We start from the raw sequence: 273,144 nt of genomic DNA on the forward strand, positions 1-273,144 counted from the left end.
CTAATGACTAGGAGGGAGGGAAATAGGGAGAAGCTGGTAAGAGTACATATTTTCACTTATAAATAAGGTCTGAGGATCTAAGGTATAAAATGATCATAGTTGATAATACTGTGGATTTAATTCAAATTTGCTGAGAGTAGAACTTGTGATTTCACTAAAAAAGGAAATGTTAAGTGACTTGATCCTTTCACAATGCAAATGTGAATCATGTTGAATCATCACATCATGTTGAATCATCACATCAATAAAGCTAAAAAAAGGATAGAATCACATGGAGCCAAAGTGTCTCCCTACACTTAACTTTCTATTTGTAAGAATAAAAATATACAACTTTACCATGGAATGATTTGACCCTTATCATCTAATTAAGTGCTCAAACTTGGCATTGCCAATAGTAAAACAATTTGATTTTATGTGTCACCTGAAAGAGGAGAGTGAAAAAGTTGGCTTAAAACTCAACATTTGGAAAACTAAGATCATGGCATCTGGTACCATCACTTCATGGGAAATAGATGGGGAAACAGTGGAAACAGTGTCAGACTTTATTTTTTTGGGCTCCAAAATCACTGCAGATGGTGATTGCAGCCATGAAATTAAAAGACGCTTACTCCTTGGAAGAAAAGTTATGACCAACCTAGATAGTATATTCAAAAGCAGAGACATTACGCGGCCAACAAAGGTCCATCTAGTCAAGGTTATGGTTTTTCCAGTGGTCATGTATGGATGCTAGAGTTGGACTGTGAAGAAAGCTGAGCCCCGAAGAATTGATGCTTTTGAACTGCGGTGTTGGAGAAGACTCTTGAGAGTCCCTTGGACGGCAAGGAGATCCAACCAGTCCATTCTGAAGGAGATCAACCCTGGGATTTCTTTGGAAGGACTGATGCTAAAGCTGAAACTCAGTACTTTGGCCACCTCATGAGAAGAGTTGACTCATTGGAAAAGACCCTGATGCTGGGAGGGATTGGGGGCAGGAGAAGGGGACAGCAGAGGAGGAGATGGCTGGATGGCATCACCGACTCGATGGACATGAGTTTGGGTGAACTCCGGGAGTTGGTGATGGACAGGGAGGCCTGGCGTGCTGCAATTCATGGGGTTGCAAAGAGTCAGACACGAATGAGTGACTGAACTGAAAGGAATTGATGTAATATAATATGAAGTAAGCAGCATTCCCTATAAAGCATTCTTACTGTACTTGTTTAACTTGAAGCTAGTTATTCTTTTAAACCAAACTTCCAGTTTGTAGAAAAACAGGAGATAAAAGAAGCAAGATAATTGACACCCAGATGGAAGCAATCAGTCAGGCAAATTCAGATTGTAGAAGTTTTACAAGACAACTGGCCCAGTTTCTTCAAAATTCAATGTTATTAAAAAGAAAGAAAGGTATTGGAACCGTCCTCAATTAAGAAAGACTGAAAAGATATACAACCAATATGATTGATAGATTTCAATTGGGTTTTTACTCATTGAAAAGAAGCTAACTGTATTTTTTTGTGAACAATTGGCAAATATTTAAGCATGGAGTAGCTTTATGTTACATTAGGGTTACATCAAGCTTTATTTTACATTATGTTAATTTTATCCTGGGCATTAATAGTATTAAAGTTATGAAGGAAAATTTCTTTATTTTTAAGAGATATAAAGGATGTCAGTTTTTTAAAGTGTCATGATCTCTGCATCTCCCTCTGAAAGGACAAAAAATTTCACCGTTGTTCCATCTAGATTTTTGATACATGAAATGTGTTTTATAATTCTTTCAATTTCCTCTGTATATTCAAAATTTTTATAACATAAAATTTAGTGGAGAGAAATATTATACCAAACAGTTTATTGTCTAGAAAATTGTCCTAATGAATTAGTGTTGAATAGTGACAAAAATTTCATCAAACTGTTCTTGATGAAATAATGTAAGTGTATAAAAATTATAAATCTAGATAAAGAAGCTTTGTATTCTCAAAGAAAAAATTATCCTCAATAGAATTCTTTTGGCAGATTGATTATAAAATTTATGAAGAACAGTAAAAGGCAAAGAATAGTTAATTTGTTTTAAGAAGGAGGGAAAATTCTTGTGTTTCTAAATATAAAGATTTGCAAGCTATTTTTAAGTTAAGAAGATAAGGTACAGTTTTTTTAAGGAAGTTCCATACTGTTTTCCATAGTAGCTGCTCCAATTTATATTCCCACCAACAGTGTAGGAGGGTTCCTTTTTCTCCACACCCTCTTCAGCATTTATTATTTGTAGACTTTTTGATGATGGCCCTTCTGACCAGGATGAGGTAGTTTTAATTTGCATCTCTCTGATAATTAATGACATTTAGTACCTTTTCATGTGCCTGTTGGCCATTTGTATGTCCTCTTTGGAGAAATGTCTATTTAGATCTCCTGCCCACTTTTTGACTGGGCTGTATTTTGGTAGTGAGTTGTATGAGCTGTTTATATCTTTTTAAAATTAAACCCTTGTCAGTCTCATCTTTGCAAATATTTTGTCCCATCCTGTAGGTTGTCTTTTCATTTTGCTTATGGTTTCCTTTGTTGTGCAAAAGCTTTTAAGTTTAATTAGGCCCCATTTGTTTATTTTCACTTTTGTTTCCTTGGCCTTAGGAGACAGGTTCAAAAAAATAAGGCTGCAATAGATGTCAAAAGTTTTCTGCTGTTTTCCTCTAGGAGTTTTATAGTATCTGGTCTTACATTTAGCTTCCCTGGTGGCTCAAATTAAATGGTAAAGAATCTGCCTGTAATGCAGGGGACCCAGGTTCAATCCTTGGTTTGGGAAGATCCCCTGGAAAACGGAATGACAACCCATTCCAATATTCTTGCCTGGAGATTTCTACGGACACAGGAGCCTGGCGAGCTACAGTCCATGGGGTCACAAAGAATCAGACATGACAGTAACTAACACTTTCACTTTTTCTACATTTAGGGCTTTAACCCATTTTGAGTTTATTTTTTGTGTATGGTGTTGAGCTTCCTTTGTGGCTCATCTGGTAAAGAACCTGCCTGCAATGTGGGAAACCTGGGTTTGATCTCTGGGTTGGGAAGATCCCGTGGAGAAGGGAAAAGCTACCCACTCTAGTATTCTGGCTTGGAGAATTCCATGAACTATGCAGTCCATGGGGTTGCAAAGAGTCAGACATGACTGAGCGACTTTCACTTCACTTCACTTCATTTCTGCATATGGTATTAGAGAATGTTCTAATTTCATTCTTTTACATGTGGCTGTCCAGTTTTTCTAGCATCACTCATTGAAGAGACTGTCTTTTCTCCGTTATGTATTCTTGCCTCCTTTGTCATAGAGTAATTGGCCACAGTGTATGGGTGTATTTCTGGGCTTTCTGTCCTGTTCCACTGATCCTGCCTGGCTACCCTGTCCACAGGGTTTCTCCAGGCAAGAATACTGGAGTGGGTGGCCATTTCCTTCTAGGGGATCTTCCTGACTCAGGGATCGAACCCATGTCTCTTATGTCTCCTGCATTGGTAGGTGGGTTCTTTACCACTGGTGCAACCTGGGAAGCCCACATGAAGGCACAGTGGAACATGCTGAGTAATAACCCACTATACATATGTATGTACATATAGTGTAATATTACTCAGCCATGTAATTTATTCAAATTCACCAATGACTGAGTAATCAAGCCAAGGTCTGAATCCAGGTTTATCCAACTCTAAAGCCATCTCTTTGTGTTAGAACAAAATGAATGTCCTTAGAGAATTTTAAGAGGAAAAAAAGCTTTGGGACGTAAAAATGGATATCAGAGGAGAGTTTCAGGCTATGGAAAACAGAGAGTGGAAGTTTAGGTTTGTAGATAAAAAAGTAGGGGATGAGAATTATATTTATTTAATGGAGAGGAGAGGAAGAATAGAGCTTTCCTATTTTAAAGGAATATGACTATTTCTTCAACTATTCTTGTGCCAATATGTAATTGTTTAGATTATTTTATTAGTAAAGGCTTTGATGAACTCAAGTTAAGTAGGTCACTTAGGAACTATTGATTTTTTTAACCTCTGTTTCTATAAAGTAAAAATACTACTCAATTAGAGATAGAATGGTGTTGAAATTGACTATTTAGAAAAAGAAACAAATCAGATTCTCACCTTACATCCTATATAGCAAAAACAAAAGACAGATACATTGAAAAGTTATTAAAAAAAAAAAAAAAGAAACCAAGAGGAAACAAAACTTGGAAGAAAATAGGAGATATCTAGGAATGGAAAAAGGCTTTTAAAGCAGGAAGGCAATGAAATTTCCCTGCTAGCTGGGTTCAGGAATGCTCAGGCATTGCACGAACTTTAGTGATTCTAAGTTAGTGATGATGGAGGTATTTAGGAGATGGTGGGATAGTTAATGTTCAAAATGTTAAATTCCCTGTAAAATCTCCTAAGAACATATCCCCACCCCTACTTCTTTATACCCAGCAAAGATCAGTGCCAGACCTTTTATTCTGCCAAGATTTATTCCCAATTTAAATCTTGGAAACTGCACACAGGCATAATTATTTTGGTCAATCAGAAGAGAGCTTATTGTGTTTCAAAACAAGTCATGCAAGGAAAGATTTAAGGAATTTCATTTTAGCCTGAAGATGTGAAATTTAAACTTGCACTAAAGGACGCTTAGAGGAAATGTTTAGAGAAAGTCATGGTATTGGCTAGACTCTTTCTGAGTGACTTAGTCTGATGTCAGGTATGTGGTAAGAGTTAGTAAGAATCTTACATTTGGCACAACCTAGGTTCTCACACTCTCAGATAACAAGCTGGTTGTACTAGAATTTTATTTTCCTTGGTTGTTTAGATTGCATTCCACTGTTGACTTGGTAGCTATTATTCAACTTACACTTTTTAAATGTACATATGTCTGTTGGTAAGCAAAGAATACCACAGAGAATATTTTTTCTTGGCTTTTAAGTCTTTGGTCAGAATATTCAGAACTAGATGAATTCCAAGAGAAACAAAGATCTAAGCTATTGCTTATAGTTGCTGCTATAGAATGCATATCCTTGTGTGTCATTTCTGACTGTAATTTTTAAATTAGTGTCTATACAGTGTCAAATAATGTGAGAGTTTCTGCCAAGCAAAGCAAAACTAAGGGATAATGTAACAATGGGGAGTGTTGCCGATCAATGTAATGAGCTCTGAGCAAAAAGGGATATATTTTAAGTGGGAAAAGTTACATAAATATTCTCTGGGTAGAATCCAGAGAATATTGGTGTACTGATAAACTGTCAAGCGTCTGTCCCCAGTCAGTGTGATTTAGTCTTGCAGACAATTAACACAGCCTGATGTTGATGAAAGAACTAAACAAAGTACATTAATTGTATTACTCGGGGAAGACTGTTAGGAATATTTCAAAGCTACAGATGCAAATGGATGTAAGCTCACTGAATAAATGAACAAAGCAGAATTGGAAAAGTATTAAATGAGCATATCGGGAAAAGTTTATTCTTCTAGGCATTACAGAATGGCAGGTTTCTCTTTATCCCACTAACCAGCCAGAAGTTGGAATTATAGGAACCATACAAAGATTACATTAGACAGACAATTAAGTCAATGTATGATATAGCAATAAGGGCATTGCTGGGTTTTAGGAAATAAATAAGGACTTTCCAAAAAAGCACTGCATCTGAAAGGTTTAAACACTGGGACCCTCACTGCAACAGAGATGCTGGTGACTGATGGAGACTGTACAGAAAAACACTAACCATGCGAAGGACTGGGAGTAAGGAAATAATGGGAAATAACGAGAAAAGAACTGGGAGTAAGGAAATAATGAGAGATTTGACTCTGCCTGGTTAAACCATGATTCAGGCGGGATGTGGGTAATGATGCACAAATGTTTTAAAGTTCCCAGTGACCATGAAGGGGAAAGATTTAGTGCTTGTAGAGCAATAAATTCAAGCTAATTATTAGGATAAACTTTCTGACAGTGTTATTTGTTTTATTTGGGAGATAAAGTGTTCCTAGAGTGAGGAAATGGGGAAGGTTAAGACAAATACCAATAGAGTGAAACACATTTTATAATAGGATAGCAGTGTAATGTCTAACACATGATCTAATGGCAGGCATATGACTATGGAGCCCAGACTTACTGTTGGGCAGATAGTCACTTGAACTCCTGGGCATTATTGTGTTTAGGAGGAAGTAAGGTGACTACATAACTTTCTCTCTGATTGAGGTCACATCTGTAAAGAGAAAGAAATCGGTTCTTCTCTGCTTCATCATGGGAAGGTCCCCAAGGGAGGCATAAGCTAGGACTGAATGTGGGTGAATATAGAAGGGATCCATAAGATAAGAATAGTATTTTTTGGAGCCTAAGGCTTTTGGTTTCTTGTGCTTTGCGGTGACATTTTGCTGGCCACCTCCATTTGGCCCCCGGATCTCTAAATTTCATGGGAATATTCAACCTCTTGTTAGTACCTTATTTTTAAACAATGCTCATCAAGTGGCACTCCTAAGCAAGCAGTGGACAGGTTTATGAACATTTCTTGGATTTATTCGTCCCTAGTGGTAGTTATAAACTCAAGCCACAAGTTCAAACCCAGGTCTTTAGAGTCACTCAGATTTTGCATTCACTGTTAAATTTGTAGCATCTTTGACTTTTTCTTGCTTCCTTGTGTGTAAGAATCTTAGGTTGCCAGTATTGCTTGGTTTAGCATGATATTTTTCTTACATTCTCTTGGGTTCTTCTTTAGAGGGACAAACCTTTCATTCTTTTTCTGTATTGCTCAGGTGGAACTACTCAGAATCCCCATAACAATCTCATGTTTTTCCTCACAAGATTCCCTTTACCCAGCCATGCAAATGTGGTTAAAAATAGCCTCAGTTCAACAATACCCAGAGCGAGAACTATCCATACAAAGAGTGGCAAGAGCTTTGAGGAGGTAAGAAAATTGGGGAAGTAGGGAAATAGGAGATATGCAGTCTTCTTGTACTATGATATGGACAAAGAGATATACTAGTAATATAAAGACATGTAAACAAGTTTTAAATAGATTGTGTCCATTTAAAGCAACAAATGTTTCTTGTTTGCTAATATGTGCAAGGATCTGGGAAAGAAAATCCATAGTATGTAAAGATGAGTGAAATTAGACATTAAAGAATTAACTGTCTCTTGGAAGGGGATTGGACACATGACATATTTGATATAAATCGGGGAATGATGTGATTCTATTGCCTCTTAGATAAGGGAGGGGCAAGTCAACAAACAACAGGTTACATTTTCATGATCAGCTTGGTACCCCTGGCTTACACAGTTGCAGCCTTCACCTACCAGAGAAATGAAACTGTAGCTTTATGGGAAAAATAGCATTCTTTATTGAATGGTTTAAAACTATCCTTAAGATCTCACTTTTTCCTCTTGCCCCTTTATACTTAATCGTCCTTCTGATTTTATTGTCATATTTATTACAATGACTTATAAGTAACCATTTCCATTTTATTCTCAGCTTTTAAAAAATTTATATTGGAGTATTGTTGATTAACACTGATTAACATTGTTGGTTAACAATGTTGTGTTAGTTTCAGGTGTAGAGCACAGCGATATGTGTTATCTATTCTTTTTCCAATTTTTTTTCCCATTTAGGTTATGACAGAGCATTAAGCAGAGTTCCCTCTGCTATATAGTAGTTCCTTGTTGGTTAACTATTTTAAATATAGCAGAGAGTACATGTCAATCTCAACTCTCAATGTATCCCTCCCCACTTCCTTCCCTGCTTGGTAATCATAAGTTCATTCTCTAAGTCTGTGAGTCTGTTTCAGTTTTGTAAATAAGTTCATCGACACCATTTTTTTTTTAAGATTCTTCGTATAAGTGATATCATATATTTGTCTTTCTCTATCTGACTTATTTCACTTAGTATGATAATCTCCAGGTCCATCCATCCTGCTGCAAATGGCATTGTTTCATTTTTTCTATTCCATTGTATATATACACTATGTCTTCTTTATCCATTCATCTCTCAATTGGACATTTAGGTTGCTTCCATATTTTGGCCATTGTAAACAGCACTGCAGTGAATATTGGGATTCATGTATTCTTTTGAACCTTTTTTTTTTTTTTTTCTGGTCATGTTTATATGCCCAAGAGTGAGATTGATTGCTTGGTCACATGATAGCTCTGGACTTTCCAGGTGGCACTAATGGTAAAGAATCTGCCTACCAGTGCAGGAGACTTAAGAGATGTGGATTCGATCCCTGGGTTGGGAAGATCCCCTGGAGGAAGACATGGCAATCCACTCCGGGTATTCTTGACTGGAGATACCAATGGACAGAGGGGCCTGGTGGGCTACAGTCTGGAGGGCCACAAAGAGTCGGACATGACTGAAGAGACTTAGCATGCGTGCATCAGTTCAGTTCAGTTGCTCATTCGTGTTCAGCTCTTTGCGACCCCATGGACTGCAGCACACCAGGCTTCCCTGCATCACCCATTCCCGGAGCTTGCTCAAATTCATGTCCATTTAGTTGGTGATGCCATCCAACCATCTCATCTTCTGAATGCATAGTAGCTGTATTTTTAGTTTCTTAAGGATCCTTCATACTATTCTCCATAGTGGTTGCACTAATTTACATTTCTACCATCAGTGTAGAATTACATTTCTACCATCAGTGTTACCTTTTCTCTACACCCTTTCCATCATTTACTGTTTATAAGCATTTTGATTACGGCCACTCTGACCAGTGTGAGGTGATACCTCATTGTAGTTTTGATTTGCATTTCTCCATTTTATTCTTAGGTTTTATTAGTTTCAGTCTCTCCAGGCTCCTGGGAATATATATTTCATCACCAGTTCTGTCTTAATGTGTTCCAAACAGGATTTACCTTCTTCTATGACGATACTCACTCTTCCAACTTTCATTAGCCCTCACAGAATCTTTCAAGTGTCTGTCACCCCGCCTCCACACCCATTCATTATCTTTGATTCTTTCTCCCATTCATGTATCTGGATACCAGTACATGTTAATTAGTCATTTATCCAACAAATTGTATCCTTGTCCAAGTTACCATCAAATGTCCCTTTGACTATTACAATTACCTTCTCTTTTCCCCATCTATAATTCATTCTCCATACATTGGCCAAAGCAGTTTTTAAGATATTAATAAAGGGAATTGCCCAATGCCTTATCACACTTATAATAATTTACTTCAACTCAAACTCGCAAGGGCCTAGATGATATAAATCCTGATCCATTTCCAACTCCATTTTATATTACTCCTTGCTTCTGACATTAAATCCACACTGTCTTTCTTTCTCAGAGAAGGCAATGGCACTCCACTCCAGTACTCTTGCCTGAAAAATCCCATGGACAGAGGAGCCTGGTAGGCTGCAGTCCATGGGGTCGCTAAGAGTCGGACATGACTGAACGACCTCACTTTCACTTTTTACTGTCATTCATTGGAGAAGGAAATGGCAACCCACTCCAGTGTTCTTGCCTGGAGAATCCCAGGGACAGGGGAGCCTGGTGGGCTGCCGTCTATGGGGTGGCACAGAGTCGGACACGACTGAAGCTACTTAGCAGTAGCAGCAGCAGTCTTTCTTTCTATTCCATCACCATACCAAACTCATTCCCTAATAGGGGTTTTGCATTAGCTGTTCCTTCTGCCTGTTGGGCTTGTCCAGATCTTTACTTGGCTGGCTGGCTTTTCTGTCATTCAAGTCTCAGCTAAAATATCATGTCACTCGCTTGGGGAAGGCACCCTGATCATCCTCCTCTCCTCAGTTTTTCTTTGTAACAGGACCCTTCATAGCTTTCATTACTATCTGGTATATTCTTTATACATATAAGCTCCATGAAAGTTTGAGACTAATTTCTCATTTTCAGCCCTATATTCTTAGAGTCTTCTAAAGTATCTGGAAGAAACAGCTATACAGAGACATTCACAGAACTTTGCACTGGGGGTAAAGAAATGAATATGTTAAAATGCTATTGTGGGAAAAGTGAAGGTGAAAGTGTTAGTCGCTTGGTCGTGTCCAACTCTTTGTGACCCCATGGACTGTAGCCCATCAGGCTCCTCTGTCTGTGGAATTCTCTAGGCAGGCGTACTGGAGTGGGTAGCCATTCCTTTCTCCAGGGGATCTTCCCATCCCAGGGATCAAAGCCAGGTCATCATTGTAATATCTGTTATCCATTTGACATTGTTGCCCGATCCATAAGTGATACAACTAATTGTTCTCTCTTAGACTTCTATGATCCAGCAGACTATCCCTTTGAATTTACACCTTCTCCTTTTGGAAACATAACACTGTGAGTGTGTTTTGTTATACTTGGCCAGGGAATTGTTCTGTCTCTTCAAGTTAGCTTTGTGGAGATCAGATGCCATCATTCTGTGCTACTTTGATGTACCACCTTCAGTGCTTAATTATGAAACTGTATTTCTTATTATTGCTTTATGCTTCAGTTCTGTCTTAACTAGAGAGTTAATGCTCTGTGCTTTATCTAAATTCATGTTATTGTTCAATCTGTGCCTGCATGCTAAGTCACTTCAGTCAAGTCTGACTCTTTATGACCTTATGGACTGTAGCCTGCCAGACTCCTCTGTCCATGGGATTCTCAAGGCAAGAATACTGCAGTGGGTGCCATGATCTTCCCAACCCAAGGATCAAATCCACCACCTTACATTTCCTGCACTGGCAGGTGGATTTTTTTACCCACTATTGCCACCTGGGAAGCCCATCCTTCAATACAAGCGCACCTAATAAATTCTTTTCAGATTGATTTTTCAACATTATTCTCATAATGATGACAGTCTCTAAATATGACATTTGGAAACATTTTCTTCCTTGTCTGTTGTTTTTGTTACAAAACATAGAAAAGAAAATGTACCTTGGGGAAAACCTTCACTTACAGCATTCACCAAAAGAGAGTAAGCAACTGATAGAAGGGACAAGGCTGATAGTTTTATTTTACTTCCCAGCAACAGAGTGAGATGCTAATAATGAAGTTTTTAAAACAATACCTTGAAATGAAAATGCAGTTCCAATGAACTTTTGCTTTATCTATTTCTTTAGAGTAAAGATGGCTGAAATTTAATCCTCTACCATTTTCAATACACTGAGTAGCATAAATCCTAACCAGGTTTTAATTCGTTTCTTTGAGGAAACTCTTTTCTTTATGTCTCATTTCCTGAATCCTACTCTGCAGTCCAGTTTGCTGCTATCCTGAGTGCTGTTTTCAAAGCTGATCTCATTGCAAATGGAGACTGCTTGAATCGTGGAAACTTATTACCCATGATAATTTGCTACTCATTAAAAAAAAAGATATATTGAATACACTTTATCTAACATGCTCATCTACTTAATATTTTATATAATATATTCAAAATATGATAATAGTTAACTAATTAATCAATAACAATCCTCATTTATTGAGGAAGTGCTACATTCTAGGGACAGGATTAAAAACTTTACCTGCTGACTTTTTACCTAGTCTTAATTCTGTGAGATAAGTCATACTATTTTGTATAGAGAAAGAAATGCATCTATTGTAAGTAAGTGAATAAAGTAGAACTCAGGTAGGGTTCTTTGTGGCTACAATGTCTCTGGCCTTAATTTATTTGCTATGTAAAATTTCACTGACACTGTGGTCAATTTGATTTGTATTCAAAGCCTGCTCTGCCTTTACTAATTATCAGCATGCAAGGGGAGTGTGAATGATTGATGGAGTACACTGACATTGGTGAACAGTTTGGCAGCTGATCACTGGGGATGATTGCTAAGACTCTTTTAGATAGAGTAATAGTATTTGGAGTCACAAGACTTGCATTTAAATTCTAAATCTAAGAATCCCTTGGATAAGTTACTTAATGAGCTTGAGCCTTAAACTTCTTGTCAGTAGAGTTAATAGTATTAATATTTTCCCCCAGAGATGCTTCAGATATTATGTTACATGAAATTATATTGAGGATGGGAAAATCTAAGCTTGAGTTTAAGTAGAAGTTCACAATGATTGTCAAACTGATGAAAGGATTTACCTTCCAGAAACCCATTCTCATGGATACTTAGGAGTTTTCTGGCATAACTGGGGAAATGGTGGGATAACCTCAACGTAGATTCTTTTGCAGGGTAATGAGGAACCTTCAGGAAGAAAATTCATCCTCAAGGAAAAAGGATCTAATACCCAGTCTCCTACATAGCAGGCAGATTCTTTACCGTCTGAGCCACCAGGGAAGCCTGCAATATATTTAATCAAATAATAAAAACTTTACTATTGTAAGGGCTTCCCAGGTGGCGCTAGTTGGTAAAGAACCTGCCCGCCAATGCTCCACATAAGAGACGTGGAATCTGTCTGCAGTGCAGGAGACCCAGGCTCGGTCCCTGGGTCGGGAAGATCCCTTGGAGGAGGGCATGGCAAGCCATCTAGTCTTCTTGCCTCGAGAATCCAATGGACAGAGGAGTCTGGCGGGATACAGTCCACAGGGTCACAAAGACTCAGACACGACTGAAGCGACTTAGCACACATACATAATTACTGTAAAGAAGGAAGAATTCTAATTAGAGCTTGGTGTCCATCAGTAAAAATTATCTCCCAACCTGGTCACCACTGAACTTCAGACCAAAAGCTAAGTAGAGCACAAAAATGGAAAGAACTGTTTACTAAATTCCTTATAGAATTTTGTAGCACAAGAAAAATTTGCCTTGGGATTTGTCTGACAGAGGGAAATACAGGAAAATTCTCCCTTTGCCACAGACATTTCAGAAGTTTAGAAACTTGGAGCTTTTAAAAAATTGTGTCAAAAACACAGGAAGCACTGGTGGCACCAGAAGAAAAGACAATTTACATATCACCTTGATTGATCTGAGGGATGCCAGATTGCGGGTGAAAGTATTTCTGGGTGGATCTGTGACACTGTTTCCAGAAGAGATTAGCATTTGAATCAGTGAACACAGTGTCCCACCCCAATATAGGTGGGCATCATCCAATCTTTTGAGGACTCAAATAAAACAAACAATTGCAGGAAGGGTGAATTTGCTCTCTTTCTGCTTGAGCTGAGCGATCCATCTTCGCCTGCCCAGACATTGGCACTCCTGCTTCTTGAGCTTTCAGACTCAAGTGCAATGGCAATTCAATGGAACACAGAACATTTTTTCCAATGAGTGGTACAATTGAACACCATATGCAAAAAGTAATAAACTTCAACCACATACTCAAATTGGTTCATAGATCTAAATGTAAAAGGTAAAGCTTTAAAACTTTCAAAAGAAAATGTAGAAAAAAATCTTCAGGACCTGGGATTAGGCAAAGAATTCTTAGATATTACACCAAATGATGATCCATTTGTAAAATGACAAATGGACTTCATCAAAATTTAAAACATTTGCACTGGAAAAGAATGTTAAGAGAATGAAAAGACAAACTAAAGTCTGGAAGAAAATATTTGCAAATCATGTATTAGACAAAGTACTTGTAACCAGAATATAAAAGTCTCAAAACTCAACAGTCAAAACACAAACTACCCGGTTTTGAAATGGCAAATGATTTGAACAGATACTTCATTGAGGGGACATATGGATATCAAATAAACACATGAAAAAAAGATTCACATCTTTAGCCATTGGGTTAATGCAAATTAAAACTATGATGAGATAACACTAGACAGCTGGCAAAGACACAGAATAACTGAAACTCTCATTCATTGCTGTTGATGATGTAAAATGGTACAGTCACTGTGGAAAACAGTTTAGCAGTTGTCATTAAAGCTAAAAATACACTTAACATATGACCCAAGAATTCTATTCCTAGGTATTAACTTTAGTGAAATGAAAACATATATTCACACAAAAACCTGAGATGAATGTTTATAGCAGCTCTATTCATAATTGCTCCAAACTAGAAATAGTCCAACTGTCCTTTAACAACTGAATGGATAAACAAACTGAGGTTCATCCCCACAATGGCATACTACTCAGCAATGAAAATGAGTGAACTATTAATAAATTATTTGGGTAAGTCTCAATGATATTATGCTGACTGAAAGAAGCCAGTCTCAACATTTTATATACTATATGATTCTATGAATATGATATTCTCAAAAAGAGAAACTTATAGTGTCAGTGGATGCCAGGGGTTAGGAATGGGGGGTGGGAATAGCTACAGAGGGGCATCATTAGGAATTATTTAGGATGAGGAAACAGCTGTGTGTCCTGACTGTGGCAGTGGTTACATGAATCTCTACATGTGTTAAAGTTCATAGACCTGTACACAAAAAATTAATTTTGGTGGTGGTGGCTTAGTTGCTAAGTCACTCAGTCATGTCTGACTCTTGCAGACCCATGGGCTGTAGCCCACCAGGCTCCTCTGTCCATGGGATTTCCTAGGCAGGATTACTGGAGTGGGTTGCCATTTCCTTCTCCAGAGGATCTTCTCCACCCAGGGACTGAACACACATCTCCTGCACTGCAGGCAGATTCTTCATCAACTGAGCCACCAGGGAAGCCCCCAAATTAATTTTACTGTATATTAATAATAAAAATATCATGAAGGGCAGCACTCTCCCAGGCTGTCTGCATCACCAAATGCTGTCCTGTTCTTGCACTCTATTGCCACATTACCATCTTTTCCAAAAGTGATTCAAACCTACTTCTTTTACCTACTCCATAATATTCAGCACATTATCCTCTGTCTCACTGAAACTGCTCCCTAAAGGCACTCACAATCCCTATTCTTCTGCCCATGAGGACTTCCTTAATAATTCTGCTCACTCTGCCCTTGACTCCTATAACTCTTTCTGTATCCTTCTTCTTGGCACATGTTCTAACACTTAGATTATTCAAAAATGTTTTAGGTACATATATTGATCTGTCATATCCAAAAATCTTTTTCTTCAAAGAGCATGCAGATAGAGGACAAAGCCCAGACTTGCTGGAGCCACAGTAATCAGAACATTATGTCGAAAAAAGAGCCAATATTATTTCTATGAGTGTGAGACGTTGGGAAAGATAGCTTAGGACAAAATACCTAACTCTGATTGTCTACCAAATTATTAATTACAAAATTTCATTGAAGAATATACATACACATAACCACATATGTACATGTGCACACACACATAACTCTACTACGCATACTTAGTTATCACTGGCCATTCAAAATGACTGGTTATGGTTACAGTGAGGTGGGGTGGTAGTTTTTTATTTTTATTTTTTAGATTAAACACTTGTAAAATTTCATTTTCATATCTCTTTTATACAATGCCTAGCATGTTTGCTTTGGCCTCTCTTCTAATTTAATTGTTTGGATCATTTATATTTTTGCAATCAAGAGAAGGAAGGGTCCAGAATATTTTGACATTGGTGAAGCTGCAAAATATTTTTACTCCAAACATCCTATCTTCAGCCAGACTAGTCGTGTGTGGTTTTCTCTGCTGGAAATGTTCATTCCACGTTCATTCAATACACACTGATTGACAGCTTACCACGTGCCAGGCACAATGTTAGCTGTTGTGAGTAAAATGATGAATAAAACAGAAATAGCACCTGCGTTCATGGGGTCTACAGTCTAGTGACCACAGACAGACAAATGAGCCAGTATTTGCAGGGCCAGTGTGTTAAGGGCATGCAAGTTATGGATGCACATAGAAGAGGTGCCTGACCCAGTCACTGGAAGTCAGAGATGGTTTCCTGGAGGGAATGATGCTTGGCTGAGTTTTCAGAATAAAAAACACTTTTAGAGGCCAAGAATGTTGGGGAGGGATTGACAGAAGAAAAACATGTGACAACATTAGGTCCAAGAGTCCTAGGATTTGATACCATCTTAATCTGACCTATCAGAAACTTGGTGTCATTCTCCTGCAAAGTCCTCCCTTGCTTCTCTGAAACACAGTCTCTTCTGTCCTGTGAACTCAGCAGAATATTTTGCCTGAATATATCTTTTGGCATGTCTGTACTGCCTGAAAGCAGAATATCTTTTCTAATGGGTGAGCCAGTTAGGATCACAGGCTCTTGGGTAAGAGTCCCCAGGTTTGCTCTGGATTTGAATTTCAACTGTGTAATATTTTACTATGTATTATCCTCTCTAGAGGCTTCAGTTTCATCATCTGTAAAATGTGAGTAACAATACCTACTGTGCAGGGCTATTATTACAAAGGTTAAGTGAGGTTACAAATGCAACAGCTCATTTCCTAAACAGTGCACGTGCTATTGTTAAGCATCCAAAATAAATGTTACCTATTATTAATATGTGTGCATGCCATAGTTTCCCAGCTAAATTGTAAGTTCCTGGAAGGCAAAACCAAGTTTTAATCAAAAAAGGCTAAGAGTATTCCACACAAAATTGTATTGAATTCCTTCAATAATTCCCTGAGTTTTATATTATTTTTCTGTTGTTTCAGATGTGAAGGCTGAGGCTCAGAGATGTTAACTTAAGGTTGCCACTGAGTAAATGGGAGAATTAATCCCACGTCCCTCTCACTGTAAAGACCCTGCCATTTCCATGACATAATGAAATAAGAGAAGCAAAATGTGTCACTCTGCGGTTTGGGGTTACAAACAACAGAAATGGAGATTGACTTATTTAAGCTGAAAGGAAATGATTGGAAGGTTACCTGGTAGCTCTCAGATTAATGGGATGGCTGGAGGGCAAGGTCTGAGAAGGGAAGCTGAGTATCTAGAAACACAGTCTGGTGAGTGTGCTTCCACAGTCCCCAGTCTGAGACACCAAAGCAGAATCGAAACTTACCCTGCTTTTTCCTGACAATTCTGTAGAATTGCTCACTGGCTCAGTCATGTCCAACTCTTTGTGACCCCATGGACTATAGCCCGCCAGGCTCCTCTGTCCTTGAAATTTTCCAGGCAAAAATACCGGAGCGGGTTGCATTTCCTTCTCGAGTGGATCTTCCCTGACCAGGGATCGAACTCACATCTCCTGCATTGGCAGGTGGATTCTTTACCACTGAGCCACCTGGGAAGCTGTAGTTTTACCCAAAGCAATAAATATGCTTTAAATCTAGGAAATAGTGAGACTGCTTTATCTGTTCTGCTGGCTGTGCCTGGATTCCAAGCCAGTTTGCCAGCCTAAGAGGAAGGAAAGATTTGGGTTTTAAGTGTTGGGTGAATCTCTGTAGATTTGTGGGAACTGAGATGATACAGAATAAGCACAGAGAGGAGAAAGGGACTGGGATTCTAGCTGCTATGAAAGACTCAAGGAAAAGTTCAAGTATAAGGCAAATGAGAAAGAAAAGGAAATATGAACACAGAGATTAAGTCTAGGAAAAGATCCCAAGAGGAATAAGAAAACAAGACTAGTTTTATATAATGTTTGTGAATAAGAAAAAAAAAAAAACCAGAGAATCAATATCTAATAGTATGGGACATCCTGATTTAGAGATCAAAATAGAAACAATCAGGTTAATTATAGGAAGAGTTTAGAGAGGACCAAAGAAAAAGACTTTGGGGTACTGTGTCAGAAAGAGTTATTAAAAGGAAACGAAGAGTTCCAGTTTCCTTCCCACTCCCCCACAAAACTGAAAGGTTGTTTGGGCCTCACATTTTCCAGTAAGACCATGGATTCCTAACTGAGTCACATGAGCACTAAATCCTTTCATATTTCCTTTGATGTGTGAGTGTGTGAGGTGGGGTGTCCAACCTCTCTCTGGGCCCTTAGCTTCAAGGACAGAAACACAGAGAATGGAGAGGGAAGAAAATAACCATCTAGTTTCTCAAAGTATAAAAATTTAATAGTAGAGGTGAGTGTTGAGTCTTTTTGTGTGTTTTTCATGAAAATGCACGTTATTTTAAATATAACAGCAAGGACAGAGAGTTGGACCATAAAGAAGGCCGAACGCCAAAGAATTGATGCTTTAGAATTGTGGTACTGGAGAAAACTCTCCCTTGGACTGTAAGGAGATCAAACCAGTCAATCCTAAGGGAAATCAACTCTGAATATTCACTGGAATAACTAATGGTGAAGCTGAAGCTCCAAGACTGGCAACCTGACACAAACAGCAGACTCATTGGAAAAGACCCTGATACTGGGAAAGACTCAGACAAGGAGAATGGCAACATCAGAGGATGAGATGGTGGGATAGCATCACCAACTCAATGGACATGAGTTTGAGCAAACTTTGGGAGATAGTGAAGGACAGGGAAGCCTGGCGTGCTGCAGTCCATGGGGTCACAAAGAGTCAGACACAACTGAGTGACAGAACAACAACATGTCAATCCTAGATCAGTGCTGTTTTTATCGAGATCTTCCACTGTAAGCTATGCCTGCATCAATATATTTTATTATTAGGACTTTTCTCCATGTGAACGGGGGGAATTGTTAGAATCACTTTTTCATTTCCTGAGGACTTCACATCAAGCATTATTCTAGATGTCTTCATTAAATCCTTATGTCAGTCTATGGGGTGACTGTCTCCATTATGCAGAAGAGGACACTGAAGCTTGTGGGTTTAGATAATGTGCATAAGTTCACACATAAAGAAATCTGGGACTCTAACTTGTGTCTCGGAACACTTTGGCAGTTTAGCTGACTTCTGCTATAGATAAAAGAATACCAGTCCTTTAAATCTTAAGGCATAAGTTGTTCAGCAAAGATGTGGAGGCAGGCCGTTCAGCAATGCAGTGATGTCATCAAGGACTGGGTTTATATCTCTCTACTTGGCTATATGTGTTGGTGCTATCTCATGTCCAAGAGCATGAACAATATGTTGCAGTTTTAGGCGTCCCATGGAGGCATGACCATGTCTGTTTGAAAAGAGGAAAAAAAATCTCTTTTTTATTAGTGCGGAAATCCACCCCTCGCCAGTGTCTCATGTAAGTTTCTCCACATATACGGTTGACTAGTATTAAGTCACATGCCTATGCCTAAATCCAGTTGCCTTCCATGATCAGGGAATTACTATGATTGGCTTTGATCAATGATGATTCACTGGCTGAGATGGTTATGGGGTCAGCTTCCCTTGAACGAGAAGGGCGTTCATAGGGAAAAGTGTGGTGGTGATGGCAGCTGGGAAGGCAAGTGAATTTCTCTGCCACAGATATCACAAAATTCTTGTTCTAGGAACTAACTTAGTTCTAATACAAGTGATGAAAATGAAGGAGAGAAGAGGAAGGAGAAGCAAAGTGGCGAAGGGGGAAGGGAAAGGAGGTAACACTTGTTATTTCGTTGCTAGGTTGTATCCAACTTTTTGCAACCCCATGGACAAACCCACAGGACTATAGCTCACCAGGCGGTGGCTCTGTCCATGGGATTTCAGAGGCAAGAATATTGGAGTGGGTCGACATTTCCTCCTCCAGGGGATCTTCCCAACCCAGGGATCTAACTCAAGTCTCTTGTGTATCCTGCCATTGGCAGGCAGATTCTTTACTACTGAGTCAGCTGGGAAGCCTGAGGTAACACTTACAGATCATTTATTGTGTAAATTATTTAAGTCCTTTTCACACGCTTCACCGTATGCTCTTTCTATGGTACTTTTATTGAACCCATTTTCAAAAAGCTGTATAGAGACTTTCAAACCACATGTCCCCACAATGGAGAAATGATCATTTTAATCCAAACTGATTGATTAGAAAGTACATGTTCTATTGCTGTTAGGGAAGATTGATTAGAAGTTATCCACTATTGATTCAAGTATAAAGGAGACTTATATCAAAGAAAAACTGCCATCTTTTTCTGGAAAACTAGTCTAATACCTCTTGGCAACTTCACCTCTCCCTACACACCCAATCAAGCTAAGTCACTAATTCACTACTTATATGCATGCACTGTGCACTAGTCTATGTTGTATTTCTTGGTATTGGATAATTGAGGAAGAGGAGACTTTTCTGACCCTCTGCTAGATCCTTATTTCCATATATCAGAAGCTATGACAACCATAGACAGTACTGGTAGGGAACCAAGGGAAAAACACACACACACACAAGCAGGAATGGTACAAGGAACTCCAAGAGAGGCTTCTAATATTTCATTGTTATTGAAAATTACACTTCATAAAAAGTCTTGTTCATTTAAAGTTTGAAGAGTGACAGAAAAATGGCTTTCAGACTTAGGTCTGCTAAATGTAGGATAAATCAAAAAAGATGGAACAAGGAGAAACTTCAAGAAAAACAAAACAGAAAGTCAGTATGCAGTATAAATAACACTTCATTAGTGCTGTAGTGCCTTACCAAACAGCCTAGAAAATTCCACTGTGTAATCATAGTATACAGTGTAGGAGAGAATAATTTACTATCATTTGGGGTCTGTAATCCCTACCATGGAAAGGGGAATGTTCACATATAACTCTCTAATGATAGTGGACTTGCAGGCATAAATCCCTAAATGATGAGATGTGAATATATTTTAGAAATTCAAGTTTCTGTTGGGTTAGAAAAAGTTAGGCCCTCTGGTTTGATTGGCTTTCAATCTATTGCTTCTCTGGTGAGAACTGCAGTCTTGGGAGTGAGCTACATCCATTCTGTATCTTAAGAGGGGCCACCCTCCAGGGTAGGGATAGTGGTTTCGTCTCTTTCTCATCAGGCACACATCAACACTATAAACACACAAGTTTTAGTTAGCCGTAGTCAATGCCAAAGCCATGGCAGCTTGCCACACCATCCAAAAACACTCTCAGCAATAAACCAAGTGTTTTCTGTCAGGAAAGCTTTTTCTGTGCTAAGTTTTAGATGTTCTGCTTAGAGTGGGTCCAGAGAAAAAAATGAAGAACAGGGAAAATTAATAATAATTAATTAATAATTTCACTCTTCACCCTTCAAACTCCCCTTTCCTCTCTTAGCAAAGGTTCTTATCTCAATACTGCTTAATTCTCAAACTCTCTTTTATGAAATCATCTCTAAAGCAAAGATCTAAAACTTATTAACATGGGAAGGTAAATGAAAGACAGGAGTTTAAGTGTTACTTCTCTCAAAGGCATTTTTTAAAATTTCAAATCTCAATCTAATCCTTAAGCTAAGCAAGATTTAGAAAGTTTTCCAAAGGAATGTTCACCAGACAAAGATGACTAGGTATTGTCCAAGAAGTAGAGAGTTCCTGGAGGCTGGATTAGACCATATGATGTCTGTTGGCAGTGCTTATTTGTGGGGAGGGATCATTAGGGTTTAACCAGAGAACCATATAATTACAGTAGATCCTTGAGTAACACAGGGGCTAGCGGCAGCGGCCCCTCTGTAGTTGAAAATCCATGACCTTACAACCGGCCTTCCATATCTACGGTTCCACATCCCCAGATTCAACACACAGTGGATCTTGTAGTACTGTAGTACATATTTATTGAAAATAAATCCACATATAAGTGGACCTGAGTAGTTCAAACCCATGTTGCTGAAGGATCTCTCATATAATCAAGCAGGAGAAAGATGTCTAAAGGAGAGACAAATGTGAAAAATCAGATTCAGATACCAGGCAGAAGGGGTAGAGGCTGGGGAGGGACAAGACTAGTGTTCCAGCATCAGTGATTCAGGGGGAGGCTGTGAATGACACAGAGAATGCCAGAAACCCCCTGTGAAATGACACAGGCTACACGAGATGGGCTGGGTTAAATCAGAGCTTCTTTATCTGGTGGGACGGGCGGCAGAGAAGAGTGAACAGTGGTCCACAGACAGCCTTCAGGAGGTCTGAAAACACCTTAAACTCTTACTTATTAATGTTGTGCACAAAGACTTGAAGTTTTAAGTTCTCAGAGCAGTTCCACCCTCAAGTGTCTAAGTACAGCCTGTCAGTGAAAGCGGTCTTGGTGGGCCCCTGCAATCCGCTGCAGTGGTAGTGGTCTATTGTCAGGCATGTGTTCAGCCTGGTTCCCACCTTCTAATCCCAGCTTCTTTCAGCACCTGTAGCAGAACTGATAGTCCATGTTTATTTCCTCCTTCCTTCTGGTACCGTGAAAGGGGGGAAATGTTTACTTGACTAGTACTGCTTTGCAGCAGCATCTCTCTCTCTCTCTCCCCAAGAAAATGAAGCGGCGTGTCCTCCCACTGCTCCACCCTGGAAATGCAGCTTGTCCCCCCTGCCCCGTCACTGCTCTGCTGGCAGACCAGCGAGTTAGCTACAGGCTCTTGTCTTTCCGATTTCTCAGGTGTGAGCCAGATGTCACTCTATGTGCAGAATACCAGACAACACTGAAACACATATCGAGCTCTCCGAAACACCCCTTTCCCTAGAACTACAGCTGGAGGCAAGGTGAGGATAGAACCCTCAGTACACTAATAGCACTTTCAAAAATCTTTTTTGATTTCACTCCTTAATTTTTAAAATCAAAACTCCTTTTTGATTTCCTTTGGCACTTTAATTTCAAATATTTTATGCTATCATGTGGGTGCCAGGTGAAGGTATTGAAGCCTGTAAGGAGGTACTTCTTGCACACCTTCCTTGGATAATCTTCCAGTGGGGTATGGAAAGAGTTGGAATCTTTCCTTGGAGCTGTGTGTAAAACTAAGACTGAAATTGTTTCATTCTGACCACCTGTGACTTGTGGGTATGTTAAGAGGTGGCATGGGTTCCATGACTAGAAGCAGTATCCACTGGAGACAAGATCCAGCCTCTCAAAGCACAAAGTGCTCTGAAGAAATCAGTCCTGGAAGAACCATGGCTTCCTCTGGCAAAAATGGGCAAACATTTGGTTTACACCTGAAGAGGAGGCTTGCCTGGTCTGCATTTTACTATTTCATGAGGGGTAAACATGTTCTTTCAGGGCACATGCTTCTTCCTTTACTGGATGTTTGGAGTCACATATCCCTGTTGATGGGGTGCACACGGTGGGATGGAGACGCTGAAGATCCAGAAGAGAAGAGAGGAAGAGGGGTTTCCAGGCAGATCCTTTAGGGAAACTTTTACATTTGCAAACAGCAGCAACAATAATGATGAAATATCATGCAAGGGCTGACTTGGATTTCTGTTCTAAAACAGAGTATTTGCCATCCAGAGGGTTTTTAGTATTCCGGTCTGTAGCAGGAGTGGCTTGCGGCCAGTCTCAACATTGCTAGAGAAGCCCGGAGGGTTTTCTTAAAAATCCCAAATTGTTTGTGTTCTTTTCAAAACAGAATCAAATACAGAGATATCTCACTTATCCAGCCCTACGGGGAACAGACCATTCCACAGAAATGCATTTTTCAGCTTGTGCCATGATTTAATAAAGTTTGCAAAACTGTTTTTGGTTGGCTTTTTTTTTTTTTTTTTTGGTTCACCCTATTTTATTCCAATCTTTACAACAACCCATAGAACAGGATATGAGAGGCTTTCTTATCCCACTTGTAACCTGACTTGCCACCATGACACCGGTAGAATAACTCATGTTTGCCTTCGATGGCTCTGGGTCTTCTGATCCCACGGGTAGCTCAGAAGTCTTTCCAATATATCATATATAGGACACTTTGGGAAAATTCTATTTTTATTCACTACTAGTGAAGAGAAGTTGTTGTTGTTGTTCAGTTGCTCAATCGTATTCAACTCTTTGCAACCCCATGGACGGCAGCACACCAGGCTTCCCTGTCCTTCACTATCTCCCAGAGCTTGCTCAAACTCATGTGCATTGATTTGGTGATGCCATCCAACCATCTCTTCCTCTCTTCCCCCCTTCTCCTGGTCTCAATCTTTCCCAGCATCAGGGTCTTTTCCAATGAGTCGGCTCTTTGCATCAGGTGGCCAAAGTATTGGAGCTTCAGCTTCAGCATCAGTCCTTCCAATGAATATTCAGGACTGATTTTCTTTAGGACTGACTGTTTTGATCTCCTTGATATCCAAGGGATTCTCAAGAGTCTTCTCCAGCACCACAGTTTGAAAGCATCAATTCTTCAGTGCTCAGCCTTCTTTATGGTTCAACTCACATCAGTACATGACTACTGGAAAATCCATAGCTTTCACTACATGAACCTTTGTTGTCAAAGTGATGTCTCTGCTTTTTAGTGAAGAGAAGAGTTTAATTAAGTGTTTTAATTAAGTGTTTGCAGTCAACTTTTAAAGTGCCAAGTTCTGTTAGGTATTGTTGAGTTATTTAGATTTAATCAATAATAGAGAGATGCTGGACTTAGAAAAGTCTTGGATTTCCAGCTGGTGCTAGTGGTAAAGAACCTGGCTCCCAATGCAGGAGATGTAACAGATGAGGGTTTGATCCCTGGGTCAGGAAGATACCCTGGAGGAGAGCAGGGCAACCCACTTTAGTGTTCTGGCCTGGAGAATCCCAGGGACAGTGGAGCCTGGCAGGCTATAGTCTGTAGGGTCTATAGAGTCGGACACCACCACACCAGCTTAGCACAGGATGCAATCAGTGGGGCAGCTGGAATGCTATGGCTGTGGCAGAGCCTGGCAGGCAGGTCACTACTAAGAGGACAAGCTAGGAAGGAAAAACAAAATTGAGAGTTGGAAGGGCAGATCATGAACCTGAGACAGGAATGGAGTCTTTAGTAAAACAGAGACAAAGCTGGGCAAGAAACAGCCAGGTCATGTGAATAGGCACCTGCTGCTCACTAGTTAGCAGTTCCTTCATATGTGGATCACCTTGACTGGCCCACTCTTCAAGCACCCAACCCCAGAGCCTCTGGGGTTTTAAGAGGATTCTAATGGAAAGAGACATGTGGTTCCTGATCTCAAACTTTTTACCGTCTAAGTTGACCCCAAAGTTTCTTATTTCCTATGGCTATATCATCAAGTTCCATTAGCTTTTGAAAAACTAAAATTATCTTACTGGAATTTTTTTGGAGGTTCCTACTCTGTTAAGCATTTTCAGTACACTCATTTGGAAATATGTAAATCCTACTCTATCAAACATTTAAAGTTGAATCGTGGGTTGTTCATTGCCCTTTTGAGAGTTGAAGGGTAGAGACATTTGCTGAAAGGAGAAAAGGCAGTACTATATCAGACTTCAAAAGCAGCCTATTCCAGGGAATCCCCTCATGGTCCAGTGGGTAGGACTCTGCCTCCACTGCAGGGGCCCAGGCCCAACCTTTTTTTGGGGAAGTAGGATCCCTGGTTGAGGAACTAAGATCCCACAAACCACACAGCATGGCCAAAAAAAAAAAAAAGCAGCATATTCCTGAGATAAATGTCTAACCAGAAGGATATATAGGCACATCCTTTGAACACCAAAGAAAGTCTCCTTTCTTCATACTTAGTAGATTACTTCCACATAAAGAAATCTGTGTCTGCCATCTCCTGAGATTCTTCCCTGCTTTTGCTTCTCCCCTCTTCCCTGGTGGCTCAGACAGTAAAGAATCTGCCTCCAATGCAGGAGGTTTGATCCTCCAATACCTGGGTTTGATCCCTGGGTTGGGAAGATCCCCTGGAGAAGAAAATGGCAATCCACTGCAGTATTCTCATCTGGAGAATTCCATGGACAGAGGAGCCTGGTGGGCTACGGTCCATAGGGTCACAAAGAGCCGGACACGACTGAGCGACTAACACTGCCTCCTCCCATGGGAAGGCTACATCCTTGAGCTCCCTTAACTCAGTCACCTCTAGCATTGACTGAAAGAGTTCCTGCATTTGTTCAGAACTCCCAGCTCCTTCCAACAGTGAGTTCACACTGATAATGGAGCTGGGGGAATGTGAGGTCCTTGTTTTTGAGCCAGAGTCAGTATTAGCATGTTAAACACACCATCCCAGAAAACTACCAGCTGTCCCAGTTCACCCTGAGCTTCTGTTCTGGGCCTTCTGCTAAGGAACTAGCTTTCCAGGTCCTTTCTTCAATTCCTGCCTTTTCCTTCCCCAGACAAAGGAGTTCCTCTTCTGCAGCCAGGCCGGGGGCTAGTACCTGGTTACCCAATTACCAAGCCCTTGATAACCGTCTGCAAGCTGGTTTATATTATAGGAAACCAATTCTGAATATTCATTGGAAGGACTGATGTTGAAGCTGAAGCTCCAATACCTTGGCTACCTGATGAGAAGAGCTGACTCACTAGAAAAGACCCTGATGCTAGAAAAGATTGAGGGCAAGAGGAGAAGGGGTGACAGAGGATGAGATGGTTGGATGGCATCATTGACTGAATGGACATGAGTCTGAACAAACTCCAGGAGATGGCTAAGGACAGGGAAGCCTGGCATGCTACATTCCATGGGGTCGCAAAGAGTCAGACATGTCTGAACAACTGAACAACAGCAACAAATAGGATGTGAGTGTCACCTGTTGCCAGGATCCCCAGATGTTGGGTCCTACAGGGTGCCGTAATGTCATCCTTAGTGCCAGACACATACCTGAAACTTCACTGAAGACCAAAACATTTGTTATCTCCCCTATTTCAGTCAAGATGAAGCACTCCTTTTAGTCCCTAACAGTAACAGACCATCATCTGTCTGCTGCCAGCACTGGGCCCCTCTCCTTATAGCTCCTGTCTTACTTGGTTACTTACAAATCCTAATGGAAAATAGTCGCTATGGGGTATTAAAAATATCTTCCTAAAAAGTACAAAGACTTTCAGTAAGACATTAGTGTTACTTTAGTGTTAACTGAATATCAGATTATTTTTCAGAGGAAAATTACAGGCAGCATTGAAGTATAGTAAGAAACCTGGATTTAGGTTTGCATTGGGAGATGGAAGGATATCTGAGAAGACTATAAATACAAGTATAGAAGATTAGCTTTTCACAGTTTTGCCAACACTGGCATGAGGGAGTTAAATTTCTGCCTATTAAATGTTTTAAACCATAAAAATATTTTCCTTGTCAGTTAACCTAGTTCTGAAAATTCTAAGGGGAGACTTTCTAATAAGCACAATTAATCATTCAGATTCAGCCATTCTGAAACACTTAAATTATTATCTGAAATAATGGGAAAGTCAAATGATACCTTTTATGTAAGTTCTCTGATATATATTTCTATACTCAAAATTGTGGGCTTTCCCGGTAGCTCAGCTGGTAAAGAAACTGCCTGCCAGTTCAGGAGACACAACAGACACAGGTTCAGTCCCCGGGTCAAGAAGATCTCCTGGAGAAGGAAACGGCAACCCACTACAGTATTCTTGCCTGGAGAATTCTATGGACAGAGGAGCCTGGCTGGCTACAGTCCATGGGATCACGAAGAGTTGGGCACAACTGAACGCCCACGCACAGATCAAAATTGTCAAGTATAGAGGAGAGATAATTTCATGAAGCTTTGCATCTTGAGAACTCTGGAACTGAATAAAATAAGTTCTGTGTTGGAAAATGAGGGCTGTTTGTTTCTGGGATCTATCTATACTTTGTATTATACTTTTCTCTTCTCTTTCTTATATCCACTTCTGAGCTGATTGCTCATTTTGAAATGCCTCTTAGAGCTCCTAGTTCTATGATTGAAACTTGGTAGGTGCTGAATAATGTTTGTTAAAATGGATTGAAATCAACATAACAACATATGGGCCCATTTTACCTATATTTCTAGGGCAAGATTAACTTTGTTTTTTCTGTTGTGCGATGAAAGCAAGTTGGCAGAGAGCTAGCAACCTTTCATTCCCTGGAATCATTTTTATTATTTATTTACTATTTGTAGTACAAACATGATTCCAGGAACTTAAGCAACTAAAATGTAGTTTTCTACTTAAATTCAATCCCTCTGTTTAGAAACCTTCTATCTATCAGGGAGAGTTTGGCAAAATTCAGAAACTAGTAAGAAAAAAAAAATGACAGCAACTATTCTTGGGATAGAAGAGAAAAGAGAGGAGAAATATTTATTGAATCCCTTCATACTTAACAGACCCATAACTGTTTCCAGAACCAGTTCAAACTAATTCTGTGTCTTGCACGATTTTATTTTGGGTTTAACAAACTTAAGGACCACGGAAGGGAGAACCGGTTGGCAAAACATTTCAGACTATTCTTTTCTCTCCTCTCTTTCTCTTAAATGGTTTGGGCCTTGGCAAAACCAAAAAGTGCTTTTTTCCTAATGCTTTTTAATTTCTTGTGTGTTTAATTTTTAACTAAATGTGCATTTCAAAGGAAATGTAACCCAGCTGTTTCTTATTCTTTTGCACTCAACAAAATGGTACTTTGTAAAAGCCATTCGATGTCCAAGAAGCCTTGAGCCCCTTTTTTTAAAAAAAGTACAGCTTTCTTTTCTTTGAACCAAGAATGCAAGCTTCGCCAAGAGAAGAGCTGGAACCAAGAAAGACTGGGATTTGATTTAATTTAAACTCAGAATTTATAAGTGAGAGAACGATTGCAGCCTTGGCAGGATGTACGTATTTCCAGGTAACTGAAATTTAACTCTTTTATTTATGAGCCCTGACCATATCCAATAGTGGCACTTCTATATTCCCTTCCCTGAGGATTTCCCAGAAGGGAAAATAGTGTCTATGTGTCTGTGGGTGCTGTGGGCAGAGAGGCGTGGGAAGCAGGATGTAACTGGAAGGACAGAAATCTTACATCTAAAGTTACACTAGAAAAAAGAGTAGAATGAACCCTGATTATTTGGGACTTTGGTGTTCAAGAAAATAATCATACTCATTAGAGTAACGATGCAATTTACCTTTAAAGTGTTTACATGTAGCTTACTAAATGAATATAACTCTCAATAAAAATGCAAAGAGATATGCTTAACTTACTTATGAGAAAGGAAATTTCCAAATTTTGGAAAGACTTATTTTTAATACATACATTTGTATTTTGATTACAAACTTTCATGTACTTACTAAAGTAGACTGCTGAAGTTCCTCCACTTGGAAACATTTTGTTGTTCTAATTAGAAGTTATTGAGTAATTGGAAGCAAAAAGAAAATAAGTATCTCTAAAGACATTTTATAATTCTAACTTTCACTCACAGAGAACAAATTTTCCTCATTTTCCTATTGCTCTGAAATTAAATTTTATTTAAAGAGAGATGTATAAAATATTGTTACAGATTTTGCTTTGACAAAAAGTTGTTTACATGGTAAGCCTGAATTTGGTAAGAATTCTATTGATGCTGCAGCAAATTTTGCCAACACACAAAATTTCCTACTGGCATAATATAGGGTCACTAAAAAACATACCACTTTCTAAGACTACTTTGCATCTCTTGTCTCAAATATTCTTTTCGTATTGCCTGATAATGCTTTATGCTTGTTTCTTACTTGTAAAACTTTTACTCTAAGTGAGGTTCGGCACACATGTACCGAGAGGGCAAAGAGGTACCAGGGGCTCTAACTCATTAGACTTCTGTGGGAAGTAGGAAAAGGTTCCTGTTCAGGGGTGATGTAGCTGCCAGGCATGGTTTCCCAAGTTGACAGTGCCTATGTGCCAACAGAAAGGAGCTCTTTCCTTTCCGTGACTATAGCCCTCAGCTGGGAGAAGGCAGCCCAGGCTGGATTTCAGGCTCTGTTTAGCCCACTGCTGAACTAGCACAACTGCTCAGACCTGAGAACTGCATTCACTGTCTGGGGAGATAAAAAGAATTTGGAGAAAAACTCATGTTTCATGAAGAAGTTTAAGACCTTTACTTGTGGGCTTTAAGATTTAAACCCCCAATTCAATCTCCCCTTGCAAAAACTTCAGGAAAGTCTCTATTGTTCAATAATACTATTGGTGCCGGGGATTCTTTTCCTCTGGAGAATATTAATTAGTATAGAAATTTGCATCCAAATGAATTTGAAGTTTCAATGAGGACAAGAGGCATCTGAATCAGAAAGTTAACTAAGTCATTTCCCTGACTTGGAGTAAACCACTGTCTAATGGTGGGAGATGGACAACCTAAAGAAGTAATTTGTATCAACCTGGTAATATTCATATACTCCATATGCAGAGGGTATTCTCAGATAGCAGAAGCCAGGTCTAAGCTCTGTCCTGGACAACCCCTAGCAATGTTTGAGGTACATGGTGAATAACTATCTATAGAACTGAATGAAAGAAATACTGCAACTCTAGGTCTATGTGCCAATTCATGTCCCTCACCTTCAAAAATTTCACTTGAAGTGAATGAATTATTGTTGTATTTACTTTCCCTCAGATCCAAAGGAAATGAAATATTTTGGGGGAAAAAAAGTGATTGGGCAACTTTGAGGCATTTTTGAGAACCATGTGTGTTTTCACTTCTTCTTTCCTTACTGCTTAGGAAATAAATACCTGAATGAAATTTAAATTTGATAATGTGTGAAGATTTTTCTTCAATCAGAAATAGAAAGTACTATGAAAGCTTTGCATTATGAAAAATTTGGGCTACTTTGGGCACTTATTTCATAGTAATGAGTGTATGACAGAAAGAAAAGGATAAAAAAGAGCTATGACAACATGGACTTATCACCCTTCCAGCCCGGTGCACAAGCTCCCAGAACAGCTTAGAGACAAATGCAGTGAACGATGAAATCTGTTAGTAAAGGCACTAGGGCTGGTGGGGCCAAATGAGGATGGAGCAAGTTGGTGATGACTGGCTTGAGCAAGAAACAGAGGATCTGGAAAATTTAGAACCCTCAGGCTACCTGGCTACTTGATATTGTGGAAAAGATGGAAAGGCTAAAAAAGGCCTGCATCCAAAAATTCTTTCCAAAATGTTATCATTATCATTATAGTGCCCATAAGTCTTTAAGACTTTCCTTTCTCCTTGGGGTTTTGAAATCCCAGTACTCTTGGTTTTCGTAACCTTTCAGCCATTATGAGTTGACAACCAAGTGTTGCTTTTTACCTGTGACAACTCAAAAAGGCCAGTCTGTGTGGGGGGCTGGAGAAAGGAGGCTAAAAGGCAAAGTGTGAGAAAACCAGAGGAAATCTATGCCTGCTTCACAGATTTGTGCAAGAATAGCCTTAATTCTGCAAAACTGACACCATCTTCATGATCACACTTACATAATCAATATTTAAACTCATCTAACTTTTTTCCTCCTTGCTTGGAAAGAAGGAAGAAAATGAACATATACTATGTATCTATCAAATACTAGGTGTTTTAATAAATAATCTCTTGTGTATTTCTCATAACAGCCATGTGGCCCTATCATTTCCATAGGTAGCAAAGAAAGGCTGAAAGTTAAACCAAGACTTCAAACTATAAGTCCAATTGTCTTTTTGCTCTTTCAAGATGCCTCAAGGCTAAGCACTAAGCTTGTTCACCTCAGCTTCTACTTTTTTTCCCATTTTGATTTTTCTGCTCCTGGAATTTTGTATATCCTTAGAGTGTAAGTTTCTTAGAACAGTTCCTTGAGTTAGGTATTATTGCCCCAATTTTTAAAAAGTCTATCCATCTAAAAAAAACTTTTTATTTTGTATTGCGGTAGAGTCAATTAACACCATCGTGATAGATTCAGGTAAACAGCAAAGGAATTCAGTCATGCATATACATGTATCCATTCTCCCCCAAACTCCCCTCCCATCCAGGCTGCCATACAATATTGAGCAGAGTTCCATGTGGTAGGTCCTTGTTGGTTGTCCATTTTGAATATAGCAGTGTGTACCCGTCCATCCCAAACTCCTTAACTATCCCTTCCCCCCATCCTTCCCCTCCACTGCAACCACAAGTTCATTGTCTAAGTCTGCCATTCTCTTTCTGTTTTGTAAGTAAGTTCATTTGTTTCATTTCTTTTTAGATTCTACATATAAGGGATGCCATACCATGTTTCTCCTTCTCTGACTTACCTCACTCAGTATGACTGTCTATAGGTCCATCCATCTTACTCCATTATTTCATTATTTTTAATGTATTGCCCCAATTTTTAAGTAAGGCAACTGAGGCACAAAGATTAAAGCCCAAGGTTGCAGAACTATATAGCAGTGCTGGCAGGATGCAGTTTCATGCATGCTTACTGCAAAGCCCATGCTCTGAACCACTGGGGACTCCTCTGCCTCACTGTCCCTAGGGAACTACCACCCAGTGTAGACTGTGACTTCCCTGGCATCCTGGAGGCCCGCTAGCTGATTTGCTGTGGGTGTCAGCACAGACTTGAGAAGAGTATCTATTGACCTTCACACTGAGGCTTTCTGCACCTCGATGCACACAGCATGCCCACTTCAAGTCCCTTCAGCAAGGTCAAACCAGTGATGGGAATGCTGAAGACTCTCGTCTGGCGTGGAGTTCCAATGACTGCTTTCACCCTTTCTTGTCCAAGACTGATCAGAATTTTAATAGGAACCAGAGTGATAGGAAACATTTTGTAGACAAAAAGGAACGAGTTCAGACTTCTCATTTTATTCTAATGAAATAAACCTATCAAGGAAAAATTTCAGGGAGTGAACATTACTGTCTCCTCTCCACCCTCCATGGAAAGCAATCCAGCAGTAGAATACAGGGTATCTCTTATAACTCTGCCCCTCACTGCGGTGTAAATCATTCTCCAACTGCAGATCAGGCATAAATTGTTCCGAAACCACGGTGCTCACTAAATGTTATTGCGTTATTAAGACATAAATCCTATGTCAGTTCGATGAAATGTCTGAGACCATCGAGTTAAACAAGTCAAGGCAGCTACTTAATGATTTCCAAACATTCTATTATTAAAGTCCAGACAAGAAGTTTCAGAGGAAAGCCATGTTCACATGGACTCTACCCAGCCATTTATCACATTTGTTCAGCGACCAATAGCCATAATGACTCCCCCAGCTCTGAACTCCAGTCTCAGGAAAAGGGCCTAGAATGGGTGATCTATGTCACCAAGGAGAAGAAGCCCAGAAACTGGGGAGCCTTCTTTGACCTTTCCAACCTTTAGCACATGAATTACATGCCTACATAAATCATGGGCTTGCTGCCACTCTCAGATGTCTCTCTTTTTAAAATCTGTATCTAGGGCAGCTTCTAGAAGGTAGAGAATGAAAAGGACTCATTTTGCCAAAGAGGTGTGATCCCAGTGAGCTGATTATAGCCCCAATTTATGTAAATACAAAATAATGACTTATATTTGGATAGCTCTTCAGAGTTTTATCTGTATCTTCCCTTCTCATTACTTTACAGGAAAATTGGAATGATCAAATAGAACCTTCCTGACACCTAACCTCCACTTTCAACTAATCTGCATTTCCTTTTCCATCCCTGAGGTCAGGATGGGAAAACTGTTTTTCCATCTACCCAAGATGCACCACTCCACAAATCAAGGAATCGCATCACTTTCCCCATTCTCTTTCCTGAGATACTCTATGAAAAAGTTTCTCCCCTGGCTACTTGCAGCCTCTTTTTTTTTTTTTTTTTAACTGGCCCCTTCCTATTAGCATTTAAATAAGCTCAAGTCCTCCACATATTTGACTAAACAATCATACTTTTGTCAAACTCCACCCTCTGTCTGCTGCCTTATCTATGTCCTTCTTTCACTGCTAAACTTTTTGAAAGAGTCTCTCTCACTCACTGTTTTCTATACTTCACTTCTCATTCAATCCTGAATGAGAGGACTTTCAAATCATTCAATCTGACTGCTGCCCCTAAAAACTCCTCTGGAATTAATCTTGCCAAAGTCACTGTGTAGATTAGCAGTCTCTGGCTGCAAGCAACAGAAAATCCAATGCAGACTGAATTAAATTGCAAGGGAGTTTGAGACTCATGTAATAGGGAAACCAGGAGTAGAACAATGGTCAGTGGGTCCAGGTCTGCACTTCCACGAGTCAGCTGGGTGCAAAATGGCTGCAGTAGATCTGGGTTTCACATCGTGTCGCACAATGATATTCAGAAGAGGAAAAGTCATCTCTGCTAGTGGTTCTCCTTTGGGAGTATAGAACCATTTCCTAGAAACTCCAGGGAAACTTTTTTTCAAGTTACTCCTTAATGTGAACTGTACGTGTTATGCTCACTCCTAAAATAAGGCTTAAGGCCAAGGGAATGCTATGTGATTGCCATACTTATAAGAGTTGAAATTCTACTTAAATCAGTGGTTCTCAGCAATTATTTTGTCCCCAGATGGACCAGTGGCAATATCTGGAGTCAGTTTTGATTGTTATGACTGTGACTGTGGTACTGATGGCATTCGGTGGGTAGAAGTCAGAGATGCTGTTAAACATCTCATGGTACATAGGACAGCCCGAACAACAAAGGATGATCTGGCCCAAATGTCAGTAGTATCATTACCCTTCTTTATCATCCCCACATATCATCAGTCACAGAAATACAAATATCTATAGCTCTGTAGTTTGTCCATCTCTCTGCTTGCTCAGGGCCACTTTCCTCATTCAGGTCACTACACTTTCCATGTTTTGACTAGTCCTTATATTGTTTTACTAGCATCATTTTTCCAACTGGGATGTCAAATTTTGCTGCCATCCAATCCACTTAAAGCTGTGCAGCCTGTATCAGTTAAGGTTTGGCCACATATGAAAGGGAAAGTCTACTACAGGGCAACTTTGTTTTGTTTTGTTTAATGGACACAGTGAGCAGTTGGGCCATTTCTGTCTCTACATGCCATCATTAGCATTTTATCCCAGAACATGCTATAGTTTTCTGAGGTCCACAAGGAGTGGCAAAATGCTGAGGATGGCAAAAGGGAAAAATGGAACAAATACTTTTGATTCTCGATGACATCCCTGAGTGCTAAATGAGTCAACTCCAGAACGATCCTACTTCAGGACTTATTATGTACGAAACTTAGCATTACTTAGTACTTGAGCCACTTAAAATTTCATTTTCTTCTTGCAACCAAAAGCTTTCTAAATGGAACCCCAACCCTAAAATGCATTGTTTTGTGGTTGCTATTGTCGTTGTGTGCTCAGCTATGTCTGACCCTTTGTGACCCCACAGACTGTAGTCCACTAGGCTCCTCTGTCCATGGAATTTTCCAGGCAAGAATACTGGAGTGGGTTGCCATTTCCTTCTCCAGGGGATCTGCCCGACTCAGGGATAGAACCCGTACCTCCTGCATTGGCAGGTGATTTCTTTACCCCTGCACCACCTGGGGGAACTCATTAAGATGAATTGTACTGACTCATCTGTAATGACAATAACATTGCTAGATGGTTCTTAAGTCTCGGTTTAAAAACAATAATGATGCTCTCACATTAAGTGCTGAATACATATTATTGCTGTAGGAATATGTCAGATCATCCCTAAATTGTACGCAGTTTCTAAACCCAGTTCTGGAAAACTTGTGCCAGGCTGCTGTAACAGTGAGTATGACCTTACAGGATACTTCATCCTGAGATTCTAGTTTTCTGTTCTCCAGTCTTTCATACAAATAACATTTTCCCATATATGCCTTGGTTTAAAAGTGTTTAAAAACTTGGAGGATAAGTCTCTGGGTCACTATCTTTCTAAAAAGCATACATTGCTTCAAAATAAAAACCTGCTGTGAAAATGGTCCATTTTCCACACTCCATTTCCCATCAAAATTCTAATTCATGTTTTTAGCTTCCTTCACATCTTGCTCTGGAGAATAAGAAACACACCGCGTTTGAAAATAACATTGGCTTGTGCAAGAGAAATTCATCATTCATGTTTTCAGGTGTTTTCAGGTTTTTAGGTAAATCCTAAATCATATATTTAAAATATGCCCTCTCCTCTTGGGAAGTATGCATAGCTTGACATGGGAACCTGAAATAGCCTGAAGGTTGTACTTGGCTAAGAAATGATTTGTACACTTTCTTGTTGTTGTTCATCTCTTATTACAGTAGAAAGAAATTATCTGAGTAGATGAGATTATTTTAGATCTGGGTTCTAAATATATCCTGGATATCATGCAGTCTAACATCATTTTACATGAACCTGAGTCCTAATAGCAGTCAATGCAGGAAGCCCTGAGAATGAAATCTTTATAGTTTCTGGGGTCACACTGCAGTTATGGCGGGGAGGAGGAGAAGAAGAGAGACAGTCAATGAGTTGGACTATCTAAATCAGTACAAACAGGAGCTACAATGGTAGTTATAGGGCAACAGTATGAGAAAGAGGAAGACAGATGGAGGCAGTGCTTTCTGTAGAGTTTAAGAAGATGAGGGTTCCAGGCACAGAAGTGTGTGCTTAGGTTCAAATCCAAGCTTCTCCATTTGGTAACTGTATTAGTGTCCACATAAGTTCAGATATAAATCTAGGCTTCTGTAACAAAAGAATAGTATAATAAGAGTTCTAAAAAAAATCACTTGAAAAAATAAATAAGAGCCAACTTGAAGGAACTTCCAAAGACCAAACTGGGAGAATCTGAACAGAAAGGAGAGAAGGACAAAGGGAGGAAGGGAGAGAAAAACAGGAAGAAAGAGGGGAAAAGGAGAAAAATCAGGCAAGGAAGAAGAAAGGAAGGAAAGCAGGAAAAAAGATAGCTACAGAAACTCACCACAGTAACAGTTGTTGCAGGCAAGAATCATAATGGATATTAAAATCAGTAAACAAAAGTATCACCCCACTCCAGTACTCTTGCCTGGAAAATCCCATGGATGGAGAGCCTGGTGGGCTGCAGTCCATGGGGTCGCTAAGAGTTGGACATGACTGAGCGACTTCACTTTCACTTTTCACTTTCATGCATTGGAGAAGGAAATGGCAACCCACTCCAGTGTTCTTGCCTGGAGAATCCCAGGGACGGGGGAGCCTGGCGGGCTGCCGTCTATGGGGTCGCACAGAGTCGGACACGACTGAAGCGACTTAGCAGCAGCAGCAGCAGCAGCAAACAAAAGTATTATGAGACACAGATTTGCAGTTTCTCAAAGTATCTTTCCAGAAGATATCTATTAATTTCAGGGATGAAAAACTTGTATACAACTTTGGAAGTCACCACCTTAACCATGGCATCAAGGTAGCATCAACAGTGATGAGACAGATTAATAAAAGGTGTCTTCTGATAGGATGCACTGAGAAGGGAGAAAAATCCTTTATGTGGTATCCTTGCCAAAAATGAATATACTGAATTATAGGAAAGATTCTGATAAATAAAATTGAGGAACTCATTGAAAGCTTCAAGGTCATAAAATACAGAGAAAGATGGAGGAAGAGTCTTAGGTTGAATAAGTCTGAGGAGACATGACAGCTAAACGGATCCTGGAGGATTCAAACAGAGGACATTGGTAGGACCACTAATAACATTTGAATGAGGTATGTATGTAGATGAGTTAATAGTATTGTATAAGGGTTTTCTGTGTATGTCAGGAGTTGATAATTATACTACAACTACATTAGATGTAATAGATGGTAAAATATATGGTAAAGGGTAGACCTTTAAAAATTATAAATCATTATACTGTACACCCATAATTTTATAAGTTAAGAAAATTGGAGATGTCAAGGGAACACTTCATGCAAGGATGGGGCCAATAAAGGACAGAAACAGTAAGGACCTAACAGAAACAGAAGAGAATAAGAAGAGATGGCTACAATATACAGAAGAACTACACAAGAAAAGTCTTGATGGCCTGGATAACCATGATAGTATGGTCACTAACCTATAGCCTAATATCCTAGAGTGTGAAGTCAAGTCGGCCTTAGGAAGCATCACTATGAACAAAGCTAGAGGAGGTGACAGAATTCCAGCTAAGCTATTTCAAATCCTAAAGGATGATGCTGTGAAAGTGCACTCAATATGTCAACATGCTTGGAAAACTCAGCAGTGGTTATAGGACTAGAAAAGGTCAGTTTTCATTCCAATCTCAAAAAAGGGCAATGCTAAAGAATGTTTAAAATACCATACAATTGTGCTCATTTCACATGCTAGTGAGGTTATGCTCAAAATTTTTCAAGCTAGGCTTCCCTGATAGTTCAGTTGGTAAAGGACCTGCCTACAATGCAGGAGACTGTGGTTCAATTCCTGGGTCAGGAAAATCTGCTGGAGAAGGGATAGGCTACTCCAGTATTCTCGGGCTTCCCTGGTGGCTCAGCTGGTAAAGAATCTGCCTGCAATGTGGGAGACCTGGGTTCAATCCCTGGGTTGGGAAGATCCCCTGGAGAAGGGAAAGGCTATCTACTCCAATATCCTGGCCTGGAGAATTCCATGGACTATATAGTCCATGGAATCAAAGAGTCAGACGCAACTGAGCAACTTTTGCTTTCAGCAGTACATGAACCAAGAACTTCCAGATATACAAATTGGGTTTAGAAAAGGCAGAGGAACCAGAGACCAAATTGCTAACATTTGTTGGATCATAGAGAAAGCAAGAGAATTCCAGGAAAACATCTACTTCAGGTTCATCTACAGTCAAAGCCTTTGACTGTGTGGATCACAACAAACCAGAAAATTCTTAAAGAGATGGGAATATCAGACCACCTCCTGAGAAAATGTATGCAGGCCAAGAAGTAACAGTTAGAATTAGGCATGGAACAACTGACTGGTTCAAAATTAGGAAAGGAATATGACGAGGCTTATATTGTCCCCCTGCATATTTAAATTCTATGCAGAGTGCATCATGCAAAATGCTGGGCTGGATGAATCACAAGCTGGAATCAAGATTTCTGGGGGAAATATTAGCAACCCCAGATATGCAGATGATACCACCCTAACGGCAGAAAGTGAATAGGAATTAAAGAGTCTCTTGATGAGTGTAAAAGAGGAGAATGAAAAAGTTGGACTGAAACTCAATATTCAGAAAACTAAGATCATGACATCCGATTCATCACTTCATGGTAAACAGAAGGGGGGAAATTGAAAACAATAACAGATTTTATATTCTTGGGATCCAAAAACACTGTGGATGGTGACTGCAGCTATGAAATTAAAAGATACTTGCTCCTTGGAAGAAAAGCTATGACCAACCTAGACAGTATATTAAAACACAGAGACATCACTTTGCAAACAAAGGTCCATCTAGTCAAAGCTATGGTTTTTCTGGTATTTATGTATGGATGTGACAGTTGGACCATAAAGAACACTGAGTGCCAAAGAGTTGATGCTTTTGAACTGTGGTGTTTGAGAAGACTCTTGAGAGTCTCTTCGACACCAAGGAGATCAAACCAGTCAATCCTACAGGAAATTAGTCCTGACTATTCATTGGAATAGTCTTCCAGAAAGAATGAAGGGATGGAGCCAAAGCAAAAACAATATCCAGCTGTGGATGTGACTGGAGATAGAAGCAGGATCCGAGGCTGTAAAGAGCAATATTGCATAGGAACCTGGAATGTTAGGTCCATGAATCAAGGCAAATTGGAAGTGGTCAAACAAGAGATGGCAAGGGTGAACATCAACATTCTAGGAATCAGCGAACTAAAATGGACTGGAATGGGTGAATTTAACTCATGACCATTATACCTACTACTGTGGGCAGGAATCCCTCAGAAGAAATGGAGTAGCCATCATGGTCAACAAAAGAGTCTGAAATGCAGTACTTGGATGCAATCTCAAAAACGACAGAATGATCTCTGTTCGTCTCCAAGGCAAACCATTCAATATCACAGTTATCCAAGTCTATGCCCCAACCAGTAACGCTGAAGAAACTGAAGTTGAATGGTTTTATGAAGACCTACAAGACCTTGTAGAAGTAACACCCAAAAAAGATGTCCTTTTCATTATAGGGGACTGGAAAGCAAAAGTAGGAAGTCAAGAAACACCTGGAGTAACAGGCAAATTTGGCCTTGGAATGCAGAATGAAGCAGGGCAAAGACTAATAGAGTTTTGCCAAGAAAATGCATTGGTCATAGCAAACACCCTCTTCCAACAACACAAGAGAAGACTCTACACATGGACATCACCAGATGGCCAACACCGAAATCAGATTGATTATATTCTTTGCAGCCAAAGATGGAGAAGCTCTATACAGTCAACAAAAACAAGACCAGGAGCTGACTGTGGCTCAGATCATGAACTCCTTCTTGCCAAATTCAGACTCAAATTGAAGAAAGTAGGGAAAACCGCTAGACCATTCAAGTATGACCTAAATCAAATCCCTTATGATTATACAGTGGAAGTGAGAAATAGATTTAAGGGCCTAGATCTGATAGATAGGGTGCCTGATGAACTATGGAATAAGGTTCGTGACATTGTACAGGAGACAGGGATCAAGACCATTCCCATGGAAAAGAAATGCAAAAAAGCAAAATGGCTGTCTGGGGAGGCCTTACACATAGCTGTGAAAAGAAGAGAGGCGAAAAGCAAAGGAAAAAAGGAAAGATATAAGCATCTGAATGCAGAATTCCGAAGAATAGCAAGAAGAGATAAGAAAGCCTTCTTCAGCAATTAATGCAAAGAAATAGAGGAAAACAACAGAATGGGAAAGACTGGAGATCTCTTCAAGAAAATTAGAGATACCAAGGGAACATTTCATGCAAAGATGGGCTCGATAAAGGACAGAAATGGTCTGGACCTAACAGAAGCAGAAGATATTAAGAAGAGGTGGCAAGAATACACAGAAGAACTGTACAAAAAAGATCTTCACAACCCAGATAATCATGATGATGTGATCACTAATCTAGAGCCAGACATCTTGGAATGTGAAGTCAAGTGGGCCTTAGAAACCATTGCTACAAAAAATGCTAGTGGAGGTGATGGAATTCCAGTTGAGCTGTTTCAAATCCTGAAAGATGATGCTGTGAACGTGCTGCACTCAATATGCCAGCAAATTTGGAAAACTCAGCAGTGGCCACAGGACTGGAAAAAGTCAGTTTTCATTCCAATCCCAAAGAAAGGCAATGCAAAAGAATGCTCAAACTACTGCACAATTTCACTCATCTCACACGCTAGCAAAGTAATGCTCTAAATTCCAAGCCAGGCTTCAGCAATACATGAACCGTGAACTCCCTGATGTTCAAGCTGGTTTTAGAAAAGGCAGAGGAACCAGAGATCAAATTGCCAACATCTGCTGGATCATCAAAAAAGCAAGAGAGTTCCAGAAAAACATCTACTTCTGCTTTGTTGACTATGCCAAAGCCTTTGACTGTGTGGATCACAATAAACTGTGGAAAATCCTGAAAGAGATGGGAATACCAGACCACCTGAACTGCCTCTTGAGAAATCTGTATGCAGGTCAGGAGGCAACAGTTAGAACTGGACATGGAACAACAGACTGGTTCCAAATAGGAAAAGAAGTACATCAAGGCTGTATATTGTCACCCTGCTTATTTAACTTCTGTGCAGAGTACATCATGAGAAATGCTGGATTGGAAGAAACACAAGCTGGAATCAAGATTGCTGGGAGAAATATCAATAACCTCGGATATGCAGATGACACCACCCTTATGGCAGAAAGTGAAGAGGAACTAAAAAGCCTCTTGATGAAAGTGAAAGAGGAGAGTGAAAAAGTTGGCTTAAAAGTCAACATTCAGAAAAAGAAGATCATGGCATCTGGTCCCATCACTTCATGGGAAATAGACGGGGAAACAGTGGAAACAGTGGCAGACTTTATTTTTTGGGGCTCCAAAATCACTGCAGATGGTGACTGCAGCCATGAAATTAAAAGACGCTTACTCCTTGGAAGGAAAGTCATGATCAACCTAGATAGTATATTCAAAAGCAGAGACAGTACTTTGCCTACTAAGGTCCATCTAGTCAAGGCTATGGTTTTTCCTGTGGTCATGTATGGATGTGAGAGTTGGACTGTGAAGAAGGCTGAGCGCCGAAGAATTGATGCTTTTGAACTGTGGTGTTGGATTAGACTCTTGAGAGTCCCTTGGACTGCAAGGAGATCCAACCAGTCCATTCTGAAGGTGATCAGCCCTGGGATTTCTTTGGAAGGAATGATGCTAAAGCTGAAGCTCCAGTACTTTGGCCACCTCATGCGAAGAGTTGACTCATTGGAAAAGACTCTGATGCTGGGAGGGATTGGGGGCAGGAGGAGAAGGGGACGACCGAGGATGAGATGGCTAGAGGGCATCACGGACTCAGTGGACATGAGTCTGAGTGAACTCTGGGAGTTGGTGATGGACAGGGAGGCCTGGCGTGCTGCGATTCATGGGGTCGCAAAGAGTCGGACACGACTGAGCGACTGAACTGAACTGATTTTTTGGAAGGACTGATGCTGAAGCTGAAGGTCTAATACTTTGGCCACTTGATGTGAAGGACTGACTCACTGGAAAAAACCCTGATGCTGGGAATGATTGAAGGCAGGAGGAGAAGGGGTTGACAGAGGATGAGATGGTTGGATGACATTACTGACTTGATGGACATGAGTTTGAATAAGCCCTAGGAGCTGGTGATGGACAGGGAAGCCTGATGTGCTGCAGGCCTTGGTGTTGCAGTGTCAGATACAACTGAGTGACTGAACTGACTGACACTTCAATTAAAAAAAGCATAGTGTTGGGCAAATTGAAGGAATTTAATGAATATTTGTTCGATAGATTTTACTAGGCTAGTAACACTGGACTAGGAATTGCCAAGAAATATGGAGCTCCTTCAGAAAACTGACCAGAGTCCCTCTTTTGGGAAGGCATTGGGACTTCTGGGTAGAAAACAGTGGGAATTATTACAGATAGATGCCATTATTAAAAGTTTGATCCTACAAGAGCAGCCATCTTGAGCCTGTTGACAGCAGAGCCAGAGCTGCCCTGATGGAAGGTTTTGTTGGCAGAAATTGCCTTAATAAAGGCAAGAAACTTTTGTTTAAAAAAAAAGACCAAAGCACTTCGTACTATTTGGCAAATTTTTAATGATTCTAAAATTATTTTAAAATTAAAAAATAATACTAATTAACAAGAAACATAAATAAACCAAGCAGGACTCTCAGATACAGAGAAATGGGCAATGAGAGCCCAGTTTCAGATGTTAAAAAAAAACAACTGGAATCCCACCAATTGTCTAAACTTCAAACAATACTTCACTAATCAGCTCTGCATCTAAATGAAGGAATAGAAACTTTTAGCAAGTTACCCTAAAATGGAATCCCTTTTTCTACAGCTTCTTTTTCTTTATGTAATTTTATGTGCTTCAGATCTCAGTCATTTATTTTTGGAATGTGCAATCTTGGCCTATAATTCTTGGATAGTTAGCATTCTTTCCATTCCCTGTCCTTATTGACTGCCATTTGAGTTCCTTGCCTTGTTATTTGATGCCTACAATTAGAGCTTCATTCCTTTGACTTACGGCAAATTATTCTTGTTAACAAAAGAAGAACATCTTCCTTGAAAAGGAATTTTTGAGTAATAATAATCATCCTTTTTTTACAGAGGGTGATAGAAATAGCACAAGGATATTGTGTCTCTGAAGTGGAAGATGAGGCAATAAAGAGGAGGAGAAACAAGAATTCAGGACTAGGAGACAAGATAATGGAGCAGAAGGACTTGCGCTCATCTGTTCTCAGGAAAACACTAAAATCCCAACTAATGGCTGAATAATCATCAACAAAAAATATTGGAAACTACCAAAAAGGATAGATATTCTACATTAAAAGAAAATGAAGAAGCCATGAGACAGTAGGAGGGGCACATTTGTGATACAATCAACCCCATACATACCAGATGGGCAACCCCCAACTGGAAAACAATTATGTTACAGAGGTTTCTCATAGGAATGAGAGTTCTGAGCCCCATATCAGGATTCCCAGTCTAAGTGTCTGGCGTCAGGAGAAGGAGCTCCCAGAGCATTTGGTTTTGAAGGCCAGTGGGGCTTGATTGCAGGAACTCCATCAGACTCGGGGGAAACAGAAATGTCACTCTTAGAGGGCACACACAAGGTCTCATGTGCACTAGGACCCAGGGAAAAAGAAGTGACTTTGTAACAGCCTGAGCCAGGTTTATCTATGGTCTTGAAGGATCTCCTGGGAGAGTGGGGGCATCTGTGGCTTACTATGGGGACAAGCACACTGGTAGTAGAAGTACCAGAGAGTATTCATTAATGTAAGTTCTCCTGGAGGCTGCCATTTTGATACCAAGACCTGGCCCCACCCAACAGCCTATAGGCTCCAGTGCTAGAACACCTCAGCCTAACAACCAACAAGGCAGGCACATAGCTCCACCTATCGGGAGACAGGTTGCCTAAAGTCTTCCTGAGCCCACAGCTGCCTCTAAACATACCCTGTGACATACCCCTGAACACAAGGGGGGAAGACCCAGCTCACCTACAAGTACACAGGTACTAGGTTTTCCCACCAGGAATCCTGCAACAAGTCTCTTAGACCAGCCTCATCCACCAAGGGGCAGACACCAGAAGCAAGAGAAGCTACAACCCTGTAGCCTATGGAATGAAGACAGAAAACACATAAAGGTAAGCAAAACAAGCTAGCAGAGGAATATGTTTCAGACAAAGGAAAGGGTAAAATCCCAGAAGAACAATTAAGTGAAATGTAGACAGGCAAGCTACTCAAAAGCAAAATTCAGAGTAATGACAGAAATATGATTCAAGATCTTAGAGAAAAATGGAAGCCCAGAGAAGATACAAGAAAGATATGAAAATATTCTTAGAATTCTTCTTCTAAGATACAAAGAACAAATAGAGTTGAACAATAAACAACCAAAATGGAAAATACACTAGAAGGAATAAGTAGCAGAATAACTGAGGCAGAAGAATGGATATGTGAGCTGGAAGACAGGGTGGTTGAAATAACAGCAGTGGAATAGAATAAAGAAAAAAGAATGAAATGAAATGAGGACAGTCTCAGAGACTTCTGGGAAAACATTAAATGAACAAATGTTTGCATTTTATGGATCTTAGAAGGACAAGAGAGAGAAAAAGGACCCAAGAAAATATTTGAAGAGATAATAGCTGAAAACTTCCCTAACATCGGAAAGGAAATGGTTATCTAAACCTAGGATGTGCAGAAAGTTCCATACAGGATAAACCCAAGGAAGATCAAAATACATACTAACCAAATGACAAAAATTAAAGACAAAGAGAAAATATTAAAAGCAACAAGAGAGAAGAAACAACATACAAAATAGTCCCCATAAGATTATCAGCTGATTTTTCAGCAGTAGTTCTGCAGGCCAGAGGGAATGGCATAATATATTTCAAGTGATGAAAGGGAAAAACCTATAACCAAGAATACTCTACCCAGTAAGGCTCTTATTCAGATTTGATTGACAAGAAAAAGCTAACAGAATTTAGCACCACCAAACCAACTTTTCAACAAATGCTAAAGGAAACTCTCTAAGTGGAAAAGAAAAGGGCACAACTGGAAACAAGAAAATGATGAATGGGAATGCTCACCAGTAAAAGTAAACATAGAGTAAATCCACACACAAATATGACATCAAACCCAGCAATCATGAAAGTACATGCAGGATATTACAAATGCATTTGAAATTAAGAGACCAGTAGCTTAAAGAAATCTTGTATACATATAGACTGCTACATCAAAATCCCATGGTAACCACAAGCCAAAAATCTACAGTAGATATACACACAAAAAAGAAAAAGGAATCCAAAATCACATTAAAGATACTAATCAAATCACAAGAGAAAAGAACAGAAGAGGAGGGAAAGAATAAAGTCTTACAGAAAAAATCCAAAACAATTAACAAAACGGCAATGAGAACACACATGTCAGTAATTACTTTAAGTGTAAATAGATTAAATGCTCCAACCAAAGACACAGACCAGCTGAATGGATACAAAAGTAAGATCCATATATATGGTGTCTAAAGGAGACCCACTCAGATCTTGGGACACATACAGATGTAAGTGGCAGAATGAAAAAGGTATTTTATGCAAATGGAAGTTGAAAGAAAGCTGGAATAGCAATACATACATTAAACAAAATAGATATAAAAATAAATATTGTTACAAGAGACAAAGAGGAACATTACATAATGACCAAAGGAGCAACCTAAGAAAAAAATATAACAGTTGTAAATAGACATGCACCCAACATAGGAGCACTTGAATATGTAAGGCAAATATTATTAGACACAAAAAGAGAAAGTACTAATAACACAATAATAGTGGGGCACTTTAAATTTCACTTATATTGATGGAGAGACCATCCAGACAGAAAATCAACATGGAAACACAGGCCTTAACTGAAACGTTAGATTGTGCGTGTGTGCCAAATCGCTTTAGTCTTGTCTGACCCTTTGTGACCCTATGGACTGTAGCCCACCAGGCTCCCCTGTTCATAGGATTCTCCAGGCAAGAATACTGGAGTGAGTTGCCTTGCCCTCCTCCAAGGGATCTTCCTGACCCAGGTATCAAACTCACATCCTTTATGTCTCCTGCATTGGCAGGTGGGTTCTTTACCACTAGTGTCATCTGGGAAGCCCTGAAGCATTAGATCAGATGGACTTAACTGATATTTATAGAGCACTCCATCTGAAAACAACAGAATACACATTCTTCTCAAGTGACACGGAACATTCTCTAGGATAGATAGCATACTGGGCCCCAAAATGAGCCTCAATAAGTTGAAGAAAATTGAAGTAAAAAAAAAAAATTGAAGTCATTATCAAGCATCTTTTCTGACACTATTAGATTAGAAATCAGCTACAAGAAAAAACTGTACAAAACACAAACATGTGGAGGATGAACAATATGCTATTAAACAACCAATGGATCACTGAAGAAATCAGAGAAAATAAAAAAATACCTAGAGAAAAATGAAAATGAAAACATGGTGATCCAAAACCAATGGGACACAGAAGAATGAATTCTAAGAGATAAATTTATAGCAATACAATATTACCTAAGGAAACAAGAAAATTCTTAAAGAAACATTACACCTAAAGCAACTAGAGAAAAAATAAACAAAACCTGAAGTTAGTAGAAGGAGAGAAATCATGAAGAGCAGAAATATATGAAATAGAGAGAAAGAACAGAAAAGATCAATGAACCTAAAAGTTGGTTTTTGAAAAGATAAACAAAATTGAAAAACCTTTAGCCAGACTCATCAAGAAAAAAGGGAGAGGCTCAAACCAATAAAATAAGAACTGAAAAAGAAGTTACAACTGATATCACAAAAATACAAAGGATAATAAGAGACTACTACCAGCAACTATACACCAATAAAATGGACAATCTAGAAGAAATGGATGAATTCTTAGAAAGATGCAATCTCCTAAGAGTAAACTAGGAAGAAATAGAAAATATGAAGAGACCAATCACAAGTACTGAAATTGAAACTGTGATTTAAAAATTCCCAACAAACAAAAGTTCAGGACCAGGTGGCTTCACAGGGGATTTCTATCAAGCATTTAGAGAAGAATTAACACCTGTTCTTCTTCTTCTTCTTTTTTTTTAAACACCTGTTCTTCTGAAACTATTTCAAAAATTTGCAGAGGAAGGAATACTCCCAAATTCATTCAACGAGGCCACAATGACCCTGATACCAAAACCAGACAAAGATATCACAGAAAAGAGAATAACAAGCCAACATCACTGACGAAGATAGATGCAAAATCCTCAACAAAATATTAGCAAACTGAATCCAACAATATGTTAAAAGGATCACACACCATGATCAGGTGGAATTTATCCCAGGGATGCAAAGATTTTTCAGTATCTGCATATCAATCAGTGTGATACAGCACATTAATAAATGGAAGAATAAAAACCATATGATTATCTCAGTAGATGCAGAAAAAGCTTTCAACAAAATTCTATACTCATTTACAATTAAAAAAAAAATCTTCAGAAAGTGCTCATAGAGGGAAGCTACCTCAACATAGTAAAAGGCCATATATGACAGACCCACAGCTAACATACGCAATGGTGAAAAGCTGAAAGAATTTCCTCTGAGATCAGGAACAAGGATGTCCACTTGGGCCATTTTTATTCAATATAATTTTGGAAGTCCTAGCCATGACAATCAGAAAAGAAAAAGAAATAAAGGAGATTTAAATTGAAAAAAAAAAAGAAGAAGCAAACTGTCACTGTAGAAGACATGATATTATGCATAGAAAATTATAAAGATGCTACTTGTTGTTGCTTAGTCAGTAAGTAGTACCTGACTCTTACAACCCCATGGACTGTAGCCCTCCAGGCTCCTCTGTCCACGGGATTTCTACTAGAGTTCATCAATGGATTCAGAAAAGTTGTAGGATATAATATTAATACATAGAAATCTGTTGTATTTCTAAACAATAACAATGAAAGATCAGAAAGGGAAATTATGAAAACAATCCCATTTGATCATTGCATTAAAAAGAATAAAATACCTGGGAATAAACCTACCTAAGAAGGCAGAAGACCTGTATTACAAAAACTATAAAATACAGATGAAATAAACTGAAGACACAAACAGATGAAAAGATATACCATGTTCTAGAACTGGAAGGATCACTATTATTAAAATAACTATACTACCCAAGGCAATGTTCAGATTCAATGCAATCCCTATCAAATTAACAATGGCATTTTTCACAGAACTAGAACAATTTCTTTTTAATTCGTACGGAAACTCAAAAGACCCTGAATAGCCAAAACAATCTTGAGAAAGAAAAATGGAAGTGGAGGAATCAGGTTTCTTGACTTCAGACTGTACTATAAAGCTATTGTAATCAAAAAGGTAACGTGGCACAAAGGCAGACATAAAAATCAACAAAACAGGATAGAAAGCCCAGAAATAAACCCACAACCTATGGTCAATTAATCTATGACAAACAAGGCGAGAATATACAATGGAGAAAAGATACTCTCCGTAATAAGTGGTTCTGGGGAAACTGGACAGCCACATGTAAAAGAATGAAATTAGAACATTCTATATACCATTTACAAAAATAAACTCAGAATGGATTAAAGACCTAAATGTAAGACCAGATACTATAAAACTCCTAGAGGAAAACATGGGCAGAAAACTCTTTGACCTATCACAGCAATATCTTTTTGTATCCATTTCCTAGAGGAATAAAAATAAAACATAAATAAATGGGACCTAATTAAACTTAAAAGCTTTTGCACAGCAAAGCAAACCATAAACAGAATTAAGAACAACCTAGAATACAGGAGAAACTATTTTCAAATAATGCAACAAACAACGGGTTAATCTCCAAAGTATGCAAACTGCTCATACATCTCAATATTAAAAAACAAACAACCCAATCAAAAAAATGGACAGAAGATCTAAATAGACATTTTTCCATGGAAAACATACAGATGGCCAATAGGCACATGAAAAGAGGCTCAAAGTCACTAATTATTACAGAAATGCAAATCAAAACTACAATGACTAGCACCTCATACCAGTCAGAATGGCCATCATCAAAATGTCTACAAAAAGTCAATACTGAAAGGGTGTGGAGAAAAAAGAACCCTCCTACACTGTTTGTGGGAATGTATTAATAAATTTGTACAGTCACTATGGAGAACAGGATGGAGGTCCTTAAAAACTAAAAATAGAGCTACCATATGATCCAGCAAGGGACTCTTGAAGAGTCCCTTGGACTGCAGGGATATCAAATGAGTCAATCCTAAAGGAAATCAGTCCTGAATATTCACTGGAAGGACTGATGCTGAAGCTGAAGATCCAACACTTTGGTCAACTGATGTGAAGGGTCACTCACTGGAAAATATCCTGATGCTGGAAAAGACTGAAGGTAAGAGGAGATGGAGATGACAGAGGACAAAATGGTTGGATGGCGTCACTGACTTGATGGACATGAGTTTGAGCAAACTTAGGGAGACAGTGAAGGACAGGGAAGCCTGGCATGCTGCAGTCCATGGGGTCACAAAGAGTCAGATACAACTGAGCGACTGAACAACAAATGATCCAGCAATCTCACTCCCAGTCATATATCCAGAGAAAGCCATAATTTGAAAAGATACATGCACCCCAATGTTCATTGTAGTGCTATTTACAATAGCCAAGACATGGAAGTAACCTAAATGCCCATTGACAGATGAATGGATAAACAAAATGTACATATGTACAGTGGAATATTATTCATAAAGAAGAGTGAAATGATGCCATTTGCAGCAACACAGTCAATTATCATACTTACATATGCACAATGGAGTATTCAGTTCAGTTCAGTCACTCAGTTGTGTCCGATTCTTTGCAACCCCATGAATCGCAGCACGCCAGGCCGCCCTGTCCATCACCAACTCCCGGAGTTCACTCAGACTCACGTCCATCGAGTCAGGGATGCCATCCAGCCACCTCATCCTCGGTCGTCCCCTTCTCCTCCTGCCCCCAATCCCTCCCAGCATCAGAGTCTTTTCCAATGAGTCAACTCTTCGCATGAGGTGGCCAAAGTACTGGAGTTTCAGCTTTAGCATCATTCCTTCCAAAGAAATCCCAGGGCTGATCTCCTTCAGAATGGACTGGTTGGATCTCCTTGCAGTCCAAGGGACCCTCAAGAGTCTTCTCCAACACCACAGTTCAAAAGCATCAATTCTTCAGCGCTCAGCCTTCTTCACAGTCCAACTCTCACATTCATACATGACCACAGGAAAAACCATAGCCTTGACTAGACAGACCTTAGTAGGCAAAGTAATGTCTCTGCTTTTGAATATACTATCTAGGATGGTCATAACTTTTCTTCCAAGGAGTGTCTTTTAATTTCATGGCTGCAGTCACCATCTGCAGTGATTTTGGAGCCCCCCAAAAATAAAAGTCTGACACTGTTTCTACTGTTTCCCCATCTATTTCCCATGAAGTGATGGGACCAGATGCCCTCCCAGCAATCTTGATTCCAGCTTGTCTTTCTTCCAGTCCAGCGTTTCTCATGATGTACTCTGCATATAAGTTAAATAAGCAGGGTGACAATATACAGCCTTGACGTAATCCTTTTCCTATTTGGAACCAGTCTGTTGTTCCATGTCCAGTTCTAACTGTTGCTTCCTGACCTGCATACAGATTTCTCAAGAGGCAGGTCAGGTGGTCTGGTATTCCCATCTCTCAGAATTTTCCACAGTTTATTGTGATCCACACAGTCAAAGGCTTTGGCATAGTCAATAAAGCAGAAGTAGATGTTTTTCTGGAACTCTCTTGCTTTTTCCATGATCCAGAGGATGTTGGCAATTTGGTCTCTGGTTCCTCTGCCTTTTTTAAAACCAGCTTGAACATCAGGAAGTTCACAGTTCATGTACTGCTGAAGCCTTGGCTTGGAGAATTTTGAGCATTACTTTACTAGCATGTGAGATGAGTGCAATTGTGTGGTAGTTTGAGCATTCTTTGCATTGCCTTTCTTTGGAATTGGAATGAAAACTGACCTTTTACAGTCCTGTGGCCACTGCTGAGTTTTCCAAACTTGCTGGCATATTGAGTGCAGCACTTTGACAGCATCATCTTTCAGGATTTGAAAGGGTGATAGCTCAACTGGAATTCCATCACCTCCACTAGCTTTGTTCATAGTGATGCTTTCCAAGGCCCACTTGACTTCACATTCCAGGATGTCTGGCTCTAGATGAGTGATCACACCATCGTGATTATCTGGATTGTGACGATCTTTTTTGTTCTTCTGTGTATTCTTGCCACCTCTTCTTAATATCTTCTGCTTCTGTTAGGTCCAGACCACTCAGCCATTAAAAAGAATACATTTGAATCAGTTCTAATGAGGTAGATGAAACTGGAGATGATTATACAGAGTGAAGTAAGCCAGAAAGAAAAACACCGATACAGTATACTATATACGTGTATATGTGTGTGTGTGTGTGTGTGTGTGTGTGTATGTGTGTGTATATACACTATATATGGAATTTAGAAAGATGGTAATGATGACCCTGTATGCGAGACAGCAAAAGAGACACAGATGTATAGAACAGTCTTTTGGATTCTGTGGGAGAGGGAGAGGGTGGGATGATTTGGGAGAATGGCATTGAAACATGTATAATATCATATAAGGAACGAATCACCAGTCTAGGTTCGATGCAGGATACAGGATGCTTGGGGCTGGTGCACTGGGATGATCCAGAGGGATGGTATGGGGAGGGAGGTGGGAGGGGGGTTCAGGATTGGGAACATGTGTACACCCATGGCGGATTAATGTTGATGTATGGCAAAACCAATACAATATTTTAAAGTAAAAAAATAAAGTAAAATAAAATCTGAAAAAAAAATACATTGTGAATAACTCTAATCTTGTAAAAAATTCATGCATTAATTCTACTATGGAATTTATGAATTCTGCAAAAATAAAATAAGACTTTTCAAAAAAATAAATCAAAGACAAATATCATATGATATTATTTACATGTGGAATCTTAAATTATACAAATGAACTTACTTACAAAACAAAACAGACTCATAGACTTAGAAAACAAACGGTTACCAAAGAGAAAAAAATGGGAAGGAAGGATTAATTAGGAGGTTTGGATTAGCATATTAATACATATTCTCTCTCTCTTTAGTCACGTCTGACTCTTGAGACCCCATGGATTCTTACAGCTCTTCTGTCTGTAGGATTTTCCAGGCAAGAATACTGGAGTGGGTTGCCGTTTCCTTCTCCAGGGGATCTTCCCGACCCAGGGATTGAACCCAGGTCTCCTGCCCTGCAGGCAGATTCTTTTCCAACTGAACTAAGAGGGAAGCTCAATATATACACTACTATATATAAAATAGCTAGTCAACAAGTACCTACTGTATAGCACAGAAAACTCTACTGAATACTCTGTAATAACCTATGTGGAAAAATATTCTGAAAAAAATATATACACATATATGTATAACTGAGGGATTCCCAGGTGCTTCTAATCTGCTTGCCAATGCAGGAGACACAGTAGACAGGGGTTCAATCCCTGCACTGGGGAGATCCCCTGGAGAAGTAAATGGCAACCCACCCCAGTAATCTTCCCTGGTAAACCTACAGACAGAGGAACCTGGCAATCTACAGTTTGAGGGGTTACAATGAGGTGGACACAACTGATTGAGCACACACATGTATAACTGAATCACTTCACTGTATACATGAAACTAACATAACATTGTTAATCAACTACACTCCAATATAAAATAAAAAGGTTTTAAAACTGCACCTAAAAAGAAGAATTCAAGACCCTTTGGGGAGAATATTTTCTTTTAAATAGTGGTTCTCAAACTGAATCCCAACAGAGTATTGGGTAGAAATGTTCAGCTCCTATAATAATGGCTCTGTTCTCACAGGTCACTGAAAAAAAAAATACGTGAATAGAATGTCGTCCTTTTTAATTTGCCTGAAGTTTTTGCTCTCTTGGAAAAACAGAAAATACATGTAAATAACCAAAGGTGCTTAGCATAATACCTTGTTTTTCTGTGGATAGTGTGTTGTGGCTATGACTTCACATTACTTACATATAACAGAGACATGTCTTCTGATAGCAAAAATGTTCATATATGTTTGATGAAATGAGATAGATCCTTTGCATGGAGTATCATGGTTTCTAGGTATTTCCCTGAACAACTTGAGGATCACTGTGCTATCTAAGAATCTAACAGATGGTAGGCTGTGAGTTTGCATCACACCCACCACTTGCACAATCAAAGAGGTGTTGCTAAGGCCTCAACGAGAGACAGCTCTGTGCCTCGATATGCTAATATGGGCTTGATCCCAGGATTTTTCCATTAGCAGTAAATTTGCTTCTCCTAATAGCCTGAAACTGTTCCAAAGCTTCACATGAACACTATCATTCACCATCCTGCTTGCTGCTGCTGCTAAGTCGCTTCAGTCGTGTCCGACTCTGTGCAACCCCATAGACGGCAGCCCACTAGGCTCCCCTATCCCTGGGATTTTCCAGGCAAGAACACTGGAGTGAGTTGCCATTTCCTTCTCCAATGCATGAAAGTGAAAAGTGAAAGTGAAGCAGCTCAGTTGTGTCCAACTCTAAGTGACCCCATGGACTGTAGCCTACCAGGCTCCTCCCATGGGATTTTCCAGGCAAGAGTACTGGAGTGGGTTGTCACTGCCTTCTCCAACCATCCTGCTTAATGATTGTCTAATATAAAGACTGGGCTTCCCTGGTGGCTTAGTGGTAAAGAATCTGCCTGCCAATGCAGGAAACGTGGGTTCAGTCCTTGGGTCGGGAAGATCTCCTAGAGAAGGAAATGGCAACCCACTCCAGTGTTCTTGCCCGGGAAATTCCACAGACAGAGGAGGCTGGCAGATTAAAGTCCATGGTGTCCCCAAGAATCAGTTACAACTTCGCAACTAAATAACAATGTGAAAACCAGCCTTTGCCTTTCACCAGTTTTACCACTTCTTGTTTCATTTGGAAAATTATTTCTGACAATGTCTATATGTTTGAATTTATTACTATGAGCTGAATATTTACTAAAGGCCTCTTTTTTTGTTGCTTTTGCTAAATAAGAGATATTACTTTGTATATACATTCTGAATAACTGCAGCTGATATAAAAACATGAAATTTTCAAAAATGAAAATTGAAAAAATGAGCTTGACACACTTTTGCTATGCTATTTAAGTTTCAGGTTAGACATTGAAAAAAAAAATCTAGCTTTGAGACATTCACATAAAATAAGCACAGAAAGACTTGGGCTCCATAGACTAAGGGCTGGAAGGTAAGCAGGCTGATGAGTCTGAGCATCAGGGGAACACATTCCCACTTTGGTCTTGATGAATCCCCTGGACCCTAGAAAAAAGCTCATGGTCCATACAACCTGAGTTATATACATATATGTATATATATACACACACACACACACATACATATATATATAGTCTCAGTGGATACATTCATAGTCATCACTTTAATTCTACCAATAAAATTTTCTTTTTTGATATATCATGTATCTGTCTATCCCACTATCCTCTGAATTAAAAAATCAACACATGTAAACCCATGGCTGATTCATGTCAATGTATGGCAAAAACCACTACAATACTGTAAAGTAATTAGCCTCCAATTAAAATAAATAAATTTTTAAAACTCAGTATGTGGAAATTTTACATTTTTTTACAATATTGAGTCCTACCATTCAGGAATGGAGGAAATACCTTGAAACACCAATAGATTTTTTTTTCTTCCTGTATAATAGGATTCTACAAGTTTATAAATCCTATCATGGATAATCAAAATATTTTCTTAAATGTATTTATGGAAGTAGAGAGCTTCTTTGGTGGCTCAGTGGTAAAGAATCCACCTGCAAGGCAAGAGACATGGGTTCAATCTCTGAGTCAGGGAGATCCTCTGGAGAAGGAAATGGCAACCCAACTTCAATATTCTTGCCTGGGAGATCCCATGGACAGAGGAGCCTGGAAGTCCAAGGTATCTCAAATAATCAAACACAACTTATCAACTAAACAACAAAAATAGCAACAACAGCAATGGAACCAGAATTGAATTTATCCAGAAACAGATCAAGTAACTATCTCTGTGTTCTAATATTAGGAAATGAAGATACCTTCTGCATTCAGTTCTGTTCAGTTCAGTCGCTCAGTCATGTCTGACTCTTTGTGACCCCATGAATTGCAGTACACCAGGCCTCCCTGTCCATCACCAACTCCTGGAGTTCACTCAAACTCATGTCCATCGAGTGGGTGATGCCATCCAGCCATCTCATCCTCGGTCATCCCCTTCTCCTCCTGCCCCCAATCCCTCCCAGCATCAGAGTCTTTTCCAATGAGTCAACTCTTTGCATGAGGTGGCCAAAGTACTGGAGTTTCAGCTTTAGCATCAGTCCTTCCAATGAACACCCAAGACTGATCTCCTTTAGAACGGACTGGTTGGATCTCCTTGCAGTCCAAGGGACTCTCAAGAGTCTTCTCCAACACCACAGTTCAAAAGTATCAGTTCTTCAGTGCTCAGCTTTCTTCACAGTCCAACTCTCACATCTATACATGACCATTGGAAAAACCATAGCCTTGACTAGATGGACCTTTGTTGGCAAAGTAATGTCACTGCTTTTGAATATGCTATCTAGGTTGGTCATAACTTTCCTTCCAAGGAGTAAGCGTCTTTTAATTTCATGGCTGCAATCACCATCTACAGTGATTTTGTGGCCCCAAAAAATCAAGTCTGACACTGTTTCCACTGTCTCCCCATCTATCTACCATGAAGTGATGGGACCAGATACCTTCTCTAATCTTCCCTGTTTCCTCAGAGTTAAACTAATAGGTAGTCATATTTTTGAGATAATGCATTAATTGTAGAGTTTAATGGAGGACTACTTCTAGGAGAAAAAAAAAAGAAACACACATCAAGCCATTCTTGCTATCTATGTTATTTCCAAGTTCAAATGAGCAGCTACTAAGCAGGAGGGGTCAAGGGACTGGGTCGTGCAAGCTTTACATTGGGATTATTCAGAAAAGAAAGTTTAGCCTAGCACTGGTGAGTCGGAGTGGGGCCCTGGGCAATAGGGTTAAACCTGACGTTTGAGGGTAGGAAACAAGGCATGGAAGTTCACGCAGGTGCTGCAGACACTGTAGTGAGGAGGCATCCCATTTCCCGGAAGGACCATCTGCAAGGTTGCAAACATGACAGAGTGTGGATCGTCAAATAAAACTATCACTTCTTTGGTAAGTATTAAAAAGTCTGGGCTACCTCCAAATGCTAAAGTATGATTTGTGTTAGATATTGGGGGGTGCCTAGAGGTTGCAATCCATTTGGCTGAGCATTTCCTGGTCTGGATGTTATGTCATTTTGATTTTCTGTTGAAGGGCTGTGGGGACTTGGAAAGGGCATCCTTAGGGGGTTCAGAGGGACTTTCTGCCAATCTAATCAACACAAGCCCTGGCTTAGTTAGCTTGTTTTCAAAATTGTAGGCACTGTTGTTCCAAAATTAATATTTTTGAATATTCAACACATCCCTGGGGGAGAGCAAAGGGCCTCCCCACCTTTATTTCCTCTGCAAAACAAGTCAAGATGAAGTCTTTGCTGACAAAACTCTTGGCTTCCTCTTGTTCAGCTGTACTTCATCCCCACAGACTTCCCTCTTGGAAATCCCAAAATAGTCACGGAGTCTGGTCTCCAAGGCTTGAGTTGACCTGGCCTGTCTGGCTGCCTTCCAAAAAAGATTTTTATGAAAAATATTATCTTGTTTTTTTTCTCATCAGAGACTTAAAAAAATTATAACCCATGCAACAATGTGTCCTTCCCCTCTTTATCATTCTTTCACAGTTCTAAAGTCTCTTTACCCCATCAGGGATACATGCCTCCTTCTCCAGGCTTAATAGTTTCTGGAGAAACTTGTGGAGTAGAGAAGTGTGGGGCCTTGATCATAAAAGTGTGCAGATATTTGCAGCAATGATAAGAAGATATTGAAACCCTGAAAAAGAACTGTCCTTCTACCCAAAAATCAATTCCCACTTTGCCTCAGTGGGAATTTGGTTATACTTTTTGGTTGTTGTTAATCACTAAGTCGTGTCTGACTCTTTGTGACCCCAGGGACTGTAGCCCACTGAGTTTCTCTGTCCATGGAATTTCCCAGGCAAGAACACTGGAGTGGGTTTCCTTTTCTTTCTCCAGGGGATCTTTTTGACTCAGGGATCAAACCTGTGTCTCCTGCATTGCAGGCAGATTATCTTACCACTGAGCCACCAGGGAAACTCACACTTTACATGTATACCAAAAATAAATAAATAAATAAATAAATTGCTGTTGACAAAGTCTGGGATATAGTCAGGAGTCCTATGACCTGTACCTTAATCATTCTGTCAAATGAGACTTCATCCCCATATATCCTATCACAATACTGTTGTCATGTTAACTAAAATAAGGGCTTGGTACCTCCCAGTGTCATTTTCTGATATGTTAGCTGCATCCCCTGTTAGGCTGTGAGCTCCTTGAGAGGCAGATCTGGGCCTCACTCACCTCTGCATTCCCAGTCCTTTTCACGATGCTTAAGATGTAGAAAGTGTTCAACAAATGTTAGATTAGATCTACAGTCCAAAGACCAAAGACATGACTCTCCTTCATGGCTTACTAGCTAAGTGTTATACAGAGAGTTTGTTAGCCTGTCTGAACCTCTTTTTCAAGAGAAAAAAAATGGAAATGATATTACTAAATCCATGCATGAGCTGTAAGAGGCTTAAAAGAAATATGCCTCTTATTTCTATGTGGAAATAATATAATAGTAAAGAGCAGTGCAAATGTTGATTGTCATCAGGTAGAGCCAGACCCAGGGCAAGGGGGCTAATTGTTTTCCTTTCCTCCTTCTTGACTATTACCCCTGGAAGCTTAGGGCTCAAGAAAAACAGGGTGTTTTAGTACTACCGGTATGAGTTTAGGCATGTCACTTTTTTAAGCCTCTTCCTCCTTCTTAGTGAATTGAGGAGATTATATTAGAGAGCCTTGGCCTAACACACTGACTTGAGGTAGTGTTACAAAAGATAATGGTCTGGAGTCAGGATGGGGAAATGATGGAAACTGTGATATTTTATTTTCTTGTGCTCCACTGCAGTTGATGACTGCAGCCATGAAATTAAAAGATGCTTGCTCTTTGAGAAAACAGATATGACCAACCTAAACAGCATATTAAAAATCAGAGACATTATTTTACCGACAAAGGTCTGTCTAGTCAAAGCTATGGTTTTTTCAGTAGTCATGTATGGATGTGAGAGTTGGACCATAAAGAAGGCTGAGAGCTGAAGAATTGATGCTTTTGAACTATAGTGTTGGAGAAGACTCTTGAGAGTCCCTGGACTGCAAGGAAATCAAACCAGTCAATCCTAAAGGAAATCAGTCCTGAATATTCATTGGAAGGACTGACGCTGAAACTGAAGCTCCAATACTTTGGCCACCTGATGCAAAGAACTGACTCATTGGAAAAGACCATGATGTTGAGAAAGATTGAAGGCAGGAGGAGAAGGGGATGACAGAGGTTGACATGGTTGGATGTCATCACTGACTCATGGACATGAGTTGAGCAAGCTCCGGGAGTTGATGATGGACAGGGAAGCCTGGCATGCTGCAGTCCATGGGGTTGCAAGGAGTTGGACATGACTGAGCGACTGAACTGAACTGATACATGAGTTCAAAGCTCTGTTCTGCCACTGAATTGTCTCGGTAAACTTGTCAAGTTACTTATATTTTTAAACTGCAGTTTCTTCAGCTATAAAATAGAAATAAAATTAATGTCAACTTCATGGGATAGCTGTGATGACTGCATGAAATGATGGAAAAAATGCCAAGCACATAGTGAGCATGTAGTAGGTAAGAGAGTTTCCTATTTCCCTCTCTTCCTTCAATATTAAGAGGCTGAAATCCTCCCAGATATGAGTTTTCTGGGCAGAGTGCTCTAATGTCAAACACACTGGACAACAGAAAAGTGAAGCTGAGTCCCACCCATCATACAAGAATGACTCATAGGCTAGCTCAGGTTTCCAGATGTGTATCCTTACTGTTCTGTGGCCCTTATCTATATTTTACCTGGTGCCAACATCACCATTTTCACTGTTTTCCTTTGGAGCAAATCCCAATGACTGGAATTATTAATGACTCTGCCAATTTGACATGCTTTAGTGGTAGACCATGTTAGATTTGTAGAGTCCATCCTATTGATGGTCCATCCTCTCTTGCATGGACCACTTTCCTTGCAACTGCATTCCCATCCTGAGCCTTGTCAGACCTTCTCAAAGCAGTGGCCAGGGTACATCAGCAGGTGGACAGGGAGCAGCACTGGAAAATTCTCTTCTGGGTTTGTTTTCTGCAGATGAGTCCTGGAGCTGCCATGGATGCCAGGCCTACCCTCTCTGCTGCCTAAAAATCTTTGGTTCATTAACTTGTAGTTACCTATTTTCGTGGCTCAACTGCAGCTAAAGGCAGAAATTGCCCAAATTGGCTGACTTAGTTTGCTTCTAGGCAATTGACTCATGAGCCAATTACTTAAACTGTACTACCTTTTCACTTACATTCTGACATCTCATACTTTTTAAACCTAAATTAATTCCTTATGTAAAGGACTATTGGGAATTTTATTTAAATGGTTTCTGGAATGTAAATTTATGAAAAAAAATCACACAGAAGAAGTGAAATTCTGATTATGATTTTTGTGTTAGTCCAGGGAGGGCTGCATATGTCAGTGAATAAAAGTAATAAGGAACAGCAACAATAACCATAACTACTAGTCATTGAGTGCATGTTTTGTATACCACATGGTTGAAATAAAGCCATATTAAACTGATTGCCAGGCAAAGTACCCAAAAGCTTTTCCTATGTGCTCTATCAATAGTTTGAAGATGGATTTCAAAAAGGTCTGATACTTGTACTCTTAGGCTAGCCTAGATCAGTCAACAGGAATAGGAACATTAGGAACATATGGCAACAAGACAATTAAATCTAAGTATTAAGAAGCCTGGTTGTGTCCCACTCTTTGCAACCCCATGGACTATATAGTCCATGGAATTCTACAGGCTAGAGTACTGGAGTGGGTAGCCTTTCCCTTCTCGAAGGGATCTTCAAAACCCAGGGATCGAATCCAGGTCTCCCACATTGCTGGCAGATTCTTTACCAGCTGAACCACAAGTGAAGCCCATGAATACTGGAATGGGTAGCTTTTCCCTTCTCCAGTGGATCTTCCTGACCCAGAAATCAAACTGAGGTCTCCTGCACTGCAGGTGGATTCTTTACCAACTGAGCTATCAGGGAAGCCTGACTTTCACATTAAGAGGCCCGGGCTTCCCAGGTGGCTCAGCGGTAAAGAATCCTCCTGCCAATGCAGGAGATGTAGGAGATGCAGGTTTGAGCCCTGGGTTGGGAAGATCACCTAGAGTAGGAAATGGCAACCCACTTCAGTATTCTTGTCTAGAAAATTCTACACATAGAGGAGGCTGGTGGGCTATAGTCCATGGGGTCACAAAGAGTTGAACACAACTGGGCATGCACACATTAAGCAGCCCAATGACAATTTTGGGGGTTAATGAAAGTTTTAATAAAGTTTTGATTTTTAGCACAAATGATGACCTTTTATATCCATTCCAGCTAATCATTCCATACTCCAGAATGCTTCATTATCAACAACTGCAATCCTCTTTAATTTCAACCTCAACCATTCCATGCTTTAACTGAAATTCCCACTCTTTCCCTTTAGTACCCAAGGAAACTATCCTTCAGTGTCATTGCCCTGAAGCTTATTGATCCTATGAAATTTTCACTATTCTCATTTCTCTCTACCTTCCTTGTGTAGCTTAAATTCCATGATCTATCACTATGATGAGTCCTTTTTCACACAGGCTCAGATGCCTTACTGCCCTCTTACTTCATCATACTTGCTTGGCAAACCAGTCTTGGTTCTGTCTAACCCTCTGGTTCCCTCTTCACCAGCACCTATGCAGCTAAGTGTGGCTGGAAAAAGATACAAGCCACACTGACTTTCCTTCCTTAAAGTCATTGCCACCAGGTCAAGTAGGCCCTTAATGCTTCCCAACAACCATATTTTATTTCCCTTTTTCATTCCCCCTTCTGGTCTCCCAAAGAGTGGTCTTAACACTCTCCTTTCTCCTTGCACCATTCCATTAAAATTGCTTCATCAAAGTCTGAAACAACCATAGGATGCTATCTCAAGGTCAAAGATTATATCTCAACTCAACCCTATTTGATTTAGCAAAAAATATTTGACATAAGTTCTAAAACGGGCTTTTAGAATAGCTTTGACCCTTATAGTTATTCCTTCTCAGTTTCTTCTGCTGTTTCTTCATCTAAATATTGGAGTGTCCTAGTCTTCAGTTGTTGGCTAAAGTCATTCCTTAAGTGATCTAATTATTTCTAAAGGCTTCAAATGCCATTTATATAATGATAACACCCAAATTATTACCCCCTAACTTTCATCTCTGGTGCATATTATCATCACATCTTATGTGGATGACTTCAATAACCTTATAACCTTTCTCCTGCTTCTGCCCTTGTGACACCTTAGGCTATAATTACCATGGTAGCCAGACTGATCCTATTAAAATATAAGCCAGATGATGTCACTTCTCTGTTTAAAACCTTCCAATGCTTTTCCATACCATTCAAAGTAAGATCCAAAGTCCTCATCATGGCCTATATGTCCAGTCTTCCTGCCTACCCCGTACTTCATCCAGTACTCACATTAAATCTCTGATACTATCTAATGCTTTTCTCAGGCAGAGATTTAGTTTTGTTTTGTTTTGTTATTTGCTATATTTCCAGTGTTTTGCATACAGAAAATCATTAGTCAATAGTCGTTGAATATATTAATCAGTGGGCCAGTGCTCAATCCCAGTGGGCTAGGTAAACTTAAGGTTTAAGGCTCTTGGAGAAACAGTGATGAATGAAAGGATAGGTAGTGAGTTTTCTCCCTCTTCTCACCTTCATCCTCCCTCTTACTTTCAAACACACAGCTAACCAAGCCTGAGATTTCTATAAAACCTTCTTTCAAGTTCTCTTTCCATTTATTCTGGCTAAGTCTCACTGATGTGCTACTGTGAGTCTGCCTGTTGTGTGGCTGCTGTTGTGACAAAAGATGCCATTACAATGATTCTTTATTATCCTGATATAGATCCAAGGCTTATATAACTCATACTTGGACTCCTGGTAAGAAATGGAAAGGAATATGTAGGGACCCAATCACGTTGTCCCTCTGACAAAGAAGCTCACCTATGAAACAGCTACCTTGGAAATCGCTCCAATAGCTTTAAATTGAGTTTGCCAAAGATACTTGCACCACAAGAAATCTACATTTATTGCCACCAAGTAGCGACATATGCTTGGTTGCTCAGTCTTGTCTGACTCTCTGTGACCCCATGGACTGTAGCCTGCCAGGCTCCTCTGTCCATGGGGATTCTCCAACCAAGAATACTAGAGTGGGTTGCCCTCCTCCAGGGGATTGTCCCAACCCAGGGATCGAAGCCAAGTCTCCCTCGTTGCAGGCAGATTCTTTACCATCTGAGCCACCAGGGAAGCCCAAGAATACTGGAGTGGGTAGCCTAGCCCTTCTCCAGGGGATCAACTTGACCCAGTAATCAAACCTGCGTCTCTTGAATTCCAGGCAGATTCTTTACCAGCTGAGCTAAGTTGTATAATTTATCTAATATGCTTTCTTCTAACACAACTTGTTATATGAAAACTCTATTTTCTCCTAAGTTTATCTTCCTCCCTTTTGAAAATCAAACTTACTTCCATTCCTGATCACATGATAGGCTGGATCCCAGTTTGGAGGACAGGAGAGCTGCTAACCCTTTGAATTGTTGGTAGTAATGTTTGTGTATTCTTGTGCACACGTGGAGGATCTACTTCAGCTCTTCTGCCTGTCTCTTTGAACCTTCTTGTCTGACCATGTGCAGAAAGGCAGATGAAAAGATGACATTCTAGCCTATATTTTTTTTCATGCCTTTACCTTGATTGTAAATTATGGATAAGTGAAGTTTTATTCATAAACCAAGATTTGAAGGCATCAGGATTGGCAAGTAATTTGGAGGAACAACAGTCTGTTATCCCCATGTTGTCCTTGGCTTGCTCTGCTTCAAATCTACTACTAGGCTTTTTTTTTTTCCCCATCTCCTTTTACTTGCTAATTACTTATAAACTTACTTAATTTTAATACTCCTAGGATTTTTTCCTGCTCCACATCCTGCCTTCGGTCTTAGCTGTCTATTGGATGGTGATATCATGATAAAATGATAATAATATTAGCTAATGTCTATTTAGCACTGACTTTATGGCATATGCTGTGCTTGGCACTGTACTTAATCATCACAAAAACCTATAAAGTGGGCATTACTATTATGCCTATTTTATCTAAGTGATATAGAGCTTTTGCAAAATCAGACAATGTGTCCAAGTTCAGGCAGCTAGTAAGTAAGTAGGTCATCAACACAGTGACCTAACCTGTCACCATTAAGCCTATTTCCCTGTCCCTTTCTCTGCTGGATAACCACAAATAAAGGAGGAGAGATGGGTGCCAGGACAGGAATAGTGGAGCTGGGAAAACAGGCTTGTTTTCAATGGCTAGGAAGTCATGGGATAGATTTTTCAATTCCTTATACAATAACTGAAATGAAAAATATACTAGAAAGAATCAATAGTTGATTAGATGATACAGAGAAATGGTTTAGCAAGCTAATAGACACACTAGTGAAAAATCGCCTAGGCTGAACAGAAAATAGATAAAAGAATAAAAAGAATTGAGGACAGTTTAAGAGATCTCTGAGCCAACATCATGTAAACTAACATTCACATTATAGGGGTCCCAGAAGGAGAGAGATGGGAGCAGGGGACATATTTGAAGACATAATAGTTGAAAACTTCCCTACCCTGTGGAAGAAAACAGACATCCAGGAACAGGAAGTACAGAGTCTCAAACAAGACAAATCCAAAGAGGAACACACCAAGACACATTGTAATTAAGATAGCAAAATTTAAAGATGAACAGAGAATGTTAAAAACAGCTAGAGAAGAGCAGCAATTTACATTCAAGGAAACACCCATGAGACTACTAGATGACCTTTCAGCAGAAACTTCTCAGAAGGGAGTGATATGATATATTTAAAATGAAGAAAGAATATTATACCTGACAAGGCTTTCATTCAGATTTGATGGGGAGAGCAAATGTTTTACAGACAAGCAAAAGCCAAGAGGTCAGAATCACCAAACCAGCTTTATAAGAAATGGTAAATAGATTTCTGTAAAAGGTAAAGAAGAGGAGCATCTAGAAATATTAAAAAAAATGAAAGGAAAAAAATCTTATCAATAAAGGAATGTAGTAAATCTTCTACAGGAAGAGTAGTAAATCAACCATGTATAAAGCTAGTAGAAAAGTTAAAAAAAAAAGTAGTAAAGTCATCTATATCCACAATAATTCATCAAGAAATACATACAACAAAAAGATGTGATATATGATGTTAAAAACATTAAATGTGGTGGGGGGGAGTAAAGAATGCAGGATTGTGAAAATGCATGCAATCTTAAAAGATCATCAACTTTACTGTGCAAATATATATATATACTATATATGCACACACATATATACATACCAATCACAACATTATGAAACTAGAAATCAACTTGTAAGAAATGAATTGTTAGTCTAGGTTCGATACAGGATATAGGATACTTGGGGTTGGTGCACTGGGATGACCCAGAGAGATGATATGGGGAGGGAGGTGGGAGGGGGGTTCAGGGTTGGGAACTCATGTACGCTTGTGGTGGATTCATGTCAATGTATGGCAAAACCAATACAGTATTGTAAAGTAAAAAAAAAAAAAAAAAACTTCAAAAATATAAACATGTGAAAGCTAAACAATATGCTACTAAGCAATCATGTCAGTAAAATCAAAGAGGAAACTTTAAAATACTTGGAGACAAATAAAAGTTAAGAAACAACAACTGAAAACCTATGAAATGCATCAAAAGCAGTTCTAAGAGGAAAGTTTACAGAGAAACACGTCTACCTCAGAAAACAAAAATGCTCAAGCAACTCAAGATTACACCTGAAGAAAGACGAAACAAAATCCAAATTTAGTAGAAGGAAAGAAATCATAAATATCACAGCAGAAATAAATGACATACAGATGATAAAAATGATTTTTAAAAAGATCAATGAAACCAAGAGTTGGTTCTTGGAAGAGAGAAACAAAATTGACAAGCCTTTAATCAGCCTCAACAAGAAAAATGAGAGAGGATCCAAACACATAAAATCAAAAATTGAAAGAGAAAGTCACAATTAATACCACAGAAATACAAAAGATCATAAGTTGTTTAGTACAAACAACTATATGCCACTAAAAGGGACAAACTAGAAGTAATGGGAAAAATTCCTAGAAATGTAAACGCTCCCAAAACTGAACCAAGAAGAAATAGAAAATTATAAATAGACTAATTATCAGCAATAAATTTGAGTCTGTAATTTTAAAAATTTCCAACAAACTAAAGCTCAGAACCAGATGGCTTCACAGGTGAATTCTACCAAACATTTAGAGAAGAGTTGACATTCATTTTTCTCAAACTATACCAAATTATGGCAGAGGAAGAAATACTTCCAAACTTATTCTATGAGAAAAGCATCACTTTGATACCAAAACCAAAGACACCTCAAAAAAGGAAAATGATAACATAGCCAATGATAATGATAGCCAATAACACTGATGAACATAAATGCAAAAATCCTCAACAAAATATTAACAAACTAAATTCAACAATACATAAAAAGACAGTAAACCATGATCAAGAGTATCCCAGGGATACAATGATGGTTCAATATTTGCAAAACAATGCAGCTCACCACATTAACAAATTAAAGAGAAAAAATCATATAATCATCTCAAAAGATGCAGAAAATTTTCAAAAAAGTGGATATAGAGAAAGCATATCTCAATCTAATAAAGGCCATATATGACAACCACTAACATCATTATCAACAGTAAAAAGCTAGAACCATTTCCTCTAAGATAAGGAAAAAAAACAGATGCCCATTCTCATCACTTTTATTCAGTGATAATATTGAAAGTCTTAGCCACAGCAATCAGAAAGAAAAAAGAAAAAAGAAATCCAAATTGGAAAGGAAGATATAAAACTGCCTTTATTTGTAGATGACATAATATTCTACATAGAAAATCTTAATGATGCCACTCAAAAAACTATTAAATAATAAATGAATTCAGTAAATTTTCAAGATACAAAATTGATATACAAAGAAATATATTGTACTTATATACACTAAAAACAAGCTTCCAGAAAGAGAAATTATGAAAACAATTGTATTATTGCATCTGAAATAATGAAATACCTAGGAACAAATCTAATCAACACAAAAGACCCTAAATACCCAAAGTAATTTTAAGAAAGAAGAGCAGAGCTGGAGGTATTACATTCCCTGACTTCATACTATACTACAAAGCTACATTAATCAAAATAGTATGGTTCTGACAAAAAAACAGACAGAGATCAATGGCACCAGAGAACTCAGAACAAATCTATGCACTCATGACAATCTAAGACAAAAGAGGCAAGAATATACAATGGAGAAAAGATAGTTTCTTTGATAAATGGTGCTGGGAAAACTGGACACCAACTTATGAAAGAATCAAATTAAAACATTTTCTCAAAGCATATACAAAAATAAACTAAAAAGTAAATCCTAAAGGTAAGACTGGAAACTATAAAACTCCTAGAAGTAAACATAGGCAGAACACTCTGACACAAACCACAGCATAGTTTTTTTGGGATCTGTCACCTAAGGTAAAGGAAACAAAAGCGAAAAATAAACAGAGACCTAATTAAATGCAAAAGCTTTTTCCCAACAAAGGAAACCATTGACAAAATGAAAAGACAACCTATTAAATGAAAGAAGATATTTGCAAATGTTATGACTGATAAAGAGTTAATATCCAAAATATATAAACAGAGAAAACAGCTTAATAGCAAGAAAACAACAACCTGATTAGAAAATGAGCAGAAGACCTGAATAGATATTTTTCTGAGGAAGACATACATGTGGTCAACAAGCACATGAAAATATGCTCAACATCACCAATCATCAGGGAAATGTAACCCAAATCCATTATGAGATATCACCTCGCACCTCTCTGATGGCTATTATCAATAAGACAACAAATAACAAGTGTGGGAAGGGATGTGGAGAAAGAATTTCCAGACTCTGTTGGTGAGAATGTAACTTGGTACAGCTACTATAGAATATAGTATAGAGATTCATCAAAAAATTAAAAATAGAGCTACCATATGATGCAACAGTTTTACCCCTGGGTAAAAATAAAAAATACTAATTAGAAAAATATATATGCACCCCTATATTTCTTGCAGTATTATTTACAAATGCCAAGATCTGGAAGCAAGATAAGTGTCCATCAGCAAATGAATGGGGAAGAAGTGGTGTATACAAACACCACAGCATATTGTACTCATGCTCACTGACTCAGTCGTGTCCAGCGCTTTGCGACCCCATGGACTGCAGCCTGCCAGGCTCCTCTGTCCATGAGATTTCCCAGGCAAGAACACTGAAGTGGGTTGCCTTTTCTTACTCCAGGGAATGGCATATTACTCAGTCATAAAAATGAATGATATCTATCATTTGTAACTGCATAGATGGACCTAGGGCATATTATGTGAAATGAAATGTCAGACAGAGAATGACAAATACTGTATGATTTTACTTGTATGCAGAATCCAAAAAGTAAAACAATTGAATGAACATAGTAAAACAGACACAGACTCCTAAATACACAGAACAAACAGGTGGTTGCCAGAGGAATGGGGTTGGGGATGAGAGAAATAAGTGAGGGAGATTAAGAAGTACTAACTCCTAGTTGTAAAATAAATGAGTCACATATATGAAATGTACAGTGTAGAAAAAAGTCAATAATTACATAATATCATTACATGGTGGCATATCACTAGAATAATAATGATGATCATTTTGAAATGTGTAGAAATATTGAATCACTATGTTGTGAGCAGGAACTAACATCGTGTGATAAGTCAATTATACTTAAAACTACATTTTAAAAAAACTCATAGGAAAAGAGATTTGTGGTTACCAGGGGCAGGGGTTGAGGGGAGAAGGAATTGGATGAAGGCAGTCAAAACATAAAACTTCTAGTTACAAGATAAGTAAGTACTAAGGGTATAATATACAATATGATAAATATAATTAACACTGCTTCATGGATGAGAGTAAGCGCAGGCGGCTGCGAGCCAGCTCAGTAAGCGCGGCCGAGAGGAGCTACCCCACATCCGAGGTCAGGGGCAGCGGCCTAGAGTGCCAGGCTGCGACGGCGCAGGAACGGCCGAGAGGAGCTACCCTGCGTCTGCGGTCAGGGGCAGCGGCCAAGAGGAGCTACCCTGCATCTGCGGTAAGGGGCAGCGGCCAAGAGGAGACACCCCGCGTCCGAGGTCAGGGCGGCGGCCAAGAGGAGCTACCCCGCGTCCGAGGTCAGAGGCCGCCTAGAGGAGCTACCCTGCGTCCGAGGTCAGGGGCAGCGGCCAAGAGGAGACACCCGGCATCCGAGGTCAGTGGCGGCCGGGAGGAGACACCCCGTGTCCGAGGTCAGGGCGGCAGCCAGGAGGAGCTACCCTGCTTCCGAGGCCAGTGGCGGCTGGGAGGAGCTACCTGAGGAGTGGAGGCTGCACAGGCACAGGAGGGCCTAGAGGAGCTATCCCACATTGAAGGTCAGGAACCGTGGCGGTAAGGAGACACCCCTCGTCCAAGGTAAGGAACAGCGGCTGTGCTTTGCTGGAGCAGCTGTGAAGAGATACCCCACACCAAGGTAAGAGACGGGCAGGTCATGGTGGAGAGGCCTGACAGACTGTGGTCCACTGGAGAAGGGAATGGCAAGCCACTTCAGTACTCTTGCCTTGAGAACCCCATGAACAGTAGGAAAAGGCAAAATAATAGGATACCAAAAGAGGAACTCCCCAGGTCATTAGGTGCTCAATATGCTACTGGAGATCAGTGGAGAAATAACTCCAGAAAGAATGAAGGGATGGAGCCAAAGAAAAAACAATACCCAGTTGTGGATGTGACTGGTGATAGAAGCAAGATCGGATGCTGTAAAGAGCAATATTGCATAGGAACCTGGAATGTCAGGTCCATGAATCAAGGCAAATTGGAAGTGGTCAAACAAAAGATGGCAAGGGTGAACGTAGACATTCTAGGAGTCAGCGAACTAAAATGGACTGGAATGGGTGAATTTAACTCAGATGACCATTACATCGACTACTGCGGGCAGGAATTCCTCAGAAGAAATGGAGTAGCCATCATGGTCAACAAAAGAGTCCGAAATGCAGTACTTGGATGCAATCTCAAAAATGACAGAATGATCTCTGTCTCCAAAGCAAACCATTCAATATCACAGTAATCCAAGTCTATGCCCCAACCAGTAATGCTGAAGAAACTGAAGTTGAATGGTTTTATGAAGACCTACAAGATCTTTTAAAACTAACACCCAAAAAAGATCTCCTTTTCATTATAGGGGACAGGAATGCAAAAGTAGGAAGTCAAGAAACACCTGGAGTAACAGGCAAATTTGGCCTTGGAATGGGGAATGAAGCAGGGCCAAAGCTAATAGAGTTTTGCCAAGAAAATGCACTGGTCATAGCAAACACCCTTTTCCAACAACACAAGAGAAGACTCTACACATGGACATCACCAGATGGTCAACACCGAAATCAGATTGATTATATTCTTTGCAGCCAAAGATGGAGAAGCTCTATTCAGTCAACAAAAACAAGACCAGGAGCTGACTGTGGCTCAGATCATGAACTCCTTATTACCAAATTCAGACTCAAATTGAAGAAAGTAGGGAAAACCGCTAGACCATTCAAGTATGACCTAAATCAAATCCCTTATGATTATACAGTGGAAGTGAGAAATAAATTTAAGGGTCTAGATCTGCTAGATACAGTGCCTGATGAACTATGGAATGAGGTTCGTGATATTGTACAGGAGACAGGGATCAAGATCATCCCCATAGAAAAGAAATGCAAAAAAGCAAAATGGCTGTCTGGGGAGGCCTTACAAATAGCTGTGAAAAGAAGAGAGGCGAAAAGCAAAGGGAAAAGGAAAGATATAAGCATCTGAATGCAGAGTTCCAAAGAATAGCAAGAAGAGATAAGAAAGCCTTCTTCAGCGATCAATGCAAAGAAATAGAGGAAAACAACAGAATGGGAAAGACTGGAGATCTCTTCAAGAAAATTAGAGATACCAAGGGAACATTTCATGCAAAGATGGGCTCGATAAAGGAGAGAAATGGTCTGGACCTAACAGAAGCAGAAGATATTAAGAAGAGGTGGCAAGAGTACACAGAAGAACTGTACAAAAAAGATCTTCTCAACCCAGATAATCATGATGATGTGATCACTAATCTAGAGCCAGACATCTTGGAATGTGAAGTCAAGTGGGTCTTAGAAAGCATTGCTACGAACAAAGCTAGTGGAGGTGATGGAATTCCAGTTGAGCTATTTCAAATCCTGAAAGATGATGCTGTGAAAGTGCTGCACTCAATATGCCAGCAAGTTTGGAAAACTCAGCAGGCCACAGGACTGGAAAAGGTCAGTTTTCATTCCAGTTACAAAGATAGGCAATGCCAAAGAATGTTCAAACTACCGCACAATTGCACTCATCTCACATGCTAGTAAAGTAATGCTCAAAATTCTCCAAGCCAGGATTCAGCAATATGTGAACCGTGAACTCCCTGATGTTCAAGCTGGTTTTAGAAAAGGCAGAGGAACCAGAGATTAAATTGCCAACATCTTCTGGATCATGGAAAAAGCAAGAGAGTTCCAGAAAAACATCTATTTCTGCTTTATTGACTATGCCAAAGCCTTTGACTGTGTGGATCACAATAAACTGTGGAAAATTCTGAGAGAGATGGGTATACCAGACCACCTAACCTGCCTCTTGAGAAATCTGTATGCAGGTCAGGAAGCAACAGTTAGAACTGGACATGGAACAACAGACTGGTTCCAAATAGGAAAGTACATCAAGGCTGTATATTGTCACCCTGCTTATTTAACTTCTGTGCAGAGTACATCATGAGAAATGCTGGACTGGAAGAAACACAAGCTGGAATCAAGATTGCCGGGAGGAATATCAATAACCTCAGATATGCAGATGACACCACCCTTATGGCAGAAAGTGAAGAGGAACTAAAAAGCCTCTTGATGAAAGTGAAAGAGGAGAGTGAAAAAGTTGGCTTAAATCTCAACATTCAGAAAACGAAGGTCATGGCATCCGGTCCTATCACTTCATGGGAAATAGATGGGGAAACAGTGGAAACAGTGGCAGACTTTATTTTTTTGGGCTCTAAAATCACTGCAGATGGTGACTGCAGCCATGAAATTAAAAGACGCTTACTCTTTGGAAGAAAAGTTATGACCAACCTAGATAGTATATTCAAAAGCAGAGACATTACTTTGCCTACTAAGGTCCATCTAGTCAAGACTATGGTTTTTCCTATGGTCATGTATGGATGTGAGAGTTGGACTGTGAAGAAGGCTGAGTGCCGAAGAATTGATGCTTTTGAACTGTGGTGTTGGAGAAAACTCTTGAGGGTCCCTTGGACTGCAAGGATATCCAACCAGTCCATTCTGAAGGAGATCAACCCTGGGATTTCTTTGGAAGAAATGATGGTGAAGCTGAAGCTCCAGTACTTTGGCCACCTCATGCAAAGAGTTGTCTCATTGGAAAAGACTCTGATGCTGGGAGGGATTGGGGGCAGGAGGAGAAGGGGACGACCGAGGATGAGGTGGCTGGATGGCATCATGGACTCGATGGACATGAGTCTGAGTGAACTCCGGGAGATGGTGATGGACAGGGAGGCCTGGCGTGCTGTGATTCATGGGGTCGCAACGAGTCAGACACGACTGAGCGACTGAATTGAACTCATGGATGAAGGTTATTAAGAAATCCTAAGAATTCTTATCATAAGGAAAATTTTTTCTATTTCTTAAATTGTTTATTTATATGAGATCATAGATGTTCACTGAACTTTCCGTGATAATAATTTCATGATATATGTAAGTTATGATATATTGAGTTTAAGGTGCACAGGATAACAATTTGACTTACATACATTATGAAATTCTTATCACAGGAAGTTCAGTGCTGTATGCCATTATATTTCAATAAAATTGGAAGAAAAACTGATTAGGATCATAATTTCAAGCTCTGTTATGGCCGACTCCACACAGACCTTTGTGGTTCAGATCATGAGGAGGTATCACGTACACTTGCTCAAGGAAGGCACTGGGTGTTGCAAAAACACGACACCTGTCCCACTGGGCACTCTCAACAGATGGACTAGCTGCCAGATCAATGGATTGTGTGGCTCAAATCTCTTTGGAGAAGCAAATTCTTCCATTAAGACCAAGCAGGAAGAGCTCTTACAGAATTTTCAGCTTCTAGAAAAGGTACAACCTATATCCAAATAGAAAAATTAAGGAAATAAACTAAAATGTACCTGAAACTGGATTCTTTTAATGAACACTAGGCAAAACAATGTAAATTGAATGCAAAATTTCTTTGCAAGAATAAAATATTAAATCACTTTCGCAGAAGGATAAGTAACTTGTAGAAAATTCATCCATTATAAGTGGACAGTTCAATAAGCTTTGACAAATATCTACAGTCAAGTAATCAGAACATAATCAAGATACGCAAGAGTTACATCAGCTCCCAAATCCACTTGAGACACGTTATAGTATGGGTTATCTTCAATGGAATCATATTCCAGATTCTATTGAAGAAAAAGGCACAGAGTTGCTGATGGATTGGGTGTAAACCATGTAGGGGATGAATCAAGGGTGCCTCCAAGCTTTGGAGCCAAGAAACTAGATGCAGAGAAAGGTCACTTTTTGTTGGAGATATTGGGAGGAAGGATGGTTTTGTGGGTTAAATCAATAGTTTAGTTTTGACCATTAAGGAAGAACTGATTTATGCAAGACAAAATCTAATAAGTAGGTAAGCATTTGGTAGACTGGTCACAATGGAAAAAAAAAAAAAGATTCTGTTGAAATAACCATGGGGTACAGTTTCATGTCTATTAAGACACCAGTCATGGAAAGAGATGATGCTGTTCAGTATAGGTTGTGTTGGGAGAACTTGCACATGCACCAACTTCAGGTGGCAATGCAGATAATAATTGTCATTTGAACAAAAGTGATCCAGAGATATGAAACATCTGTGCCTCTTTAACACTCTCATCCCAGTTCTGAAACTTGACTCATAAGGAATTATATTTTACCATTAAACAAAATAGTTAAAAAAGATAGGAAAATATTATATTTGCACCAAATACTGTAACTTTTTAATAGTAATAAAATATAGTTATGACTTAAATGTCTAGGAAAGAACAGTGTATAAGTAAGGTACACTTAAGTAGAATGCAATAAAAGTAGCTACCATCTACTAATTGTTTACTAGGTGCTTGCCACAGTTCAAAGGATTAACTTACATTACTGATTTTATCTTTGTAACAGCCTTATGACATAGATTCTATATTATCCCCATTTCATTATGTTATGCTTTAAGTAATTTCTATTACAGGCCAATAAGTTACAAAGATGACTTTATCACTTTTTAGCCACCTTTTTTTTTTTTATTACACCAAAGCCAAGTGCTTAATCATAACTAAAATCATTCAATGCTAGGCAAATTTTGAGGGTGAATATAGTGGGTAAGGGAGTATAAGTATAGAAAGGAATAGTGTTACGTTAAAAGGAAAATAAAATACAAAAAAATGTTTCTAAATATAGAAAATATAGTATTAAGTATAATATTAAGGAAGAACTGATTTATGCAAGACAAAATCTAATAAGTAGGTAAGCATTTGGTAGACTGGTCACAGTGGAAAATGAAATACAAAAGGAAAGGAAAATAAAATACAAAAAAATGTTTCTATGCTACAGGTATAACTATGTGAAACATATGAGGAATAACTAGAAGAAAATACAAAAATAAGTTTTCATGTGAAACCACTGAAGTTTACTACTGGTTTTTCCAGATCAATTTCCTTTGAGAGGTAAAAGCAAAACCTAGGTCGAATAAGGTTGAGGAGGGATTCAAATTAAAAAGGGAAGGTAGTAGCATTGGAACATATACATTATCATATGTAAAATAGATAGCCTGTGGGAATTTGTATGACACAGGGAACCCAAAGTCAGTGCTTTGTGACACCTAGAGAGGTGGGATGGGGAGGCAGTTTCCAGAAGGAGGGGACATATTTATACCTGTGGCTGTTTCATGTTGGTGTATGGCAGAAACCATCACAATATTGTAATTGTCCTCTAATTAAAAATACAAAATTAAAAAACAGAGAGGGGAAGAAAATGAAAACCACTAGGTTAGACTGATCATTCAGAGGTTGGTGGTGTATGGAAGAAAACTGCCTGTGCTCCTATATGAAAAGAATTAGGATTTGGGAACTTGAAACAAGCCAAGAGGAAGAAATCAGAGAAGAAGAAGGAAGGAAAGATATAGAAAGGAAATGAGAGGAAGGGGAAGAGGAAAAGAATGGGAAGGGAGGCAGAATGTTGAACAGCTAAAGAATTAGGAATATAGTGCCTTGTACATAACATGTACTCAAACCTGTGTGTTAAATTAAGAGTTAAAGCTATCAATTGAAAAGTTAGGTTACCAGGCTTGCTTATTCTCTCCAGGAACTCAATTTTCTGTGTTATATTTGTTTTGTTTGCTTCTGTTTGTAAAATAGCTTTATTTTTCTGAATATACATATATATAAACACACACATATACATAAATATACTAATGTTTATTCTGAAATAAATAATTACAAAGAAAATAATCTGTGGTGGTGGTTTGGTCGCTACGTTGTGTCTGACACTTGCGACCCCATGGACTGTAGCCCACCAGGCTCCTCTGTCCATGAGATTCTCCAGGCAAGAATATTGAAGTGGGTTGCCATTTCCTTCTCCAGGAAATAATCTGTAATTCCATCTAATTCTATGGTTAGTACTTTAGTATGTAACCTGCTTGTTTTTTTCTATTCATATCTGCACACATATACAAATTCATATGTCTTTCTACAAAGGTTATCAACATTTGTAACCTCTTTTTTTGTCACTCTAAAGCATGCCATGAACATTCTCCATGTTAATAAATCTCTTCCTCTTTGTTTAATAGTATTATATTGTATGCATGATATAACATTTAATCAACCCTCTATTGATAGATGCTGGGCTATTTTAAATTTTTAGTTACTGTAAACATTGTGTTGAATATTCTTGTACATATGTCCCCATGCAAATGTCCATTTGTTTCTTAAGATAAACTCTGAGGTAGAATTGCAAGGTCAAAGAGTTTGCCTTTGGGTAAAGTTTCTTTTAACACAAAGTACACAAGTGACTTTCAGGAAGTTTGTGAATAATATTTCCTTCCAACCAACATGGGATTTCCTGATGGCTCACCACGGTAAAGGATCTGCCTGGCTTCAATCCCTGGATAGGGAAGATCCCCTGAAGAAGGGAATGGCTAGCCACTCCAGTATCCTTGCCTGGAGAATTCCATGGACAGAGGAGTCTGGGAGGCTACAGTCCATGGGGTCACAAAGAGTCAGACATGACTGAGTGACTAACATTTTCTTTCTTTCCAACCAGCCGGTGTAAGAATGCCTATATCCCTGACAACTTGCCACTTAGGACATAAACTTTCTAACTTTTTAGAAGGACATTGCTAAAATGCAAACTTAAAACTTCTTTCTCATTACATATTTCCTCATGAATACACAACTTGTCATGGGAAGTATATGGAAACTCTTTTGGAGGATATTTCTAGTGGTAGGAAATAAAACTCGATTTGGTCTTAGGGTTCTTCCAGAGAACAGAGAAAGCTGAAAGGACATGTTTTATGTGTTTTATATCCTGTTAGCTTGTTCTCTCTAATTGGAAAATAGAATAATTAAACTTACAAGATGATTAATAAACATGCAAAAATAAATCTTAAGCAACCTAAGAAGCCACGAAATTTCCCCCACGTGAGTCTAAAATTATATGCAAGTTTTCTCTCCTTCATTTTTTTAAGAATAAGTATAAAAGCATTGTCTCTCAACCCTTTGAAAATGAGCCTGGGAATCACACACAAAAAAACATTTCATTCTTTGAACTCTGATTTGAGGTTTGGACAAATACTTAGGTATTAATTTAATTTAATTTAATTTCAGACAAATGAACTACAGAATTCTGGTGATTCATTATAGGTCTAGTTTGAAATAGGGGATATCAGAATAGTCCTCCCAGTATTTTAGTAAAACTTTTAAATGTACATTTGTAACACTTTGGTACTTACCTTTAAAAATAAAATATTTTCAGCCTCCATGTTAAGTGGCCACATGCCTAATTAGGAATCCTGAAATTCAGCTGTATTGAGGTAAAAAGTGTCCATGGCAAATATTAACCAGTATATTAGATTAACCAGAATTTCTCATTACTCAACCTTGAGAAAAACTCTTACAAGTTTCAGAAAACAAGCTTTGAAAACTGTACACTTTAAAATGGGGGAGTTAATAGACATGTGAATTATATTCCAAGAAGCTGCTATTTTATTTTAATTTTTTAATTTTTTTTTGGTCATGCTGCACATGTGGGATTTTAATTCTCTAACAAGGGATTAAACAGTGGGGACCTGCAATAGAAGCAGGGTCTTAACCACTGGACTGCCAGGGAAATTCCAAAATAAAAGAAAAAAATGATTTGATAAATTTCTAAATAAGATCTTTATCTTTACAGGTTCTTTGCTAACCTACACCATGATTAAAAATCAAACCAAACTTATCTTCCAAATTCCATGTCCAAATTTATCTCCCTTATTTTATTTTTGTTGTTTCCCCTCAATCCCCACTCCTCATTTCTTTCTTTTTTTAATTGAAGGAAAGGTTATAGATTGTTGGAGTTTATGGGGTTCTGTTTGTTTCTTGGAAGATGGAAAAAGCTTAGCATATGTATATATGTAACTTCCCTATTTCAAAGGTTTTGTGGTGTATTAGTGAATCAAAATGGATGAAATTTTAGTAATTCTAATCAATCATTTGGCCATTATTTCCACTGCTGAAAGTAGATTTTCTTAATCTGAAGAGGATGCAATGAAGATTACAAATATATATTTTTAATTTTTACTAGAAGCTAGATGAAAAGGAACTGTTATGGGAAAAAATGCACACTCTCATGATGCTTAGTAAATTACTTGCATTCTGGAACCCAGTTATATTTGAAGTTAAATTAATAAATCCATGTTTGTACAAATCTCTGTGCTTAGTTTTCAAGGAATAGAGAGGTAAGCGCATTTATAATTTGTTAAGAAAGGCTACTACACTCTTATAGGAAATAAAAGTAACATAAAGATAATGGTTAATACTTAGTTGAAATTGTTAGCATGGAAATTAGCTAACATAATACATATAAAGGCATTAACACTTATTTGACAAACGATAAGTACTTAGTATAAGCTGCTCCTATGAATGGAGTCACACTACCTGCCATGACCCGACTACTTAAGTTCCCCAGGTCTCAGTTTCCTCTCTAATAAAATGAGGATAGTAATAGTACCTACTCCAAAAGGTTGCTATGAGGATCAAATAAATGCTTAGAACAGAGTCTGGCACACAGCAATTCCTACCAAATGTTAGTTTTTATTTTTGACTATTAGTATCCAACATAAGAGCATCTTGCCTGATTTATTACTAACTGAATTTATATACATTTTATCTTACTAGATTGCAAGAATATTGGACACTGAAGATAGGGTCTCATTTTTTGTAGCCCTGTCCTCTTCTAGCTTTGTATCAGTTCAGTTCAGTTCAGTTCAGTCACTCAGTCGTGTCTGACTCTTTGCAACCCCATGAATCGCAGCATGCCAGGCCTCCCTGTCCGTCACCAACTCCCGGAGTTCACTCAGACTCATGTCCATCAAGTCAGTGATGCCATCAGCCATCTCATCCTCTGTCGTCCCCTTCTCCTCCTGCCCCCAATCCCTCCCAGCATCAGAGTCTTTTCCAATGAGTCAACTCTTTTCATGAGGTGGCCAAAGTACTGGAGTTTCAGCTTCACCATCATTCCCTTCAAAGAAATCCCAGCGTCGATCTCCTTCAGAATGGACTGGTTGGATCTCCTTGCAGTCCAAGGGACCCTCAAGAGTTTTCTCCAACACCACAGTTCAAAAGCATCAATTCTTCGGCACTCAGCGTTCTTCACAGTCCAACTCTCACATCCATACATGACCACTGGAAAAACCATAGCCTTGACTAGACGGACCTTACTAGGCAAAGTAATGTCTCTGCTTTTGCATATGCTATCTAGGTTGGTCATAACTTTTCTTCCAAAGAGTAAGCGTCTTTTAATTTCATGGCTGCAGTCACCATCTACAGTGATTTTGGAGCCCCAAAAAATAAAGTCTGACACTGTTTCCACTCTTTCCCCATCTATTTCCCATGAAGTGATGAGACTGGATGCCATGATCTTCATTTTCTGAATGTTGAGCTTTGTATAATAAGCACAAAAATCAAAGTGTATAAATGCCACTGTTTCAATACATAAGTGATTTAGTGAATTAATGTGTAAATTCAAGTGATAAAAGTCATGGTTAAATTGGCACTAACAGAAATGAAAACAAAGAATTCCCTCTGAGTTCATCCAGAGAAATCAAAGAGGGAAAGTTGGATTTTTTTTTTTTATCATTTACTGCTGCTGCTGCTAAGTTGCTTCAGTTATGTCCAACTCTGTGCCACCCCATAGACGGCAGCCCACCAGGCTCCCCCATCCCTGGGATTCTCCTGGCAAGAACACTGGAGTGGGTTGCCATTTCCTTCTCCAATGCATGAAAGTGAAAAGTGAAAGGGAAGTCGCTCAGTCGTGTCCAACTCCCAGCGACCCCATGGACTACAGCCTACCAGGTTCCTCCATCCATGGAATTTGCCAGGCAAGAGTACTGGAGTGGGTTGCCATTGCCTTCTCCACTATGAACCATAGGTGTGATTTATACTAATACTTTCTATTTACCCAGAGTATTGCCCTCAGAAATATAACCAATTTATTCATGTTGATGTATGGCAAAACCAATACAATATTGTAAAGTAATTAGCCTCCAATTAAAATAAATAAGTTTATATTAAAAATAAATAAATAAAACAGCCACAAAAAAACTGATGATGGTGGTTGCTTAGCTACTGTGCTGGTTCTAAAAGCCACTTGTATTTATTTTATTGAAGAGTAGAGTTGATTTACAATGTTGTGCCAATTTCTGCTGTATAGAAGAATAACTCAGTTATACACATAGAGACATTCTTGTTTCATATTGTTTTCCGTGATGGCTTATCACAGAATATGAAATATACTTTCCTGTGCTATGAAAAGCCATTTATAAACCAACAATGCCACCTGTTGGATGGAAGAAGCAAGCCTGGCACAATTTTTTGTTGTTCAACAACAAGTGTTTACTTATGCCACCTCTTGGCAGTGTACACTGTTGGGCTACGTGTAGTATGAGAAAGAAAAATAAAAAACAATCCCAACTTTCAAGAAGCCTCCAGTTTAGTAAAGCAAATGAAAGGTTGTTTCCACTTGCAGCTAATGGATGGGTTTCTATTTTAAAACCTGATCTTTTCCCCCACCAAGCTCTCCCAAGGATTCCTCTCTGTCTTGGCATTTGTTCTACTGCTCATTCAGGCCTTGTGTGTTAAATACCTAGTGTGTTACATGGGGACTGCTGAAAGAAAAATAGCAATCTCTAATATCTGTCACTTAACCAAGAAGAGACATTACTTTTAATAAATCAGATGATTAAAAAGTGAAAAAGAGGGCTCCATCTGTGGGGGTTCAGTAACTTCACATTTTCCTGTCCTTGTCACTACATAGTCATAATCTCTGAAATGTCAAGAAAGAAAAACCACAGTTTGAATATGCTGATAGTGAGATGGCATGTGGATCTTATTCCCTAACCTGGAAACTCAAAATAATTTCTTTGTTTGGGACAGTATTAGAACGTTTTCAGAGTTGGAAACCTATCACTATTGCACAAGATGGCACCTTGTCACTCACTAATGCATTAATCTAACAATGAATCACTCGATGCTATTGCTTTTCCATGGGATCTTTTTGGATCCATTTCCTAGCTGTAAAGACTAACCTACTGGGGTAAAGGAAAAGATAGGTGTGCACTCAGACCAGCGTATGCCACTTGTGCCTTGGTACAAAAATAACTCCAATATAAGGCAATGTGTAGTGTCACATGAGTGGCATAAGGGATTTGAGAATTTTTAGGTCATGAATAGCCCGTTAAAATAAGCAAGGAAGACCTATGCAAATTGGAACAGTGAAAGCAAAGAAATCCTGAGATCCAATCAGAAAAAGTGAGCCAGACAGTGGGAGTCATTAGGACTTTCAGTTTTTTCCCCCATTTCACATTCTTACAGGAACATGGCACAGTTGCATTTCCCTTCCTTGTTGAAGTTAGGCATGGCCATGTACTTAGACCAGTGAAGTGTGAGGGAAAACAGCATGTGCTTTTCCTGGGCAGAATTTTTTAAAAATCAGTATGGTATTTTTCAAGAATCCTTTCCTACCTTGGCAATTATAGATCTAAATATTGAAGCTTCTTTCAGTCTGGTCTCTGAATAACCGAGATTATCTACCTGCCTGCTAATTCACATTGGACATATTTTTTCATGATGTCAAATCATCAAGATTTTGAGGTTTCTTTATCACTGCAGCATACCCTAGTCCTTCTAGACTAATATATAGGGTTCCTATGGAATATATATAATAATTAGCTAATAAAAGTAAAAAACAAAATAAAAGTTTTAAAGAGCCTAAAATTAGAAAGCATTAGTTTGGGAAGAACTAAAGGAGAGAATTCATGTAGAGAGAATATAGGCTTCCCAGGTGGCTCAGTGGTAAAGAATCCACCTGGCAAGGCAGGGGGCATGGGTTCAATCCCTGGGTGGGGAAAATCCCCTAGAGGAGGAAACGGCAACCTACTCCAGTGTTCTTGTCTGGGAAACCCATGGACAGAGGAGCCTGGTGGCTACAGTCCATAGGGTCACAAAGAGTCAGATACAACTGAGAGATTGAGCATGCATGCAAGCAGAGAGAAGACAGATAGATAAACAGGCAGATAGATAGATAGACCTACCTACCTACACAACCTTTATATGTATATATCTATACACATCTCCATAGAGATTTATAGATACAGATAGAGAATATAAAGATATATATTGCTTTAGATATATATTTCCAAATCTTAGCCTTCCTTCCACTGAGTACCATATTGTTTTCCTATTTCTCTCATCATTAAAATAGCAGCAACAACAACAAAAACACCACCATCATAGAGGGTACTTTTCAGGTATCTCTCATTTTGGTTATAAAATACTGTTTTTCATTTATACAGTAGCAGAGTAATTTTATGAAAACATGAGTTAACTATGTCACTCCTCTGCACAATGCCCTCTCATACTCACCATGCACTTGGAGAAAAGTCAGTCCTTGCTGGAGCTTGTGAGATCCTGCCCTGGTCCTCAACTACTTGTGATTTCCTTTTCCTCCTTCTCCTTACCTCTGTGCATAGCTGTTCCACAACACCATCAAGCACACTCTTGTCAAGGGCATCTGTAGTTACTATTCCCGGTACCAAAAGTGTTCTTCCCTCAAACAACTCCATGGCATATTCCCTGCCTTTCCTTCTAGTCTCTGCTCAGGGAGATCCTCTCTGACCACTTTTCACATTTGGGTGACTACCTACCAGACTTATCCGGCTTTATATTTTTCTATAGTATTTAACTAGATGGCACTTTGATGGCAAAGGTCCATCTAGTCAAGGCTGTGGGTTTTCTGATAGTCGTGTATGGATGTGAGAGTTAGATTGTAAAGACAGCTGAGCACCAAAGAACTGATGCTTTTGAGCTATAGTGTTGGAGAAGACTCTTGAGAGTCCATTGGACTGCAAGGAGGTCCAACCAGTTCATCCTAAAGGAAATCATTCCTGAATATCCTTTGGAAGGACTGATGTTGAAACAGAAACTCCAATACTTTGGCCACCTGATGTGAAGAACTGACTCATTTGAAAAGACCCTGATGCTGGGAAAGATAGAAGGCAGGAGGAGAAGGGGATGACAGAGGATGAGATGGTTGGATGGCATCACCAACTCAAAAGACAAGAGTTTGAGTAAACTCCGGGAATTGATGATGGACAGGAAGGCCTGACATGCTGCAGTCCCCAGGGTCGCAAAGAGTCAGACACAACTGAGTGACTGAATTGAACTGAACTGATAGTATTTATGCTGGGAGGAATTGGGGGCAGGAGGAGAAGGGGACGACAGAGGATGAGATGGCTGGATGGCATCACTGACTCGATGGACGTGAGTCTGAGTGAACTCCGGGAGTTGGTGATGGACAGGGAGGCCTGGCGTGCTGCGATTCATGGGGTCGCAAAGAGTCAGACACGACTGAGTGACTGAACTGAACTGAACTGAACTGATAGCATTTAGGATCATATGATATACTACGTATGTGCTATGCCTTTGTTAATAATCTGGTTCTCTTAATAGAATGTAAGTTCCATGAAGGTTGCTCTTGTGTTTGTTTTGTTCTCTGTGAAATTCCACCACCCATAATAGTACTTGGCATCAGCAGTTGTTCAGTAATAGTTTCTCAGTGCTGAACGTCTCTGCTCTTCAGCATGACTTCTACGTTCCCTCTGAGTCCTTGAATTTGCCATTGAACATCCAGTAAGGTATACAGGGTCAGGCTCAAGGCCACAACATGATAGCACAAGAAGGGAAGGTGAGAGAGCTTATTGCTGAGGTTCCCAAATGAGTCCAAGGCAAATGTGTACTTGCCCATGGAGGAAAGAAACAAACAAGAGCAAATGTTGAGAGTTTTTTACACAAAACTAATTTTTTAAAATGTGAGATTGTGTCCTTGCATTTTTGGTGCTAGTGTGTCATTTCATTTGTAAAACGATAATGGAGTTTGATGACAGTTTTTGGTTTTGCAGTTTATTTGTTTGCTTTTCTTTGTCCTTATTTGACAAGGTTAAAAAGTTGTGTCCTCAATAATTGTCAATTGTGAAATATTCTAAAATTAGTTATTTTGTAAGATAGGAAACTGAAGCCAAGAGGGAAACTAAAGAGCCATAAGTCCTACAGATTCACAGATCTGGCTTTTCACAGAACTAAACCTAAACCTCAGGCTTCCTCACTTCCAGCCAGTTCTGCTTTCGCTACACAAAAACTCCTTCCTCTGAGAAGCTGTTGAGAAAATCCCCTCCCTGACTTAGAGTCTTCTTTATCCCATGATATTTGCTGTTTTGATTATTAAGCACTATGGGGCTTTAGTAGAAAATCAAGGCTTCTCTTTCTTATATCGCTTTTCTTATTCCTCTCTAGGAAAAATAAAAGTTAGGATCAAGATTGAATACTTTTATTTCTTGCCATGCCCCCAAGAACGAGGACTATTGCAATAAGTTAAAGTGATAGTCACCCTGCTTATTTAACTTATATGCAGAGGACATCATGAGAAATGCTGGACTGGAAGAAACACAAGCTGGAATCAAGACTGCCGGGAGAAATATCAATAACCTCAGATATGCAGATGACACCACCCTTATGGCAGAAAGTGAAGAGGAACTAAAAAGCCTCTTGATGAAAGTGAAAGAAGAAAGTGAAAAAGTTGGCTTAAAGCTCAGCATTCAGAAAACAAAGATCATGGGATCCAGTCCCATCACTTCATGGGAAATAGATGGGGAAATAGTGGAAACAGTGTCAGACTTTATCTTTTTGGGCTCCAAAATCACTGCAGATGGTGATTGCAGCCATGAAATTAAAAGACACTTACTCCTTGGAAGAAAAGTTATGACCAACCTAGATAGCATATTCAAAAGCAGAGACATTACTTTGCCAACAAAGGTCCATCTAGTCAGGGCTATGGTTTTTCCAGTGGTCATGTATGGATGTGAGAGTTGGACTGTGAAGAAGGCTGAGCACTCAAGAATTGATGCTTTTGAACTGTGGTGTTGGAGAAGACTCTTGAGAGTCCCTTGGACTGCAAGGAGATCCAACCAGTCCATTCTGAAGGAGATCAACCCTGGGATTTCTTTGGAAGGAATGATGCTTAAGCTGAAACTCCAGTACTTTGGCCACCTCATGCAAAGAGTTGACTCATTGGAAAAGACTTTGATGCTGGGAGGGATTGGGGGCAGGAGGAGAAGGGGGCGACAGAGGATGAGATGGCTGGATGGCATCACTGACTCGATGGATGTGAGTCTGAGTGAACTCCAGGAGTTGGTGATGGACAGGGAGGCCTGGCGTGCTGCGATTCATGGGGTCGCAAAGAGTCAGACACGACTGAGGGACTGAACTGAACTAAACTTAAAGTGATAGAACAGGTACTTTTCATGGTAATCATGCATTGGAGAAGGAAATGGCAACCCACTCCAGTGTTCTTGCCTGGAGTATATCAGGGATGGGGGAGCCTGGTGGGCTGCCGTCTATGGGGTTGCACAGAGTCAAACATGACTGAAGTGATTTAGTAGCAGCAGCAGCAGCATTTAGGAAGTAGAGATTCTATTTTCTCCTTCTAGAAATTTTACTAACTTACCTGAATATTTTTTGTTGCTTAAAATAATAATATATAAGGACAGAGAATAAAAGTCCCAACAGTCTTCCTTTTCCAGAGACAAATGCAGCTAATAATTGGTCATATATCCTTCCAGATGCTTCTCTGGTGACTCAGGTGTTAGAGTTGGCCTGAAATGCAGGAGACCCAGGTTCAATCCCTGAATCAGGAAGACCCCCTGGAGAAGGAAATGGCAACCCATTCCAGTATTCTTGCCGGGAAAATCCCATGGACAGAGGAACCTGGTGGGGTAAAGTCCATGGGGTCACAAAGAGTCAGACAGGACTGAGCAACTAACAACCAAAAACCTTCCAGATCTTATATAGATAAGTAGTGTTCTAGGAACGGCAAGTGAAAACCCTGTGAATCTGTGAAAGAAAAGAATATATATAGAAAAATAATGAGAGAACATCCACCACTGTACTGATGGTGGTTATACGTGACTGGTAGGATTAAGAGTGATACATAACTTTTATACCAGTAAAGATGGTGTTGAAAAGATGACTTCAACAAACAGTAAGCTAAGGTTACATGGAAAATTTAAAGGAATCAAAGGGTTTAAGGAACTCAGTTCTAATAGGGTGCAGAGAGTAACAGTGTTGAAGTGAACCAAGAGGTTAGGACAGGTTTGAAGGGTGAGTGGGAGGGTAGACGGTAGTACATTTCTAGATGTCATATTGTGCAGTCACCACCCTTTACTGTCTTGGATGTTGTCCTGTGCATTTCTCAAGTACTGTGTGTGTATGCGTGTGTGCACATGTGTGTGTTGCAAATATTTCATTCTAAATTCTAAACTTTATTGTATGCCAGAACCTTGTCTCCATTGCATTTATTATTCCCCTAACCAGAGGGCTTGCACAGTACTCAGCACAAGATAAACAATGAATGTCTGCTATACTGAGTTCTGCTCTTGTTTATTCTCTTTCTTAAAGATTGTTTGAGCTAAAGATTACTCCAGCTGTTAGTAAATTCCTCCCCCACTTCTGGCACTGTATTGGCTCATGAGCTTCCTTCAGTTATCTTTCTTAATTTTTTGGCATCTGACTCATACGCAGGCAGAGAATGCCGAGTCCATAGCAGATGATTATCAGCAAGAACTGGTCACCAGTGCTGGCATGGAGGATAGAATGTGATCCCTTTGTAGAGACCATGGCCCTGGAAAGAGGGTTTGAATTTTCGTGAGTCAAACAGTTGACTCTAGCACCTTCCCAACACCCAGAATGTGCTGATTTCTACGTGGGAGCCGTCTGGGCCACCATCATGGAGTGAACACTGGGGTCATCACTGGTAACCTCAGAAAATCATCACATTCCAGGATCCAAAGGGACATTAAAGATATCTTAATTCAACATCAACCTTCTTTATAGTCAAGTTACTGATGACTGTTAGTAATTTATGTAACATATTTATTGTAAGGAAATTTTCTTTTAACACATATGAAAATTTGAGATCTCACTTCCTGAAACTTCTACCCATTGCTTTGCCCATTAACTGTTATTTGAAAATTGAACTCTTTATTATATGTCAGGTTCTATGCTACGTCTTAAGGCTAGAAATACGGATAAGGCCTAGCTCCAGCTTTCAACAGTATCATGGTTGGGTTGGAAGGTAGTTATATAATTAATATAGGGCTTCCCTGGTGGCTCAATGGTAAAGAATCTACCTGCTAAAGCAAGAGACATGGGTTCTATCCCTGGGTCACACAGATCCCCTGGAGAAGGAAATAGCAACCCACTCTAGTATCCTTGCCTGGGAAATCCCATGAACAGAGGAGCCTGATGGGCTATAGTCCGTAGAGTTGCAAAAGAGTCAGACACAAGTTAGCAACTAAACAACAAAATAATTAATATATTGTGTATATGTGAAATAATACCTATTTTGTATAAAAGCAGAGTAGAAAAGTACCGAACTCAATGTGAGTTGGCAGGGTAATAAAAAGGACGATTTCTGGAATATGTGACATGTCATTTCCCATTCTAGTTTGTCAACCATGCAGCTATTTAATCAGCTCCTAATCAGCTCAGCTACATTAGTCAGACCAAAGATTTATATATTTTCAGTAAATATAATAATGTTTGCTGAGGACATGATAACTGAACTCCTTTCCTTTTTTCCTCACTCCACTCCTACTCCTTTGTAGAAGAAACAGTGTTTGAAGAAATGACCTTAACTCTAGTCATAATACAGGCTTCTCTGATGGCTCAGCCCGTAAAGAATCTGCCTGCAATGCAGGAGGCATGGGTTCAATCACTGGGTTGGGAAGATCCCCTGGAGGAGGGCATGGCAACCTACTCCAGTATTCTTGCCTGGAGAATCCCATCGGCAGACTATAGTCCAAAGGGTCACAAAGAATCGGACACAGGTAAACAACTATGCATACGTGTTAGACATAATGTCATATCCCTTGTTATGATTCTTAACCTAAGAATGCTTTCAGTGCATAGCATTTCATTGACAACAATTACTACTTAAGAAGTGGGGAAATTGCAAAGGAAAAAAATTAAGCTCAAAGCTCAGGAGTGGCATGCTCTCTTCATTTCCTCTTTTCAGAAATGATTAAGGAAACGTGTAGCCTATTTTCTACTACTGAACAACTTACATCCATAATAAAGCTGATGATGTTATCAAAATGGAGAGACAGAAAGAATCTGAATCCTTGATCATGTTGTTGAACTACTGGGTCAACCTATTCTGACAGGCTCTTTCAAGGATGTAAACCAATAAGTGTGCTTACTTTTGAAGCCAGTTTGATTTGGGCTTTATCTTACTTTCATGTAAAAACATCTTAAGTTTTTAACTGCCTAAAGACTTATTAAAATGAAAAGGTATGCTGTTAATTTTTTTTTCTCCAACAACCAGTCTAATAATTTTATGAAGGGAAAGAAAGTTTCTTTGGTATTCCCACTTCAGTGGATCAGTGTTGGTTCCTATTGTCTGAAGGCACATTTTCCTAAAGAAATGTTCTTGATTCACTTAGGGTATGGTTACAGTTGGAAGCAATTCAGCCCTACAAGTATTGATTACATTCTACTCTTTGCCCTGTATTATGCTAGGCACCAAGGTATATGCAAAGCAGTTCTGAATAAGATATGACTTCTTTCTTTTTAGGAGCCTAAAAATCTTTTGGAAATCAAATGCAATATAAGGAGCTTGAGCTTTGGTGTCATATATTCAATTTCAAATCTTGTACTGCCTATTATATGTCTGGCATTATACATATGCTGTCTCATTTAATCTTCACATCAACCATTAAGGTCATTATTTATGAACAAGTAAATTAAGTTCAAAGAGGTAACTAACCTTCCCAAAATGACTTGTCAGACATGATGACGCTGGGAAATGAATACAGGACTGAGTCTAAAACCAGAGGTATAACCAGTGTTTAGGTGGAATCTCAATGTGCTGTTAATAGGCAAGCACCCTAGACAGCCAATTTATGTCTTCTGTAACTCTTCCACCTTAGAGATATGCTTGGAAGTCAGAAGTGGTGCTGTTGGTCTTTTAAGAGGAAAAAAACCAAAATGAAACACTAGAACCAGGCAAAAGCTCCATCTGATGGCAATTAGTGCAAAAGGCAAGAACACCGAATAAACTGTTTCGGTTATTCATCCATTCAATGAAGATTTATTTTACCTAATATATGACAGGTGTTGTACTAAACACAATGAAGAATACAAAGTTTCATGAAGTCCAGTTTCTGCTCTGAAAGAGCTATGGCCTTTTAAGTAACAATAGCTGCCCTGTATCATATGTCAATTAACTGCTAGACATTCTTTATAAATCCTCTGTAATCTTTAAATGGCATTGCAAGTATTTTTGTTCCCATCCTATGGATGGGGAATCTGAGGCTTGGAAAGACTAGACCCAAGTCACACAAGCAAAGTCAAGATTTGAAAGGAAGTCTGACCTCAAAGCTTATGTTCTCAGCCACACCAATCTGAAATCTAAACTTGATTGAGAGAAGTAGCATCCAATAGGTTTCCTTCCTGTATTTTCCTCTCCTACTACCCAGTCTCATTCCCCTTGGCACTGAGTGCCTACCAAAATGCTAATTTCACTTAGGCACTCAGTGAATTCATATCATGTGTTTTCAGCTCTGTAATAGAACTCTATCATTTTTTCTGTGATGCTTGTCAAGTAATTGATCTTGAGAAATATGAGGACTGAGCATTATATTTCAAGTTCTGTAGGCCATAATAGGCACTCTTGCCTATAATGTAGAACTGATTGTATTATTTAGATTCAACAAATATGTTTTAAACACTTACTGTATATGCTAGCACTCCCACATATGCTATTTCATGGCTTCCATTTTGCAAATAAATTTGAAACTATAAAGAAACTGCTGAAAGTCACTCAAATTGCCAATCTAGGTCCATGACTCAAATTCCAGTTCTCTCTGGCCAGCATAGTTTTATGCATATATCCAAGCTTTCAATGTATTTTCAAGGATATGTCTAAGTCAAGTATATTTTCTGCTGCACTGGATGTAGATGTTGTTGGGGATTATATGGAGAGAACTAATTTTATTTAAAGCATTTACTCTACTTCTTCCTTTCATTCCACTTTCATGATTGCTTTTGGAATATTTTTTGTCTATGCAACCTCTGCTTTTTCCTTGGTGTCTCATAATTACTGGTCCTGGCTCCAGGCTCTCTCCCATAACTATTCCCAAAGGCCACCCCTCATCATGCTACAGTCTGTCTATCAGTTAAGTTTTCATGAGAAACGTCTCTTTTGTGGCATTTACCAAAGGAAAAAGTCTCCCAAGATTCTCTAAATAGCACAGAGTAATGCTTTTCTCATAGTCTTTTAAAAAGGTTTTTTCTTTTTTTTTTTTTTAAAGTTGTATGACTTGTCTCATCAGTGGGACCTAGATAGCTAGGCACACAAAAACTAACTGAGCAAACTTTGTACAAACCTGTAGTGTGACTAAGACAATGACTTACCTTCCTTTGCCCCAGATGATCTCTTGGAAATTCTTCATTATTTTTAGAAAGAAGAAAATATCAAAATAACATGTGAGATTTATTTATTTATTTTTCTTTTTTTTTTAATGAGTTCCCAATCCTGAACCTCCCTCCCACCTCCCTCCCCATATCATCTCTCTAAAAATCAATGTTGATGATAAAACTCAACAGAAACAAGGAGCTCATTTGGGTAAGGCCACAATAGTTCTACGTCTGTTGCCTTATGAAGTTCTTGGCAAAAAATTAGATTTTTCTACACTTCTTTCATAAACTCATCCTGCTTGAAGGTTTCAGTGTGGTGGCCCTTGAATTGAATTGGAAGAGAGAATTTAAGCAGGAAAAAAGTAGGAGTCATCCACTGCTATAGTCAGAAACTGTCAAAAGTTTGGGGAATTTTATGAAGAGAAAGTTAGGGCAAAGTAAGGATAAGACTACTCTCTACTTGTGGAAGAGACAAGTGGAAGAACATCCTATTCTTTTGAGAGAATATCCAAAATCACGCTTTCAATTAATAGCTCTCAGCAAAGTAGTGAAGCTATATGTAGCAGAAATAATAGCCTCCCATCCCACCCCAAACTGAGTGAACTCACTCTGAATTGTGAAGAGTAGAATTCTGGTCAAGCAAGCAAGACATGAACTTCATCTAATCAAGGAAGGCTTCCAATCACTGGGCAGACCAGCCATTGCCTGATACCTGCCTCTCTGTAGAATTATGAAGAAACAGGGAAAGATGGTCAGAAAAGGAAGCCTGTCTTCAGATCTACTCTAGACACTACCTTTTTTTTTTTTTTTTTTTGCAATGTAGTAAGTAGCTTTTGTACAATATTTCTAAATATGAAATGACCCCAAGATTCTAATGACTTAAAGGAACTATCTTTTTTCTACCCCCATGGGTCTGTGGGTTGGCTGAGCTGGGACTGAGGCTGTGCTCAGCTGGATAGATCTGCTTCTTTCTGGAGCTCTGTGGGCAAGCTGGGGTGGCTCTGCTCCATGCATCCTCATTATCCTGGAGTAGAGAGCTAGCCAGGCCATGCCCCTCTCATAGAGGGAGCAGAAATAAGAGGAAGCATGTGAGACCCCTGAAGACCTAGGTGTGGAACTAGCCCCTATAACTCTTACCCACATAGTCAAAGCAAGTCATGTGGCCAAGCCCAGAGTATAAGCAGCAGGGAAATACACTCCACCCACAATTAGGCTGTGGCAAGTGTATTTTATAGACGCTGGGAAAATTGACAGATTGGGGTTGTTTAGCTTACAAACCTGAATCATCCCCAACCTGAAAAAAAAAAAAAGCTGTTTTACATGAAGATTTTGAAGTTTCTTTATTAAAATTACTTTTCTTCCTTCACTTTTTACATCATTATTCAAGGTTCTAAAGCCTATCCCTCTCTCCTTTAGCCAGACTCCAGAATTCTCTCTTCTCTTCATTTCCTGTCTCAAATTGGAAACTTTCTCCCTTCACTGTTTATCAAAGTGTGATCACTTTCTGTGCTATATTTTCTTCACAATTCTTTGGGAACCAACTATATAGTGTTTTATTGAACAAATAGTATTAAAATTTGTTGTATTGCCTAGGTTTACTACCTATGAATAACAAAGGACATAGGATGCATGCATGTGTGTGCACATACACAGAAGTACAGACAGTGTCCAAAATGAGGGAAGGTTAATTATGGGTGGGGTTAATCTGAATGACTTCATGGAGAATTTGAATACTGAGTATATACTTGAAGGAAATTACCAAGCTTCTTAAGAGCTTAATTACTCAAAAAGAATTTTAATACTCCAAAAATCCAATTGCAACATTCTACTCATTACCCTTGTGATGAGGAAATAGATGTGTGGACTGATTAGTATCTTACTCTTGTCCTGCACTTATTATTCACCACAAGCCTTTGTCCAGCCATCTCAAGAACACAGACCACTGGTGTAAAGGCAAGTGAATGACCATAGGATCACTCAACCTAACACATTATCACAACTAGACAGAGCTTAGAGCCCATACAGCTTTGGTGAGGAAGGGTCAGTAGTATGCCTCATGCGGGTTCTCTGTCTCTTCTAGTGTATGCACGTATGTGTACATATAGTCAAAGGTAAATTTATAGTGTCTTGATGATCAATTAACACCTATTGGTGATCAGTAAGTTGTACCCTATCTGCCCGGTTGCTGAGCTCATGATTAAGGGATACTAGTACATCCAATAGTACATATATTTGAGTCATTAAGGTCATGTATTGTACAGTTGCTCTGCTTTCCTGTTTCTAAATCCAGGTTTAAGGCAACAGGGTATAAACCTCTTTTTGGGTAAAGTACTGCTATCCAGTGTTTCTATACCACCCTGACTACCCTTCATCATAGCATTTTCCCTTCTGTATTGCAATTGTTCCCTTGTCTTTCTACCCACCATTTGATCATAAGCTCTAGGAGGGCAAATAAGCAGTTGTCTTTGTTCGTTGCTTTATCTCCTGGTGCAGTACCTGTTGTATGTTAGATGCTCAATAAATAAGAAAGTATTTATTGAGAAAATAAACATCATTTCAGAGTGTTAAAAGAGGACAAGTGAAACACTTTGTAACTTTCCAATGTTACATAATTTCTTATAGTTATTATTATCTCCACTAAAACTAAAATTACCTAGATCACGAATGTACCAGTCCAGGCAATCTGATGAGTTTGTGTATTATCTAATTTGAGGGTTTTACTCGTAGATCTCAGCATGAATGTGTACAGTGTATACTTAACAATGCGGGGTATAAGGCATGTAAACATGCTTCACATTGAGGGAAGACCTGTACCCACTGCCTGCACACACACAGACAACTGCATTAGTGACAGACAACCTTGGAGTTAACATTGAGATGGCTTCACTGTGAAAGCTCCTCAATGTTGTAATTTAGAACTGAGATTCAAGAGCAAAATAAAATACAAGTCTTACCAGAGTGGGGAAAAAACAGTTTTTCTCTGCTTTAAAAAAATGGGAAGTTTCTTTTTTTCTTTTTTCCCCAGAACGATAGGACCATAATGATTCAATTTCTTCTGCACCAATCAGCATCAGCCATGAGATCCAGACCTGGCACATGGAAATTTCAGCCTTAAGTCAAATATTATTTCAAAGTTAATGACAAAATCTATTTTTGCAGTGGTCTTGTTTAAAATATCTCCCCTTAATACTCTTGAAATGCTGTAATTGAAAGCAGTTATTTGAGATGCCAGTGCATACTTCTTTAATTATGTCCTGTACCATCTGTTTCCAATGAAAGGGCAGTATCTGTTTGCAGTTACCAATCTTATGAAAAACAGGCTTGTCCCAAAATAGATTGGAACTAAAACCAGAAAGCATTTCTTTCAGAGGCATCCTTTCAAGCCAATTAACTTTAATCATTATAGAAATGTTTATTTCCCATCTTAGTCTCTCTTCACATGTAAATTCCTTCAGGGGAAAAGATCTCTTTTTGTGACTGTTTGAATAGTTCCAATTTGGATTAATCAGAACCTGCTGGCGTGTTTATGTTCCAATTGTGAATGCTGGCAGATTTCTTGATGAAGGAGGCACACAGTCCCCAAGGAGGGCAGATCTAGAAAAGCAACAGATACATACCTACCAGTCAGAGAAAGTTCCCTAACCTCCAGGGTTCCATACTTGCCTCCATGTTGCCTTCTAGAGAGGTGACCAATGAAGTGATTTTGTGGGTAGAAGACCAGGTCTTCTAAGTTGCATCAGTATAAAGCCCATCTCTCCAAAGGAGCTAGATATTCTCTTAGACCACACACTCACATGTGATTCTCATAAAAGCTCTCAGAAAGCTTGGTGACTTTGCAAACTGTGGCAGTGGCTTATAAGTGGCACCACACTATCTGGGGAAGAGTTATTTTATTTATTTTTTTAATATATTTTATTTTATTTTTTTATTTTAATTTTTACTTTATTTTACTTTACAATACTGTATTGGTTTTGCCATACATTGACATGAATCCACCACGGGTATACATGCGTTCCCAACAATTGCTTCTATTTCTTTAGGGAAATTCTCAAACCATAGGTTAAAAAAATGGTTCATGGCACATTTTTGGATGTTATTATTAAGTAGCTTCATTTGTTCATAAGGTAGATTTCTCAAGGGCAAAATCTTTGGCTGATTTATACACTGATATATCCCAAATACCTAGAACAGCACCTGAGACAAATAGACCCTCAGTGAATATTTGTTAAGTTTATTCTCATGTCTAGACCAGAACAACACATTAATATAAGACATGTAAAGTCTCTGCTCTAATGATGTTTTAGAGATGGAAACAAAATTGTCAAAGGACAAGACGTATTTGCCCATGAGCAGCTTAAAGATAGAACAACAAGATCATCTCTGTCTGGAAGCTATCTCTGCTCTCCTTGGGGACTGTTACCTCCTTCATCAAGAAATCTGTATCTAGAAGATAGAATAAGATCACCTCTGTGCCTACAAAGTGTCTGGGTCAGAGTTGGTGTTTATTAAATATTTGGTTAATTTAGCTCAGCAAGTAAATGTGTTTTGGCCAACATCTAAGAAAGCTACCATTTACTAAATTTTTACTAAGTTCTACTTACTGTGATGAATGGTTTATACACATGAATGCCTACGATCCTCAAAACAAACAAACATCCAGTGAAATAGACATAAACTATTTCCAATGTTTCAATGTAGAGCTGAAGCTTTTGTAAGGACAATAACTTTCTGAGGTTGATCAGTTAGTAAATGCCAATCCGAGATTAAGAATTTGGGTCTGTCTTAGTTAAGAGTTGATATTCACATGCACCCCCTATTTTCTCACATGTAAAAGTCAAAGTGTCCAGGAAGGCCTGCTTCTAACACACCAAAGCTCAGGGATTTCATGGTCATGTATTTAAAAATCTAAAACTACATTATCATCATCTTGGAAACAATTTCCATTTCCACTTCTCCCTTGAAGCTTCTGGAGTTGTACATTAACTGGGCCTTCTAATAACAATGATATCCTTCAACTTTGGCTTCCTGAGCAACTGTAGCCTTTAGATCTTATGGGCTCCATCCAAGAAGCAGATATTCTCCTTGTTTTCCAAGCAACATGAGGGTAAGTAATATATTTTTTCCTCTTTGGAGTTGAAATGTTATCCTGTCAGGTTGGAGGAACTTGACAGGCTTGAATTAAAGAAAACCCATCCATCTATCCCACACTCTCTTCCTCTGATGATTTAAATGAAAGTGTAACAAAATCCCTTAAACCTTCATAATTTAATTTCATCCCCAACTTTCCAGAAAGCCATCAAAACCTTCCTGTAGGAATGCCAAGTGAGAGGCAGTAGAGGATGATGCAACAATGGGAAATGTGGAGGGAAGTGAGGGAAAGTTGGAAACAAGAACAGAAGGACCCTGATTATGCAGTGGCTGAGCATCTTCACACACTCACACTAATGAGTGGCTCCTGAAATTATGTGGTCAAGAAGAAAGCTGGCCTCCATGTTCTTGAGCCTGGCACTCAGGCCTATGACTCATATGCTGGGTCTGGAGTAGACTAACAAGTTATGAACAAACCACTAGCACTAATTTTACTTTAGAGAGACTATGATCTATTTGTCAACTGTTCATTTATCACTAAATATTATCAATCATCACTTCTCAGTCTTCATGCACAGTGTACTAAATGTTACTCTAGGAGCAAGTGAGATGTATATTTATTCAGAGAATGTCCCATTTAATTTCATTAAGCACACACATATATAAATATGGGATGAAGATAAGAGCTCCCTCTTTCAAAGAAAATAAGAATGTCAGAATACAGGTCTTTTCCATCCTTTGTTAGGCTTATTTTCTAATAAAAGAAACTGAAGATTACACAAACAGATGGAAAGATTTACTGTGTTCTTAGACTGGAAGAATTAATACTGTTAAAATGACTATAGTACCCAAGGTAATCTACAGATGCAATTCAATCTCTACCAAATTACCAATGGCACTTTTTTTTATGGAACTAGAGCAAAAAACTTTTAAATTTGTATGAAAACACAAAAAATCCTGAGTAGTCTAAGCAGTCTTGAGAAAGAAAAATGGAGCTGGAGGAATCAGGCATCCTGACTTCAGACTACAGTAAAAAGCTACAGTAATCAAAACACTATAGTACTAGCACAAAAACAGAAATGTAGATCAATGGAATAGGATAGAAAGCCCAGAAATAAACCCATGCACTTACAGATTAAATCTACGATAAAGAGGGAAAGAATATACAAAGAAGAAAAGACAGTCTCTTCAGTAAGTGTTTCTGGGAAACTGGACAGCTACATGTAAAAGAATGAAGTTAGAATATTCTCTAACACCATACACAAATGTCAACTCAAAATGGATTAAAGACCTAAATGTAAGATCAGATACTGTAAAACTCCTAGAGGAAAACATAGGCACAGGCATTTTGAGATAAATTGCTGCAATATCTTTTTGGATCCCTCTCCTTGAGTAATGGAAATTTAAAAAAAAATTAGCAAATGGGACCTAATTAAACGTAAAGCTTCTGCACAGCATAGGAAATCATAAACAAAATAAAGGATAACCCACAGAATGGGAGAAAATATTTGCAGATCATGTAACCTACTGGGCTTAACTTCCAAAATGTATAAGCAGTTCATACAACTCAATATCAAACAACTCAATCAAAAATGGTCAGAAGACCTAAATAGAAAAACAGTTATCATATGATAGAGTTATCAGAAATCCCACTCTTGGCATGTATCTGGAGAAAGCATTCATTTAAAAAGATAGATGTAACCCAGTGTTCATTGTCACACTATTTACAATAGCCAAGACATGAAAGAAACCTAATGTCCGTCAACAGATGAAAGGATAAAGACAATGTGGTACATATATAATGGAGTATCACTCAGTCATAAAAAGAATGAAATAAAGCCATTTACAGCAACATGGATGAATATAGAGATGATCATATTAAGCACAGTAAGCTAGACAAAGACAAATATCATATGGTATCACTTATAGTGGAATATGAAAAAAAAAAGATATAAACAAACTTATTTACAAAACAGAATGAGACCCACAGACATAGAAAACAAACTTATAGTTACCAAGGGGAAGGTGGGAGGCGGGATAAATTAGGAGGATGGGATCAACAAATACACACTGCTATGTATAAAATAGGTAACCAAAAAGGACCTACTTAGTAGAACAAGAAACTATAAACAATATTTTGTAATAGCATATAAGGGAAAAGAATCTAAAAAAATATATATACATATAAATTGTATCACTGTGCTATATACCTGAAACTAATATGACATTGTAATCAATATACTTCAATTAAAAAAAAATTAAAAAATCAGGATAGGGTAAAAGTCAGTGTGTTAAAATGAAAAACACTAATAATAACAACAAAAAATTAATATCTTTATTTAGCTTCTATTTTGTTTCAGGCACAATGCTAAAAGCTTCATAATAACCTTATGAAAGTGAAAGTCACTCAGTTGTGTCCAGCTCTTTGTGACCCCATGGACTGTGTAGTCCTGGATTCTCCAGGCCAGAATACTGGGGTGGGTAACCTTTCCTTTCTGCAGGAGATCTTCCCAACCCAGGGATCAAACCCAGGCCTCCCATATTGCAGGTGCATTCTTTACCAGCTGAGCCACAAGGGAAGCCCAAGAATACTGGAGTGGGTAGCCTATGCCTTCTCCAGCAGATCTTCCCCACCCAGGAATTGAACCAGGGTCTTCTGCATTGGAGGCAAATTCTTTACCAACTGAGATATCAAGGAATAAGAACCCTTTTGAGACATGTATTCTTATCCCTATTTTACAGATGAGAAATTGAGACTCAAAGAGGTTAACGTTAGGTTCCAGAGCTAGTAACTGACAGAAGCAGAATTCAAACCAGCTCTTACATCACTAACAAACCTTCTATATATCTTGGATAAAGTCATTTCACTTTCTGGTCTTTAGCTGTACCATTATTCTATCAAATTAAGATGAATTTCATGCTGTTAAGGATTTCAGTGGGAAGTTTTGGTATCCAAATCTTACCCGACTCCTCTCTCAGGGTTCTGTGCTGGAGATATCTCAGCAAAGCTAAAGAGCAAAACAGGAAATAATGTACCAGCATTTCAGGTGTAGGGCTCTTTGGCTATGTCATTCTAGAGAATCCTGGTCTTTGAGGCTGTACTGAGCCTTCCTTTCCTTACTCCCATCTAACATGACTGGATCTGGATAGCATATTCCGAATTTACATAAATAATTAACTTCTGGATAATACCAATCAGCTTGTCTCAGCCATCCAAGCGCAAGGAACCTATGCGCTCAGTTGCTGAGTCATGCCCGACTCTCTGCAGTCCCATGGACTGACTGTAGCCTGCCAGGATCCTCTATCCATGGATTTTCCCAGAGAAAAATACTGGAGTGGGTAGCCATTCCCTTTTCCAGATCTTCCTGACCCAGGGACTGAACCCAAGTCTCCTTCATTGAGGGCAGATTCTTTTACCACTGAGCCACCTGGAAAGCCCAGCTGTCAGTCAAACTGAGACAGGTAGTGAAGCTGAGGATTATATGTGAAGAAATGACAATGAGATTAAGAGCAGAATTTTAATCAGAACAATAGCTATCAGAAGACAGTGGCATAATATATTTAAAGTGCTAAAGGAAACTCAGTAACCTAGAATTTTTCACTCAGCTTAACTAACATTTAAAAGAAAGGGGTGGGAAAACAGTTTATCATGCATAGTCTCTCACTGAAAAAAATTATCAAAGAATGTGCTTCATGACATTGTCACTTTTGTTAACCATGAAGCAATATATAGCAGTGGTAAAGAACTTGCTTGCAATGCAGGAGATGCCAGAGACACAGGTTTGATCCCTGGGTTGGCAAGATTCCCCTGGAGGAGGAAGGCAACCCACTCCAGTATTCTTGCCTGGAGAATCCCATGGGCAGATGAGCTCGGCTAACCACAGTCCGTAGGGTCACAAAGAGTCAGAGACGACTGAGCATGCACACGGTATAAAGCATTATACCAGGGTACGATAGAAAGGAGAAACAGGGGTACAGGTTTTCCCTCTCATATCACCTAAAAATAAGACAAAAAATATTTTAATAGGCCAAAACTATATATCATACATAGGTTGTATGTATGAGTATTTACTGAAGATAAATTGTTACATAATTAGTATAGTTTATATGTAGTCCTACTGGTGAAGAGGATAGAGTTTAAATGTTTTCATGTCCATCTCAAGGCCTGAGTACTTGAAAACAACTTAAAGTATTGTGTTACCTGGATTTTACAGTTGTATATATGTGTCCATGTATAAAATTATCTGTTTCTAAAGGGAAATTATATGATCCAATATAATTTATTTTAATCTGGTTCAATCAGTTTATACCAATTGCTTCCAGGTCGGATCAGCACAGTTAAAAACTGAGTACAACTGCTTGGTCTAATTTTGGCCTACTTTTATATTAGTATGAGAATACATTACTCTCCAAATAGTTCAAAGAAATAAAGAAGGCAGACAGGCTCTATATGGCTGGTAAAAATATGGCATGAAGGGCAGATAATGGATTTGAACTAGAGTTTGCTGTATTTTTATGCTTTGAGTGACAGCATAAGTGTCTTCCTGTTGTTTTTGGCAAGGCAGAAACTCAAATTTTGCCTTTGGTGCTCTTTTTGCTATTTTATTTTTTTAACTGTGGTAATGCTGTATTTCCCAAAACTGAGAAAAAACATTAAGTCATCTTCTCGATTGCTCTGGCCAAGGATTATTTCCTATGAGGCATTTCAACATCTATGAACAAATTAACCTTAAATCTTGGTTATGTTAGTATTACTCTCTTTGGGACATGTATCCCAGATCAAGTGATTCTTATTAGATATATATTAGATATTTATTCCTTATTCCGGTTTCCAAATTTTCTCCTAATATTTGTCTAAACTACATCTGTCTATATTATGCAGTAATCCTAACAGAGGGTTATGACTTTCATATTAAGAAAGGCATTTAAGTTAATGTACTGAGCTATATATTCAGTAATCAGTTAATGTACCCACTACTCACTTAATGTACTGAGAGTAAGAATAGATACGTATAAGAGAGTGGGATGCTACGGAATTTCAGTGATGACCTCCTAATCCCCAAAAGTGACCTCTGTTTAAGGTAAGCATTACATGTTACTTTGAAAGGAAAATAAAGCATCAAAAGATAGCTTGGTGGATAACTAAACTGGGACAGTTCCAACTCTTTCTTATAGTTGAGAGAGCAGATCACCAACTAATTAGGCTGAATCTTTATCATTCTATACAGTCTTTCTATAAGTTCTTTCTGTTCTTTATGACAAACTGTGAACATTTTCCACCCCTGTATGAACTCAGATGGTTTTTTTAGCTCACAGCTTTTTGAAAGTTGCTCTTCCCCCAGTAGCTGCACTTTGCCCAGCATTGTAGAATCTTACCATAACCATGCACAGCTTATGATCTGGCTAACTAAAATTCCAATTAAGATTTCTGGAGATGACAAAGAAAGATACCCATTTTGACACTTACATTTAACTTTATAATGGAGATCCCAGCCAATTAAAGAAGGCAAGAAAATAAATAAAAGATATGTATGTTGGAAAGAAAGCTATAAAACAGTCTTTATTCACGGGTAAAATAATCATGTACATAGAAAAATCCAAAGAACTCCTTGAACAATGTATTATAACTAATATGTAAATTCAGCAAGGTCACAGAACATAAGGCCAATATATACAGCTTTAAGTCGGGATACTAACAACAAATTAGTAAGTGAAGAATTGACGCCCACATGAAGAATTGATGACTTCTTACTGTGGTGCTGGAGAAGATTCTTGAGAGTCCCTTGGACAGCAAGGAGATCAAACCAGTCAATCCTAAAAGAAATTAATCCTGAATATTCATTGGCAGGACTGATGCTAAAACTGCAATATTTTGGCCACCTGATGTGAAGAAGTGACTCATTGGAAAAGACCCTGATGCAGGGAAAGATTGAAGGCAGGAGGATAAAGGGGCAACAGAGGATGAGATGATTGGATGGCATCATCAACTCAATGGACATGAATTTGAGCAAGCTCCGGGAGATGGTGAAGGACAGGGAAGCCAGGTGTGCTGCAGTCCATGGGGTCGCAAAGAGTCAGACACAACTGAATGGCTGAACAACAGCTAATAACAAAGTGTGGAAAATAAAATTAAGAAAACAATAACATTTACAATAGCTTTGAAGACTATAATATGCTTCAAGTCAAATATGGTGATATATACGCAAGACTTATGCATACAAAACTACCAAACACTGCTGAAATTAAAAAGCTAAATAAATGGAAAGATGTGCTATGCTTGGAAAGTGAAAAACTCAGTGCTATGTTATCAATCCAGAAATAAATCCATACTTTTAGAGTCACCTGATTTTTTAACTAAGAAAACAAAGCAATTCAATGGGAGGAAGAAAGTCTGTTAAACAAATGGTGCTGGCTACCTATGCAAAAATAAGTGATGCTCACTCAATCTGCACCTCACGTAATACACAAATGACTATTTTGAAATGGACCATAAAACTAAGCATAAAAATCAACTATACATAGTTTCAAAAGGAAAACACCTTCATGATGTTGGTGTAGATAATAATTTTCTAGCTGTAATCTAGCAAACACTAACCATAAAACAAAAAATGTCAAATCAAATCAATTTTATAAAACCTAAAATACTGGAAGATTCTGCTAAGATAATCTAAAGACAAGCAATGGACTGGAAGAAAGTACTATATATATCAGGCTTCCCAGGTGGAGCTAGTGATAAAGAAACTGCCTGCCAATGTAGGAAACAAAAGAGATGTGGGTTTGATCCCAGGGTCAGCAAGATCCCCTGGAGGAGGGCATGGCAACCCACTCCAGTATTCTTGCCTGGAGAATCCCATGGACAGAGGAGCTTAGCAGGCTATAGTACACAAGGTTGTAGACAGCTGGACATAACCGAAGCAACTGAGTACCCACACACCCACCATATATATCAAACTTTAAAAAATGAACAAAAGACTTGAATAAGCATTTTGCAAGGACAATATGCAAATGGTCAATTTGTATATGAAGAAGTACAGAGTACTCTACACCATTAGTTATCAGGGAAAAGCAAACTGAAAACTCAATTAAATACCAATTGACACTCACTAGAATGGTTAACATTTAAAGACTGATAACACCAATTGTAGATGAGCACATGAAATAATTAATCTTTTATATACTACTGGTGGAAATATTATCATAAAACTCTTTAGAAATATTCTGGTAGTCTTTCACAAAGTTAAACACATACCTATTTATGATCCAACTATGCCATTTTAGCTACTTATCCAATATAAATGAAAGGATATATTTTAAAAAGTGGATACTCCAAGCAACTTTAATTATGATAATTGAAAAGCTGAAAATAACTCAAATATACATTAAAAGGTAAGTGAAGAAACTGGTATATCCACATGATAGAATACTATTGCAATAGGTCTGGACCTCAAAAAAATTATGCTGAGTTAAAGAAGCCAGACACAAAAGAGTATACTTTGATTTCCTTTATTGAACTGTAAACTCCCTGATGTTCAAGCTAGTTTTAGAAAAGGCAGAGGAACCAGAGATCAAATTGCCAACATCCGCTGGATCATGGAAAAAGCAAAAGAGTTCCAGAAAAACATCTATTTCTGCTTTATTGACTGTGCCAAAGCCTTTGACTCTGTGGATCACAATAAACTGTGGAAAATCCTGAAAGAGATGGGAATACCAGAACATCTGACCTGCCTCTTGAGAAATCTGTATACAGGTCAGAAAGCAACAGTTAGAACTGGACATGGAACAACAGACTGGTTCCAAATAGGAAAATGAGTATGTCAAGGCTGTATATTGTCACCCTGCTTATTTAACATATATGCAGAATACATCATGAGAAGTGCTGGACTGGAAGAAACACAAGCTAGAATCAAGATTGCCAGGAGAAATATCAATAACCTCAGATATGCAGATGACACCACCTTTATGGCAGAAAGTGAAGAGGAGCTAAAAAGCCTCTTGATGAAAGTGAAAGAGGAGAGCAACAAAGTTGGCTTAAAGCTCAACATTCAGAAAATGAAGATCATGGAATCTGGTCCCATCACTTCATGGGAAATAGATGGAGAAACAGTGGAAACAGTGGCAGACTTTATTTTTTGGGGCTCCAAAATCACTGCAGATGGTGATTGCAGCCATGAAATTAAAAGACGCTTACTCCTTGGAAGAAAAGTCATGACCAACCTAGATAGTATATTCAAAAGCAGAGACATTACTTTGCCTACTAAGGTCCATCTGGTCAAGGCTATGGTTTTTCCAGTGGTCATATATGGATGTGAGAGTTGGACTGTGAAGAAGGCTGAGCGCCGAAGAATTGATGCTTTTGAACTGTGGTGTTGGATTAGACTCTTGAGAGTCCCTTGGACTGCAAGGAGATCCAACCAATCCATTCTGAAGGAGATCAACCCTGGGATTTCTTTGGAAGGAATGATGCTAAAGCTGAAACTCCAGTACTTTGGCCACTTCATGAGAAGAGTTGACTCATTGGAAAAGAGTGATGCTGGGCGGGATTGGGGGCAGGAGGAGAAAGGGACGACCGAGGATGAGATGGCTGGATGGCATCACGGACTCGATGGACATGGGTTTGAGTGGACTCCAGGAGCTGGTGATGGACAGGAAGGCCTGGCGTGCTGCGATTCATGGGGTCACAAAGAGTTGGACATGACTGAGTGACTAAACTGAACTGAACTGAATAGTGTTTGATTTTCATTCAACTGTTCCATAATAGTGAAAACAAATCTTTGGTTCCCAGGGGTGGTGCAGTGGGTGGTTACCAGGTTTTGACTGTGAAGGGGCAAAGAAAGGTATCTCTAGTATGATTAAAATGTTCTGTATCTTGGAAAGAATAAGTGTAACATGGGTGTAACACCCATGGGTGTTGCATGGGTGTGGGCAAAATCATCAGTCCTTAAATCTATTTCATTGATATAAATTATACTTGAAGAAAAAAATTTAATGAAATATTCATACTATAATTTTGCTCTTTGCTCTCATGTCTCCATAAATGCCTACCCCTAATTTTTACTCCTGATGAGTACTTGAATATAAAATTAAATTTTATTTACTTACAAAATTTGTGTCTCAGTTTATTTAACCACAAGTATGTATTTAGTAGGAGAAGGCGATGGCAACCCACTCCAGTACTCTTGCCTGGAAAATCCCATGGATAGAGGAGCCTGGTGGGCTGCAGTCCATGGCGTCGCAAAGAATCAGATATGACTGAGCGACTTCGCTTTCACTTTTCGCTTTCATGCAGTGGAGAAGGCAATGGCAACCTACTCCAGTGTTCTTGCCTTGAGAATCCCAGGGACAGGGGAGCCTGGTGGGCTGCTGTCTATGGGGTCGCACAGAGTCGGATACGACTGGAGCTGCTTAGCAGCAGCAGCAGCAGCAGCAACAGCAGCAGCAGCAGCAGCAGCATGCATTTAGTACCCATGCTATGCATTGTTATGTGTCCTGGAAATACAGTGATAAGGTTTTTCCCAGGAATCAGCCTAAAGTCTTCAAAGAAGGCAGTCTGACAGGGGCTGAAAACTAGGGGCAGAGGAAAGAGATGTATATGGCCAGCCAGAGGAAACACAGACTACATGAAGGGGAACTCTTGATAATAAAAATTGAAGTTTTGATGATTAAATGAAATTAGATGAAAAAATTACTGAAATAAGTTTTGTGAATAAAAATCACATTGGAGAATAATTAGAAAAATCACAGGACCTGCTCTTTTCATCAAAGAGGTGCAAACAAAGAGAGAGGACGAGCAAACCCCCAAAAGACAACTTTACCTAGTAGTATGGGTAACTGTTGTTAATTTTGGTGTTAGCATTGCTGGTGGTAGTTGACTTCTTTACTTATTTTGCACTTTATCAAGATCTACTCTTTCAACCTACATTATTTGTATTCATTTCTCATAGTGGCATTGTCGAATAGAACTTTCTGTAATGATGGAAATTTTCTAGAGCTGAGCTGTCCAATTTGGTAGCCCCTAGCCACATTTGGCTTAGTACCTGAAATGTGGCCAGAATGACTAGAAAACTGGACTTTAAATTTGATTTCATTTTATCAGTTAATATTTAAATAGCCACCTGTAGCTAGAGGCTACTATATTAGACAAGTTATTCTTGAAGTTACACACGTATTGATTGATGTAACTACAATACCAAACTAAAGCCATTGAGGTTCTCTGTAAAATATTACCTTGGCTCTAGAAGGTGAATCTGTACACTCTTTTTCCCATGAAAATATATTTGGCTTTATTGGATAGTATACCTTTTTAACATCTGTATCTCAGACTCTGTAGGGAAGCTCATAATTTTTCTTTCATCATTTTTCATAAGGCCATGGGATCTCATTGCTGCGGAGTCAAACACTTATAATACTCATGGTTCCTTCAGTAATTTTTATTTGTGCCTAAAGTACTGGAAGAGGGCTTCCCTAGTAGCTCAGTGGTGAAGAATCTGCCTGCCAATGCCGGAGGTGCAGGTTCAGTCCCTGGATCAGGAAGATTCCCTGGAGAAGGAAATGGTAGCCCACTCTAGTATTCTTGCCTGGAAAATCCCATGAATAGAGGACCCTGGTGGGCTATAGTCCATGGGGGTACAGAGAGTTGGAAATAACTTAGTGACTAAACAATACCAACAACAAAAGCACTGGAAAGGCTACTGGTGATTATAATTGTGTGGTTCCTACCTTGCATGGAATTTACTTCCTGCTTCAGGGGTCTTCTACTCTGTGAGCCTCAAGGGAAACCAGGTTAAGTAGTTCTACTCTAGACGTCAAGGAGAAACTTACATTCTTCTATTCCTTCCGTCCTCTCCATTTCCTTCACTTAGCATCCTTATCCTTAAGCTAGTCTTCATGGATTTTATTTTTCATCACAGTGGTACCATCTAAAGCAACATTTCCACAGGCTTTTTATTGAACATTCAGTTCACATGGTCATAAACTTTATGTCAACTTAAAATCCAGTTATCAGAATTTTAAATAAAATTCCTAGTATTAAATAATCCATTACTATGAACATATTATTTCAGTGACATTATTTACAAATTGTGCCAGCCCATGTGTTTACCTCTGGAGGCAGCTTGACTCAGAGTTCTGATTCCCTTTTAAATGGAGTTAAACGTAGAGATTAAAAGCAAGGGTTCCCTGGGTTAGCATGAGTGGTTTCAATAGCATGAATGGTTTCAAAACCTGCTTCTGCCTCTTGCTAACTGTGTGACCTTGAGTAAATTAGTCAGAAATGTGCTTCAGTTTTTCATCTATAAAATATAGAATCAATTTTATAATATTATTATGAGGATTAAGTGAGATAATGCACAAAAGATTCCAAGAATAGTGTGGGGCCCATAGGACACACTCCATCAGCATGAAGTATCACTTCATCACATATCGATTCCTCTTTGTTTCAGTTCAATACAGTCGCTCAGTCGTGTCCGACTCTTTGTGACCACATGAATCGCAGCACACCAGGCCTCCCTGTCCATCACCAACTCCCAGAGTTCACTCAGACTCATGTCCATCGAGTCTGTGATGCCATCCAGCCATCTCATCCTCGGTCGTCCCTTTCTCCTCCTGCCCCCAATCCCGCCCAGCATCAGAGTCTTTTCCAATGAGTCAACTCTTATCATGAGGTGGCCAGAGTACTGCAGTTTCAGCTTTAGCATCATTCCTTCCAAAGAAATCCCAGGGCTGATCTCCTTCAGAATGGATTGGTTGGATCTCCTTGCAGTCCAAGGGACTCTCAAGAGTCTAATCCAACACCACAGTTCAAAAGCATCAATTCTTCGGCGCTCAGCCTTCTTCACAGTCCAACTCTCACATCCATATATGACCACTGGAAAAACCATAGCCTTGACTAGACAGACCTTAGTAGGCAAAGTAATGTCTCTGCTTTTGAATATACTATCTAGGTTGGTCATAACTTTTCTTCCAATGAGTAAGCGTCTTTTAATTTCATGGCTGCAATCACCATCTGCAGTGATTTTGGAGCCCCAAAAAATAAAGTCTGACACTGTTTCCACTGTTTCTCCATCTATTTCCCATGAAGTGATGGGACCAGATTCCATGATCTTCGTTTTCTGAATGTTGAGCTTTAAGCCAACTTTTTCACTCTCCACTTTCACTTTATTCAAGAGCCTTTTTAGTTCCTCTTCACTTTCTGCCATAAGGGTGGTGTCATCTGCATATCTGAGGTTATTGATATTTCTCCCAGCAATCTTGCTTCTAGCTTGTGTTTCTTCCAGTCCAGCATTTCTCATGATGTATTCTGCATAGAAGTTAAATAAGCAGGGTCACAATATGCAGCCTTGACGTACTCTTTTTCCTATTTGGAACCAGTCTGTTGTTCCATGTCCAGTTCTAGCTGTTGCTTTCTGACCTGTATACAGATTTCTCAAGAGGCAGGTCAGATGTTCTGGTATTCCCATCTCTTTCAGGATTTTCCACAGTTTATTGTGATCCACACAGTCAAAGGCTTTGGCACAGTCAATAAAGCAGAAATAGATGTTTTTCTGGAACTCTCTTGCTTTTTCCATGATCCAGCAGATGTTGGCAATTTGATCTCTGGTTCCTCTGCCTTTTCTAAAACCAGCTTGAACATCTGGAAGTTCACAGTTCATGTACTGCTGAAGCCTGGCTTGGAGAATTTGGAGCGTTACTTTACTAGCATGTGAGATGAGTGCAATTGTGCGGTAGTTTGAGCATTCTTTGGCATTGCCTTTCTTTGGGATTGGAATGAAAACTGACCTTTTCCAGTCCTGTGGCCACTACTGAGTTTTCCAAGTTTGCTGGCATATTGAGTGCAGCACTTTCACAGCATCATCTTTCAGGATTTGAAATAGCTCAACTGGAATTCTATCACCTCCACTAGCTTGCTTTGTAGCAATGCTTTCTAAGGCCCACTTGACTTCACATTCCAGGATGTCTGGCTCTAGATTAGTGATCACATCATGATGATTATCTGGGTCATGAAGATCTTTTTTGTACAGTTCTTCTGTATATTCTTGCCATCTTCTTAATATCTTCTGCTTCTGTTAGGTCCATACCATTTCTGTCCTTTATCGAGCCCATCTTTGCATGAAATATTCCCTTGGTGTCTCTAATTTTCTTGAAGAGATCTCTAGTCTTTCCCATTCTGTTGTTTTCCTCTATTTCTTTGCATTGATCCCTGAAGAAGGCTTTCTTATCTCTTCTTGCTATTCTTTGGAACTCTGCATTCAGATGCTTGTATCTTTCCTCTTCTCCTTTGCTTTTCCCCTCTCTTCTTTTCACAGTTATTTGTAAGGCCTCCCCAGACAGCCATTTTGCTTTTTTGCATTTCTTTTCTATGGGGATGGTCTTGATTCCTGTCTCCTGTACAATATCACGAACTTCATTCCATAGTTCATCAGGCACCCTATCTATCAGATCTAGGCCCTTGAATCTATTTTTCACTTCCACTGTGTAATCATAAGGGATTTGATTTAGGTCATACCTGAATGGTCTAGCGGTTTTCCCTACTTTCTTCAATTTAAGTCTGAATTTGGCAATAAGGAGTTCATGATCTGAGCCACAGTCAGCTCCTGGTCTTGTTTTTGTCGACTGTATAGAGCTTCTCCATCTTTGGCTGCAAAGAATATAATCAATCTGATTTCAGTGTTGGCCATCTGGTGATGTCCACGTGTAGAGTCTTCTTTTGCGTTGTTGGAAGAGGGTGTTTGCTATGACCAGTGCATTTTCTTGGCAAAACTTTATTAGTCTTTGCCCTGCTTCATTCTGCATTCCTCCTTGCTTAGTCCACTAATTTTTTTTTAAAAAAATCACCTCACAATTACAGATTGTTAAGATTAGAAACATTTGTTGATTTTGTCAGATTGCTCTGGATATTCATATTTGATTGGACCCAGAAACACTAAGAACATTTTTCAAAGAAAACATCAGTACTGTGTCAAGTGTTGACAAGGTAGCCAGCTCCACTCACTTGAGGTGCGGGAGAAAAAAAAATGCTTCAACCTCAGAGATTAAAGCTAGTAATTTCCTAATACAGTTTTTGTCTTTTTCATTTGGCTGTGGAAAGCATTTCTTAGTTCTCTTTGCATGTGACATTTTGTTTTGCTTTGCTTGTTTTCCTCAATTCCTAATATGTGAATTTCTTTCTCTAAAGAAAGAAGGAAATTTCTAAATGTAAGAGAAGAATCAAGATTTCCATGATTGATTTTAGTGCCAGCTCAGTCTTAAAAAAAAAAAATCCAAATATCTTATCCTCAATAATAAAAATGGTGGTAATGTTGTCCCTAAACCAGTAAGTTCTAGCTATATAAATGCCAATAATGTTGCTGAAACATATCACTGAGCAATTCACGGACAATTGTAAAACTGGCCTAATGAAATTTCCAGTGTCAATAAGATCTCAATATCATCTCTTGTTTCGGAACCTAAAATTTGCACCTTTAACTTGGACAGTCAGAGAGATTTTGTAAGACCAGTGTTATGTAATTGCTTCTCTTCTTGCACAGAATGGTAAAAACACATTTCCCCGTCACTGAGATTTGTTCACATTTCCTTCAACAATTCCTTCAATTCTTTGATCAAGATCATGTAACATTTTGTTAATCATTAATTCTCTGGGAAATATAATAATGATAAAGATAAGTAGAAACAACATTTACTAGCAAGTTCCCATGAATTTACTGTAGTTTAGCTAATTGGTCATTTTGTGAGTTTCACGAACAACTAAGGCTTTCGTGCTGGCTGCCTAAATGATTCAGGATTTAGAAATGGAGATTCTAAAGAAACAAAGTTTTGATTACTCACTAGCTTCTGAAATTTCTCTGTATGCTCCCATAACACCATATACTATTCATACATCATTTCACATTTGTGTAACTGTTTAGTTATTCTCTTTCCCACTGAACTTGCAACCCAGAGAAGGCAAAGCCTGTTTTGTTTGGTGTTGTGTAGCCAGTGACTAGCGGACTGCTTTGTACCTAGTGAGATCTCCATACACATTTCTCAAACCATATAAATGAATAAGTGAGCAAACCAGTCCAAATTGTAAAGAAAAACTTAAGATAAAAATTTATTATGGAAACTAAGCTGTCTTTCATGTGTCACAATAATGAGTTGTTGAAAGACCATCATGTAAATTATAGTATTTCAACATTCCATTTTATTGCTTGTCTTTTCCAAAATTAAACAAATGCATCTTACTGTAATTAATTTAAGTTGTACACTGTTTCAGAAACCAAAGATGAGACACATTTGTCAACCACAGAGTTAAAGAAAGAAAAATATGTGAACTCTACCTTAAGCTAAGTAGTTTCTAAAGGGAGACTTTTTCCCCCTGCATTAGAAATTCCAGCTAACAAATGCAGAAGGAATGACAGAATTAGAGATCATCATTTTCCAAACCCCTGTGAAATAATGACCAATGATCATCAATGGATACTAAATCATTAGACAAAAAATTGAAGGGGAACCTCAGATAGACAATACCCAGACTCACTGGTCTTAATATCACAAAAAGAAAAATGACCAGGCATTTTGTGGCTATTAATGTGATGTATATAACACTCACAACACCATCTGTGAAGTAAACCATACCCTATTTTATTGCACTTCACAAATATTGAAGGTTTAAAAACTGAAGGTCTGTGGAAACCCCTCTGAGCAAATCTATTGGCACCATTTTTCCAAGAGTATTTGCTCATGTTGTGTTTCTGTGTCATCTTTTGTAATTCTCATGATATTTCCAACTTTTTCATTATCATTATATTTATTATGGTGACCTGTGATTAGTGATCTTTGATGTTATTACTGCAAAAAGATAACAACTTGCTGAAAGATCATATTGATGGTTAGCAATTTTTAGCAATAAAGTATTTTTTAATTAAGGTATATACATTTTTTAGACATAATGCTATTTATACTTAATAAACTAGAGTGCAATATTAACATAATTTTTATACAAATTTATTTTCAGTTGGAGGATAATTGCTTTACAACATTGTGTTGGCTTCTGCCATACAACAATATGAATCAGCCATATGTATACACGTCTCTTCTCTCCTGAACCTTCTCCCTACCCCTATAGGTTGTCACAGAGCACCATGTTGAGTTCCCTGTTATACAGCAGTTTCCCATTAGCTATCTATTTTACATATGGTAATGTATAAGTTTCAGTGCTATAGGCACTGGGAAATCAAAAAAATTTTGGTGACCTAGTTTATTGAGATATTCATTTTATTGCAGTGGCTTGGAACTGAACTCACAATATCTCCTAGGTACGCCTGTTTTCTTGCCAAAAATCAAATCTGCATCTTATCAAGCTTCTAGATCAAATTTCCAGTTTATCTGATCTACAGGGGACAGAGGAACATGCTAGTGACACCGAATGTAGTAAATCCAAACCATAGGAAATTCTACCAAATAAACAGCTCAGTTCTCTCCACAAATATATGGCAAGGGGGGAAGAAGAAGAAGGAAAAATCTATGGTTTGAAAAAGATTTAAAAGACATACCAATCAAATGCAATGTACAAACACTTCGGGATTTGAAAAAAAATTCATAAAATAACACATTTTTTAAACTATGAGAGAATAATAAAAGTTTGAATACTGAATAAACTATTTGGTTTTAATTAAGAATTATTGTTAATTCTTTGATATGGCAACAGTATTGGTAAAAAATCTTTTAGAGATACCTATGGAAGAACTGTAATACAAAATAAAAATCTTAATGAACCAGATTACTACAATGGTGTGGTCAACCACCCAGAACCAGACATTCTGGAGAGTGAAGTCAAGTGGGCCTTAGAAAGCACTGTTGTTAATAAAGTTAGTGGATACAATGGAATTCCAGTAGAACATTCAAAACCCTAAAGGATGATGCCATCAAGGTGTTACATTCTATATGTCAGCAAATTTGGAAGACCCTGCCGTGGCCACAGGACTGGAAAAGGTCAATCCTCATCTCAATTCCCAAGAAGGGTCATGCTAAAGAATGTGCTAACCATCAGACAATTGTACTCATCGCCCATGCTAGTAGGAAAAGGCAATGGCAACCCACTCCAGTACTCTCACCTGGAAAATCCCACGGATGGAGGAGCCTGGTTGGCTGCAGTCCATGGGGTCACACAGAGTCGGACATGACTGAAGCGACTTAGCAGCAGCAATCAGTAGCACATGCTAGTAAGGTCATGCTTAAAATCTTGCATAATAGGCTAGGCTTTAGCCTTATGTGAACCAAGAACTTCCAGATGTTCAAGCTGGTTTTAGAAAAGGAAGAGGAACCAGAGATCAATTTGCCAACATTCACTGGATCATAGAGCAAGCTAGGGAATTCCAGGAAAACATCTACCTCTCTTTCATCAACTACATAAAGCTTTTGACCATATGGATCATAATAAACTGTGGAAAGCTATTCAAGAGAGGAAGACCATCTTACCTGTCTTCTGAGAAACCTGTATGCAGGTCAAGAAGCAACAGTTAGAACCCTGTGTGGAACAACTGATTGGTTCAAGATTGAGAAAGGAGCACGGCAGGGTTGTCTGCTGTCACCCTGTTTGTTTAATCTATACACTGAGCACATCATGAGAAATGTTTGGCTGGATGAGTTACAAGCTAGAATCAAGATAGGCAGGAGAAACATCAACAACCTCAGATAGGCAGATGATAACACCCTAATGGGAAAAAGCAAAGAGGAGCTAAAGAGCTTCTTGATGAGGGTGAAGGAAGAGAGAGGAAGAGCTGGCTTAAAACCAAATAGTTAAAAAACTAAGATGGTATCCAGTCGCATTAATGTATGGCAAATAGAGAGGGAAGATGTGGAAGTAGTGACAAAATTCCTCTTCTTGGGCTCTAAAATCACCACAGACTGTGACTGCAGCCATGAGATCAGAAAACAATTGCTTCTTGACAGGAAACCTATGACAAACTTAGACAGTGTGTTGAAAAGCAGAGACATCACTCTGCCAACAAAGGTCTGTATAGTCAAGACTATGGTCTTCCCAGTGGTCAGCATGGTTGAGAGAGTTATACTATAAAGAAGGCAGAATACCAAAGAATTGATGCCTTCGAACTGTGGCACTGGAGAAGACTCCTGAAAGTCCCTTGGACAGCAAACAGATCAAACCAGTTAATCTTAAGGGAAATCAACCGTGAATACCCTTGGAAGGACTGATGCCGAAGCTGAAGCTCCCGTATTTTGGTCATCTGATGTGAACAGCCAACTCACTGGAAAAGCCTCTGATGCTGGGAAAGACTGAAGGCAGGAGAAGAGGGCATCAGAGGATGAGATGGCTGGATGGCATCAACGATGCAGTGGACATGAACTTGGGTAAACTTCGGGAAATGGTGAGGGACAGGGAGGCCTGGCGTGCTGTAGTCCATGCAGGAGCAAAGAATTGAACACAACTAGGCGACTGAACAACAACACTGAAGTACTTACAAATAAAATATATCATCCATGGGATTTGTTTCAAAGTAATCTAGCTGAAGAAGGTAAAGAATATGTAGATAAACCATATTTGGTCATGTTTGATCATTATTGAGGCTGGGTAACAGGCATATGCAGATTTGTTATAATGTTCTTGCTACTTTCATGTGTGTTTTAGTATTTCCATAATAAATAATGTTAAAAGAGGGATAAAACAAGGAGAAATAAATATTGAAAACAGTCCAGGCTTGTGGTTAAGAATACACCTCTCTAATCAACTGCCTGAGGTTGAATTCCAGCTCTCTCAATTACCAGCTGAGTGACCATAACAAATACTAAGTGTTCTTGTTCCTCAGTCTCCTCATCTGTTCAATGGGGGTAATAATGGTACTTTTCTAACAAAGTTGCCAAGATTCAGTGAATTAATACCTTAAAACAGTGATGGATATCTAGTATATACTAATACATGTTAACCATTTGAGGTGAAGTCATCCATATAACCAGGAATTCATTTTGAAGCTCAACTGGAAAACATTCCAACTCTAATCATTTGGTAGTATTAGAGGAAAACAATAGAATGGGAAAGACTAGAGATCTCTTCAAGAAAACTGAGATCCCAAGGGAACATTTCATGCAAAGATGGGCTCAATAAAGGACAGAAATGGTATGGACATATCAGAAGCAGAAGACATTAAGAAGTGGCAAGAATACACAGAACAACGGTACAAAAAAGATATTCACGACCCAGATAATCTTGATGGTGTGATCACTCACTCATCCTGGAATGGGTGAGCCAGACATCCTGGAATGTGAAGTCAAGTGGGCCTTAGGAAGCATCACTACGAACAAAGCTAGTGGAGGTGATGGAATTCAGTTGAGCTATTTCAAATCCTGAAAGATGATGCTGTGAGTGCTGCGCTCAATATGCCAGCAAATTTGGAAAACTCAGCAGTGGCCACAGGACTGGAAAAGGTCAGTTTTCATTCCAATCCCTAAGAAAAGCAATGCCAAAGAATGCTCAAACTACCACACAATGGCACTCATCTCACAATTAATGCTCAAAATTCTCCAAGCCAAGGCTTCAGCAATACGTGAACCATGAACTTCCAGATGTTCAAGCTGGTTTTAGAAAAAGCAGAGGAATCAGAGATCAAATTGCCAACATCTGCTGCTGGATCATCGGAAAAGCAAGACAGTTCCAGAAAAACATCTATTTCTGCTTTATTGACTATGCCAAAGCCTTTGACTGTGTGGATCACAATAAAATGTGGAAGATTCTGAGAAAGATGGAAATACCAGACCACCTGACCTGCCTCTTGAGAAATCTGTATGCAGGTCAGGAAGCAACAGTGAGAACTGGACATGGAACAACAGACTGGTCCCAAATAGGAAAAGGAGTACGTCAAGGCTGTATATTGTCACCCTGCTTATTTAACTTCTATGCAGAGTGCACCATGAGAAACGCTGGACTGGGAGAAGCAAAAGCTAGAATCAAGATTGCTGGGAGAAATATCAACAACCTCAGATATACAGATGACACCACCCTTATGACAGAAAGTGAAGAACTAAAGAGCCTCTTGATGAAAGTGAAAGAGGAGTGAAAAAGTTGACTTAAAGTTCAACATTCAAAAAACTAAGATCATGGCATCCGATCCCATCACTTCATGGCAAATAGATGGGGAAACAGTGGCTGACTTTATATTTTGGGGCTCCAAAATCACTGCAGATGGTGATTGCAGCCATGAAATTAAAAGATGCTTACTCCTTGGAAGAAAAGTTATGATCAACCTAGACAGCATATTAAAAAGCAGAGATATTACTTCTTCAACAAATGTCCATCTAGTCAAAGCTATGGTTTTTCCAGGAGTCATATATGGATGTGAGAGTTGGACTATAAAGAAAGCTGAGCACCGAAGACATTGATGGTTTCAAACTGTGGTGTTTGAGATGACTCTTGAGAGTCCCTAGGACTGCAAGGAGATCCAACCAGTCCATCCTAAAGGAAATCAGTCCTGGGTGTTCATTGGAAGGACTGACGTTGAAGGTGAAACTCCTATACTTTGGCCACCTGTTGTGAAGAGCTGACTCATTTTGAAAAGCCCCTGATGCTGGGAAAGATTGAGAGCAGGAGGAGAAGGGGACGACAGAGGATGAGATGGTTGGATTGCAGCACTGACTCAATGGACATGAGTTTGGGTGAACTCTGGGAGTTGGTGATGGACAGGGAGTCCTGATATGCTGTGGTTCATGGGGTCACAAAAGAGTCAGACACGACCGAGTGACTAAACTGAACTGAACAGCTTCTTGAAGTTGAAATGAGTATGATTTTTAAGGCCAAATGTGGGTACAGTAAGGATGGAGAAACTGGATGCATGTGGTGATATTTACCAACTCTCCTCTGTGAAGCCTAAGAACCAATGGCAGGAAAGTGTTCATAAAATTACAGCACTTTGTAACTGGAATCTGTTGTTCCCTTTTCTTTTATAAGTAGATAACTGGGGCCCAGAGAGGACAAGTAATTTGTTAAAAATTACACAGTTGGCAATTAATTGTTGCTGTTGCTAAGTCACTTCAGTCGTGTCCAACTCTGTGAGACCTCATAGACAGCAGCCTACCAGGCTCCCCCGTCCCTGGGATTCTCCAGGCAAGAACACTGGAGTGGGTTGCCATTTCCTTCTCCAATGCATGAAAGTGAAAAGTGAAAGTGAAGTCACTGAGTCATGTCCAACTCCTAGCAACCCCGTGGACTGCAGACTACCAGGCTCCTACGTTCATGGGATTCTCCAGGCAAGAGTACTGGAATGGGTTGCCATTGCCTTCTCCATTGGCAATTAAACAGTCCCTAGAATGCAGATCTCAAGATTCCAGTGAGTTATGTGTTTCTTATATTCCAGCATGGCACTAGTGTAGGAAAGATCATTCATTCATGAAATCAATTATGACTCTAGAGCTGTAAAGTATCTTCTTGGGGGGATATCCCTAAATATTGGGAAACAGGGAAAGAAATCAGTGTGGTGGGGCTGAATGGGTCTGAAACAGACAACTAGGCCATCATTGCCTGGTTAGTAGGAAATTTAATCATTCCCCAATTCTTTGTTTTGCACAGTTTTGAGTTTCTGAGGGATTTTGTATTTCAAGCCTTACGCAGTGGTGCCTGAAGGCACTAGTTCAGGTCTCTGGTTTCCTTCATGGCTAATGAGATCCCTCCAAAAACTCAGAAATGACAGTAGTGTGGATCATTTTCGAGGGCTGTTCAGAGGCATCTGAAAACATCATTTATTTGCCTTGAAATAAAGGAAACATTTGTTTTATTTGAGAGTGTCCTAACTGTTCACAGGGAACATCCAAAATAAGCATATTTTTTCCCCAAGAACAGCTTTCAAGAAGGGTGTATATTTCTTGCACTGCCAAGAACAAAGCTTTCATCTGTGAGAGACTTCAGAGTTAAAGTGTATTTCCCAGACATATTAAACTTATCTCCTAAAGTCAGTTATTCTTGAGAAATTTCAGTGGCTAAGTTGAAGAAATGTTCACAAGGAAATTAAAACTGAAATTATTGTTCAAAATTTTGCTTTCAAAAAGCACTGTTCATCAAAATGGGCTTTTACAAAGATCAGTCAACTTTTTTAATGTTCCCTCACCATGTACATGGCTGATGGGAAAGAAAACTATAAAAAAGTTACTACTCTTAGCTACCATTTGCACAAAGAGAAGAATTTTGCAAACTAAGCAGTAATTTCAACAAACTAGTTTTGTGTCTTAAAAAAATTTTTTCCAATAGCAAATATGCCTGCAAAAGAACCACTGTTCTAGTAATTATTGAACTGCTTGTAGTGTCCTTGACATCATGTCTTTCCATATGCTTTTTCACATATTTGTGGTTATTCTTTGCTACTATACCAAAGTTTGATAAGCAGTAGTTTATTAAAAGTTATTACAATGTGGAATCTGAAATCATATCAAACACTTTTCATACTCCACTTCATTAAAAACCCATTGGTTTGTCTTGCACTTTGAGGAGATCTTTCACTTATGCCTGCTGCTGCTGCTGCTGCTAAGTCACTTCAGTCGTGTCCGACTCTGTGCAACCCCATAGACAGGAACCCACCAGGCTCCGCCATCCCTGGGATTCTCCAGGCAAGAACACTGGAGTGGGTTGCCATTTTCTTCTCCAATGCATGAAAGTGAAAAGTGAAAGTGAAGTCGCTCAGTCATGTCCAACTCTTAGCGACCCCATGGACTGCAGCCCACCAGGCTCCTCTGTCCATGGGATTTTCCAGGCAAGAGTACTGGAGTAGGGAGCCATTGCCTTCACTTATGCTTAATTTTGTAATATCATACATTGGTAATTTGTAACATTCTGGTTTACTTAGTTATACAGATCTTCCAAATACTGACACAAAGTCACATTTATTAGTATCACCACCAACTTCATCAGAAAAGTCTTCAAGTATTTGGAAGCTGTCAAACCCATGGTGGTGGATAAAATTCTCCAAGATTTGAATTTTCTCCTTAAAATTTTAATTGTATCATTGGCATTAGATAGTTGTTTTCCCCAAAGTGACAAACTCACTTCACTTGTTTTTGAGAAAATGTCTGCCAAATACCCAAGTCTGAATAACCATACTGTGTCATTCCTTCTTTCAAAAAAAAAAAAAGTATATTTCATGAATAAAGTGTTGAGTTCAGTTCACATCTCAAATAATCACACAAATGCTTTTCCTCAAAAACAAGAAGTCATTGTATTTCATTCTGTACAGAAGTGTTTTATGTGTCCTTCCCATTTTATTACAGAATATTTAAAAGACTTGTATGAGCTTTGCCTGCTTTGTTTGTTTGTTTTGTTTACTATGACTACTAATACAATTTGGTGCCACTGCACTGATTCATGCAAAAGGACTGGCAGTTTTACCCATCAACGATTTTACACCATAAGTGTATTATTATGAAAATAGTTTTGATCTCATGGATTCCTGATAGGATCTCAGAGGGCCTCCAAGGATCTGCCGATTGCTGATGATGCTTCTAAAACTTAATTCTGATAGAGTACGATTTGAAACACAGATTACAACAGAGGGATAAGGATGAAAAATCTTAAGCTCTGTGAAGGAGAGCTTAATTCTTACTTGGTTTATGTCAAATGGAATGGAAGAATATTTAATGGAGAATATCTTTGGGTCAGGCTGTACACTACAGGTCAATAATAAAATGAAGGAATTTAATGAATAAAAATCTAATACAAAATAAGAAACCAAATTAAATATTATAAAAGCATTTTGTATCTGAAATGTAAAAAATACATTTGGATTCTGTTCTTATTATTTCCTTTTTACTCTGAGAATAACTTGATTAGATAATGCCTCACTGGCAAATTTAGGAAAGTTTTTGTAGAGTATATAAGAATGAGAATTCTTTTTTCTAAAATTGCATTTTTTTTAATGTTTCAAAGAAATGTAAATCTGTGGCTTCAATTTGTCAGTATTAAATAGAAACTAACCTCAAATTTGGGGAAATTTTATCCCCAAAGTAATGTATGAGATAAAGCCAATTTCAGGGCAAATGTAGATATTTTGCTAAAATAAGTTTGATCAACTGGAAAGGACATTTTTGCACATTGGCACATTAAATATTTATCAGGAAAACTTGGTTTTGAAAAGATTTCTCAGATGAACTTTTGTCAGGCAGGTAATCACTTTCTATTTTTTAAAAATTTTACATGTTGTCATTTCTAAGCACAAAAGTAAAGCCTTTTCCTAATATGTAGAACGTGTTTTGCACTTTGTTTTTAGTTAAAAAGAAACAAAAAAGTAGGAAAGACCATAGGAAATTTCTCTTAATGCCATGTTTCCATTTTATACCTTTGGAGATTTTTTAGAGAAAAATACACATTCACTGTAAAAAAAAAAGACAGGAAACATACAAAACAAAATTTTACATAAGAAAATAGGAACAAAAAAGTGGTAAAAAAAAAATTCTCTCATTAAGTGGTTAATTAAATATTATTAACTCAGTAGGAATGAAAGTGTGAAAGGGTTTTGTATTTTTTTTCCTTATCATTATCTTCAACTAAGCTAGGCAACAGTTTTATTTTCTGTCTCACATTGATATACAGGACAAGACACTAAGCTTTTCCATGTTAATCTCACAGCCACTGTGGACTTCAGAACATCCTGCCCCAGGTCCAGTCTTGTGAACAAAACTTGAAGCTCATTGGAGAAAGTATTCTCTACAGCTTCACTCTTTCAATATATTCCACTCTTCTCCCACTATGGTCATTGCTAAGGTTCTTCCACCATGTTTTCGTTCTTCTTGCTTGCTTTTTCTCCGTAAAGAAAAGTTAACATTATCTAAGTGTTTTCCTTTTGTCTTTAAAATTTTTTGAGCATAATTTTAATGTCTACATATTACACCATCTGTTGTATGATTATTCCATAACTCTCCATTCTTCTTGTATTTAGTTTTAATAAACCTGACTTTCAGATATCAGATTTTTTTGAAGCATGTATATTCAATGTGCATTACTCCTCCCCTCACACGCTAGTAAAGTAATGCTCAAAATTCTCCAAGCCAGGCTTCAGCAATACATGAACCATAAATTTCCTGATGTTCAAGCTGGTTTTAGAAAAGGCAGAGGAACCAGAGATCAAATTGCCAACATCTGCTGGATCATCGAAAAAGCAAGAGATTTCCAGAAAAACATCTATCTCTGCTTTATTGACTATGCCAAAGCCTTTAACTGTGTGGATCACAATAAACTGTGGAAAATTCTAAGAGAGATGGGAATACCAGACCACCTGACCTGCCTCTTGAGAAACCTATATGCAGGTCAGGAAGCAACAGTTAGAACTGGACATGGAACAACAGACTGGTTCCAAAGAGGAAAAGGAGTATGTCAAGGCTATATATTGTCACCCTGCTTATTTAACTTATATGCAGAGTACATCATGAGAAATGCTAGGCTGGAAGAAACACAAGCTGGAATCAAGACTGCCAGGAGAAATATCAATAACCTCAGATATGCAGATGACACCACCCTTATGGTAGAAAGTGAAGAGGAGCTAAAAAGCCTTTTGATGAAAGTGAAAGAGGAGAGCAACAAAGTTGGCTTAAAGCTCAACATTCAGAAAACGAAGATCATGGCATCTGGTCCCATCACTTCATGGGAAATAGATGGGAAAATAGTGGAAACAGTGTCAGACTTTGTTTTTTTGGGCTCCAAAATCACTGCAGATGGTGATTGCAGCCATGAAATTAAAAGATGCTTACTCCTTGGAAGAAAAGTTATGACCAACCTAGATAGCATATTCAAAAGCAGAGACATTACTTTGCCAACAAAGGTCCATCTAGTCAAGGCTATGTTTTTTCCAGTGGTCATGTATGGATGTGAGAGTGGGACTGTGAAGAAGGCTGAGTGCCGAAGAATTGATGCTTTTGAACTGTGGTGTTGGAGAAGACTCTTGAGAGTCCCTTGGACTGCAAGGAGATCCAACCAGTCCATTCTGAAGGAGATCAACTCCGGGATTTCTTTGGAAGGAATGATGCTTAAGCTGAAACTCCAGTACTTTGGCCACCTCATGTAAAGAGTTGACTCATTGGAAAAGACCCTGATGCTGGGAGGGATTGGGGGCAGGAGGAGAAGGGGATGACAGAGGATGAGATGGCTGAATGGCATCACTGATTCGATGGACGTGAGTCTGAGTGAACTCCAGGAGTTGGTGATGGACAGGGAGGCCTGGCGTGCTGCAATTCATGGGGTCACAAAGAGTCAGACATGACTGAGCGACTGAACTGAAGGGTCACCAGGATATTCCAGTTTCCTTTATTTAGAGCATGGAAAGCACTAAAGCCAATTATCTAGTAGAGTTCTGCTTCCCTCATGAGGGTGCATTCCAATGATTTTTCTAGAGATTGTCACTTCCTCCTTGTGCATGTGCTACCTGGGATAGGCGGCAAGAGGAACTCATTTGTACAATAAATGAAGTCATGTTTTTAAGGTCCACTGGAAATATTCTTGAAAAACACTGCAATGAGTTAAGTGCAAGTGAATCAGAAATATAAGGATTGGATTTCCCTGGAAATACATATGAGCTGAAAAAAATGAAGGGAGGGAAAAATTTCCATCCAACGTCCTTAAGAAAGAACTAGACTGTGCTGCCAAGAAATGACAACCTGTTTTTCCAACACTCAAATGTCATTTGAATTCTCTGCCTTTCCTTTTCAGGAAGTGAGGGAGTGAAAGTCACTCAGTCGTGTCTGACTCTGCGATTCCATGGCCTGTTGCCCACCAGGCTCCACGCTGTGGAGCTGTGGAGTTCTCGAGGCAAGAATACTGGAGTAAGTTGCCATTTCCTTCTTCAGGGGATCTTCCTGACTCAGGGGTCGAACCTGGGTCTCCTGCATTGTAGGCAGATTCTTTACCATCTGAGCCACCAGGGAAGCCCAGTCACCTGACAAAAAATGATAGATGCTTTTCTCCACTCTGAAGTGTGACTTTATTAATTCAATTAATAATCCACCCTTTCTTCCCACTACACAGACTAAAGGGACACCTAGAGTCTTACAAGAATAGCTGATAAAGCAGTGGGAGACAGAGAGCTCTCATGAAGTACTGAAGGTCACATAAGCCTTTGCTCAGGCTTCTCCTATGGCCCTATGGGATTACAATTCCACTCAAAGTTAACATGGAGAACTTCCACCCATGAGAAAGCCTACTTTTCTGGAGGTGAAAGTATGGAGAATGAGGTAAGGGGAGCACACATGTGCCCCCTTTGCCTGCTGGTTCACTTGTACTACTGGGCTTCCCTGGTAGCTCAGCTGATAAAGAATCCATCTGCAATACAGGAGAACCTAGTTCAATTCCTGAGTCAGGAAGTTTCCCTGGAGGAGGGATAGGTTACCCACTCCAGTACCCTTGGGCCTCCCTGGTGACTCAGATGGTAAAGAATCCGCCTGCAATTCGGGAGACCTGGGTTTGATCCCTGGGTTGGGAAGATCCCCTGGAGGAGAGCATGGCCACCCACTCCAATATTCTTGGCTGGAGAATTGCCATGGACAGAGGAGCCTGGTGGGCTATAGTCCATGAGGTTGCAGAGAGTCATATAACACTGAGCAGCTAAGCACAGCACAGCACATAATAATAGAATAGTTGCTCCCTGGGCTTGAGTGAAGCATATCAGTTAGCTTTGTGATATATTACACAAAATTCAGTCACTTAACATTTCTCAAAATCCTATGGTTTGCCCATGAGATCCTCCAGGTCTGGGGCAATCATTTTGCATTTGTTAGTAGTTGCATTATTCTTATGTTTCACAGTATAAACATACTGTGATGGATAGCTTTGTAAACAAACTTTCTATTGAATCTCCTTTCAATCTTTTGAAATGTGACTGTTGTGTCACAGGGCATGAACTATTCCAAGGATTTACACTTCTGAATTATGTGTCAGGAAGATCCAAGTGTGCATTCCCAGAGGAGGATGACAGGGTCTGAGTCTAGCCCCACTCGGAATTCTCCTGCAAGGCTGCTGTGAACAGACATGTTGATAAGCAAAAGATAAAATAAAAATGAGGGGGGAATGCTTTATTTTAATTTTCATCATTTTGATTATTGGTCAGTTTGAATACTTAAAATATATTTACTGACCTTTCCTTTTTCCATAAATTGTATCCCCATGACCTTTCACTTTTTTCGTGCTGAAATTTAGTCTTTTTATCACTGTTTTGTAAAACCTCTTTGTATAAGACTACTGAGTCACATTTATCATATCTATGATATATTTTCCCCTATTCTGTTATTGGACCATAAAGAAAACTGAGCAACAAAGAATTAATGCTTTTGAACTGTGGTGCTGAAGAAGATATTTGAAAGTCCATTGAACAGCAAGGAGATCAAACCAGTCAATCCTAAAGGAAATCAATCCTGAATGTTCATTGGAAGGACTGATGCTGAAGCTGAAACTCCAATACCTTGGCCACCTGATGCGAAGAGCAGACTCATTGGGAAAGACCTTGATGCTGGGAAAGATTGAGGGCATGAGGAGAAGGGGGCGACAGAGGATGAGATGGTTGGATAGCATCACTGACTAAATAGAGTTTGAGCAAACTCTGCAAGATGGTGAAGGATGGGGAAGCCTGGCATGCTATAGTCCAAGGGGTCACAAAAAGTCAGACATGGCTGAGCAACTGAACAACAACAAATAAATACTGTTATTCACATTTTTGATGGCATTTCAAACTTGCAGGTGCATAAAGCTACCAATATTTTCCCTTTTGATTTTTCCATTATTTTATACTCAGATCTTTTTTCATTCAGAGGTCAGAAACTTGAGCATTTTTCCTATTATTTTTTAAGCATTGACTTCTTTAGTCCAACTTAAATTCCTTTTGCTATACAGTGTAAATTTAAACCCCAAATTAATTTCTCCTGAATAACTCATTTTCCCTGCACTCTCTGTTGACTAATTCATATATTCTTTAGGATCTTATGATGCATCCTGTATCACAGACTAAACCCTCATATCCATATGTCTACATCTCTACTAGAACATCTGCATAATTAGTATATAAAAGCTAAACTCTTTATTTCTATATCCTCCTTGCTCTGCACTCCCTCCCCAGACTTCCTTTGTTACAGAATGGGATGTCCGTCCTTCTATTTTCTCATAATTTCTCTTTTTCTCTCACACCTCCACATCCAATCCACCACCTAATACAGACACCCTACTTTGAAAATAAAGTCAGAATCTCACCATTGTTCTTACCTGCACTGCATTAACCTTGGCTCAGAAGCATCATTTCTTGCTTGAATTATTATAAACACCTCTTAACTGCTCTATATACTTCTCAAAAGAGATCAGAATGATATGTCAGATTATGTCCTTCTTCTACCTAAAGTGTCTAATAGATTCTTTTCTCATGCATAATATCTGCGAGGTGACTATACTAGTCTATGAGGTTTCTCTCTCACCTTCTGTCCTAATAGTTGACCCCTTTCTCACTTATGTCCAACTGTATTGGTATCAACTACAAACTGGCACTTGCCATCTACCTCTACAAGGATCAAATTACGAGCTACTATAGCTACTGACCTTCAACACCCCCTGAAAGGAACTCAGGGAGCAAATCAGGAATGAGTTACTCTGTGCTCTGGGAAAAAATAGCAGGACAGGCCTTCAGATAGTTAGGTGTTTTCAGGAGAAGATGTTATGAGCCCAATTCTTGCATCTGCTTATATCTAGAAAAGCATTAAAATCCTTCACAGTGACAGGCAATAACTTTCACAAGACTAGCAGAAAAAAAAATTTTTTTTCTGCAAAAATTCTGTGCTTGATTGCATGTACTCCCCTTTCATCAAAATTATATGTATACTGACCCCCACCCAGCCCTGCCACCTCTTTGGAGTAATTTCTCAGAGCTATCTGAAATGCTGTCTCTGGGGTAATAGTCCTTATTTTACCCTGAATAAAACTTAACCCATGACTCTCACATTTTTTTTTCAGTCAGCAGTGGTCTCTTTGAGGAGTCCAAGAATGCTTTGGTCCCATAGCCTACACACTTGCTGTTTCTGCTACTGGAATGCCCTCCTTCCAGGTAGATGCATGGTTTCTCCATCACTTCTTTTAGTCTTTGCCAAAGTATCACTTTCTCACTGAAGCATTTGCTATCCACATTATTTAAAACTGCAAATTACATCCCCTCCTCTTATGCCCAAAATCAAAATCTCTGCTCCCCTGTCTCTACTTTGTTTTTTTCCTTTTTTTGCAGCATTTATAACCAAATGACACCCTACATTTTGATTTTTTTATTGTCTTCTTCCCATTCTAGAGGGTGACCTTGAGGGTAGTAAGATTATCATCAGTCTCTAAATTTTTATACTTTTCAATCTCATCAACATATTCTTTAATGTTTTCACTTTAATTCTTTGAAAATAAAAAACCCTGAATGTTGAAAAGGCAGAGGAACCAGAGATCAAATTGCCAACATCTGCTGGATCATTGAAAAAGCAAGAGAGTTCCAGAAAAACATCTATTTCTGCCTTATTGACTATGCCAAAGCCTTTGTGTGGATCACAATAAACTGTGGAAAATTCTGAGAGAGATGGGAATACCAGATCACCTGACCTGCCTCTTGAGAAACCTATATGCAGGTCAGGAAGCAACAGTAAGAACTGGACATGGAACAAGACTGGTTCCAAATAGGAAAAGGAGTACATTCAAGGCTGTATATCGTCACCCTATTTATTTAACTTATATGCAGAGTACATCATGAGAAATGCTGGGCTGGAAGAAGCACAAGCTGGAATCAAGATTGCCAGGAGAAATATCAATAACCTCAGATATGCAGATGACACCACCCTTATGGCAGAAAGTGAAGAGGAGCTAAAAAGCCTCTTGATGAAGGTGAAAGAGGAGAGTGAAAAAGTGGGCTCGAAGCTCAACATTCGGAAAACTAAGATCATGGCATCTGGTCCCATTACTTTCAGGGGAAATAGATGGGGGAACAGTGGAAACAGTGGCTGATTTATAATTTGGGGCTCCAAAATCACTGCAGATGGTGATTGCAGCCATGAAATTAAAAGATGCTTACTCTTGGAAGGAAAGTTATGACCAACCTAGATAGCATAATAAAAAGCAGAGATATTACTTTGACAACAAAGGTCCATCTAGTCAAGGCTATGGTTTTTCCAGTGGTCATGTATAGATGTGAGAGTTGGATTGTGAAGAAAGCTGAGCACTGAAAAATTGATGCTTTTGAACTGTGGTGCTGGAGAAGACTCTTGCGAGTCCCTTGGACTGCAAGGAGATCCTAAAGGATCTCCAACCAGTCCATCCTAAAGGAGATCAGTCCTGGGTATTCACTGGAAGGACTGATGTTGAAGCTGAAACTCCAATACTTTGGCCACCTCATGAGAAGAGTTGACTCATTGGAAAAGACCCTGATGCTGGGAGGGATTGGGGGCAGGAGGAGAAGGGGAGGACAGAAGATAAGGTGGCTGGATGGCATCACCGACTCAATGCACATGAGTTTGGATGAACTCCAGGAGTTGGTGATGGACAGGGAGGCCTGGCGTGCTATGATTTATTGGGTCGCAAAGAGTCAGACACTACTGAGCGACTGAACTGATGGGACTAGATCATACTTTTTTGAGTCTTTTTTGTTTATTTGCTCTTGGTGAATGGAGATGAGTTTCTGTATTTTCTATCTACTTTAGAAATATGGTGGTGTGAAAGGACAGAAAATTATTACATAATGTCTGGTGCCCTACATATTACATAAGTCTTTTAAATTAAAAAACTTGATGGTGGACTACCAAGAGTATTATGGATTTTTCATATTTAAAAACTTCCATGGGGGAATCTTGAGTCACTTTGTACCAATTCTTAAATTTTACTATAAAACAGATTGCATGCTAAAATTATTTATGGACTTTCCTCCTTTTTTTCCCATTATAACAATTTCGTTCTGAATTCAATGATATATCCTGAAAATTACCATATCTAAATGAAAATGTAATATATAACTAGGTCCTTCTCCCACCCTCCACCTCATCAAATTGTCAGTTTTCCAGAAATTAAACTTTAAAAAAGTTAACGTCAATTGTTGGAAGAGTTTTCTTTAACATGAAGGTGGAAAGTTTAATTCCTTTTTTTTATAAAAATGTGGCATAATTATTCAGCTATAGTTTTAAAGAAATATCCTGATAATTAAAAGCTTAAAATACCAAATAAAAAATCAAATACAATGGAAATATAAACTACAGTGTACATGTTAGTGGTGGGACCAGCATCCTGCCTTCCTGTTGATTTTTCCATTAGGGACTGTTTTCCACTAGGCATTATTTTTAGCTTTATATATTTATCATTCCTATAATTAAATGCTAGGTAGTAAAAAAAATCAGAATGGCCTTTGCTCATTTTAACCATGTCCTTTCCATTTTGAAATACAATGTAAAGAGAAGAAAGAGAGGTACCTGGGGGAAAAAAAAACAAGGACATTTCTCTCAGTTCAGTTGAGTTTAGTCGCTCAGTCATGTCCGATTCTTTGTGACCCCATGAACTGCAGCACACCAGGCCTCCCTGTCTACCACCAACTCCCAGAGCTTGCTCAAACTCATGTCCATTGAGTTGGTGATGCCATCAACCATCTTATTGTCTGTCCTCCCCTTCTCCTCCTGCCCTCAATCTTTCCCAGCATCAGGGGCTTTTCAAATGAGTCAGCTCTTCACATCAGGTGGCCAAAGTACTAGAGTTTCAGCTTCAACATCAGTCCTTCCAATGAACACCCAGGACTGACCTCTTTTAGGATGGATTGGTTGGATCTCCTTGCAGTCCAAGGGACTCTCAAGAGTCTTCTCCAACACCACAGTTCAAAAGCATCAATGCTTCAGCACTCAGCTTTCTTTATAGTCCAACTCTCACATCCATACATGACCACTGGGAAAAACATAGCCTTGACTAGACAGACCTTTGTTGACAAAGTAATGTATCTGCTTTTGAATATGCTGTCTAGGTTGGTCTTAACTTTCCTTCCAAGGAGCAAGCGTTTTTTAATTTCATGGCTGCAATCACCATCTGCAGTGATTTTGGAGCCCAGAAAAATAAAGTCAGCCACTGTTTCCACTGTTTCTCCATTTATTTGCCATAGTGATGGGACTGGATGTCATGATCTTTGTTTTCTGAATGTTGAGTTTTAAGCCAACTTTTCCCCTCTCCTCTTTCACTTTCATCAAGAGGCTCTTTAGTTCTTCACTTTCTGCCATAAGGGTGGTGTTATCTGCATATCTGAGGTTACTGACGTTTCTTTAGGTCAGTTTATAAACATGGGAAGGGTGGACTTTGTAGTGCTCTCATTAATAAGAAAGCAATGCCTCCCCCTCCCTCTTTTCCCTTCTCTCAAGTCCCTCCCCCAATTGCCTTCCTGCTCTTTCACGCTTCCATCACTCAATCCAAAGAGTGAAGGTTCTCTAGCTCCTCAGCTGTGCCTTTAAGACTTACCATGAGATGGGGGTTCCCTGTTGACTCAGCTGGTAAAGAACCCACCTGTCAAAGCAGGAGACACCGCAGGCGAGCGTTCAATCCCTGGGTCAGGAAGATCTCCTGGAAAAGGAAATGGCAACCCATTCTAGTATTCCTGCTTGGAAACTTCCGTGGACAGGGGAGCCTGGCTGGCTCTAGTCCATGGGATTGCAAAGAGTTGGACATGACTGAGCATACATGCACACACACACAACAAAAGACAGAATCAAAATGCATTTTATCATAAGACCCACAAATACATTTCCAACAAATATACAATACCATATATGTATAACACAAAATCACAACCATGGAAACTATTACTTTGGAAAAATAAGCCTAAATCTATAATTAGCTCTTTAAAATTTTTTTTCAGTAAGAATGCTTGTTCCTTGTACATTTATTTTGTCAAACAGAAAATCAGTCATTGATATCAGAGTTTTAAGTAAAATTTATGAGAAAATTATTTCAAACTAAGGAATGCTCTGCATAAGCCTAACTTTTATCTGAAAATTATGAAAGACTGTTATTATTCAATCAGTGATCAAACATGTAGACAACATGAAAGGCTCACTGTGACACCCCAGGATGCAGAGGGTGCCATATTAATACATGTTAATAGATGCCATAGGATGAAAGGGTCCCCTAATCAAATGAATTTGGAAAATGCTAGGTTAAAGAAAATTAAACACATTTCTGAGAGCACCTCAGGAGTACTCTGCCATTTAATATGCTAATGTGGAACATGAATTTGCAAAAAGAGGGAGTAACTATAGAATCTTTTGTTCATGGAGTATGTCCTTGAACTGGAAGTCTCTTAGGGAAATAGTCTCAGAATCTGACAGAGAATTGACCATTTTAGGAAAAATAAAAAATCTGATTTCCTACTATATATTTTTATAGCACATTATAATACATAATTTATCTAAGAGAAATATAATTATAGGAAATTAAGTATGAAAACACCATGGTAACATTCTTTCTTTCTTTACTTATTTCCCCGGATGTCAGTAGATGTTCTTGGAATTTAATAAGGAAAAAACAAGGCATGCTGCCTCAGAGAACAGAGAAGCAACAGCTATGGAATGTTGGAGAAGAAATCAGCCTCAGGGTGTTGATGCAGTGTCTGGCATGGGAAGGAGAAGAGGATGAGAGTGACCTCTTGTGGGCAGAACCTCCTTTACTTCGCCTTTGTTTACTCTTCTTCCAGGATCTCAGTGTCATGAGTGTAAAGTGATAAAAGTTAGGATGCATGAGGAAACACCATTTTCTTAATCTTGATTTTCTCCATTAACAAACCTCGTCTAAAATTAAGGCTCATTTACTTGTATGTTCCTCTCACTTCAGTTCAGTCACTCAGTCATGTCTGACTCTTTGTGACCCCATGGACTGCAGCACACTAGGCTTCCCTGTTCATCATCAACTCCTGGTCCATGTCCCAGGCAAACTCATGTCCATCAAGCCAGTGAAGTCATCCAACTATCTCATCCTCTATCATCCCCTTCTCCTGCCTTCAATCTTTCCCAGCATCAGGGTCTTTTCCAAATCGATCACTTAGGAGTTTGCTTGTCTGCAAGTGGTAAAAACTTCAAGCAGTAGACTAGAAGTTTACCTATCTTCATTAAAAGAAGCCTGTGTATACAAAGCTGCCAAGTCAGTTCCAGGGATTGCCAAGGCCCTCAGCACAGGGCTTCCACCTCACTGTCACAGAGCCTGCAAGACTATGTCCTTGCTCCAGCTGATAACAAAAGAGGAAAGGAAAAACAAAGCTAGCCTCTCCATTTAAGGATGCTTCTAGAATGTGTACATGGATCATGATATAGGGAGAAGGCAATGGCTCCCCACTCCAGTACTCTTGCCTGGAAAATCCCATGGATGGAGGAGCCTGGAAGGCTGCAGTCCATAGGGTCGCTGAGGGTTGGACACAGCTGAGCGACTTCACTTTCACTTTTCGCTTTCATACATTGGAGAAGGAAATGGCAACCCACTCCAGTGTTCTTGCCTGGACAATCCCAGGTACGCGGGAGCCTGGTGGGCTGCCGTCTGTGGGGTCGCACAGAGTCGGACACGACTGAAGTGACTTAGCAGCATGATATAGGTGACTGGGAAATGAAGTCTTTATTGCAAGGGGCCGTGGGCTCAGCTAAAACTTGGGACTTCTATTATTATAGAAGGAGGGAATACCACACTATTTAATAAAGAAAGGTATATTAAAGATAAATTTGACATAAAATAAATTTAAAATACATGAAAGACTGAGAGAGAGTGGCCAGATAGAAGAAAATGCTTAGCTTACACCTTTGAAAGTGCAATCAAATGTTTCTATCTCAAAAGCACCATTCAAAGAAAGACCATTTACTTCCCTTGTCATCTCTTCTTCTTTCCAAAGTATGTTAGGGAGTCAGAAAGGAGTTGAGTAGAAGCACCATAGGAGCTGAGAAGAGTATGTTAGTCACTTCTGGAAGCTGCCAGACCACCACCAGCCCTAGCTTGGGGAGGGTAAGTTGTGATTTTGAGTGAAATAAGTTGGGTTATTACATGAAATTGTATAGTTTTCATTACTAAATTGTGACAGTTCTACCACTAAAAGTAATTATAGGATGTTTTAGTATCAACAGGAGATCATATATCCTAGGTGTGCCTGAAGGTTTTACCCAGGAGCAGGAAAAGAATTTTCCTACTGAATAAAGGTTTAGGGGATGATGAGAGATAAAAGTAAAGACCATTTGTCTTTATATGCTGTGAGTATTGCTTGTACTCACCCATGATTACAATAACTACCTCACAGGGTTTTTTTGTGAAGCTTAGGTAAAAGGGGAATGCAAGAAAGCCGAAAGAGAACAAGGCATAAACAAGAACTAAATAAATACTGGTTTCTTTCCCTTGATTCATAGTATTCATCCAGCAAATGTGTACTGAATTTACACTATCTGCCAGTCTTGTTTTTCAGGATAAACACATGAATGGGTGAATCATAGAGAAAAGTAGAAATTAATTTGAAAAAAATCGTATCTCAATTTCCTTGTCTAAAGAGAATTTAATTTATCTGACTCACTGCCACCTGGAGGCAGCTGTTGAAATTTTAGACACAATTCTCAAGAGGGACTCCAGAACTTGAGGCTTGAAATTTGAACCCCATTTTATTAACAAAGTCATTCTATAACATACTTCTTAAGTTTTTTGTGAGGTAATTTAGTTATTTTTCTGCTAAATGCTTTTGCCAACCCAAATGGGTCCATGCACAGATATGACAGGGCCTGAAACCATTTCCTGGGGGTGTTAAGCTAGGTATTAAGCCATTTTCCATTGTGTCAAATGAAGGTGGAAATTTCAGTTCTCTCAATTAACATGATGAATTGCGCATGCCTTTTCTGTTTTCCTAATTATAGTCTCTAATCTTTATCTTTAGTGACACCTAGTGGTTCCACATGGTAACGAGAACTCTTTTTGATGCTTTCTCTGGCTGGATAACAGGTCAAGAGGGACTAGGCTTGGGTTTGTTTTTCATTTTACCTTGTCAAATAGTCTGTGAGAAAAATTATGTATCATGGCAATTCAGATAACCCCACTTACTGCTTGTAAAATAGAACTGATATTTGTGCTCCTACAATGGGATGTCAGGAATCTCTGGAAATGAGGTGGTAATTCTTTCAGGTGGTTATAACTGTAAAGTAACTCCTTTTCCCTCCACTGGAAAGCTATGGAGGCATTATAAACCAAGAATTTGGAGAGAAGAGAGACTCTGTCGATTGTTTCATTTCCGTCACTGGAGCAGAGACATCCTATGGAGATTTTAGGGAGGCCGAAGGGAATGATTCACGTTTCTCCTGTATGGTTTGAACTTGTGATTATTTTTTCTAAAGAAGGAAGAAAACCAGAATTTCACATTCCAGATTTAAAATCAATTTCAAAATCATTTTATAACAGACCCAATGGTGATTCAGCAGTTATTTATCTTACTGTTTTCTTTTCTGTTCACTCATAGATTATAAAAAATTGAACAGAGTCAAGTGAGTTGCCAGAGAACAGAACCCAAACCATTATGACTTTCTTCTTTTTTCCTGAGTTAAAATAGAGAAAACCACAAAAATAATATAGCAAACATTCATGTGTCCATGTTTTCATCATAAAAGAATAAATACTATAAATAACTATGGGGAAAGTTGCTCTTATTTTTTTATCCCAAATCTCCATTGCTATTGTGCATAAGATATTTACCCTCCCAGCCTTTGTTTTGTAAAAATAATTTTCTTTCAATATATGCACATATCAAAAATATTAGTGTATTTTATGTGTCTTAATTATATAAATATTTTTACTGTAGGTATAATTCTACAATTTGATTTTTGTAGCTATCCATGTACAGATTTATACTTTTAGTCCATTATTTTAACTGCTGAATTCCACTGTACAGAGATCACAATTAACTGCCCATTCTCTTAGTATAACATGTTTTTACAATTTTTTTCCTATTAAAAGTAAGGCTCTGTAAGTACTTTCATAATGGTGGAGTCTGTGCGTGTGTGCTAAGTTGCTTCAGTCATGTCCGACTCTTTGTGACCCTATGGACCATAGCTCATCAGGCTCCTCTGTCCAAGGGATTCTCCAGGCAAGAATACTGGAGTGGGTTGCCCTTGCCTCTTCCAGAGGATATTCCAGACCCAGAGATCCAATCCTCGTCTCTATGTCTCTTGCATTGGCAACTAGTGTCACCTGGTAAGCTCAATGATGGAGTAAAACCTCCAAAAATTTATTATTCTGTAAAAGCAATGAGAACACTAGCAAAATCCAATTTTTTATAACTTGGGGGATTAATTAATGCAATCATGTAAGAAATGTTTGTTTTAAAAAATAGCTGAAAACCAAGAACCCCAATTCCATGGTAGCTGTGAAAATCAGAAGCCTAGCCCCTGCTAGAGAGGGCAGAATATGTTTGTAGATTTTCTGAATCGTTTAGGGAACGATTACTATTTGACTTTTTTGTTATCTCCCTGAGAAGTTACTGTTCATAGGTCCTATTATTGTTTTACCTGACTCAGCTCAAACAGCTTTATTCTCAGAGCAACTGCCCAAACCAATCAGTGGTAACTGTTTCAATGTATCTCCCAGAGGTGGCAATACCAGCTGGAGCAAATAAGAGGCTGACAAATAAAAGAAAAATTGAAAAATAAGTGCCCATAGGAGGTTTTGAAAGCTCTGACACATTTCTGGGAATCATATTCAGGGCTCTGCACATACCAGGGTAAAACCCGAGAAGGTTGTAATCTCTTACCTCTGGGCAACCTTAAGGCTCTGCAATTAGGGAGCAAAGGCTAAGGCAGTGTTGTAAACTGCTGGAAGTGTGGAAGGCATTCAACAACACATGCACACAGACAGAGCTCCTTGGCAAAGGAAGGAAGACTTACTGGTTCAAAACCCTTAAGAAAATCTCTGTCTAATCATTAGCTGGTAGCTCAGCTGTTAAAGAATCTGCCTGCAATGAAGGAGACCCTGGGTTGATTCCTCGGTCAGGAATATCTACTGGAGAAGGGATAGGCTACCCACTCCAGTGTTCTTGCCTGGAGAATCACATGGACAGAGGAGCCTGGTGGGCTACAGTCCATGGGGTCACAAAGAGTCGGACACGATTGAGCAACTAACAGAGCATAATCATTAGCTAACTGAACAAAGAAAGTGGCCATATGTGACCAAGAATATGGACTTTACAGAATTAGTCCAGGGAAGTCACTACATTTACACACACACACACTAAAACACCACCAACAATAACAATAATGAGCATAACAACAAACTCTGAGAGGGGAGCAATATGATCACTAGAGCTGCTATTAAGTTGTTTTAAATATCCATATTTTAATGAAAATTATGACATGTGAAAAAAGGAACTATGGTCCATATGCAGGGAGAAAAAGAAAAACAATAGAAATGGTTGCTAAGAAAACCAGATGTTGTACCCACTAGACAGAGACTTTTAATAGACTGTAAAAGATAGAGTGAAAGAACTAAAAGAACCTGTGTTTTAAAAAATATATACGGGGAGGGAGGAGGGAGGGGGGTTCAGAATGGGGAACACGTGTATACCTGTGGCGGATTCATGTTGATGTATGGCAAAACCAATACAATATTTTAAAGTAATTAACCTCCAATTAAAATAAATAAATTTATATTTAAAAAACATAAAACAAAAAAATAAATAAAAATATATAAAAACAATGTTTCTCTTACTAAATACGGCATATCAAAAAGGAAATAGAAATTATACAACACAGTCAAATAGAAATTTTGAAGTAAAAAGTATAACTAAAATGAAAATTTTACTTAGAGGGACTTAACAGCAGATTTGAATAGCAGATGACAAAATCATCAAACTTGCATCTAGGTCAGTTGGGGTTATCCAGTTTTAAAAGCAGAACTTTGAAAGAATGAGGAAAAATAAACAAAGTTTCAGAGACTCACGGTATATCATCAAGTGTACTAAAATATGCCTAATTATGAGTAACAGAAGGAAAGGAGAGGGAGAATATTTGTAGAAATAATGGCCAAAAGCTTCCCAAATTTGACCCCAAAATCCATTAACCTCCACACACGGAAGTTCAGAGAATGTGAAACAGCATGTCTAAAGCCAAAATCTAAGAGAAAATCTTAAAAGCAACAAATGAAAAGCAGTTCACTTATTGTATAAGATATTGTCATAAGATTAACAGCTGGTTTGTCATCAGAAACACAGATGGCAGAATGTAGTAGGGTGATATGTGGAAAGGGCTGGGAGGAAAAAAAAACTGTCAACTAAGATTTTTATATCTGGCAAAATTATGCTTTAAAAAATGAAAAACCTTTCCAAAATTGAAAAGATCATAAGGGAATGCTCTGAATAATTTCCAGCAGATTACATAACATATGAAATGGAGAGATTTATAGAGACACATACTATCAAAACTGACTCAAAAAGTAGGAAAAAATTGAACAGAACTATAACAAGAGATTAAATTAATAGTCAAAAACCTTCCTATATAAGAATGTCAGAACCAAATTACTTTAATGGTAAGTTGTACCAAATGTTTAAAGACAAATTTACACCAATTTTATAAACTCTTTTTCAAAAAGTAGAAGAGGATTGAACATGTCTGACTAATGCAATGAGGCCCTGATATCAAAACCAGAAGAAGACATCTAAAGACAACTTCAGACCAGATTTATATCTCTCATAGCTATAGCTGCATAGGTAGTGCTGATGGTTGTACAAATCTTTAATTATAACTAAAACTACTGAGTTGTACACTTTAAAATGGTAAATTTTATGGAATGTAAAATATATCTTAAATTCATCATAAAAATAATGCTGCAGTGAATATCCTTCCCCCTGCCTCCAAGTTTGCAAATTCTACAAATGGTCTATGGACCAACAACTGAAAATTTCGGCATGTAGTTTTTCAATTTTTCTAAAATGTGAAAATTGCTCTACAAAGTAGCTATGTCATTTGTACTTCCTCCAGTGGTGTGAGAAAGTTCCAGTTTCTTTGACCTTTGCCAATATTTAAATAATGTTTTTAAATTTTGTTTTTAGTTTTAATTTTTACTTATTTGTTGTGAAATGGTACTTTACTGGTTTGCATTTCTGTGACTTTGAGGAAGATTAAGCATCTTGTAATCTGTATTGACCATTCACTTTTCCTCTTCTGTGAATTTTCTATTCATATCCTTTGTCCACTGGCTGTCAAGCTGTTGGTTTGCAGAGCTACCTTTAAGTGCTGATAACATAGGGACCAGAGGCTTCCCTCCCCAGGAGTGACAGTGAGCATTACCAGCCATTTGGGCATATCAGTACTTTCTAGGCAAGAACCATGTCCATTCCAAAATGGAATCTTTGAAAGATATTGTTGTCATGACGAGCAACAACATCTCAAAGGATTCCTTTGTCTAAGAGGTAAAACACTGGAGCTTCTCTTCACTACCTGCCTGCTATCAATTGCAAAGAAGGTACACATAAGTTACGTGTTTTTTCTTCTATTGGTCCTTCAGTCAAAAGCCTGTCTTCTTTCTAACCTTGATTACTTTTCTTAGTTTTTGTTCTCTTGAAAAAATTATGAATATATTATAATACACCTCACAATGAGCCCTCTTCTAACATTCTTAACAAATTTGCCATTTGGAAGAATTTATTTTTGTTAATCTCCTGACTCCATGTCTATCTTCTTTCCCACCATCTTGACCACATCACTCCTGCCTCACAAGCATCTCAAATACTTATACTAACTTATGGCAGTTTACACCATCAACATTTAGACTCACCTCAAGCACTCAAGCTCTAAAATTGAGCTCCTTTCCATAAAACATTTATTTTTCTCAATGAAGCTGGATTTCAAGGAGTCAGGAAACAGAAAAATTCATCAGGTGGTGAAACGCTTGAGACTAAGGAGTTTAAAGATCAATTTTTTTAAATGTCAGTCACAATTTATTTATTAAAATAAACCTTGCACATGTAAAAACCCAGAATAGCAAAACTTGTATCACAGGAAACATTCTAGATCTGTTCTAAAATTTCTTTACATTTGTATTCAATCCTGTGAGAATTTTAAAAGGAAAACGTTTGCTAAAGCTAAGACTTTAATACAGTAAACTGGTAATACACATTTAGTAAATATGGAATGTTTGAAAAAAACAATCAAACAGAGTGATTGTGAGAAATGGTTTTTAGCATGGAAGAACTCAAGGAATGTGATTCCCTTCTTCAAGAGACTAATAGAAAATAAACTTCAGCTCACAGAGAGGCTAGAGAAGCAGTGTGCACTGAATCTATTTAAAGGAAAATGGGGATTGTTTTTACAGAACTGAATGTAAATATTTAAATCGGGTAAGCATGAAAATTATATAACTAATCATCCATGAAAATTAGGAAATAAGGAAGAAGAAAACGTAAGTACTGTGATTTCTTTATTATTTAAATTTGAGGATTAATAGGTCATCAAGTAATATATACAAAAAGCATAAATTTTTCACTAAGTGATTTAATCAACTAAAATCATATAGGGAATGAGGGAAGGGAGGAAATAGAAATAAACAAACTTTATCTTTGTTCACAGCTGGAATCGACAGATTCAGTCTATAAAGTTTTGAGAAATAAATACATTACAAAAATTATAGTCATCTTAATGATAATCACAACAGGAATATAACATTTCATATTTAAAGAAATACCCCCAAACACACCATATCACACACACACACACACACACACACACACACACACACACAAAGAAAGTAAGGGAAAAAATACTAGGCATTAAAGGACTTAAAAGTAGCAAAAACAGCATAAAATTTTAACAAAATTAAGACCAAAATCTACTCTGTTCAGTTCAGTTGCTCAGTGGTGTTCAACTCTTTGCGAGCCCATGGACTGCAGTGCACCACACCTCGCTGTTCATCACCAACTCCCGGAGTTTACTAAGACTCGTATCCATTGAGCCGGTGATGCCATCCAACCATCTCATCCTCTGTCGTCCCCTTCTACTCCTGCCTTCTGTCTTTCCCAGCGTCGGGGTCTTTTCCAGTTAGTCAGTTCTTCCCATCAGGTGGCCAAAGTATTGCAGTTTCAGCTTCAACATCATTCCTTCCAGTAAGTATTCAGGACTAATCTCCTTTAGGATGGACTGGCTGGATCTCCTTGCAGTCCAAGGGACTCTCAAGAGTCTTCTCCAACACCACAGTTCAAAAGTATCAGTTTTTCAGCAGTCAGCTTTCTTTACAGTCCAACTCTCACATCTATACATGACTACTGGAAAAACCATAGCTTTGACTAGATGGACTTTTGTTGGCAAAGTAATGTCTTTGCTTTTTAATATGCTGTCTAGGTTGGTCATAAATTTCCTTCCAAGGAGTAACCATCTTTTATTTCATGGCTGCAGTCACCATCTGCAGTGATTTTGGAGCCCCCCCCCCCCCCGCCCCCCAAATAAAGCCTGTCACTGTTTCCACTGTTTCCCCATCTATTTGCCATGAAGTGATGGGACCAGATGCCATGATCTTAGTTTTCTGAATGTTGAGTTTTAAGCCAACTTTTTCACTCTCCTCTTTCACTTTCATCAAGAGGCTCCTTAGTTCTTCTTCACCTTCTACGATGAGAGTGGTGTCATCTGCATATCTGAGGTTATTGATATTTCTCCTGGCAATCTTGATTCCAGCTTGTACTTCATCCAATCCAGCATTTCTCATGATATACTCTGTGTAAATAAGCAAGGTGACAATATACAGCCTTGATATACTCCTTTCCTGATCTGGAGGTAGTCTGTTGTTCCATGTCCAGTTCTAACTGTTGCTTCCTGAGCTGCATACAGATTTCTCAGGAGGCAGGTGAGGTGGCCTGGTATTTCCTTCTCTTTAAAGAGTTTTCCACAGTTTGTTGGGCTCCAACAGTCAAAAGGCTATGGCATAGTCAATAAAGCAGAAGTAGATGTTTTTCTGGAACTCTCTTACTTTTTCAATGATCTAACGGATGTTGGCAATTTGAAATATGGTTCCTCTGCCTTTTCTAAAACCAGCTTGGACATCTGGAAGTTCACAGTTCACATAGTATTGAGGCCTGGCTTGGAGAATTTTTGCTAGCGTGTGAAATGAGTGAAATGTGTGGAAGCTTGAGCATTCTTTCGCATTGCCTTTCTTTGGGATTGGAATGAAAACTGACTTTTTCCAGTCCTGTGGCCACTGCTGAGTTTTCCAAATTTGGTGGCATATTGAATGCAGCACTTTCACAGCATCATCTTTCAGGATTTGAAATAGCTCAACTGGAATTCCATCACCTCCACTAGCTTTGTTTGTAGTGATGCTTCCTAAGGCCCACTTGACTTCACATTCCAGGATGTCTGGCTTTAGGTGAGTGATCACACCATCATGGTTGTCTTGGTCATGAAGATCTTTTTTGTAGAGTTCTTCTGTGTATTCTTGTCACCTCTTCTTAATATCTTCTGCTTCTGTTAGGTCCATACCATTTCTGTCCTTTATCAAGCCCATCTTTGCATGAAATGTTCCCTTGGTATCTCTAATTTTCTTAATGAGATCTCTAGTCTTTCCCATTTTATTGTTTTCCTCTATTTCTTTGCATTGATCATGGAGGAAGGCTTTCTTATCTCTCCTTGTTATTCTTTGGAACTCTGCATTCAGATGCTTATATCTTTCCTTTTCTCCTTTGACTTTCACTTCTCTTCTTTTCACAGCTATTTGTAAGACCTCCTCAGACAAACATTTTGCCTTTTTTCATGTTTCTTTCTTCGGGATTGTCTTGATCCCTGTCTCCTGTACAATGTCACAAACCTCTGTCCATAGTTCTTCAGGCACTCTGTCTATCAGATCTAATCCCTTGAATCTATTTGTCACTTCCACTGTATAGTCATAAGGGATTTGATTTAGGTCATACCTGAATGGTCTAGTGGTTTCCCTACTTTCTTCAATTTAAGTCTGAATTTGGCAATAAGGAGTTCATGATCTGAGCCACAGTCAGCTCCTGGTCTTGTTTTTGCTGGCTGTATAGAGCTTCTCCATCTTTGGCTGCAAAGAATATAATCAATCTGATTTCGGTATTGACTATTTGGTGATGTCCATGTGTAGAGTCTTCTCTTGTGTTGTTGGAAGAGGGTGTTTGCTATGACCAATGTGTTCTCTTGGCAAAACTCTATTAGTCTTTCCCCTGCTTCATTCTGTACTCCAAGAGCAAATTTGCCTGTTATTCCAGGGATCTCTTGACTTCCTACTTTTGCATTACAGAGAAGGAATCTGGTTAAATTACATGAAACCCAGCGATATTCTACCTACTAGAAACATTTAAAAAGCAAAATAACTCAAAGATGGGGCAAAGTACACAAAGAAAATGTAAACAACAACAAAAAATTAGGAGTCAGGATCTTAATTCAGACAAGTTGACTTTTAGACTTGAATTAACTTTAAAGCATTACATGTGATTTTTTAAGTGAATCATGTAATGAGAAAATCTATAAACCATAATGAAGGTAAAAATTATAAAAATCCATGCAGCAAGAAGAATTTTAAGATGTCCTCCAATATTCCTGTCTCTGGGTATCCTTGCCTTGTATAAATCTCACCTCTTGAAGCTAAAAGGTTAAGAAAGGATAAAGCCTGGAGCTCTGAATATAATGGGATATGATTGTTACACAATACTTAGCAAAAGGGATTGTATAGATGTAAGTAGTTTACTAGACAGTTGGCTTTGAGTTAATCAAAGGAGTATCATGAATGGCCTGATGTAATCACATGATCCCTTTAAGATTAGGTCTTAGATGCTGGAGACAGTTGTGTTGGTAGTGTTAAGGGGCCACAGAGCAGGAAACTGCAGACAGTTTCTAGAAGCTCAAAAATGCCCTCAGACACAGCCAGCAAGAGGGCAGGATCTTCAGTCTTTCAGCCTCAAGGAACTGAACTCTGCCAACAACTTAATGACTTTGGAAGAGGATCTTGAATCTCAAGTGAGATGGAAGTTCATACTGACACCTTGATTCTAGCCATGTGGGACCCTCAGCACCACCTGACCTTGACCAGCAGAAAATGTCAAATAATAAATGGGTGTTTTTTTAAATCATTACATTTATGGTAACTTGTTACACAGCAATTGAAAATTAAAATGATCTAAATTGACAGGAGAAATATCAATAACCTCAGATATGCACCCCTATGACAGCACCCTTATGGCAGAAAGTGAAGAAGAACTAAAGAGCCTTTTGATGAAAGTAAAAGAGGAGAGTGAAAAAATTGGCTTAAAGCTCAACATTCAGAAAACTAAGATCATGGCATCAGGTCCTATCACTTTATGGAAAATAGATGGGGAAACAGTGGCTGACTTTATTTTTCTGGGCTCCAAAATCACTGCAGATGGTGGTTGAAGCCATGAAATTAAAAGATGCTTACTCCTTGAAAGAAAAGTTATGACCAACTTAGACATCATATTCAAAAGCGAGATATTACTTTGTCAACAAAAGTCCGTCTAGTCAAGGCTATGGTTTTTCCAGTAGTCATGTATGGATGTGAGAGTTGGACTATAAAGAAAGCTGAGCACCGAAGAATTGATGCTTCTGAACTGTGGTGTTGGAGAAGACTGTTGAGAGTCCCTTGGATTGCAAGGAGCTCCAACCAGTCCATCCTAAAGGAGATCAGTCCTAGGTGTTCATTGGTAGGACTGATGTTGAAGCTGAAACTCCAATACTTTGGCCACCTGATGTGAAGAGCTGACTCATTTGAAAAGCCCCTGATGCTGGGAAAGATTGAGGGCAGGAGGAGAAGGGGACAACAGAGGATGAGATGGTTGCATCATATCATCGACTCAGTGGACATGGGTTTGGGCGGACTCCGGGAGTTGGTGATGGACAGGGAAGCCTGGCGTGCTGCGGTTCATGGGGTCACAAAGAGTCGGACACAACTGAGCAACTGAACTGAACTGAAATACCATATAACATAGTAGTATCAAAATTCATAAAGCAAAACAAAGCTCTAGGAACTGGTTTATGTACTAATACAAAATATTCTTTTACAGCATTAGTAGCAGAAGCTTTAAGACACCTCTGTCAGCATGTCCTTAAGGATTATTAAAGCAAGTAAGAATTTAGGCTATGTTGAAGACAAAGGTAAGTGTGTATGTATGTGTGTGGGTGAGAGAGAGAAACTCGTATATTAATCTCTAGCCCTGAATGCAAAGAATATATCTTTTTTTTTCCTAGTGCCCACAAAAAGGAGTACTCATAAAAGATAACCATATGTTAAGCTAGAAATTTCTGTATAAATTCCAAATTGTAGAAACAGCAGAAATATTCTCTGATCACAATGCAAAAAAAAAAAAATGTCAGTAATAAATTTAGGAAACAAAAAATTCCTATCATTTGCCATATAAGATACTCTATTTTAAACAACTTTAGGTTAAAGAGAAAATTAATACAGAAGTTACAGAATCTTGATAGCCCTACATGTTAGAATCTATAACATATAGCTGAAAGAGCATACAGAGAAAAATCCACACCTTTACATACTTAGAATTATAAACTAGGAAGGATGGAAATAATTGAATCAAGAATCCACAAGAAGTTAGAAAAAGAACCTCTCAGTAAATCCAAGGAAGATGGAGGAAAGAAAGCATACATAAAGATGAAGCTGCATCCCTGCATTTGATAAGGGAAAAACAAATTTGACAAGTGAATAAACTCAAAATCTGATACTTTCTGATAAGAAGAACACTCCACTTCTGTGATATTTTCCCCCAAAAAACTGTATCTCCAATGAAATGTTGAGAAAATATCAGATAAATGTAAACTTGAGGGGAATTCCAAAACATCTGACCAGGTACCCTTCCATAATAGTCAAATTCATGAACAAGGAAAGATGACAAAATAATCACAAAATAGAGGAAATGAAGGAGAAATGACTATTAAATGCAATGTGGGATCCTGAATTGAATCCTGGAACAGGAAAAGGACTTTAATAGACAAATAAAGTCTACAGTTTAGTTAATAAAGTTGTGCTTTTATTCACTTTTCAGTTTTGACAGATGTGCCATGGTTATGTAAGATGATAACATTAGGGGAAATAAGGTGAGGGGTACATGAAACTCTATGCTATCTTTGCAACTTTTCTGTAAATCTAAACTTATTCTAAAATAAAGACATTATTTTTTTTAAAGAAGTACAGAAGACATAAAAATTTTTAATAGAACAATTAGAAGAAATGAAAGTAATGATCAAAGGGCTACCCTCTTAAACAAGCAAACAAAACATATCACGTTCTAAAAGTTTTATTACAGTATTTTACCAAACACTTCAGTCATCCATAACTTCAATGCTAGTTAAATCATTCTGATATAGACACATTTAAAAGACACTAGTATACTTTCCCATGAGATAAAGAATTAAAAGATAATACAGTCTTTTTCTTTCCAATTTTAATATACTTATTTCTATTTTTCGGTAATACTGGATGGGATGTCCAGAAATGGCAAATGATAGCAGTAATAATGGTCATCTTTGTCTTGTTCTTAATTGAGAATACATCCAATTATCTCTTATTACACCTGGCTCTGGCTTTTGTGTTTATATGTCACATGAAGAGAATGACACACATCTATTTTATTAAAGAATTGTTATCAAGAATTGATTTAAAATTTTATCAGAAATTTTGCCTTAATAAAAATTATCACGTAATTTTTTAATAAAGTTGAGAATTATATTTTATGTTCTCTTTAATATCATCATTCTTGTATGTCTGAAATAAATACCACTTGATTATGCTTTTAATATGGCTTTTTGGCTAATCTTTAGTTAAGGGTTCAGTAAAATTTGTGATGAATTTGTCTGAAATTTTCCTGTATGTGTGTGTCTTCATATACTATCTTAATTGGGCTTTGCCATTAAGGTTATACAAAGCTTTAGATTTGGGGATATGTTCCAACAGGTGGTAAGAGTTCATTCTCTCTCTCTTTAAAGTTAATCTGTTTATTTTAGTTGGAGGCTAATTACTTTACAGTATTGTAGTGGTTTTTGCCATACATTGACGTGAATCAGCCATGGTGTACATGTGTGAGTTTATTCTCTTTTAATGAGTCTCTCTCTTCTCTTTGAATAGTAAGTAGTCTCCACATTCTACAGTCCAGTGTCAAGTGGCACCGCATGGTAAGGGATATTCTATGAGTATATTAATGTAACTGAAATCTCTTGGGGGGGAAACAAACAAATTTGTTCATTGTCTCCATTACATGCCTGTTATAAATAATGCTTAAAATACAATTGTGTGGGTAGATGGAAGAGAAAAGGGCAGTTTGGTTGAAAACTGTTTTTAGCTTTTTCTTGGCAGAGTCCTATTCCTGTTTACCCTGTGTGCCCTGGAAAATGACCTTCAACACTAATTCAAAAGGATGAAAGTTTTGACTTATCACACTATTTTCCCATCCACCTTCACCTCCTGATTGGCCTGCTACAATAGCCTATTCTTCTTCTTCATTACTGTGGGAATCCTTCCCACCAAATTAGGTCAGAAGTGAGTGACCACTAGAAAGAGGACAAGAAGTCATGCTATGGGCAGACAAAAAAGAAAAATATTTTCCCAGTTCACCACTGCAACCTCAGAGAAGCTTCACTGGCGGCTTAGTGGTAAAGAGTCTGCCTGCCAATGTAGGAGACACGGGTTCGATCCCTGGTCTGGGAAGATCCCACATGCAGCAGAGAACTAAGCCCTTGTGCCGCAACTACTGGGCCCATGCTCTAGAGCCCAGGAGCCCCAGAGCCTATTCTTCACAACAAGTGAAGTCAGTACAGTGGAAGCCTGCACGCCACAACTAGAGAACAGCCTCTACTCTAACTAGAGAAAGCTCACACAGCGATGAAGACGCGGGGCAGCCAGAAATAAAATAAACACTATTTTAAATATAAAATTAAAGACAGAGGAGACAAGGGGAGCTGTGAGAGAGAGAAACTCCATTATTCACTCCAATAATAGTAAAAATGGCTAACACTTAGATAGCTTTAATAACATCTTAGTTACGCTCTGAGTGCTTTACATGAAAAGCTCATTTAATCCTCACAGCAGTCCTACACAGTAAGTACTTCTATTATCCCTGCTCAGAAAATGAGGAAACTGAGGCAAGAGGTGTGACCTGCCAGTGGGCCCATAAACTTCAAGTGGTGGAACAGGATACAAATTCATGGAATCTGGTTCCAGAATCACTGGTATCACCACCAAGTTGTAATGTGTTGGCCCTAAAAACAAGAATCTTGCCTACCCTTGGGATCAAGGAATAAATAGTAAGGTTGAAGATTTTAAATAAACAGGATTCAGTATTAAAGATAATGGTGAATTCATTTTAGTAACCAAAAGAGATGGAAAATTCATGAAATCAGACTTAGAAGTCAATAAGGGAGACAATGATCAAGGAGAGGATCGGATCAGTGAGTAGAGAAGGACAGAGTACAGCAGAAGAATTACAAGGAAAAATAAATCCATTTCCTGGTCTTCTCAACCAAAACAGTGCTATTAGCACTTCCATATCAGTGTATTCTATCTCTGAACAGATAGAAGGAAGACTTGGAAATTTTGTCGCTATTTACCTTATTGTGCTGTGCTGTATGTGTGTGTATTACTTTTTAAAATGTTTAAATAAACATAGTGCTTTAAAACTTTATTCGAAAAGATGCTTCTATAGATAATTAAGTTTCATCACTGGCTCAACCTACACATTTGTATCTAAATTTGAAACCCATCTCCTGCTCTTGTAAAGATGCTGTTTCCTATGTACGTCTGTGAATGTGCCTCACAGATCATCAACTCTATCCTAATTTTAATCTTTATTTTACTTTTATGCCATTGGATTTCTTTTCTTTGTCTCTAAGTCACCCCCAAGCCTTTTTATTTCTCTGGTGAAGGGGTATCTTAATAAAATAAATTAATATAGAGCAATCTTACTGTGTGAATTTGAAACTCTGTTTTGTTCTTAGCTGTTGTTGCTCAGACAACTGTTTTACTGATTCCTGCTATGTCTCCAGAGATAAACTGGTGATCTAGTAAGACAGTTGCTAGACTCGTAAAGTAAGAATATGGTCCTAAGAAGGTTAAAATTGCACTGTAATTTTAGTTCTTAATGTTTTTCAGAAGCAGGGTCCATATTTCACTTAGGTCCGAAAACCAAATTATATTTAAGAGAATGACATATACTTATGTTGGAAATAAATGTATATAGACAGAGAGTTTCAGGAAAACATCTATTTCTGCTTTATTGACTATGCCAAAGCCTTTGACTGTGTGGATCACAAGAAACTGTGGAAAATTCTGAAAGATATGGGAATACCAGACCACCTGACCTGCCTCTTGAGAAACCTATATGCAGGTCCGGAAGCAACAGTTAGAACTGGACATGGAACAACAGACTGGTTCCAAATAGGAAAAGGAGTACATCAAAGCTGTATATTGTGACCCTGCTTATTTAACTTCTATGCAGAGTACATCATGAGAAACGCTGGGCTGGAAGAAGCACATGAATGAAGATTGCCAGGAGAAATATCAATAACCTCAGATACGCACCCTTGTGACACCATCCTTATGGCAGAAAGTGACGAAGAACTAAAGAGCCTCTTGATGAAAGTGAAAAAGGAGAGTGAAAAAGTTGGCTTGAAGTTCAACATTCAGGAAACTAAGATCATGGCATCCAGTCCCATCACTTCATGGAAAACAGATGGGGAAACAGTGGAAACAGTGGCTGACTTTATTTTTCGGGGCTCTGCAGATGGTGATTGTAGCCATGAAATTAAAAGACACTTACTCCTTGGAAGGAAAGTTATGACCAACCTAGACAGCATATTAAAAAGCAAAGATATTACTTTGGCAACAAAGGTCCATCTAGTCAAGGCTATGGTTTTTCCAGTGGTCATGTATGGATGTTAGAGTTGCACTGTGAAGAAAGCTGAGCACTGAAGCATTGATGCTTTTGAACTGTGGTGTTGGAGAAGACTCTTGAGAGTCCCTTGGACTGCAAGGAGATCCAATCAGTCCATCCTAAATGAGATCAGTCCTGGGTGTTCATCGGTAGGACTGATGTTGAAGCTGAAACTCCAATACTTTGGCCACCTGATGTGAAGAGCTGACTCATTTGAAAAGCCCCTGATGCTGGGAAAGATTGAGGGCAGGAGGAGAAGGGGACAACAGAGGATAAGATGTCTGGATGGCATCACCAACTCAATGGACATGGGTTTGGGTGATGGACAGGGAGGCCTGGCCTGCTGCAGTTCATGGGGTTGCAAAAAGTCGGATACGACTGAGTGACTGAACTGAACTGAGACAGAGAGGAGATGGTCAAATGATTCACGGGACAAAAATTAAACTTGTTTCATGTAAAGGTCATGGCTTGAGCCTAAACTAAGTTCTTGCTAGAATTCAGGCCCACTCCAGATGGACCACTCCAGATGAGACAGGACTATCATTATGGAAAAGACTGCAAGTGAAGAATATCTCTTGTGTGAAGATATTATCAAGGTGCCTCAGTGTGATCAAGGACAATGGGCTGGTAGAAGAGTGGGCAGAGTCTCACTACAGCAGTCCTAGCTGCCAAGTCCTAGAAAGATGGGGCTGCTGTAAAAGATAGAGAAACAATGGGTAGATGAAATGTTGAGAGTGAATGCAGTCACCCATGGCTCTTGCTAGAAAGTGAGAGAATCTCTTGTGCAACGCCAGTTTTCTTTCTCTCTCTTTTTAAATTGAAGTATAGTTGACTTTCAAATTATATTACTTCAAACCAGTAACTCAACTCCTCTGTGTTTATTTGAAGAAAACAAAAACACTAATTTGAAAATATATATGACCCCTATGTTCATTGCAGCATTATTTACAGCAGCCAAGATATGGAAGCAACATAACTGTCCATCAACAAATAAATGGATAAAGAATATGTGGTACATATATACAATGGAATATTACTCGGCCATAAAAAGAATGAAATCTTGCCATTTGCATCAACATTAATAGACTTAGAGGATATTATGCTAAGTAAAATAAGTTACGAGTTCTCTTGATTGTGGGCATCATCCATCATGGGACTCTACCAGCAAGCACTAGCAGCAGTATCAATGCCTTTGACAGATGGCCACTTCAGCAGCATCATTTGGCTCCAGCAAAACTGTGTGCTTTCTCAGTCATGTCCAACTCTTTGCAACCCCATGGACTGTAGCCTCCCAGGCTCTTCTGTCCATGGAGGCAAAAATACTAGAGTGGGTTGCCATTTCCTACTCCAGGGGATCTTTCCAACCCAGGGATCAAACTGGCATCTCTTGCATTGGCAAGCAGATCCTTTACAATCAGCAAAAATAGTCAATATTACCTTAGCAAATCACAGCAGTAAAGAAGCTATCACACCTTTAATCTATTATAGATGGCTCAGCTATATATTAATAGCACAGAGCTTTTATATATCTGATCAAGTGAATCTATCCAGTGGTTCCTCTTTTTCAAAAATGTGTTGACTAATTTTACTTATTTATGCTTTTCAAAACAACTTTGTTTTTTAATTTATTTTATAGGAGTATAGTTGATTTACAATGTTGCATTAGTTTCAGGTGTACAGGAAAGTAATTACTTATACATATATATTTATCCACTCTTTTTTATATATTTTTTTCTGTATAGGCCATTACACATTAACTTTTTTGTTTTGGTCACACTGTGCTGCATCTGAGATCTTAGTTTCTACACCTAGGATCACGCCCTCTGCAGTGGAAGTGTGGAGTCCTAACCTCTGGACCACCAGGGAAGTCCCCACTTTCAGAAAAACTTTGAATTGTACTTGTTAAATTTCTCTTAGAATTTCTTTTGGCATTTGATTAGAATTATACTAAATTGTATACCACCCTAATGGCAGAAAGTGAAGAGGAACTCAAGAGCCTCTTGATGAAAGTGAAAGAGGACAGTGAAAAAGTTGGCTTAACACTCAACATTCAAAAAACTAAGCTCATGGCATCCAGTTCCATCACTTCATAGCAAATAGATGGGGAAAAAAATGAAAACAGTGACAGACTTTCCTTTCTTGTGCTCCAAAACCACTCAGGACAGTGACTGCAGCCATGAAATTAAAAGACACTTGCTCTTTGGAAGAAAAGCTATGACAAACCTAGACAGCATATTAAAAAGCAGAAACATCAGTTTGCCAACAAAGGTCCATATAGTCGAAGCTATGGTTTTACCAGTAGTCATGTATGGATGTGAGAGCTGGACCATAAAGAAGGCTGAGCACTGAAGTATTGATGCTTTCGAACTGCAGTGCTGGAGAAGACTCTTAAGAGTTCCTTAGACAGCAAGGAGATCAAAGCAGTTAATTCTAAAGGAAATCAACCGTGAATATACATTGGAAGGACTGATGCTGAAACTGAAGTTCCAATACTTTGGACACCTGATGCAAAGAAGTGACTCATTGGCAAAGACCCTGATGCTGGGAAAGATGGAAGGCAGGAGGAGAAGGGGGTGACAGAGGATGAGATGGTTGGAGGGATTCATCAACTCAATGGACATGAGTTTGAGCAAACTCTGGGAAATAGTGAAGGACAAGGAAGACTGGTGTGCTGCACTCCACAGGGTCACAAAGAGTCACACATGACTTAGCAGCTGAACAACAATAAATACTAAATTTATAGACTAGTTTATGGAGACATCATTTAAATTCTTATCATCAGGAACATGTTTTATTCTCTCATTTACTTCAATCTTCAGTAAAGTTTTTTTCATGTATACCTTAAATATTTCTTAATAATTTATCTAGGGGTATTTTATATATTTATAGTTATTGAGTGTAGAATATATGATTTGTAAATATTTTCTCCCAGCACGTTGACATTTTTTCTTTTCCTTAATTGTGTCTTTATGAAAAGCAAAAATGTTTAGTATTGATCAAATCTAATTTTTCTTTTCTTTTGTTGACTGTGCTTTGGGGGCTGTATCTAAGAAAATGCTGCCTAAACCAAAAGTGACAAAGATTTTCTCCTACATTTTCTTCTAAAGATTTTACAGTTGTAGCTCTTACACTTAGATCTATACTCTATTTTGAGTTATTTTTGTTTAGGTGTGAGGTAGGAATATAAATTCATCTTTTTACATATACATATCCATTGTTTCATTCTTTTATTTTTAACATATAATCTCATAGTATTGTTGCAGCAAAATGTGACCTGCACAATTTCTGTTCTGGAAACTTAGAGATTTGTGTGTGTGTGTGTGAAGTAGATATATGATCAATTTTAAATGGCTTTTTTTAGTTTTGTAAAACTAGTATGCTTCCATCTTTTAAATAATACAATACAGATGAAATTTTTTAAATATAATAATAAAAACAGCTATCATCAGTGATGATTCTAGCCATTTCCCTAGGTTGCAAATCATTTTCTTTAAACAATAAAATTGAAGGCATAACTTACATTTTTCTGGTATACAGTATAATCAATGAAAAATCTGATAATGATCTGATTCTGTAGCCTTAGTCATCTGTTTTATTTCTCTGGAAGCCTTTAAGATTTTTCTTCATCTTGGTTAAAATGAAATTTCATAACAATAGTTTTAGGTGCATTTTTTATTCAAGTATGTTAGGTACTTACCCATATTTCAATCTCAAGATTCCAGCCCATTTATCTTTGAGAAACTATCTTGTATTGTTATTATTTTTAATGTAAAATATAATTTTGGTTTACTTTTACATATTTTTTCTTTTTTTAATTTTTATTTTTACTTTATTTTACTTTACAATACTGTATTGGTTTTGCCATACATTGGCATGAATCCACCATGGTCTTGTATTATTTTTTAAAGAATTTATTTATTAATTTTTTTGGCTGTGTGGGGTTGCATTGTTGCACAGGCTTTTCTCTAGCTGCGGCAAGTAGGGGCTACTCTCTAGTTGTTGGTGTGCAGGCTTCTCTTGTTGCGGAGAACAGAGTGCAGGGCACATGGGCATTAGTAGTCACAGCTCCTGGGCTCTACAGTACAAGTTCAGTAGCTGTGGAGCATGTGCTTATTTGCTCTCCGGCATGTAGGATCTTCCTGGACCAGGGATCAAACTCATGTCTCCTACTCTGGCAGGCAGATCCTTCACCACTGAGCCATCAGGGAAGCCCCTATCTCTATTGTTTGGACAGTTTTCTTCCTCAGGGTTTCTTCATTCTTTCCCCTGAGACTCCTATTAGATATTATACTGTAACATTTTAAGAAATCCCAAGATCTCCTGGCTTTGATCTGAGACGTGTGGAAACATACTGAAGAATCAACTCAGGACATAAACAAAAAGTGTCTCCTTGTGGAGAGACTGCGGTGTGTGTGTTAGTGATTTGGCACATTGAATGTTCACTGACCAAACAACTTTAACAATGCTCTAGAAGGACTATGTGAGGAGAGATTAATGCCTTAGGTATTCATATAGCTAGAATGTAGCTTTTCCATTCTAACTGCTATTGCTAAATGTCTGTCCAAGAGTAACAGTAAAAAATATGGAAGTTTTTTTAATTCCATGTATTAACATAATCACTGAGCTAATACCCTCTATCTTGCCTTCAAGAGTCATCAGACTACTTGCTGGAATGTTATGGTTCTCCATGAGTTACACTTGCTAAGTCAGTGTTACTGCTTCCAATTATCATATAGCATTCACTGATGAGGATAATAATAAAGGATTTTTCTGCCCATTGAAGATTTATTCATTTAAAGAGGAACTTTTCAACACTAAATAGATAAGCAGTTAGGTAATATGAGTTACCTAGAACTACTAGTGTTCACAGAAAACATGAGTTTTGTCAAAGTGGAAAATAAAAGGCATAACAGATGGGAAATTGAAGTCCTAAATAGACTGCCGCTGCTATTGCTGCTAAGTCGCTTCAGGCATGTCCAACACTGTGTGACCCCACCAGGCAGCCCACCAGGCTCTGTCTTCCCTGGGATTCTCCAGGCAAAAACACTGGAGTGGGTTGCCATTTCCTTCTCCAATGCATGAAGGTGAAAAGTGAAAGTGAAGTCACTGAGTTGTATCTAACTCTCAGCGACCCCATGGACTGCAGCCTCGTCCATCCATGGGATTTTCCAGGCAAGAGTACTGAAGTGGGGTGCTATTGCCTAGATGGACTAGGTAAAGCTAAATTGAAATTGTTCCCAAATAAGTGCCTATTCTAGTGAAGTTGCTCAGTTGTGTCCAACTCTTTGGACCCCGTGGACTGTAGCCCGCCAGGCTCCTCCGTTCATGGGAATTTCCAGGCAAGAATACTGGAGTGGGTTGCCATTTCCTTCTCCAGATCTTCCTGACCTGTTCTAGAGGGCTTTCTAAAATGTGGGGATTAGGAAACAATGTCTGTATCACCAACTAGCTAAACCTTATTAATCATTTGGAAAAAATGTGTTCTGCTTCCACAGATATCATGGAAGAGATGTGAAGAATGTTTATGTTATTACAATAACCCATATTGACCTAACTCAGAGGTCTAATCTAGGTATAAATTGGGGATTTATTAGAGGAATGGGTTATAAGGAGCCTTGGGAAATAAAAGTAACTAGCAAGGCTCATCCTCTTGAACCACTGAAGTTGATATGAATATGACAGCTTCATCACCTGTTCTGCTCATGGTTTTTTGTATTTATGTACTGATAATACTGTATTACTAGTTCTGATGGTTTATACAATTATATTTTTGAAAAATGAAAGAGGAGGAAACCATTAAGTTTTATCAGCAAAATTCTCTCAGATATTGAAGTGGACATATATGAACATATAGGGCTCCAAAGTGGACAATCACCAAAAAGGTTTGGAATGAAGTCATATTAAGACTTGGACTTAAGTACTGATACTATTGATACTAGGCAGTGATACTGGATATATTAACTGGTTACGATGTCCATGTACACTTGAGCTTGAAAAAGTTCCTCTTTTTACTGGCCCCAATCAAACAAAATGGAAATCTTCCCCTTTGGAAGTGAAGGAAGTGAGGGATATTTGGGTCTCTGAAAAGGTTGTCTACTTTTACAGTCATGCTATAACTTCTGAGATGCCTCAAGAAAGTATACTATAGTGGCCATCAATAATGAGTTCAACAGAAATGTTCACTGCTCTGTTTGGAGTAGAGAAATCAGAGAAAGCACAAGGGGAAGAAATCCAGCTGAGAAAAATGAGATAGGAAAAGGTATTATATAAGGTCTCTAGGCATAGAACATCAAGTTTCAATGATGTCACACCAGAATCAATAAGTGACAAGTATTGTCCCCAGTATACATGGTTCTGAAATGGGAACAAATGAAATGATTTTGTCACAATAACACAGCTTGTTTTTATTTTGTTTTGAGTGTCTCACTTGTTGACTTTGGTCTTTCTTGTAGAAAGGAAAAGCAATCTTTGACTAGTGGAATTTTTCTTTGTTTATTTGTGTATAGCTTCATTTGTATCTGAAGATAGCTGAGAACCTCAGATCCAAAAATAAAACTTGAGCTGAATACTTAGCATGATGACCTGCCAGTCTTGGCATCTACAAAAACCCTCCAGGTCCCAAATAATTTTCATGTCTCAAATCCAACGGATAATTTTCTTGTATGACCTTAAAGCAGCATTTGATATTACTCCCAGTCGCTATGCATCTCTCTTTTTCTACTGCCAAGATTCTAATCCTAGTCTATTACAATCTCTCTTTGATAACATTCTCTTGGCAACAACTTTATCTCATTCAATCAAGTCTCTACAAAGCAGCCCTGTGGTCTTACCCCTCCTATTAAATGGCTCCCATTGGCCTTGTGGGCTTCCATTGTGGCTCAGCTATAAAGAATCCATCAGCAATGTGGGACACCTGGGTTCGATCCCTGGGTTGGGATGATCACCTGGAGAAGGGAAAGGCTACCCACTCCAGTATTCTGGCCTGGAGAATTCCATGGACTGCATAGTCCATGGGGTTGCAAACAGTCAGACACAACTGAGCGACTTTCACTTTTATTGGCCTTAGAGATGAGTACAGGACCTTTTAGAACTAATACCCAAAAAGATGTCCTTTTCATTAGAGGGGACTGGAATGCAAAAGTAGGAAGTCAAGAAACACCTGGGTAACAGGCAAATTTGGCCTTGGAATATGGAATGAAGCAGGGCAAAGGTTAATAGAGCTTTGCCAAGAGAATGCACTGGTCATAGCAAACACCCTCTTCCAACAACAGAAGAAAAGATTCTACACATGGACATCACTATATGGTCAACACCAAAATCAGATTGATTATATTCTTTGCAACCAAAGATGGAGAAGCTCTATACAGTCAACAAAAACAAGACCAGGAGCAGACTGTGGCTCAGATCATGAACTCCTTATTTCCAAATCCAGACTTAAATTGAAGAAAGTAGGGAAAACCACTAGACCATTCAGATATGACCTAAATCAAATCCCTTATGATTATACAGTGGAAGTGAGAAATAGATTTAAAGGACTAGATCTGATAGATAGAGTGCCTGATGAACTATGGACAGAGGTTTGTGACATTGTACAGGAGACAGGGATCAAGATCATCCCCATGGAAAAGAAATACAAAAAAAGCAAAATGGCTCTCTGGGGAGGCCTTACAAATAGCTGTGAAAAGAAGAGAAGCAAAAAGCAAAGGAGAAAAGGAAAGATATAAGCATCTGAATGCAGAGTTCCAAAGAATAGCAAGGAGAGATAAGAAAGCCTTCCTCGGTGATCAGTGCAAAGAAATAGAGGAAAAGAACAGAATGGGAAAGACTAGAGATCTCTTCAAGAAAATTAGAGATACCAAGGGAACGTTTCATGCAAAGATGGGCTCGATAAAGGACAGAAATGGTATGGCCCTAACAGAAACAGAAGATATTAAGAAGAGGTGGCAAGAATACACAAAAGAACTGTAAAAACAGATCTTCATGACCCAGATAATCACGATAGTATGATCACTCAACTAGAGCCAGACATCCTGGAATGTGAAGTCAAGTGGGCCTTAGGAAGCATCACTACGAACAAAGCTAGTGGAGGGATGGAATTCCAGTTGAGCTCTTTCAAATCCTGAAAGATGATGCTGTGAAAGTCCTGCATTCAATATGCCAGCAAATTTGGAAAACTCAGCAGTGGCCACAGGACTGGAAAAGGTCCGTTTTCATTCCAATCCCAAAGAAAGGCAATGCCAAAGAATGCTCAAACTACCGCACAATTGCACTCATCTCACATGCTAGTAAAGTAATGCTCAAAATTCTCCAAGCCAGGCTTCAGCAATACACGAACCGTGAACTTCCTAATATTCAAGCTGGTTTTAGAAAAGGCAGAGGAACCAGAGATCAAATTGCCAACATCCACTGGATCATCGAAAAAGCAAGAGTTCCAGAAAAACATCTATTTCTGCTTTATTGACTATGACAAAGCCTTTGACTGTGTGGATCACAATAAACTGTGGAAGATTCTGAAAGAGATGGAAATACCAGACCACCTGACCTGCCTCTTGAGAAACCTGTATGCAGGTCAGGAAGCAACAGTGAGAACTGGACATGGAACAACAGACTGGTTCCAAATAGGAAAAGGAGTATGTCAAGGCTGTATATTGTCACCCTGCTTATTTAACTTATATGCAGAGTACATCATGAGAAACACTGGACTAGAAGAAGCACAAGCTGGAATGAATATTGCCAGGAGAAATATTAATAACCTCAGATATGCAGATGACACCACCCTTATGGCACAAAGTGAAGAGGAACTAAAAAGCCTTTTGATGAAAGTGAAAAAGGAGAGTGAAAAAGTTGGCTTAAAGCTCAACATTCAGAAAACTAAGATCATGGCAAATGGTCCCATCACGTCATTCGAAATAGATGGGGAAACAGTGTCAGACTTTATTTTTTGGGCTCCAAAATCACTGCAGATGGTGATTGCAGCCATGAAATTAAAAGATGCTTACTCCTTGGAAGGAAAGTTATGACCAGCCTAGATAGCATATTAAAAAGCAGAGACACTACTTTGCCTACTAAGGTCTGTCTAGTCAAGGTTATGGTTCTTCCAGTGGTCATGTATGGATGTGAGAGTTGGACTGTGAAGAAAGTGAGCACCGAAGAATTGATGCTTTTGAACTGTGGTGCTGGAGAAGACTCTTGAGAGTCCCTTGGACTGCAAGGAGATCCAACCAGTCCATTCTAAAGGAGATCAGTCTTGGGTGTTCTTTGGAACGAATGATGCTAAAGCTGAAACTCCAATATTTTGGCCACCTTATGCGAAGAGTTGACTCACTGGAAAAGACTCTGATGCCGGGAGGGATTGGGGGCAGGAGGGAAAGGGGACGACAGAGGATGAGATAGCTGGATGGCATCACCAACTTGATGAACATGAGTTTGGGTGAGCTCTGGTAGTTGGTGATGGACAGGGAGGCCTGGTGTGCTGCAATTCATGGGGTCGCAAAGAGTCTGACACAGCTGAGAGACTGAACTGAACTGAACTAAGAGATGAGTACTAAATCCTTTTACTCACAAAAGGGCTCCCAATAGGACCAGCTGAGATCCACCCTTTCTGGCCCCATGACTCACCATTCTCCTTACTCTCTTTGCTCCATCCATATGGTTTCATTTTATGACCTCAATACAGTGGTTCTCAATTCCAGCTTCATATTATTGGGTTGGCTGAAAAGTTCATTTGGGTTTTTGTGCCATCTTATGGAAAAACTCAAACAAACTTTTTGGCCAACCCAGTGGAACTGTCTGTGGAGCTTTTTAAATACTGTAGTTGGAGCCACATCGTCAGAGAATTTGAATCACTTTTGTGGGGTGAAGTCTAGGCATTTGTGTTTTTAGAAGGGATCCAAGTGATTTTAAGGTTCAGCCAGGGCTGAGAACCACATCTGTAATGCAACAAATACTTTCTCAAGTCATCTTTAGGCCCAGTGTTTCTCTGTTTGAAAAACTCTTCCTCTGCTCTCCTGACCACTATAGTCTCTAAGCTTAAGTCTAAAACTTCTTTAGAAAACAACTTTTCCTTAATATCCTCTGCTAGATTAGATTCCCATAGTAATCCCTGTAATTCCTCTTTTGACCAGTTTCCTTCATTTCCCGTTTACTTACCCATGAAACTGTAGGCAAATACTACCTGTCTTGCCCCCTGCTCTAGTCTCACTGCTTAACACAGTGCCTAGCACAGGGTAGATATTAAATAACTGGCTGATGGTCAACTGAAAATATCTGCATCCCAGGAATGCAATCTTACCGTAATGTTAAAGAGCTATTCAGTTCTCTATTTTTCCATAGCAAGATGCTTGTTCGAAAGGGAAGATTTGTAAGGATTGCAAAGGCTTTTTGATGAGGGGAGTATGTATTTGGGGGCCTATCACATGTCAAGCTATTAATATGTTGACACTAAAACCCTAAAATGCCTGGAGAATTGGTGAAGTATGACTTTTAGTCAGGTGCAGAGATGAGAGTCCCACACCTCTCTGGAAAATAACTTTCTAAGGAAAGACAGTAAGGCACAGAACTAGTTTAAATAGAATGAGTTTTTAAAAGGAGGGGGGCAGTTCTATGTAATATAACAGCATAGTAAATTTCTCTCGGGAATTTGTCCCACCAATCTTCCCCAGAGTTAAACTCTAAAATGAATGTAAGAACGAGTGAAAACTGAAAAAACTACAACACTGAGAGTGCACAGTGTAATTACACTGGCTCTGGTGCTTTTTGAAGCAGTGAAAAATAATTTAACTGGATTGAGGGGTTGTTGTTTTAGTCACTAAGTCGTATCTGACTCTTTGCGACCCCATGGACTGTAACCCGCCAGGCTCCTCTGTCCAAGGCACTTCCCAGGCCAGAACAATGGAGTGGGTTGCATTTCCTTCTCTGGGGATCTTCCTGACCCAGGGATCAAACCCGCATCTCCTGCTTGGCAGGTGGATTCTTTACCTCTGAGACACCTGGGTAGGGGTGAATGTATTCTGGGTGTAGCCTTCGGCTCTCTTAGCGTCTAGTCTTGGCAGGGTTGGTAGGGACACAAAAGCATCAGCAACAGCATCACTACCTTCAGTATGGCACCAGCACAAAACGAAGAGGCAAGGGCATCGAATACTCGTACCTCAATGCACATGCCCCATTGCCCTGAGCTTTTGATATTTTGCTGTTGTCAGAGAAAGAGATGTTCTAGTGAGGTAGAGATGAAGGAAAGGGTACAGACTCACATACTATTCTTAGAAGACCAAATGGCTCCCTTTGAACATTCCCAGGATAGTTTGTGAATTACCAAGGGGAGTTCAAATTCCCTCAGGATAATGATTATTATGATAATACTCTGGCCAAGGTGGCATAAGAAACACACATGATATGTATGTGATTTGAAACATCTGAAATTCAAGAAACTAGCCAAGTTGGCACAACTCCAATTTTTCTGGCCCAGAATGACAAGTGATACTGAACAAAGATGTCAATGATATAAGATATATATAAAAAGCAGATGGCTAGCTTAGAGAAGAAAACCAAAATAATAAATATGGAAGCTTAAGGCCCATAAGGCTAGCCCTAAAATCCAGTGTTATGAAATATATTACGAAGTACACATTTCCAGGATTGCGACCATTTTGTCAATTATTATAGGTTTCCAATGAAGAGTCATAGTGATTAAGGAGCAATTGAAAATGATATAAAAGAGAACTTATCCATATAATAGAAGTTAAAGCTATAATGATAATTGTATCTCCCCAGAGGAAGCACTGAAGAATTTCTGCGAACACTGGTGAACATGTTATATATTCTGAATAACAAAAAGCCTAATTGGGAAAAGCAGAAATTCCTAGCTAAATTCTATAACTTCCTCTGCTGACACCACTGGAGAATCAGTTTGTATATGTTAGACAACCCTTATTGCTTATCAGTGTGTACACTGGTTTTTGGAATTAGGTAAGCATTATCAGTATATATAGCCCAAATGAAAGCACGCTTATAACAAGGAAGGAGTATTGTTGTAAATCAGTGAATCCACAAATGATATGATGCTAAAGTAATATGGACAGAGCAATAACATGGTGCTGGAGCTGTGGTAACAAATCTGGCTCCATGAAAAAGAGAGATGCTAGTTAAGAGGGGAAGCAGAGGTCCACATTATTATAGATCAACTTAACAATGATTATTACTGCACAAGCAAGCAGGAGGATTAAAAAGGGCTTCTCAATTCTGTCTGTACATCAAAACTTCCTTGAAGCTTTTTTTTTTTTTTTTTTTAACGTTGATGCCAGGTCTAGAATAGAGACTAATTATATCCAAATCTCTGAAGGTGTGGTCCAGTATTCAAATCAGTTTTTTTTAACCCCTTAATGTACTGTGAGAGTTGGACTGTGAAGAAAGCTGAGCACTGAAGAATTGATGCTTTTGAACTGTGGTGTTGGAGAAGACTCTTGAGAGTCCCTTGGACTGCAAGGAGATCCAACCAGTCCATCCTAAAGGAGATCAGTGCTGGGTGTTCCTTGGAAGGACTGATGCTAAAGCTGAAACTCCAATACTTTGGCCACCTCATGCGAAGAGTTGATTCATTGGAAAAGACCCTGATGCTGGGAAGGATTGGGGCAAGGAGGAAAAGGGGATGACAGAGGATGAGATGGCTGGATGGCATCACCGACTTGATGGACATGAGTTTGGGTGGACTCCGGGAGTTGGTGACGGACAGGGAGGCCTGGCGTGCTGCAATTCATGGGGTCACAAAGAGTTGAACACAACTGAGTGACTGAACTGAACTGAACTGAACTGAATGTACTGCCAGTGTTGAGAACCAGTGACTGAGATTTAAAGGGTCATGTTCCAAGGACTCAAGCTCAGTTAGAATGTATTTTATAAGAAAATCTGCCACTGAGACAATACCACCAGAGGATCATTGCTTATATCAGACAAAATGTTCAGTTAGTCATTATCGAGAAATACAACTAGTGGATTTCTGGGCAAATCAAATGAAAGTGGTGATGAGGACAAAAATGCCTTTCCAAAATAAACGAATTACCATTATACTTCCATGTTACAGTAAGAGCTGTCTGCCATACAGAAGGTTCCATGCTCTCTAAGTAATAATAATGTGCAAAGTGTTAATAAGTAACATAGCAAAGACCTATTCTCTCAAGATTAAGTAAAATCATATTTGATGTTGTTAGGAATCAATACTAAATATGAATATAAATATTTTAGAGAAAAGAAAATAAGTCCTCTGCACCACTCAGTCTGAGCACAGCACAGAGAAGAGGTGTTAGACAAAAATCAATGTGATTCCCAGAAAGGTCACAGCAGGATGCTTATCTATAGTGGGAAGACGCTATTTTCTAGTTAAGATCCCCAATCAGGAAGCTTCTATGACTATTTCAGTTAGTTTGGGCTGGTTTAATACGAGACCAGAAAATGGGTGGGCTTCCCAGGGGCTCAATGGTAAAGAATCTGCCTGCCAAGCAGTAGATGTGGGTTTGATCCTTGGGTCAAGAAGACCCCCTGGAGGAGAAAATGGCAACCACTCCAGTATTCCACAGCCAGTTCAGTATTCTAGGAAAATTCCATGGACAGAGGAACCTGGAGGGCTACAGTCCATGGGATAGCAAAAGAACTGGACATGACCAAGCACTAAACAACAACAGGAGAATGAATGGTTTAAACAACAGAAATTTATTTCTCACAATTCTGGGATTCCTCTTCCTGGTTTTCAGACAGCCATCCTTTCCTTGTATCCTTACTTGGTAGAGAGATAAATTGAAAGCAAGCTCTCTCTTAGAAAGGCTCTAATTGCTTAAAGGTCTTATCCCTCATGACCTCATCTAAACCTAATCACCTCCAAAAGATCCTGCCTCCTAATATCATTACATTGGGGTTAGCATTTCAATATAGAAATTTATGAAAATTCAAACATGCACCCTACAACATGGACTTAATAGACAGGAATATAGTTCCATCCTTCAAGATTGCTCTTACACTCCACAGAGGCAGAACATAGATCCCACAGGGCACTCATTGCTGGAGTCAGTGGAGCAGCACTGAGCAAATGGAGATGGGCTTTTTTAGGGTGAGAAGCAATCAGGGGCAGCCATTTGCCTATGTGCTAGAGAGAGAAAACCCTTTTTGAAAAATCATTATTATAAAGCAGTACCTAAAAGAAAGGGGCTTCCCAGGTGGCACAGTGGTGGTAAAGAGACATGTGTTTGATCCCTGGGTTTGGCAAGATCCCCTGGAGTATGAATTGGCAACCCACTTCAATATTCTTGCCTGGAAAATTCCATGGAGAGAGCAGCCTGGTGGGCTACAGTCCTTGGGGTCGCAAAGAGTTAGACATGACTGAGCGACTATGCACACATATATACACCAAAAGAGAACTCTGAGCTATTTCAGAAATACTGAGAATTTCTATAAACAGTACTAATGGGCCTGATACAAGAAAGTGACATTGCAACAGAGGCTTACATAAACAGGGGTGAGATGCAGAGAAGAAAAGAGATCCTGTTCTATTAGTCCTTCTCTAGATCTCCAACTTGTATAAAAAACTGGAAATTCTTATTGGGATCCCACTGAACGTCATATATAAGTTTAACTAGCTATATTAGACAGCTATATGTTGATCTGTACCTGGTTCTCATTCTATAGTAGTGTGAGTTTGGACATTCTTCAGTAAGGCCTAACATAAACCACCTTGCTGGTATCTTCATAGACAGACTCCACAAGGAGTATATTGCACTTAACAGTGGTGTATACAAGAGCACTTGGTAAAGAGCATTCCTAACAAAATTTTTTCTGGAAATGGCAATTATATAGACAACCATGATTGGCTACAAAAGGCCAGCATTTAGTATCATGAATAGGTTTTAAATTACAATTTGTTTGGTCTCAACACTTTTATAAAAGTTTGGGCTTATGCTTCAAGTGCAATTTGGCCTCTTTTGTCTCTGTAGAAGGCAGAATTACACATGGTGTTACGAGCTCTGCAGATATATCATCACTGATTCTTTTCTTTTTCCTGGTACTTGCAGGAGCAATCAGCTACCAGCCTATGGGACGCATACGCAGGTCTGATAAGTAATCAAGCCATGATCCTGGCCTTAAACTCCAGGTATAATAAGCTTTCATGCTCTCTTATTGGACTGGTTGAATACCTGTAAAATGTAATAGATACATACCAACAATGTGAAAAATTACTCCAGGTTCCTCCACCCTAATTCAGCACCTATTCTTTCTGATGTTTACAAACCTTTCTGTATTGCATAAATAGGCAGATAAACTACTATACTACTTTTCATTTTTACTTTGTGTTAATTTTAACTTTTCTGTAAGATCATATTTTCATTTTGATGGCAACAGAATATTTCCAAATTTTGACATTTTCTAAACTAAATTTTATCAGTACTGTAATTATCATCCTTGTACACAAAAGACTGTATCTGCTCTGAAAAAATTCTTTGAAATACCCTTCTGAGAGTGAGGTTTCTGGTTTAAGTGATGTGTGTGTGTGTGTGTGTGTGTGTGTGTGTGCGTGTGTGTGTTAATCGCTAAGTCATGTCTGACTCTCTTACCATCCCATAGACTGTAGCCCGCCAGGCTCCTCTGCCCATAGTATTTCCCAGGGAAGAACACTGGGATGGGTTACCATTTCCTGCTCCAAGGGATCTTCCCAACCTAGAGACTGAACCCAAGTCTCATACATTGCAGATGTATTCTTTACCACAGAGCCACCAGGGAAGCCCTGATTTAAATGATAGGCAACCATAAAAATGCCCTGCTCTGGAGGATCTTCACTGGCCAACAGCTACAGCTGCTGCCTGTGTAGATTTGCCAACATGGTCTGTGAGGCCTCACTTCCTGTGGGCTGCTCTAATCAATGACCCAGCACGGTAGGACAAATAACTCCAATGGGTACCAGTGGGTGACTTCATTGAGAGATCCTCATCAGCCAGGCTGAACCCTCCTTGGAACTTGCTGTAATCCAAGACTCTTCCTACCCTAATCCTTCTTCCTTCCTTCTCTGCTTCTCTTCGAAATCTCTTTTACTTCTCTTAGACTTCTTAAAATCCTCTTTTAGCATCTGTTTCCCCTAAACCCAAAGTAATGCAAATGAGATGAATTGTCTTAGAGCTTTTGACAGCATCAGTTTGTTCTCCAGAAAAAATGCACCTATAAGTGTTTCGTTAAAGCCTAGTCACCTGGAAGATATGCATGCATATATACAAAGATACATATAGACAAGATTTGGAATATTATATTATTTTACAAGGTTCATGGAAAGGCAGACTGTAGATTAGAATTCCCTTCTTCATATTTTAATTTTTTGGTCTACCTAAATGTGTTAAAAATCTCCCACATACATAATGGTTTTCCTTTATTTTAAAAAATTTATTATAAATTTATTATAAATTTTACTTTTCATATTTTGATCAAGTATTATTTTGTAAATAAAGATTTACATGTTATATCTTCATATATACCTATATAATTTAACAATATAAATGAATTCTGTTACTATTAAACCCATGGACTTCCCAGGTTGCTCAGTGGTAAAGAATCTGCCTGCCAAGCAGGAGATGTGAGTTCAGTCCCTGGATTGAGAAGATCCCCTAGAGAAGGAAATGGCAACCCACCCCAGTATTCTTCCCTGAGAAATCCGATGGACAGAGGAACCTGGTGGACTATAATCCATGCGGTCGCAAAATAGTCAGACACAACTTAGCAACTAAACAATAACAAAATTAAACCCATATAATATCTTCCTTCTTTTTTTGACTAGTCTTTCTAATTATTTAGTTTCTACTCCCTTTTTACTTCTCTTTTAAATCTTTAAAATTGCCATTATACTTATTTCCCCTGATAATAATTTTAAAATAATGTATTTTTTTTGTTTATGCCCTTCACTTCTTTGGTTGTATTTTCAGCCGTTTCAAAATCTTAAGTTATATGGATAGTTTATTATTTGTCTCATTTTAAATAAGAAAAGAATGTTGCTAATATTAAATTGCTTCAAATTTTCTAATTTTTAAAATAGATTTCTCATGGTGATTAGAGAATGAAATATATATATATGCTTTTATAGTTTGAAACTTTCTATGGCTAACTATATGCAGAATATTTTTCAGCATTCCATGATTATTTAAAAAGATAACCCTTGTTATTTGATTTAGTATAATTTATTTATATCTCATTAATTATATTAAAGATATTATCATTTGCAGATTTTTAACTTTTATCTGCCACATACTAATAACTGAATGCTTAATCTTTTCCTATGTGCTTCTATTTCTCCTTATATCCTTAATAATTTAATAGTTTTTTATAAATTATATTATATTTTTTTTTTAATTTTTATTTTTACTTTATTTTACTTTACAATACTGTAATGGTTTTGCCATACATTGACATGAATCCACCACGGGTGTACATGTGTTCCCAAACATGAACCCCCCTCCCACCTCCCTCCCCATAACATCCCTCTGGGTCATCCTCATGCACCAGCCCCAAGCATGCTGTATCCTGCATCGGACATAGACTGGCAATTCGATTCTTACATGATACAATACATGTTTCAATGCCATTCTCCCAAATCATCCCACCCTCTCCCTCTCCCTCTGAGTCCAAAAGTCCACTATGCATATCTGTGTCTTTTTAGCTGTCTTGCATACAGGGTCGTCATTGCTATCTTTCTAAATTCCATATATATGTGTTAGTATACTGTATTGGTGTTTTTCTTTCTGGCTTACTTCACTCTGTATAATCGGCTCCAGTTTCATCCATCTCATCAGAACTGATTCAAATGTATTCTTTTTAATGGCTGAGTAATACTCCATTGTGTATATGTACCACAGCTTTCTTATCCATTCATCTGCTGATGGACATCTAGGTTGTTTCCATGTCCTGGCTATTATAAACAGTGCTGCGATGAACATTGGGGTACATGTGTCTCTTTCAATTCTGGTTTCCTCAGTGTGTATGCCTAGCAGTGGGATTGCTGGGTCATAAGGGAGTTCTATTTGCAATTTTTTAAGGAATCTCCACACTGTTTTCCATAGTGGCTGTACTGGTTTGCATTCCCACCAACAGTGTAGGAGGGTTCCCTTTTCTCCACACCCTCTCCAGCATTTATTGCTTGCAGATTTTTGGATCGCAGCCATTCTGACTGGTGTGAAGTGGTACCTCATTGTGGTTTTGATTTGCATTTCTCTAATAATGAGTGATGTTGAGCATCTTTTCATGTGTTTGTTAGCCATCCGTATGTCTTCTTTGGAGAAATGTCTGTTTAGTTCTTTGGCCCATTTTTTGATTCAGTCGTTTATTTTTCTGGAATTGAGCTGCATAAGTTGCTTGTATATTTTTGAGATTAGTTGTTTGTCAGTTGTTTCATTTGCTATTATTTTCTCCCATTCCGAAGGCTGTCTTTTCACCTTGCTTATAGTTTCCTTTGTTGTGCAGAAGCTTTTAATTTTAATTAGATCCCATTTGTTTCTTTTCGCTTTTATTTCCAGAATTCTGGGAGGTGGATCATAGAGGATCCTGCTGTGATTTATGTTGGAGAGTGTTTTGCCTATGTTCTCCTCTAGGAGTTTTATACTTTCTGGTCTTATGTTTAGATCTTTAATCCATTTTGAGTTTATTTTTGTGTGCAGTGTTAGAAAGTGATCTAGTTTCGTTCTTTTACAAGTGGTTGACCAGTTTTCCCAGCACCACTTGTTAAAGAGATTGTCTTTACTCCATTGTATATTCTTGACTCCTTTGTCAAAGATAAGGTGTCCATAGGTGTGTGGATTTATCTCTGGGCTTTCTATTTTGTTCCATTGATCTATATTTCTGTCTTTGTGCCAGTACCATACTGTCTTGATGACTGTGGCTTTGTAGTAGAGCCTGAAGTCAGGCAGGTTGATTCCTCCAGTTCCATTCTTCTTTCCCAAGATTGCTTTGGCTATTCAAGGTTTTTTGTATTTCCATACAAATCTTGAAATTATTTGTTCTAGTTCTGTGAAAAATATCGCTGGTAGCTTGATAGGGATTGCATTGAATCTGTAAATTGCTTTGGGTAGTATACTCATTTTCACTATATTGATTCTTCCAATCCATGAACATGGTACATTTCTCCATCTATTAGTGTTCTCTTCGATTTCTTTCATCAGTGTTTTATAGTTTTCTATATATAGGTCCTTAGTTTCTTTAGGTAGATATATTCCCAAGTATTTTATTCTTTTCGTTGCAATGGTGAATGGAATTGTTTCCTTAATTTCTTTTTCTACTTTCTCATTATTAGTGTATAGGAATGCAAGGGATTTCTGTGTGTTGATTTTATATCCTGCAACTTTACTATATTCATTGATTAGTTCTAGTAATTTTCTGGTGGAGTCTTTAGGGTTTTCTATGTAGAGGATCATGTCATCTGCAAACAGTGAGAGTTTTACTTCTTCTTTTCCAATTTGGATTCCTTTTATTTCTTTTTCTGCTCTGATTGCTGTGGCCAAAACTTCCAGAACTATGTTGAATAGTAGCGCTGAAAGTGGGCACACTTGTCTTGTTCCTGACTTTAGGGGAAATGCTTTCAATTTTTCACCATTGAGGATAATGTTTGCTGTGGGTTTGTCATATAACTCTACACCTAAAGCAACTAGAAAAGGAAGAATTAGAGAACCTCAGAGTTAGTAGAAGGAAAGAAATCTGAAAAATTAGGGCAGAAATAAATGCAAAAGAAACAAAAAAGACCATAGCAAAAATCAACAAAGCCAAAAGCTGGTTCTTTGAAAGGATAAATAAAATTGACAAACCAATAGCCAGACTCATCAAGCAGCAAAGAGAGAAAAATCAAATCAATAAAATTAGAAATGAAAATGGAGAGATCACAACAGACAACACAGAAATACAAAGGATCATAAGAGAATACTATCAGCAATTATATGCCAATAAAATGGACAACGTGAAAGAAATGGAAAAATTCTTAGAAAAGTACAATTTTCCAAAACTGAACCAGGAAGAAATAGAAAATCTTAACAGATCCATCACAAGCATGGAAATTGAAACTGTTATCAGAAACCTTCCAGCAAACAAAAGCCCAGGTCCAGACGGCTTCACAGCTGAATTCTACCAAAAATTTCGAGAAGAGCTAACACCTATCCTACTCAAACTCTTCCAGAAAATTGCAGAGGAAGGTAAACTTCCAAACTCATTCTATGAGGCCACCATCATCCTAATACCAAAACCTGACAAAGATGCCACAAAAAAAGAAAACTGCAGGCCAATATCACTGATGAACATAGATGCAAAAATCCTCAACAAAATTCTAGCAATCAGAATCCAACAACACATTAAAAAGATCATACACCATGACCAAGTGGGCTTTATCCCAGGGATGCAAGGATTCTTCAATATCTGCAAATCAATCAATGTAATTCACCACATTAACAAATTGAAAAATAAAAGCCATATGATTATCTCAATAGATGCAGAGAAGGCCTTTGACAAAATTCAACATCCATTTATGATAAAAACTCTCCAGAAAGCAGGAATAGAAGGAACATACCTCAACATATAAATTATATTTTAATAAATATGTTCAACAATTTTCAATTTTATTTCTATGTGCTTGAGATTTTATGGTAATAACTATAACTTTTATCAATTTATATTAATTGTACATATCTCTTAATGCTTTTTTATTTGAATTAATCATATAATATATTGATATAGCCTTCCTGATTTATTTCTGATCATGTTTTATATAATATTCCCATGCTTTTATCAAGAGGCATCTACTTTCCTTTATTCAATTGTTTTATATAATATTCCCATGCTTTTATCAAGAGGCATCTACTTTCCTTTATTCAATTGTTTTATATAATATTCCCATGCTTTTATCAAGAGGCATCTACTTTCCTTTAGTCAATTGTGATTCTTGAAATTAATCTTGCAAAAATTTCACTTACTAATATTATGTAATACTATTGCTCTACAATGAAAAGAAATAAAACATTTTCAAGAAAAATTTTTAGTATATTTGGTTTACCACTAATTCTCACTTCACTCCAATATCAGAAACAAGTATTTAGTTCAAAAATTTTTAAAAAGCATACAGTAATTTGTGAGAGATATTTATTGTTTCTTCTCACATTTATTTCTATACCATATTGTTATATATCTTAGAATATAAGAAAAGTTTTACACTGCAATTCTCAAGACCAAGATGTCTCTAGCTATAAAACACACTAGTAATTTAATAACTGCTCTTTTGAAAATAACTGCCATTTTGCTGATAATCATCTATGTTGACCCATATATTTTTGTTGGGCTTTCTTTAGTATCACCAATATCTGACCCCCAACCTCCTTCACATTTAAAATGAGAAGACTCTTACTCCATCAGCAGTTGTGAATGGCATCAGAGCATCACGTGTGTGCTTAGTGTGCTTAGTCACTCAGCTGTGTCTCAGCCTTTACGACCCCATGGACTCTAGCCCACCAGGCTCCTCTGTCCATGCGGATTCTCCAGCCAAGAATACGAGAGTGGGTTGCTATGCCCTCCTCCAGGGGATCTTCCCAACCCCCGGTCTGAACCCTGGTCTCTCACATTACAGGCGGATTCTTTACCGTCTGAACCACCAGGGAAGACCAAGAATACTGGAGTGGGTAGCCTATCCCTTCTCCAGCGAATCTTCCCAACCCAGGAATCAAAGCAGGGTCTCCTGCATTACAGGCAGATTCTTTACCAGCTGAGCTACCAGGGGAGCATCATGCTACTTTCCTAATCCTTGTTCATCATGTGGACCATCTTAGCATTTTTAGAACTGGTAATATGATTTCAAAGTACAAGACAATTTTCTATTTTATCAAAATATTAATTTTTCATTTTCCTAAATCAAATCATACATCCCTAGAATCCTACCACTGGAAAAAACCACTGGAACTTTTTGATAGGTAACACACTTTTATTTGTTCACAGTCTGAAAATCCACTGGAGTCCATGAATAAGTCAAATCAATCTTCCTAAGATTTAAAAAATTATCTACTATGATTCAGGAGATTCCATTTCAAACAATGGATAGCAGATATTTAGATCTTCTTGTCCAGTAGAGGGAAATGATTCTGAGTTCAGCACAAGATTTCCTACCTTTACCAACTATATTACCATCTTATAAAAAAAATAATTATTTGTACTTAAAAAACCCAGGAGGCACCGTTATCCAGATCACACTTATCAAAGGAAAAATAGCTGTGTCGCAACTTATCTTTTTAACGGTTGATGGGAAGGTTTCTTTTGCCATCTACTGGAAGATGTATCTCAATATCAGAAGTGTTACATGTGAGAAACACAGTCTCAAGGATTAGATAAAATGTGGCAGTGATATATTTCAACTACCTAAATTTCAGCATGGCTTGAAGAGCTTAGCTGGGAAATAACCACCCTGTAAAGTATTATGTCTATGGAGAAATATATTCTGAATTCTAAATAACTGATTACAAATTATTTTTTACCAAAAAAAATGATTCCTTTATATTTAAATCACCATAATAATTTTAGAGTAATATTTAAAATTCACACATTATATAAAGCCAAAATTTGGGCCTCATGTTCTAGTATCCTGACTCTTAAACTAAGAAAAGGCCACTAAATTTAGCTTACATCTGTTCTTTCTTTAGTTTAATAATTATATCTTTTTTTTTTTTTTTTTTTTGGTCAGCTTCGTGGATCCTGCATTGCAGTTTGAAACTCAATTGAAGATAATAAAGTCATCCTTTAAAATGGCATTTGCTGTCACAAATCTTGATGAAGTGAGGGAAGCTGGTATGAATGAAGATGACGAAAACGACCTAGAAGTAAGACTTTGCTTCCTTTAATCATGATGAGACGTCTTTATGCACAGCAATCCCACAGAATGTCTGCCCACAAGTTGTAATCTATGTTTTCTTCTTCACTCATTTTGGATATAATAGATAAATAGCAGCATATTCCAGCACTAATCTCTTTTTCTGGACTCCCGGTGAACTCTACAATCCCTGGGGTGTAAGGAATTGTATTGAATTTATAGGAACAAATGGGTGAAGAGATTTTGCTTAATTTGTTTAGCAAGTCCAGCAAGTTTACTGGCAAGTGCTTCAAAGAAGTAAATAGGAGCCAAGAAAAGTGCAGGTTGGGAGACTTCTGTAGTAAGATCAGTAACATCCATGGTTTTTTATTTCTCAGTCTTGCTACACAGTTCACTTGTCCTACAAGGTATTAAAGCAGTTCATGGCATGTTGTATTGAATGAGGTCTCACCTCCATAGCTACATCTCTGCTTTTTTTTTTTTTTTTTACCTTCAATATATGGGGAGAACTGACGATCCAGGATTACATAACTACTGGCTGGCTGGTTGTCTAACTTCCTTGTTTTTCAGAATTTATACCGAACTATTTTAAACATATTTGAGGACACTCTTCTGATCTTAGTGTCTAAAGATGTCTACAAACTGCAGATCTTAAAGGTAAACAGAAGATAAATGGCTTTGTTTTCTTGTCATAAAGCTAAAGAGTATACTACATTGCTATTGTTGTTTAGTCCCTAAGTCATGTCCAACTCTTTTTCAAACCCATGGGCTGTAATCTTCTAGCCTCCTCTGTCCTTGGGATTTTTCTAGGCAAGAATACTGGAATCAGTTGCCATTTCTTCCTCCAGGGGAATCTTCTCAACCCAGGGGTTGAACTTGTGTCTCCTGAATTGACAGGCAGGTTCTTTACCACTAAGCCACCAGGGAAGCCCATACTCTATTTTACTTTTTATCATTTGCCATACTTACATCTCCTTCAAGAATCTGGCAGCTGAAAGATTTTCTTTACCTTTCAGAATATGTCATTATCTCCCAAATGAAATCCCTTCCTTTTATTTGAACCACAGAGACAGAATTTTAAGAATTCAGTTTTGGGAGTATGGCAACAACAGACACTTAAGAAGCCAGGTATTATGTGGCAACATAAGTGTGAACACAATATAGGGTAGCAGAACATACAACGATTGGTCTAAACCATCTTCAGGTCCATGTAACAGTTAGCCATATTTTGATAATGTTAATATGCATATTCTTCCCTCACAACTCTGGGACTAGGGAATTCCATGGGCATCCTATCTTCAAGGATACCATGTATCAAGGAAGGTCTCATAAACATCTATAATCCCAATTTTCATATCCAAGACTTCAGTGTATTTTTAATGTGCCAGCCAGAGACACAGACTTATCTGGACATATTATGATTTTCAATTTTGCATTTTTAACATGATAACATCCAGAGGCAGCTGTCTGGAAATACTGAGAAACTAGATTGATGGGTTTTGCAAATCATAAAATACATTCAAGGAAAGAAGTAGAATTGATATATATGTAGATAAGTAGAAATGTGAAAGATAATAAAATATACAGATGTAATTTGTGCCTGATTTTAGCCATATATTTTCCATGCACTTTAAGGTGGTTATTGAAAGTGAAAGGTAAAGCCAAGGGTTTCCCTGGCAGGTCAGATGCTGAAGAGTCTGCCTGCAATGCAGGAGAGGCGGGTTCAGTCCCTGCGTCAGGAAGATCCCCTGGAGAAGGGAATGGCTATCCACTCTAGTATTCTTGCCTGGAGAATTCTATGGACAGAGGAGCCTAGTGGGCTACAAGTTCATGGGGTTGCAAAGAGTTGGACACAACTGAGTGACTAACACTTTCGCTAACACTCCCATGTATACTCTTTCAACCACCCTATGCTGCTTATTGAGCATTTACTCTATGTCAGGCACTAAGCTGAATACTTAATAAATGGGTTATTTAATTTAATCCTTAAAATAACCCTGTGAGAAAGTTAAAATTATTTCTCCCATTTTTCAGAGAAGGAAATGGAAGCTGAGAGAGAAGCAGTAATACATGGGCATCTAATGAGTGGAGGCGCTACTGTAACTCGGGAGTCTGTTACTTGACCACCTTATTCTTAAACCTACCACATCTAGAAACTCCCCTGACCCTCCGAAAGAGCTGAACCTCACTCCCGGAGAAGGAAGACGCTGAGCTCTAAAGACTCTTCATTCCTAGGAAATAAACTTCAGAACAGTTTTATACAATGGGAGCAAGTGAAAGGGAAGAGATTTAGCCAACCATTGACATAAATACTAAGGACTCCAACAATCAGCCTTAATAAGTCTACTAATGGTGGTTAACATGTGAGGCACATGAAGTCTTATTCCTTTCCCAAGGTTATACCTATGTCCTTGCACCTGAGGATTTAGAACAAAGAGGCAGAAGCCACAGCAAGACAGACCAGATTTAGCAATGAATTAAAATTAACAAGAACTTTCTCACTGAGCTGACTCCAGGAATATATTCTATACCATGAGACAGAAAGTATCTGTATCGTGAATTTGCAGAGGAAATTATGGAATAAAATGACATTTCAGGATCAGATCACATTTTGATTTTTTTTTTAAACTGAAAATCAGATCCTATGATTTAACAGAGAGAATTAACATGCACTTTAAAATAAAAAGAGGAGAAATAGTTGATGATAATCCTGTTTTCCATGATAATCCATGATAATCATGGTAATCCTAATAACCCATGCTGAACTTTTCATGATGTCTGGCAAAGTGATTGTTAATAGTGGATATTAGTAAATACATGTTGGATAGAATTAAATAAAACAAAACCCAGGTGTAGCTACTATGGCAGATGAAGTACTATACTATTATAGACAGTGGTATACAAGCTCATTGTCATACTTTTTAAATACATATAGAATAGGTGTGAAATCATTGGGAGATCACGGGGAATCTTGGCTTCTTGAAGGTGATGATCTGAGCAGAAGAAAGGAACTTGTGGAAATATAAACACCACGGTTCCAGGGTGGTTCTTGTGTTTTCAACAGGAAATGGCTGTATGGATGAATGAAGATAATTCGTACATGCAGGAGGAAGCCATGGTGGTGATCAGCAGAGTGCTAAGCTTTGCAGCCAGGAAAGTCAAGGGATCTGTAAGTCACAGGGACTGCTCCTTTGCCACGGGCTCCTGAAGACCGCTTCTGCAGCATTGCTTTCCTTTGTTCTGCAGTGTTTGCTGACCGCCACCAGGTGGAAGCACACCAGCATTTTCCAGATGGTGGGAACTATAATAGCCTCATCCAGCTTACCTCAGTCTTGGAAACAAACCTTTACTAAGTTAACATTCTCTTTTAATAATGTCTTCTAAAGATAATCATTATTATTTTAGTCGCTCAGTCGTATCCGGCTCTTTGCAACCCCATGGATGATAGTCCACAGAATTCTCCAGGCAAGAATACTGGAGTGGGTTGCCATTTCCTTCTCCAGGAAGTCTTCCCGATCCAGGAATCGAACCTAGGTCTCCCCCGTTGCAGGCAGATTCTTTACCATCAGAGCCGTCTTTGAAGCACAGGAAGATTACAATTTTTAAAGATAATTAAGTCAGTGAAATTAATGGAGGTGAGGGGACAAATACATACAATGGGCAAAAAGATTAACAAATTAAAAGCTGAACTCCCCATAGGCAAGGTCTGTGTATATCTATATCTGACACAGTGTAAATAATACAGGAAGATTTTTTTCTGCCATTCTCTAATTATAACTACCCATTCTGTTCTCAGGTTCTGGCCATTCACTGGATAAAAACTATTGTCTTCATAAATTACCATATGCTGTGTCTTCCAGACTCTCAGAGGCCCTTGTCCTATCGAACAATTCTTTCATTTGTATTCTATCAGAAATATATTTTAAAATAGTATTCCTTTTACATGATTTGTGTGACCATCAGGATGAAGGAATGGCTCCACTCAAAGAATATTTACCCTTTCGATTAAACTGTTTTCAAACAGGTGAAGACATGTGAGCTAAACATGTCACCTTATCTCATCAACAGAGATTTTTCCTAGATTTGTTCCTTTGGCATATCAGCATTCAAAAGACAGGTGAAGGATTTCTAGTCGAAGCTAACATCTTGTCCACACGTCTTATCTCCACTCTGTCCACAAAATGATAGTAATAAAAGGTGTTAAATGTATAAAGCTACAGCAACAAAGAGAATTAGTAAAGGGATCCTAATGGGCTAGCGAGGTCAGCAAACTTCTGGATGACAGAATAGATAGAAGATGGTAACTGAATAAAGTCTGGCAGGAGAAGCTGAAAGACAGGGGCACGTGAACATCAGGATGGAGGATGGCTGAAAAGGGAGGTAGTTTGCCCTATGGACCCTGGAGAGTCTGAAGCTTTGGAAACCCAAGTAATGATGAAGGGTGGGAGGCAGAGGAAACTTGAAGATGTGCTAACTCACTGAAAAGACTCACCTCATACAGAAGGATCTACGTAGCATCCCATCCTCCTTTACACATACACTATTCCACAGGGAAATGAGTCCATTGGCAGATGAAATGTTGAGGACTTATTTCTCAAAACAATTACAAATTCTCTGAGAAAATCATCTTGGTTCTGTTGTTTAGACATACTTCAGCATGACCCAGTGTCCCCATTCAGCTACTCTAAAGCCAAGTTGACCAGTTGACAAGACTTGCTCACATACAAAATCCCACTAGTGGCATCACATTCTTAAATATGAGTAGACAACTGAGACTTGGCAGGCATTTGAGAAAACCCTCCAAATATAATAGCCCCGGGTAAATAAAGAGTACAAAATGATAATCAAAAATAAATAATTTGGGGTACAGATGAGTATTTAGTCTCAAAAGAAGTAAAGAGGAAATATTTATATACCAAAAGGAAACAACAGAAAGTGAATATGGCCTCTGTACTGATTCATCAAGCAGGAATAGGTAGGCAATGTCCCAAACTGATGTGAGAACCGAAGTGGACGTCCATTGTTTGGAGATGGATAAGAAGCAGCTAAATGACTTAGTAAGTGTTTACTTTTGGAAGTTAACACTTGAAACTCTCATAATTCTTATAAGGAATGGAGAGGCCAGCAGTATGCGAAAAAAAGGAATCCAGTAAGAAAGGGCCAGAAAACTAAGCAGGAGCACTTAGGGACAGAAACAGAGAAGCTACATTTCTCCAGACCTTAACTCTTTCCTACTTTCAGCACTTTATATAGATTTTCTTATTAAAAAAAAAAAAAAGAGTTAGACTGTATTAAAATCCCCGAAGTCTTGTGTTTGAGGAGGTGTGACTGAGGTTGGCAGACTTTTGAAAGGACCTGTGCAGGGCATAATCAGTGTGCCCCAAGGTTCAAACAACCTTACTCTTCTCTTGGCCCATACTAGGTCATGTCTCCCCTCTACCCCAAACATGCTATGCAGTCTAGACATGGCCACACTTACTCTGCTAGAGACACACATCTAGAAAGACCCGATCTGGCATCATTAGCAGCTTCCTTTACAAAGACACCTGCTCAGAGTTATACATACACAAGTTCATGAGAAGAGATAAACAGAGAGAATGTTCAAGGCAAAAAAAACTATACACAAAAAACTCTAGGGCCAATCCCCTGTAAATGCCCCCCCAGCTCCAATGAGATAAGCTGTAAGACATACTCACCTGGTTCTAGGTACTTTTGCTATAAGCATCTTTGCCACAGATATCTTTGCAGTGTAACTAATTGGCCATGAGGCAACTTTTTTTTTCATAAAAAATAAAATAATGAAAAATAAAAGGAGGACATTGAAAAGGTCATTATGAAACTTGAAAATTTAATAACAAATTTAAAAGACTTTCTTGAGAAATGCAATTTAAACACATTTAAAATGTGTGTAAATTCATGTCAATCCTGCCCCTGCAAAAAAATAGATTTTATTTTGTGGGTGGTACTTAAGCACCTGTCTTTGAAGGTTTTCGTTCATAGTATAAGTTTTTTGCTTGTTGATTCATCTCCTCATTCAGCATGGCAATTTTTCTCTTTTTTTGACAAAATTTCTTCCTTCATTGGTTTCTGAGTATTAGAATGCACATTTGTAACTGAACTTTATATTGTGTCATAAAAACCTCTTTCCTGTTTTTTGTTCTTGGCATCTTACCACGTCTGTTCATAGACATTCCAACATTCTATGGGAAATGCAGGTTCACCTCTGAGCCTTTGAGACTCTTAACCTCTTTTTCCTTCAATGTAACATGTTTCAAAATAAGAAACCAACTCTTGGGGCAAATCATTGTCATCTGTCAGCTCAATAAAGCCATCAATAAATGGGCTAACTGAAAGAAAGTCTGACTCATTTTAACCAGTTAAAACCAAAGTGTCAGACCGAACTGTCAACTAATTATTTTATCTTTCACAGCAAAATTGCCTTATCACCAATTAGTCATGTGTTGAAATGTTTGCAGCAGAAATGTATGTGGCAAAAACTTTTATGGTAGAGAAGCTTGTGGCAAAAATACTAGGCACAGACTCATACTCCTCCGTTATCCCCAGTAGAGAAAAAGAGCACCTTGCCCTTTTTTATTAAACCTATAACACAATTACAGTTCTGAAAATCTTAACATTCAGTGGAAAAAGAAACTTGGAATGCAAACCAAAAGAGCAGACTACCCAGTGGAAATAAAAGGTTTCTTCCTAGGGCCTGAACAGCGACCTCTACTGTCTGCTTGTAGATTCTCCTAAATTGTGTGCTGAAGCTTGTCCAACTCTTTGCCACCCCATGGACTGTAGCCCACCAGGCTCCTCTGTCCATGGAATTTCCCATGCAAGAATACTGCAGCGGGTTGCCATTTCCTACTGCAGGGGATCTTCCCAACCCAAGTATCGAAACTGCATCTCCTGCATTGATGGATTCTCTACCACTGAGCCACCTAAGGATGGGGGTAGCCTTACAAAGAAGTATAGGCAGAAAGAATCCAAGGAAGACATCCACAGAAGCAAGAGATTATCTTCCCTTCTACTTAGACCATCACTCCCAGCATTCTAACTTGGTTATATCCTTGGCACATGACCTAGGTCACCTCATGTTTTTTCAGGAATGACTCCATATAAGTGTGTGTGTGTGCTATGTGTGTGTGAATGTGTGTAAGACTGAGATAGATGTGAGTGAGTCAAGCAACAGAGAAGGTGTATGAGATAAGGGTATATGAGAGTAATACAAAGAAGGAGAAACAGGTCTTGAGATCTCCCTGCAAGGTTGGTTTGACTCTTTTACCACCAACCATTGCTCATTCATCAAAACATCTATCTAGGAAAAGTAATAATTCATCTTAGAGACAAGAAGATTCTGCAGGCCCACTAGTTGAGCAAACCTACATGTGGGCAGAGTCCTAATTGCTTAAAAAAATTGGTAATAATACTCACACCTTCAGAAAAGCAAAATGTCTCTTCCATCTCTTCTTCTACACATCTGCTTTCCTCTCTATTTACATGTGATCTGACCAAACAAATCAGTCAAGATGAAAACCTAAATATTTGAGAAGCCTATTTGAGAAGCCACAAGGAAGTTGTGTGTGTATGGGGTGGGGGGAAGGTGGGAGGAGAGATATATAAATGTTCTGATAGTAGCTTTTATACCAGAAGCAAATGTACTGAGTTTTTTAAAAAATTAATTTTCCTGGAAAGAATTAGAGCAATTGTAGGAAGAAAAGTCACACTTCTCCAGTGACTCAGAGAGTCATCTGAAGTGTTTCATACATGGAGAAGGAGCATGAAAGTTTTTGGACATTCACTCCCCAACCCAGTATCCTAAGAGTTTGCTACCTACAAATAGGTACCTACTCTATGGAATAGAAACTAACATTAGGTGGAATCTCTAGTATTTCCAAGCACTTTGCTAGGAACTTTCCTTTTTGTCATAAATGTTACCCCCTTAGTTCCCACAATAATGTTACATGGTAGCATTTGTTATATGCATTTCACAGATGAGAAAATTGAGACTCAGTAACAGAGCAAGGATTTTAATACATAGTTTGTGTATTCTGACACTCAACTGTAACCATAGTCAGATACAGTAAGCCCCCTACATATAAATCTTCAAGTTGTGATCATTCAAAGATGTGAATGCAAATATGCCAGCTGTTTCATTGTACTACTGTACTTTTCAAAATACTTTACTGTAAGATGTTAGATGTTTTATTTTTCTATGTATTTGTGTGAAAAGTATTGTAACCCTATTACAGTACAGTACTCTATAGCCGATTGTACCTAAGGTAAATTTTTTGGACTTATGAACAAATTGGACTTATGAACAAACTCTCAGAACAGAGTATGTTCATATGTGGGAGACTTACTGTGTGTTTGAGTCTGTGTGAGTGTGTGTGCGTATGTGTGTGAGTGTGTGTGCGTATATGTGCATGTGTGTGTGCATATCAGACACAAACATTTAACATTGACTATTGGATGTGAGAGTTGGACTGTGAAGAAGGCTGAGCGCTCAAGAATTGATGCTTTTGAACTGTGGTGTTGGAGAAGACTCTTGAGAGTCCCTTGGACTGCAAGGCGATCCAACCAGTCCATTCTGAAGGAGATCAGCCCCGGGATTTCTTTGGAAGGAATGATGCTAAAGCTGAAACTCCAGTACTTTGGCCACCTCATGCAAAGAGTTGACTCATTGGAAAAGACTTTGATGCTGGGAGGGATTGGGGGCAGGAGAAGAAGGGGTCGTCAGAGGATGAGATGGCTGGATGGCATCACTGACTCAATGGACGTGAGTCTGAGTAAACTCCAGGAGTTGGTGATGGACAGGGAGTCCTGGTGTGCTGCGATTCATGGGGTCACATAGAGTCAGACACGACTGAGCAACTGAACTGAACTGAGCTGATGCTTAGCAAATGTATTTTTCTACTTTGTTTGTTCACTAGGCAAGCGTTAATGCTCCATGTTTGGGTGTCCTGGCAGCAGAGTTATCTCTTTTGTGTTCTCATTCTGATCCCTCAATCACACAACAGGCATTTGTGGGAATGTATCACCTCCTCTGCATTGCAAAGTGTCAAAGCGGTAAGATTCATCTTTTCTAAGGGTTATGAAGAATCTGTTCCTAATTATTCTATTGTGGGTTCCAAGGAGGTTCTACGTCCGTAGATTTCTAAATCCTGCCCCAAGATCTATAGCTCCACTTATCAAAATGTATTTTTGAATCTTTTTTAGAATTATTTTTAAAATGTTATAGTTGGTTCTTCAATATGTATCCCTGGGTCAGGAATATCACCTGGAGAAGGAAATGGCAACCCACTCCAGTATTCTTGCCTGGAAAATCCCATGGATAGAGGAGCCTGGCAGGCTATAGTCCATGGGGTCGCAAAGAGTAAGACATGACTGAGTGACTTACACTTTCACTTTCATACTTAGATTAGTGTCAAGGTGTTACTGGCAGGGACAGAAATGCTGGGTGGAGGCAGGGAAGAAAGAGAAGAAAAATTACCAATCAGTTCAGTTCAGTTCAGTTCATTCGCTCAGTTGTGTCCGACTCTTTGCAACCCCATGAACCACAGCACGCAGGCCTCCCTGTCCATCACCAACTCCCGGAGTTCACCCAAACCCATGTCCATTGAGTTGGTGATGCCATCCAGCCACCTCATCCTCTGTCGTCCCCTTTTCCTCCTGCCTTCAATCTTTCCCAGCATCAGGGTCTTTTCCAATGAGTCAGTTCCTCACCTCAGGTGGCCAAAGTATTGGAACTTCAGCTTCAGCATCAGGCCTTCCAATGAATATTCTGGGTTGATTTCCGTTAGGATGGACTGGTTGGATCTCCTTGCAGTCCAAGGTCAGACTCTCAACAGTCTTCTCCAACACCACAGTTCAAAAGCATCAATTCTTCAGGACTCAGCTTTCTTTACAGTCCAACACTCACATCCATACATGACCACTGGAAAAACCATATGGGACTCTTAAAAAGAGGCATTCTTTTTGTCTCTAATGCAGCGTCAAATAGAATTCTTGCTTCAATGATGGGGGAAAAGATGTAAATAAATGCTGTTTCGGTCTACCTAACAAAGTGTGAGACCTTATGGTATCAAACTATTTCGAAGTACTTAAACAGAGAACAGATTTGCCCTCCCATAATAAACTGTTTAAAGACAACAGATAACAAAGCACAATGATTCCTGAGAGAAGAGAACAGATGAATAAATAAAGCAGAGTCTACAATTGATTGAGTTTACAACCTAGAGTAAGTTTCTAGGCTGCAGCCCAGAAATGAGCAATCCAAGGGTCCCAAGTTGAAAAGACAGAATTGGGAATCCAGAAGGATCAAGATATCTAGAGTTCACATGGCAGAGTACCAGAAAGGAGTGCTCCAGAGATCTGCAGAGAGTCCATTTAACTATTAGCTATGTAGGAAAACTACCTGCTGTTTGTGGGGTGAGGGGTAACACCCAAACTGGTTAAAGAGGTAAACGCACTGAATTCCAAAAGACTGGCAATGGTGCCCATGCCTATAAGTTAGAATTTGAAACTTCATAATTCACAAGTAATAAAGCAGATTACTCAAAGAGATTTGGTCTCATCAGGAGGAAAAAATTATCCCTGAATTACTTTAGTGCCATTCAGCCTGTCTGCGTTAGTTGCTCAGTTGTGTCTGACTCTTTGCAGTCCCACAGACTGTAAGCCAGGCTCCTCTGTCCATGAAATTCTCCAGGCAAGTATACCGGAGTGGGTAGCCATTCCCTTCTCCAGGGGATCTTCCTGACCCAAGAATCGAACCTGGGTCTCCTGCCTTACCGGCCAGAGATTCTTTACCATCTGAGCCACCATAGAGTGTCAGAGGGAACGTGAAATGATACAACTTTGGAAAATAATTTGGCAGTATTCTAAAAAGTCAAACACACATCTATCATATGATCCAGTCATTCCTCAGTCATTCCTAAAAGAAATGAAAGTAAATATCCACTCAAAGACTTGTAAATGAATGTTGACAAGATCTTGTTTTTTTAATAGCCCCAAACTGGAAACAATCAAATGTCCACCAAGACGCCGATGAATACACAGATGATGGTATATACGTACAGTGGGGTAGTATTCATCACAGAGAAATCAATAAACTATTGACAAATACAATAATGTGAATGAATTGCAAATAATTTTGCTGAATGAAAGATACCAAGCAACAGAAGAGCAGCACATACTAAATTGCTCCACTTATTTGAAATTAGAAAATACAAATGCAAGAATGCAGATCTGTGTGTATCTTTGAATCAGGAAGTGCTATAGTGTGTATCCAGTAGCAGGTTTGAGCAATTATGAAAGGACAGGAGGAAACTTCTGGAGGGAATAAATCTTTTTTTATTGCAGTAATACTTTTATGGGCATATGCATATATATAACCAGTCCATCCTAAAGGAGACCAGTCCTGGGTATTCATGGGAAGGACTGATGCTGAGGCTGAAACTCCAATACTTTGGCTACCTCATGCAAAGAGTTGACTCATTAGAAAAGACTGATGCTGGGAAGGATTGGAGGCAGGAGGAGAAGGGGACGACAGAGGATGAGATGGATGGATGGCATCACAGACTCAATGCACATGAGTGTGAGTGAACTCGGAGCTGGTGATGGACACGGAGGCCTGGCGTGTTGCGATTCATGGGGTCGCAGAGTTGGACATGACTGAGCGACTGAACTGAACTGAACTGAACATATATATATATATATATATATATATATATATATATATATATATATTTGTCATTTGTGAAAGTCGCTCAGTCATGTCCTTTCTGAAATACACTCAGACTCTTTGCAACCCCATGAACTGTAGTCCATGAAATTATCTAGGCCAGAATATCGGAGTGGGTAGCTTTTCCCTTTAAGAACTTACCAAATTATGCACTTTAAATATGTTGCACATTGACTATATCTCTATAAAGCTGTTAGCAAATAAAAATTCAGTTAAAATCTACCTTCTCTAGAACTAAAGACATCTGCACCTGAAGCTTATTTGAGAGCTTTTCTCTTTCTCTATACGACTCCCTCAGTTCTTTGCAAAATGCCTCCAAGTCTGCTCTTTTACCAATAGACTTTCCAACTTAGCAATAGCTCTTCCATTGCACTGAACTATGGATTTGATGGCCGAAATGTACTTGATACTTGGTCAACCTATTAAAATTATATATGTCCTCCACAGAGGCTTCTCTTAACACTTTATAAATTCTGGGCCAATGTAGTCATAATATCAGTATTTTATGTGACTAAACTTTCAGCAGAGAGTTAAACATTCAGAAAACTTTACATTCCCAGAATTGGGCAGGAAGAGGAAACTAGAAATAGTAATGTTATAGAAGGAACAAGTGATCAAATGAAAATCTTAAACTTTCTTCCTTGATACAGAGGGTACTGCAAAAAGTAAAAATAAAAAGTATTATAAGCCTGGAAATCATGGTATGCAGCCTTCTTCCTCTGGTACAGAATTTCTACCCAGGAATTTACAAAAAGACAAAAGTAAAATCGCTCAGGTAACTTAGCCCCCACTTTATCCTGTAGCTTTTGTTTCACGTGTAAATTACTTTTAGTGGCAACTTATTTCTTTTTTTAATATAAATTTATTTATTTTAATTGGAGGTTATTTACTTTACAATATTGTATTGGTTTTGCCATATATCAACATGAATCCACCACAGGTATACACGTGTTCCCCATCCTGAACGCCCCTCCCTCCTCCCTCCCCGTACCATCCCTCTGGGTCATCCCAGTGCACCAGCCCCAAGCATCCAGTATCGTGCATCGAACCTGGACTGGTGATTCATTTCATATATGATATTATACATGTTTCAATGCCATTCTCCCAAGTCATCCCACCCTCTCCCTCTCCCTCTGAGTCCAAAAGACTGTTCTATACATCTGTGTCTCTTTTGCTGTCTCGCATACAGGGTTATCATTTCCATCTTTCTAAATTCCATATATATGCATTAATATACTGTATTGGTGTTTTTCTTTCTGGCTTACTTCACTCTGTATAATTGGCTCCAGTTTCATCCACCTCATTAGCACTGATTCAAATGTATTATTTTTAATGGCTGAGTAATACTCCATTGTGTATATGTACACAGCTTTCTTATCCATTCATCTGCTGATGGACATCTAGGTTGCTACCATGTCCTGGCTATTATAAACAGTGCTGCAATGAACACCAGGGTACATGTGTCTCTCAAATCTGGTTTCCTCGGTATGTATACCCAGCAGTGGGATTGCTGGGTCATAAGGCAGTTCTATTTCCAGTTTTTTAAGGAATCTCCACACTGTTCTCCATAGTGGCTGTACTAGTTTGCATTCCCACCAACAGTGTAAGAGGGTTCCCCTTTCTCCACACCCTCTCCAGCATTTATTGCTTGTAGACTTTTGGATTGCAGCCATTCTGACTGGTATGAACTGGTACCTCATTGTGGTTTTGATTTCCATTTCTCTGATAATGAGTGATGTTGAGCATCTTTTCATGTGTTTGTTAGAGTGGCAACTTATTTCAACAAAATTTATATTAATAGATTTTTTTTCTCTTTTATTTAAATTAAATTCAGTAAAGCAAAGAGTAAATGATAGAGTATTTGGCTTCTTGATCTCCATCTGTTAATAAGAATAGTGCCTATTATTCCAGAACATAGCAATTTACATTATTTACTAGATAATTCTTATAGAAAGCAAAATGAGGTAAGTGTTTCCTAGTTGTTATGCTTCTTTTTGTTTGGCTAATAAGTTACTAAAGATGGAAAACTTCTGGTTTTCTAGAAAAATTAGTGAAGTCAGAAATTAAGAGGATTTACAATGCTATTATAATTTACTTAGCAAACATCAAAATAATTTGGTATATATTTTAAAAACCTATTAAATTTTAAAAATTTCTTAAGTTTAAGTGATAAACCTTAGCACTAAGTAAGTAATTTCTACAGTGACCCAACCTTAGGGAAAATCGTGAGACTCTACATGTCTATACAGTCCTTCATCTTCTTCAAAGTATATATGCTTATCACATGCTTGCGAGCTCATTTGGCACAGGTGCCTGAATCATACTGCCCAACTGATGCTCTTCTAGCTACACAGGAATCAACAGTCCAGCAAAACTGGCTGGAGAGACCCTTCAGGCTAGCTTATCTCTTGAATCGAAGGGTCTTAGATTTTCTCCTAAAACTACATACAGAAAGCAGTGCCTTGCCCTCCCACACTGAGGCAGATAGAATTGTGGGAGGCTGTGGAGATATGGAAGCAATACATCTCAAATAATAGAATAAAAAAGACCACATAGATATCCTTAAACATGCATCTGTATAATGATGCATCTTTCCAAACTCAAGTATTACTCATAATCCACCTCCCCTCAGAAGTCACAAGCCTGGTTAACTATAAAGTTTTCTATTTACATGAAGAAACTAAGCATCCATCTAGGTTTACTAGAAAGTCCTTCTACATTCCTCCATTCTTAACTCCAGAGCCCTAGAATTGAAATCCTGAGACCCATGATTAGCTAGTGAGCGTAGCACTAGCAGCCTCCTCAGGGTCTGTCTCTTTCAAGTGGTTTTTGAAGCTTACTATATCCACTTCCAGCTTAATGTCCTCTCATCTGACTTTAATGTCCATAAGAGTTAGAAATCCTGGATTTGGGGAGGGTGCCCTGGGTCCTTGTGTTCATGACCTCTATTACTCAGTTCCCAGCTGTGAGATCAAAGCAGGCCTAGGACAGCACTGTGTGCAAGATCAGTAGCTAAAAAATCCGGAGGTAGGGACTTTCAGAGGTAGATTGGGACAGGTGGGTGAGAGAATCTAAGGTTGTAGTAAGGAAACCAACAGGACCATTTACAACAACAAAGTCCAGAGGATGCAAATAGGAGGATACACATCAAGGTTTTTAGCCACGAGAGCTAGATCACGTTTTATAAGGAAGTCTATCATTTGATGTACTCTACTGTCATATCTATATCTTTGTTACTGAGTCCAAGTTCATACTACTCACCACACAATAGGCCAATAGATCAACAGACAAGGTGTTGGGATAAGAGATAGCAACATATTTGGAAAACCGGAAAACCCAAGAAGATGATGGACTAGTACCCCAAGGAACCATCTTACTGGACTTAGAATTTAAGCTTTTTTTATATTAAAAACAGAGGAAGTGTGGCTGGTTGTTGGAAACTTATTGGTACTGGAATCCTTTGTTCCTGCAGCTGTCCAGGTTGGTCTGGTCACAATGCTCCTATAAACCTTCAGAAAGACAACTGTTATTTTCTTTTCTTTAACATTTGACCTCTATATGAATGGAAATGTGTTATACTTTAAAGGTTAAGCCTGGGAGAAAGAACATTGTTGAGAAAGGGCTAGTATGTATATTTCAGGCTATAGGTAACACTCTTTTACTATTTGAGATAAAAGTGCAAAGCCAGCATTTCTAATCACAGCTTATGGAACACAAAGGCTAGAGTTGAAGGAATAGATCCAGTATGGAGTCAGGTTTATTTTTCTCCATTCTACCTTCACATGACAGAAACTTCTAATACTATCTCTAAGTTTCACTAGGAATTGCTCCTTCCACAACTGTTAATAGACACTAAGCTATTTTGTTGAATAAACAAATATCCCCAAAGAATATCCCCTCTTCAGTGATTTTTTTTAACTCAGCATCTTGTATAATCAAATCTGACTTTCTCAAAGTATAGCCAACTATGATATTCTGTTCACCTCACTAAGCCTTAGTGACCATCCTTTATCTTTCTTTCATAGCTTTCCAAAAATACTATACCTCACCTGTCTGCTCAGTAGGAGGGAGCCTGGTGGTCATCAATTTTCAGTTAGACCTCAGTCCTTCCCTACTGACCAAAAAGTTTTATGCTCCATTCCCTTAACAGGGATGCTGAAAAGCTGTTATTGGCAATATTGAATACTTTCTGTATTTCAGAGAATGGCATACACACACACAAAAGAACTTTTGTATATATACATATACATTTAGAAAGGGAGAAAATGTCATTCATTCATCTTTCTTAACTGAGAGATCCATAGTACTGTGATTTTGTTCTCATTTTATGGTCCATGGATGTTCCTCTAACTTTAAAAAGAGATTGTCTGAATTGCAGTTGTGCCTCAATCATAAACATATATGCCCTTTTTTCTCTTCCCACTTCTTGATGCTTCTCTGAAAAAGAGAAAAATATACATCCTTCAATGGCCCTTCCTTTCTTATCCTATCCTTCCCCTCATCTTCTACAAATCATGCTTGTTTTGGATCTGAACAAGCTTATTTCCAAAGCTGAAGAACTTCACAATAGTTTTTAGTATTTGAATAGCTGAAATGGGGTTAAATCAATATTTTATAGTTGCCCTAAATTTTAATGCCATGGTTTCCCATTTCTCTCTGGCTTGCCCCAGAGCTGACTTATTCAGATGAAAATGTTTTAATTGCTTTAAAAATACTATGAAAAATAAATATGATTAAGTTTGAATGACAGTCATCTTAATACTAATACAGTGTAAAGTGTAATTTTTAATATGTTTGATGGAGGAAGAGGCTGACAACAACAAAGGTACCTAAGACCCACAAAAAATCATGTAGCTGTCTTTGTTGATATAAGTAAGATGTGAGATCATGATTCTTCTTTTTGGTTTCAGAGTGTAGGAAAAACCTTATTGCCACCCTTGCTGACTGACTTTGTGTGGAGTCTCCTCATGAAACTCTCTGTACCTGATCAATCAATTGCATCTGAGGCAGCAACCATACTGAAATTGACTCTGGAATGTAATGCCCATAAGGTCACCATGGTAAGACATTTCACAATGAGTGGAGGAGTGCAGAGTACATTCTCTAATGGGCTTTTTCTGCCTTTTTATATGCCTACTTCTTTTCATATATATTTCTTGCCATTGTTCATTATGTCACTTCAATCAAATGAAGCTTTTTGTGTGAAATAGTTCAAGCATGCAGAAAAGTTTCAAAACTAGTGTAATGAACATCCAACCACCAATCATATCAAATTGTAACATTTTGCTATACTTGCTTCAAATTTTAAAGAAATATATTAACAACAATAAAATAGTACAACTATAATTGAAATACCCTGTACCATTAAGGAAAGTTTTAAGAGCCCTCAGTTTGCTGTAGGGCTGGCCACATATTTGTGGGTCCCAGTGCAAACTAAAATGTAGGACTTCTTATTCAAAACATAGAAAAAAGTAGTATTAAATGTACAAACATATGAAGCTCCCCCTCCTCAATTTATCATGGTGTTATTTTCTAATTAAAAAAAACAACTAAAATTTTAAAATTTTAGCATGAATTCTGCAGTCCACCTTTATACTGTGCAATGCCAGTTATAGATGCAAATAAAGACCACACAACTTAACAAAATACTATAATTCCTATTTCACAGCTTATGCATGCATATCCAATTTATTCTTACCACAAGAGTTATAAACACTACACAAAACTAACAATTGTCTTTATTCAACTTCTTGTCATTCACATGTTCTTTAACACTCTCTATCACAATCTTACTCATGAATAAGGAAAGATCGAAAGGAAAACAATTTATGGATTGCCACATCTTTCTCTTTCCTCTGTGTTGTCATTTTCAGCCTAACTGATTGAAGCATCAATAAATGCTTATCTTATACCTGTTTTGATTTCCCACTGAACCCCTACACATTAATGTAGCCACTGGAATTCTATGGACTTAGGGCATTGTGAATGCTACCTCTGAAAGGGGCTACTGACTCACGTTCTTGGGCCTATCTGGTGGCTCAGCTGGTAAAGAATCCACCTGCAATACAGGAGACCTGGGTTCAATCCCTGGGTTGGGAAGATTCCCTGGAGAAGTGAACGGCTACCCACTCCAGTATCCTGGGTTGGAGAATTCATGAACTGTATAGTCCATGGGGTTGCAGAGTTGCATACAACTGAGAGACTTTCACTGACTCACATATTGTACTTATCTCCTCCATGTATACACAGGCTCCATTGTCCTTTGGGGCTTTATTAAAAAACACAAGCTAAAGGGAAAACTTATTAAAAATTCAATATAGTGACAGCAGAAGTTTAAACAAACTGATGGACCTTCAGCATATGGAACCTTATGCAGATACATAGGTCATATGCCCATTAAACCAGCTCTGATGGAGACATAAGGGCTGAACTCCCAGTTCCCGCTCTTGACATGGCAGTGTTACGTGATTATAGATAAGCTGAGTGCTTGCACACAAATTCAGAGAGCAAGAAAAAGGAAGTAATGCTTCTTACAAACTCCCATGCTAATATAGTCAGGAGCATTCCAAAAGGCAAGCAGAGCAAAAGGGAAAGCTTGAGGGCAACAGTCATTTCCTTAACAAAATAAAGTTCTCCTCTCATGCAGTGAGGAAAGGAATCTAGGTAAAGCCATATCAGGTTGTAGAGAGGAAGAGAAGCCAAATAGAAAACTAGATGCGTAAAACTAGCCTGTTCTACAAAAATCATTAACTAGGGAGAAAAAATGAACAAACTGGGGTTTAGCAACTTATTTCCCCAGCTCTCACAAACAATTGAACTGCTAAATAGAGTGGATTCTTGTCTTGAACAGGGTTAGGTTCTAAAGTCAGTTATAAGGAAAAATCGCATTAAAATTTTCCTGAAAATCTCCTAAATTTCAAATATAGTTTGTGGGCTTACAATTTCTAATCTAATCCAGCACACCCTTCCTTGAGGACTGAAGAAAATAGTCTTTTCTACAATTGAACATACAGTAACATAGCCGGCTTGTTTTAGGGGCATGCTGAATTTATAGTAGTAGGGGGAGGATGAGAAGAAAAAGCTCCAAACCTAATAGTTAAGAGATCTGTAGAGGAGAACAATGGTTTATGTCTTCCATCTCATGTTCACCTTGGTACGATGAATATTTTACAGTAAACACTTGTTTAGAGTAAAGGGTTGAATGTATGCTAAGTTGCTTCAGTCAATTCCAACTCCACGATCCTATGGACTGTAGCCTGCTGGGCTCCTCTGTCCATGGGATTCTCCAGGCAATTATACTGCAATGGGTTGCCATGCCCTCCTCCAGGGGATCTTCCCAATCCCAGAATCGAACCTGGGTTCCTGAGACTCCTGCATTGCAGGTGGATTCTTCACTGCTGAGCCACCAGGGAAGCCCCAGAGTAAAGGGTTATACACAGATAATTCAATTATACATAAGGAAACTGCAATGGAATGTAAATTTACATCAACCAACTTTTCAGCTTATAACCTCTGAGAAGTATTTTTGAAATAAGAAGCAAGGTACTCTGGGTAGATTAAGCTTGATGTTGAATATACAACCCTTGGTTTGAGAAGAATTTAGGTCCAGCTAAAACTCTCATTTAAAAGTGAAGAGGGGTTGGAGGCAAGATGGTGGAGTAGAAGGACCTGAGTTTGCCTCTTCTCACAAATGCACCAAAATCACAACTAACTGTTGAACCATCATTGGCAAAAAGGACTGGACCATACCAAAAAAGATATTCTACATCAAAGACACAAAGAAGAAACCACAATGAAGCAGTAGGAGGGGCACAATAGTCATATAATCAAATCCCATACCACTCAGGCGGGTAACCCACAAACCGGAAAATAATAATGTCACAGAAGTTCTCCCAGAAGTGAGGGCTCTGAGTCTCACGCCAGGCTCCCCAGCTTAGGAGACCAGCATTAGGAGAAGGAATCTTCAGAGTATTTGGCTTTGAAGATCAGTAAGGCTTGACTGCAGGAGGTCTGCAAGACTAACAGAAACAGAGACATCACTCTCGGAAGGCACACACAAGTTCTTGTGTGTAACAGGATCCTGGGCCAGAACTACCTGCTGGTCTGGGAGGGTTTCCTGAGAAGGCAAGGAGAAGCTTTGGCTCTCTCTGGGGTCATAAAAGCTGGTGGTAGACATACTGGGGAGTGTTCATCTACATGAGTAAAATATCTTATTTGGGTCTTTGGCACCAGACCTGGCCCCATGCAACAGCCTGTAGGCTTCAGTGCTGGGGCTCTTCAGGTCAAACAACAGAGTGGGAACACAGCCACACCCATCAGCAGACAGGCTGCCTAAAGACTTCCTGAGCCCGCAGCCACCAACAGATACACCCCTTGACATGTCCCTGTCTGCAAGAGAACTATGACCCATTTCTACCCACCAGAGGGCAGGCCCCTACTCCTCCCACCAGGAAGCCAGCACAAGCCTCTAATCCAGCCTCCCCCACCAGGGGGCAGACACTAGAGTAAGAAAATCGTAATTCCACAGCCTGCAGAACTGAGTGTGCAAACACAGGTCAGAAACTACCCTGGGGCCAGTTAGTTCCTGGCCAATGGGTAATAAGAGGAAAAGGTACTGCTGTGATACATAGGGCCACTTCTCCAAGGTCAAGAAACATAACTAACCTACTACATGCATAAAAATACAAATAGAAATTTAGAAAAAAGGCTGAGGAATAGATGGCAAAGAAATGTTCCAGACAAAGGAACAAGATAAAACTTCAGAAGGACAACTGAGTGAAATGAAGTGGTAAAAAGCAATCTATCCAAGAAAGGAGTTCAGAGTAATGAACACAAAGATGATTCAAGAACTTGGGAAAAGAATGGATTCACAGAACAAGAAGTTACAAGTTTTTTTTTATCAAGAATACAATCAGTTTAGTTCGGTTCAGTCACTCAGTTCTGTCCAACTCTTTGCAACCCCATGGACTGCAGCATGCCAGGCTTCCCTGTCCATCACCAACTCCCAGAGCATGTTCAAACACATGTCCATCAAGTTGGTAATGCCATCCAACCAACTCATCCTCTGTCATCCCCTTCTCCTCCTGCCTTCAATCTTGCCCAGCATCAGGATTTTTCTAATGAGTCAGTTCTCCACATCAGGTAGCCAAACTATTGGAGCTCCAGTTTCAGCATCAGTCCTTCCAATGAATATTCAGGACTGATTTCCTTTAGGATTGACTGGTTTGATCTCCTAGCAATCCAAGGGACTCTCAATAGTCTTCTCCAACAACACAGTTCAAAAGCATCAATTCTTCAGTGCTCAATTTCTTGAGCACTTTCAATCTCTTCAAAGCCCAATTTCTTTGGGCTTCTCTGGTGGCTCAAATAGTAAATAAACCATCTGCAATGTGGGAAACCTGATTTCAATCCCTGGGTTAGGAAGATCCCCTGGAAAAAGGAAAGGTTACCCACTGCAGTATTCTTGCCTGGATAATTCCATGGACAAAGGAGTCTGGTGGGCCACAGTCCATGGGGTTGCAAAGAGTTGGACACAACTGAGTGAATTTCACTTCACTTCATGTGCACATGTGTGTGTGTGTGTGTGTGTGTGTGTGTGTGTATACAACTTGGGTTTCAAGAATACAATAAGTGAAATGAAAAATACACTCAAAGGAATTAACGGTGGAATATGTGAGGGAGAAGAATGAATCAGTGAGTTGGAAGACAGAGTGTTGGAGGACAGGATATTGGAAATGACTGCTGCAGAACAGAATAAAGAAAATAGAATGAAAAGGAGTGAGAACAGTTTAAGAGACAACTGGGTCAAATACACAAACATTCACATTATAGATGTCCCAGAAGTAGAACAGGGAGAGAAAGAAGCTGAGAAAATATTTGAAGAGATAACAGCTGAAAATGTCCCTGACACAGGAAAGGAAACAATCACCTAAGTTCAAGAAGCACAGAGAATCCCACACAGGACTAACCCAAGCAAGAACACGCAGAGATACACTGTAATCAAACTGACAAAAATTAAAGACAGAGAAAACATTAAAAGCAACAAATAACATAACAAAGAAATTCCCAAATAGTTATCAATTGATTTGTTAGCAGAAACTGCAGACCAAGAGGGAGTGGCATAATATATTTAAAGTGATAAAACAGAAATGATCTCATTCTGATTTGACAGATAAATCAAAAGCTTTATATACTAGCAAAAGCTATGAGAATTCAGCATTACCAAACCAGCTTTACAATCAATGCTAAAGAAACTTCTCAAAGTGGAAAATAAGAGACTACAAGCAGAAACCAAAAAATTATGAAAGTGGTAGCTCACCAGTAAAGGGAAACAGTTACTGTAGGAAATTATCCACAGACAACAATGATATCAAAATCAGTAATCACGAGAGAAGAAGAGTACAAATGCAGGATATTAAAAATGCATTTGAAATTAAGAGATCAGGAATTTAAAATAACCATGCACATATATATACACTGCTATCCTAGTGGAGGTGACGAAATTCCAGTTGAGCTGTTTCAAATCCTGAAAGATTACGCTGTGAAAGTGCTGCCCTCAATATGTCAGCAAATTTGGAAAACTCAGCAGTGGCCACAAGACTGGAAAAGGTCCATTTTCATTCCAATCCCAAAGAAAGGAAATGCCAAAGAATGTGCAAACTACCACACAATTGCACTCATCTCACACGCTAGTAAAGTAATACTCAAAATTCTCCAAGCCAGGCTTCAGCAATGCATGAACCGTGAACTTCCAGATGTTCAAGCTGATTTTAGAAAAGGCAGAGGAACAAGAGATCAAATTGCCAACATCCCCTGGATCGTGCAAAAAGCAAGAGAGTTCCAGAAAAACATCTATTTCTGCTTTATTGACTATGCCAAAGCCTTTGACTGTGTGGATCATAATAAACTGTGGAAAATTCTGAAAGAGATGGGAATACAGAGCACCTGACCTGCCTCTTGAGAAACCTATATGCAGGTCAGGAAGCAACAGTTAGAACTGCACATGGAACAACAGACTGGTTCCAAATAGGAAAAGGAGTACGTCAAGGCTGTATATTGTCACCCTGCTTGTTTAACTTATATGCAGAGTACATCATGAGAAACACTTGGCTGGAGGAAGCATAAGCTGGAATCAAGATTGCCGGGAGAAATATCAGTAACCTCAGATATGCAGATGACACCACCCTTATGGCAGAAAGTGAAGAGGAGCTAAAAAGCCTCTTGATGAAAGTGAAAGAGGAGAGTGAAAAAGTTGGCTAAAAGCTGAACATTCAGAAAAGTAAGATCATGGCATCTGGTCCCATCACTTCATGGGAAATAGATGGGGAAACAGTGGAAACAGTGTCAGACTTTATTTTGGGGGGCTCCAAAATCACTGCAGATAGTGATAGCAGCCATGAAATTAAAAGACACTTACTCCTTGGAAGGAAAGTTATGACCAAACTAGAAAGCATATTAAAAAGCAGAGACATTACTTTGCTGACAAAGGTCCATCTAGTCAAGGCTATGGTTTTTACACTAGTCATGTATGGATGTGAGAGTTGGACTGTGAAGAAAGCTGAGCGCCAAAGAATTGATGCTTTTGAACTGTGGTGTTGGAGAAGACTCTTGAGAGTCCCTTGGACTGCAAGGAGATCCAACCAGTCCATCCTAAAGGAGATCAGTCCTGGGTGTTCTTTGGAAGGAATGATGCTAAAGCTGAAGCTCCAGTACTTTGGCCACCTCATGCGAAGAGTTGCCTCATTGGAAAAGACTCTGATGCTGGGAGGGATTAGGGGCAGGAGGAGAAGGGGACGACAGAGGATGAGATGGCTGGATGGCATCACCCACTCGATGGACGAGTTTGAGTGAACTCTGGGAGTTGGTGATGGACAGGGAGGCCTGGCGTGCTGCAATTCATGGGGTCGCAAAGAGTCGGACACGACTGAGCGACTGAACTGAACTGATCTCAAATGTCATGGTACCGCAAATCAAAAATTTGTAATGGTTATACACACAAAAAAGGTATCCACACACAACACTAAAGATAGTCATCAAACCACAAAAGAAGAAAGGGAGGAAAATATCTACCAAAAACAATCCAAAACTATTAACAAAACGGCAGTAAGAACCCACATATTGATAATTACCTTAAATATAAATGGAATAAATGCTCCAACCAAAGACATAGATTGGCTGAATGGATACAAAAGTAGGACCCTATATATGCAGCCTATAAAAGATCTACTTAAGATCTACAGACATATACAGACAAAAGTGAGGTGATAGAAAAAGATATTCCATGCAAATAGAAATCAAAAGAGAGCTGAAGTAGTAATACTTATCAGACAAAATAGACTTTAATATGAAACCTGTTATCTGAGACAAAAAAGGACACTACATAATGATTAAGGGATCAATCCAAGGAATAGAAATAACAATTGTAAATTTCTATGTCCCTCTATCATAAGAGCACCTCAATACATCAGACAAACATTATTTAACACAAAAGAAGAAAATAAGAGTAACACAATCATAGTGGGGAAATTTAACATCCCACTTAAATCAATGGACAGATCATCTATCCAAAAAATCAATAAGGAAATACAGGTGACACATTAGACAAATAGACTGAATTGATATTTAGATGGAGCATTCCATCTGAAAGCAGCAGAACACACATTCTTTTCAAGAGCACATAGGACAGTCTCCAGGATAGATCTGGGCCACAAAGCAAGCCTCATTAAATTTATAAAATTGAATCATATCAAACATCTTTTCTAATTGTAACACTATGTGATTAGAAATCAACTATAAGGGAAAAACTAAAAAGCACAAACAAACACATGGAAGCTAAACAATATGTAACTAAACAACCAATGGATCACTAAGGAAGTCAAAGAGAAAATGAATACCTAGAAACAAATGAAAATTAAAACAATGATCTAAAACCTATGGGATGCAGCAAAAGCAGTTCTAAGAGCTAAGTTTAAAGTGATATGCTTATCAAAAAACAAGAACAATCTCAGAAAAACAGCCTGACTTACACCTAAAGCAACTAGAGAAAGAACAACAACAAAAAAATTCAGAGTTAGTAGGAGAAAAGAAATCATAAAGATCAGAGCAGAAATAAATGAAATATAGACCAAGGAAAGAAAAGATCAATAAAAATAAAAGATGGTTCTTTGAAAATATTTTAAAAACTGATAAAGCTTTAGCCAGACTCATAAAGAAAAAAAAGGGGGGGGGGGGGAGAGGATCCAAATCAATAAAACTAGAAATGAAAATGGAAAATTTACAATGGACACAACAGAAGTACAAAGGATCATACTACTACTAGAAACAACCATACATCCAAAAATGGACAATATGGAAGAAATGGACAAACTCTCAGAAAGGTACAATCCCTCAAGACTGAACCAGGAAGAAATAGAAAATATGAACAGACTAATAGCAAGTTCTGAAATTTAAACTGTGATTTTAAAACTTTCAACAAGCAAAAGTTCCAGAATGGGTAGCTTCACTGGCAAGTTCTACCACATATTTAGAGAAAACAACTATATTATACTAAACATCTATACTACTAACATCTATACTAAATATCTATACTACTAAAACTGTTCCCAAAAAGTTTCAGAGGAAGGAATACTTTAGAACTAATTCTATGATGCCATCATCACCCTGATACCAAAACCAGACAAAAATACCACAAAAAAGAAAATTACACACCAATATCACTGATGATTGTAGATGTAAAGATCCTCAATAAAATGTTAGCAAGCCAAATCCAAAAGTACACCAAAAGGATGATATACCATGGTCAACTGGGACTTATCCCACAGATGCAAGGATTTTACAAAATCTGCAAATCAATCATAATGTGATATAACACATTAAAAATTGAAGAAAAAATCCATGTGATCATTACAACAGATGCAGAGAAATCTTTTGATAAAATTCAACATCCATTTATGATAAAAAAGAAACTCTTAAGAGAGTGGCACAAAGGGAATATACCTCAACATAATAAAGACCATATATGACAAACCCACATCTAACATAATACTCAATGGTGAAAAGCTGAAAGCATGCCCTCTAAGATAAGTAACAAGACAGGTAAACACCATTTTCATTACCCATAGTTTCAGAAGTCCTATTCAGAGTAATCAGAGAAGAAAAGGAAATAAAGGGAATCCAATTGGAAAGGAAGAAGTAAAACTGTTAGTGTTTACATATGACATGATACTATACATCGAAAATCCTTAAAATGCTACCAGAAAACTACTAAAACTCATCAATGAATTTGGTAAAGCTGCAGGATGAAAAATTAATATGCAGAAATATGTTGCACTTCTATACACTAACCATAAAAGATTATAAAGAGAAATCAAGGAAACAATCTCATTTACCATCACATCAAAAAGAATAAAATAAACCTATGTAACATGGTCCACCAGAGAAGGGAATGGCAAACCACTTCAGTATTCTTGCCTTGGGAACCCCATGAACAGCATGAAAAGGCAGAAGACAGGACACTGAAAGATGAACTCCCCAAGTCGGTAGGTGCCCAATATGCTACAGGAGATCAGTGGAGAAGTAACTCCAGAAAGAATTAAGAGACAGAGTCAAAGCAAAGACAACACCCAGTTGTGGATGTGACTGGTGTTGGAAGCAAAGTCTGACGCTATAAAGAGAAATATTGTATGGGAACCTGGGATGTTAGGCCCATGAATTAAGGCAAATTGCAAGTGGTCAAACAGGAGATGGCAAGAGTGAATATCAACGTTTTAGGAATCAGTCAACTAAAATGAACTGGCATGTGTGAATTTAACTCAGATGACCATTATATCTATTACTGCGGGCAAGAATTCCTTAGATGAAATGGAGTAGCCATGATAGTCAACAAAAAAGTCCAAAATGCAGTACTTGGATACAATCTCAAAAATGATAAGGATCTCTGTTCGTTTCCAAGGCAAACCATTCAATATCACAGTAATCCAAGTCTATTCCCCGACCAGAAGCTAAAGTTGAACGGTTCTATGAAGACCTACAAGACCTTCCAAAATTAACACCCCAAAAAGATGTCCTTTACATAGTAGGGGACTTGAATTCAAAAGTAGGAAGTCCAGAGATACCTGGAATAACAAGAAAATTTGGCCTTGGAGTATAAAACAAAGCAGGACAGAGGCTAACAGAGTTTTGTCAAGAGAACGCGCTGGTCATAGCAAACACTCTCTTCCAACAACACAAGAGAAGACTCTACACATGGACATCACCAGATGACCAGATGGTCAACACTGAAATCAGATTGATTATATTCTTTGCAGACAAAGCTGGAGAATCTCTATATAGTCAGCAAAAACAAGACCAGGAGCTGACTGTGGCTCAGATCATGACCTCCTTATTGTCAAATTCAGACTTAAATTGGAGAAAGTAGAGAAAACCACTAGACCATTCAGGTATGATTTAAATGAAATCCCTAACAATTATACACTGAAAGTGAGAAATAGATACAAGGAATTAGATCGGATAGACAGAGTGCCTGAAGAACTATGGACAGAGGTTTGTGACATTACACAGGAGGCAGTGATGAAGACCATCCCCAAGGGAAAAAAAAATTTTTAAGGCAAAATGGTTGTCTGAAGAAGTCTTACAGATAGCTGTGGAAAGAAGAGAAGCAAAAGACAAAGGAGAAAAGGAAAGATATAAGCATCTGAATGCAGAGTTCCAAAGAATAGCAAGGAGAGATAAGAAAGCCTTCCTCAGTGATCAGTGCAAAGAAATAGAGGAAAACAACAGAATGGGAAAGACTAGAGATCTCTTCAAGAAAATCAGAGATACCAAGGAAACATTTCATGCAAAGATGGGCACAATAAAGGACAGAAATGGTATGGGTGTAACAGAAGCAGAAGATATTAAGAAGAGGTGGCAAGAATACACAGAAGAACTGTTCAAAATAGATCTTCATGACCCTGATAACAATGATGATGCAATCACTCACCTACAGCCAGACATCCTGGAATGAGAAGTCAAGCAGGCCTTAGGAAGCATCACTACAAACCTTGTGGAGGTGATGGAATTCCAGTTTAGCTATTAGAAATCCTAAAAGGTGATGTTATGAAAGTGATGCACTCAATATGCCAGCAAATTGCAAAAACTCAGAATTGGAAAATGTCACTTGTCATTCCAATCTGTAAGAAAGGCAATGCCAAAGAATGCTCAAACTACCACATAATTGCACTCATCTCACATACTAGTAAAGTAATGCTCAAAATTCTCCAAGCCAGGCTTCAACAATATGTGAACAGTGAACTTCCAGATGTTCAATCTGGATTTAGAAAAAGCAGAGGAACCAGAGATCAAATTGCCAACATCTGCTGGATCATGGAAAAAGCAAGAGAGTTACAGAAAAACATCTACTACTGTTTTATTGACTACACCACAGCCTTTGACTGTGTGGATCATAACAAACTGTGGAAAATTCTGAAAGAGATGGGAATACCAGACCACCTGACCTGCCTCTTGAGAAATCTGTACGCAGGCCAAGAAGCAACAGTTAGAACCAGACATGGAACAACAGACTATTTCCAAATCGGGAAAGGAGTATGTCAAGGCTGTATATTGTGACTCTGCTTATTTAACTTATATGCAGAGTACATCATACAAAATGCTGGGCTGGATGAAGCACAAGTTGGGATCAAGATTGCTGGGTTAAATATCAATAACCTCAGATATGCAGATGACACCACCCTTACGGCAGAAAGTGAAGGAAAACTAAAGAGCCTCTTGATGAAAGGGAAAGAGGAGAGTGTAAAAGCTAGCTTACAACTCAACATTCAGAAAACTAAGATCATGTCATCTGGTCCCATCACTTCATGGGAAATAGATGGGGACACAATGGAAATCATGAGAGACTTTATTTTTTTGGGCTCCAAAATCACTGCAGATGGTGACTGCAGCCATGAAATTAAAAGATGCTTGCTCCTTGGAAGGAAAGTTATGACCAACCTAGACAGCATATTAAAAAGTAAAGACATTACTTTGCCAACAAAGGTCTGTTTAGTCAAATCTATGGTTTTTCCAGTAGTCATGCTTGGATGTGAGAGTTGGACTATAAAGAAAGCTGAGTGCTAAAGAATGGATGCTTTTGAACTGTGGGGTTGGAAAAGACTCTTGAGAGTCCCTTGGACTGCAAGGAGATGAAACCAGTCAATCCTAAAGGAAATCAGTCCTGAATATTCATTGGAAGGACTGATGCTGAAACTCCAATACTTTGGCCACTGGATGAGAAGCACTGACTCATTGGAAAAGACTCTGTTGCTGGGCAAGATGAAGGCTGGAGGAGAAGGGGATTACAGAGGATGAGATAGTTGGATGGCATCACCAACTTGATGGACATGAGTTTGAGTAAGTTCCAGGATTGGTGATGGACAGGGGAGCCTGGCGTGCTGCTGTCCATGAAGTTACAAAGAGTCGGACATGACTGAGCAACTGAATTGAACTGAGCTGAATATAAGGAGGCAAAAGACCTATACTAGAAAAACTTAGGAAGGTTGGTGATAAAATCGAAGATGACACAAAGGGAAGTAAAGATATATTCTTGGGTTGGAGGAGTATTGTTAAAAAGACTAGGTTGAGACTTCTTTGGTGGTCCAGTGGTTCAAAATACACCTGCCAATGAAGGGGATGTGGTTATAATCCCTGGTTCAGGAAGATCCCACATGCTGTGGAGAAACTAAGCCCATGCACCACAACTCTCTGAACCTGTACTCTAGAACCCATGCTTCACAGCCCATGCTCCACGCTAGAGAAACCACCACAATAAGAAGTCCATGTACTGCAATGAAGTGTAGCCCCTGCTCAGCAGAATTAGAGCCCCACAGGCAGTGACAAAGACCTAATATAGCCAAAACTAAATAAATACACTTTCTACAAAAATGAGTAGACTACCCCAAACAGTGTACATATCCAATGGAATCTCTATCAAATTACCAATAGCATTTTTCTCAGAACTAGAACAAAAAAAATTTAAGTTTACATGGAAACATAAAAGATCCCCAAATACCCAAAACAGTCTGGAGAAAGAAGAATGGACCTGAAGGAATCACACTTCTTTACTTAAAACTATATTACAAAGCTACAGTAATCAAAATAGTATGGTACTGGCAACAGAAACAGATACATAGATCAATAGAACAACACAGAAAGCCTAGAAATAATCCGACACACCTATGGTCAATGAATCTACAACAAAGAAAGTAATACACAATGGAGAAAAGACAATCTCTTCAAGCTGTGCTCAGAAAATTGAACAGCTACATGTAAAATAATAATATTAGAACATTTCTAACACCATATATAAAAAATAAACTCAAAATGGATTAAAGACATAAATGTAAGACCAGATACTATAAAAACAATGGAGAAAAACATAGGCAGAACATTCTTTGATATAAATCTCAACAATATCTTTTTAGATCCATCTCCTAGATGGCATAATATTATACACTAAAAATAAAAATGTATATAATGTAAAAATGGAAATAACAAAAATAGACAAGCAGGACCTAATTAAACTGAAAAGCCTTTGCACAGCAAAGGAAAGCATAAGCAAAACAAAATGCAACCTATGTAATGGTAAAAAGCATTTGCAGATGATGCAAGCAACAAGAGATTTATTTCCAAACTATACAAACAGCTCATACAATTCAATACCAAAAAAACAAAAAACAAGTAACCCAGTCAAAAAAGGTACATGGAATGATGCTTAATATGACTATTAGAGAAATGCAAATGAAAACTACAATAAGATAACACTTCACACTAGTCAGAATGGCCATCATCAAATAGTCTACCAATAATAAATGTTGGAAAAGGTGTGCAGAAAAAGGAACCCTCCTCCGTTGGTGGGAATGTAAATTGGTACAACCAGTATGGAGAACAGTATGGAGATTCCCTAAAAGGCTAAAAATAGAGCTACCATAAGATTATTCAGCCATAAAAAAATGAAACAATGCCATTCGCAGCAACATGGATGGACCTAGAGATTATCACACGAAGTGAAGTAAGCCAGACAACAAAGATAAATAACATATAAAGTGAAAGTGAAAGTCACTCAGCCATGTCCGACTCTTTGTGACCCCATGGACTATACAGTCCATGGAATTCTCCAGGCCAGAATACTGGAGTGGGTAGACTTTCCCTTCTCCAGGGGATTGTCCCAACCCAGGGATCGAACTGGGGTTTCCTGAATTGCAGATGGATTCTTTACCAGCTGAGCTAACAGGGAAGCCCATATATATAAACTGATACAACACTGCAAATCAACTATATTTAAATAATACTTTTTAAAAAGGTAAAGCCATAAAACGAGAAAAAGTTGAATGAAAATGGGAAAAATAAAACTTACATGAAGCCTATAAAGAGAACTTGCAAGATTATAACTCAGTGTTTACCATTCTAGGCCATTCCACTACGCATAGTTCGTTCCTTCTAAATACAGATACATGTCTTCTTTAACTGTAAAAATGTTTTTGGAAGTGTATTGTTCCATTATTATTCTATTCCATTATTTTGACTTGCTTTTTAAAGGACTCAAGTTATACATATGCTTTCTGAATTGAGCTTATATGTTTTACCTAATAAAGTCTACCCAACCAAAATAAACCTTTCTTTAAAAATGGCTTTTCTCCTATTATCCATAAATGCACAGACTGGGAGGCTGCCAGAAGGGTAGACTAGGAGGTCCCTGAGCTCACCCACTCCAAAAGGCACACCAAAATTATAATTATTTACAGAGCAACTATTGATGAGAAAGACTAGGAAACTAGCAGAAAAACAAATCTACAACTAAAGAACTAAACAAGGAAGTGCAATAAGATGGGTAGGAAGTACAGAGACACTATACAGTCAGTATCCATACCCCCAGATTGGAGACCCATGAAGCAGAGGATAATCACAATTTCAGAGGTTCTGCCCAAGGAGTAAGGCATCTAAACCCCACATTTGGCTACCCAGCTTGGGGGTCCTGCACCAGAAAGATGAACTCACAGAATATCTGATTTTGAAGGCCTCTAAGCCTTGCTTTCAGGAGAGTCAGAGGGCTGTAAGAAACAAAGACTTCACTCTTAAAGCATACATGGTAAAATTCATATGCTCGAAGACCCAGGGCAGAAGCAGTAATTCAGAAAGAACGTGGGTCAAACACACTGATCTTGGAGAGCCTCCTAGAGAGACAGGAGGCAACTTGGACTCACCTGGAGACATAGACTCTAGTGAGTAATGAGGATGAAAGTTACAGTGTGGCAAACGTAGCCAAGAATAATGTAATATCTTCACATAATGACAGATGAGAAATTTACATGGTAAACATTTTGTAGCAAATAGAAATACGGAATCACTGTGTTGTACACCAGGAAATAAGGAAGTGTTGTGGGTCAATTATATTTCAAAAACAAATTAAATTCATAGGAAAGGAGATAGGATTTGTGGTTTGCCAAAGGCTGGTGGGAGGTGTAATTTCCAGTTAGAAGATAAATAAGTACTAAGGCACAATTAACACTGCTGTATATTATATATGAAAGTTGTTGAGAGTAAATTCTAAGAGTTCTTCACCAGAAAATATTTTTTCTTTTCCTTTTATTTTGCATGATGGATGTATGCTAAACTTATTGTGGTAATCATTTCATGATGTATAGACATCAAATCATTACATTATATGCTTTAAACTTATACAATGCTTTATGTCAATTATGATCTCAATAAAACTTGAAGGCAGTGACTCTCATGGAGGCAGCGACTCTCATGAAGGCAGCAAGCATGAGATGTGTCTGTTGCCCTCATTAGGTTTAATTACCCAGTTGGATCATGATCATATCTTAGTCTCTCAAAGTGTTCTAGTAATTGTCAGTGATTTACATGAAGTGACCATGGGTGTATCAAACTGTACAAAACTGTATGGAAACTGTATCAAAATTGTACATATTTCTAAAATGAAAAGGCTTTCATATTCTCCTCACTCTGCACTTTGCTGCTGGTATGACAAGGCATTTAAAGATGTTCCTGGCATTTTTTTTTTTAAATTTGTAAGTATATGGGTTAACTTCATGGTCATTGGCTAGAAATCCCAAGTTCTCAGCTGTACATATGTATAGTTTGTAAAAACAAAGCAACTGAGATACACTCTTAATGTTCCTTGCTGGATGTGGAGGCTGTGGGTCAATGCCTTCCAGAGGGGCTGTAGCTCAGGGTGTGCACTGTAGAACTGGACCTGTGGACACTGCAGTGGGCATCCAAGGTTGTCTTGTTTTTGTATATAGTGACATAGCATCCCACTGCCATTATTAGCTGTGGAAAAGGAGAGGGTCAGCTGGAATGAGAATTGTTTTGGATCATTTTTCTTTGAAGTGCTTCCCTTGTGGCTCAGCTGGTAAAAAAATCCGTCTGCAATGCAGGAGACCTGGGTTTGATCCCTGGGTTGGGAAGATCCCTTGGAGAAGGGAAAGGCTATCCACTCCAGTATTCTGGCCTGGAGAATTCCATGGACTGTATAGTCCATGGGTTCGCAAAGAGTTGGACTCAACTGAGCGACTTTCATTTTCACTGAAGTACAGTAGTTTTAAATTTTTTTAAACAAACCATAGAACTCTGCATTGTCAACAAAGCCAAGAGCCACTGCACCAATGAAAGTTCAAGAACCCTCTGTAGTAAACACGATCTGCAATGTCCTATTAATTTTGTTTGTATGTTTGGAGTACTTTAATGTTTTTGAAATCAAATAAACAGTATTATATTTTTTAAAAATGTCAAGGAAAAAAATAAATGCATGTTAATTTCTCATGAAAATAATCACTTCGTTATGTAAAAAAGCACATAAATATGCTTTCCATTGGTGCTTATTTGTGTGTTAGTTGCTGCCTTGGTCATTCTGAGAAGGACTAAATTTTTAATATCTAAGAAATGTTTGGTTTATAAGTGCCTAGGGAACAAGAGACTCTAATTGGCCTGTGAAATTGCTTTTACAGGTGTCTAAAATTGTGGATACTATTTATAAGCGACTGTGTGGAGATGATTCTCCCATTCTGAGGGAAGCTATGTTGCGGGTCATCACCTTGTTGACACGTACTTCACCAAAGAAGGTCATCTTTCAACTTATGGACTATCCGGTACCAGCAGATGAGTAAGATCCCTCCTGCAGGGTTTGTTCAGTCTTGAGAGTCAGAGAGAGTAGGGCAGGTCAGACCTCATTTCTTTTTTTCCTGAAGGATAATGTCTATTTTTACACCACATGGGATGATTGTAAGGCTTAACTAAGATCATATACAGTATGTACAGCTTCATAAAATACATGACACACAGTAGACAATCAACAAGCCAACCAAGTTTGTTGGTTTTTTGTTGGTTGTTCTTGTTGTTGTTGACTTTTTTCAACTGAGAGATAGCAGTTTTTAAAATATAAATTTATTTATTTTAATTGGAGATAGCATTTTTTAAGGAAGCTTAAATTCACAAAGTATTTTACTACTTAGGCAATTCTTGAAAAGTAAAAATATTCATAGGACTCAGTGTTTTCTTGTTTAGGTAGGAACTGAGTACCCACTGTGTGTAAAGTATTCCCAGCCTTCAAGCATTTTGTTGAGGAGAGTGAATATACCCACATGAATATAAGATAAAAGCTGCCAATGGGTCTATCATGAACAGTATGAATTGAGAAGGTACAGAAAGCAAACCTAATTAGAATTAGATGAACTTTATTAAACTGGTCACCAGGAGGTCTTGTGCAGTAGTAGGTGAGGATGGACGTAAAAAAGACTGGAATTTGTAGGTAATCTTAAACGGAGAAACAGAAAGAAGATCTGGTCAGCCAGAAGATACAATCAAGAGGTAAAGGAAGAGGCCTTGAAAGATTTGATGTCCATGTGGTTCTAAGCATGGTTCTATGAATAAGCCTTGCAGACAAAAGCATTTGGTACTAGGGTTCTAGAGAGCTGAGTGTGTCCATGTTCTGCAGGGCCAGGGCCCCATATTAAGAACCCAAATGCAGAGAGAATGAGCAACAGAGTTCAGAACTCAGCACGGCTTCACACGGTATCAAGAGTATACCAACACAGAGGACTGTTTTTAAAATGAGCAACAATAAGAATAATCTTGAAGAGTAGCAGGTATGTAGGGAAAGGAACTTGGGAATTGGAGGCTGAGAAGCTGGGATTCTAGTCACATCTGGTGAGCTGATTAGATATGTGACATTTGGGGAAATGGCTTAGTTTTTAAATTTAACTTTTTAATTTTTAAGTTATGTAGCTTTTTATTTAATTACCTTCTAGCTTTTCACATGGATTTATTTACATATATGTTAATTTGTATATCGATACCAGTTTTAAAATATTCAATTATCCCTGGACAAACAAGGTCACAAGATGGAAGGAAGGGTATGGGATACAGAAGCTGATCAGTTCCTGACTTTGAGCTGGACAGATATTTAAATAACAGTAGGAAATGAACTTGCAGACTGAGAGACTGTATTTTCCATAAGACCTTGTTAAAATTCTTCCTTTGTTTTCAAGGACAAAAATCTTAATGGGATCATTTGGGAATGGGAATATCAGTTTTTTTTGGACTTGTCTGAAGTTTCTTTGCTCTATAAACACGTAAAACCAAGATTGTTTTCCTGATTTGAGTCACACTGTTGAGCAGAAAATGAAAAGTGCATGATTCTCATGATTGGGGGTCGGGGGTTGTGTTTGCAGCATTTTGATACTGATGTGGTATGCAGCCGGTTCCGAGTCAAGTGTGGTCCCCCATGTACTGAAGACAATCTTGTTGATACTGAAAGGAAAGCCTAGAGAAATGGAGAAAATAACAACAGAAAGAAAACATTTCTCTCTCGACACTACGAATATGATGCCTGTGGCGGTAAATAACACAATGAGTAATTTCCATTTGTTGTCATTGTTTTCTTAATCATGAAAATTCCTATCTGCCCACAGACTCAGTCATGGTTCCTTGACACAGTTTGGCTCTCATTCATTCATTCATTCACTCAGTGCACATCCATGATCACAAAGCTTACAGTCTCGTAAGAGACAGAGACAATGAACCAAAAAATTTGTCATATGTCAGATGATACAAAGCTTAGAAGAGATATAAAGCAGGGTAAGAAAAAGAAGTGGCTGGGAGGATTTTGGTAAATTGCTCAGGGCAGGTCTCTCTACTATAGTAATCTAATCAAAGACCTGAATGAGGTGAGGGAGTGATCCTTGCAGGTACCTGGGCATGAGAGTCCTAGAGAGAGAGAAGGGCAAAAGCCATGTAGCAATGGGGGTTTACCTGGTATGTTATCGAAGCAAGGTCAAAACATCTGGAGAGAACTAAGCAAGGGTGAAAGTGTAGGAGATGGTATCGGAGAGGTAGCCACCAGTCAGGTCACATAGACTTGATAGGCACGTGAAGGCCTAATCTCATTCATGCCATCATTATATATCTCCCAAGCACCCACATTGGCACTCCTGAGAGTGCAGAGATATAATAGGAAAAAATGGATAATGTTCCACAAACATGAGGTGGTGAGATACGTTTCTCTGATATTGTAGGTATTGTAGTGGTCAGGGCACCAAACAATTTGTTAGTGACCTGGTATGCCCTGCTCCCTTTAAATATTTCACTGTCCTGGATTGTTGAACCGTGGGAGGACCTGCGTTATTAACCACATTGGCATGGAGTCTGGGGATCTGTGTCCTTCTTGGGAATCAGGTTGCTTCCTGCCAGTTTGGCAGTCAGGCACTGTTGATAGTGCTTTGGGAGCCCATGGCCAGAAAATGCTTGGCACGGTTCCTGCTTCAGAATGGACTTAGTGACCATTATTGAATGAGCGAGTATGCATGCTCGCTTCAGGTTTCCTTCAAGGAAGTTGGGGGAAGGGTTGCAGAGTCCCTCCCTTTCCACATCCCTCATCACTGCTGACTGGGTTTAAAGGGAGATGGTTACATTCTTGACGCCAAACCTTTCCGTTACAGGCATCCCAGGCCCTGTGCACATTACTGCCTCTTGGTCCTTACAAGAAAGCGGTGGCCCAGTTTTTCCCCCAGCTTTTGATGGCCCTCATGCTTCAACTCTTTTACAGCAGCAACCTGAGACTGATGACAGAAGAAAGGCCTTTGTGAGATACTAGGGGTTGTTTCAGACTGAATAAGAAATGCACTCCAGCTGTCAAATATCTCTACTCCTTTGGGTTCCTTTGGAACTACATAATCCCATGTGCAGTATATTCATTTATTATAGTTTTCTCCCCTTTGAAGGGTAGGATGCCTTTGGAAAAGTAATTACCCTAAGGACCTCAAAGTAAGCTAGGACCTTCCCCAAATGTGTCTGTAGTGTATAAAAAAAAAAAATCACTCCCACAAAACACAGTTTATTCCTGCCCCAAAGGGACGCCACCACACAGAAAGAGTAGGGAGGAGCAGCAGGTCCAAAGCTGGACATGTACTAGCTCCGCCATTTCCTCTGATAGTGATCTCTCAGGGTAAATTAGGTGTAAGGTGAAATAATATGCCCAAATGTGTTTTGTGAAATGTACAGTTGCCTTGTGGTTGGTGATAGCATGCGTGGGCTTATGATAGCATGCTGCCATTCTGTCCATGTGTGCATGCACGCTAAGTCACTTCAGTCGTGTCTGACTCTTTGCAACCCCATGGACTATATAGCCCACCAGGAAATTCTCTCCATGGGATTCTCCAGGCGAGAATACTGGAGTGGGTTGCCATGCTCTCCTCCAGGGGATCTTCCCAACCCAGGGATTGAGCCCACATCTCTTACGTCTCCTGCATTGGAAGCTGGGTTCTTTACCACTAGTGCCACCTGGGAAGCCTGTCATTCTGTCCACATAAGGTAAATTCAGCTTTCCTCTTTTGCCCAAGAGATTACAGTTAGCTTTGCTACTGTGCAGGGTAATCTAGACCCAACTGTCTGCTATTTGCCCTCATCTAAGCCAGGCAGGACTCTCAAACACAATCTGTCCCATTAAGATATTAAGTATGCTAATATAATCCACTCTCTTTCAAGCAGACATATACCAAATCATCTCCAGTAGGTAAGAATATATTCTATTTATTTAAAGCATCCAAAGAAGACAATCAACAAGCACCTTTAGCATGTTTTCACATCGTTAAACATCTTTTGCTAATAAGCTTTTAATAAACTAGCATGCTGCTCTATTATTCATCCTAGATTTTATATGCTACAATTTCAGTTTAACTCCACATCCCACACCCTGTTAATCAGCAGAGATGAAGACCATTTAGTGCTATTTTCCTTTGAAGCATCCCCTTTCCCAAAATCAGCATCCTGCCCATCGTAGAAAAGGCATGTCATTTGTATTTAGTTATGTAACGGCTACTGGCAGGTGATGACTCTCCTCTTCTTTGGGCCCTTAGGTATGCCCGGGATGCCCTGAGAGTTCTGCTAAATTGTTCTGGACTTCAAGAGGTGGATACTGCTTTAAAGAGAAAGAACTGCTGGAACCAGTTTTCCCAAGTGTTGTTTCACCATCACGGAGTCTACCTTGTGGCCAAGTAAGAACAGGGGCTTTGAGAAATGTTCTGTCTCTTTCCCACCTGTTTCATATTTCTTCAACTGAGCCATGTGGGAACACAGTCAGTATCCACTCCAAACTTCCAAATCTCTCTTAATAATCTGAATTGCCGTTCAACTCCTACTTTTTCACTCATTTTTGAGGGGGGGTTTACTTTTCCTTGCCTTGCTTTCTTAGCTAATGAGATAGATACCAAATTATCCTTCCTCTACCCAACAAGCTTCTCTTTCAGATAAGGAGGACTAGAGGGGAATCTGCTCCTTCCTTCCTCTGTTGTTAGCTGATTTCTGCTTTATAGACATCAGATGGTTATAAGTGTGCTCCCACTTAGAAGAGGTCTCATATAAACCTGGGCCCAATGAGACAGATAAATTCAGGAAAGTATAATAGAAAAGGGTTTTTACTTGTACCATAGTTCTTTTTCTAGCTAATCCACCAGTGAATAGCAAGCTTCTGATTACAGGAATCAGATTTTCTGATCAAGAATCACGATACATGGCCTTGACAACTTAGTAGACCATTTGAAGTTGTGACTGACTCAGAAAGCACAGTGCATATGGTTTCTGGACTCTTGGTGCTTTTAAACCAACATTTTATTTGCACATAGATTTCAAGAACATATTTTATATAAAAACAAAAGGTGGTACCTTTCCATCCTACAGATAGAATCATTCTATCATCAGTACCTTAGTACATTTGAATCTTCTTACTCAAAGCATCGTCCACATACCAATAGCAAGAGCATCACCTGGGAGTAAAATATGCAGAATCTCAAGGCCTACTCCAAACCTACTAATCAGAAGCTGCATTTTAGCAAGATCCCTGATTGATCTGTATGCACATTCAAATTTGAGCATCAGACAAAGACCCTGATGCTGGGAAAGACTGAGATCAGGGAGAAGGGGATGACAGAGGATGAGATGGTTGGATGGTATCACCAACTCAATGGACATGAGTTTGAGCAAACTCCAGGAGATAGTGGGGGACAAAGGAGACTGTATGCTACAGTCCATGGGGTCGCAAAAAGTCAGATGCAAAATAGCAACTGAACAACAACACTTTAGTGCTTCTCTACCTGGAATCTTCAGATCGAAGCTCTGTTACATGATCCTTCCTAGTCCTGCCAATCTGATCGAGGCTAGCATGTTGGAATAACTGTGAGCCTGGTCACTGGCCCAAGTGTCTTATAGAGAATGGCTCAGTGAATCAGGGCTCACCACCTCTTCTCCTTAATAACCTAGGATATCTCCCAGGATAGTTTCTTAATTATATCATTCAAAGGAATGATTTGGTCTAAAACTACCAATGTAACCTGTCAGCCATGAAATTAAAAGATGCTTACTCCTTGGAAGAAAAGTTATGACCAACCTAGATAGCATATTCAAAAGCAGAGACATTACTTTGCTGACAAAGGTCCATCTAGTCAAGGCTATGGTTTCTCCAGTGGTCACGTATGGATGTGAGAGTTGGACTGTGAAGAAGATTGAACGCTGGAGAATTGATGCTTTTGAACTGTGGTGTTGGAGAAGACTCTTGAGAGTCCCTTGGACTGCAAGGAGATCCAACCAGTCCATTCTGAACGAGATCAGCCCTGGGATTTCTTTGGAACGAATGATGCTAAAGTTGAAACTCCAGTACTTTGGCCACCTCATGCGAAGAGTTGCCTCATTGGAAAAGACTCTGATGCTGGGAGGGATTGGGGGCAGGAGGAGAAGGGGACGACAGAGGATGAGATGGCTGGATAGCATCACTGACTTGATGGACGTGAGTCTGAATAAACTCCGAGAGTTGGTGATGGACAGGGAGGCCTGGCGTGCTGCGATTCATGGGGTCGCATAGAGTCAGACACGACTGAGCAACTGAGTTGAACTGAACTGAACTGAACCTGTGTGGTCATCTTTGATTGTCAAGATATTTATTTTGCATTATTTTTCCTCCTTTTGGTCACGCATGGATGGGAGCTTGCAGTAACATAGGGCAGTCTGTGCTGTGACACAGGATAGGAGAAATAGGAAAGAGGAGTAATGTTAAGGACAGAGATATTATCAGTGATCCAGGTATATAAAACTCCCCAGAGTCTGCATAGAATTCATAATGGGGCTGCAGTTTACCTTGGATAAAGGGATATTTGAGAATATTCTTTTTATCTGCATGATACAAAATATAAGGCTAATGGTTTTCCCTTTTCTACCATTAGCATATACTGATGCAGAAAGTGTTTTTATCTTCTTTGCTAATTCAATGCCTTATTCTCCTTTACAGAACTCTCAGTGAATATAACTTTCCACAGTTTCCAGAGACATTGCATTATCTCTACAAACTCGCTGTAGAAGGTCCTAGAAGGTCAGAAGACAGTGTCATCACAATAATATTCCTCACTGAAGTGAGTTTCACTAGGAGACTGTGAATAACTAGGTTCTCATTTCCTTTGATAATCCAGACTTAAATCAACACTCCAATGTTTTATCTCCCTCTCCAAATACTGATTCTTACCAAAAGTTAAGACAATAACAGATATCTGAAGCTGAGGGGATAAGGTGAAGATAGATTTGGATTATGAGAGGGTTGTCCCTTTAGACTGTTTCAGAAGTTGACCTTTGAAGGGGTGTGAATTGTGCAAACTAATTATTTTTGTAGCACTAATTCATATATTTCTGCATGCTTGTTAAAGTATCTAGATAATTGAGTTTACTAAAAGTGCTAGGTAACCTTTGAATCTAAATGAGACTTCAGACTGCATGGAGAAAAAAAAAAGAATGGACTAAATAACTGGGTAACATGAAGATATAGAACTGTATCACTTTGTACATGAACATTACATCAAATATTGGAATGCCATAAAACATTAAACAAATTGAAGCTTTTTGCTTACAAAAAGCATGTAGAAAATTCTATTAAATGAAATTAACTAAATGAAATCTAATCTTCCCTAAAAGTAATATATACTATACAAGTTTCAATCTAAGGTACGATGCTAAATATTTCCCAAAGTTTGACATGATTTCAAACTTCATAGCAAAATAGTTAATAAATTACAAAGGCATACCCCTATACTATAGTATGTACTTCTAAAGCTTTCGGAAGGACACATGAATTAGTTTAACATAACACTGCAATAGCAAATCACCTATGTTTTTCAACCTTGCTTAATACATTTGAATCTCTCATATTTTATTAGGTGACTCATTATTTTTATTGTATGAATACCGAATCGGTCTAAACATAACATACAAAATCCCTCCCATACAATAACACAGTTAAAAGAAATTTACACCTACTATTCGTTTCTAATTTCTATCTCAAATAAAACAAATGAGTTCAGGTTTTTAACATAAATAGATGGATGAAGAGAAAGACAGGTGGTAGGGGAGAAAAAAAAGGATGGAGGGAGGGAGAAAAGAAATTTCTTAGCTCAGAAAGGCCTAGAAGTTGTGAGTATCTCTACTCCTCAGATCTTGGTTTCTAAATACGTTTCCCACAAAAAGGAACACAGGTTCCCTGTAGGAATGGTTGATTCCAGGGAATGTACGCAATGAATCTGGAATACCCTGTTCTGCTAGACTTACTTAAAAAATGACAGAATGGGTCAAGAGGACACAGAAGCCAGCTTGAAGGAGCATCCCCAAGAAAACCTATGACAATCTGATCATCAAAAGGATTGACAGTAATGGCATATAATCCTTTGAATAAAATAAGAATCCTTGAGCCTGAAAAAAAACAAAAAATAAACATACTGACTACATAAAATGTATATAAGCATCATTAATATACCTGATAATGTTGAATGAAACCTAGTTGTCTCTCTAATCATGGATGTAATACTTACTTGATGTAATATTATATCACGGATGTAATAAAATTGGAGAATCACATCACTGTCCTTCCAGGAAATCAGCAATGACCACACTCTTCCACTGCTTTCTCTATTTAGAACTTCTGGGCAATTGTCAACTTTCCAGTTCAACTATGCAGCCCCTTGGCCTTTAGTTATTCTGAGCACACAGTCTATGTATTTTACCTTGTTATGGTCTTCTCAGCCAATGATACCTAAGATAGTATTACCAATGCCCATGCCATATATTAATATCTGTTATTTCTAGTTTCCTACTACTGTAAATAGCAATTGAGTTTACATCTTTGTGCCTAAATTCTCTTTCTTTTGGTATTTTATTTTCTTATAATAGATTCCAAGAATTTGCAATAATAACTAAAGTGTATAAGCATTCTTGGGCTTCCCTGGTGTCTCAGTGGTAAAGAATCTGCCTGCCAATGCAGGAGATGCAGGTTTCATCTCTGGGTCAAGAAGAGTATCTGGAAAAGGAAATGGCAACTCAGTCCAGTGTTCTTGCCTGGGAAATCCCATGAACAGAGGAGCCTGGCGGGCTACAGTCCATGGGGTCACAGAAGAGTCGGACACAAGTTAGCGACATAAACATTCTCAGGCTGGGGACGGTTAACTGGAAGGCAGGGCCATCAGTGCTCCCCACATAGTTCATTGGTGAGCTCATTCCATAGCACTTCACCTCCGTGGACAAGCTCTCCAATGTGAGAGGCAGAATGGATGTCCTGAGGGTGATTTGATTTGTTCTTACTGTTAAAACCTTCAGAGAGGTTGAACGTTTTTAAAATATTATTATTTATAAATTAAAGTTTCATATATGAATACCCTGATCTTTATCCATTCAGCTACTATGACCTTAGTTTTTTCTTAGAATTGTATGATTCTGTCTCTTTCACACATGCACACACACACACACACACCACAGATTTGTGGAGGATATTAACTAACATATGAACATGGTACTTTAAACATCATTAGTGAGATAAAACACAAAGATTAAAAAAAAATCTGTAAAGAAATATTCCCCCCCAGAGGGTTTATTGATATTATACGTGTTGATACTATAATTTTAAGATTATGATATGCAAGTGAAAGTGTTAGTTGCTTAGTCATGTCCAACTCTCTGCAACCCCATGGACTGTAGCAGGCCAGACTCTTCTGTCCATGGGATTCTCCAGGCAAGAATACAAGAGTAGTTTCCTATGCCCTTCTCCAAGGGATATTCTGGATCCAGTGATTGAACCTGGGTCTCCTGGGCTTCCCAGGTGATGCTAGAGGTAAAGAACCTGCCTGTCAATACAGGAGACATAAGAGACACGGGTGCAATCTTTGAGTTGGGAAGATCCCTGGAGTAGGGCACAGCAACCTACTCCAGTATTCTTGCCTGGAGAATCCCATGGGCTGAGGAGCCTGGCAGGCTACAGTCTATAGGGCCACAAAGAGTAAGACACAACTGAAGTGACTTAGCACACACACATGCTCCTGAACTGCAGGCAGATTCTTTACCATCTGAGCCACCAGGGAAGCCCATGGTATGGATTACATGGTAGAAAATGAATAAATAAACATATTACTGCTATTAAGGTTTTCCAGGGAAGAGAAAGAGGAGGCAGCATAAAAGTATAAAAAGTCAACATAAACTCTATTATCCTATATGTAAAAACTTATTTCATCATGTCTATATGTAGATATGATGAAATTTTCTTTCATCATATGTATATAACAAATCACATATTTCCTATTATATCTGCTACTTCTCCTCCCTCTATGGGCCCAGAAATATGTGTGAAGTAAAAGTATGTGTCTGTATTTAGAGTTTTAGTGTGATTTGTATTTGTTTTACTAAACATCTCGTGATTTTTATTACTGAAGCAAAAAAATCATGCTTGGCCTTTATTCCATCTATGAACTTAACTGTTTTCTTTTAGCTTCTCAATAATTTCTTCAAGGACCCATTCCCAGAAAAATTTTTGGTTCTCTTCAGAAACTGGGTCAATGACCCCGATCCTGCAGTTTGCAAACTGAGCCTTCAGAAAATTGCCAGTATGGCACCAGTTATCAATGAGGTATGCCTGTGTATGTGATTTGTGTCTGCCAGCACTCAAAGTTATCTGAGATTTGATATAACTCAATATCATTACTGGAGAAGGAAATGGCAACCCACTCCAGTACTCTTGCCTAGAAAATCCCATGGATGGAGGAGCCTGGTGTCCATGGGGTCGCAAAGAGTTGGACACGACTGAGCGACACGACAGAGGTTAAAGTGTCTGCCTGGAATGCAGGAGACCAGGGTACGATCCCTGGGTCGGGAAGATCCCCTGGAGAAGGAAATGGCAACCCACTCCAGTGCTGTTGCCTGGAGAATCCCATGGAGGGAGGAGCCTGGTAGGCTACAGTCCATGGGGTCGCAAAGAGTCAGGCTACTGACAAAACACTGATTATTTTTAGTTTATACATCACTAAAACAAAATCAAAGTCATGTATTTTATCAATAAGGAAACTGAGTTGAATTGAAAGGATGTGTTGTCAATAGGCTTTATCATCTTATTTATATTTTTCCAGAAGATTATTCACTACACTCAGGACTTATCAAAATTGCCCTACATAAACACTCTTGTTACAGTCTAAACCACATGTCTGTAAGTTATTTTTCACTCCAACATACACACATGAATACACATTAATTCCTGTCTCAGAGCATCCGTTCAAGTTTTTTCTTCCTTTATAATACTTTCCTCCTTCACACATTCACATTTTTCTTATTTTTCAATGATTATCTCAAGTCAAATTTTACTGAATATTCTGCTTTCTAGCAGCCTGATCCCTTTCAGAGCCACACCAACTATAAGCATTTGCTTATATAATATTTATATTTTTGGCTCTCTACCTATGACTCTGAAACTAACAGCATCAGCGTCTCTTGGAAACTTGTTAAAAATGCGCATTGTCAGGCCCTATCACAGGCTTATGGAATCAGAAATCCTAGAGGTTGTGCCCACCAACCTATGACTTCAGAATTCCTCCAGTGATCCTCAGTTCAGTTTGGTTCAGTCACTCAGTCGTGTCTGATTCTTTGCAAATCCATAGACTACAGCATGCCAGGCTTCTCTGTCCATCACCAACTCCTGGAGTTGCTTAAAATCATGTCTATTGAGTTGGTGATGCCATCCAACCAACTCATCCTCTGTTGTCCCGTTATCATTCTGCCTTCTATCTTTCCCAGCAACAGGGTCTTTTCAAATGAGTCAGTTCTTCACATCAGGTGGCCAAAGTATTGGAGTTTCAGCTTCAGCATCAGTCCTTCCAATGAATATTCAGGACTGATTTCCTTTAGGATGGACTGGCTGGATCTCCTTGCAGTCCAAGGGACTCTCAAGAGTCTTCTCTAACACCACAGGTCAAAAGCATCAATTCTTTGGCACTCAGCTTTCTTTATGGTCCAACTCTCTCATCCATAGATGACTACTGGAAAAACCATAGCTTTGACTAGATGGACCTTTGTTGGCAAAGTAATGACTCTGCTTTTTAATATGCTCTCTAAGTTGGTCATAGCTTTTCTTCCAAGGAGTAAGTGTCTTTTAATTTCAAGGCTGCAGTTACCATGTGCAGTGATTTTAGAGCCCAAGAAAATAAAGTCTGTCACTGTTTCCACTGTTTCCCCATCTATTTGCCATGAAGTGATGGGACTGGATGCCATGATCTTAGTTTTCTGAATGTTGAGTTTTAAGCCAACTTTTTCACTCTCCTCTCACTTTCATCAAGAAGCTCTTTAGTTCCTCTTTGCTTTCTGCCATAAGGGTGGTGTCATCTGTGTAACTGTGGTTATTGATATTTCTCCCTGCAGTCTTGATTCCAGCTTTTGCTTCATCCATCCCAGCATTTTGCATGATGTACTCTGCATAGAAGTTAAATAAGCAGGGTGACAATATACAGCCTTGACGTATTCCTTTCCCAATTTTGAACCAGTCCATTGTTCCATGTCTGCTTCTAACTGTTGCTTCTTGACCTGCATACAGATTTCTCAGGAGGCAGGTGAGGTGGTCTGATATCCCCATCTCTTGAAGAATTTTCCACAGTTTGTAGTGATCCACAGTCAAAGGCTTTAGCCAGGTGATTTTAATACAGGCTAAACCAGAGAACCAGAGAACTTCATTTCCCACTGTTATGTGAATACTGCTTGCCTTCCCAGAAGAGTACATCAAAGCATACTCCTAAGTTTTGTAATTCACTTGCAAATTCCAAAGTACCTTGCACAATGCTGAGACTGTAGATATTCCATAAATTGTTACTGATTTAATAATAAATTTAATAAATCCTAGTATATCTATTAAGAATAGTCTCTGAAAGCTTAAAGACAGTCAGTGGGCACTCATTTTGCATTTAGAATGAAGTAAGAGATAGTTTATTGGCTTTAGATAAATCATAGAAGTCAATAGTATGAATTGTAAATAGAAAATTATTTATTGCCTTGTCTAGTGCTCTGACCAAGAGAGACACAGTAGAAAGTGGTCTGGATTGAGGTTTCACATACCATCTACTAGTAAGGACTCAGTTTTCCTGCATGACACAAGTGTCTTCTGGCTATTACTTTGGCAAATAGTATTTATTTCTTTTACTTCTTTTCTTTCCAGCCTTTTTGTTTTTTGATGCCTCTTTTTCATGTTCTAATGGCTTGATATTCTGCATGTCTCTGATCTGCAATTGAGGCCCACAACTTAGCTCAGGAGCTCAGTGGCTCTCATGTCCAAACAGGTCATTGTCATCTAGTTTAGGTGTTAGTACTGCCAATGGCATGTTGGTAAATATTTATTAAACAATCAACTCTGTGAAAATAAGGCCACTTATTCCCTGGTGTAAATACTCCCACCATCGCTGATTTCAATCTATCAAAGGGACATCAGTAAACATGGATCTGGGCAGAGATGCACAGTAGCACATTATTAGTTAATATTTCCACCATACAGCCACAATACATATAAACATCCTGAAAGGCAGAAAAATTTAGCAAATTTAGCAAAAGAAATAGGAAGAAATGAGTCTTGAGTATTTACTACCATTGTTTTTATTTATTTCTAAATTTTTAAAATTTAAATTTTTAATAGTGACTTTTTTTGAAAGTTGATTCCCATAAGCCAGCCCCAGCACATCACTGCATGCTGCCCAAACTCAGAGGTGTGCGTATCAAATGCTACCTCAAGTCTCCTTCTAGTTCCTAATTCCCACTATTTTCTTTCTCTTATACATAGATAGAAAATGTCTGCAGCTTATTAACATCCATCTTGGATGCCTTCCTTTCCAAAGACACGACGGTTGTAATCCGGGCCTTGATAACCCTCAGAAAACTTTTAGACAAACTGGACAAGGTGACCTACTCCTCCCTGTCTACCAGAATTGCCTCCAGCTACTGTCCTCTGATGGATCATGTGAGTTGTGCAGATATGTGAGATCATTAGGTTTCATCATTCAGCTGAAGCACCAGCTAAGGCAATGATATTACATTCCAGAATAACTGAACAGAAGGCAGGCAGATCTGCAGATCTGCCATTTGTTTTTCAGAGATAATAATATTAACCAAGTAAGCTCTAAGTTTGTATATGTGTTTGTACACACTTTAAAAATTTTCAGTTCAGTTCAGTCGCTCAGTCGTGTCTGACTCTTTGTGACCCCATGAATCACAGCACGCCAGGCCTCCCTGTCCATCACCATCTCCCGGAGTTCACTCAGACTCATGTCCATCGAGTCCGTGATGCCATCCAGCCGTCTCATCCTCGGTCGTCCCCTTCTCCTCCTGCCCCCAATCCCTCCCAGCATCAGAGTCTTTTCCAATGAGTCAACTCTTCGCATGAGGTGGCCAAAGTACTGGAGTTTCAGCTTTAGCATCATTCGTTCCAAAGAAATCCCAGGGTTGATCTCCTTCAGAATGGACTGGTTGGATCTCCTTGCAGTCCAAGGGACTCTCAAGAGTCTTCTCCAACACCACAGTTCAAAAGCATCAATTCTTCGGCGCTCAGCCTTCTTCACAGTCCAACTCTCTATTTATTTTTGGCTGTGCTGGGTCTTCCGTACTGCTCAGGCTTCTCTCTAGTTGTAGCAAGCAGGGGGCTATACTCTAGTTGCACTGCACAGTCTTCTCACTGTGGTTTCCTCTCTTGTTTCAGAGTATGGGCTTTAGGGCACGTGGGCTTCAGTCGTTGCTGTACATGGGCTCAGTTGCTGTGGCTCCTGGGCTCTAGAGCACAGGCTAATTGTGACTCACAGGCTTAGTTGCTCCGTGGCATGTGAGATCTTCCCGGATCAGGGATCAAACTCATGTCTCCTGCATTGGTAGGCAGATTCTTTACCACAGAGCCACCAGGAAAGCCCTGTATGTTTGTTTTTAAACTACAGAAGTCTGACCATAGGAAATGAGAGTCAAAATGTAGCCTTTATTCTTAGATGAAAGAGGAATTGTAGTTTAGTGGCTATATTTGTTACCCCTGAATCTGGAATTTCTAGGTTCAAATCCTTGTGCTGCCACTGACTAGCTGTGAAATCTTGAGCAAGTGGCTCAGTCTGTTAGTGCATCATCCATAAAACAGAGTGAGTAGCAGGCATATTATGGGTATTAGAGTTGACATGTGTAATACCCCAAATTAATTTATTATCATAGAAAACATTAATTAGAAAGTCTGTGATCAGAAAGTTGTGTGTTTTGAAAATTCTCATTTTTATAGTAAATGTGTAGTATTTATGGCAAATGTATAGTTTATTAAAAATATAGTATTTTAATAAACAAGAACATGTTGGTATGCTATGAGAAATATATTTGTTTTTAAAGACTCCTTTGATGAGTTGTTTGTGAACCAGAGAATTGTGTCATAGTAAATTATCTTGCCCAAATTTGTAACTTCTTACTAGTTCTGCAGATTTCATTGAAAAAGGGCTCAATATTATTAAATTATAGAAAGAGGAAACTTGGTGCCAGAAAAGACTTTTATAAGGACATAATGATAATAATAGTAATAATAACACGGGCTAAAATTTATTGAGCATTTACTGTACACCAGGCATTATTCTAAGAGATTTACATGGACAATTTCATATAATTCTCTAGACAACTCTCTTGGGCTTCTCTTGTGGCTCAGCAGGTAAAGAATCCACCTGCAATGTGGGAGACCTGGGTTCAATCGCTGGGTTGGGAAGATCCCCTGGAGAAGGGAAAGGTTACTCACTACAGTATTCTGGCCTGGAGAATTCCACGGACTGAATAGTCCATGGGTTGCAAAGAGTCGGACATGACTGAGCAACTTTCACTTTCACTAGAAGACAACTCTATTACTATTATCCAGTTTACATATAAGCAAACTGAGGCAAACTGAAGTGACTATTAGAACAAGTTCATACAGCTGATAATTAGTATGTCCATGTAAATACTTATCTTCAGAATGGAATAATATTTTTTTAAAAACTGGAAGTGATATTATATTTTTTTAAAATTAACCTCTTCCTCTGACTTGTAATTTTTCTCTTCTAGAATCCTTATAATCCAATTCCTATTTGGACTAAGTAAACCCTTGGAAACCTAGTATTATGCCAGTACACAAAGAACTCGCATTGGTATTCAGCAGCAATTCTGTAAAGGCCTCCAGCATTTGAATACATCGTGGTTACATTACCCTAAGTATTTTGATAGAAATTATCTCCAAGTTATATGGATTTTCACATGTTATATTTTTCAGTTCAGTTCAGTTGCTCAGTCGTGTCCAACTCTTTGCAACCCCATGGACTACAGCATGCCAGGCTTCCCTGTCCATCACCAACTCCCAAAGCTTGCTCAAACGCATGTCCATCAGGTTGGTGATGCCATCCAACCATCTCATCCTCTGTCGTCCCCTTCCCCTCCAGCCTTCAATCTTTCCCAGAATCAGGGTCTTTTCCAATGAGTCAGTTCTTCGCATCAGGTGACCCAAAGTATTGGAGTTTCAGCTTCATCATCAGTCCTTCCAATGAATATTCAGGACTGATTTCCTTTAGGATTGACTGGTTTGATCTCCTTGCAGTCCAAAGGACTCATAAGAGTCTTCTTCAACACCACAGTTCAAAAGCATCAATTCTTTGGCTCTAAGCTTTCTTTATGGTTCAACTGTCACATCCATACATGGCTACTGAAAAAACTATAGCTTTGACTAGATGGACTGTTACTAGCAAAGTAATGTCTCTTCTTTTTAATATGCTGTCTAGGTTGGTCATAGCTTTTCTTCCAAGGAGCAAAAACTATGGATGGAGGTTCATGACATTGTACAGGAGACAGTGATCAAGACCATCCCCAGTCATATCTTTAGTATGTTATTAAATACTATCTTCCTAAATTTAAGAAGCTTACTTTTCACAGGGGATTTTCTTTCATGTAATATGAATTTTGGTAAGTAAGTCTTATTTTAAAATCAGAAGAAGAGGTGACTTCTTAGACCCAAGGCGAATCTTTTCTAAAAACAAATGATAAATATATACACATCATATATAGTGTATATACATGATATAAATATATATACTATATAGTGCGTGTGTGTATATATATACATACTATATGTTAGTATATATGTATAGTGTGTGTGTGTATATATATCCTCAAATGAGGTCTTTTCCGTGTGCATGTTTTAGGGCAATGAAGGTATTCGGAGTATGGCCATTCACCACTTTGGTCAGTTACTCATGGACATGAGTCAATACACATGGATGCTAAACAATGTGGTTTATGCAGGCTTGGTGCCTCTGATCCTGTTTTTGGAAGATACAGAGGAAAGAGTAGTTAAAGTAAGTCCTGTAATTTTGTTTTTCTTAGTTTTGCAGAGAATCACAGTGTTTTATATAACACCAGATGGAATGGATCTTTACTGACTTTTTCTGCTTCACAGGCGTGTAAATATACATTAAAAATCTGTGCCTCAGAATTAAAATGGTCAACATCATATTTCCTAAAGGATGAATATTACAATTTTGAGCTGGTGGTGCTCAACATCTGTAATAATCTTGTAAGTGTCCACTCAAGATTTACTACCCTAAGAGTTACAGAAACAATTTTAAAGGATATACAAAGTGGTGAAAAGCATAATGGGCACAAGGTGAATCTAGAAGGACTCTGAAGAGAAGATAATAAATGGACAATTAAAGCTAGGGCTTGAGACCAGAGAAAAATTAAACTTTCCCACTTTCTTCTCCTTTACATGGATCATCTATTTTTTCTTCCTCCAACCCACCTACTCTAAGCAGTGTAAAGATGGGCGCAGCATTTCAGATCACCAAAAGAAAAGCTGGAATTAGTTTTCTATGCCTAAATGAGCTGGTTTTCTGAAAATCAGCATAAACTGCAACAATAGACAGGTAGGGATGGAAGGATTTTAACCAAAGGTTGGAAACCCAAAGACTGGATATCATATAACAAGCTAACTAATACCTGCAAGCAAGAGAGTAACATTCCTACATAGAAACCCCCAAGTTTTAACCTGGCCCTGATTTGGTATAAGCAACCAAGTTCGTTTCCCTGGAAACCTCTCTGAATTTAGCATATGTGTATTTTCAAGAAGTGAGAGAATTTTTTTCCTTTTTATTTTCAGCTTATTTCTCATAAAAAATACATTAGAGATTTGATATCTGAGACCTTAGGATTCCTGGAGAGTACCAGAACATATCTGAGAAGAGGATCAGTTATTTTACTAGGTAAGTAAAATTCAGTTCTCATTTCCTAATTTGTCTTAACAAGTAAAGAATGGATAGCAGCTAGAAGATTCCTTGAAAAAATTACAGATTTTCTTTGTTTAGGATGGACTCTAATTTTCATGATGGTATCTATAATGAGCAAAAGTTAAAATATATGATGAGAATAGAGTTCTATTTTATAATACACAGCTGAGTATAAGTATGTAACTAAACTATCATACAAAATATTCAACCGGATGAATTTCAAAATTTAAGAAGGTGGCAAACCACTACAGTTCTCCTTTGCTGCTTAAAAATCACCTCTCCCCATTGAAGAATAATACATTTTTTAAAATGCCAGTCTTTAACAGAACATTAACATCTCTAACACAAATTACAACATATGAGTGACAGTCGCTCCATCCTGTTTGACTCTTTGCAACCCATGAACCAGCACCTGCCAGACTCCTTTGTCCATGGAACTCTCCAGGCAAGAATACTGGAGTAGGTTGCCATTCCCTTCTCCAGGGGATCTTCCCAAATCATGGACTGAACCCAGGTCTCCCACATTGCAGGCAGATTCTTTACCATCTGAGCCACCAGGAAAGCCCACAACAGATGAAGAAGAGCTACCAAATCCAATAAAGTTCAAAAAAAGAAAATGTAGAGTTGAGGGAGCACAGTTAGATTCTAAAAGAAGACAACCAAAATTTTTGACCTTGAACAAATCTGACCAACCAGTTTTTTTCCCACTAGCTTCTTACCACGAAGATCAAAACTAATAATCCTTTATTTGGAATGAGAGGAAGGAGTTCCCATTTGCCATTAGGAAGTACGTAGGGCATCAAGGAATGAGAAAATTAGTCATATCATACTTGTGGGCTTCCCAGGTAGCTCAGTGGTAAAGAATCCACTTGCAATGCAGGAGACAAATCAAATTTTTAAAAAAATGTTTCTACAGAGTACTTGAAAATGATAATAATTATATCCATGAATCTAAAAGTTTTAAAAATAAAGGTCTATAGATATAAGTGCTCAGGAATATATAATGATAAAATGGGAGCACATGAAAAATAATCTTTCAAAGTATGGTAGGAAGTATAAGAAAAATATATAACCATTATTAAAGAAAACAAAAGCTACATTGCAGGCAATGGAAGAAAATACATGTAAGGGACAAGAGTAAAGGGTTGAGAAATGTTAGCAAAATAAGATGTAAACCAATAAGAAATAGTTTGAAAAGTTAGGGAGTAACAATAGAGAAGACAGATTACAGAAAGATAATATCCCTGAAAAAATAATGAACAATTAAAACAGAAAAAAGAATTCAAAGATAAAATTAAAAAACTAAAAGAATTTTTAATTAAATATACTGAAGATGGTAAAAATTTTCAAGACATATTTTATACAGAATAAAACATTCCTAACAAAGTTATGGAACTTTAGAGTTAAAGAATTCTTGGAACATTTGGGTAAAAAAAGTCACCTATACATTACAAAATAAATTAATCTTCCATTAGACTTCTCCACTTCAGTATTCAACTCTAAAATATAGTAGAATAATACCTACAAATCCTTAGTAGAAAAATATGTGACCAAAGAATTTTAGATCATCAAAATTATGCCGTGCTCTGCTTAGTCATACAGTTGTATCCGACTCTTTGCAACCCCATGGACAATAGCCCGCCAAACTCTCTGCCATGGGGATTCTCCAGGCAAGAATACAGTAGTGGGTTGTCATGACCTCCTCCAGGGGATCTTCCCAACCCAGCGGTTAAACCCAGGTGTCTTGCACTGCAAGTGGATTCTTTGCCATCTGAGCCAACAGGGAAGCCCAAGAATACTGGAGTGGGTAGCCTATTCCTTCTCCAGGGGAGCTTCCTGATCCAGGAAGCAAATCAGGGTCTCCTACATGGCAGGCAGATTCTTTGCCAGCTGAGCTACCAGGGAACCTCCAATAAAATTATATCCAAAAATAAAGATAATAAAATATTTCTAAAACACAAAAACTCAGCAAAAGATCATTACCATGAACTCTTAAAGAAAGCATTGATGGATGGAATACAGCCAACTAAAGAAGGAATGGATAAATTATTGCATAAGAACATCCAGATGTTCAAGCTGGATTTATAAAAGGCAGAGGAACCAGAGATCAAATTGCCAACATTAGTTGGATCATCGAAAAAGCGAGACAGTTCCAGAAAAACAGCTTCTGCTTCAGTGACTATGCCAAAGCCTTTGACTGCGTGGATTACAACAAACTATGGAAATTTCTTAAAGAGATGGGAATATCAGACCACCTGACTTGCACTTTGAGAAATCTGTATGCAGGTCAAGAAGCAACAGTTAGAACTGGACATGGGACAACAGACTGGTTCCAAATCAGGAAAGAACTACATCAAGGCTGTGTATTGTCACCCTGCTTATTTAACTTATATGCAGAGTATATCCCAAGAATGCAATGGCACCCAACTCCAGTACTCTTGCCTGGAGAATCCCATGGACACAGGAGCCTGGTGGGCTGCAGTCCATGGGGTTGCTAGGAGTCGGACACGACTGAGCAGACTTCATTTTCACTTTTCACTTTCATGCATTGGAGAAGGAAATGGCAACCCACTCCAGTGTTCTTGCCTGGAGAATCCCAGGGACAGAAGAGCCTGGTGGGCTGCTGTCTATGGGGTCACACAGAGTCGGACACAACTGAAGTGCCTTAGCATCAGCAGCAGCAGAGTACATCATGAGAAATGCGGGGCTGTATGAAGCAAAAGCTGGAATCAAGATTGCCAGGAGAAATATCAATAAAGTCAGATATGAAATTGATACCACACTTATGGCAGAAGGCAAAGAAGAACTGAAGAGCCTCTTGATGAAAGTGAAAGAGGAGAGGGAAAAAGTTGGCTTAAAGGTCATCATTCAGAAAACGAAGATCATGGCATCCGGTCCCATCACTTCATGGGAAATAGATGGGGAAACAATGGAAACAGTGACGGACTTTATTTTGGGGGGTTCCAAAATCAATGCAGATGGTGGCTGCAGCCATGAAATTAAAAGACCCTTCCTCCTTGGAAGAAAAGTTATGACCAACGTAGACAGCATATTAAAAAGCAGAGACATTACTTTGCCAACAAAAGTCCATCTAGTCAAACCTATGGTTTTTCCAGTAGTCATGTATGGATGTGAGAGCTGGACTATAAAGAAAGCTGAGCACTGAAATTGATGCTTTTGAACTGTGGTGTTGGAGAAGACTCTTGAGAGTCCCTTGGATTGCTAGGAGATCAAACCAGTGAATCCTAAAGGAAATCAGTCCTGAATATTCATTGGAAGGACTAATGCTGAAGCTGAAACTCCAATATTTTGGCCACCTGATGTGAAGAGCTGACTCATTTGAAAAGACCCCGATGCCGGGAAAAATTGAAGGTGGGAGGAGAAGGGGACGACAGAGGATGAGATGGTTGGATGGCAACACCAACTCAATGGACATGAGTTTGAGTAAACTTTGGGAGTTACTGATAGACAGGGAGGCCTGGCACGCTGCAGTCCATGGGATCGAAAAAAGTTGCACAAGACTGAGCGACCGAACTGAACTGTAGAACATACAGTATATGCTTAACAGTAGGACTTCCAGCTTCCAATCCATTTTTTACTATTTTTTAAATTTCTCCATGCCTCTGAAAACTGACCTCTTAGTTTTATATCCCCCAGGCTCCCTTGTCTGCTTACTTCAGGTTCATATAGCATTTAGTGTCCATTAATGTGAGATACCAAGGGATCGTTTCATGCAAATACGGCCTCGATAAATGACAGAAATGGTATGGACCTAACAGACGCAGAAGATATTAAGAAGTGATGGCAAGAATACACAGGAGAACTGTACAAAAAAGATCTTCATGACCAGGATAATCACGATGGTGTGATCACTCACCTAGAGCCAGACATCCTGGAATGTGAAGTCAAGTGGGCCTCAGAAAGCATCACTACGAACAAAGCTAGTGGAGGTGATGGAATTCCAGTGAAGCTATTTCAAATCCTGAAAGATGATGCTGTGAAAGTGCTGCACTCAATATGCCAGCAAATTTGGAAAACTCAGCAGTGGCCACAGGACTGGAAAAGGTCAGTTTTCATTCCAATCCCTAAGAAAGGCAATGCCAAAGAATGTTCAAACTACCGCACAATTGCACTCATCTCACATGCTAGTAGTGTAATGCTCAAAATTCTCCAAGCCAGGCTTCAGCAGTACATGAATGGTGAACTTCCTGATGTTCAAGCTGGTTTTAGAAAAGGCAGAGGAACCAGAGATCAAATTGCCAACATCCGCTAGATCATGGAAAAAGCAAGAGAGTTCCAGAAAAACATCTATTTCTGCTTTATTGACTATGCCAAAGCCTTTGACTGTATGGATCACAATAAACTGTGGAAGATTCTTCAAGAGATGGGAATACCAGACCACCTGACTGCCTCTTGAGAAATCTGTATGCAGGTCAGGAAGCAGCAGTTAGAACTGGACATGGAACAACAGACTGGTTCCAAATAGGAAAAGGAGTATGTCAAGACTGTATATTGTCACCCTGCTTATTTAACTTCTATGCAGAGTACATCATGAGAAACCCTGGACTGGAAGAAAGACAAGCTGGAATCAAGATTGCTGGGAGAAATACCAATAACCTCAGATATGCAGATGACACCACCCTTATGACAGAAAGTGAAGAAGAACTAAAAAGCCCCTTGATGGAAGTAAAGAGGAGAGCAAAAAAGTTGGCTTAAAGCTGAACATTCAGAAAACGAAGATCATGGCATCTGGTCCCATCACTCCATGGGAAATAGATGGGGAAACAGGGTCAGACTTTATTTTGGGGGGCTCCAAAATCACTGCAGATGGTGACTGCAGCCTTGAAATTAAAAGACACTTACTCCTTGGAAGAAAAGTTATGACCAACCTAGATAGCATATTCAAAAGCAGAGACATTACTTTGCTGACTAAGGTCCATTTAGTCAAGGCTATGGTTTTACCAGTAGTCATGTATGGATGTGAGAGTTGGACTTTGAAGAAGATTGAGCGCCGAAGAATTGATGGTTTTGAACTGTGGTGTTGGAGAAGACTCTTGAGAGTCCCTTGGACTGCAAGGAGATCCAACCAGTCCATTCTGAACGAGATCAACCCTGGGATTTCTTTGGAACGAATGATGCTAAAGCTGAAACTCCAGTACTTTGGCCACCTCATGCGAAGAGTTGACTCATTGGAAAAGACTCTGATGCTGGGAGGGATTGGGGGCAGGAGGAGAAGGGGACGACAGAGGATGAGATGGCTGGATGGCATCACTGACTCGATGGATGCGAGTCTGAGTGAACTCCGGGAAATGGTGATGACAGGGAGGCCTGGCATGCTGCGATTCATGGGGTCACAAAGAGTCGGACATGACTGAGGGACTGAACTGAACTGAACTGAACTGAATGCATTTCTTTGGAGGGAATGATGCTGAAGCTGAAACTCTACTACTTTGGACACCTCATGCAAAGTGTTGACTCATTGGAAAAGACTGTGATGCTGGGAGGGATTGGAGGCAGGAGGTGAATGGAACATCAAAGGATGAGATGGCTGGATGGCATCACCGACTCAATGGACATGAGTTTGAGTGAACTCCGGGAGTTGGTGATGGACACGGAGGCCTGGAGTGCTTCAATTCGTGGGGTCGCAAAGAGTCGGACTCAACTGAGCGACTGAACTGAACTGAACTGAATGCATTTAATGTTACAGGACTATGCTTAGTATTCAGTAGTAATTGTTACAGTACTAGTCGCAACTTATCCCATCTAGAATTCCCTTGAGCCCCCATTGAGAAATACTAATCAGTAAATTAAATACAATTATAATTAAAAAAAATAGATCCATATATCTTGACAAATTGATTCTGGATTTATGTGGAAGTCAAGACCAACATGTGAGATATAACTAACAAATTGTAGATGATCTGTTACTCATTCAAGGAAAGATGAAACCTGTCAAACAGTATAGAAAGCCTAGAAACATATCCACACATACAAAAACTCCTGATACAAATATTAGAACTAGCAATGTATATCAGATCAGAAATGATGGGCTGTCAAATAAAAGGTGCAAAGACAATGAATGAAAATGCACACACACACACACACACACACACAAATTCCTACCTTACAATCATACAAAAATCAGTTCAAAGTGTATCAGATCATGTTAATGGAAGGAAGGAAGATCTAAAAAGAAACTTTAAAATGTATGCAGTATTTCCATGAAGGACTTGCAAGTATTACTGAAATACACAAAGAAAAATTAAATAAATAGAAAGGTATAAGTGACATTTGTGGAAAGAATCAAATTTTATATGTGTCAGTTCAGTTCAGTCGCTCAGTCATGTCCAACTCTTTGCGACCCCATGGACTGCAGCATGCCAGACCTCCCTGTCGAACACAAACTCCTGGAGTTTACTCAAACTCATGTCCATTGAGTTGGTGATGCCATCCAACCATCTCATCCTCTGTGGACCCCTTCTACTCCCACCTTCAATCTTTCCCAGCATCAGGGTCTTTCCCAATGAGTCAGTTCTTCACTTCAGGTGGCCAAAGTATTGGAGTTTCAGCTTCAACATCAGCCCTTTCAATGAATATTCAGGACTGATTTCCTTTAGGATGGATTGGTTGGGTCTGCTGGCAATCCAAGGGACTCTCAAGAGTCTTCTCCAACGCCACAATTCAAAAGCATCAATTCTTCAGTGCTCAGCTTTCTTTATAGTCCAACTCTCACATCCATACATGACTACTGGAAAAAAACATAGCTTTGACTAGATGGACCTTTGTTGGCAAAGTAATGTCTCTGCTTTTTAATATACTGTCTACGTTGGTCATAACTTTTCTTCCAAGGAGGAAGGGTCTTTTAATTTCATGGCTGCAGTCACCATCTGCAGTGATTTTGGAACCCCAAAAAATAAAGTCTGCCACTGTTTCCCCGTCTATTTCCCATGAAGTGATGGGACTGGATGCCATGATCTTAGTTTTCTGAATGTTGAGCATATCTGAGGTTATTGATATTTCTCCCTGCAATCTTGATTCCAGCTTGTGCTTCCTCCAGCCCAGGTTTCCCATGATGTACTCAGCATATAGGGTTTCCCTGTGGCTCAGCTGATAAAGAATTCGCATGCAATGTGGGAAACCTGGGTTCGACCCTTGGGATGGGAAGATCCCCTGGAGAAGGGAATGGCCATCCACTCCAGTATTCTGGCCTGGAGAATTCCATAGACTGTATAGTCCATGGGGTCGCAAAGAGTCAGACATGACTGAGCGACCTTCACTTCACTTCACTTCACTCTGCATATAAGTTAAATAAGCAGGGTGATAATATACAGCCTTAACGTACTCCTTTTCCTATTTGGAACCAGTCTGTTGTTCCATGTCCAGCTCTAACTGTTGCTTCCTGACCTGCATACAGGTTTCTCAAGAGGCAGGTCAGGTGGTCTGGTATTCCCATCTCTTTCAGAATTTTCCACAGTTTGTTTTGATCCACACAGTCAAAGGCTTTGTAATAGTAAATGAAGCAGAAATAGATGTTTTTCTGGAACTCTCTTGCTTTTTTGATGATCCAGCAGATGTTAGCAATTTGACCTCTGGTTCCTCTGCCTTTTCTCAAACCAGCTTGAACATCTGGAAGTTCACGGTTTATATATTGTTGAAGCCTGGCTTGGAGAATTTTGAGCGTTACTTTGCTAGTATGTGAGAAGAGTGCAATTGTGTGGTAGTTTGAGCATTCTTTGGCTTTGCCTTTCTTAGGGATTGGAATGAAAACTGACCTTTTCCAGTCCTGTGGCCACTGCTGAGTTTTCCCAATTTGCTGGTATATTGAGTGCAGCACTTTCACAGCATCATCTTTTAGGATTTCAAATAGCTCAACTGGAGTTCCATCAACTCCACTAGTTTTGTTCATAGTGATGTTTCTGCAGGCCCACTTGACTTCATGTTCCAGAATGTCTGGTTCTAGGTGAGTGATCACACCATCATGATTATCTGGGTCGTGAAAATCTTTTTTGTACAGTTCTTCTGTGTATTCTTGCCACCTCTTCTTAATATCTTCTGCTTCTGTTAGGTCCATACCATTTCTGTCCTTTAATTGTTTCCTTAGTCAGTCTGTACGTGGAATGAGATGCCAATTAAAATATCATTGGGACTTTTTTCAAAACTGACATGCTAATTTTAAAATTGATGTAGAAAAGTTACCATGCAAGAATATCCAGGAAGTTCTAACCAAAAAAGAGAGCAGACTAGCCTTATCAGATATTACTATAGCTACAGTGGGGCTTCCTGGTGGCTCAGTTAAGAATCCACTTGCAATGCAGGAGACCTGGGTTCAATCTCGGAGTCCGAAAGATCCCCTGGAGGAAGGCATGGCGACCTACTGCAGTATTCTTGACTGGAGAATTCCATGGATAGAGGAGCCTGGTGGGCTATACAGTCTATGGTGTCACAAATTGTCAGGCATGACTGAGCAACTAACACAACAGTAATTATAATCATGTGGAATAAATAGAAAAATGGAATAAAATGCCATTTAAAAATAACTATAAATCATACAATTTTTTAAAGTAAATCATTGGTTTTAAGTAATAGCGATGAAAATATGGAATATTGCTTAAATGGTTTGGAACATCTGGTGAGCCATCTGGAATTCTTTTGATTACTTTATCCCTCTTTTAATTTTTACATTAGATAAATTCCAGATGGTCAAAGGCTCAGATACAAAAAATTAAACCATAATAATAAGTAAAATTAAACAAAATTTAGAACAATTTGCTTTATAATCATGGGATAGGTAAGATTATTCTAAGTAAAAATCATAAAAAAAACTTGACACACTATGCAGAAGTAAACATTTCTGCAAGTAAAAACCACTATAAACAAATTCAAAAGGCAAATTGTAATAAAACATATTTATAACACATATCATATATAAAGGGTGAATAAGTTCTTACTGGTAGCTCAGCTGGTAAAGGATCTGCGTGCAATGCAGGAGGCCCTGGTTTGACCCTGGGTCAAGAAAATCTCCTGGAGAAGGGATAAGCTACCCACTCCAGTATTCTTGGGCTTCCCTGGAGACTCAGATGGTAAAGAATCTGCCTAAATTCAGAAGACCTGGGTTCTATCCCTGGTTTGGGAAGATCCCTTGAAGGAGGGCATAACACCCCACTCCTGTATTCTTGCATGCAGAATCCCCATGGACAGAGAGGCCTGGCAGGCTACTGTCCATGGGGTTGCAAAGAGTTGGACACAGTTGAGCAACTAAACTCACGGATAATCACGATGGTGTGATCACTCATCTAGAGCCAGACATCCTGGAATGTGAAGTCAAGTGGGCCTCAGAAAGCATCACTACGAACAAAGCTAGTGGAGGTGATGGCATTCCATTTGAGCTGTTTCAAATCCTGAAAGATGATGCTGTGAAAGTGCTGCACTCAATATGCCAGCAAATTTGGAAAACTCAGCAGTGGCCACAGGACTGGAAAAGGTCAGTTTTCATTCCAATCCCTAAGAAAGTCAATGCCAAAGAATGCTCAAACTACTGCACAATTGCACTCATCTCACACACTAGTAAAGTAATGCTCAAAATTCTCCAAGCCAGGCTTCCACAATACGTGAACCGTGAACTTCCTGATGTTCAAGCTGGGTTTAGAAAAGGCAGAGGAACCAGAGATCAAATTGCCAACATCCAGTGGGTCATGGGAAAAGCAAGAGAGTTCCAGAAAAACATCTATTTCTGCTTCATTGACTATGCCAAAGCCTTTAACTGTGTGGATCACAATAAACTGTGGAAAATTCTGAACGAGATGGGAATACCAGACCACCTGACCTGCCTCTTGAGAAATCTGTATGCAGGTCAGGAAGCAGCAGTTAGAACTGGACATGGAACAACAGACTGGTTCCAAATAGGAAAAGGAGTACATTAAGGCTGTATATTGTCACCCTGCTTATTTAACTTATATGCAGAGTACATCATGAAAAACGCTGGACTGGAAGAAACACAAGCTGGAATCAAGATTGCTGGGAGAAATATCAATAACCTCAATATGCAGATGACACCACCCTTATGGCAGAAAGTGAAGAGGAACTAAAAAGCCTCCTGATGAAAGTAAAAGAGGAGAGTGAAAAAGTTGGCTTAAAGCTCAACATTCAGAAAATTAAGATCATGGCATCCGGTCCCATCACTCCATGGGAAATAGATGGGGAAACAGTGGAAACAGTGCCAGACTTTATTTTGGGGGGCTCCAAAATCACTGCAGATGGTGACTGCAGCCATGAAATTAAAAGACGCTTACTCCTTGGAAGAAAAGTTATAACCAACCTAGATAGCATATTCAAAAGCAGAGACATTACTTTGCCGACTAAGGTCCATCTAGTCAAGGCTATGGTTTTTCCAGTAGTCATGTATGGATGTGAGAGTTGGACTGTGAAGAAGGCTGAGCTCCAAAGAATTGATGCATTTGAACTGTGGTGTTGGAGAAGACTCTTGAGAGTCCCTTGGACTGCAAGGAGATCCAACCAGTCCATTCTGAACGAGATCAACCCTGGGATTTCTTTGGAACGAATGATGCTAAAGCTGAAACTCCAGTACTTTGGCCACCTCATGCAAAGAGTTGACTCATTGGAAAAGACTCTGATGCTGGGAGGGATTGGGGGCAGGAGGAGAAGGGGACGACAGAGGATGAGATGGCTGGATGGCATCACTGACTCTATGGATGCGAGTCTGAGTGAACTCCGGGAGTTGGTGATGGACAGGGAGGCCTGGCGTGCTGCGATTCATGGGGTCTCATAGAGTCGTACACGACTGAGCAACTGAACTGAACTGAACTGGACTGAGCAACTGAACCCAACTGAACTGAACTGAGCAACTAAACACGGCATAGCAAATAATCTTTACAAATCCCTAAGAAAAGAAACAACCCACCAGGAAAATGGGCAAAAAACATGAAAAAATTTATTTGGTTTATATACATAAAATTTTCACAGCTTCATTCAAAAGGTGATGCAAACTGAATTGATAAGGTGTTTCCATCTATCCAACTGACAAAGAACAAAAAAGTTTATACTCTACAGTTCTGTCCAGGTTGCAGGAACTAGGCAATCACATTACTGATTAGTGTAAATAGCTACAATCTCTAAGAACAGTTTGGCAATATCCATCCAAATGTGAGATGCATGTTCTTTTGACTCAATAATCTCCTCCCAAGAGAATTTATCCTCTGATATATTCACATATGAGAAGTGATATGTGTATGTAGATATTCATTGCATCATTGGACTTATAATTCATCATTTTTAGCATGTGGTTTTTGTCCTTCTTTGTCTTTTCTGATTAACTTTAGCATTTTAGCAGTATTATGTTTGTGTTAGTCACTCAGTCATGTCTGACTCTTTGTGACCCCATGGACTGTAGCCCACCAGGCTCCTCTGTCCATGGGATTTTCCAGGCAAGAATACTGGAGTGGGTTGCCTTTTCCTTCTCCAGAGGATATTCCCAACCAAGGAATCGAATCCAGGTCTCCTGCATTGCAGACAGTACTAGCAGCATTACACCAAGACATAAGCAAAAACATAAAGGGCAAAAGGTGTCACTGGGTTAATCTAATTATGGCTTAAACAAGATAGCAGCTGGTTTCTTTCTCATTTATCAATACTAGTGTAAGTAGACTAGGGCCAGTTCTTTCGTTGCTCTTGTATTCTCATCATACAGTTTCCTATATCAGAGCCAAGATGTTTGCTCTAGCTCCTGCCACCACTTCTATGTAACAATCAACTGGAAAGGGAAATATATCAAGAGGACACAGCCATCTCTGTAAAGAGTGAATATAACCTACTAAATGATCATTTGCCCAGAACATAGACATGCCGCCATACCTAGCTGCAGAGAAGTCTTGAAAGTCTAGTCATCTGCTCAACAACCATGTGTCCAGCTAAAACTCACTTTAGTTTTACTAAGAGAACTAAAGATAAAGAAGTAATTTTTTTAAATAAATGCTAAGAAAATTTATTTGATGTTGTATTATATGGGAACGTTATAATATAGCTTCCTTTCATTATGCAAGCTTATCATTTATCTGTAATTCACATTTTATTAAAATAACCAGTAAGAAAAACTGAAGCAATTAATAATGTAAATTGTTCATCATTAAAATAAAATGAAAGATAATTCATAAGATAATATAAGAAAACTAATATTATTATTATTACTAACAATTGCTTCATATTACATATTTCCAAAACCTTAGCATTGTCCTGCTACTTTTCTGCTACCTCACTGTCCATTGAACAACAAACTAAGTTCTATACAATCAAACTATTATTAACAGATTAACAGTATCTGTTAAAGCAGAATATTTTATCTAACTTTATCATTAACTTATCTCTCCTGAAAAAGTATTTGTACATTGTGAATAATTGATCTGATAATATTCGTAGTGCCATACTTTAATCATTTTTGCTATGGACTGAGATTTTTTTTTCCCCATCCCATTTATTCCCTTAAAATCTCATTTATTTCCTGTAGAATCCCTATTTGCTCCTCCCCACACACTAAGTTCAATTCAGTTCAGTCACTCAGTCATGTCCAACTCTTTGTGACCCCATGGGCTGCAGCATGCCAGGCTTCCCTGTTCATCACCAACTCCTGGAGCTTACTCAAACTCATGTCCATCGAGTCAGTGATGCCATCCAACCATCTCATCCTCTGTTGTCCCCTTCTCCTCCTGCCCTCAATCTTTCCCAGCATCAGGGTCTTTTTTAGTGATTCAGTTCTTCACATGAGGTGGCCAAAGTATTGGAGTTTCAGCTTCAACATCAGTCCTTCCAATGAAATTCAGGACTGATTTCCTTTAGGATGGACTGGTTGGATCTCCTTGCAGTCCAAGGGGCTCTCAAGAATCTTCTCCAACACCACAGTTCAATTTTTTGGTGCTCAGCTTTCTTTATATCAAGACCCATCATATATTAAGGTATGGCACAATGATAGAATGGAGTTAAGACACTGACCCTCACACAATTTTTGATGTAAATGATCCTACAAAGCAATAGGAAAGGACTTTTCTTTTTCTCTCTTAATAGTGCTTGATTAATCAACCCCTATTTTATGCCATATAATTTCACTTGAATTTGAAATCCAAAAATGTGAAAGGGTAAAACAATAAAGTTTCTAGAAGTAAATATGGGAGAATATCTTTATGACCTTGCGGCTACTGCTAAGTCGCTTCAGTCGTGTCCGACTCTGTGTGATCCCATAGACGGCAGCCCACCAGATTCCCTCTTCCCTGGGATTCTCCAGGCAAGAACACTGGAGTGGGTTGCCATTTCCTTCTCCAATGCATGAAAGTGAAAAGTGACAGTGAAGTCGTTCAGTCGTGTCTGACTCTTCGCAAGAGTACTGGAGTGGGGTGCCATTGTTTCTTATCAGGACCCCAAAATTCACTAATTGTAAATTGGACTGCAATAAGATTAGAGGACTTCTCTGGTGGACCAGCAGTTAAGAATCCCACCTGCCAATGCAAGCGTCACAGGTTTGAGCCCTGGTCTGGAAAGATACCACATGCCTCAGGACAACTAAGCCAACGTGCCACAGCTCTGGACCCTGTGCTCTAGAGCTTGTGATCCACAAGAGAAGCCACCACGAGATGCCCCCACTAGCCACAATTAGAGAAAAACTCCTGCACAGCAGCAAAGATCCAGCACAGCCAAAAAATAAATAATTCTGCTCATCAAAAAGAAACATACAAATGGAAAATTTTGCCCTGGGGTAGGAGAAAATATTTGTAATAGGTGTAATATTTTTAAAAGACTAGTAACCAGAATTTAAAATGCCCAAAAATAAATAATTTAAAAACTCAATAGAAAAACAGGCAAGAGACATACAGAACAGGCATTTTGCAAAAGAAATATACAACTGTATATCCAATATACAAAATTATATATCTAATTATATATTAAATATATATAAAATTATATATCCAATTTGTGTATCCAATATAATAATACCACCAAACCCATGAGATTGACTGAAAGATTGACTAACAATTATCAAGTGTTAGAGAGGATGGAGAGCAGTAGAAATGTTCATACAATGCTGGTAAGAGTGAAAATTGGTAATCACCTTGGCAACTCTTCTGCAGTAATGATTAAAGGTGACCATAAGCATATTCATTAGCTAGTAAGTCCACTCCTAGCTATATACCAAACAGTAATGCATATAAATCTACACCAAAGTTCATGTACAAGAATGCCCACAATAACATCACTATTCATAATAGCCTCAAATTAAAAACAATACATTGTCCATCATAAGCAGAATGGCTAAAACGTGATGCATTAATAAGATGGCATATCATACAAAAAGCATTCGGATAACTCTTTCTGTGAAGAACCAGATAGGAAATATTTCAGGCTTTGAATACCAGGCTCTGTGGCAACTACTCAACTCTGCTGTTTGTAGGGTGAGAAAAGCTGGAGATGATCCATAAGCAAATAAGCCTATAAGCATGGCTCTGTTTCGAGAGAACATTGCTAACCTCTGTCATGTAGCAATGGAAATGAATGAACTATTGCTATGTTTAAAAACAGGATGAAACTCACAATGTAGTGTTGAGCAAAAGAATATATTTTGAAAGCTAAAGGAGGAAATTGGGAAGAGCATAAAGGCGGCTCCTAGGATAATGGTAATATTCTATTTAAAGGCCTAGGTGGTAGCTACAAGTATTCACTCTGGTCATTTATTAAGGTGTACAAATGTGATTTGTGCACATTTATACAGACACATATATCTCAATAAAGATTTATTAATTATTTTAAATCACTAATAGATTATTCAAGAATTTTTCTTTGAAGTAAGCACTGAAGGTAGATAATATCAGATAATGTATTTTCATAATGTATTTTGGGATAACTTTAATTTTAACTTGTGCATAGGGTACTTGGCAAAATTGGGTGGCCATTTACTGCTCAGAGATGAAATTGATGTCATGCTTGAGGGTAAGTGTTGAAATTACAATGAAATCTTTATATATAGGCCTAAATAACTTCCCTATTTGTGATTCCATTTATATCTGAGCTCTATAGTGATGCCAGGGATGGGAGAGGACTACAGAGGTAGTTAGGTGGTTAAGGGGAAATCAGTAGAAGGACTGGTTAAGGGACATCTTTCTTTACTTTTTATTCTTTCCCTCTATCTTTCTCTCTCTGCTTCAATCTCTCCATCTACCCCTCTCATTATCTGAGACCTAGCTATCATCCTAGAATCCTTAGGAACTACAGAGAGTTGAGAATTCAATCACTTATTAATTCGTTCAACAAATATTTATCTGGCATCTACTATATGACGGCACTATTCTAAGAGCAGGACATACAGCAGCAGACAAAGCAAAGTCCCTTTCCTTAGAGAATTTACATTTTAGGAGATAGCAATATATACTTGCATCAGAAGAACTTCTCTGATGGCTCAGTTGGTAAAGAATCCACCTGCAATACAGGAGACCCTGGTTTGATCCCTGGTTTGGGAAGATCCCCTGGAGAAGGGAAAAGCTACCCACTCCAGTATTCTGGCCTGGAGAATTCCATGAACTATATAGTCCACGAGGTCACAAAGAGTCAGACATGACTGAGTGACTTGGGCTTCCCTGATAGCTCATTTGGTAAAGAATCCACCTGCAATGCAGGAGACCCCAGTTCTATTCCTGGGTTGAGAAGATCCACTGGAGAAGGGATAGGCTACCCACTCCGGTATTCTTGGGCTTCCCTGGAAGCTCAGCTGGTAAAGAATCCACCTGCAATGTGGGAGACCTGGATTCAATCTGGGTTTTGAAGATCCCTTGGAAAAGGGAAAGGCTACCCACTCCAGTATTCTGGCCTAGAGAATTCCATGGACTATAGGGTTGCAAAGACTCGGATACGACTGAGTGATTTTCACTTTCGCTTTTCAATACTTACTCTATCAAAATGTTTGGATCCCTCTCGGCCTCTGCCTATTTCCCCTTCAGGATCAGAATTTCAAACAGGTTACAGCAGAAAATAAGGTGGCTGCCTTCCTTCCTTCTTTTGGTAACAAACTATATAGAAGAGCCATTTTAGATTAGTAGAAACACTGAGTGGAAGATGGAGATTTCCTGTATACCTCCTGCCCCCACACATGCACAGCTTCCTCCTGTTACCAACATCTCCCAGCAGAGTGGTATATTTGTTACAATTGATGAACCTACATTGACACATCATTTTCTTCCTTCTTCATTTTTTCATTCACTCATATTTATTAACAGCCTGCTAAATGCTAAGCACTCTCTCCATGTTACCCAGATATTTTTGTTTGCTCTCTTCCTCCTCCTTCTGTTCCTTCTCTTTTTCTCTCATTTCTACATCTATCTGTTTTTTCCTTCTCTATTTCTTTTTATTAAGAAAGAAAATAATAACTTCCCACAAGCTCAGCATCTGGATATAATGATATTTGCATTTTGGTGTATATTTAATTGCAGGTATTTTTAAAGAATATAAACTATTGTGTATTTATTTTTTAAACTATCATAATTGTTTTATAATTTTTTCACTTACTCATGTCATAAACATCTCTTCATGCTAAGAAACATGAGTCTACATCATCATGTTAACATGTATGTCCTATTTGGCTTTATGATATTACATTAATAACTTCAAGTCCTTTCCTGCTGATTAACATTTAGACTGATTCTACTTTTTTCATTATTCTGAGCAATATTGAGCCTATTCATGAATATATATTTATGCTGTCTAGCAGAATGCTCAACACATAATATGCCCTCAGCACATAATGAGGCCCAGTGAGGACAGAAGACAAAAACTTCCTGGATGCTATTTGTCTAAGTAACAAAAATTAGGGCAGCAGCGCTCCTGTGAAAAGTGGTGAGACTATTTTGAGTCTGACAGCTTCTCAGACTATGAAAGCAATGTTTTGAATTAATGGCCTTTCTACTGTTACAGCTATTGACCGAGTGATTCGGGATGAAGATCCTGTGATCAGGGAGTTAGCAGAAAAAACAAACAAAATTTTTATGGAAATAGCGTATAAATTGACTACCTCAAATATTAAACAAAGCTTCCAAAGACTGTTTAACTTCATCTACTTAAAAAAATTGAAGCTTCTTTATAATTATAACCCGACCAAGGACCTGACAGGGAGTCCTATGGGGATTAAAGAAATCAGGAATGATAAAGAAGCTGTCATAAATGATAATTATGAAGATGGATTGGTAAAGAATGAAGGTGCATCAGTAAAGAATGCAAAGTTCCCCAGTGCCTTGGAGCACTCCTCATAAGAGAAATTATTTCCTTTCTCCCTTGATAACTGGAGTCCTTTTTAGATATTTTTGTGAAGGATTCAAGAAACTTTTATAGTCTCTTCTTGATCCTCTACTCAAATGTAGAAATGTACAGCCTCTCTCTGTCTGCCAATGATTAAAAAGCCTTACTTCTTCAAAACCACTAATAAAACTGAAAAAAACATATAAGCAAAGTGTTTGATGAGAAACTCTTGGAGCTTGATGCGGTCAGTACTTACCTACTGAACATCTTCTAAGTGCTAGACACTGTGCGGGAATATTTGGATGATGTCATCAAGGTTCCCATCCTCAGGAAGACACACAGTAGTGTTCTTTCCATCCTGCACTGAATGCTGCCTGTTGTTCAGTTCCTAAGTCATGCCCGACTCTGTGACCCCATGGACTACAGCATGCCAGACTCCTCTGTATTTCACTATTTCCCAGAGTTTGTTCAAACTCATGTCCATTGAGTCAGTGATGCTCTCTAACCATCTCATTCTCTGCTGCCCCCTTTTCCTTTTGCCTTCAATCTTTCCCAGCATCAGGTCTTTTCCAATGCGTCAGCTCTTCCCATCGGGTGGCCAAAGTATTGGAGCTTAAGCATGAGTCTTTCCAATGAATATTCAATGTTGATTTCCTTCAGAATTGATTGGTTTGATCTCCTTGTGCAGTATTTACAAAGGAAGAAACAGAGTTGCAGGGGAAGAAGATTGAGAGCAGGCAAACTATTCCAGGTAGAGATACTGAGGCAAGAAGAGTGTTGGGGGAAGCTGGAGAGTTTGTTGTGGAAACAGATGGTTAAGGAGAGAAGAATAAGTAGAGTTGAAACCTGAGGGGAAGAGTGTGCTCTGCTAATGGCTTTAAACTTTTTGAAACGAAAACTGCATAGTCAACATAGTTAGTGGTCCCCATTGCCATCAGGATCCAGTTTAACACTTGATTCTGGTTTATGAGAAAATTGATATATAAATGCTGACCTGCAGTGATCTTGCCTGACTTAAGGCTTCTTCCACTCACCTCACCTTACCTTCCTCCCACCTGTGTCACATCCTAGTATAAACCATCCCAGCCACAGGGACACTACTTATAGTTAGATGAAAGCCCCTTTTCTTCCATTACTTCCAGTGTTGTGGCTTTGGGATGGGTCAACTTGCAGTTCACACACATTTTCATCTCTCTGCCAGCTCACCTCACTGGTGTGGGGCAGGGGCCACTCTACTTTCCCTTGGGTCTTCCTCCAGCTTCTGTCACTTCTGGGGCAAGTGGGTTGAGTAATGTTGACAAAAGACACCAACTTCTCGTGCAGGACAACCACATTATCAACATCCTCAGTGTCGGAGGCAGCAAGAGCCTGACACAGTCCCCAGCTTGTGGGCTCTACCTTATCCCTGCTCCCCACTTTACACCCACCTTCCCAGTTGCCTGTCCTGCAGATTTCAAGCTCCAACATCAGAGGTGAAGACAGCAATCTTGCAGAGATTTCTTCACCTGCTTCCACAGCTGCTTACAGTCAGACCTCTGGTTCTGCCTTTCTGATTGAACCCGGACTGATATATCTGAGATGCATTTCCAATCCTCTTTGATCAGATAGTTCGATGCTGTTCCTATGTTTGCCTTAATGCTCTGAATACCTATTATTAAATTCATCACACTGTAGTGAAATTACTAATGTCCTTCTCTCTCTGCCCCACAAAACTGAAATTTCCTGAAAGGAAATGTTACACTTGGTTAAGTACTCTGGAACTCATAGTCTGGCACCTAATATATGCTCAATTAATACTTGCCAAATGAATAAAATGCTAAAGCGACATATTGCTCTCATGCTTCAATAAGAATTTTCAGATAATTATGAGTACTACTTTATATTAGAAATGATGCCAGAATAAATTATTTTAATTTACCTTTTAACCCATATTATTTCATATCATCCAGATGTCCCAGACCTAACTCTTCCAAATCACAGCAAATTTTCTTTCCCACCTTCTAAGCTAACAGGATACCTACTGTGGTAGGCTGAACAATAACCTCTTTAAAGATAACCAATTTCTAATCCCCAGAATCTATGAGTATATTTTACATAGCAAAAGAAAATTTACAGTCATGATTAAATGACATGATCTTGAGATGGCGAAATGACTTCTGTATTATTTGGAGTGGCTCCATGTAATTGCAAGACTCTTTATAAGAGGAAGATGGAAGTTAGAGAGGAAAGATTTTTGAAGATGCAGTGATGCCAGCTTTGAAGAGGGAGATGGGGGCCATGAGGCAAGGAATTCAAGGAATGCAACTCTAGAAGCTGAAAAGGGCCAGGAAATGGATCCACTCCAGTATTCTTGCCTGGAGAATCCCATGGATGGAGGAGCCTGGTGGGCTACAGTCCACGGTATTGCAAAGAGTCGGACATGACTGAGTGACTTCACTTTCATTTTCAATCACTTCCTTAAAGAGGAAATCTGTTCTATCCCTTCCTGATGGTTGAATATGGATGTGGAACTCAGCTTCAAACTTGCAGACAATAATAATATGCCCCTTGGAATATGGCTAAGTCCCTACCAGCCTGGATATCTGGAAAGCTTCTCAGAGTAAATTCTACCCAGGATGCATTTTTACATTTAAAGAGAAATAAACAACTACCTATTTTAGTCTTTGTATTTACAGATCTCTTTATTGCAGTGATTTGCTCTTGACTGTAATTAATTCAGCCTCTCTCAAACCCCCAGCTCCCTAAAGCTTGAAATTACACCTTTAAGTCTTTATCCTTTGCCATAAAAACAACTCTGTTAAGATACAAACCCTGTATCTCAAAAAAGCATTAGCATAATGAGGTAGCATTCACTTGCGTCTACAAATAAATGAGTCTAAAGGATCCTTTCTGGAGGTGAATGAAGAACATAACACAACTCTTCCATCCCACCAAAACATACCCCTTCCCTGAGGAAGACAAGGGTCTTATCCAGTTACTGCTCTCAGCATCAGTTCTGTGACCTGTGGGTCACATGACACTACTAATGCTCCTAACGCTCCCTTTCAATGAGACTCTGCTGACTTCTCTTCAAAGAAACCATCATTCCCTCATCACCTCACTATGGCATAGATAGAAAATCTAGCAGAACTAAAAATCTATTGTTTGCAAAGAGAATGGTAGGGAATATTCTTTTTGGAGGTCCTTTGTCAGAGGCCATAGGAACCAGAATTCTATAATAATACATTGATTGAAACTGAATCACCACTTAGAATTATATTTATTAGGCTGTCCCACAGTGTTACAGAATTTAATTCCTGAAATTTGGGTGTACTATTACTTTATAGCTTGATTTCAGTAAGTGCCTTTCTCTCTTCCTTTTATTTTCCCTTTTTTACAACCAACATGTAAGAAATATATAAATATTTCCCAAATAAATTTTGGTTCCAAAGATAAAATTTCTCTTCACAAACTCTCAGATGCAGAAGAAAGTATTCCATTCAGTTCAGTTCAGTTCAGTTCAGTAGCTCAGTCATGTCCGACTCTTTGCGATCCCATGAATCGCAGCACGCCAGGCCTCCCTGTCCATCACCAACTCCCGGAGTTCACTCAAACTCACATCCATTGAGTCACTAATGCCATCCAGCCATCTAATCCTCTGTCATCCCCTTCACCTCCTGCCCCCAATCCCTCCCAGCATCAGAGTCTTTTCCAATGAGTCAACTCCTCGCATGAGGTGGCCAAAGTACTGGAGTTTCAGCTTTAGCATCATTCCTTTCAATGAACACCCAGGACTGATCTCCTTTCGGAAGGACTGGTTGGACCTCCTTGCAGTCCAAGGGACTCTCAAGAGTCTTCTCTAACATCACAGTTCAAAAACATCAATTCTTCGGCAATCATCATTCTTCACAGTCCAACTTTCACATCCAAACATGACCACTGGAAAAACCATAGCCTTGACTAAATGGACCTTTGTTGGCAAAGTAATAATTCTGCTTTCTAATATGCTATCTAGGTTGGTCATAACTTTCTTTCCAAGGAGTAAGCGTCTTTTAATTTCATGGCTGCAATCACCATCTGCAGTGATTTTGGAGCCCCCCAATATAAAGTCTGACACTGTTTCCACTGTTTCCCCATCTATTTCCCATGAAGTGATGGGACCAGAGGCCATGATCTTCGTTTTCTGAATGTTCAGCTTTTAGCCAACTTTTTCACTCTCCTCTTTCACTCTCATCAAGAGGCTTTTTAGTTCCTCTTCACTTTCTGCCATAAGGGTGGTGTCATCTGCATATCTGAGGTTACTGATATTTCTCCCGGCAATCTTGATTCCAGCTTGTGCTTCATCCAGCCAAGTGTTTCTCATGATGTACTCTGCATAGAAGTTAAATAAGCAGGGTGACAATATACAGCCTTGATGTACTCCTTTTCCTATTTGGAACCAGTCTGTTGTTTCATGTCCAGTTCTAACTGTTGCTTCCTGACCTGAATATAGGTTTCTGAAGAGGCAGGTCAGGTGGTCTGGTATTCCCATCTCTTTCAAAATTTTCCACCCTTTATTGTGGTCCACACAGTCAAAGGCTTTGGCATAGTCAATGAAGCAGAAATAGATGTTTTTCTGGAACTCTCTTGCTTTTTCCATGATCCAGAAGGTGCTAGCAATTTGATCTCTGGTTCCTCTGCCTTTTCTAAATCCAGCTTGAACATCTGGAACTTCACGGTTCACGTCTTGCTGAAGCCTGGCTTGGAGAATTTTGAGCATTACTTTACTAGCATGTGAGATGAGTGCAATTGTGTGGTAGTTTGAACATTCTTTGGCATTGCCTTTCTTAGAGATTAGAATGAAAACTGACCTTTTCCAGTCCCGTGGCCACTGCTGAGTTTTCCAAATTTGCTGGCATATTGAGTGCAGCACTTTCACAGCATCATCTTTCAGGATTTGAAATAGCTCAACTGGAATTCCATCATCTCCACTAGCTTTGTTCGTAGTGATGCTTTCTGAGGCCCACTTGACTTCACATTGCAGAATGTCTGGCTCTAGGTGAGTGTTCAGACCACCATGATTATCTGGGTCGTCAAGCTCTTTTTGCACAGTTCTCCTGTGTATTCTTGCCACCTCTTCTTAATATCTTCTGCTTCTGTTAGGGCCATGTCATTTCTGTCCTTTATCGAGCCCATCTTTCATGAAATGTTCCCTTGGTATCTCTAATTTTCTTGAAGAGATCTCTAGTCTTTCCCATTCTGTTGCTTTCCTCTATTTCTATGCATTGGTCAATGAGAAAGGCTTTCTTCTCTGTCTTTGCTATTCTTTGGAAATCTGCATTCAGATGCTTATATCTTTCCTTTTCTCCTTTGCTTTTCGCTTCTCTTCTTTTCACAGCTATCTGTAAGGCCTCTTCAGACAGCCATTTTGCTTTTTTGCATTTCTTTTTCTTGGGGATGATCTTGATTCCTGTCTCCTGTACAATGTCACAAACCTCTGTCCATACTTCATCAGGCACTCTGTCTATCAGATCTAGTCCCTTAAATCTATTTCTCACTTCCACTGTATAATCATTAGGGATTTGATTTCAGTCATGCCTGAATGATCTAGTGGTTTTCCCCACATTCTTCAATTTAAGTCTGAATTTGGCAATAAGGAGTTCATGATCTGAGCCACAGTAGGCTCCTGGTCTGTCTTTAGCTGACTGTATAGAGCTTCTCCATCTTTGGCTGCAAAGAATATAATCAATCTGATTTCGGTGTTGACCATCTGGTGATGTCCATGTGTAGTCTTCTCTTGCATTGTTGGAAGAGGGTGTTTGCTATGACCAGTGCGTTCTCTTGACAAAACTCTGTTAGTCTTTCCCCTGCTTCATTCTGTACTCCAAGGCCAAATTTGCCTGTTACTCCAGGTGTTTCTTGACTTCCTACTTTTGCATTCCAGTCCCCTATAACGAAAAGACATTGTTTTGGGGTGTTAATTCTAGAAGGTCTTGTAGGTCTTCATAGAACCGTTCAACTTCAGTTTCTTCAGTGTTACTCGTCCAGGCATAGACTTGGATTACCATGATATTGAATGGTTTGCCTTTTGAGATGCATCCAAGTACTGCATTTTGGACTCTTTTGTTGACTATGATGGCTACTTTATTTCTTCTGAGGGATTCCTGCACGCAGTAGTAGATATAATGGTCATCTGAGTTAAATTCACCCATTTCAGTCCATCTTAGTTCACTAATTCCTAGAATGTCGGTGTTTACTCTTGCCATCTCCTGTTTGACCACTTCCAATTTGCCTTGATTCACGGACCTAACATTCCAGGTTTCTATGCAATATTGCTCTTTACAGCATTGGACCATGCTTCTATCACCAGTACCATCAACAACTAGGTGTTGTTTTTACTTTGGCCTCATCCCTTCATTCTTTCTGGAGTTATTTCTCCACTGATTTCCAGTAGCATATTGGGTACCTACTGACCCAGGGAGTTCATCTTTCAGTGTCCTATCTTTTTCCCTTTTCATGCTGGTCATGGGGTTCTCAAAGCAAGAATACTGAAGTGGTTTTTCACCCCCTTCTCCAGTGGACCACATTCTGTCAGACCTCTCCTTCATGACCAATCCGTCTTGGGTGGCCCCACACAGCATGGCTTAGTTGCACTGAGTTAGACAAGGCTGTGGTCTGTGTGATCAGATTGGCTAGTTGTCTGTGACTGTGGCTTCAGTCTTTCTGCCTTCTGATGCCCTCTCTCAGCATCTACCATCTTACTTGGGTTTCTCTTACCTTGGACCTGGGATATCTCTTCATGGCTGCTCCAGCAAAGCACAGCTGCTGCTCCTTACCTTGGACGTGGGGTAGCTCCTCTTGGCCACCACCCCTGACCTTGGATGTGGGGTAGCTCCTCCTGGCCACTGCCCTTGAACTTCTAAGAGTTGTGCTAAACTAAGTGTTGGAAGTCTATTGAATAGCTAAGTCATATCCAAATGAAATTAGAATTTGAAGCATTTACTACTAAATACTGATTACCTCTTCCAGAGAAACTAAAGAGATTTGAGATTAAAAATAAATGATATTTGGTGCTTTCCTAAAATGTTCTAAGAAAACACAGGTTTAAAAGTTATCACTAGTATTTATGCTCACCAATCTATAAAATGCTAATATAAAAGTCAGTTTTTGGTTCCTTAAGGGAAGTAGGAAGTGTGTTTTGGGGGAAAAAAAAAAAGTATGAGGAATGAAACTGCATTTTGTGAAGGGAAAAGGAAGTAAGCTTGACTTACAGGTAGCTTTTTAGGATGGAAGAACACAATAATGGATATAGAAAGTGATAAGGTTTGTGAAAAGTGAACCATGAGGTAAGAGTTTTCTATATGGTTAGGACTAAGTTTAAAATAAAGTTAATTAAGTTTACCTTTTAAGTAAGCTGGTGCAAACACTTGAATTTAGCTTTTCTCTCTGTTAAGAGGACACCTTTTATTCAGATATTGAATTGCCTTTGATAATAGATTTGTTTCTTTATATAGTAAATTATCTGTTCTGAAATCCCTTATTGTTACTTTGGCTAAGTGAATAGCATTGTTTCACAATGGCCTATAATGCTATCTGACTGAGTGTTCTAAAACTTTTTGATGTTTGTTGACAAAGCTTCCTAAATCATCCTAATGAAGATTTCTAGCTAACTTTGGGATGCTTCACAGGGCCCCTGAAACATCCCAAAGAGAGATATTACACTAATTAGGTTCATTTTGTATATAGAATTACATGGGTTGTATTGTCAAGTGAGTAACAAGACTCAGGTTATATTGATGATAAATGTTACTAATATAGATATCCTAGAAACTGTATGGAGTTCCTAAAATTTTGATATGTTTGGGTAAAATATTATCAGGCATAATTCTAGTTACTATCTCAAAAATGCTTCCTCTTCAAGATGTATAAAAAGGACTTTTTGATAAATAACAGTTTCTGAACTGGGTAAAGATTCTTTTTTTTTTTTTTTAATTGGAGGCTAATTACTTTACAATATTGAGGTGGTTTTTGTCATACATTCACATGAATCAGCCATGGGTGTACATGTGTTCCCCATTCTGACCCTCCCTCCCCATCCCATCCCTTAGGGTCATCCCAGTGCACCAGCCCTGAGCACCCTGTCTCATGCATTGAACCTGGACTGGTGATCTATTTCACATATGATAATATAGATGTTTCAATGCTATTCTCGCAAAACATTCCACCCTTACCCTCTCCCATAGAGTTCAAAAGTCTGTGCTTTACATCTGTGTCTCTTTTGCTGTCTCGCATATAGACTCATCATTACCATCTTTCTAAATTCCAAACATATGCGTTAATATACTGTACTGGTGTTTTTCTTTCTAACTTGCTTCACTCTGTATGATAGGCTCCAGTTTCATCCACCTCACTAGAAATGATACATATGTATTCTTTTTAATAGCTGGGTAATATTCCATTTCTAATATGTACACAGCTTTTTTTAAAAGATGCTCACTCCTTGGAAGGAAGGTTATGACCAACCTAGATAGCATATTCAAAAGCAGAGACATTACTTTGCCGACTAAGGTCCGTCTAGTCAAGGCTATGGTTTTTCCAGTGGTCATGTATGGATGTGAGAGTTGGACTGTGAAGAAAGCTGAGCGCCAAAGAATTGATGCTTTTGAACTGTGGTGTTGGAGAAGACTCTTGAGAGTCCCTTGGACTGCAAGGAGATCGAACCAGTCCATTCTAAAGGAGATCAGTCCTGGGTATTTCTTGTAAGGACTAATGCTAAAGCTGAAACTCCAATACTTTGGCCACCTCATGCGAAGAGCTGACTCATTGTAAAAGACTCTGATGATGGGAGGGATTGGGGGCAGGAGGAGAAGGAGATGACAGAGGATGAGATGGCTGGATGGCATCACTGACTCGATGGACATGAGTTTGGGTGAACTCCGGGAGTTGGTGATGGACAGGGAGGCCTGGAGTGCTGCAATTCATGGGGTCACAAAGAGTCGGACACAACTGAGTGACTGAACTGAACTGAACTGACCTGACCACAGCTTTCTATTCCATTCGTCTGCCGATGGACATCTAGGTTGTTTCCATGTCTTAGCTATTGTAAATAGTGCTGTGATGAACACTGGGGTCCATGTGTCTCTTTCACTTCTGGTTTCCTCAGTGTGTATGCCCAGAAGTGGGATTGCTGGGTCGTATGGCAGTTCTATTTTCGGTTTTTTAAGGACTCTCCACACTGTTCTGCATAGTGGCTGTACTAGTTTGCATTCCCACAAACAGTGTAAGAGGATTCCTTTTTCTCTGCACCCTCTCCAGCATTTATTGTTTGTAGCCCTTTTGATAGCAGCCATTCTGACTGGCGTGAGATGGTACCTCATTGTGGTTTCACTTTGCATTTCTCTGATAATGAGTGATGTTGAGCATCTTTTCATGAGTTTCGTAGCCATCTGTATGTCTTCTTTGGAGAAATGTCTGTTTAGTTCTTTGGCCCATTTTTTTAATTGGATCTCTTATTTTTCTTGAATTGAGCTGCAGGAGTTGTTTGTGTATTTTTGAAATTAATTCTTTGTCACTTGCTTCATTTGCTATTATGTTCTCCCATTCTGAAGGCTGTCTTGTCATCTTGCTTATGCAAAAGCTTTTAAGTTTAATTAGACCCCATTTGTTAATTTTTGCTTTTATTTCCATTACTCTGGAGAAGGCAATGGCACCCCACTCCAGTACTCTTGCCTGGAAAATCCCATGGATGGAGGAGTCTGGTAGGCTGCAGTCCATGGGGTCGCTAAGAGTCGGACACGACTGAACGACTTCACCTTCACTTTTCACTTTCATGCACTGGAGAAGGAAATGGCAACTCATTCCAGTGCTTCCCTGGAGAATCCCAGGGATGGGGGAGCCTGGTGGGCTGCTGTCTATGGGGTCACACAGAGTCAGACACAACTGAAGCAACATAGCTGTAGCAGCAACCATTACTCTGGGAAGTGGGTCAGAGAGGATCCTGCTATGATTTACGTCGGAGAGTGTTTTGCCTGTTTTCCTCTAGGAGTTTTATAGCTTCTGGTCTTACATTTAGATCTATGATCCATTTTGAGTTTATTTTTGTGTGTGGTGTTAGAAAGTGTTCTAGTTTCATTCTTTTACAAGTGGTTGACCAGTTTTCCCAGCACCACTTGTTAAAGAGATTGTCTTTTCTCCATTGTATAGTCTTGCATCCTTTGTCAAAGATAAGGTGTCCATAGGTGCATGGATTTATCTCTGGGCTTTCTATTTTGTTTCATTGATCTATGTTTCTGTCTTTGTGCCAGTACCATACTCTCTTGATGACTGTTGCTTTGTAGTATAACCTGAAGTCAGGCAGGTTGATTCCTCCAGTTCCATTGCTCTTTCTCAAGATTGCTTTGGCTATTTGAGGTTTTTTTGTATTTCCATACAAATTGTGAAATTATTTGTTCTAGTTCTCTGAAAAATACCATTGGTAGCTTGATAGGGATTGCATTGAATCTATAAATTGTTTTGGGTAGTATACTCATTTTCACTATATTGATTCTTCCGATCCACGAGCATGGTATATTTCTCCATTTATTTGTGTCCTCTTTGACTTCTTTTATCAGTGTTTTATAGTTTTCTATATATAGGTCTTTTGTTTCTTTAGGTAAATTTATTCCTAAGTATTTTATTCTTTTCATTGCAATGGCGCATGGAATTGTTTCCTTAATTTCTCTTTCTGTTTTCTCATTGTTAGTGTATAGGAATGCAAGGGATTTCTGTGTGTTAATTTTATATCCTGCAACTTTACTATATTCATTGATTAGCTCTAGTAATTTTCTGGTAGAGTCTTTAGGGTTTTCTATGTAGAGGATCATGTCATCTGCAAACAATGAGAGTTTTAATTCTTCTTTTCCAATCTGGATTCCTTTTATTTCTTTTTCTGCTCTGATTGCTGTGGCTAAAACTTCCAAAACTGTGTTGAATAGTAGCGGTGAGAGTGGGCATCCTTATCTTGTTCCTGACTTTAGAGGAAATGCTTTCAATTTTTGGTTTATCATATTTGGCTTTTATTATGTTGAGGAATGTTGGACTTCCCTGGTGGCTCAGACGGTAAAGCGTCTGCCTGCAATGCAGGAGACCAGGGTTCAATCCCTGGGTCAGGAAGATCCCCTGGAGAAGGAAATGGCAACCTACTCCAGTATTCTTGCCTGGAAAATTCCATAGACTGAGGAGACTGGTAGGCTACAATCCATGGGATCGCAAAGAGTCGGACACAACTGAGCGATTTCACTTTCACTTTCATGTTCCTACTATGCCTGCTCTCTGGAGGGTTTTTATCATAAATGGATGTTGAATTTTGTCAAAGGCTTTCTCTGCATCTATTGAGATAATCATATGCTTTTTATCTTTCAAGTTGTTAACGTAGTGTATCACATGGATTGATTTGCAAATATTGAGAAATCCTGCATCTCTGGGATAAAGTCACTTGGTCATGATGTATGATCTTTTTTAATACGTTGTTGGATTCAGTTTGCTAGAATTTTGTTAAGGATTTTTGCATCTATGTTCATCAGTGATATTGGACTGCAGTTTTCTTCTGTGGCATCTTTGTCTGATTTTGATATTAGGTGATGGTGGCCTCATAGAATGAGTTTGGAAGTTTACCTCCCTCTGCAATTTTCTGGAAGAGTTTGAGTAGGATAGGTGTTAGCTCTTCTCTAAATTTTGGGTAGAATTCAGCTATGAAGCCATCTGGTCCTGGGCTTTTGCTTGTTAGAAAATTTTGGATTACAGTTTTGATTTCTGTTTGTGATGGGTCTGTTAAGATTTTCTATTTCTTCCTGGTTCAGTTTTGGAAAGTTATACTTTTCTAAGAATTTGTCCATTTCTTCCAAGTTGTCCATTTTATTGGCATATAGTTGCTGATAGTAGTCTCTTCAGATCCTTTGTATTTTTGTGTTGTCTGTTGTGATTTCTCCATTTTCATTTCTAATTTTGTTGATTTGATTCTTCTCCTCTCCCTCCCCCCCCCCTTTTTTTTATGAGTCTGGCTAATGGTTTCTATTTATCTTCTCAAAAACCCAGGATTTAGTTTTGCTGATTTTGGCTATGGTCTCCTTTGTTTCTTTAACATTTATTTCTGCTCTAATTTATGATTTCTTTCCTTCTCCTAACCCTGCGGTGCTTCATTTCTTCTTTTTCTAGCTGCTTTAGGTGTAGAGTTAGGTTATTTATTTGATTTCTCTCCTGTTTCTTGAGGTAGGCTTGTATTGCTATGAACCTTCCCCTTAGCATTGCTTTTACTGATTCCCATATGTTTGGAGTTGTGTTTTCATTTTCATTCGTTTCTATGCATATTTTGATTTCTTTTTGATTTCTTCTGCAATTTGTTGGTTATTCAGAAGTGTGCTGTTTAGCCTCCATATGTTGGTATTTTTTTTTTAATTTAAATGTATTTATTTTAATTGGAGGCTAATTTCAATATTGTATTGGTTTTGCCATACATCAACATGAATCCACCATGGGTGTACACATGGTCCCAATCCTGAACCCCCCTCCCACCTTCCTCCCTGTAGTTTTTTCTATTCGTTTATTTTTATTTAAAAAACAAACAAACAAACAAACTAGTGAGCGAGTAAGTTTTAGAAGAATAGACTGTTCAGTTCAGTTCAGTCACTCAGCCATGTCCGACTCTTTGTGACCCCATGAATCGCAGCCTTGACTAGACGGACCTTTGTTGGCAAAGTAATGTCTCTGCTTTTGAATATGCTATCTAGGTTGGTCATAACTTTTCTTCCAAGGAGTAAGCGTCTTTTAATTTCATGGCTGCAGTCACCATCTGCAGTGATTTTGGAGCCCAAAAAAATAAAGTCTGACACTGTTTCCACTGTTTTCCCATCTATTTCCCATGTAAGGAAATAGATGTAGGAGAGCATAAAATGTAGGAAATAGCTGTGAGGCTTGCCTGGAGCCTAGTTGGGATGGAGAAGCATGCATTTCAAACAGAACATAACTTGTTCATGCACAGGAGCACCATTTGGGATGTGCTTGTGTGATTTTTCTCCAGGAGCAATGTTAATCTAAGATCAGAGAAGGGATGTGTAACAGATAAATTGACCCACAGTGTATATTTCTTACAGGGATTCAATGGAAGAGGGATGGTGGAATTGTGGCTTTTGTTAGGAGGGTGGCTGAAGTAAAGGACAAGAGATCATAGGCTATACAAAGAAGAAAATGAAGATGCAAGAGGATGGGCTCGACAGTTTGAATGTCCTACTGGAAGACCAGGTGTAGTGGGAATGAAGGTTATGGGGTGAATTGTGTCCTTCCAGATTCCTTTGTTGAAGTCTTAATTGCCATTACTGCAGAATGTGATTTTATAGGGAGACCAGTTATTTAAAGAAGTAATTAGAGTTTAATGAGGTCATTAGTCTAGACCCTAGTCCAATATGATTGGTCCACTTATAAGAAGAGGAGATAGGACACACACACACACAGAAGAAAGACTTATGTGAAGACACAGAGGGAAAGCAGCTGTGATGATTAATTTTAGGTGGCAGCTTGTCTGGGGTAAGTAATGCCCAGAGATCTGGTAAAGCATGATTTCTGGGTGTCTGTGAAAGTGTTTGGAGAAGAGGTTAGTATTGAATCAGTAGAGTGAGTAAAATAGATTTGCCTTCACCAATGCCTGTGGGCATCATTCAATCCATTTAGGGCCTGCATAGAACAAAAAGGTGAAGGAAGGGTGAATTCACTCTATTTTTTTGAGCTAGGGTATCCAGGTCCTCCTGCCCTCCAATGCTGGAGCTCTTGGTTCTCAGGCCTTTGGACTCAAACTGAATTATTCCACTTGTTGTCCTGATTTTCCAGCTTGCAGTCAGCAGACAGTGGAGTTTGTTGAAGCTTTTATGTTCATGTGAATCAATTTCTACAGTAAATATCCTGTTATACAGATCTACATGCTTCCCAGGTGGTGCTAGTGTTAAAGAACCCACCTGCCAATGGAGGAGACATAAGACATAATCCAAGACACCCGTTGGGTTCTTGGGTCAGAAAGATTCTGTAGAGGAGGGCATGGCAACCCACTCCAGTATTCTTGCCTGGAAATCCCATGGACAGAGGAGCCTGGTGGGCTACAGTCCATGTGGTCTCAAAGAGTCATACATGACTGAAGTGACTTACCACGCACATACAAATACACATATATCCTATTGGTTCTATTCTGGAGAACCCTGACTAATCCAGTAGAGAGGGGTTTTAGAAGAAATCTAACCCACCAATCGGAGCAGGCAATGGCACCCCACTCCAGTACTCTTGCCTGGAAAATCTCATGGACAGAGGAGCCTGGTAGGCTGCAGTCCCTGGGGTCGCTAAGAGTCGGGCACGACTGAGCAGCTTCACTTTCGCTTTTCACTTTCATGCATTGGAGAAGGAAATGGCAACCCACTCCAGTGTGCTTGCTTGGAGAATCCCAGAGACAGTGGGACCCCCATCTATGAGGTCGCACAGAGTCAGACATTACTGAAGCAACTTAGCAGCAGCAGCAGCAACCCACCAATACCTTCATCTGGGACTTGTAGCTTCTAGAAGTGGGAGAAAGTCAGTTTCTGTTGCTTACACCACTCATTCTGGGGTACTTTGTTATGGCAGCCCTAACAAACTAATACAGAAGGTGTCAGGGTTCTGGAAAGATAAGAAGTTGAGATCCCAAAGGAGAACTGCTTGTGTTTATAGGTATGTGTGCTCAGTCTTGTTTGACTCTGCAACCCCATGGACTGTAGCCAGCAAAGCTCCTCTTTCCATGGAATTTTCCAGGCAAAAATACTGGAGTGGGTTGCCATTTCCTACTCTAGGAAGAAGATCTTCCTAACCCAGGGATTGAACTCTTGCCTCCTGCACGTCAAGCATTAGCAGGCCAATTCTTTACAACTGAGCCACCTGGGAAGCCCATGTTTATACTGAATATAATATGTGATATTATACAGTACACTGCAAGTGTTTAGTGTAGGTACTTCCCAAATTACCCTAGGTTTCCTCGGGTAATTCCTGGTGATGGCAAGATCCAGAATGTTGCTATGGGAGTAAAGGCTAAAGTGGTGAGGAAGGGAAGGTCACTGGATTGCAGAGAGAGCAAAGCGTACAGTGTAAAGGTAAATAATTTAAAACCAACTTTATGATATAAGAAACTGAGATTTAACTGGCAATTGAGGGATCAGTTTACAATATGTTTGAACCTTTTATAACAAAAATGACCATGAGATAGTAAATGTGAAAGTGACTTTTTATTTTGAATCGTAAAATAAAATCTCTGAAACCTGGTATGTATGAGTATAAAACTATTCAGAAGTACACTCTGATTTATCTTCCCTACAAATACTATATTCCTTTGACTTCCTTCCCTATAAATTCAGTTTGATATAGCAACTGAGTTATATGGGTAGAGAGTTCTCAGGGACAGCACCAAGCCTGGAATAGAGCATGGTATGTTTGTTGAATTGGTACTGCAAGGAGAGTGCAGGCCACCCCATTCTCCCTCCCAGTGGTATAACTGCCAAGTTGTCTGCACCTCCTAAGATAAACAACCTTAACAATAAGAGGAAGTTACCAACCCATGTAGGCGACACCTCCATCCCAGAATTTCCACAGTCTTTCCCATGTCACTGTTTCTCTCAAGCAGATAGACTCAAATTACTCATCAGAACAACTCCAAGAAGAGTAGCTCTCTTAGCCATGATCTTCTGTCATTGGGAAAAAGCAAATGAGCCCTGCTGTGGTGCATCAAGTATTGAGATGTCCTTTTCTGGTTTTACACTCTAGGCATATGCAGAGCAAAAGAAGCCATATACAACAGTTAACTCTTACTCACATTTCTCCCCCTTCCCTACATAATTTTTTCTTGCAATACTCCCCATCAGCCAACATGGTCTTTTTTTTTTTTCATTTATTTTGTTTATTGCGTATTTTCCCATGTTCTACTACAGCATACACTTCATCAGTGTGAGGATTCCTCTTGGTTTGTTTTGCTCCTACATCCCCAGCACTTAATGCTGGACACACAGTATACACTCAGTAGTAATGTGAACTGAAAATCCTAAGAAAACAAATCACTTTGCTCCCAGAATGGGTCCATTCTGACCCATTCACCAGGAGGTGGATTTAGAAGCTGAGTTGGGGTTCTCTGTAGGGTCTGAGGAGAGTTAAGCCAAGTGAGGCATTTTGAAGTTTTTTTGAAGACTGTGCTTGCATTGTAGCCACAGAACTCTCTACCCATATAACTCAGTTGCTATATCAAACTGAATTTATAGGAAAGGAAAAGTCAAGGGTAGATAGTATTTGTAGGGAAGATAAATCAGATCATACTTAATAGGTATATACTCATACATACCAGGTTTCAGAGTTTTTATTTTATGATTTGAGATAAAAAGTCACTTTCACATTTACTATCTCATGGTCATTTTTGTTATAAAAGATACAAAGCATATTGTAAACCGATCCCTCAACTTGCCAATTAGATCTCAGTTTCTAATATCATAAGAAAACATGCCTCCACTTATACTTGCATGGAGAATTCCATGGACAGAGAAGCCTGGTGGGCTATAGTCTATGGGGTTGCAAAGAGTCAGACACGACAGAGTGACTAACATACTGCATTTACTGTGTGCACAGTTCTGACCACTGTACCTTTGTTATCTCATTCAACACATGAAACAATGCTGTAAGGAAGGTACCACGATCATCTCCATGACACAAACAAAAAAATCGACGCACTAAAAACACCCAAAGTCATAGTTAACTGAGATTTGAACCCAAGCCATTTGGCTCTAGAGCCTAAGTTGCTTACTCACAACTTTACAAGCCCTCCTTAAATCAGTGAATTCACATAAATATGAACAATGATAGTAGCTGTATAATAGGATAATCCACATTTTGATATATTAAATACTATTGTTCTCAGTATCCCTTGAACCTTATGATCTTTTCTCTCCTTCAAATAGCACCTATGACTTAGTGCCCTCAGCAAGGCATGGTGGAATAGAACACAAGAAACAGAAGAACTAAATTGTGAGAGACTTCCCTGGTAGTCCAGTGGTTAAGACTTTGTCTTCCAATACAGGGAGTGAGAGTTTGATGAGGAGTAAGATCCCACATGCCTCATGGTGGAAAAAAAAAAAAAAAATCCTCTAATACAAAACAGAATCAATATTGTAGCAAATTCAATTAAGACTAAAAAATGATTCACATTAAAAAAAATGGTCCACATAAAAATATATCTTAAAAAGAATTAAATTGTGAGCTCTGAACATAAAAGATAAAAAAGGACATAATTTTGTCTCATCCCTCAGGCCAGGTGAGCTTGTGTCTTCAGTGGAGGAGAGAGAACTGGGACCCTTGGTTTCAAGCACCCTTTCCTTCAATTCCCTTGAAGGGAGAGAGGGAGACATGCTGTCCAGGGATCTGCAGATCTGTGGCAGAGAACCTAAGCCTCCTGCCCATCCTTATAGACTCAGGAAAGCACATGGAAGCTGGTAAGACCCAGAGCTTCCCTGTCCCAGCATGGAGTGGGAACAGTAGAGCATAAAAAAGACCAAGTGCTTTAGGCAGACCCACCTAATTTCCTACCCTTGGCGGTTGGCAGAAGAAATTGCTTAGTTTCTTCAATAACTAGCACCCAAGTCCAAGTTCTTTTGTCTTATCAGTTCTTCACAAATTCATTGTTTCTTTGTGTAAAACTTATACAGGCTGCCTGCTTTGGTTATTTGAGTTTCACATTTCTATGAATTTCTGTACATATGAAATTAAAATGTTAGTTTGTCCTCTGAATCTGTTTCACATAAATTTAATTATTAGAGCAGTCAAATAAAAATAAAAAACCTAAAAGGGCAGAGGAAGCATTTTTTTTCTCCTCCCCAACAGGATGAATGACTGAACACCTAACAGATGTGAGACAGTCACAGAGAGGTCATTGTAACGATGGTGACTGAAGGTCAGCTGCATCACTCTTCCACATCCCCTGATGGCTTGGTGAGCCCCTCAGGATCCTACCTGCAGGCAGGAGCTGGAGCAAACTAAATTAACTGAGAATACATTTCTGTTACCAGGCAGAAAAGGAGCTTGTGAAAAAATTAAGTTGTCATAGAAAAAATGCAGGCACTGTATTAAACTAAATGTTTTGTATATTAGAATTTGTGCTTGTGAATAATCTTCAGTATAGTAAGTAATGTTTATTTTTGGACATATGCTAAGAATGGTGCCAAGTACTTTATTTTCTCATTTAATCCTAATAAATTTAGGACAGAGGTCCTATTTCCATTCTACACATATAGAAATCGAGGCTTGTACTAGGCAAGCAACTTTTGCAAAAGTACAAGTGGGTCACAAGGTAAGGAGTAAATTTCTGTCTCACTAGATCCAGAGCTTCTGCTCCTAAATATTAGTTCCTCAGGATTTATTTATTTCCTTGGTGTTGAAATAGCAGAAACTTGGGACTAATCTTTATTACCTTGCTTCTCTGACCCTTATATTCAGCTTCAAGACCTATGGAGTCTATGTCCACCTTGAGTTGATCCACTTCTGTTTTCTCTGATAGCGTTACTGACAAGGCTGCCATCAACAAAGACCAGAGGAAAGCTACCTGCAGATGGAATTTCAATGCCTTAACATGTGGGTGGGGAAAGGTACTTACACATTTCTGGGATTGGAATTATCAAAGTGAAGTTTTAAGGCAGAATTTAGAAAGCAAGGTGTTGGTCAGAATTTGTGAACTTGGCAGGAGATGCTGGTTTGGAGAAAGCTTGAGCCTGTGTAGCTATTGTTAGATCAGTTAATCAGTGGTCTTCTGGAACACGTGTATCTAAATGAACTGGTGAATATTTGACCTTAGCTTGTGTTGTATGTCCTAGTTTGGCATGCATTCTCTGTCTCCTGGATCACAACATTTTATTACCTCCACTTCTTTCTTGGCCCTTGTGCTTCCACACTCTCATCTCCAATCCTTTCTTGACAAAGCAGCCAAAGCGATCTTTCTTAAAAAATCAAACTGGATGTCCTTTTTCTGGCTAAAACTCTTCAATGGCTTCTCATTGAATTTGAAATAAAACCCACAATTTTTGGCACAGCCTTCACCCCTGTCAATAATTCCAGTATCATCCTGTGTCACTCCCCCTGCACACGCTGTATACCATCAACCCTGGCTGTATTTTTTAATATAATTTTATTTATTTGTTTTTGGCTATACTGGGTCTCTGTTTGTGCTTGGGTTTTTCTCTAGTTGCAGCGAGTGGGGGCTACTCTTTAGTTGTGGTGTACCAGCTTTGTGGCTTCTCTTGTTGTGGAGCTTCAGTAGTTATGGCATGTGGGTTCAATATTTCAAATTCATCTTTATTGGATTATAGTTGATTTATTTTGTTTCTTAAATAGGCCAGCTTATTATGACATCCTTCCCTTCACATATGATGGTCCATCTGACTGTGTGTTTGTGTGTGTATTCTCAGTAGCTTAGTTGTGTCCAACTCTTCGTGACCCACCAGGCTCCTCTGTCCATGGAATTTTTCAGCTAAGAATACTGTAGTGGATTGCCATTTCCTACTCCAAGGGGACCTTCCAGACCCAGGGATGGAACCTGCATTTCTTGTGTCTCCTGCATTGGCAGGCAGATTCTTTTACCACTGGGCCACCTGGAAGGCCCACTTGACAGATGGCACTTGACAAATATTAACTCAGTGACAAATGAGAGGCTTGCAAGGACTGTACCTAGGCTTGGTTTTGGCAGAGAAACGGTGTGCTTTTGATGCCCCAGGCTTACTACTTCTCCAGATATCTAAGGCTGGCTCAGTTTGAGGTTAACTCTTAATTAGGAAAAGTAATAAACCTAAAGTTTAATTTTTGAAAAATGCTTAAATAGGAATATATCCTAGATGTAAAACGTTTTTGATAATCAGGATCTTTGTATGACTAAGGTACTGTAAAAACAAAGTGTGATGAGCTCATGTGATAAGATTAGAGCTTATCAGTCAAGAGTTGGGTGTGTTAAGTTAGGAAATCTGGGCTTGAACTTAGACTTCATGTACTAGTTGTGTGTCCTTGGGCAAATTACTCTCTCTTTGTGCCTTTGTTTCTTTGTCTACAAAGAGACAATTTTAAAAATGCTTATCTTCAGAGGTTGTGGATAAAAATCATATACTTCATATAAAATGATTGCCTCTTGGGAAGAATTTACTCAAAGAGTTCAATAAAAGTTTACTATGGATGTATAACTTGAGAGATGTGAGTTAAGTTTCTTTTGGGGCAAAATGAGGACTGCAGCCCGGGAGGCAGCATCTCAGATAGCTCCGAGAGACTGCTCCAAGGCGGCAGTGGAGGAAAGTCAATACATAAGGTTTTGGTGAAGGGGGAGTTCAATACCATGAAGCACTCAATTTACAAAAGGTTTTTTTGTTAGTGATGAGGGTCTGAGGTCACCATGAAGGGATTTAATGCTTCTCAAGATGTGAGGAGATGCAAGGATTGAGATTATAAAATATGTCCCTAAAAACATCCAACTATCTAAAGACCTGTCCCACCAGATTCCTTGGAGCACAGAGTGCCTCGCTCCTCCCTGAACTCCCTCAGGGACTGTTGAACAGCTATAGCAGCATGGGGTTCAATCTCCATAGAGGCAGATGGCAGATGACTTTGTTGTTCAATCACTGGCAATGCTCTTGGTAAGTGTTAATTTGTACTTGACATGCCCCCCTTGTGGTTATAAATCCGACCATATTTTAGGGGGCATTTCATGACCATTTTGTCCCTCGTTGCTGGAAAGGTTCGTTCCCAGTTCTGAAGAAGGTTTTTGTCAATAAGACACTCAATGTGCTATTACTGGACTAGGTCTTCATAGCCAAAGATTTCTGGTCACCCGTCTTCCATGGTCCAGGAAAGTAGTCCATCTCATTGCATGTTTTCATATCTAGAGTTACACTATTACAACCATTGATCATATATCGAGCTATACATTTGATCACTGTTTCAAGTCTATTCATCATTGCCATTGGAGGCTCAGTCATATACTTGGTAATATAAGAAATCATAATCTTGTGAAACAAGAAAATACAAATGGTATAGTTAATAACATTAGTGGAATTACAAGTAAATATTTCAGCCATGAGCCTCCCACACCAGTTTTATTTTTAAGATCGTCAAGACTAGGGAATGAGTCACTTAAAGCAGAAATCAGATTTTTCATGTGGTTCAAACATGTTACATTGAAGGATTTATCAGGTATGCAAATGTAGCATTCAGTTTGAACTATAGCACAAATATCTCCTTGAGATGCTGTAAGCTATCAAGGGCCTTGCAGTTGTGTAGCACTGCCTTCCCAAGTAGAAGGTCAGGAACGGTGGCAGTAAGGAGATACCCCTCGTCCAAGGTAAGGAGCAGTGGCTGTGCTTTGCTAGGGCAGCCGTGAAGAGATAACCCACGTCCAAGGTAAGAGAAACCCAAGTAAGATGGTAGGTGTTGCAAGAGGGCATCAGAGGGCAGACACACTGAAAGAATACTCACAGAAAACTAGTCAATGTAATCACACTAGGATCACAGCCTTGTCAAACTCAATGAAACCAAGCCATGCCTGCAGGGCAACCCAAGACGGGTGGGTCATGGTGGAGAAGTCTGACAGAATGTGGTCCACTGGAGAAGGGAATGGCAAGCCACTTCATTATTCTTGCCTTGAGAACCCCATGAACAGTATGAAAAGGCAAAATGATAGGATACTGAAAGAGGAACTCCCCAGGTCATTAGGAGCCCAATATGTTACTGAAGATCAGTGGAGAAATAACTCCAGAAAGAATGAAGGGATGGAGCCAAAGCAAAAACAATGCCCAGTTGTGGATGTGACTGGTGATAGAAGCAAGATCCGATGCTGTAAAGAGCAATATTGCATAGGAACCTGGAATGTCAGGTCCATGAATCAAGGCAAATTGGAAGTTGTCAAACAAGAGATAGCAAGGGTGAACGTCAACATTCTAGGAATCAGCAAACTAAAATGGACTGGAATGGTGAATTTAACTCAGATGACCATTATATCTGCTACTGAGGGCAGGAATCCCTCAGAAGAAATGGAGTAGCCATCATGGTCAACAAAAGAGTCGAAATGCAGTACTTGGATGCAATCTCAAAAACGACAGAATGATCTCTGTTCGTCTCCAAGGCAAACCAATCAATATCACAGTTATCCAAGTCTATGCCCCAACCAGTAACGCTGAAGAAACTGAAGTCGAACGGTTTTATGAAGACCTACAAGACCTTGTAGAAGTAACACCCAAAAAAGATGTCCTTTTCATTATAGGAGACTGGAATGCAAAAGTAGGAAGTCAAGAAACACCTGGAGTAACAGGCAAATTTGGCCTTCGAATGTGGAATGAAGCAGGGCAAAGACTAATAGGGTTTTGCCAAGAAAATGCACTGGTCGTAGCAAACACCCTCTTCCAACAACACAAGAGAAGACTCTACACATGGACATCACCAGATGGTCAACACCAAAATCAGATTGATTATATTCTTTGCAGCCAAAGATGGAGAACCTCTATACAGTCAACAAAAGAAAGACCGGGAGCTGACTGTGGCTCAGATCATGAAGTCCTTATTCCCAAATTCAGACTCAAATTGAAGAAAGTAGGGAAAACCGCTAGACCATTCATGTATGTCCTAAATCAAACCCCTTATGATTATACAGTGAAAGTAAGAAATAGATTTAAGGGCCTAGATCTGATAGATAGAGTGCCTGATGAACTACAGAATGAGGTTCGTGACATTGTACAGGAGACAGGGATCAAGACCATTCCCATGGAAAAGAAATGCAAAAAAGCAAAATGGCTGTCTGGGGAGGCCTTACAAATAGCTGTGAAAAGAAGAAAGGCGAAAAGCCAAGGAGAAAAGGAAAGATATAAGCATCTGAATGCAGTGTTCCAAAAAATAGCAAGGAGAGATAAGAAAGCCTTCTTCAGTGATCAATGCAAAGAAATAGAGGAAAACAACAGAATGGGAAAGACTAGAGATCTCTTTAAGAAAATTAGAGATACCAAGGGAATATTTCATGCAAAGATGGGCTCAATAAAGGACGGAAATGGTATGGACCTAACAGAAGCAGAAAACATTAAGAAGAGGTGGCAATAAAACACGGAAGACCTGTACAAAAAAGATCTTCATGACCCAGATAATCATGATGATGTGATCACTAATCTAGAGCCAGACATCTTGGAATGTGAAGTCAAGTGGGCCCTAGAAAGCATCACTACGAACAAAGCTAGTGGAGGTGATGGATTCCAGTTGAGCTGTTCCAAATCCTGAAAGATGATGCTGCGAAAGTGCTGCACTCAATATGCCAGCAAATTGCGAAAACTCAGCAGTGGCCACAGGACTGGAAAAGGTCAGTTTTCATTTCAATCCCTAAGAAAGGCAATGCCAAAGAATGCTCAATCTACCGCACAATTGCACTCATCTCACATGCTAGTAAAGTAATGCTCAAAATTCTCCAAGCCAGGCTTCAGCAATACGTGAACTGTGAACTCCCTGATGTTCAAGCTGGTTTTAGAAAAGGTAGAGGAACCAGAGATCAAATTGCCAACATCTGCTGGATGATGGAAAAAGCAAGAGAGTTCCAGAAAAACATCTATTTCTGCTTTATTGACTATGTCAAAGTTTTTGACTGTGTGGATCACAATAAACTGTGGAAATTACTGAAAGAGATGGGAATACCAGACCACCTAACCTGCCTCTTGAGAAATCTGTATGCAGGTCAGGAAGCAACAGTTAGAACTGGACATGGAAAAACAGACTGGTTCCAAATAGGAAAAGGAGTATGTCAAGGCTGTATATTGTCACCCTGCTTCTTCGATTTATATGCAAAGTACATCATGAGAAACGCTGGACTGGAAGAAACACAAGCTGGAATCAAGATTGCTGGGAGATATATCAATAAGCTCAGATATGCAGATGACACCACCCTTATGGCAGAAAGTGAAGAGGAGCCAAAACTCCTCTTGATGAAAGTGAAAGAGGAGAGTGAAAAAGTTGGCTTAAAGTTCAACATTCAGAAAACGAAAATCATGGGATCCAGTCCCATCACTTCATGGGAAATAGATGGGGAAACAGTGGAAACAGTGTCAGACTTTATTTTGGGGGGCTTCAAAATCACTGCAGATGGTGACTGCAGCCATGAAATTAAAAGATGCTTACTTCTTGGAAGAATAGTTATGGCCAACCTAGATAGTATATTCAAAAGCAGAGACATTACTTTGCTGACTAAGGTCTGTCTAGTCAAGGCTGTTTTTTCCTGTGGTCATGTATGGATGTGAGAGTTGGACTGTGAAGAAGGCTGAGCGCCAAAGAATTGATGCTTTTGAACTGTGGTGTTGGAGAAGACTCTTGAGAGTCCCTTGGACTGCAAGGAGATCCAACCAGTCCATTCTGAATGAGATCAACCCTGGGATTTCTTTGGAACGAATGATGCTAAAGCTGAAGCTCCAGTACTTTGGCCACCTCATGCAAAGAGTTGACTCATTGGAAAAGACTCTGATGCTGGGAGGGATTGGGGGCAGGAGGAAAAGGGAACGACAGAGGATGAGATGGCTGGATGGCATCACGGACTCGATGGACATGAGTTTGAGTGAACTCCAGGAGATAGTGATGGACAGGGAGGCCTGGCGCGCTGCGATTCATGGGATCACAAAGAGTCAGACACGACTGAGCGACTAAACTGAACTGAGCACTGCCTTTCTTATCATAGAGACAGAATTCAATAGCCTAATAGCCCAGTTACTATCATTTAAAGCTTAGGAAAGTTGTTAAGTCTTCAATACAGTCAATTACATCCTTCAATCCCATTGAAGGCACACACAAACACAAGCTGCTAAGTGGTCATACCAGTAGAATACAGATCTTTGACCCACTGGGATCATACCAATGGTAGCTTGGTTAGGGTTACCTCTAATTTGTTAACATATGTGACCTTAAATTCATGGAAATCCCAGGCTACACCTTCGTATCCATCCCTGTAGATGTGAAGGTCATAAATTAGTGCCACAAATCCACTGAGTTCCATACCAATCATTCTCTCTAAGGGTAATGATAGGCATAGTTCATAAAGGACCCAACCTTGTCTCACAATTACCAGCTTGATCATTCAGTTCAGTTCAATTCAGTTGCTCAGTCGTGTCCGACTCTTTGCGACCCTATGAATGGCAGCACGCCAGGCCTCCCTGTCCATCACCAACTCCCGGAGTTCACTCATAGACAAGCCTTTAAACCTAAATGACCATAGCCTGGACTTAACCATGTAGATCCTCCCCATAATTGTGGGAGTTTTCCTTTTAATAGATGAGAAGGTAATTTTTTATTGAGACTTAGCTCATCAGTTCAGTTCAGTTCAGTTCAGTCACTCAGTCGTGTCTGACTCTTTGTGACCCCGTGAATCACAGCACGCCAGGCCTCACTGTCCATCACCATCTCCCAGAATTCACTCAGATTCACATTCATCGAGTCAGTGATGCCATCCAGCCATCTCATCCTCTGTCGTTCCCTTTTCCTCCTGCCCCCAATCCCTCCCAGCATCAAAGTCTTTTCCAATGAGTCAACACTTCACATGAGGTGGCCGAAGTACTGCAGTTTCAGCTTTAGCATCATTCCTTCCAAAGAAATCCCAGGGTTGATCTCGTTCAGAATGGACTGGTTGGATCTCCTTGCAGTCCAAGGGACTCTCAAGAGTCTTCTCCAACACCACAGTTCAAAAGCATCAATTCTTTGGCGCTCAGCCTTCTTCACAGTCCAACTCTCACATCCATACATGACCACAGGAAAAACCATAGCCTTGACTAGATGGACCTTAGTTGGCAAAGCAATGTCTCTGCTTTTGAGACATTGCTATCTAGGTTGGTCATAATGTTTCTTCCAAGGAGTAAGCATCTTTTAATTTCATGGCTGCAGTCACCATCTGCAGTGATTTTGAAGCCCCAAAAAATAAAGTCTGACACTGTTTCCACTGTTTCCCCATCTATTTCCCATGAAGTGATGGGACTGGATCCCATGATCTTCGTTTTCTGAATGTTGAGCTTTAAGCCAACTTGTTCACTCTCCTCTTTCACTTTCATCAAGAGGCTTTTTAGTTCCTCTTCACTCTCTGCCATAAGGGTGGTATCATCTGCATATCTGAGCTTATTGATATTTCTCCCAGCAGTCTTGATTCCAGCTTGTGTTTCTTCCAGTCCAGCGTTTCTCATGATGTACTCTGTATATAAGTTAAATAAGCAGGGTGACAATATATAGCCTTGATGTACTCTTTTTCCTAAATGGAACCAGTCTGTTGTTCTGTTAGGTAGGTAGAATAGGGAAAAGGAGTCCAAAATGGCGGTGGCTAAAAGACAAGGAAGGGAAAGCCCACAAAAATAGAACAAAAGAAGGTCCGAGGACCAGAGTGACGACTTCAGGTAGAACAAACAGCACTCCTGGCTAAGCCCAATTTGCATAGGGCAGGCCCAGGTGGAGGAAAAACATATAAAAGGAGGAGCCAAAGCGCTCTCTTTCTCTCCCGCGTGCGTGCGCTCTTTTTCTCTCTCTCCCTCTCTCTCTATCCTCCACCCTCTTCTCTTCAAGTCTTTGGGTTGGCATGCCCTCACACTTTGAGGATGGATTCTCCTGCTATCTTCTAAATAAAATAGAGCTGTAACACTGATTTGCCTAAGAGCTATAACAGGTTTGTCCAAGACCTGAGAGCTGTGACGCTCCAAGGGCTTTAATGTCCGTCGCTCCAAATCTTTGTTGTGACAAGACAAAGAGCCCAGGAACATACACTCGCATGACAGTTCCATGTCCAGTTCTAACTGTTGCTTCCTGGATACAGGTTTCTCAAGAGGCAGGTCAGGTGGTCTGGTATTCCCATCTCTTTCAGAATTTTCCACAGTTTATTGTGATCCACACAGTCAAAGACTTTGGCATAGTCAATAAAACAGAAATAGATGTTTTTCTGGAATCCTCTTGCTTTTTCCATGATCCAGCAGATGTTGGCAATTTGATCTCTGGTTCCTCTGCCTTTTCTAAAACCAGCTTGAACATCAGGAAGTTCACGGTTCACGTATTGCTGAAGCCTGGCTTGGAGAATTTTGAGCATTACTTTACTAGCACTCAGACTGAATTTAAGTGACCCTTTTGCCGACTAAGGTCTGTCTAGTCAAGGCTATGGTTTTTCCTGTGGTCATGTATGGATGTGAGAGTTGGACTGTGAAGAAGGCTGAGCTCCGAAGAATTGATGCTTTGAACTGTGGTGTTGGAGAAGACTCTTGAGAGTCCCTTGGACTGCCAGGAGATCCAACCAGCCCATTCTGAAGGAGATCAGCCCTGGGATTTCTTTGGAAGGACTGATGCTAAAGCTGAAACTCCAGTACTTAGACCACCTCATGCGAAGAGTTGACTCATTGGAAAAGACTCTGATGCTGGGAGGGATTGGGGGCAGGAGAAGGGGATGACAGAGGATGAGATGGCTGGATGGCATCACTGACTCGATGGACGTGAGTCTGAGTGAACTCCGGGAGTTGGTGATGGACAGGGAGGCCTTGCGTGCTGCGATACATGAGGTCACAAGGAGTCGGACACGACTGAGTGACTGAACTGAGCTGAGCTGAACTGAAACATTTCTTTCTCCCTAAAATCACCATCATTTTTACCTAATATAACCAAATTAAGACCTGTTTGTAATATAGATATGAAAGTGAACGTGAAAATGAAGTCGCTCAGTCATGGCCGACTCTTTGCGACCCCATGGACTGTAGCCTACCAGGCTCGTCTGTCCTTGGGATTTTCTAGGCAATAGTACTGGAGTGGATTGCCATTTCCTTCTCCAGGGGATCTTCCCAAACCAGGGATCGAACCCGGGTCTCCTGCATTGTAGACAGACGCTTTACCGTCTGAGCCACAAGGGAAGTCCTAGATCTTGGCCTGATGACTTATAAAACCATTATTGATCACAGACTTTTTTGCTTTGCTGAGACTTTTATAGAGTCTCAGACTGAATTTTTAAAATAAAACCTTTCAGGGCTAGGAAAGTCATCCCAAAGGCTGATCACAGATTTTGCCTAAAAGATCTAAGAAAATTCCTGACTTCTCAAGGTCTCCAAAACTCCTTGAGATTTCTGTATCTGTTATTGAGATAACCTTCCTACCTTATCTGATAAAGTTACTGGAAACTAAGAGCTTCCAATCTCTGGAGGGTTCAGAGAGAGAGAAAAGATAAATGTTTCAATTTGTTTATAAACTGTAATTTTACCAATTTACTGTCATAATTAGTTTGAGGGGAAGGGTTTTTTTTTTTCCTTACACCTGGAAAACACAGATTCAAATCACTAATTTTTCAGATAGAAACCATAGAAGTTATAAGCATATTCACCAGTTCATTCAGTCCTTTTGTTAACTTTTGTGAAATCATCAGGTTTTTCATTAGAACCTTTACCCAGAGATGATGGAGGAATAGGATGAGGAGACCACTTCTTCCCCTCACAATTCATTGAAAGATCATTTGAACGCTGAGCAAATACCGCAATTTCTGAATGCTGGCAGAGGACACCAGGCACCCAGAAAAGCAGCCCATTGTCTTTGAAAGGAGGTACATTATGAGAAATGCTGGGCTGGAAGAAGCACAAGCTGGAATCAAGATTGCCGGGAGAAATATCAATAAGCTCATATATGCAGATGACACCACCTTTTATGGCAGAAAGTGAAGAGGAACTAAAAAGCCTCTTGATGAAAGTGAAAGAGGAGAGAGAAAAAGTTGGCTTAAAGCTCAATATTCAAAAAACTAAGATCATGGCATCCGGTCCTATCACTTCATGGGAAACAGATGGGGAAACAGTGTCAGACTTTATTTTGGGGGGCTACAAAATCACCAAAGACGGTGATTGCAGCCACGAAATTAAAAGACGCTTACTCCTTGGAAGGAAAGTTATGACCAACCTAGATAGCATATTGAAAAGCAGAGACATTGCTTTGCCAACTAAGGTCTGTCTAGTCAAGGCTATGGTTTTTCCAGTAGTCATGTATGGATGTGAGAGTTGGACTGTGAAGAAAGCTGAGCGTCAAAGAATTGATGTTTTTCAACTGTGGTATTGGAGAAGACTCTTGAGAGTCCCTTGGACTGCAAGGAGATCCAACCAGTCCATTCTAAAGGAGATCAGTCCTGGGATTTCTTTGGAAGGACTGATGCTAAAGCTGAAACTCCAGTACTTTGGCCATCTCATGCGAAGAGTTGACTCATTGGAAAAGACTCTGATGCTGGGAGGGATTGGGGGCAGGAGAAGAAGGGGATGACAGAGGATGAGATGGCTGGATGGCATCACTGACTTGATGGACATGAGTTTGAGTGAACTCCTAGAGTTAGTGATAGACAGGGAAGCCTGGCGTGCTGCAACTCATGGGGTTGCAAAGAGTCGGACACGACTGGGTGACTGAACTGAACTGAACTGAGGACAAAACATAAAAGATAAAAAGAGACACAAAGAGTTATGGATGGAGACCCATCCTAGGGAGGGAGTCGTAAAAGAGAAGAAGTTTCCAAACACCAGGAAACCATCTCACTGGCAGGTCTGTGGGGGAGTTTTGGAATCTCAGAGGGCAACATAAATGGGAGGAAAGAATAAATAAATTAAACCCACAGATTATGGGCATAACTGCAACTCCCAGCGGAGAAGAAGCCCAGACACTCACATCCACCATCAGCAAGAGGGGGCTGAACAGGGAAGCGCAGGCTGCATTGCTTAAGGTAAGTACTGGGCCTGAATGTCCTGAGGACAATCTGGGGAGCTAATCTGAGATAGCAACCCAAACTGTGGGATGGCCAGAGAAAGAGAACTTTCCCATAAAGAGCTCTAACCTAAGGCACTGCAGGGCCCACTCACAGAACAAGCTCAGTTGAGTTCAGTCACTCAGTCATGTCCAGCTCTTTGTGACCCCAGGAATCTCAGCATGCCAGGCCACCCTGTCTATCACCAACTCTCAGAGTTCTCTCAAACTCATGTCCATCAAGTCAGTGATGCCACCCAGCCATTTCATCCTCTGTCATCCCCTTCTCCTCCTGCCCTCATTGCCTCCCAGCATCAGAGTCTTTTCCAATGAGTCAACTCTTCGCATGAGGTGGCCAAAGTACTGCAGTTTCAGCTTCAGCATCAGTCCTTTCAATGAACACCCAGGAATAATCTCCTTTAGGATAGACTGGTTGGATTTCCTTGCAGTCCAAGGGACTCTCAAGAGTCTTCTCCAACACCACAGTTCAAAAGCATCAATTCTTTGGCGCTCAGCTTTCTTCACAGTCCAACTCTCACATCCATACATGACTATGTACATCCATACATACATCCATCCTTGACTAGATGGACCTTTGTTGGCAAAGTAATAGCTCTGCTTTTCAATACACTATCAAGGTTGGTCATAACTTTTCTTTCAAGGAGTAAGCGTCTTTTAATTTCATGGCTGCACTCACCATCTGCAGTGATTTTGAAGCCCAAAAATATAAAGTTTGACACTGTTTCTACTGTTTCCCCATCTGTTTCCCAAGAAGTGATGGGACCAGATGCCATGATCTTAGTTTTCTGAATGTTGAACTTTAAGTCAAATTTTTCACTCTCCTCTTTCACTTTCATCAAGCGGCTTTTTAGTTCCTCTTCACTTTCTGCCATAAAAGGTGGTGTCATCTGCATATCTGATATTATTGATATTTCTCCCGGCAATCTTGATTCCAGCTTGTGCTTCTTCCAGCCCAGCATTTCTCGTGATGTACTCTGCATATAAGTTAAATAAGCAGGGTGACAACATACAGCCTTGATGTACTTCTTTCCCTATTTGGAACCAGTCTGTTGTTCCATGTCCAGTTCTAACTGTTGCTTCCTGACCTGCATAGAGATTTCTCTAGAGCAGGTCACGTGGCCTGGTATTCCCATCTCTTTCAGTATTTTCCACAGTTTACTGTGATCCACACAGTCAAAGGCTTTGGCATAGTCAATAAAGCAGAAATAGATGTTTTTCTGGAACTCTCTTCCTTTTTCAATGATCCAGCAGATGTTGGCAATTCGATCTCTGGTTCCCCTGCCTTTTTTAAAACCAACTTGAACATCTGGAAGTTCACAGTTCATGTATTCCTAAAGCCTGGCTTGGAGAATTTTGAGCATTACTTTACTAGTGTGTGAGATGAGTGCAATTGTGCAGTAGTTTGAGCATTCTTTGGCATTGCCTTTCTTTGGGATTGGAATGAAAACTGATATTTCCATCCTGTAGCCACTGCTGAGGTTTCCAAATTTGCTGGCATATTGAGTGCAGCACTTTCACAGCATCATCTTTCAGGATTTGAAATAGCTCAACTGGAATGCCATCACCTCCACTAGCTTTGTTCGTAGTGATGCTTTCTAAGGCCCACTTAACTTCACATTCCAGGATGTCTGGCTCTAGGTGAGTAATCACACCATCGTGATTATCTGGCTTGTGAAACTCTTTTTTGTACAGTTCCCCTGTGTATTCTTGCCACCTCTTCATAATATCTTCTGCTTCTTTTAGGTCCATACCATTTCTGTCCTTTATCGAGCCCATCTTTGCATGACATATTCTCTTGGTGTCTCTAATTTTCTTGAAGAGATCTTTAGTCTTTCCCATCCTGTTGTTTTCCTCTTTTTCTTTGCATTGATCACTGAGGAAGCCTTTCTTATCTCTTCTTGCTATTCTTTGGAACTCTGCATTCAGATGCTTATATCTTTCCTTATCTCCTTTGCTTTTCACTTCTCTTCTTTTCACAGCTATTTGTAAGGCCTCCCCAGACAGCCATATTGCTTTTTTGCATTTCTTTTCCATGGGGATGGTCTTGATCCCTGTCTTCTGTACAATGTCATGAACCTCAGTCCATAGTTCATCAGGCACTCTATCAGATCTAGGCCCTTAAATCTATTTCTTACTTTCACTGTATAATCATTAGGGATTTGATTTAGGACATACGTGAATGGTCTAGTGGTTTTCCCCACTTTCTTCAATTTAAGTCTGAATTTGGCAATAAGGAGCTCGTGACCTACAGTCAGCTCCCAGTCTTGTTTTTGCTGACTGTATAGAGCTTCTCCATCTTTGGCTGCAAAGAATATAATCAATCTGATTTCGGTGTTGACCATCTGGTGATATCCATGTGTAGAGTCTTTTCTTGCGTTGTTGGAAGAGGGTGTTTGCTATGACCAGTGCCTTCTCTTGGCAAAATTCTATTAGCCTTTGCCCTGCTTCATTCTGTATCTCAAGGCCAAATTTGCCTGTTACTCTAGGTGTTTCTTGACTTCCTACTTTTGCATTCCAGTCCCCTATAATGAAAGGACATCTTTTTGGGGTGTTACTTCTACAAGGTCTTGTAGGTCTTCATAGAACCATTCAGCTTCTTCAGCATTACTGGTTGGGGCATAGTCTTGGATTACTGTGATATTGAATGGTTTGCCTTGGAAATGAACAGAGATCATTCTGTCATTTTTGAGGTTGCATCCAAGTACTGCATTTTGGACTCTTTTGTTGACCATGATGGCTACTCCATTTCTTCTGAGGGATTCCTCCCCACAGAAGTAGATATAATGGTCATCTGAGTTAAATTCACCCATTCCAGTCCATTTTGTTTCGCTGATTCCCAGAGTGTCGATGTTCACTCTTGCCGTTTCCTGTTTGACCACTTCCAATTTGCCTTGATTCATGGACCTATCATTCCAGGTTTCTATGCAATATTGCTCTTTACAGCATCAGACCTTGATTCTATCACCAGTCACATCCACAACTGGGTGTTGTTTTTGCTTTGACTCCATCCCTTCATCCTTTCTGGAGTTATTTCTCCATTGATCTCCAGTAGCATATTGGGCACCTACTGACCTGGGGAGTTCCTCTTTCAGTATCCTATCATTTTGCCTTTTCATACTATTCATGGGGATTATGCATAAAAACTATTTAAGCCTTATTCATTCATTTCATGCTTATTTAATATTATGCTTCTGAGATAAATTCTGACATGTGTAATAATATATCACCTATTTTTAGAAATTTAATATTAATATTATTATGCAATGGTAATGATAACCAAGACATAATAGTAAATGACTCTGATAATAATAAGTGAAACTTCAGTCTTCTTCCTAAAATAGTATAAGATAATCATGGTTAACCAATCCCCAACCACCTGGAAACCCTTATAGTAATAATTATTATCATTTTCATCATCATTTTAAAGGTTAAACTCTTTTTTCATTTTCACTTTAGAAGTCATCCTATAACATCCTTCTGTTTCATACCACTTTGGGGTTTGAAGTCTCCCTGTTAAGAACAGCTTGTTTCTTGCACAATATAATATTAACATCAAGTAAATTTCTCTGAATTTTCTTTCAACAGTAGATAGTACAGTTATAGTTCAGATGTCAAATAAATGTGTGTCTTTGAGACTAATTCTTTGGAAATAAAGAATAAATAATTTACTGTAAAACAGAGAACATACAACTTTAACATTTTTAAAATGCAGCATACTAGATTAACTTTAACTTTTGTCACACCCAAAATGCTAAGTTATGTGCTTTGAAAGAGTTCAATTTTTTCTCTGATTAAAGATCAAAGAACATTTGATTCCACTCAGAACTGAAGCCAACAAAACTAGTTAAAAAGTTTCTTATAAATAAAATGATGCTAATCTTCAAACCAACTTAACCAATATATGGACAAAATCTACAGTAATCATAAATATATCATTTTCTTATCATATGTAACATTTTCATAAACATACTTTCAAAAGCAATTTCAAAAATTTTTATTGTAACGTCTAACTGCTTCTATATTACTTACAGGCCAGTAAGTGATGGGTATCCTCCTTTTGATGATATTCTGGGTTTAGAAGGAATCATGAAATGAAAGGATACTTATTTTTAAACTAACTGATAGGATCCTAAGTTTTAGAGACATACCACTACTGTCAGTCATTTAGGAGTAGAACTCAAATAGTCACAACAGAAGAGATCACTCAGATATAAGCTACATGAGGGAACGTATCCCTAATGCTTAGAACATTACTGCACATACAGTAGGCACTCATTTACTAGATTAATGTATGAAAAATGCATATGAATATAATTTCAGATACAAACAAAAGGTACTGTGTACATTCTCCATGGTTATAAAATCCAACCAGCTCCACAAACTTTATCTGTTTGCTATTTTGCCAGATTTTGCCAATTTAATATGGCATCTGTCTCAGCACACTGGCAATATATGTGTGTGAGTGTGTGTGTGTGTGTGTGTGTGTGTGTGTGTATAATGAAAGTTTTTCAGTCATGTCCAGCTCTTTGTGATCCCATGGACCATAGCATGCCTGGCTCCTCTGTCCATAAAATTTTCCAGGCAAGAATACTGAATTGGGTAGCCATTCCCTTCTCCAGGGAATCTACTTGACCCAGGGATCAAACCCAGGTTTCCTGTATTGTAGGCAAATTCTTCACCATGTGAGCCACCAGGGAAGCCCATATGCATAATAGTGAAATCAACTATTTATATGCCTGCCTCCTGCGCTAGACTCTGCAGTCTATGTCTTACAAATCTTTGTATCATCAGCATCTAGCTCAGTGACTGACACATGGTAAGAACTATGAAATATTTGTTGAACTAGCTAGCTATGATTTGCATAAGACAATTAATATCTTTAATCATTTTTTGCCTAAAAATAAAATAAGGGTTCTCAGTGCCATCAGTACTTCCACATACAAGCATCTGGAAATGTGTGGGGACAGGGTTTTTTGTTATCCTAATGCCAGAGATGTATTACTGGCATTATTGACTGGGTGGTACCAGGCAAGCTAAATATACTGCAGTCACTAAAATAATCCC

The 273,144-nt window shown here is 39.1% G+C and overlaps 1 protein-coding gene across 1 annotated transcript; it reads left to right on the forward strand.

The window, feature by feature from the left end:
* Window positions 1–71,977: 71,977 nt before the first annotated feature.
* Window positions 71,978–238,331, forward strand: MROH9 (maestro heat like repeat family member 9). Its single transcript, XM_052653549.1, has 21 exons — window positions 71,978–72,214; window positions 161,381–161,460; window positions 169,045–169,180; window positions 169,741–169,827; window positions 172,235–172,339; window positions 178,104–178,239; window positions 179,736–179,740; window positions 181,566–181,688; window positions 185,824–185,973; window positions 202,915–203,069; window positions 204,637–204,802; window positions 205,903–206,045; window positions 207,319–207,456; window positions 209,739–209,859; window positions 213,246–213,383; window positions 216,564–216,740; window positions 219,958–220,110; window positions 220,212–220,328; window positions 220,911–221,013; window positions 235,960–236,022; window positions 237,997–238,331. The coding sequence occupies exons 1-21, from the start codon at window positions 71,978–71,980 to the stop codon at window positions 238,329–238,331; spliced, it is 2,868 nt and encodes a 955-aa protein (XP_052509509.1).
* The last annotated feature ends 34,813 nt before the right edge of the window (window positions 238,332–273,144 follow it).

Source organism: Budorcas taxicolor, chromosome 16, assembly GCF_023091745.1.
Source record: "Budorcas taxicolor isolate Tak-1 chromosome 16, Takin1.1, whole genome shotgun sequence".
NCBI classification, from domain to species: Eukaryota; Metazoa; Chordata; class Mammalia; order Artiodactyla; family Bovidae; genus Budorcas; species Budorcas taxicolor.

Excerpts from the sequence above, each read along its gene's own strand:
- MROH9 (XM_052653549.1), top strand. The coding sequence starts at position 71,978 with ATGGCCGACTCCACACAGACCTTTGTGGTTCAGATCATGAGGAGGTAT. Across the intron at positions 204,803-205,902 it reads CGAATATGATGCCTGTGGCG|GCATCCCAGGCCCTGTGCAC; the intron begins GTAAATAACACA and ends TTTCCGTTACAG. Across the intron at positions 207,457-209,738 it reads GGAGTCTACCTTGTGGCCAA|AACTCTCAGTGAATATAACT; the intron begins GTAAGAACAGGG and ends TCTCCTTTACAG.